The sequence below is a fragment of the Nothobranchius furzeri genome, chromosome 18 (assembly GCF_043380555.1).
Source record: "Nothobranchius furzeri strain GRZ-AD chromosome 18, NfurGRZ-RIMD1, whole genome shotgun sequence".
Taxonomy (NCBI): domain Eukaryota; kingdom Metazoa; phylum Chordata; class Actinopteri; order Cyprinodontiformes; family Nothobranchiidae; genus Nothobranchius; species Nothobranchius furzeri.
In genome coordinates this window covers 18270286-18558643 of record NC_091758.1, presented here as the reverse complement: position 1 = coordinate 18558643, position 288358 = coordinate 18270286, and the positions used below count along the sequence as shown (strand labels likewise).

The following is a 288358-nucleotide window of genomic DNA, read 5'->3' as shown; positions in this document are numbered from 1 at the left end:
GTCCATCCAAGCACACACACACAGACAGTAACGGATCTCTCTGTGCTTGCTTCACTGTAGCTCACGTTTCTTCAGTACTCCCTAGGTTTTCTTCAGTTCGCCTCTTTTTAAAGTTACTTTAAAGTTATTTAAAGTTATTGTTTTCGTAACGTACGTGGTGCATTTGACAAGACAGAGCTGAAAACGGCTTGTCAGTCAATATTAATGTTCTGATTTTATTGAAAATCTTGTTCTGTAATAGTTCCTTTACTATTGTGATCAAAAACATTTAATCTCAACTCTGAGGCTGCTCTGTAAATAGTGTTCAAATAAGCAATACTCATAGCAACTTCTGATCAGACTTAAAATAACGTATTGGTTAAACTACACCCATTTCCGGGTTAGGCCACGCCCACTCCCAGTACAGATACGGATACAGATAGTGGTGTACTCGCTCATCCCTAGACTAGTTTACCCATTTAATTATAGATTCACTTGGATAAATACAATAAAGTTTATCTCTCACCAAATAGAATATTTACTAAGAAATCACAATGTAACCTTAGAAACATTACTTGGTATATATGTTGTGTGTGTGTGTGTGTGTGTGTGTGTGTGTGTGTGTGTGTGTGTGTGTGTGTGTGTGTGTGTGTGTGTGTGTGTGTGTGTGTGTGTGTGTGTGTGTGTCTGCTCTGCCTTCTCGATCCCCAGTGAGTCGTGGTGGATGGCTGCTTACACTGAGCCAGGATCCTCTGGAGGTTTCTTCTTGTTAAAAGGGAGTTTTCCTCTCCACTGTCGCTAAATGCTTGCTTAGTATGAGGATTGCATCAAGACACTGACACTAGTCAGTGACTTGATGCAATTTGCTGGGTTCCTTATATAGGAAACTTTTTACTGAATGACTTAATGACCTGACCTGTACTGGAATGTTTACTGTGTGAAGTGCCTTGAGATGACTCTTGTCGTGATTTGGCGCTACATAAATAAACTTGAATTGAATCTGCAGGATGAGTTACTATGTTTCATTTATACTGATTATTTTTCTCAATTATTCAAAAGTTTAAATCCTCCTGATTTCAGATCAGATGACAGCCAGATTAAAAGGAACACCTACAACACGTCACAGGTGTGAGAAGATGTTGTTTTCTGACGACTGATTGGATGAAGAGTTGTGACCAGCAGACGTGTCACTTCCTGTGAGCAGATAAAAACAAAAGCAGCTTCCTTCCTTCCCTCACTTCTGTCTGCTTTTCTTAGCTGCCACAGAAATAGCAGCAATCAGGCTGATCCCCGTTCAGCCGCCAGTCACAGCTGCTCTCACACAAACACACAAAGATGGAGGCTGAGATATGGCGGAGCTGGGTGGGTGAGGGAGAGGGGGGGAGGAAGAAGGAGACAGCAGGTTTTTGTCTGATGCATTTCCACCGTGGGGACAGGGGGCCACGGTGATACAATCCCATAGAGCCGTCGTACAAAAACCTCCTCCCATTAACACCCATGGTGTAGAGGGCTGCAGCAGCTCAGGACGCCTGTCAGAGCAGAAACATCTGTCATCTGAAGGCGTGCAGCACGCTGGGACTCTCTGGCTCTGAAGAATCATCATTAATGCAGGAACTGAAGCAGAAACAGGTTTTAGTTAAAGATCTCTGAGTTCATGTGTGGAGCGTTTGGAGGATGTGTTATTTATCTGGTGTAAAACTAAACAGTTAGAGAAGATGAGGCTCAGACTGCAGGTTGAAACCTTCCTCATAATCTGGATCATTAAAAGCTGTCAGAAGGTGATGATTCTAGAAGGTTTTGTGGCTTTTTGGTGGAGGAGACTCTCGGTGTGACACTGGAGCTGAAGCTTACTTTGGAATAGGAACCAAACTCACAGTTCTGGGTAAGTTGAACTTCTCACATGTTCAGTTTACTGAGTGAAACTCAAGCTGGAGAAAAGGTTAGAATAAAAGTGAAGGAATACTCTGACCTGTTTATAAATCTGACATATTGAGCTGATCTCACAACACTGTGACCTACAGCGAACCTGCTTACTTTGGCCGTGGAACCAAACTGACAGTTTTAGGTAAATATTTCACTTCTCTTGTGTGTTTTGATGGAGGAAACTTTGGTTTAATCTCCAGTCCTGACAGAAGCATCGGTAGAGATTAGTTAACGGTCTAAATGAAAGAAAAAGAGCTTCGTGCTCAGTGTTTGTGCACCGTGACAATGCTAACGGAGCTTACTTTGGAGAAGGAACCAAAGTGACTGTTTTAGGTGAGTGAAAGATGATTCTATTAAATAAAGTCAAGTCCGAGCTTTAGCTGAAAGGGTTGATAAAGAATCATTACATCTGTGAGTATTTATAACTGGAGTCCAGCTCGCTGCTTTTTGATATTAAGATGAAGCGCTGTGCCAATTATGACGCTTATTTCGGCCAGGGAACCAAACTGACGGTTCTGGGTGAGTACAGCTTTAAAATGTCATGATGTTAAATGTAAAAACAACAGAGTCAGTAAAATAATCAGCTGGAAGCAGCCAGAGAGTAAAGAAGACAAGTAAAAGCAGCATCTTCAGCTGTTTTCAGCACTGATCAGGTTCACTGGGACTCTGGTGTTAATGAAGCTTACTTTGGAGCTGGAACGAGGTTAACTGTTTTAGGTAAGAAACCAGAAAACTGATGAAATTCATCTCAGCAGGTTGTGTGTTTGTGTGAGAAGATCTGTTCGTCCTAAATCTGCTTCAGTTTGGTGCCTTCTGTCGTTAAAGCTAAACTCTGACAGGATGAAGTCAGCAAACCAACGGATGAGTTCAGACAAACATAACCAGGCTGCTAAAGAGGAGTTTAGTAGCTTTTAGATCATAGATGAAAACAATCAGCAGCAACAGAACTGGATTTATTACAGAATCAACATAAATCAGAAGTAAAAGCAACATCTTCAGCTGTTTTCAGCACTGATCAGGTTCACTGTGCCTTTGGTGGTCTTGAAGCTTTCTTCGGCAGAGGAACCAGATTAACGGTTTTAGGTGAGAAACGTGTTCAGCTGAATCTGTTAAAGTGTAGAAATGTTTCTAACTGAAGCTGATCTGCAACAAACTCACCGATCTCAGCTGTTCTGAGTCTCGGCTCAGAAAGTTCAAACTCGGGTCAGAACCAGGCTCAGTTTGGTCCAAGAACCAAACTGTGTTCTTGGTCAGTGAGACTCGAGTCGTTTCATCTCATGAAGGAAACATATGGAGAGTAGAAACGTAAAGAAGAACCAGCTGGTGGTTGTTTTGATCAGATCAGGTTTGTTGTGACTGCTGAAGCGTACTTCGGTAACGGAAACAAATGAACGGTTTTAGGCAAGAAAACCTTTAAATGTTGTAGAGATGGGTTTAGATCTCATTCAGAAGGTGTTTCCAGACCTTTCTACATGACACTTAGTGATGAAGCTGTAGTGTGTTCAGAGTGTGACAGACAGAGAGAGGCAGCAGGAAGAGTTTTGTTCCAGTCTGGAGTCTCTGTGCTCCTACAACGAGGCTTACTTTGGGGCTGGAACTAAACTCACCGTTTTAGGTAAGAAAGCTTCCAACCAACTCAGATCAGATTCACTCTCAGGTCTGACGAGTGTCTGGATCAACACTAACATGTAGAATATTACACGTCTGTGGACAAAGTCAGGCAAGTCAGAGTAAAAAAGATCCTTGCAGCTTTTATTTGTGCCTATAAAGACGAGGTGTTGGTGAAAGTTGTTTCTGTGCAGAAGGTCTGGCTCTACGCCCAGATTATTCCTCTGTGTCGGTTCTTATCAGCTCTGTGAAACACTGAATTACAGTCAGAAGCTTACTTTGGAGCTGGAACTAAACTCACCGTTTTAGGTAAGAAAGTTCAACATTTTCAGTGGATGCAAGAATTATTGGACCGAAACAAGAAAAGACTTTTATTCATCAGAACCAGAAAACATGGATATGGTCGAATATTTGTAGTTTGTTCAGTTTGTCAAACATCAGCGAGACAAACTGATCGGAGCTGAAAGTCTGAGCTGTTTGTGCTGCAGCCGTTTCTCAGTGTGAACTATGATCCTGCTTACTTTGGAGCTGGAACTAAACTCACCGTTTTAGGTAAGAACCTTTCTGACGTTTGGGTTCAAACAAGATGAAAACGCAGGTTTAATGAGAATGAAAATAAAGACTTAAATCAGTTTGATTTGGTTGATTTTCCTGCTTTGTGCCGTTTTAAAAGCAGAAGTTTTTAGCTGAGGTGTAAAAGAGCAGAAAGACGGTCTGCAGAGCTGAAAGCTGATTTTTATGTAGCCGATTCTCAGTGTGAACAACTATGAACCCGCTTACTTTGGCAGAGGCACCAAACTGACTGTTTTAGGTAAGAAAATGAGATAAAACACCTTTTTAATTATTATCTTCTTTAAACCTGAAGCCGGTTACATTTATTTATTTGAATCTTTGATTTTTGCTCAGAAAGAAACTCGTTATTTTAGTAGAAAAACATTCAGACCAACATCTTTTGTTTCTCAGCTTCAGGTTTTCAAAACCCAAAGAAGAGAAAACATTATTTTCTCTAACCCAAACCCGGTGGAGTCACTAGAAAACTCATCGTGTCTGACACACAGATGTTTAATGAGCGTGGTGAAACTTCTTCTCTCTCCTCTTCCAGAACCAGGCCGATCCCCCACAACACCAACTGTAGAAGTCTTTAAACCTTCAGCTAAAGAGTGCAACGACCCAAACAAGAAAAGGAAGAAGACTCTGGTTTGTGTGGCCTCTGGTTTCTACCCAGATCATGTCAGCGTGTCCTGGATGCTTAATGGGGTCCAGACAGGTAAAGGTGTGGCGACAGACAGCACAGCCAAGAGGGACGGGGACTCCTACAGAATCACCAGCAGGCTGAAGGTCCAGGCTAAGGACTGGTTCAGACCTGGGAATCGTTTCACCTGCACCGTCAGCTTCTTTAATGGAACCATCACCACCCCTCATTCTGCTTCAGTTTCATGTACGCTAGTCTGAAACGATGATTTCAGATTATTATTTATGTCATAAATCCATGTTTCTCATCTGATCTCTGTTACTTTTACAGCAACTGGAACAGATAAAGGCATGACTCGAGGTGAACACATTTATCAGACACAAACATCTAGTTAGAATCCTGCTGATCCTCCGTCTCCTTAACCAGAATATTCCTTCTCTGATCTTCCTACAGAGAAATATCTGAGGATCACTCAGAACGCCAAACTCTTCTATGTGGTTCTGATTGTGAAGAGCTGCATCTACGGAGCCTTTGTTTGCTTTTTGGTCTGGAAGCTTCAGGTTTGTCAACAACCTCCGTATGAGTTGAATTTCCAAGCTGCTAAAATGAGTTTATGACATCAATAAAGTGTTTTTCTCTTTGTGCTGCAGAGTTCAGCTGGAAAACGGAACAAGTGAGATCTGAGCTGAAGTCTGAACAAACCAACGAGTTTCACGAGGAACATTTTCTGGTTTCTGTAAATAAAATCTGTAAAAAACAGAACATTCAGTTTGTGTTTCTGGGAATTTATGTTGAAATCAGCTGATTTGACCCTTCAGAACCTGTGAGGCTTTTATTATTAGAAAACAAACAGATCTTTTTCCATTTCTGACTGTTTCTAACTCTTCATATAAAGATTTTTTACATATAAAATGTTTTTGATCTGGTGAGGTGAGCTTCTTTCTGTTCATCACTTGTTCCAGAGGTGGGGTCAGATGTTTTTATCTGCTTCTTTTCTCATAATAAGGTGAAACATCTCAGCTCAGGAAGATTTCCTATGCTGGCTGAAGTGACTCATTACAAGATTCTTCAATAAAATAACTTTTCTGATGACTTTTCTTTAATCTTTTGTTTCTTGTATAAAATAAATAATAAAAGTGTGAAAACTTTGTGTTTATTTTTCTAATTAGCATCAAACTGATGTTTTACTAAAGTTTCCGTACTTCTGTAGCTGAAACCTTGTGAGTTTCTGTGAGTCAAACACACAACAACAGGAAGTCAGCGCTCTCATGAGTGTGAAGATGAAGGTCAGAGCTGTTGTTGGTGAGGAAGACAAAGCGGCTCATGAAACCTGCAGAGGAGCAACAGCAGAGAACAGGATGTGGTCACCGAGCAGCCTGCAGCTCGCCTCTGAGCTGAGAAACCAGCAAGGTGCCACCTTCTACCTCACCACAACCTCCGGCTCTCTGGGTGCACCTGCATGTGTGTAACGATACCACACACACACACACACACACACACACATGCAAATGCATCCACTTGATCTTTGTATAAAGTTGACCTTGGCACAACACTCCAGAAATATTTAACAGTGTAAATTTCTGGCATTTTGTCTAAGTATTGTTTACTACCATTACTGTAACAGTGACCTGCTCATAATTTTTCATGTTCACTCAAATGTTGAAATTAAACAAAATGTTTTTGTTACTTGCCTCTTGCATTGCCTAGTTACATTTATGGTCATGTTATTTTATATGCAATTTAATGCAGTATTTTTCAACCTTGGTCCGCAAGGCAGCGTGCCAATAGTCAGACACACCTGGATTAATCAGTTTGTCCAATGATGTAAGACAGGAAATAAAAGAGCTGTGCTTAATTCAGGAAATAGTGAAGTTGTGCACAAAGCTCAGAAAGCACAAGTTTGTTTAAAAAAAATAGCACAGCCCCACCAAAATATTTTTCACCAGCCGCCACTGATGTTATGATTTATGTGTTTAATGAATAACAGGACCTTGGGCTAACCGAGCTAGACATCCTGATCCACATTGTTCACTCATCCAATCAGAACTTCCTTTCTGATGCGGGGCAGAGTTCTGTGGTGTTTAGTTAATCTGTCCACTCCGATTGGCTAAGAATCATAAACAACTAAGCTTAATAAAACAGAACAACGCCATTTTAAGGCAGTTCCAACGAAGTTTTTCAACATAGTTCAACTTGGTTCAACGCAGTTCCAACCAAGTACTCGACCAGCTCTCAAATCCATCTGATGTCCCTCAACGCTAAGTGAAGTACAGACTGGCCAGCTGTATTTTCTACTTTTAAGCTGAGAACTGTCCAGCTGGAAAATTCTGTCGTTTTATCAACAAGACGACTGTTCCTTCAGAATAAAAGCTGAACTCTATGTGGCACTATGTGAAAGACAGAGACATGAAAATAGTAGCCCCCCCCCCCCCCCCCCACCCCCACCCCCCATTTTATTTTAGCCTCAAAGACACTTTATTTCAGTAAGGCCACTACAATGTCAGTTCTATTGTTATATACGTTCCGCCAGCAGAGGGCGCTCAGTCCTGTACACATCGGTAGCTGACGCTACACTAGAAGAAGTAGTGTCAGTGGTGGAGAGGCAGTGTACGGCCTGCGTGCTGAAAGAACTGATTATTCAGATATTTTTCTGTCTTTACAGGTAAGCTGGGGGGGTTGCTAAGATAAACAGATGTTATAATAGTGACAGACAGCAGTGGCAATTAATGACGAGTGTCTTGTGTGTGGTGAATGTTAGGCTAAAGAGCTAATTTCCAAGTTGGTCCAGTTGTTAGCCTGTGCCGATTAAAGTATTAGACTGTACCGAAAACTGGCAAGTTCATGGCAGGTGTATTTTTGGGTTAAAGCCACAAGAGGTATGTTTTGCACAATAAGAGAAGATGTCAATTGATGCATGCTTAGTTCCTGAAAAGTGAATGCTGTAAAAATACGCTAAGGAAAGATGTTTATCTGAAAGAAATCTAGTTTGATAAATACAGTTACGAAGACAGGTTCATAAATAGATTAAAACAGTAGTAAAAACAACCAGATAAACCTAATGAGAGTTCACTGTGTTATTCATGGGTGTAGTAAAATGTATTTTGGTGATTTAACCAGTTATTAAAATTGGTGCATATGAATATAGAACTGTATAAATTACTTGTATAAGGTAATGTCAGTGACACTAGAAGAAGTAGTGTCAGTGGTGGAGAGGCAGTGTACGGCCTGCGTGCTGAAAGAACTGATTAATCAGATATTTTTCTGTCTTTACAGTTTTTCTGTATAAATAAATATGTTGCACGGGAGATGAGTTGGCCCATCATTTCAGAAGTGTAACATATTTTGGCAAGCCAGCCAGGAGGTGGCGCCAGTGAGTCAACACCATCACAAACCACCTTCTTTCCCAAGAGACGAACCTTCAATCAAAAGAAATGGAATCTCTGCAACCTCTGCGTGATGAAGTGAGTGCAGCCTTGTGGCAGTTGGAGAGAGAGCATCTTGTGGACCTCTGCAGGCGACTGAAATGTTGTGGCCTGGACAGCGCAGAGTCTCACAGTAAGACCAAGAGGACACTCATCAGGTTGGCAGAGGACATGTTTGATGATGTGGAGAAAAGTGAGGAGGAGGATCAAATGAAACAGTTGTATAAAGACATGGCTGTGTACATCCAGGGACTAAGCAAAGGAGAGTGTCATTCAGAGTCTGGGCAAAAGAAAGGTTTTGAGGACACCACAGGTACTATTCCAACACAGATTGCAGATCTCCCACCCAGAGCCCAATCAGAGGCGACGCGAACTCTGCAGGAGGTGACATTGAGGAGAGTTTAAAATCTGTGGGCAGATTGGAGAGCATGGGCAGAAGGAAAAGCTATCCTATCTCAGCCTGATTCGCCAGATCGAGAATGGGAGTGAAAAAGGGCACTCGGACACTGAAATAGTGGAAGCAGTAATTAGGGCCATTAGTCCAGGAACACCCCTAAGAGACATGTTGGAGATAAAACGTGGGTTAACACTTAGCAAACTGCTCACCATATTAAAGGGACACTATAGGGTAGACAGCCCCACTGAGCTTTATCATCAGCTCCTCAATGTCTCCCAAGAGCCCAAAGAAACTGCCTTAAACTTTGTATTTCGCGCCATCGAACTTAAAGAGAAGTTGTTATGGAAAGCGGCAAATGAGGAGACGAATGAACTGTATAGCAGAGCCACCATCCAGCGCAAATTCCTCCGCTCCATTGAAACCGGGCTGCTCAGTGACTCTATCAAGTATCAGCTACTGTCCCCCCTAAACGACATAACCATAACAGATGAAGAACTGATTGAGAAGGTCAATGAAGCTTCAAAGCTAGAAACTGAAAGATTTGAGAAACGGAAAAGGTCTGCTGCAGCCAGAACTCCCAGGGTCCAAGAGCTCCAAGCAGAATGACAAACAGCCCTGGCATCTGCTCAGAGCCCCTCCAAACCCAGAGAATCCCCTGCTACAGTGGCCATGACAACAGTGAAAAATAAAGAGATTAAGTCAGACATGCAGCAGATTGTAGAAGAACTACGTAAAGAGATGAAACAAATGTTTATGGCTGCTATGGAAACCAGTCAACGCACCATGGCACCAACGCAACGGGAAAAAGGCTGTAAAAAATGCAAAGAAGAAGGTAACGGAGAGAACTGCCTGCACTGTTTCAAATGTGAGCGAGAGGGCCACTACTCCCGTGGATGCCGAGCACCGAGACTGTCGTCGGGAAACGGGGAGGGACTACTGAGGTGGGACCAACAGTAGTCCAACACTCACAGTCCCGTAATGAACAGCCACACACACCAACATCCTCCAAAGAAACTGCAGCTAGTGTCCCATCAGCTGTAACTGAGGTTCAATATCTACCCCCTCAACAAAAGTCACGTTTAGTAAGCCTAGTGGGAAACAGATGTACTGTGAACTGTTTTCTGGACAATCACCCAGCTAAGGTGTTGTGGGATTCAGGGGCACAGTCCAGCATAGTAAATGAAAACTGGCGGCAAAACCACCTCCCCCACACGATCGTCAGACCCGTTGCAGAGCCGTTAGACAATGAGACGCTCACAGTGTTTGCTGCAAATGACACACCCATTCCCTACATTGGCTGGATAGAAGTCGGCTTCAGGCTCAGCAGTGATTTATCGCCAACCAGTGAGCTGCAAGTTCCAATATTGGTATCCAGTGACTCGGCTGTGGCCAGTGATCCTATAATCGGCTACAATGTCATCAAGGCTATCGTGAACCAGGAAGAAGTAAAAACCAGAGGAGGAAGAAAACAGCTAGCACACAATGTGAGTAAAGCATTTGAAATAACTGTACGCATGGCCCATAATGTCGTCAAGCTTGTGCAGAACAGCAGTGAAGACCCAGAGACAGGTGCGGTAAGGACTGGTGTAAGAAGAGTGCCTTTGTCAGCAAACCAAGTCACCACAGTTTATGTGCGGGCACACGTTAGCTCTCATGCTCGGGGCCAAGACATGCTCTTTCTACCTGATGGGGCTGACCCACCACCAGAGGGTGTAATATTCAGCGATGCACTGGTGAAAATCCCAGATAGAAAAGTATCATATGTGCCCATCCCTGTGACTAACACTACAGACCACACCCTTTATCTGGAGAGCCGTAAAGTGATTGGATACCTTGAACCAGTAAAGACTGCGTATGCAGCGGGCATCCAGACTAAAGTAAACGAGCTGGCACAAGAGAACAAAAGTGGTACAGAGCTACAGTACCCCAACCCGAGTAACACACAGACACGAGAGAACCAACAGAGACCAAAGTCATGGGACCCCCCAGTGGATCTGCAGCATCTGGATGAAAATCAGCGAGCGGCTGCAAGGAAAATGTTGCGAGAGGAATGTGAGGCATTTGCATATGACAGTGACGATTTTGGTCGTATACCATCCCTGAGGATGCATATAAGCCTCCATGACACAAATCCGGTGAAAAAGACATACATGTCCATCCCAAAACCCCTTCACAACGAAGTGAAAGAGTATTTGCAAGACCTGCTTAACAAAGGCTGGATCACACCATCAAGGTCCCCCTATTCATCACCTGTGGTGTGTGTCCGCAAGAAAGATGGCACCCTCCGCCTTTGTTGTGACTTTAGGGAGCTCAACCGCAAGTCAGTCCCAGACCGCCATCCAATCCCAAGGATTCAAGACATGTTGGATGCTCTGGGCGGGAGCTCCTGGTTTTCTGTGTTAGACCAGGGTAAGGCGTACCACCAGGATTTCCTGGATGAAGAAAGCCGTCCCTTAACCGCCTTTGTCACACCCTGGGGGCTCTATCAGTGGGTGCGCATCCCCTTTGGCCTGAGCTCCGCCCCCGCTGAGTTCCAGAGGAGCATGGAGCACTGTATGGCAGGGCTCAGAGACACTATCTGTCTCCCATACCTGGATGACAACCTGGTGCACAGCAGCAGCTTTGATGAACACTTGGAACACATCCGCCTTGTCCTCCAGCGGTATAGAGAGCATGGTGTTAAGCTGACCCCAAAGAAATGTGAACTGTTCAGGCAGAATGTAAGGTTTCTGGGCAAGCTGGTAACAGGTGAAGGCTACACAATGGACCCGGCAGAGTTGGCCCCGGTGATGGCCTTAAAGGAAAAGACACCGGCGACTGTCGTAGAGGTACGTCAAATGCTTGGTTTCCTCTCTTATTACAGGCCTTTCATCCCCAACTTCTCCCGTATAGCCCATCCACTCTACAGCCTGCTCAGCCCTCCATCTTCTGAAAATCCTGCTCCAGTCTCAGCCGACAAGTCCAAAAAGGAGATGAAGAAAAGCAAAGGCCACTTACCATCACGGGCGCCCATTCAGTGGACGACCTCCCACCAAGAGACATTGAACCAGCTGGTAGATGCACTTACAAGACCCCCCATTCTGGGGTACCCCGAGTTCACAGAGCCTTTCGTGTTACATTGTGATGCATCACAGGTTGGGCTAGGTGCTGTTTTGTACCAGCGACAGCAAGGCAAGATGAGAGTCATAGCGTATGGCTCCCGCACCCTGAGTCCCGCAGAAAAAAAATACCACCTGCACTCCGGCAAATTAGAGTTTTGGGCTATGAAGTGGGCAATTTGTGACCGTTTCCGGGATTATCTGTACCATGCCCCATCGTTTGTGGTGTATACTGATAATAACCCACTAACATATGTGCTCACTACTGCAAAGCTTAATGCTACAGGTCACAGATGGGTCGCGGAGCTAGCCAGCTACAACTTCACCATCAGCTACCGTCCAGGCAAGACCAACGCAGATGCTGATGGGTTGTCGCGAATGCCATTGGACATGGACAGCCATATGAAGAGCTGTACTGCTGAAGTTGGACAGGAAGCCATAAGCGCATCAATGGAGTCGGCAACGGTGGAGGAGAGAGACCCTTGCCAAGGTGTTGGAGTTATCCAGGCTAGTGCGCTGACATTAGTCAAAGATTCTGACACTACCCAGTCTTTTACACCAGACCAGATACGCAGAGCCCAGGAAGCAGATGAAGTCCTGACAAGAGTGCTCTGGTATAAGTCGCGGGGTAGAAGACTGAATAGAACTGAGGTGAAATCAGAGCATCCTGCAGTAGCTGGACTACTCAAGCAGTGGTTGAAGCTTCACGTCGACCAGAATGGTGTCCTGCGTCGCCAAACATCACGCCGAGAGCAGCTACTGGTCCCGAAAGCCTATCGTCCCCTGGTTTTTAAAGAACTCCATCAAGACATGGGCCACTTAGGGGTGGAAAGGACGCTCGACCTGATTCGAGACAGGTTCTACTGGCCGCAGATGGCGAAAGAGGTTGAACACTTTGTAACAGAAGAATGTGAGTGTCTTAAGAAAAAGAAACCGAGTAAGCAGACCCGTGCACCCTTGTCCCCGATCCAGTCCACCTACCCATTCCAGCTGGTGTCCATAGATTTCCTTCACCTGGAAAAGTGTAAGCAGGGCTACGAGTATATACTTGTTGTCATGGATCACTTCACGAGGTTTGCTCAGGCATATGCAACGAAGAACAAAGCAGCTAAAACAGTCGCTGACAAGCTCTTCAATGACTTTGCACTCAAATTCGGCTTCCCGACCAGACTACACCACGACATGGGCAAGGAGTTTGAAAACAAACTCATGGCAAGATTGAAGGAACTCTCTGGTATCCAGGGCTCCCACACAACACCCTACCACCCACAGGGTAATGGACAGGTGGAAAGACTCAACCGCACCCTGCTGTCTATGTTGCGGACTCTGGAAGACAACGAGAAAGATGATTGGAAAGAGTCGCTCTCTAAAGTTGTCCACGCGTACAACTGTACAAAGAATGAGGCAACAGGCTACGCCCCTTATTACCTCATCTTCGGACGTTCCCCCCGCCTGCCCATCGATTTGCTCTTCGACCTGAAAAGGGATGAAGCTCATGTGGACTATGATGACTATGTTAGCAGCTGGAAAAAGAGAATGCAGGAGGCGTACACCGTGGCTTCTCAAACTGCTACCAAGGAAGCTGCTCGAGGCAAAGTGTACTACGACAAGAAAGTTAAAGGGAGATATCTTCAGCCTGGGGATAGAGTACTCCTCCGAAATCTCACTCCTCGAGGTAGTCCCGCAAAGATCCAGTCCTTTTGGGAGAGCCAAGTCTACAAAGTGAGGGACAGGAAAGCAGATGACAGTCCAGTGTGTGATCAGCCCTGAAAATGGCCAGGGCAGAGATAAAGTGGTGCACAGGAATCTCCTACTGCCCTGTGACTTCCTGCCACTGGAGAAGCCATCAACACAGACTGGTCAGCCCCAGAAAGACTCTTCGACGGTGACAAGGAAGAAGTCCAGACCTCCACGTAGACAGCAACAGCCAGGGAATGGCGACACATCAGATGATGACAACAGTGGCACCTTCCAGTGGCACCTCAGGCCGGTTCCAGGGAGACGACAGAGACAGACTCTGCTTAACCCTTTGGCAGAGTCCTTCCAGCCTCATCTGAGTCTCCACTGTCAAGAAGAGGATTCGCCACTACAGAGCGAAGAGGATTTGCCACCCCAAAGTGAAGAGACTGTGCCTGAGCAGATCAAGGGCTCTGACAATGACAGACTTCTGTGGGGTGATAGTATGGCTGACATTCGAGCTGCAACTGGTAGTGAGACTGACTTTGTGAGGCAACGACCTCAAAGACAAAGACAGCGACCAACTGTACTGAGCTATGACACTTTAGGTCAGCCAACTTTGGTTCAGAGGACCTGTACAGTGACTACGGCTCAGGCGATTGACTGTATTGGCTTCTGGAGACCATGGGCTGTGGGAGTATGTTAAAGCTATGGTTTAATAGATGATGCAGACAGAAATGTCAGGAGACATTTAATTTTGTGGGGAAGAGTGTGGCACTATGTGAAAGACAGAGACATGAAGATAGTAGCCCCCCATTTTATTTTAGCCTCAAAGACACTTTCTTTTAGTAAGGCCACTACAATGTCAGTTCTATTGTTATATACGTTCCGCCAGCAGAGGGCGCTCAGTCCTGTACACATCGGTAGCTGACGCTACACTAGAAGAAGTAGTGTTAGTGGTGGAGAGGCAGTGTACGGCCTGCGTGCTGAAAGAACTGATTAATCAGATATTTTTCTGTCTTTACAGGTAAGCTGGGGGGGTTGCTAAGATAAACAGATGTTATAATAGTGACAGACAGCAGTGGCAATTAATGACGAGTGTCTTGTGTGTGGTGAATGTTAGGCTAAAGAGCTAATTTCCAAGTTGGTCCAGTTGTTAGCCTGTGCCGATTCAAGTATTAGACTGTACCGAAAACTGGCAAGTTCATGGCAGGTGTATTTTTGGGTTAAAGCCACAAGAGGTATGTTTTGCACAATAAGAGAAGATGTCAATTGATGCATGCTTAGTTCCTGAAAAGTGAATGCTGTAAAAATACGCTAAGGAAAGATGTTTATCTGAAAGAAATCTAGTTTGATAAATACAGTTACGAAGACAGGTTCATAAATAGATTAAAACAGTAGTAAAAACAACCAGATAAACCTAATGAGAGTTCACTGTGTTATTCATGGGTGTAGTAAAATGTATTTTGGTGATTTAACCAGTTATTAAAATTGGTGCATATGAATATAGAACTGTATAAGTTACTTGTATAAGGTAATGTCAGCGACACTAGAAGAAGTAGTGTCAGTGGTGGAGAGGCAGTGTACGGCCTGCGTGCTGAAAGAACTGATTAATCAGATATTTTTCTGTCTTTACAGTTTTTCTGTAAAAATAAATATGTTGCACGGGAGATGAGTTGGCCCATCATTTCAGAAGTGTAACATCTATGTGACGCTGAAACCTGCCGTTGTACCGGGAGTCTATCCATAGACTGGTTTGTCGTGCTGCCGACGCTGTTTCACCAGTTCCAGCACCAAGGAGGGTCCAAGGACCTGACATCCGGATCTAACACGGGAGTCTCCAAACGGTACGTAGATCGACCTAGATGGCGTCTCATGTCTTCCTCCTGAAGTCCCTCGGTTAGTTAGACACAACAACGTCTGCACTCAGACTCGCCTTCACCAGATGGAGATTCTGAACTGACACACACACACCAGCACTTCAGCATTACATTCATCTGCATCCATCATTAGAGAGTTAGTCCTGGTGATTGTTTCGAATAATTATAAAATAAACATTCTTAAACGTCCCACCTCTCTCTTTTCTTGTCTCTAAGTCAATGCAAAGTGTTTGAATAAAATTCCCTGTGGTAAAAACAACCTCTTCTGATTCTAAGGGCCCGGTCCAAAGATTAATGATCCAGATCAGGTTTGAATCAGTGATATCTCTGGACCTTAAAAAAAAGTGTAAGAATAAACCAACTATATTCCGCAACTATATATATATATATATATATATATATATATATATATATATATATATATATATATACATACACACACACACACACACACACACACCCCTATATGTATGTATGTATATAATATATATGCTCTTAGGAGCCATTTTCAGAAAGCACGCTGTCTCATACCATCTTTACGCTGACAACTGTCAAATCTACTTTTCATTTAAGCCAACTCAATCAACGTAAGTTCTGTCTGATTGTATCCTTGAGGTCAAGCTATGGCTAGCTGATAACTTCCTCCATCTCAATGACTCCAAAACTGACTTAATCGTTTTCAGTCCTAACAGTACCACGGCTACTCATCAACCTGACCTCAACTATCTCTCACCTAATGTATCCTCTGTAATCTCCAACCTTGGAGTAAAAATGGACCAGGCTCTGAAGATGGATGCCCAGGTCAATAACACAGTTAAATCATGTTTTTACCAACTAAGACGCATCTCGAAACTAAAGCACATCCTGAGCGTCCGTCTTCTGACATCTGTGGTCCACACTTTCATCACTTCAAGGCTGGATTACTCTAACTCCTGCTTATTCGGCATCAGCAAAGCAGCTCTTTCTAGACTTCAGCTGGTCCAGAATTCAGCAGCTAGGTTCCTGACTGGAGCTGACAGAAGACAACACATTTCACCAATTATGAAATCTCTCCACTGGTTGCCCGTGCAGTTCAGGATAAATTTCAAAATTTTGCTTCTGACTTACAAATCCTTGAACCGTCAAGCTCCTCCATATCTGTGTGAACTTGTCCATTACTACAATCCGCTGCGTACTCTCAGGTCCGAAGATAAGCTCCTCCTAACTGTTCCCAATGCACGTTAAAAAAGCCGTGGAGAAAGGGCTTTCTCTGTCTGTGCACCGAAGCTGTGGAACGCATTACCACTGCTAGTGAGGCTAGCACCAACAGCTAGCATTTTTAAATCACGTATGAAAACTCACTACTTCAACCTAGCGTATACTACATAATTATAAACCTCACTTACAACTACATTGCTTAAAAATGGACTTCACAATATCGACTTCCGTATTATTGGGATTCTTTTTAAAATGTTTTTCTTATTTTTTATATTCTCCCTGTGTTTTATTGATTTTTAACTGTTAGTTCTAGGAATCTTTTGTTTTTCCTTTTTATCTTTTATCTCTGTTCTACATGACGGTCTGACGCCAGTTTAATTAACTAACATTTTTAGTGTACAGCGCCTTGTTTGGTTGTAATGCCTTGTTGAATGCGCTTTATAAATAAAATGGTATGGTGTGGTATATATATATATATATATATATATATATATATATATATATATACATATAGGGGTCTGTGTATATATATATATATGTATATATGTAAATATATACAGGTGCTGGCCAGTAAATTAGAATATCATCAAAAGGTTGAAAATATTTCAGTAATTCCATTCAAAACGTGAAACTTGTACATTATATTCATGCAATGCACACAGACCAATGTATTTCCGATGTTTATTACGTTTAATTTTGATATTTATAGGTGACAACCAATGAAAACATCAAATCTGGTATCTCAGAAAATTAGAATATTCTAAAGGCCAATGAAAAAATGTTTGTTTCTCTAATGTTGGCCAACTGAAAAGAATGAACATGAAAAGAATGTGCATGTATAGCACTCAATACTTAGTCGGGGCTCCTTTTGCCTCAATAACTGCAGTAATGCGGCGTGGCATGGACTCGATCAGTCTGTGGCACTGCTCAGGTGTTATGAGAGCCCAGGTTGCTCTGATAGTCGTCTTCAGCTCCTCTGCATTGTTGGGTCTAGCGTATTGCATCCTCCGCTTCACAATACCCCATAGATTTTCTATGGGGTTAAGGTCAGGCGAGTTTGCTGGCCAATCAAGGACAGGGATACCATGGTCCTTGAACCAGGTGCTGGTGGTTTTGGCACTGTGTGCAGGTGCCAAGTCCTGTTGAAAGGTGAAGTCTGCATCCCCATAAAGTTGGTCAGCAGCAGGAAGCATGAAGTGCTCTAAAACTTCCTGGTAGACGGCTGCATTGACCCTGGACCTCAGGAAACAGAGTGGGCCAACACCGGCAGATGACATGGCACCCCACACCATCACTGACGGTGGAAACTTTACACTGGACCTCATGCAACGTGGATTCTGTGCTTCTCCGCTCTTCCTCCAGACTCTGGGTCCTTGATTTCCAAAGGAAATGCAGAACTTGCTTTCATCAGAAAACATAACTTTGGACCACTCAGCATCAGTCCAGTCCTTTTTGTCCTTGGCCCAGGCGAGACGCTTCTTGCGCTGTTTCTTGTTCAGGAGTGGCTTGACACACGGAATGCGACACCTGAATCCCATGTCTTTCATGAGTCTCCTCGTGGTGGTTCTTGAAGCGCTGACTCCAGCTGCAGTCCACTCTTTGTGGATCTCCCCCACATTTTTGAATGGGTTTGTCGTCACAATTCTCTGCAGGGTGCGGTTATCCCTAGAGCTTGTACACTTTTTTCTACCACATTTTTTCCGTCCCTTCGCCTGTCTGTTAATGTGCTTGGACACAGAGCTCTGCGAACAGCCAGCTTCTTTAGCAATCACCTTTTGTGTCTTGCCCTCCTTGTGCAAGGTGTCAATGATTGTCTTTTGGACAGCTGTTAAGTCAGAAGTCTTCCCCATGATTGTGGTGCCTTCAAAACAAGACTGAGGGACCTTTTAAAGGCCTTTGCAGGTGTTTTGAGTAAATCAGCTGATTAGAGTGGCAGCAGGTGTCTTCTATATTCAGCCTTTTCAGAATATTCTAATTTTTTGAGATACCAAATTTGGAGTTTTCATTAGTTGTCACTTATGAATATCAAATTTAAATGTAATGAACATTGGAAATACATTGGTCTGTGTGCATTGCATGAATATAATGCACAAGTTTCACGTTTTGAATGGAATTACTGAAATATTTTCAACTTTTTGATGATATTCTAATTTACTGGCCAGCACCTGTATGTGTGTGTGTATATATATATACATATATACAGTGTATATATATATACATATATACAGTATATATATATATATATATATATATATATATATATATATACTGTGTATATATATATATATACATACAGTATATATATATATATATATATATATATATATATATATATATATATATATATATATACACAGTATATATATCTATATATATATATATATATATATATATATATATATATATATACACTGTATATATATACACTGTATATATGTATATATTGTCACGTTTAGGAGCAGGAGGTTAGGATCCAAGATGCAGAACCCAGGATGAAAAGAGGCAGGAGTGGATATGTAAGTAAAAATCCTTTATTTGGAGGAAGAACAAAAATAAATCCAAACAGCAGGGAACCAAAATCCAAAAATCCAGGGAGTCAAACAACACAAGAGGAACGAGCAGACTGACAGAACAAATAACGCTGACAAACAACAATGGACGACAACAACAATGAGACAAGGAGGGCTGATATAGACAGGGAGGAGCAATTAGGGAAACAGGAAGCAGGTGTGTGGAGTGAGGCTGGAGGGAAGGTAGGTGACAACAATTATCTGGATGGGGAAGAGAACCAGTGGAGGGCAGATAAACCTGACACTATATAAAACACACAACTAAACCTAAAGACTAAGGGAAGAACTCACACAAACACATACACATACTGACACACACAAACTCATACACACATACAATGAACTGGGAACAAGAGGCTGGGGCTACAACTTAAGACACACAACAGAGATGCAGACAAAGGACACATGAGGGTGCTATGAGACACAAAAGGGAATCCAGAGAGGGATGGAGAAACATTAGGAGACACATGGAGAAAGACGCAGACAAAGGACACATGAGGGCGCCATGAGAACACAAAAGGGGAATCTAAAGAGGGATGGAGGACATAAGGAGACACATGGGGAAGACACAGACGCAAACCATGACATATATATAGATATATATATATAGATATATATATCTATATATATATATATATATATATGTGTGTGTGTGTGTGTGTGTTATTTTAAATTATTTTATTTAAATAATTTTTTTCCATTTACTTAAAATTCTGTTTTCAAGTAATTGTGCTAAAATTTAAAGGCACACTTGGCAGTTTTGCTTGCTTTTAGAAGAAGAAGAAGAAGAAAAAGAAGAACGAAGAGATATTTTCGACAGCGCCTCTCAAGATAAAAATCACGAGGCACTTCACAAAAATAAAAAATGTTTAAAATCAGGTTTTATTACTAATTGAGAAAATCAGCTGGAACTGTTGATCGAAACTAGTTGAAATTAAATGACAGGAGATGTCCAGAAAGTTGTGTGTGTGTGTTCATCAAAACAAAGGAACGGCATTTTATTTACGTTACCCAGCTATTACCCCAGATGGGACTTTACTGTTTCTCAGGATGTTTTATAGAGGACGTTATTATGGTCTGTATAATGACGTCACCCCGTCTTCTTTAGAAGCGTGTCCTCGCATGTGCAGCTGCTGATCAAAGTGGACAGAAACGGAGATCGGTGCTACGACTGAAACCTGAGCGATTAATATGCATATTTCCTCACGTTTGCCATAAGATTTATGTAATTAATCAGATTTTTATCTTACTTCCTCTAAATAAATTTTAGATTAGATATTCACTGAAAACGGACAGCTTGACATCTAATTTAAAAGCAAGTCAGTCAGGGTGGCTCGCTGGCAGAGTAACCTGGTGACCCCTGCAATAAAGTTTCTCAGTATGGTTTATGAAAACTGAATGAAAACTCAGACATCAAGACATTTTTATTTTAAGTTCAGGAAAACACTGGATACAATGTTCTTTCTAATTGGTGGCTGTGATTTAAAAAGCAGAATCTTCATGTTTGCATCCACTAGGAAAACAAAATGAAAGAGATGAGCGGCACCGTCAACAGCAGTAGACCACCAATTGGACCGCTGGCACTGTTGCAGAAGTTGCCCTGGCAGCAACTTACGTCGACTCCAGTCATGTGAGCGGTTTGCGCAATCGCATCCCCAGAGCAAAACTGCATGGACGTGCAGCCTTTTAAAATCGTAGTTACCCCTCCAACAGTCACTGTAATAGTTACACCACATGTAAATAAGTGACTAACAGGTATGAAGGTGTGGAGAACAGAGGAAGAAGGACTCTTACCTGTAGCTTTGATGCAGTGGTCCTCACTCCCCTCACAGTTCAAAGGTTGTGTGCAGTCAGTTCCTTTGCAGGTGAAACACTGTCTGCCATTAGAAACCAGGCCAGAATCTGAACAAGAGAAACATTTTTATTTGGCAGAATGAAACAATTTCTTTTCTTTCCTTTTAGACGAGTTTTGCAAAAGGAGTTAAAACGACCAATGTGGTTCAATCAGCTGCTCAGCATTGACTAAGATAATATGAAACCATGCTCCTTCACAACTCTCACATAATTGCATTGAAAATAAATGGAAACAATATTAAAGCTGCCTAATACCTGAAAATGTGCCTTTATTTGTTCCCTTATAGGTAACATTTTAGTTACTAAACCTTATTCAGAACAAGTAGATAAGTTTAGGTACTTCTCAACAAAATTATACATTTTTTTGTTTTGTGTATCCATATATTATAATTGCATTAAACTTTGCATGTTAACTTTATTGTTTCTCTAAGTGTTTTTCTCCCCAGACTCTACAATGATGTTCTGCTGAGCTGTGGTGCCATCATGGAGGGGGCCATCGGCTTGAACACTGCTGCTAACTACTTAAACATTCTCCCTCTCCTGATAATAACATTTTACTTTATTTGACATTGAATGTGCTACTACTAGTTTACCCTTTAATTATAGGTTCACTAAGATAAATACAATAAAGTTTATCTCTCACCAAATAGAATATTTACTAAGAAATCACAATGTAACCATAGAAACATTACTTGGTATATATGTTGTGTGTGTGTGTGTGTATGTGTGTGTGTGTGTGTGTGTGTGTGTGTGTGTGTGTGGGTGTGTGTGTGTGTGTGTGTGTGTGTGTGTGTGTGTGTGCGTGCGTGCGTGCGTGCGTGCTCTGTCTTCTGGATCCCCAGTGAGTCGTGGTGGATGGCTGCTTATACTGAGCCAGGATTCTCTGGAGGTTTCTTCCTGTTAAAAGGGAGTTTTCCTCTCCACTGTCGCTACATGCTTGCTTGGTATGAGGATTGCTATAAAGTCACTGACACTAGTTAGTGACTCGATTCAACCTTCTGGGTTCCTTATATAGGAAACTTTTTTCTGATTGGCTTAATGAACTGACCTGTATTGGAATGTTAACTGTGTGAAGTGCCTTGAGAGGACTCTTGCCGTGATTTAGCGCTATATAAATAAACTTGAATTGAATTGAAAAACTTGAACTAATAATTGCAGGCTTCACCATTCAGATACAGCAGAGCATTCTGCACAGCTTTAAAAACCACAAAGATCAACTTTACAAGGGGCTGGTTTGGTGTTGCAGAGGTTCCCAGTGCAGCAGCTGGAGTTTATCCTGGTTTGGGAAATTCCATAGTTGAATGATCCTTTGAAACAGTCTTTAGCCTGGGCACATTTTTTAAATGTGAAGTCAGAGATCTTTGAATCACCTAAAACCAAAGAAAAATTATTTTAAAGTTAATCAGCACCAAGCAGGAGACCAACAACAAGAAACGACTCAATAACAAACCTATAAATGATGTTACTCTTGCAGCAGCACATTGGTAATCCTGCGAGGGACATTCTGATGTTGTATCCGTACAGCTTCCATAAATGTTTGGTAAACACTCATAACATTGCAGAGCGTCAGCTGATACAAACAATGACAACATTTGTTTTACAATTGTAAGAAAAACAAGAATTAAATATATGTTGAGTCATTATTGCTAAAGATCACAATAAAAAGGTAGATTATAAGCCTAGTAACAAAAAATGTTGTTTGTTTGTTAACTTAAAAATGTGTTACAGTGAAGTCAATTAAGAAAAGAAAAAAAAATTGAACCTAATTTAAGACTTACCTTTTGGAAGAAGCCAAAGCCCAAGAACCAGAGTAAAAAAGTACATGTTGTCTGCAGCATTTAGTTTTATCAAGCTTATATAAGAAGTTCTCCTGAGGGGGTGTTGTCCCTCAGCATAAGACCACTCCTCCATCCCTCCTTTAATATTCATGTTGTTCTCAGTAAAATTCCCATTTGTTTGAAACTGAACAGTTTATTTCATTTTTGTTGAATTTCCTTCACTTTTTCTGACTGTTTTGTCATTGACATGAAAAAGTTACTCATATCTAAATGAAAAGGTGAAACATTGTTCATAAGAAACATATTTAGGATAAATTCAATCTAGAAACAAACTAAATGGAACTAAAAAGATATGATTTTGGGAATAAAATATTCCAGCAGTCAAACATGATTCAGATTAAAAGGAAACCTGATCAGCAGTAAATGTTAAAATAGAGATTTTCTTCTGCATGCATGCATTAGACATCTATAAAGCGGAACAGCTGCAAGTTAGCACTATTTCCATTTTTTATGTATTCACTCTCCTCATTGCACCAGTTCCAAGCACACATTCGTCTATTCATTAGAAATAACAACCAGGCTGGTTAGAAGTCACATTTGGGCAACATCTGCCTGGTCATGTGCACGTAACCAGAGATCTTCTAGAAATTTTTCAAACTGGGAAAGCTGTTGCAAAACCTTGTTTCCCACAAGTTCTTGATAGTGTCTAGAAATCGGCATTTATTCAATGGTTTCAGCCAGTTATTTTGGAAAAAGGGCAAATGTTGAAACAGATCATGCCAGGAGCATTTCTTGTTCCGTCTTTTTGCTTCCAGCATTGGTTTTGCTTCCTCATGTATACACGTGGTACTCCAGTAAGGCTGAGCCTGACGTATAATAAAACTTACCTAAACTTACGGGAAAAGGAAAGTTACAGATTGGTTCAGCCAGTGTTGTTGAACATGTCTTGACACTCTGGAGGCAGGCGTTGCAGATTTGCAAGTTAAAACCTGTTGAACCTTTAATATCGGATTGACTCTGGAAATAGGTCATTTGGGTTTGCCAGGGAAACAACATTTACCAATAATTTGACACAGAATCAAAAATATAGTTTACAAACATTTATTACTATATTTCTACTAGGGCTGTCGCAATAATCGCAAGAACAATATATCGCGATATTAAGAAACCCACCGCGCTGCATGACGTGCCACCGCAATTACCGCACTTGACTAAATCTCGCGACAGCGCATGCTGAGAGGTAAAATCCGCGCTGAACGAGGAGATAGTAGGGCACTTTTTTTTATTTCTGTTAGATGTTGCAGCCAAATTTGCATTTTAAAGTTAAACCTCCTGAATGTTGTTTTTAAGTTCAGTCAGAGAATGCCGTTACTGCCCTTTGATCTGCATTCAATAAAGTCTTAAAAATGGCCATGTATTTTTTTCTAACATTTTTTAAATGTGTAAGCACAATGTTTCAAAGGAAATATTGCCATGAGTTTAGTAATTAACAAACAAATTTGCTAAGTACATAAATAAAAACGGGGTGCAATAATATTGCATATCGCAATATTGAGCTGCCCTGACTCACCGCAGGGGGAATTCCTCAATCGCGACAGCCCTAATTTCTACGACTAATGATTATACAGAATAACTGAATGCAAATGACTGTTGAAGGTAGTATCAACTGGGACAATAACCAACTCTAATGAAACATGATCTTGGACGTTATCAAGAGTCTAATCAGGTGTCATAGAAAAGATGTGAAGTCTGGGATTACAAGAATAATCTGGCTGAATTTACTGATGTTTGAATCTTAACCCATCCAACGCCAGTATGCAGGTCTACGATACCAGTGAAGAGGGTTCCTGGAGATCCAGCTGGAAAGCAAAGTCATCTCGACACATCTGACGAGTGATTAGAACTTCTGGGGATTTCAAAGGTCAGAGGCCCTTTTGAGTCCAGCACGGTTGGTCAGTAAGAGACCCTCTGGTACTCCTGCTGGAAGCTGATGGAGTTGTTTCAGGTTAAAACAAATGATGGTTGTTTGGATTTGAAAAAGGGTGGTTCTATGCCGCTAAAAAGTGTTTTGTTTAGTTTCGTTTTATTAAAATCCTCATTAGCTTCTGCCTAAATGCAGATGCTAGTCTTCCTGGGGTCTCGTACATTTTCATACAATTGTTTACATAAAATAATACCCGCACACACACACACACACACACACTCACACACACACAATCCCTAATTCATATAATCCTAGTAGCTCAAGATGAAATCACATATCTAGAACAAAATTATATATATAAACCAATACCGGGAAAGGGGTTAATCACACCAAATAAAGATTGAAAATAAAATACAACAGAATGAAGACCTCATGTTCATTGTTTCGTATCAGTTCATCGATATCCAGTATTCAACCTGGTGTTGTTGTAATTATAATTTTCCTCTCAATTGTTAACAAGAAATACTTCAATCTACTCTTCACATTTAGCCAAGCAAGTTTTTCATGCATAGTTCCCACATTTGTTCTGCAAGGGCAGCCTAAAACAATACGAGCAGGTTTATTTTGTGCTACTTGTAGCTTATGCAAATTATTTTCACTTCTACACAAGAAAGCACTAATGATAGATAGATAGATAGATAATCTTTATTGACAGACACTTAGGTCCAGATAAAATACATATAAAACAACAGATCAATGAAACAAAATAGATAAATAGAATAAAAAGATAACAGCATAAAATTGAATAAAAATCTAAATGTAATTAAAAGCTTTACTATAAACTGTTCCACACAAGGTTAACCACACAAACACTTCAACCAGTATTTCCTTATACTGGAGAAATAGCGACAACTGCTCACAGTAGGATCAGTGATTGCTAAAATTATACTGTTGGCAGAGCTATCCAGTCGGCCTATAAAAGTGAATATGAGTTTTCTTAAAAGAGCTTTAAAAGTACAAACACCTGCTGTTACAAACATCTGACTGGCACTGTATGGCGTTTAAAGCGTGCCACAACCCGTGCACGCGCATTGGGTCCACAGCGCGCGTGTGAACGGGACTCGCGAGCGCAAATATACATGGCGAGAGGTCATTTGTGCACTGAGAGGGAGCAAACTGTGTCTGTGAGCGCACAAGGATGTGCACAAGTGACAAACCTGCGTGCGCGCGTTGTCAACGAGCACACGGCAGAGGAAAACGTGCGCGCGCGGCAGCCTCTCTGCGCGCTCGGTTTCTGACTCCTGCTCGCTCGGCTGTAAGGGTTTTGGCACTCTGGAGGCGTGGCCTGTGGCAGATCTTCTCTGTCCTCTGATTGGTTAGTGTACCCCGCACTTTACCCTCTACCTATCTATACAAAAAAGTCTGCTATTCAAGCAATTGCTGGCATAGCTCAGTTGGGAGAGTGGGTGACTCTCGCCCCGGAGGATCCGGGTTCGAGGCCGGGCAAGGAAAATGCAGTAGATGTCATGTTAATTTTTCTTAATTTCAGGTATTTTACAGTTGTGACCGTTCAACTGTCATTAAACGTCCAAATGTTTGCTGGGCAGTGTTTTAAAAAGTGCACATAAGCTAGATGGTTTTAACCATAGAAAATTACATTTTTTGTGATACTGGAAAAATACATACTGAAATAAAACTACTGATTGAAAACTTTATGACTGTGGTTGTACAATATATGACTCACTAATACACTGCAAACTCCCTTAGAGTGGGGCTTCCAGAGAGAGAGAGAGAGAGAGAGAGAGAGAAAAGTTCTTGCCTCATTAATGAATTGTTTATTTTTTTCAGTATTTAATTGACAAATTATCCTTTCAAATAATTAATTGATGAGTTACATAATTGTCCATTTAGAATTGTTGAATGGACTGAGTCAAGTTTGGTGCACTTTATATATTTCAAAACATGTTTTTTTTTTAATGATGCATATAAATAATTTAAATGTTAATTTAATGAAATATTTCTATTTTTTCATTACCTCACCCTTGTTTTGACAAAAACGGGACCTTGCTGGATAATATCATGGAGAAACTATTTGTTCACAGTACATGGCTCAGTGAGGATCTGTGTACCAAAGGAGGAGATACTCAGAAATCTGTCTGCAGATTGTTACAACCCAGACTGGAAGTGGTGGGCTGTAATAAGAAAGGAGACCAAACAGAGGAGTGGGGGTTCAACAACTGATTTATTTAACAAAAGTAAGGATTTACTAAAGCAAGTTAGTGAACAGAAAATGGCCAGTGAGGACTCTCCACCACACAGGAGAGACCCAGTGAAAGCAGAAAAACAGTAGGCTTTGTAGGCAGCACCACACCCTGAGCCCAGGTGCCTCCAAGGCTGCTTAACGAGCTGCCTACAACAGAAGAAAAACACAATGAAAACCCAATGAGACGGTGGGGGCATCACAACACGTTCAGGACTACCCAAACACCAGTAATTCTTGACTGCACTGATCTGAGGTGTCAATGGCCATATTCCCCTCTCTTCCAGAGTCATATATTTTCCTCAAGTTCAACTGCACTCTGAAGAGGCTCATTTGGATTGTGCCACATAGGCCAGTGACCTTTGTCTCAGCACTGTATGCTGGAACTATCAGCGACCAACCTGGGAATCTGGTGCGATGAAAATGCTACAACTAGAGATGGTCATCTTGGTAGACAGGGGTTTCTTCATTGATGACATTGTGCCCTGCAAAGTGTACAGGCCAGCTTTCCTTTCTGGCAAACCTCAAATGTCTGCATGTAAAGTTATAGAAACAGAAGCCATAACATCTCTGAGTGCATGTGGAGCGCTCCATTCATCTGGTCCAAGAACACAAGCATTTTGATTGTTATTCCCCTCCTTGCATTTGTAAACAATCAGCTATATGCTGTGGTTTTTCTCCTTACCAACTTTTAAAATAGCCCACTAGTGAAGGCCTGGGCAAAGAAGCCTGATGTCTGAGAACCTCAACATATGTACGGCAACCACACTGTATATTTACACACTTTCATAAAGAAACTGCATATCAAGCTTTCATTCAGATGACCTTCAACAGTGCTGCACCCTGCTGAGGGACATCCGAGTAAAACCTTGAGATGGCCATTTTCTGTTCACTAACTTGCTTTAGTAAATCCTTACTTTTGTTAAATAAATCAGTTGTTGAACCCCCGCTGCTCTGTTTGGTCTCCTTTCTTATTACAGCCCGCCACTTCCAGTCTGGGTTGTAACAATCTGCAGACAGATTTCTGAGTATCTCCTCCTTTGGTACACAGATCCTTACGGAGCCATGTACTGTGAACAAATAGTTTCTCCATGATATTATCCAGCAAGGTCCCGTTTTTGTCAAAACAAGGGTGAGGTAATGAAAAAATAGAAATATTTCATTAAATTAACATTTAAATTATTTATATGCATCATTAAAATAAAAAAAAAACATGTTTTGAAATATATAAAGTGCACCAAACTTGACTCAGTCCATTCAACAATTCTAAATGGACAATTATGTAACTCATCAATTAATTATTTGAAAGGATAATTTGTCAATTAAATACTGAAAAAAATAAACAATTCATTAATGAGGCAAGAACTTTTCTCTCTCTGTCTCTCTCTCTCTCTCTCTCTCTGGAAGCCCCACTCTAAGGGAGTTTGCAGTGTATTAGTGAGTCATATATTGTACAACCACAGTCATAAAGTTTTCAATCAGTAGTTTTATTTCAGTATGTATTTTTCCAGTATCACAAAAAATGTAATTTTCTATGGTTAAAACCATCTAGCTTATGTGCACTTTTTAAAACACTGCCCAGCAAACATTCGGACGTTTAATGACAGTTGAACGGTCACAACTGTAAAATACCTGAAACTAAGAAAAATTAACATGACATCTACTGCATTTTCCTTGCCCGGCCTCGAACCCGGATCCTCCAGGGCGAGAGTCACCCACTCTCCCAACTGAGCTATGCCAGCAATTGCTTGAATAGCAGACTTTTTTATATAGATAGGTAGAGGGTAAAGTGCGGGGTACACTAACCAATCAGAGGACAGAGAAGATCTGCCACAGGCCACGCCTCCAGAGTGCCAAAACCCTTACAGCCGAGCGAGCAGGAGTCAGAAACCGAGCGCGCAGAGACGCTGCCGAGCGCGCACAGAGGCTGCCGCGCGCGCACGTTTTCCTCTGCCGTGTTCTCGTTGACAACGCGCGCACGCAGGTTTGTCACTTGTGCACATCCTTGTGCGCTCACAGACACAGTTTGCTCCCTCTCAGTGCACAAATGACCTCTCGCCATGTATATTTCCGCTCGCGAGTCCCGTTCACACGCGCGCTGCCATGTATATTTTCGCTCGCGAGTCCCGTTCACACGCGCGCTGTGGACCCAATGCGCGTGCACGGGTTTTGACACGGGTATGACGCGATAGCACTGCCCCCTCTGGGTATTTTAAGTATGATCCTTAAGGCATCGTTGTATGCAACTTGCAGCTTGTTCATGCTGCTTTGATTGTAGGATGACCACAGATGGGCTGTGTAGAGCGGAGTACAATACGCTTTAAATAAAGCCACCTTAACTGGAGGTGAACAAAAACCAAACTTACGAGCTATAGTGTTAGCTTGTGCATACAGCTTACAGCACTGTCTGTGGATGTCAGCATCATCACGCATTTGATCAGTTATAAAGTGGCCAAGGTATTCACCTTCTCACACACATTAAGATCACTATTAGACAGTTTGAACACAGGAAAGTTTAGCTTTTTATCCTGCTTGGTTCTACATATCAAGATAGCACTTTTAACAGCATTATACTGAATATCGTACTGCACACCATATTCAGAGCAGATATTCAGGAGCTGCTGTAAACCAGCACTACTTGGACTAAAGACCACCAGATCATCAGCATACATCAGATGGTTGATCAAAGTTGTACCCATCAAACATCCTGTGTTACAGGCTCTGAGCTGCACAGACAGATCGTCAACGTACAGATTAAATAAGATAGGAGACAGAATTCCACCCTGCCTAACCCCATTACTAACGCCAAATGGTGCAGAGATGCTGGCACCCCATTTAACCTGTATCTTCTGATGAGCATACCAGTAAGACAGGATTCGCACAATAAACCCAGGGACCCCCCGTAGCTTTAACTTAATAAAAAGTTTTCTGTGGTTTACACGATCAAAAGCCTTAGAAGCATCAATAAAACACATAACGACAGAAGAATTTCTATTTCTGTACCAACTGACCATTTCTTTAAGTGCGTATATACACATGTCAGTACCATGTTTTGGCTTAAAGCCAAACTGATTATCCAAGGAACTGAGGTACACAGTGACTCTATCAAATATGATTCTTTCAAGAACTTTAGATAAAACACTGGCTAGTGCAATCGGCCTATAATTATCCATACTGGTCACCTTCCCAGATTTGTTCTTAATGACTGGAACAAGCAGAATTGCCATCATTGAGTCTGGTAGTATGCCATGAATCATGAACCCTGTAAAACATAGAGCTAAAAGGGGAGCTAGTCTTTGGCTAGCATATTTCAAATGTTCTGCACTAATGTGATCCAGACCAGAAGCCTTATTATCAGCTAGTTTGTGAATAGCATCATGCACCTCATGGGTCGTTACACATATAGATTCATTATTAATTACAGAGCCATCCTCATGCTGATCACTTTTTAAACAATTAAACAATGCATAATAATGATGTCTCCATAATGCTGCAATATTATCTTCCCCAGAAACACCTTCAACAGCACCTGGTAGAGATGATTTGCAATTATTAACTGTTTTCACATCTTTCCAAAAACCTTTGACATCATGACTCATAAATTTCCTGGCCATTGAATCTGCCCTCATGATCTGCTCATTTTTTGATATAAAACGAACAGCATACTTATATCTGGCATTTGCATGTTTTTTCTGTTCAAATTCCACACCCTGCCTAGGTCTCCCAACCATATCCCAACATTTAAAAGCTGCCCGTGCTTCATCCTGATACATGGCAACATGTTCTTTCCAGCCAGGCCTGATATGAGGTTTCTGCTTATTCTTACCTTTGACATGAAAAGGTCTACCACTTTCATACAAAGCGTCCACTATATCCTCATACATAGAGCATAGATCGCTTTTGTGTTTAAGAATCTTACAGTTGACATCTTCACACAGGATAGCCTCTTTAGCCACAGAGATATTGTTCAGGTATTGATCTGTATTATAACTATAACCCGATATGTCTTTGTCACTTAATGCTGCCCATTCTAATTTTATATTATCATAATTATTGACATAATTAACTCCCATTGTACTAGGCAGTTGTAATGATTGAACAAGGCATTTAAATAAGTATTGTGGTATATATTTGCAGCTAAATTTAATTATGCCCATACCTCTCCCCATTTTCTGTAAAACATAATTAATCTGGCTTGTCCATGATAACTTACAATCAACTATTACTCCCAGTAATTTTACTTCTTCTAGTTGTTCCATTACGTTGTTACTCAGAGTTAAATGTAACTTTGGCATCGTCTGTTAAGTATGTTTGGAGCCAACTACCATGCATTTAGTTTTTCCTGCATTAATCACTAGTTTGTTAGCAGTTATCTGTCACACTTGCCAGCGAATGAAGCGGAGAAGAGGTGAGGATCCAAAACAGGGTGAGGAAGACAGGCAAACGGGTAGGAACGTTTGACAATAATTTATTTGGAGACACGCTGGACAATGAAACAATGATCTGACACAAGACACAGAACAGAAGGGGTCCAAATACACGAGGGCCGGGAGCTAAATTGATTGGGAAATGAGAGGCAGGTGGGAGCAATCAACGGAGACACAAGGCAGAACCAAACGGGGAGACAGGACAGGGTGTGACATTATCCACTGCTCGACTGTTCTTAACTCTTTATTTAATATTTCATTCAATGCACTCTCCGTATGTGCTGAAGCTAAAACAGTAATGTCATCTGCATATACTGCTGTAGCATCAACATAAATATACTGTAGTTGCATGTTGCAGCCCCCCTGGAAAATCATTTAAAAAAATTGAAAACAAAAGAGGTCCCAAACAACTTCCCTGTGGAACACCACATTCCATCTGACCTTTTTCAGAAAAACTGCCATTGAAATAAAATTTATAATCTCTATTAGTAAGAACACTTTTAGTCCAGTTGAGAGCAGATGTATGATATCCATAATGTTTAAGTTGTTGTAATAAAATATCATGATCTAAAACATCAAAAGCCGCGCTTAAATCAAAAATATAGAACCAGTTAGCTTATTATTATCGATATTCTCTAAGCAATAATCAGTTATTTGAATAAGTGCAGTAGTGGTTGAATGATTCGTTTTGTAAGCATGTTGATATATTGTGTTCAATTCATATACCTCAAAATAATCTTGCATTTGGTCATATGCAATTTTTTTTTCATATTTTTAGTTAAAGCTGGTAGCAAACTTATTGGTCGACTGTTTTGACCAGACAGTGGTTCTCTATTGTTCTTAATTAAAGGTATTATTTTTGCTGTTTTCCATTGAGATGGGAAAACACCTTCTTTAAAACTTCCATTTATTATATGAACAATAGGACATGAAACAAAATCTACTACTAATTTTAACAATTTGATATCAATACTATGATGCCTATCTCCAGCAGTCAACAGGCAAGTGGGCAGGGTACACCCTGCAGAAAGATCCCAGGCCAGGAATCAAACCCAGGACCTTCTCACTGCAAGGCAACAGCTGTAACCACTGCACCACTGCACAGCCCCATGTAAATTATAACTTTGTAAAATTTCTTGAATATCTGCCACCTTATTTCTCCAACTGCACACATTCAAATGAGCTATTTTAAACCCCTTTTCCCGCAACCAAACATGATCTGTCATCCAAAATCTAGAATAAATTCCTGACTGCAAAAATCATACTGAGCTTCCTGTAACATTTTTATCATTTTACCAAACACAATCATACTGTCTTTCATCTCAAACTCAAACACTGTAATGAAATAAAACATTTTTATACGCCAACTCTAGACACATAAATAACCAAATTATATAACTCTTATTATGTGGGCTATCATTTCCATCTTGCGATGTTATTTAACATTTATATAAAAATTAAACATTATCCTCACATAACCTAAGCAGTTAAACTCGTTAAACTGTCTTTGGTTAGTCCATATTATTCTCTGTCCTTCTTCCCTGGTTCAATCACAGTCTTGTAGTAAGCCTCAGCCTCACTCGGTTCATTCAACCTTTTTATCTCATCTTTGAAAGTCAGAATCAGGGAAGCGGGATGAATCAGTCCATGTCTCACCTGAGCCTTCTTTAGCTTACTCCTTATTTCGCAGAAGCCAGCTCGTTTTTCGCCATTTCACTGGTAAGATCTGGAAACATCTTCAGCTTCATACCACGCAGCTGGAAAACACGTTCTTCTCTGGCCGTTTTTATAATCTCCTCCTTTGTTGTAAGCCTCCGCAGCCGCACCATCATCGCTCTTCCTACTGCGTCCCTCCTAGGTCCAATCCAGTGCGCCATCTCCACTTCTGGCTCCCGCATAAGTTTTCCTCTGAACAATTCTTTAAAGAGCGTGTCCATATAAGTAGTACGGTTAGTTTTTCCAATGTCACCAGACAATCCGAACACACGAAGGTTGTATTTGCGGCTCTGTATTTCAAGCCGCTCCATCCTCTCTCTCAGCTCGGCAATGGATTTATTCAGCGTAGCATTCTCCGACTCCAACTTTGACATCCGACTGTCCAGTTTAGGTCATATCTCCTCCACATCACCCAGTCTTCTCACACAAGTAGAATTATCATCCATAATCGCGTTCAGTTTATTAACCACAACGCTGATCTCTTCCTTTACGACGGAGCGTATCAACTCAGATATTTCTTTTCTGTCACCATGCGCACTTGCCATTTCTCCTTGTCCCACGTACTGAGACTCGTCGTCATTGTTTTCGTTTTGTTTGCATTATTGCTTCACCTTCTTAGGGGGCATAGTACTGCCAACTGTCACATATGTTGATTTCACCAACTAAAAATCATTTATCTCAGTCCAGCACAAGCCCCCACATTGCGGCTCTAAAATTGGTCTCAACCCGGAAGTACCAAAAATTGCAGTTCCACCCTCATCCGCTGGGGGCTGGTGTCAGAAGCGAGCAAATCCTCATTGACTCCCATGTTAAAAATACCAATTTCACAGCAGAAATAAACATGTTTACAGCCTGGTACAAAAACATGTTTTTTGTTTAAATTATCTAGTTTACACTCATGACAACTCTGAGGGGGGTGAATTTTTTTCTCACTCTTCTGTTTAAGTGTATTAAAAGCCTAAAATTCTGTATAATTAATGAGCATCCGACACACGTGACCACAGAGCTAGCTCCGAGGAAAGGCCTCAGTAGAGCCTCGGTCTGGCTTGGAAACTGCTCCGGGATTTTGAGTCTCTGTGTTTGTGTATTCTGTTTTGAATATTTTTTGTGCAATTGCTGGACAAAATGACTTGCTGTGGCATTAATTGCACTAATAGAGCGTCCAAGGAGTCTGCACTTCATTTTATTTATTTCTGATCGCGGTTTTTGTGTGTTGCGTGGGCTGACGGCTGGTTCTCCCCCCAGCTCGGCGCATCTCTGTCTGATTGCTGCTTCTGTGTGCTGCGCGGGCTGACGGCTTGTGGAGCTCTGGGATGGAAACCTTTCCACCTGGTTCTCCCCAGCGGCAGCTCTGCGCATCTCAGATTGCAGAGGCGCTTGTCTGCTGTGCGGCTGTCGGCTTGTGGCGCTCTCGGGAGACCTCTGTGTTCCACCCGGTTTTACCCAGCGGTCAGCCCGGCGTATCTCTGACTCAGAAGCTCTGGTGTTGTGCACAGTTAACTCCTGTTTTAGCTAGGTTGCTACCTCCGTTAGCTTAGCTCCCACCTCCGCTTTAGCTTTGGGTTAGCTTCAGGTTAGCTTGTAGCTAGTTCGACCTGGTGTCGTCAGTATCCCAGCCTTACAGCCCCACCCTCAGCTCCACCTCTCTTCCCTTTTGTGGAATTGACTGGGTTTGATGGAACCTGTGACTCAGTCAAAAGGGCGGTGGTGGCCACCTCCCATTTCTCCTCAAAAACGTGTTTTTGGAGCCTATGGAAATGAATTGTCCAATATATATGTCGATGGTAATGCCCCTCATCCCTCCCTCCAACCATGGTCAGCTATTTAAAAGGTATTAATCAGTTCAAGCACACAGTGTCAGTTCACACACACACACACACACACACACACACACACACACACACACACACACACACACACACACACACACACACACACACACACACACACACACACACGTGGCCTATACTTCTTGTGTCCAGGTACACCTTTTCTGCTTGGCGGTGCCGGTGGTGTGTGTGGCATTGATGAGTTTTCAGGTGACTCTAAATGTCCTATGAATGTGACTCCACGTTCACATGTTGTGCATAGTACCGCTGTTGTTGTTGGTAACCATTGGTTACTTAATACCCCTGCTAGAGAAGTTGATGTTTTCTATGAGCGTCATGGTGTGTCTACACCAGTTGTGCTTCCCTCTCAAACCCTATGGGTAACAGTTCCACGTGTTGCTAAGGTCCATGTAGGTGAGGTCTCTCTAGATTACTTGGATCCTGGTGAGCATAAGTCTGAAGTGGAGTTTTCTCCTTTTTATGATAACATCTCCTTTGCTCTTTCTCCAGCTACGGTGGATCGTGTTACATTCGATGGTCCAACCATGGTTCGGGTGGGTGTGGTGAACAGAGTGCTGAGTGAGTTGTCGGCAGATCCCGGTCTCAGGTTTCAACCAGTGTCTTACTCCTGGTCCTCCGCTGATTCTGTCGTGGTATTCATTGCATGCCTAAACCTCTGCCTGTCGTGGGGTTTGTCATTTGTCCTGTTCCGTCACTTCTCTGCACGGTTGACCTTTCTAGGGGACTCGGTCCACGATGTCGAAGGGTGCCTAACTCGAGCCATCGCACCGGTTTGTGAAGCACCAGCTACCCAGGTGCCTCCGCCTGATCCGGCCGGTCCTCCTCCTCCTCCACCTGCACCTACGGCGCCTTCAGCTAGAACATCGAAGGTGGAGTGATTTCTATTGCAAGACTTGTCGGACCCATAGTTCTCTATCTCGAGTTACACAAGTTTGTCTGTGTTTGTGTGTGTGCATGATTGTCTTTCCTGTTTATACACGACGTGCAGACTTGGGGTGATTTGAGATGAACATGCTGTGGGTTCCTGAAGTCAGGTAATCAGTTAGGTAACAGTAGATGGGTTTAGTTCACATATTACTGTTATCCAAATTTGTTTTTATTTTCACTAATCTTAATTCCTTAAGGGAACATTCACATGTAAGTTGATTACTAACTTCACTGATTTACATTTTAGTGCTCTTTGACACCCATATATCTACCTTTTTATAGAACTTTGTTACAGTGATTAAGTTGAAAACTTTATGATTAACTTGGTTAATTTTCCATCGGCGCTAAAACCATTTTGCCCTTCATTTTATTATATTTTTACGTAGTGCAGTGAGTTCTCCCATACGCTGTATAGGGTTTTATTAATTTTATTCTTTTTTGCACCACCTTTTTGCATTACACGTAGAGAGTATTGCACCTAAACTGTTTACTTTCCAGCAAGAGAAGAAAGAAGATTAAAAGACTCTTTTCTTTTAATTAATCAAAGAACTCTATTTTTAATAAAGCTAATCAAAACAACTGTTAGTCAATAATACAATGTGACCGATCTGTGAAATCACAATGTTATGATTAATATGTTTTAATAAGTAAATGACTTAATCTAGTTCACTAGACACACTGACACACGTAATGTAAACCACTCTGACACATTGCTGTTACTGATCCAATCAGAACCTTCCTAGTCTGAAGCGTGGTATAGTCTCTGTGGTGTTTATAAATCTGCCAGCTTTGATTCGACCAGAATTCAAAACATCCAGATTGATAAAACTAGTTCCAACGCCATCTTAGTTCAGTTCTCAAGATCTCACTGGAGTTCACCGCATGCTAAGCGAAGTATCTGGACCGGCCATCCGGACTTCCCTTTTTAAGCCGAGAACCAACAAGCTGGGAAAATCTGTTGCATTTTACCAACCAAGCAACAGTTCCTTTCAGAATAAAAGCTGAACTCACTGACCCAAGGAGGGTCCCCTTTTGACTTTGTGAACCACCTGCCGCTTTAATCTGGAGACAATCCAAGGACTAGTTTGTCGTGCTGTGATGCTGTACCACTGGCTCCAGTACCGAAAGGAGGGTCCGTGGACCTGACATTCTGGATCCGTGCAGGAGGTCTCACTGAGGGTATGTGTGGATGCGACAAATATGGCGTCTCATGTGTTTATGAAACTACTCCGGTCAAACTCTGATCATAGTTAGGAGCAAAACATCATCTCCCACTCAGACTTGCTTCTCCGGATACGAGAGTTCTGATTAACACGACTCACACACACCATCCATCTCACACCTCATTCAAACAGATACATCCATCATTAGTAGAGTTAGTCTTGTTTAAATTGTTTAAAATTATTCAGTAATAAATCATCTTAAATGTTTAAAGGACTCTCTCTCTTCTATTGTCTCTCAGTTAATACAAAGTGTTACAAATCCCTACATTAAAAAGTTCCACTCTTCTGGTTAAGTCCCACAGTGGTCCGTAAGATGGATTTCATACTCGATATGCAATCTTAATGTCTCACGGTCCTTAATTAGATGTAATTACCCTCATTACAATGCTCATGTCACAAACAGAAGAACCCAGCATTCAGTCTGCAGAAACAGATGCTTCCTGCTCTTTTATTGTGCACTGAAAAATGCAAACTAACTTCCACTTGTGAGGAGACGCCTGCAGGCTTCTCCGTATTCCTCTGGATTTCACGTTTTTACAGCGGCCAGTTTCTCATCACACAGCTCCTTCTGGGACTGGACCCTGGACTCACACACCGAGTCCCGCTCACAAAAACAATTCACATGAACCAAACCTGCTGACAGAAACCTGGGTGAAGATCTACACAAACGTGTGCTGACAGGTCGTATGTTCATTTCTTGTCCAGGGAGTCCATGTTGCCCTGGCAGCTCTGCAGCGTCTTCTGAAACTTCCCCAAGTCATCATTCAGCTGATTCAGCTGAGCTGCAGAACACAAAAACTGTCCTGTGACACCCGGTACAATGTCAAAGACATTTATTCCTTTTTAGTTAGTTTTGTTAGAAGTCAATTTTAACTGCTACCTTTGAGATCCTGAACTGTTCTGGTGCTGGAGGAAATATTCTGCTGCAGCTTTGTCTAAATACAAAATATAGCGACAATATTAACATTTTTAACCATAAACAGTGACCAAAAAGCTTCCATGAAAATACAAACAACTTTCTGACACCAAATGGTGTTAAAGTTCACTTTCTCTTGGCTGCAGGTGACCTGTGCTCCTTCTAGTTGCCTCTTATACATGCTTTCTATGTGAGTGATCTGCTCCTTCTGCTTCTGGATCTCCTCCTGAAACTCCATCTTCTTGGTCTCTGCAGCTCCTCGCTCAGCTGCTCCACGTCTCACCTGGCCTTCCAGCTCGTACAGCTTAGTCTGTGGGACACATAGGAGTTGCTATTAGATCAAAACGGCAGGAATTCATACAGAAATTAAATGTAAACATGGGAGGTTTGATTTATGAGTATCTAACAAATACAGCTTTTGCATCTTGTTTAGTAAAATATGTTGTACTTAATTCTGTGTGATCATTTTGACAGTAAAGTCACATTTTATCTGCATGTGTTCAGATTCAGATTTCCATAGTAGCAGCATGTGTGGAATATTAATGTTATCCACTCAGTTTGTTCCCTACTGCACAAATATCTGAGCCGAAGTCTGAACAAACCAACAAGCTTCAGGAGGAACATTTTCTGGTCTCTGTAAATAAAATCTGTAGAAAACAGAACATTCAGTTTGTGTTTCTGGGAATTTATGTTGAAATCAGCTGATTTAACCCTTCAGAACCTGTGAGGCTTTTATTATTAGAAAACAAACAGATTTTTTTTCCATTTCTGACTGTTTCTAACTCTTCATTTGAAGATTTTTTACATATAAAATGTTTTTGATCTGGTGAGGTGAGCTTCTTTCTGTTCATTACTTGTTCCAGAGGTGGTGTCAGATGTTTTTATCTGCTTTTCTCATAATAAGGTGAAACATCTCAGCTCAGGAAGATTTATATGCTGGCTGAAGTGACTCATTACAAGATTCTTCAATAAAACAACTTTTCTGATGACTTTTCTTTCATCTTTTGTTTCTTGTATAAAATAAATAATAAAAGTGTGAAAACTTTATTTGTGTCTATTTTTCTAATTAGCATCAAACTGTTTTACTAAAGTTTCCGTACTTCTGTAGCTGAAAACTTGTGAGTTTCTGTGAGTCAAACACACAACAACAGGAAGTCAGCGCTCTCATGAGTGTGAAGATGAAGGTCAGAGCTGTTGTTGGTGAGGAAGACAAAGCGGCTCATGAAACCTGCAGAGGAGCAACAGCAGAGAACAGGATGTGGTCACCGAGCAGCCTGCAGCTCGCCTCTGAGCTGAGAAACCAGCAAGGTGCCACCTTCTACCTCACCGCAACCTCCAGCTCTCTGAGTGGACCTGCATGTGTGTAAAGATACCACACACACACACACACACACATATATATACATATATATATATGTGTGAGGATGTTATTGTGGTCTGTATAATGATGTCACCCCGTCTTCTTTAGAAGCGTGTCCTCGCATGTGCAGCTGCTGGTCAAAGTGGACAGAAACGGAGATCGGTGCTACGACTGCAACCTGAGTGATTAATATGCATATTTCCTCACGTTTGCCGTAAGATTTATGTAATTAATCAGATTTTTATCTTACTTCCTCTAAATAAATTTTAGATTAGATATTCACTGAAAACGGACAGCTTGACATCTAATTTAAAAGCAAGTCAGGCAGGGTGGCTCGCTGGCTGATTCCTGGCAGAGTAACCTGGTGACCCCTGCAATAAAGTTTCTCGGTATGGTTTATGAAAACTGAATGAAAACTCAAACATCAAGACATTTTTATTTTAAGTTCAGGAAAACACTGGATACAATGTTCTTTCTAATTGGTGGCTGTGATTTAAAAAGCAGAATATTCATGTTTGCATCCACTAGGAAAACAAAATGAAAGAGATGAGCGGCACCATCAACAGCAGCAGACCACCAGTTGGACCGCTGGCACTGTTGCAGAAGTTGCCCTGGCAGCAACTTACGTCGACTCCAGTCATGTGAGCGGCTTGTGCAATCGCATCCCCAGAGCAAAACTGCTTGGACGTGCAGCCTTTTAAAATCTTAGTGACCCCTTCTGCAGTCCCTGTAACAATTATACCACATGTAAATAAGTGACTAACAAGTATGAAGGTGTGGAGAACAGAGGAAGAAGGACTCTTACTTGTAGCTTTGATGCAGTGGTCCTCACTCCCCTCACAGTTCAAAGATCCTGTGCAGTCAGTTCCTTTGCAGGTGAAACACTGTCTGCCATTAGAAACCAGGCTGGAATCTGAACAAGAGAAACATTTTTATTTGGCAGAATGAAAAAATTTCTTTTCTTTCCTTTTAGATGAGTTTTGCAAGAGTATCTTCATTTGGGTCTGGAGAAAGTTTTTTATTGTTTGCTCGCAGTTCTCCGCTCCTCCCGTCTGCTCCGGCAGGCCTGCGAACACCAAATTATGCCTCATGCTGCGGGCCTGAAGGTCCAAAACCGTCTCCTTCAGAGTCTTGTTGTCCAGGGTGATCCGTGTCATTCCCTCTTCCAGGGAAGAAACGGAAACATCACCTTTCACCGGGTACATTGCCTTGGAGCTAAAAGAGTGGACAGCAGAAGACCTCGTCCCATCGTGGCTAAATTTGAACATTTTAAGCAGAAGGATCTTGTTAAAAGTCACGGAAGAGAGCTCAAAGGGAAAGACTTCAGAGTAAATGACCAGTTCCCTATGGAAATCCTGGATCGGCGCCGAGTCCTCTTTCTGCTGCTCAGAAAGTTTGTCCAGGATGGGAAGAGAGCTGTCATCTTGGTGGATAAGCTTTACGTGGACAATAAGCTTTACAAGGAGCGAGGAGTGACAGACTGGCTGTATTAGCCCAACATCAGGTCAGACATTTACTATTCTTATCAGGATTCACTGGGTTTGATCACGTCGGGATTAAACGGCTGCTAAATCCGGCTGGTGAACGGCTGGTGTCCTGGTGCAGCCACAACAACCTGGTGCTAAACACCCAGAAGACAGCAGAGGTTGTTGTGGACTTCAGGAAACACACACACCCCATCGCCCCCTTAAACCTGTCTGACACTCCCATCACGATGGTGGACTCATGTCGCTTCCTGGGCACCACCATCACCCAGGACCTCAAATGGGAGCCCACCATCACCACCATCAGAAAAATGGCCCAGCAGAGGATGTACTTCCTGAGGCAGTTGATGAAATTCAACCTATCACTACAGTCGATGAGGCAATTCTACACCGCTATCATCGAGTCCATCCTCACCTCCTCCATCACCGTGTGGTACGCTGGAGCTACCACCAGGGACAAGAAGAGGCTGCAGCGTGTCGTGCGCTCTGCAGAGAAGGTCATTGGCTGCAAACTCCCCTCCATTCAAGATCTGTACACCTCTAGGACATTGAGGCGTGCAGGTCGGATAACAGCTGACTCGTCTCACCCTGGACACAGTCTCTTCGACTCGCTCCCATCTGGCAGAAGGCTCAGATCCATTCGGACCAGAACCTCTCGTCACAAAAACAGTTTCTTCCCCTCTGCAGTTGGACTTTTGAATGAAAATGCTAGGGCAGCCTACTCAAGTTTATTGGTCCCAGTCACGTGACCCGATGCTGTGCTTGAACCATTCAACAAATACTCAGATTACAGTTTTTTTGATTGCTAAAACTCAAAAGCAAAAATGAGGCACAATTTTCACAACCTCTACTTCTGTTCCCAATCGCTTGACTCAGTTTATCACTACTTAAGATTTCCTTATCATATTAGAACTCTGATTTTCCTCCTTTACACTCTGATGTCAATTTCACATTACCTTGCTGTCAAAACACAACACACAATTTTCAGGTTTACAAACACTTCTCACATAAATTCTCAAAGCTTCGATCAACAACACACAAATATTCAAATCTCTAAACTGTCGGGTCTGGCGAGCAATTTGCAATCAGGGACTGCAGCATAAAAGTAAGTTTCCACAAGGCTACCCAGGTGTATGAGTGGTTTCAGGACCACCCACGGTTTTCCATTTTATACCTTCCACCTTATTCCCCCTTCCTCAATCCCACTGGGGAGTTTTTCTCAGCCTGGAGGTGGAAGGTGTACGAAAGGAATCCACAGAGCCAGGTCCCACTGCTTCAAGCCATGGAGGAGGCTTGTAGAGATGTGGCCTTTGAGGCCTGTCAGGGCTTCATGAGGCACTCGAGGTGGTACTTCCAGAGCTGTTTGGACCAGGAGGACATCGCCTGTGATGTTGATGAGGCCCTCTGGCCAGACAGAGACCGGAGGCATGATGCCCATGATTATGCTTGAATGGGAGAGGGGGTGGAGGTTAACTGTAAAAATAAAATGTTTTGTCTCAGAATGTGTGTGATGTCTAATGTTTGTCTCAGAGAAAAGTGGACCCTGTCATACATTCAGTGTGTAATTCATTATGTTCCATTTAGACAATTGTGTTTTCAGTTTTCCTCTTCAGTGTTCTTTCCATGCTTGGTAGTGTTCACCCAAAGGCTACTTGTGTTTAAGCAATGAATGGTATGTGTGTGTCATGTGAAAATGTGGCTGTGTTTACAAATGAAAACACGTGTTCCATTTTGGGAACATGTTAAGATGCGTGATGGCAGGGTTTTGTTGCAAAGGGAGGCCACGGTTTAGGAATTTGTGTGTTATGTTTGGGGTTTTGTGTGTGCAGTTTTGAAAGAAACGTACAGTTTTGAAAAACGTGTTTTAGCAATTGAAAAAAACTGTAACTTTAGAGCAGAGTGGCCTATCTGCTTCTAGCACCATAATATTGTGTCAGATGCAGCAACTGAATGGTTACAGCTGATGGATGCAGGACTCTGAGCTCTGTTTAATATTGATGATGGATCCAGATCCAGAGATTATCTGAGTTGAAAGAGTAAAATAAACAAAAGATCAAGATATGGAGAGAAAAGAGTAAGTCAGGGAGTGCGGGTATGGACCCTATTTCCGCATTCCTGTGGCAACCTGCCCCCCAATTTCATCTGCACCTTAAACACTTCCACCAACGACATTCCACACAAACACACACTTAACGCCTTGAGAGTGAACACATCCAACGGCATTTGGCAGGGGGATTTCTCAGTCTCATCCCAAGTGCTGGTGCCCACTTCCATTTTTAAACTGCACTTAGACACCGAGGGCTGTGGGTGCAAGTGGGGTGGTGTGGTGGCATCAGCTGGCATAGGCCAGATGATGCCCGCACTGCCCGCTCACCACAGCCATGGAATACACCTCATCAACACACACTAACACTGTACTGGAGCAGGCGGAGGGAGACTAGGGGTCGTAGCACACCTCTGTTGTTGCTAGGCTTCCTGGGGCTGGAGGCTATGAGGGAGATCTGGCCGTCTGGTTGGGGTCTGGGGTGGTGGGATGTGCTCGGCATTGGGCGGGGGAGCCTGCTCATCAGCACCCCAGCAGAAAGGGTCAAACTCTGGTAACCGGTGATGGTTGTACCCCATGTGCAGCAGTACCGGGACCAGAGTGAATAGGGTGTGTATGGGGAGCATGAGTGGGTGTCCAGCGTGCATTTTTGTAAGTCTTTGGTTGTATGTGTATGTGTGAGCATGAGGAAGGGAGTGTGTGACTGTGTTTGTGTATGACTGTATATGTCAGGTGGGGCCTTTGACTCCTCCCCTCTCCTGGGACTTCTTTTGATGATATAGATCTTTGTCTCCCCTCTCCCTGCCACACCTGGTGTGGAGTGCGGTGCCTTGGTCTGCCTGGGTCGATGCTCCCGGGTCAGGGGGTTTAATATTTTTGGCATCTTTCAGACCAATCCCGGTGGCTGCCTGGTGGGGTCTGGGTCCCTGGGCTCTGCTGGGTCCCCGGCGGAGGTGGTCGCCCCTGGGTCCCGGGTCATTGGATCCCGGGTTCGGCCGGCTAGTGGGTGGGAGGCTGCTGGTGGGACTGTGGGCTTGCCGCCGATATCTCCCGGGACTCTGCCGACTGCTGGTTGTGGCCCCCCGGGGCGATCCTCTGCGCCACTCGAGGGGGGCGGGGGCTTTTCTGGTCGCAGTCTCCCTGGAGTTCCTGTGCTCTGGGGCAACTCCTGGATCTCTGGGACTTGGAGCTCCCTCCGTCTCCTACACATCTTTGGGGGGCAGATCTGTGGCCCCTCACACTCTCTATTGGACGCTCCTATGGATAAACCTTATATAAACAAGCCCATGTACACACACAGGTGCTCACATAAGTATGGACTTGGGCACGTTCAGCACATGTGTTAAGGCTATGGTGGGCACTTAATGCACTGTGATTTATTATCATGTGATTGTTCAGTTAAACAATGTTGATTATATATTTCTTCATCAAGTTGACGCAGTGATAGCTTGATCTTGTGGTATTGTTGTTGTGTCCCTTTTTTTTCTCTCTTTCTGCAGGTCTAGAAGCAGATTCTTGTTCATTATTGTTTATTTTGTGTTAACGTTAGCTTGTGGATATTGTGTGTGTGAATGTTTCTGTATCTGTGATTACTTTTCTTGTTGGTAAATTAGCTTTTGTGTGCATTTTTATGCATTTTCACATAAAATCTCTTTTTATTTTTACCTGAAAGCACATTGGGTTGGTTTAAGCTTACGTTGTGCTTTACTAATGGAGTGTGACTTGACTTGGTTTGTTTGGACACCTTGTTATCATTTCTGCTGCAGATTCTCTGCTGAGAGATCACTCGCAAGAGGGCCTCTTCATTGGCGTCTTAATGCAGGCTCTAGAACAGGGGTGTCAAAGATGCGGCCCGCGGGCCGGATCCGGCCCGCAAGCGGGTTAAATCCGGCCCGCGAGATGGTTGTGTAAACTTTATTTTCATACTTTACAATGTAGAGTGAAAATAAACGTATCATTGTGAGCAAGTTTTCTCTGTAATGAGTATAAATAAAACAAAGATGCGCTCAAGGCTCACACAAGAACTCGAATCACATCCTGAAGTTGGCCGCCACTCAGGATGTGACTTCTGATATTGATGTTCTGGTGAAAGCTAAAAGTAAAATGAGTCAAATATACTTTAAGTGCTGCATGAAACTGATCTTGCCATGTGATCTGTAAGCTCTTTGAATCACTAAGGAATGTTTTTTTTATTTGTTGAATTTTTTTTTTTTTTTTCAAATTTTCAAGTACACTTCAGGTGTTGTACTTGTACTACACTGTCCTCAGGCTCCAGCCTTGTTTTATATTGATTGTATTAAAACAAAGAAAACAATCAGATTTTTGTATTTTATTTACTGGTCCGGCCCACTTGGGACTAGATTTCCCTCAATGTGGCCCCTGAGCTAAAATGAGTTTGACACCCCTGGTCTAGAACATCACCGTGTGTTATCGTCACCATGAACAACCCCTGACAGGTGCTGACCAGGTGTATACCAAGTCCCCTGCAGAAAACCCACTGACTCATTCATCTTGCCAGCAGCATGTCGGAGACATGGGTGAAAAAAATGTGTTACTCAGACGTCCCAACCTCGGGGAGAAAAACGCTCTTCAGCCTTTGAAGCTGCTCAGATCTTACCAATTGGGCCTTTTTGTCAAACTTAAACAGTTCTTGTTCCAGATTGTTGTGGAAGATGTAAGAATCTTCATCACACACCAATAAAACAAGCGGACACTTTTCATCCTCCTCGCAATAATACACCCAGTGTAAGAGGTGATTTTTGCTGCTTCCACTTGCTTTTAGAGAAGATGTTTTCTTTCAAAAGGGAAATTGGGTTTCCTGATTCCTAAAATGATGAACAAAAAGCACAACTTTTATACTATGCACTCAAAACTTCTATTATGGTAAGTTTTATCATTCTTCGAGCCAACACTTGTAGTTTTGGTCTCTGATGGTCACACATGGCTGCAAAAGATAGGCTGTGTCTCAATTCAGGGTCTGCATCCTACGTCGGCCGGATTCGTCGGCCGGTTACGTCACAGCGCCGCGACTCGGCCTGTCCCAATTCGAAGACTCCTTCAAATGCGGTCGACGAATGCGGCCTTCTTTTCGCCTGAATGAAGGATGGGTCGGGTGTATCCTTCAATAGGTAGCATTTCCCAAGATGCCTTGCTAGCCGGCCAGCAGAAAAACTTAAAAACAATGGCGGACAGTGAAGCGGGAGCTGTCGGAGAGGATTGCGCATATAAATGTCAGTATAAACTTGAAAACTGTTAGGTTAAGGACTTTTTGTGATACATGAACGTTATTTTAGTTAGAAATGTTACAGTAAAAGTGCTTGTATTGCGGTCTCGGCTCGTATGTTCGGCCGCTCGGTGTCGCTCTTCTCCCGCTACGTTTTCCCCCTGATTTTAATAGAAGTTTGTATTTTAGGAACAAAAGAGAAAACCAGGGAATTTATTAAGCTTAGGGCGGAGATGGACCACATGATCACCGGAGCAAAGTATTCGGCGGCTGTGGCATGGAGGTACAATAACATCTCATATTTTAAAAACTCGTTTGAGTTTATTTTTTTCTGCGAAAACATGAAAGGAATAACCCGTTGTCCTCTTTTCTCTTCCTGTTTTTTTTCTTACATGTTTGTTAAGACTATTCTGGAGAAAATGGGCATCCAGGGGAAGGTGCCAGCGATGACCAGCTTCTGGAGCGGATCTGGGAGGACATGAGGCTGCAGAGGGAGGCAGAGCAGCAGAGGGCACAGGAGAGAAGGAAGAACTTTGACAGCTTTTTACTTTGCTAGAAAAAAATGGTTAATAAAGATTAAACATGTACATATAAAAGAAATATCTAAATAAAATCAGTTCTGCATTAAACTCTTGAATTTTATTTTTGTTTACAAATGAGTATTGTTTACTAGAGGGTATCCGCTGGGTCTTGAAAAGTCTTAAAAGGTGATAAATCGGTTTTGGTCAAATGAAGACCCTTAGAAAGTATTAAAAACTATTATCACATCTTTGCTCAGGCTCAGCTTGTCTAAAGTATTTTCTCTGAATTAGCTCTCCAACAGTCAAGGAAATGATTAACCCCCAGAGACCAACGGTTGTAATATTACAACATCAGATTTAAGTCTACAAAAATAAACCTTCCCCATTTTTTTTCTTTTTAAAACCACATTTACATTGCTAATAGGTCCTATTGTTCCGTTCTGCGACACTATTGGCTGTTAAAATGTGTAAATGGGCCCGTTTATCTGGCCTCCTAGAACAACATGTGAAAGGTTAAAAAAAGATTTTGCAATTGTTTTCTAAATTTGGGTCCCTGGGGGTTAAAAAGCTAAATAAAACGTCGAGCTCCATCGTTTAAAGTTCCTTCTCCCTTCTGCCCAGCGGTTCCACGGTTGCTAGGCGACGGAACGTTCGCGGAGGGAGTTCATGAAGGCTAGGCCTGTCCAAATTCACAGCCGTTAACATCCGGTCTACCCAGCCCACGTCGGCCGGGTGGGCTGGGTCCTTCGAAGGATGCAGACCCTGAATTGAGACACAGCCATAGTTTAGTAACCATTGGAAAGTATTTTGTTGTATCAAGGATGTGGAAGGAGGGAGGTGCATGACCTTTTCAGAGGTATTTTGTTAAGAGTCATTACAAAATGGAAAGCTGTTTCTACTTGTTCAACTGAACGTCTGACCTATTGGACCCAGCTTGAAGGCAAACGAGCTCACCCCGGCATTTCACTGGATGCGTAAGCAGAGCGTCTCGTAATAGACGCGTCTTACCTGCGAGCCCCCTTTCCGTTTCCGTTTCAGTCGAGAAATGGCTGCAAAGCGTTCCATGCAGCTGGTCCCACAAGGTCTCTGAATTACTTGGGACCTCCAACACCTTGCATGAGTCTGGTTCTTCAGACAATAAAGGAGAGACCAAAAAGGTCCTGTTCTATTTACCTCGGCTATGGAGGTTTATAAGGAAATGCCGTTTTTGTTTTTGCTAGTTACGCAACTTTGATTGAAGTTTCAAGGTGTTATAATTTTTTTGTGGTTGGCTTCCTGTCTGGCCCGCTGAGCTTAACACTTTCTGGAAGCGTCCGGAGCGCTCTCTTCCTGGCTGCCTTAGTAGCTAGCTGCTTCCATGGGGCTTTACCACCGGACGAATTTCTGCGTAATGTGTAAAAAATAGACTCAAAGTGTAGTAAATTTCCCCAATGTGGGATCAAAAAAATCTATTTTATTCAATTCTAGAATTAGCAGAGGGAATATCCCAGAAACGTAGAGATGCTTCTTTTCTTTAAATCTTTGTTTCGAGTCTAATTTTCATGTCCAAAGCGCGGCCCCTTGGCCGTCAGTGAAAGCGCTCCCGCCCACTATAACGGCAGCTAATTGATGCTTACATGAAAGGCCTGGTCGGACTGAAGTGTTTTTCTTTAAAGAAAAGAAATGAAGGAAAAAGAAAGAAAAAAGAAAGAAAGAAAAAAAGAGAAAAAAATAAATAATAATACTGATGATGGATCCGGATCCAGAGATTCTCTGAGTTGAAAGAGTAAAATAAACAAAAGATCAAGACAAGAAGAGAAAATAGCAAATTTAGTGCAATGAAAATGAAAACTGAGGAAGAAAAGAAAATGGCAAACAGCCTCAACTCTAACTCTGATTTACACCCACAGATCAATACTAATCAGATGGGTGCAAACAGCATAACTCAGGTGATGAAATGTAACATCACTAAACCAAATGTCAGGACACAGTGTGAGTGAAACCAGAGAAAACACAGATGAAATATCCAGGTACAGAGCGCCCCCTGCAGGTAATTAAACACCAATTAAAACTCTCTGTGGGTTTTTGTGCAACTCTTGAATCCACCTGCATCACTCCACTGTCTTCAGGCTGCAGGTTCTTCACTGTCAGAGATCCAGTCTGAGCGTCCTTCTTCTCTGCTGGAAATTTGTCCTGACTGAAACCAGTTTCATACTGGTGAGGAGGACTTGGAGTAGTGAAAACTATTTGTTTCATGGTCTTCCCAGGCAGCTGCTGGTACCAGTACATCTGCCAGTATTCAGTCCCCTTTCTGTGACTGCAGTTGATAGTTGCAGACTGACTCTGGTTCATCCAGAGCAGAGGAGTCTGAGTGACATCACTCCCATCACTTAGACCTGAAGGGTTCAGAAACACATCATGATGCAGACATTTGGTCGGTCTCTGTTTAAGCAGCAGAAAACAACAGCATGAAGTCTTGAGTATGAGACGAAAGCTAAAGGGACAGCTTGTCAGCAGGATGAAAAAGATCAAGTACCTCCAACACACAGCAGAGCTGCAGAGAGTTTGATCAAAACAGCTGTGATCGTCATTGTGTTGTGAGAAGACTGAAGTCAGAGACCACAGTCACTGTCAGGGTGAGTGATGGCAGGTGTGACATCACAGCAGAGACATGAGGAGGTGGATGTGGGAGGGTCACATGACTGGGAGACAGCGTGTGGTTGGACTTGAGGTCTTCCTGCAGTTCAGGTGAATCCTGCCACCACTAAAGGAGCGGTGGTGAGCATGCCCGGATTAACGCAAAGGCAAAGTAGGCACGTGCCTAGGGCCCGATTGGCTGGATGGGGCCCAGACAGAGGGACAAAATAAAAAAATAAATAAATCAAAAATAAAATGTACAAATGTCCTGTGATAGAATTTGTAGAGAGGACTCGTCCTCTCTACAATCTATTTCAATATTTATTAACTAAAAAGAGTGACAATGTTTATCTTAACCATAGACTGTTACATTAGCTACATCACATTAACGCCAGCCTATCACAGTAGCCTATAACTTGGGCGCCACCCAACTAAGGACGTCAGAGAAGGAAGCGGTCAGAGTGGAGCGGGATCATCGAGCGGGACACGATTAAGCTAGTAGCAGGTGTTTTAGGTTAACTTTCGCAATGCTTTCAGGTGCAGCAAAACGTAAAAAGAAAAAAAGAGAAGAGGAACAAAAGAAGAAACAGCGGGGGGCTTTAAAGAAGTTTCTGTCGGGCTGCTCGGGCAGCCGTCCGACAGCTGTGAACCCTCTGGAGTCAGCAGAGCCAGAGGCCGGGCCGGAGGAGACATGGCCCGAAGACGAGGTGGAAGATGCGGCGGGAAATGCGACGGAAGACGTTGTTGCGCTATCAACATCAACGCAGTCGCAGAAAGAACTGGAAGGACAGCAGCCAGCCAGAAGTGAGCCCAACATACAGCAGGAGCCTCCAGACCCTGACAAAATGTGAGCAAGGTCTGACACTGAAGAGCCTTTCCAGCACAAGATGGTCTGCAAGAGCTGATGCAACAAAAGCTCTGAGATTTGGCTACAAAGCTATACAGGATGCTTTGAATGAAATCAAAGTTGACCATGGAACCCCCAGAGCTGCTCAATATGAGGCAAGTCAATTAATAACAGTGATGGAAACCCTTGAAACTGCAGTTATGACAGTGCTGTGGGATGAACTGCTGAGAAGAATCAATGTAACCAGCAAAGCATTGCAACAGGTACACATTGATGTATGTACTGTTCCTATTCTGTACAGTTCACTCATAGAATACATAGGACAGGCCAGAAATGATTTTGATGTCTATGAAGCAGAGGCCAAGACTCTCACAGCGACAGAGGGATACAAAGCAGATAGCCAAAGGAGACAAGTAAAGAAAGTTATGTTTGATGAGTCTGCAGGTCCAGAGGTGCGGCGCTCCGGCCGTGAAGCGTTCTTGATTGACACCCATTATGTCATCTGTGACTGCTTGTCACAAGAATTGAAAAAACGCAAAGATGCATACAAAAATGTGGAGGAGAAATTTGGTTTCCTTACTAAAAGGAAATCAATGAACATTGAACAAATCCGTGCAGCCACAGAAAAGTTGAAGAAAATATACCCCCAGGATCTTGAGGAGGACTTTACAGCAGAGTTTTGTCAGTTCATGTCAATGGTAAAAGATGAAGAATCAGTCATGGCCATGTACAAGAAATTTCTAGAGCTAGGCTTGAGGGATGCTTTTCCTAATGTGGACATTTGCCTTCGCATGTATCTGACATTACCGATTGCAAACTGTTCAGGAGAAAGATCATTTTCTGTGTTGAAACGAGTAAAAACACATCGGAGAGCAACAGTCACAGGAAAAAAACTGAATGCCTTTGCTCTGTTAGCAATTGAAAATGGATTCACAACTGCACTGGATTTTCAAGACATCATCGAGGACTTTACCACATCAAAACTAAGGAGAAAGCATCTGTAAATGTAAGTTTTTTTTTTGAATAAGTAAAGTGAATATGAAAATCAAATGTAAGATGCATACAGTATAAATTAAATGTATAATATTGGGCTATACGTTCTACTATAATTAAATGAAATATGAGAAACAAACCAAGTTTATTCATATCTGAAACAGCTGTCTTTTGTATACATTTTATTATTTCAGCACAAGATTGTGATTATGCCGTCGAGACATATTTCTGCTGTTCATATGTTGCAGTAAATCACAGCTGTGGAGAATGGAGAGAAGACAAGTGGAGAATGGAGACTTAAGAGGAGCAGAGGAGGAGACTGGAGAGTAGAGGAGCAGAGAAGACAGGAGGAGACAGGAGAGTAGAGGAGCAGAGAAGATGACAGGAGGAGACTGGAGAGTAGAGGAGCAGAGAAGATGACAGGAGGAGGCTGGAGAAAAGAGGAGCAGAGAAGAAGACAGGAGGAGACTGGAGAGTAGAGGAGCAGAGAAGAAGACAGGAGGAGACTGGAGAGTAGAGGAGCAGAGAAGAAGACAGGAGGAGACTGGAGAGTAGAGGAGCAGAGAAGAAGACAGGAGGAGACTGGAGAGTAGAGGAGCAGAGAAGATGACAGGAGGAGACTGGAGAGTAGAGGAGCAGAGAAGAAGACAGGAGGAGACTGGAGAGTAGAGGAGCAGAGAAGATGACAGGAGGAGACTGGAGAGAAGAGGAGCAGAGAAGAAGACAGGAGGAGACTGGAGAGTAGAGGAGCAGAGAAGAAGACAGGAGGAGACTGGAGAGTAGAGGAGCAGAGAAGATGACAGGAGGAGACTGGAGAGTAGAGGAGCAGAGAAGAAGACCGGAGGACACTGGAGAGTAGAGGAGCAGAGAAGGAGACAGGATGAGACAGGAGAGTAGAGGAGCAGAGAAGAAGACAGGAGGAGACTGGAGAGAAGAGGAGCAGAGAAGATGACAGGAGGAGACTGGAGAAAAGAGGAGCAGAGAAGAAGACAGGAGGAGACTGGAGAGAAGAGGAGCAGAGAAGATGACAGGAGGAGACTGGAGAAAAGAGGAGCAGAGAAGAAGACAGGAGGAGACTGGAGAGTAGAGGAGCAGAGAAGAAGACAGGAGGAGACTGGAGAGTAGAGGAGCAGAGAAGAAGACAGGAGGAGACTGGAGAGTAGAGGAGCAGAGAAGATGACAGGAGGAGACTGGAGAGTAGAGGAGCAGAGAAGAAGACCGGAGGACACTGGAGAGTAGAGGAGCAGAGAAGGAGACAGGATGAGACAGGAGAGTAGAGGAGCAGAGAAGAAGACCGGAGGAGGCTGGAGAAAAGAGGAGCAGAGAAGAAGACAGGAGGAGACTGGAGAGTAGAGGAGCAGAGAAGAAGACAGGAGGAGACTGGAGAGTAGAGGAGCAGAGAAGATGACAGGAGGAAACTGGAGAGTAGAGGAGCAGAGAAGATGACAGGAGGAGACTGGAGAGTAGAGGAGCAGAGAAGATGACAGGAGGAGACTGGAGAGTAGAGGAGCAGAGATGATGACAGGAGGAGACTGGAGAGTAGAGGAGCAGAGATGATGACAGGAGGAGACTGGAGAGTAGAGGAGCAGAGAAGATGACAGGAAGAGGCTGGAGAAAAGAGGAGCAGAGAAGAAGACAGGAGGAGACTGGAGAGTAGAGGAGCAGAGAAGAAGACAGGAGGAGACTGGAGAGTAGAGGAGCAGAGAAGATGACAGGAGGAGACTGGAGAGTAGAGGAGCAGAGAAGATGACAGGAGGAGACTGGAGAGTAGAGGAGCAGAGAAGATGACAGGAGGAGACTGGAGAGTAGAGGAGCAGAGATGATGACAGGAGGAGACTGGAGAGTAGAGGAGCAGAGATGATGACAGGAGGAGACTGGAGAGTAGAGGAGCAGAGATGATGACAGGAGGAGACTGGAGAGTAGAGGAGCAGAGAAGATGACAGGAAGAGGCTGGAGAAAAGAGGAGCAGAGAAGAAGACAGGAGGAGACTGGAGAGTAGAGGAGCAGAGAAGAAGACAGGAGGAGACTGGAGAGTAGAGGAGCAGAGAAGAAGACTGGAGGACACTGGAGAGTAGAGGAGCAGAGAAGAAGACTGGAGGACACTGGAGAGTAGAGGAGCAGAGAAGAAGACAGGAGGAGACTGGAGAGAAGAGGAGCAGAGAAGAAGACTGGAGGACACTAGAGTAGAGGAGCAGAGAAGAAGACAGGAGGAGACTGGACAGAAGAGCGGTCAGTAATGTGAGAAAAGTGAATCTCTTTCTATTGTGTTGCTGTTGTTAGCATAAATACTAACCTATTCTTGTGTACAATAAACTCATATGTTGCAGTAAATCACAGCTGTGGAGAATGGAGAGAAGACAAGTGGAGAATGGAGACTTAAGAGGAGCAGAGAAGATGACAGGAGGACACTGGAGAAAAGAGGAGCAGAGAAGAAGACAGGATGAGACAGGAGAGTAGAGGAGCAGAGAAGAAGACAGGAGGGGGAAACTGGGCAGAAGTGGTGAGAGTATGAGAGTAGATACTATTTTGTAAATACAAGTGCTGGCCAGTAAATTAGAATATCATCAAAAGGTTGAAAATATTTCAGTAATTCCATTCAAAACGTGAAACTTGTACATTATATTCATGCAATGCACACAGACCAATGTATTTCCAATGTTCATTACATTTAAATTTGATATTCATAAGTGACAACTAATGAAAACTCCAAATTTGGTATCTCAAAAAATTAGAATATTCTGAAAAGGCTGAATATAGAAGACACCTGCTGCCACTCTAATCAGCTGATTTACTCAAAACACCTGCAAAGGCCTTTAAAAGGTCCCTCAGTCTTGTTTTGAAGGCACCACAATCATGGGGAAGACTTCTGACTTAACAGCTGTCCAAAAGACAATCATTGACACCTTGCACAAGGAGGGCAAGACACAAAAGGTGATTGCTAAAGAAGCTGGCTGTTCGCAGAGCTCTGTGTCCAAGCACATTAACAGACAGGCGAAGGGACGGAAAAAATGTGGTAGAAAAAAGTGTACAAGCTCTAGGGATAACCGCACCCTGCAGAGAATTGTGACGACAAACCCATTCAAAAATGTGGGGGAGATCCACAAAGAGTGGACTGCAGCTGGAGTCAGCGCTTCAAGAACCACCACGAGGAGACTCATGAAAGACATGGGATTCAGGTGTCGCATTCCGTGTGTCAAGCCACTCTTGAACAAGAAACAGCGCAAGAAGCGTCTCGCCTGGGCCAAGGACAAAAAGGACTGGACTGATGCTGAGTGGTCCAAAGTTATGTTTTCTGATGAAAGCAAGTTCTGCATTTCCTTTGGAAATCAAGGACCCAGAGTCTGGAGGAAGAGCGGAGAAGCACAGAATCCACGTTGCATGAGGTCCAGTGTAAAGTTTCCACCGTCAGTGATGGTGTGGGGTGCCATGTCATCTGCCGGTGTTGGCCCACTCTGTTTCCTGAGGTCCAGGGTCAATGCAGCCGTCTACCAGGAAGTTTTAGAGCACTTCATGCTTCCTGCTGCTGACCAACTTTATGGGGATGCAGACTTCACCTTTCAACAGGACTTGGCACCTGCACACAGTGCCAAAACCACCAGCACCTGGTTCAAGGACCATGGTATCCCTGTCCTTGATTGGCCAGCAAACTCGCCTGACCTTAACCCCATAGAAAATCTATGGGGTATTGTGAAGCGGAGGATGCAATACGCTAGACCCAACAATGCAGAGGAGCTGAAGACGACTATCAGAGCAACCTGGGCTCTCATAACACCTGAGCAGTGCCACAGACTGATCGAGTCCATGCCACGCCGCATTACTGCAGTTATTGAGGCAAAAGGAGCCCCGACTAAGTATTGAGTGCTATACATGCACATTCTTTTCATGTTCATTCTTTTCAGTTGGCCAACATTAGAGAAACAAACATTTTTTCATTGGCCTTTAGAATATTCTAATTTTCTGAGATACCAGATTTGATGTTTTCATTGGTTGTCACCTATAAATATCAAAATTAAACGTAATAAACATCGGAAATACATTGGTCTGTGTGCATTGCATGAATATAATGTACAAGTTTCACGTTTTGAATGGAATTACTGAAATATTTTCAACCTTTTGATGATATTCTAATTTACTGGCCAGCACTTGTATGTGTTCTGTCATGGGTGTTTTGTGTCATGGGGGTGTGGCTATGGCAATTAAAGGATATTATTTGCACACTGCAATTGACTAATTAATTAAAAACAAAGTAGTTGTAGTATTTTGCTGTTTAGTAGCAGTAATATGCAGTTACTAGCTGTCCACTGCATTTTTTGTTTTCTTGAGAACCTCCTTGAAATGACCAGGACCCCCCATTGTCCCCCAATAAAAATTGACAGCTAGCTACTGGTTAAATGTAAACAGAGCAAATAAGATAAATATATTTGCTCTGATTACATAGTTTAATGACACCTAGTGGTTATTTACTGGTACTACTGCCTTAACATTGACACTCCCAATAGATAAGATGAGGATAATTTATTATCATTTAATACAGCTGTGTAATGAGATATAAATTATTAATAACAAAAAAAGTCTGATAGAATGTTTAACATACAACACATGACTTATTCTGGCATACAAACAACCAATTTGTAACCAAAAACTAGGCTATGTAAAATGTGAATGAACTTTTATTAGTAACTTTGGTAAGTTTCAGATTTCAGTTCATTAAATAACATCGACTGGGGGGGGGGGGGGGGGGGGGGGGGGGCAAAAAATGCAGCCTGCCTAGTGTAGTTCATTTATTTAATCCGGCTCTGGTGGTGAGACTCCTGTTGAAGGAGAGCAACTTAGATTTTAATAGTTTAAACAATTTACGACCGGTATCTAACTTACCATTTCTTAGCAAAACTCTAGAGAAGCTTGTTTTAATCCAACTTAATGATTTTATTGACTCATGCAATGTCCTAGAGAAATTTCTGTCTGATTTTAGGGTGAATCACAGCACTGAGACGGCCCTGCTGAAGATCTGAAATGATTTTAGAGTAAATTATGATGCTCGAAGGGTGAGTGTTGGTTCTAATGGATCTAAGCGCTGCCTTCGATCCAGTAGACCACACTATTCTTTTAACTCGTTTAAAACAGATCGGCCTCTCTTGTCATGTTCCTGAGCCGAGGTGAGCACTCTCCTCATTAACCTTCTCTGAGGTAATCATCCACAGGTGAGGAGCAAAGGGTGCTGCAGGTGTGCCAGATCTCCAATCTGGAGGTCAGGTATAAAAGGAGGATGGAGACACCACACTGCGCCGGATGATTGCACCTGTTAGGTAGCCCAGCCTCTCGACTTCGTTTTGCTTGTTAAGAAATTTGACATTGGATTACTGGCTCCGAACCTTGGACTGTTTTGCTGGATTATGCCTTTGGATTTTCCCTCTGCTCAGGACACAACTCTTCACACTTCTCTCGCCGCTTGAACCTCAGATTTCCAGAACCACGTCCCATCCTCCTCTACGCCTGCCTGTTTATCTCCGCTGCCTCACCCGCCTCAGCCCGCTGAATTCCACCTGCGCTCACCTTGGCTACCCTCTCTCCCACACGCCGTGGACTACTGAATGGACTAACGCCAACGGCACACCTTCACTGGACTTACCAGTGCACTTTTTGTTCCAGCTTAGGAAATAAAGAACTTTTCTTTTTACCCACCTATTGACGTCGTGTTGATTCTGCATGTCTTGGGTTAAACTCCTCCCGCGAGTCATGACAGAATCATCCGGCCAGAACGTTAACCCAGCGGAATCAGCACTCGCCGATCTGGCTAACAGGATGTCCCAGCAGGAGCAGACTCTTCCTGTGCTCATGGAACAACTGACGGTCGCCAACCAGCGTTACCAGCATTTGGAGGCTATGATCCAACAGCTTCACGAGCGAATTCCAGCTCCTGCTCCAGCGCCATCCCCGGGCTCTGTTCCAGTTGCCACTTCCGCTTCAGGCCCGGAACCTTTGTCACGAGTAGTGATTCCACCCGGACCAGAGGCTATCGGACTTCCGGAGGTCACCCACTTCCGTTCAGTTCCACCGCTGCCATGTCCTACGTTCTCGGGTGAGTTCGAGGATTGCTATGGATTCTTACTACAGTGCCGCCTGGCGTTCGAACGTTCCCCAAATGCTTTTATGACGGACTCTGCTAGAATTTCGTTCATTGTTGGACTTTTGAGGGGAAAGGCTCTTAGGTGGGCAGAAGCAAAGAGCAGAAATGCTGAATTTTTGTCTGGTCCCTATGCGGATTTTTTGGAGGATTTTAAACAGACTTTCTGCAGCTCAGAGACCACAACTGACATTAGAAGGAAGATTTTGCATCTATCACAGGGAAGGAGAACGGTGGCGGAGCTATCATTGGAGTTCAGGACTTTGGCAGCCATGACAACATGGAATGATGATGCCTTAAAGGCAGCTTTTATTGAGGCCCTGAGTGATAGGATAAAGAACCAGCTGGCTCTGTGTCCAGAACCAGCCACTCTGGATGGATTAATCTCTCTGTCCATCTCTATTGATAAGAGATATCGCGAGCTTCATAAAACGTCAGCGATGGAGTTTCCACCGCATCCTACACCTCGCCACCCAACCGCCAGACCTTCGTCCGCGGAGTCATCGGAGGAGCCCATGCAGTTGGGAAGAGCCCATTTAACCCCGGAGGAACGGCAGCAGCGTATCAGCAAGGGCCTTTGTCTGTACTGTGGACTTCCTGGACATTTTGTTCAGACATGCCCGGCGTTGCTAAAAGGTCGAGCCCACCAGTAGAACTGGGAGTCCTGGTGGGGGGTACCTCTGAAAGTAAAACCTCCCGGTTCCTCATCGAATGTACTGTGACTTGGAGAAATCAACGCCACCCTACCACTGCTTTAATAGACTCGGGTTGCGAGCAGTCTCTTCTGGATTCCCAATTTGTTTGTGAATGGGGTATCCCCACTGAACTACTTTCCGAACCAGTGTCGGTTACCTCTCTGGACGGCAGAGTACTGTCTACCATCACCCACAGGACCGTGCCGCTCCAGCTCCAAGTTTCAGGTAACCACACAGAGACACTCTCACTATTTGTTTTCCCATCCCCGCAGAACCCGGTGGTGCTTGGACATTCGTGGCTCAAGATACACAACCCGCTTCTGGACTGGCGAGCCAACAGATTAGAATCCTGGAGTCCGGAGTGTCTTCTCACATGCCTCAAGTCAGCACCCACCGTGGCTAAGGACTCCGGCTCGGCGCCTACTGAGCCCCTCGATCTTTCCCAGGTACCCTCTGTTTATCACGACCTTGAACAGGTCTTCAGCAGGGACCGAGCTGCCACGCTACCTCCTCATCGCCCATTTGATTGTAGCATAGAATTGCTACCCGGAGCTCCGTTGCCATCCAGTCGTCTTTACAGCCTCTCAAAGCCGGAACGAGACAGTATGCAGACCTACATAACTGAGGCTTTGGCAAACGGGACCATTAGACCATCAACTTCACCCCTGGGGGCGGGATTCTTTTTTGTCACCAAGAAGGACGGGTCTCTCCGCCCATGCATTGACTATCGGGGTCTGAATCAGATAACTGTCAAAGACAAGTACCCCTTACCCCTACTGTCTTCCACTTTCGAGCCGGTCCAGGACGCCACCATCTTCACTCGGTTGGATCTCCGTAACGCCTATCACTTGGTTAGGATCCGCCAAGGGGATGAGTGGAAGACGGCTTTCAAAACACCCTTGGGGCACTTTGAATACCTGGTGATGCCTTTTGGTCTCACCAATGCTCCAGCGGTGTTCCAGAGACTGGTGAACTCTGTTCTGGGTGATTATTTGAATGACTTTGTTACGGTTTATCTGGATGACATTTTGATTTTTTCCAGGTCCATCTCCCAGCACCAGAGACATGTTCGAGCTGTTTTACAACGGCTCTTGGAGAACAGACTGTTTGTGAAAGCAGAAAAATGTGAATTTCATGTGCCGGTTGTGAAGTTTTTAGGTTTTGTGTTGGAGAGCGGGCGATTGAAGGCAGACCCAGACAAGGTGCAAGCTGTGACGGAGTGGCCTACTCCTACCACCAGAAAACAGCTGCAGCGATTTCTGGGCTTTGCTAATTTCTATAGACGGTTCATTAGAAACTATAGTCAAACCGCGGCTCCACTAACTTCTCTCACCTCTACTTCTAAGCCTTTTGTGTGGTCTCCAGAGGCAGAGGCAGCCTTCCGGGCACTCAAGAAGAGGTTCTCTGAGGCCCCGGTACTCTGCAGGCCTGACACTGCGCAGCAGTTCACCTTGGAGGTGGATGCCTCGGACACTGGGGTGGGTGTGGTCCTCTCACAGGTGTCTCCTGCTGATCACAAGCTCCATCCCTGTGCCTTTTTCTCCCGGCGTTTAACACCTACTGAGAGCAGGTATGATGTGGGAGACCGGGAATTACTGGCCATTAAACTGGCCCTGGAGGAGTGGAGGCACTGGTTGGAGGGGGCTGAACATCCGTTTGTGATTTGGACAGATCACAAGAACCTGATATACCTCAAGGAGGCTAAGAGACTTAACCCTCGACAATACCGTTGGTCCTTGTTTTTCTCTCGTTTTAATTTTGTGTTGTCTTATCGCCCAGGATCTAAGAACACTAAGCCCGACGCTCTCTCCCGCCAGTATGCCTCAGAGGATGAGTCCGCGCCTGAAACCATTCTGCCTCCGTCCTGCATTGTGGCAGGGGTCACCTGGGCAATAAGGGACCAGGTCCTGGAGGCTCTCAAGGCCGATCCCGGCCCAGGTAACGGACCATCCAATAAACTGTTTGTCCCTCAGACTCTGCGAGGAAGAGTCATCCATTGGGCTCACTCTGGGAAGTTCTCCATACACCCTGGGGTGGTAAGGACCTTGGCACTAATCAAGCGTTCTTTCTGGTGGCCCGCCATCTATAAGGACGTTAAGGAGTACGTGTCAGCTTGCCATGTTTGTGCCCAACAGAAAGGTACCAATCGACCACCAGCTGGATTATTGTGTTCTCTGCCTGTTCCGTCTCGCCCGTGGTCACACATCGCAATAGACTTTGTTTGTGGATTACCTGCCTCCCACGGTTTTACTACTGTTTTGACTATTGTAGACAGGTTCTCTAAGGCCTGTCACCTGGTCCCTTTAAAGACTCTTCCTTCCTCAGTCGTGACCGCCCAGCTCCTGGTCAAGCATGTGTTTCGGCTCCATGGCATACCGACTGAGATCCTCTCGGATCGCGGCCCCCAGTTCGTGTCCAAGGTTTGGAAGGAGTTCGCCACTGTCCTGGGGGCCCGGGTGGCTTTAACCTCGGGATACCACCCCCAAACCAACGGCCAGTGCGAGCGCATGAATAAGGAGCTGGGCGCCATGCTGCGTTGTGTTTGTGCCACAAACCCCTCTGCCTGGAGTGACCATCTCGCTTGGGTGGAGTACGCCCACAATAGCCACATCTCCACTGCCACAGGTCAGTCTCCGTTTGAGGTCTCGGTTGGATATCAACCCTCCTTGTTCCCGCTCCAAACAGGTCCCACAACTTCCACGCCCCAGTTTCTTCGCCGGGCCCGCCGTGTGTGGTCGGCCACAAAGTCTGCCCTCCTGCGCACCGCTGAGAAGAATCAACGGCTGGCAGACCGACATCGTCGCCCAGCGCCGACTTACTCCCCGGGGCAGATGGTCTGGTTGTCCTCCAAGGACATACCCCTCAAGGCGACATCTAGGAAGTTCGCTCCGAGGTACCTTGGTCCGTTCAAGGTGGTGGCAGTTCCGAGCCCGATGACCGTTCGTCTGGACCTTCCGCAATCGCTGAAGGTCCACCCAGTGTTCCATGTGTCTCTGGTCAAGCCCGTGGTTTCCAGCCCTCTGTGTCCGGTGCCTGCTCCGCCTCCGCCTGCCCGGCTCTACAAGGGGGGGCTTGTTTATAGGGTCCGGCGGATCCTCGACTCACGCCCCCGGGGACGAGGGGTGCAGTACTTGGTGGACTGGGAAGGTTATGGCCCTGAGGAGCGGTCCTGGATTCCCCGGTCCTACATTGAAGACCCCTCCCTCATCACCGACTTTGAGGCTTCCCGGTCCACTGCGAGGACGCCGAGGGGCGTCCGTTGAGGGGGGGGGGTGGTGTCATGTTCCTGAGCCGAGGTGAGCACTCTCCTCATTAACCTTCTCTGAGGTAATCATCCACAGGTGAGGAGCAAAGGGTGCTGCAGGTGTGCCAGATCTCCAATCTGGAGGTCAGGTATAAAAGGAGGATGGAGACACCACACTGCGCCGGATGATTGCACCTGTTAGGTAGCCCAGCCTCTCGACTTCGTTTTGCTTGTTAAGAAATTTGACATTGGATTACTGGCTCCGAACCTTGGACTGTTTTGCTGGATTATGCCTTTGGATTTTCCCTGAACTCTGTTTGTTTGCTCTGCTCAGGACACAACTCTTCACACTTCTCTCGCCGCTTGAACCTCAGATTTCCAGAACCACGTCCCATCCTCCTCTACGCCTGCCTGTTTATCTCCGCTGCCTCACCCGCCTCAGCCCGCTGAATTCCACCTGCGCTCACCTTGGCTACCCTCTCTCCCACACGCCGTGGACTACTGAATGGACTAACGCCAACAGCACACCTTCACTGGACTTACCAGTGCACTTTTTGTTCCAGCTTAGGAAATAAAGAACTTTTCTTTTTACCCACCTATTGACGTCGTGTTGATTCTGCATGTCTTGGGTTAAACTCCTCCCGCGAGTCATGACACTCTGGTGCTGTTCACAGGTGGTTCACATCCGACCTCACAGACATGGTGAATTTAGATACCTGATCCTCAAGAGTCCATGGGATTACCTGTGGTGTGCCCCAGGGTTCAATTTTAGGCCCACTGCTTTTTAACCTTTATACGCTCCCTCTTGGCAGTGTCATCAGGAGACACAGGGTGAATTACCACAGTTAAGCTGATGCTACACTTGTACACCTTCATGTCTCCTGATGACACACAGCCAATGGACACACTTTTTACCTGCATTTCAGACATTGAATCATGGATGGCAGAAAACTTTCTCCAGCTCAACCGGGACAAAACTGAAGTTTTAGTCATCGGACCTGAGGCCCAGCGTCTTTTAATCTTTTCTTAAGAAACCTGGGCGTGATTTTCGACTCTGAGCTGACTTTTTTCCCACACATAAAAATCATCACTAAAATAGGTTTTTATCATCTGAAGAACATCGCCAGAGTCTGCCCCATTCTCTCTCGGGCCAATACGGAGATGCTGATGCATGCTTTTATCACCAGTAGGATAGACTATTGTAATGCCCTGCTTTCTGGTCTTCCCAAAAAGAGAATTTCAGTCTTACAACTTTTACAAAACTCAGCAGCACATGTCCTGATGAAGACCAGGAGGCGGGAGCACATCTCTCCGGTTTTAGAATCGCTGCATTGGCTCCCCATGTGTTTCAGGATCAATTTTAAGGTTCTCTCAATGGTCTTGGGCCTTCTTATCTTTCGGAACTGCTTTTACCTTACAAACCCTCGCTGCCTCTGTGCTCCTCTGGCAGCCGTCTCCTTGGGTTCATGGACCCATGGCGAGGCGTCCTTCTAATTTTATGGCCCTCGTCTCTGGAACAGGCTGCCAGAGGACCTCAGGGTCGTAGAGAATGTTTATGTTTATAAGAGCTGGCTCAAGACCCACCTATTTAGGTTAGCTTTGATCTGATACCTGTTTTTAGCTGTATTTCCTGTTTTATTAATTAACTTATTTATTTTATTATTTTCATTTTAGTGGTATTAAACGTTTATGTTTTAGTGTTTTACTATCTCTTTAATCAGTTTTTATTAGCTATTATTATTATTATTATTATTAAAAATACTTTATATATTTATTTATTTATTTTAGTCATTGTACTTATTGCAATCATACCATTGTTTCCTCTGTGGGACCCTCTGCCTCGGGGGTGGTGGTTGACTGTGGCAGCCCGGGTGATCCTAGGGTGTGCTTATGCGGTGGCGGGGGTTTCTGCCCCCTCTCCCTGAGCGCCCTGGGTTGGTGCCTTGGCTGCTGCCGTCGATCAACTACTGCCGAGGCAGATGGCTCACCTGATGGCGTGTCATTCATTACCTAGCCCATCTGAACTCTGCCAAGTGTTTACTTATGCTGTTTTTGGGTTTGTGTGTGTGTGTGTGTGTGCGCGCGCGCGTGTGTGCGTGCGTGTGTGTGTATGTGTGTGTGTGTGTGTGTGTGTGTGTGTGTGTGGAGAGTTTTTAAAGAGCTGACCATGTTGGAGGGAGGGATGGGAGTATTACGTCATAGATCTGAAAGGGTGAGGGGGCTGTGGGAACGGTACTCCCAGCTGTGGGCTGAGGGGGGGCTAATAGAGAGTTGAGACAAAGATCTAGGGGTAACAAAGAGACCAAAGGATGTAATAAAAGACAAACATCGGATGTGTCATGAAACAAACACAAAAAGGTTTATAAATCCTATCTTGACGTAAGGTGGTCTGCTGAAAGGGTCTAAGGGTCATAAAAGGTCATAAAGCAATAAAACTGTCTAAAGTTTGACAGAAGGTGATGGTTTTTTTTTTCAGTTCTCTGAAATGATTAAAAATGTCTTCTGTCCTGTTGTTGACACACAGGTTGTGTTGGTGGAGGCGATGTGGAGCAGATCCCCATGCTGTGGGAACATCATGGTCAGGGTGCAACAATAGAGTGCAGCCACACCAAGGATGGTACCTATTACCAGATGTATTGGTACCAGCAGCTGCCTGGGAAGACCATGAAACAAATAGTTTTCACTACTCCAAGTCCTCCTCACCAGTATGAAACTGGTTTCAGTCAGGACAAATTTCCAGCAGAGAAGAAGGACGCTCAGACTGGATCTCTGACAGTGAAGAACCTGCAGCCTGAAGACAGTGGAGTGTATTTCTGTGCTGTGAGTCAACACAGTGATGCAGGTGGATTCAAGAGCTGCACAAAAAACTCAGAGTTTTAATTAGTGTTTAATTACCTGCAGGGGGCGCTCTGTACTTGGATATTTCATCTGTGTTTTCTCTCTGGTTTCACTCACACTGTTCCCTGACATTTGGTTTAGTGATAGTTACATTTTATTGTATGTCGTTAGAGACATATAAGGAACCACCTTTTGTCAAGGTTTTTGACAGGTCTATTGTTCCTTGACTTTCATGCCCCCCCCCCCCCCCCAACCCACCATAAATCAAACGTGACAGGTCTATTGTTTCATGACCTTTATGCCCTTTCCCCCCAACCACCTTACTCAAACTTGACAGGTGTATTGTTTGTAGTCCCCTTTTGTGATGTGATCTGACCCTATCTGTCAAGGAATGAATGGATGACTGTTGTGTAATGACGCATGAAGTTAGGATTGATAACTCTTTTGTGTTAGCCCCACAGTTCCCACAACCCCTCTTAGACATTTTCTATAAAACTGCTCATTTCCACTTTCTTTATAATATTAGCATTTGCAATTTTGTTATTAAGTAAGGAATGACAAGAAATAAGAATAACATAACTATCAATAAATAAATGTCAAAGAGTAACTAAAAAAAACTTATGTAACCATGAAAGGTTAAACTGTGTTGTGTGTCTGTCTTCATGTTTTCATAGTGGCTGAGCGGAGAGCTGACCAGGAACAGCGGTGGTGGCAAATCCCAGTTGGGTCTGTGATGGAGTGATGCACGCCTGGAGTGGTTGCCATCTCATCCACAGTGAGCACACACTCTCTTTCCATCTCTGTCACCTTCAAACTGAGCATGTTAAAAACCTCTCCTAACACACCTGGTTCCAGTTTAATGGGCTGCATTTGTCTTTGCAGGGTTCTAACATCAGGCAGAGGGATGCTCGTGTCCTGAAGAAACCTGCAGCCTGTTGAACCCACTGAAAAACAGAGTTGCACGGCGTTTTTGATTGTCTGTTTTCTCCATTTAATGCCTCTTGAGTTTTTCATGCCAGTTCCTTCCACTGCTCTTTAGTAAAAATATGACCAATTTTTTTTCCGTGTTGAAAACTTTCTTTCGCTTGGCTGAATTAATGTTTGTCTGTGTTTTAAGTGCCCCTTCCAATCTTCTAATGTGTTCTTTTAGACTTTCTATTTCCTCCCTTAGGTTTTCCAGCTGGGTTCCCTGGTTGCATAGCCTGTTCCTTTCCCCTCCTGGCCCTGACGCCGGCTCCTCATGGCTTCCTGGGATGTCCCTCTCTCCTGATACCATCTCATGTCCCCCCTAACTTTCCCTCATCTCATTTGCCTCACTGCTGCAGCTGCTTTCCTCATTCTCTGAAATTATAATGGCACTGTTAGAATAGAAAAGATTTTTAATAAAATAAATACAAATGAAAGATTCGTACCACAGTTTACTTGAGTGCAATATGTGTGGTCACTGGTCAGTGGATCAACATGCAGGGGTTCTGCTGTACTTCTCACTGCGGGATCCTTCCTCCTCCTTGGTTCAGGGCGATGAACCAAGGAGGTTATTTGCACATATGTAATGACTAAACCTAATGTTGGTAAAAATGCTTTATTAAAAATGCTATTATGCATGTTGTACAAGTTTGCAATTCATTTTTTCACAATTAACACACACTTTTTTAATTTCTTGTGTTTGACCATACAGTTTTATTGAAATTTTCTTTTTTAATTAGTTGCTATTAGTCAGGCTATAGAAGCCTGATAAACTGGGCTATTGATGCATGTACTGTCTTCACATAAAAATATAAAGTAATGATTGTAAAATGCATTCTACTGAACATAATAGATCATCATTCAAAGCATAAACAGCTACAAATTTTCTTCAAGGTAAGCTGGAGCAGAATTCTAGCTTTCAATAAACCACTTTAAAATGGATATTACAACTCGAGTTTAGGGCTTCTTGTAGGACTTAAAGTTCTTAAATATGCTTATATTAGAGCAGTGTGTTGCATTACTACATCAAATTTATTGCTGTAATATATATTATAGTAATGTATGTGGTCTAAATGTATTATACAATGTGTTAGGACTATCGTATTCCTGTAATGTAGAACAGTCACGGGTGTCTGTCTTCCTACAAATGCTCAAGAAAAAAATAGGCTACATTGTGAAGGAATTAAGACATAATATATAATATTATTCAATAAATACCAAAAATCGCCAGGGGAAATGTGATTATATTCCATTTTTGTGATTTGTCCCACCATATTCCGTTCAAATTGATGTATGGCACTGGGATGTTTGGAACTATTGAGAGCTCCATGAACTACTGATGTGTCGGTCGCGAACGAACCGGCTCTAAGAGCCGGCTTTATCAAGTGAACGACGGGAGCCGGCTCGTCATTGGGTGCCATCACATACACCCCCTTGCTTTGGTGAAAGCCACAGGCGATTGGTCAACATGTGTAACTGCGTGTCCAAACTGTCCACACACAGAGCAGTAGGGCCGGGGAAGAGGGACGGTCAGACTCAGACACACAGCAGAGCACATGCGGGTGGAGGGAGACAAGAGGGAAAGAGGAGGAGGAAAAAGGCGAGCGAGAGAGGAGTGCGACGAAGACGGTGAGAAAATGAGCAACAGCAGTCGGAAAGTTGAAATTTCTTAAAGTGTTCAGTTAATAAATCCATTGAAATTATACTTATTTGATATACAAGTGCTGGCCAGTAAATTAGAATATCATCAAAAGGTTGAAAATATTTCAGTAATTCCATTCAAAACGTGAAACTTGTACATTATATTCATGCAATGCACACAGACCAATGTATTTCCGATGTTTATTACGTTTAATTTTGATATTTATAGGTGACAACCAATGAAAACATCAAATCTGGTATCTCAGAAAATTAGAATATTCTAAAGGCCAATGAAAAAATGTTTGTTTCTCTAATGTTGGCCAACTGAAAAGAATGAACATGAAAAGAATGTGCATGTATAGCACTCAATACTTAGTCGGGGCTCCTTTTGCCTCAATAACTGCAGTAATGCGGCGTGGCATGGACTCGATCAGTCTGTGGCACTGCTCAGGTGTTATGAGAGCCCAGGTTGCTCTGATAGTCGTCTTCAGCTCCTCTGCATTGTTGGGTCTAGCGTATTGCATCCTCCGCTTCACAATACCCCATAGATTTTCTATGGGGTTAAGGTCAGGCGAGTTTGCTGGCCAATCAAGGACAGGGATACCATGGTCCTTGAACCAGGTGCTGGTGGTTTTGGCACTGTGTGCAGGTGCCAAGTCCTGTTGAAAGGTGAAGTCTGCATCCCCATAAAGTTGGTCAGCAGCAGGAAGCATGAAGTGCTCTAAAACTTCCTGGTAGACGGCTGCATTGACCCTGGACCTCAGGAAACAGAGTGGGCCAACACCGGCAGATGACATGGCACCCCACACCATCACTGACGGTGGAAACTTTACACTGGACCTCATGCAACGTGGATTCTGTGCTTCTCCGCTCTTCCTCCAGACTCTGGGTCCTTGATTTCCAAAGGAAATGCAGAACTTGCTTTCATCAGAAAACATAACTTTGGACCACTCAGCATCAGTCCAGTCCTTTTTGTCCTTGGCCCAGGCGAGACGCTTCTTGCGCTGTTTCTTGTTCAAGAGTGGCTTGACACACGGAATGCGACACCTGAATCCCATGTCTTTCATGAGTCTCCTCGTGGTGGTTCTTGAAGCGCTGACTCCAGCTGCAGTCCACTCTTTGTGGATCTCCCCCACATTTTTGAATGGGTTTGTCGTCACAATTCTCTGCAGGGTGCGGTTATCCCTAGAGCTTGTACACTTTTTTCTACCACATTTTTTCCGTCCCTTCGCCTGTCTGTTAATGTGCTTGGACACAGAGCTCTGCGAACAGCCAGCTTCTTTAGCAATCACCTTTTGTGTCTTGCCCTCCTTGTGCAAGGTGTCAATGATTGTCTTTTGGACAGCTGTTAAGTCAGAAGTCTTCCCCATGATTGTGGTGCCTTCAAAACAAGACTGAGGGACCTTTTAAAGGCCTTTGCAGGTGTTTTGAGTAAATCAGCTGATTAGAGTGGCAGCAGGTGTCTTCTATATTCAGCCTTTTCAGAATATTCTAATTTTTTGAGATACCAAATTTGGAGTTTTCATTAGTTGTCACTTATGAATATCAAATTTAAATGTAATGAACATCGGAAATACATTGGTCTGTGTGCATTGCATGAATATAATGTACAAGTTTCACGTTTTGAATGGAATTACTGAAATATTTTCAACCTTTTGATGATATTCTAATTTACTGGCCAGCACTTGTATTGCATTTTTTTATATTAGCAAATCATTTTACATATAGTTTTGCATTATTTTTGGTGACAAATATACTTTACGCAATAGAAAATCTGAGGAGTCATGGGAGCCGAAAGAGCCAGCTCTTTTTGATGAGCTGAGCCAAAAGAACCAGCTCTCTAAAAAGAGCCGGAATTCCCATCACTTCCATGAATCATGTGACCGCGAGTCGGCGAGTTCAAAGCGTGTCGCAACTCTCTCTTTCTTCAGCTCAGTCCTTCCCTAACCAGCTAACTACAAACTTTTCCACTAACCTGTCCTGTGGGACTTTTATTATCTCCTCATGTCCATGCTGTCTCTGGAGGAGCAGATAGGAAACAAGACCTCCTTTAACATAAAAAGAAACAAAGCTTCCTCCCAGTTTCTCTTTAATCTGAATTTTGCATCAGTTTATCATCATGAAACAAAAGAATAAAGTGTAACAAAAATTTCCATTTTTTATTTCTCTCATTTTAAATTCTCCTTGTTCCTAAATAAAAGAGACAGCCGACGTCACTCAGGCCCGCCCCTTCCCCAAGACCGGTGTTCTGACACAAACCCTAACCCTCACCCTAACCATAACTCTAACCCTAACCAAAGGAAAAAAGTACTAATACTTACTACTTATCTATTTTCCTGCAAATATGACAGCGGAGTAGCATTCCCCTTTTGTGTTGTGCGCATGCGCGCACCTGCTCAGTAACAACGGGTAGGACGGTTTACGGGGTAGGAGAAATTCCCAGAACACCTGATCTCCCGACCCGACATCACAACACTTGGTCCGACTGGAAACTCAATCAATCAATCAATCAATCAATCAATCAATCAATCAAAGCTTTATTTATAAAGCGCCTTCCGCAACCCTGTCAGGAGGCCCAAATTATGATGAAATTATGAAAATAATAATGCGTGTTTGGGGGTTCGTTCTTCCGATCATCTCTCTCTCTCTCTCTCTCTCTCTCTCTCTCTCTCTCTCTCTCTCTCTCTCTCTCAGTCGCTGATCGAGCGAGCGGAGCTTTCCTCAGCTCTAGTACAGCATTTATCTGCAGAAGTACCCGGGTTATTTGACTGACCAGCCGTGTGGATTCAAGGGGCAATCAACCTTTGAATACCCAGATGACCAATCACTCGCCTTGCTGAGACAACTTCGCTTTGCCAGCTGGATCTCCAGGAACCCTCATCACGGTAGATCTGCATACTGGTGTTCAGTGATGGGAGTAACGCGGTACAAAAGTAATTTCTGTAATGCATTGCTTTTTGCTGTAATGTGGTAATGTAAGGCATGACAGGGTAAGAAAATGGTAATATTTACACGGTACGATTGTCAGTAACGCGATAATTACAATGCATTTTTAAATCCAGAATCAAGATGGGGTTTCCTAAAACTTCAAATTGCGGGAAGCCTGAAAAAGGATATGACGTCATTTATGGACTCAGCTTTGCGGAGTAGGACCTGGCTGCAGACGTTATGATTTATGTGTTTAATGAATAACAGGACCTTGGGCTAACTGAGCTAGACATCCTGATCCACATAAGGTAAACACATGACATATTGTTCACTCATCCAATCAGAACTTCCTTTCTGATGCGGGCCAGAGTTCTGTGGTGTTTAGTTAATCTGTCCACTCCGATTGGCTAAGAATCATAAACAACTAAGCTTAATAAAACAGAACAACGCCATTTTAAGGCAGTTCCAACGAAGTTTTTCAACGTAGTTCAACTTGGTTCTACGCAGTTCCAACCAAGTACTCGACCAGCTCTCAAATCCATCTGATGTCCCTCATCGCTAAGTGAAGTACAGACTGGCCGGCTGTATTTTCTACTTTTAAGCTGAGAAATGTCAAGCTGGAAAATTCTGTCGTTTTATCAACAAGACGACTGTTCCTTCAGAATAAAAGCTGAACTCTACGTGACGCTGAAACCTGCCGTTGTACTGGGAGTCTATCCATAGACTGGTTTGTCGTGCTGCCGACGCTGTTTCACCAGTTCCAGCACCAAGGAGGGTCCGAGGACCTGACATCCGGATCTAACACGGGAGTCTCCTCACAGTACATAGATCTGCATCGATGGCGTCTCATGTCTTCCTCCTGAAGTCCCTCGGTTAGTTAGACACAACAACATCTGCACTCAGACTCGCCGTCACCAGATGGAGATTCTGAACTGACACACACACACCAGCACTTCAGCATTACATTCATCTGCATCCATCATTAGAGAGTTAGTCCTGGTGATTGTTTCGAATAATTATAAAATAAACATTCTTAAACGTCCCACCTCTCTCTTTTCTTGTCTCTAAGTCAATACAAAGTGTTTGAATAAAATTCTCTGTGGTAAAAACAACCTCTTCTGATTCTAAGGGCCCGGTCCAAAGATTAATGATCCAGATCAGGTTTGAATCAGTGATATCTCTGGACCTTAAAAAAAAGTGTAAGAATATACCAACTATATATATATATATATATATATATATATATATATATATATATATATATATATATATATATATGTATATATATATATATATACATACCCCCCCCCTATATGTATGTATGTATATATATATATATATATATATATATATATATATATATATATATATATATATACTTACATACATGCATACACACACACACCCCTATATATATGTATGTATGTATATATATATATATATATATATATATATATATATATATATATATATATATATATATATATATATATATATATATATATATATATATATGCCCTTAGGAGCCATTTTCAGAAAGCACGCTGTCTCATACCATCTTTACGCTGACAACTGTCAAATCTACTTTTCATTTAAGCCAACTCAATTAACAAAAGTTCTGTCTGATTGTATCCTTGAGGTCAAGCTATGGCTAGCTGATAACTTCCTCCATCTTAATGACTCCAAAACTGACTTAATCGTTTTCAGTCCTAACAGTATCACGGCGACTCATCAACCTGACCTCAACTATCTCTCACCTAATGTATCCTCTGTAATCTCCAACCTTGGAGTAAAAATGGACCAGGCTCTGAAGATGGATGCCCAGGTCAATCACAGTTAAATCATGTTTTTACCAACTAAGACGCATCTCGAAACTAAAGCACATCCTGAGTGTACATCTTCTGAAATCTGTGGTCCACACTTTCATCACCTCAAGGCTGGATTACTCTAACTCCTGCTTATACGGCATCAGTAAAGCAGCTCTTTCTAGACTTCAGCTGGTCCAGAATTCAGCAGCTAGGTTCCTGACTGGAGCTGACAGAAGACAACACATTTCTCCACTTCTGAAATCTCTCCACTGGTTGCCCGTGCAGTTCAGGATAAATTTCAAAATGTTGCTTCTGACTTACAAATCCTTGAACCATCAAGCTCCTCCGTATCTGTGTGAACTTGTCCATTACTACAATCCGCTGCGTACTCTCAGGTCCGAAGATAAGCTCCTCCTAGCTGTTCCGAATGCACGTTTAAAAAGCCGTGGAGAGAGGGCTTTCTCTGTCTGTGCACCCAAACTGTGGAACGCATTACCACTACTAGTGAGGCAAGCACCAACAGCTAGCATTTTTAAATCACGCATGAAAACTCACTACTTCAACCTAGTGTATACCACATAATTATAAACCTCACTTACAACTACATTGTTTAAAAATGGACTTCACAATATCAACTTCCGTATTATTGGGGTTCTTTTTAAAATGTTTTTCTTATTTTTTATATTCTCCCTGTGTTTCATTGATTTTTAACTGTTAGTTCTAGGAATCTTTTGTTTTTCCTTTTTATCTTTTATCTCTGTTCTACATGACGGTCTGACGCCGGTTTAATTAACTAACATTTTTAGTGTACAGCGCCTTGTTTGGTTGTAATGCCTTGTTAAATGCGCTTTATAAATAAAATGGTATGGTATATATATACACATATAGGGGTGTGTGTACATTATATATATATATATATATATATATATATATATATATATATATATATATATATATATATATATATATAGTCACGTTTAGGAGCAGGAGGTTAGGACCCAAGATGCAGAACCCAGGATGACAAGAGGCAGGAGTGGATATGTAAGTAAAAATCCTTTATTTGGAGGAAGAACAAAAATAAATCCAAACGGCAGGGAACCAAAATCCAAAAATCCAGGGAGTCAAACAACACAAGAGGAACGAGCAGACTGACAGAACAAATAACGCTGACAAACAACAATGGACTGACAACAATGAGACAAGGAGGGCTTATATAGACAGGGAGGAGCAATTAGGGAAACAGGAAGCAGGTGTGTGGAGTGAGGCTGGAGGGAAGGTAGGTGACAACAATTATCTGGATGGGGAAGAGAACCAGTGGAGGGCAAATAAACCTAACACTATATAAAACACACAACTAAACCTAAAGACTAAGGGAAGAACTCACACAAACACATACACATACTGACACACACAAACTCATACACACATACAATGAACTGGGGAACAAGAGGCTGGGGCTACAACTTAAGCCACACAACAGAGATGCAGACAAAGGACACATGAGGGCGCCATGAGACACAAAAGGGGAATCTAAAGAGGGATGGAGGACATAAGGAGACACATGGGGAAGACACAGATGCAAACCATGACATATATATATGTGTGTGTGTGTGTGTGTGTGTGTGTGTGTGTGTGTGTGTGTGTGTGTGTGTGTGTGTGTTATTTTAAATTATTTTATTTAAATATTTTTTTTTCCATTTACTTAAAATTCTGTTTTCAAGTAATTGTGCTAAAATTTAAAGGCACACTTGGCAGTTTTGCTTGCTTTTAGAAGAAGAAGAAGAAGAAGAAGAAGAAGAAGAAGAAGAAGAAGAAGAAGAAGAAGAACAAAAGACATTTTCTACAGCGCCTCTCAAGATAAAAATCACGAGGCGCTTCACAAAAATAAAAAATGTTTAAAATCAGGTTTTATTACTAATTGAGAAAATCAGCTGGAACTGTTGATGGAAACTAGTTGAAACTAAATGACAGGAGATGTCCAGAAAGTTGTGTGTGTGTGTTCATCAAAACAAAGGAACAGCATTTTATTTACGTTACCCAGCTATTACACCAGATGGGAATTTCCTGTTTCTCAGGATGTTTTATAGAGGATGTTATTATGGTCTGTATAATGACGTCACCCCGTCTTCTTTAGAAGCGTGTCCTCGCATGTGCAGCTGCTGATCAAAGTGGACAGAAACGGAGATCGGTGCTACGACTGCAACCTGAGCAATTAATATGCATATTTCCTCACGTTTGCCGTAAGATTTATGTAATTAATCAGATTTTTATCTTACTTCCTCTAAATAAATTTTAGATTAGGTATTCAATGAAAACGGACAGCTTGACATCTAATTTAAAAGCAAGTCAGGCAGGGTGGCTCGCTGGCTGATTCCTGGCAGAGTAACCTGGTGACCCCTGCAATAAAGTTTCTCGGTATGGTTTATGAAAACTGAATGACAACTCAAACATCAAGACATTTTTATTTTAAGTTCAGGAAAACACTGGATACAATGTTCTTTCTAATTGGTGGCTGTGATTTAAAAAGCAGAATATTCATGTTTGCATCCACTAGGAAAACAAAATGAAAGAGATGAGCGGCACCATCAACAGCAGCAGACCACCAGTTGGACCGCTGGCACTGTTGCAGAAGTTGCCCTGGCAGCAACTTATGTCGACTCCAGTCATGTGAGCGGCTTGTGCAATCGCATCCGCAGAGCAAAACTGCTTGGACGTGCAGCCTTTTAAAATCTTAGTGACCCCTTCTGCAGTCACTGTAACAATTATACCACATGTAAATAAGTGACTAACGGTATGAAGGTGTGGAGAACAGAGGAAGAAGGACTCTTACTTGTAGCTTTGATGCAGTGGTCCTCACTCCCCTCACAGTTCAAAGATCCTGTGCAGTCAGTTCCTTTGCAGGTGAAACACTGTCTGCCATTAGAAACCAGGCTGGAATCTGAACAAGAGAAACATTTTTATTTGGCAGAATGAAACAATTTCTTTTCTTTCCTTTTAGATGAGTTTTGCAAAAGGAGTTAAAATGACCAATGTGGTTCAATCAGCTGCTCAGCATCGACTCTAAGATAATATGTAACCATGCTCCTTCACAACTCTCACATAATTGCATTGAAAATACATGGAAACAAAATTAAAGCTGCCTAATACCTGAAAATGTGCCTTTATTTGTTCCCTTATAGGTAAAAATTTTGTTACTAAACCTTATTCAGAACAAGTAGATAAGATAAGATATTCATGTTGTTCTCAACAAAATTATATATATTTTTTGTTTTGTGTATCCATATATTATAATTGCATTAAACTTTGCATGTTAACTTTATTGTTTCTCTAAGTGTTTTTCTCCCCAGACTCTACAATGATGTTCTGCTGAGCTGTGGTGCCCTCATGGAGGGGGCCATCGGCTTGAACACTGTTGCTAACCACTGTGTGTGTGTGTGTGTGTGTGTGTGTGTGTGTGTGTGTGTGTGTGTGTGTGTGTGTGTGTGTGTGTGTGTGTGTGTGTGTATGTGTGTGTGTGTGCGTGTGTGCGCACGCTCTGTCTTCTAGATCCCCAGTGAGTCGTGGAGGATGGCTGCTTAAACTGAGCCAGGATTCTCTGGAGGTTTCTTCCTGTTAAAAGGGAGTTTTCCTCTCCACTGTCGCTACATGCTTGCTTAGTATGAGGATTGCTGTAAAGTCACGGGCACTAGTTAGTGACTCGATGCAACCTGCTGGGTTTCTTATATAGGAAACTTTTTTCTGATTGGCTCAATGAACTGACCTGTATTTAAATGTTAACTGTGTGAAGTGCCTTGAGAGGACTCTTGTCGTGATTTAGCGCTACATAAATAAACTTGAATTGAATTGAAAAACTTGAACTAACAATTGCAGGCTTCACCATTCAGATACAGCAGAGCATTCTGCACAGCTTTAAAAACCACAAAGATCAACTTTACTAGGGGCTGGTTTGGTGTTGCAGAGGTTCCCAGTGCAGCAGCTGGTGTTTATCCTGGTTTTGGAAATTCCATAGTTGATTGATCCTTTGAAACAGTCTTTAGCCTGGGCACATTTTTTACTTGTGATGTCAGAGATCTTTGAATCACCTAAAACCAAAGAAAAATTATTTTAAAGTTAATCAACACCAAGCAGGAGACCAACAACAAGAAACAACTCAATAACATACCTAAAAATGTTGTTACTCTTGCAGCAGCACATTGGTAATCCTGCGAGGGACATTCTGATGTTGTCTCGGTACAGCTTCCATACTTGTTTGGTAAACACTCATAACATTGCAGAGCGTCAGCTGATACAAACAATGACAACATTTGTTTTACTATTGTAAGAAAAACAAGAATTAAATATATGTTGAGTCATTATTGCTAAAGATCACAATAAAAGGTAGATTATAAGCCTAGTAACAAAACTTAAAAAAATGTGTTACAGTGAAGTCAATTAAGAAAAGAAAAAAAAAATTTGAACCTAATTTAAGACTTACCTGTTGGAAGAAGCCAAAGCCCAAGAACCAGAGTAAAAAAGTACATGTTGTCTGCAGCATTTAGTTTTATCAAGCTTATATAAGAAGTTCTCCTGAGGGGGTGTTGTCCCTCAGCATAAGACCACTCCTCCATCCCTCCTTTAATATTCATGTTGTTCTCAGTAAAATTCCCATTTGTTTGAAACTGAACAGTTTATTTCATTTTTGTTGAATTTCCTTCACTTTTTCTGACTGTTTTGTCATTGACATGAAAAAGTTACTCATATCTAAATGAAAAGGTGAAACATTGTTCATAAGAAACATATTTAGGATAAATTCAATCTAGAAACAAACTAAATGGAACTAAAAAGATATGATTTTGGGAATAAAATATTCCAGCAGTCAAACATGATTCAGATTAAAAGGAAACCTGATCAGCAGTAAATGTTAAAATAGAGATTTTCTTCGGCATGCATGCATTAGACATCTATAAAGCGGAACAGCTGCAAGTTAGCACTATTTCCAATTTTTATTTATTCACTCTCCTCATCGCACCAGTTCCAAGCACACATTCGTCTATTCATTAGAAATAACAACCAGGCTGGTTAGAAGTCACATTTGGGCAACATCTGCCTGGTCATGTGCACGTAACCAGAGATCCTCTAGAAAATTTTCAAACTGGGAAAGCTGTTGCAAAACTTTGTTTCCCATAAATTCTTGATAGTGTCTAGAAATGGGCATTTACTCAACGGTTTCAGCCAGTTATTTTGGAAAAAGGGCAAATGTTGAAACAGATCATGCCAGGAGCATTTCTTGTTCCGTCTTTTTGCTTCCAGCATTGGTTTTGCTTCCTCATGTAAACACGTGGTACTCCAGTAAGGCTGAGCCTGACGTATAACAAAACTTACCTAAACTTACGGGAAAAGGAAAGTTACAGATTGGTTCAGCCAGTGTTGTTGAACATGTCTTGACACTCTGGAGGCAGGCGTTGCAGATTTGCAAGTTAAAACCTGTTGAACCTTTAATATCGGATTGACTCTGGAAATAGGTCATTTGGGTTTGCCAGGGAAACAACATTTACCAATAATTTGACACAGAAGCAAAAATATAGTTTATAAACATTTATTACTATATGTATACGACTAATGATTATACAGAATAACTGAATGTAAATGACTGTTGAAGGTAGTATCAACTGGGACAATAACCAACTCTAATGAAACATGATCTTGGACATTATCAAGAGTCTAATCAGGTGTCATAGAAAAGATGTGAAGTCTGGGATTACAAGAATAATCTGGCTGAATTTACTGATGTTTGAATCTTAACCCATCCAACGCCAGTATGCAGGTCTACGATACCAGTGGTGAGGGTTCCTGGAGATCCAGCTGGAAAGCAAAGTCATCTCGACACATCTGACAAGTGATTAGAACTTCTGGGGATTTCAAAGGTCAGAGGCCCTTTTGAGTCCAGCACGGTTGGTCAGTAAGAGACCCTCTGGTACTCCTGCTGGAAGCTGATGGAGTTGTTTCAGGTTAAAACAAATGATGGTTGTTTGGATTTGAAAAAGGGTGGTTCTATGTCGCTAAAAAGTGTTTTGTTTCGTTTCGTTTTATTAAAATCCTCATTAGCTTCTGCCTAAATGCAGATGCTAGTCTTCCTGGGGTCTCGTACATTTTCATACAATTGTTTACATACGATAATACCCGCATACACACACACACACACACTCACACACACACATCCCTAATTCACATAATCCCAGTAGCTCAAGATGAAATCACATATCTAGAACAAAATTATATAGATAAACTAATACCGGGAAAGGGGTTAATCACACCAAATAAAGATTGAAAATAAAATACAACAGAATGGTGACCTCATGTCCATTGTTTCGTATCATAGTCCATCAATATCCAGTATTCAACCTCAAACCCAGATTTAGGTAATCCTTCATTCCAGAGTTCATCGTCACTATGCAATTAAGTGTGTAAACAAAAAATGTTTCAGTTTCTTCTGAAAAGAAATGTTATTACTTTCAAATATTAAAAATCTAGGTAATGCATTCCATGCAATCATAGCTTTATAGTGAAATGATCATTGAATTTGATTTGTTCTACTGCGTGGTAAAACACCTTTCATCTCATTTATCTGTCGTGTATTATAAGTATGATTATCTGAAAAAAAACCAATGTATGCTATGTATAATTTTTGGTGTTTTTGTAATTATAATTTTCCTCACAATTGTTACCAAGAAATACTTCAATCTACTCTTCACATTGAGCCAAGCAAGTTTTTCATGCATAGCTCCCACATTTGTTCTGCAAGGGCAGCCTAAAACAATACGAGCAGAGCAGGTCTATTTTGTGCTATGTGGAGGTTCCTCCAGCCATTTCTCACTGTTAGTATTATTTAAATATCTTTTTCCACACGCTGGTTTATTATTTCATTTTGGCAATATTGTAAGATGTTTACTAATGGGTGCACACATTTAGTAATTTATCTTATACATAGTTTATTTGATTAACTATTTTCATTTGTATTCCTGAGATTGGATGAACTGGCAGAGAGAGGGGACACGCCCAGTGTAACTCCATGCAGGAAGTGGAACATTCCTTCTGGCTCCTGGAAGCAGGATAATGAAGAAACCAGAAGTTCTGAAGCTCTATTGAGTTTACCAGATTTTGTTAGGATGTATTAGTTAAACTTTTTTTTGTGGTATTTGTACTTTGTTGACTTAGTTTCCTAGGTTTATTTACTGTTTGTCTTAGTGTTTCCCTTGTCTCTCCCCTCCTCGTTGTCTGTAGGCTAGCCTGTGTGTATAAATTCCCTTGTGTGTCTCAGCTTTGGGCAGTCTTGCTTGCTACTTTTAGTTAAGGTTATTTTTGTGGCCATTTTTTCCTTTGGGCCTGTTTTTGTTTTGATTTTGTTTAATTCTTTATGAAATAAATGGAGAAGATATTCTTTTTATACCATTGTCCTGGAGTTTACTGCTCGGTCCCTGACAGTTGGTGGCAGAGGTGGGATCTTCCAGTTAAAGGACATTGATAAATAGATTCTCCCAATTTTTTTTCTTTTCTTTTATCCTGACGAATCTACAATGAAGGGAACCAAATCTGGTAAAATCAAGTCAGCCCCTTTAGAGAGAGAAGCACAGACAGAGGATGGGAGTGAGGACTGTGGAGCTGCTGCTGAAGAGGAGGATCATGGCAGAGAGCCAACAATATCAGACCTGGCTGGCATCCTTCAAGCTCACATTGGACGACAGAAAGCCCGTGAGTCTGTTTCAGCAAGAGTTTCAGGCCCAGACCTCTGCTGGCTTGTTACCTGGAGAGCAAGACCACGCCTGCTTCTCTGCAGGTTTGGGGCCTGCAGACCATGAGAGGCCTCATGAGTATGCTGATTGGGATGAGGTGGAACCGGAGCCTGCACCACGCTGTTCAAAATCAGTTGAACCAAATGAGTCCCCCAGAGAATTCTTTGTGAGACTAAAGGAGCTCTATGGGAGATGGGTCAGACCCAGAGAACTCCAAGTTTGGATCAAGGAGCGTAATCCAAGGGACGCAGCAGAGGCAGTTTCTTTGGCAGATGCGTTTGTGGCAGCCCGTCGAAGGAACCAGTCATGGGCTTTTAAGGCTATGAAAAAGGATTATACCCCTGCGCCAGGTGACACCAGTCCGACAGGAAATGTTGGTAAGCCATGCGGAAGGGAGAAATATTTTCCCAGCCAAACAAAAAATCTGAGGCGGAAACCTGTCTGTTATTTGTGTGGGAAAGAAGGCCACACAAAACCGGTGTGTCCACAAAATCCAGCTAAACTCTCCCAGATGTGTTTTGTGCCCAGAGGGAACCATGCCCCAAACCCAACAAACCAGCTGTTGGTGGAGACAACAGTGGAGATAGATGGACAGAAAGTTAAGGCTCTGATTGACACAGGAAGCACCCAGTCACTGGTTCACTGCAGGTACATCTCACCAGCTCACATCTGCACTTCTGAAACAATACCAATCTGCTGTGTGCATGGTGATGAAAAACCGTATCCAACAGCGGATGTCTATATGAAAGTGCAAGGACATGTGTACCTATTAAATGTGGGTGTCATGGACAGATTACCATTTCCTGTTGTCTTGGGGAATGATTTACCAGTTCTCACTGACTTGATTAATGATCCTAAAATGTGCAATGTGGCAATAACACGGTCTCAGGTGAAGACTCCAAGGGAAGATGATCCCAGTTTAAGAGCTTTACCATTTTTTGGGGCTGAGATTGAAGCAGGCCCAACTAGAGAACAGAAGTCGCGTAGGCAGCGCAAACGGGACCAATTTTAAACGCACAACAGTGTCCACTCTGTTACCTGAACCTGAGGTACAGCTAAGATTTGAAATTCCTGACAACATTCTTGAGCTGCAGCATCAGGATGCAGGCTTGGCTGACCTTATTAAGGGAGCTGAAGAAGGTGGCACTGCAAAGGAATTCTGTTTGCAAAATGGCATCCTTTATAGACAACATGGAGAACTGAAACAGCTTGTGGTACCTAGAGCAGCCAGAGAAACTGTTTTATCTTTGGGCCATTCAATTCCTTGGGCTGGTCACCTAGGGAAAAATAAAACCTTAGCCCGTATCCAACAGTATTTCTACTGGCCGGGATTGTACAGAGATGTTGCCAGTTTATGCAGGAGTTGCCCTCAGTGTCAAAAAACCTCAGCCAGATTCGCAGCAAGAGCTCCCCTGCAGCCTCTTCCCATCATAACGACACCATTTGAACGTTTGGGGATGGACGTTGTGGGCCCAGTGGAGAAAAGCAAATCAGGTAACCGATTTATGTTGGTTTTTACTGATTATGCCACAAAATATCCAGAAGTGTTTCCGTTGAAGTCTGTTAAAGCCAAGACTGTTGCATTTTGCCTGGTTCAGTTTTTTGCACGAGTTGGGTTCCCTAAAGAAATATTGACAGATCAAGGGACTAATTTCATGTCCAAGTTGCTCAAGGATGTGTACAAGCTGATTGGTATTAGTAGGTTGAGAACAATGCCGTATCATCCACAAACTGATGGCCTTACAGAGAGATTTAACCAGACCCTTAAAAACATGCTTCGTAAGTTCATCAATGAAGCTGGGTCTCATTGGGATCAGTGGCTCCCATACCTTTTCTTTGCCTATCGAGAGATCCCCCAAGCTTCTACTGGGTTTTCCCCCTTTGAGTTGCTCTTTGGGCATGATGTGCGAGGACCACTGGCACTTTTAAAGGAAAGGTGGGAGAAGGAGAGATCTGAAAAAGAGCCCGTTAACATTGTTTCATATGTTCTTCAGATGAGGGACAAGCTGGAGAAGATGACCACCTTGGCTCAGGAGCATATGAAAGTCTCCCAGCAAAAACAAAAAACCTGGTATGACAGAACTGCTCGAGAGCGGCATTTTGAACCAGGTCAAAAAGTTTTGGTTCTATTACCCACTGAAGACAGTAAGCTTTTGGCTCAGTGGCAAGGACCATATGAAGTCATTCAAAAGCTCGGTCCCACGACCTATAAAGTCTGTAGTCCAGGTGAGAGGCGTAGTACCAGAGTCCTCTACATTAATCTCCTGAAGGAGTAGATCTCAAGGTCTGAGGAAAGGGAGAAACAAGATATTTTTCTCATCAGAAGTGTGACAGAAGGGGAGGTGGAAGAACAATACCTCCCTCTACAGGTGACTTCTGGGGTTGACCTGAGCCGTCTGTCCCCTGAGCAACGGTCACAGGTGAGGGCCATCTGTAATGCCAATATTTTTCAAGATAATCCTGGGTGTACAGATTATATCAAACATGAAATTCTTTTGAAAGAAAATGCAGTGGTAAAACGAAGGAGCTACAGGATTCCTGAGCGCCTCTTAGGGCCTTTAAAGGAGGAAATTGAGTTGATGCTTTCTCTGGGAATGATTGAGAACTCCCAGAGTGAATGGTGCAATCCTGTTGTCCTGGTACCGAAAAAAGTTGGCACCATGAGGTTCTGTATAGACTTCCAATACCTGAACTCTGTTCTATTTCGTCTAGTCTTAGCCCTTAAGCTAGCTGCTATTGGACGGATGATCTCCGCATCAGCCAACCATGAAGAGCTAAAATGTACGCCCACCAATAGTGGGCCCCCTCGTGGTATATAACCGCAGTGACCCCACTGCTCACCTCCTTTTTCTCTTCATGCCAAGCTTGAGAGCTTTATTAAAGAGCAAATATTATCCTAAAGAGCTAAATTATCCGAAGACGACTTACCAGCCATGTCCAACGACGCCAGACCCTGACCGACCTGCCAGACGGGCTCCATTTCCAGCGGCAACCTGCACGCTAAGTGTGAGGTCTGTCTCGGGGCTCACCACGCTGGCCTGGCCTTGACCCCGCAGGCCTCATGCCCGTTCTGTGCCGCTCTGCCCGTGGCAGAGAAGATTCGCCGGGTCGAGTACTTCACTCCCGCCGCCGACAAAGAATTTCCGGTGGCTGACTCGTACCCGCTGGACAAGGCTTTGGATTTCTTCGACGCCAGTCAGGAGCCGGCTGGCTTCAACCGGCTGGATGACGTCACCGACAGCAAGAACTACGATGAGGCGGAATCCCTCCTAGACATAGCGGAGGTCGACAAGCTTCGCTCAGCGGGTCCTTCTGCCCCAGTGGCTTCTCGCTCCTCCCTGCCAGCAGTAAGAGCACTGCTCCAGGAGCTGCCCGCCATCATTTCTGCGGCAGCAGCCCGTAAGGGGCTAGCTGTGCCAGAACCGGCCCCGCCTGAAGTGGATGATTTGGCGGGAATTTTCGGGGCGACTCAGACACGCTGTCCAGACCCTATCTGGCCGCGCTTCCCTGCTGCTATGAGCTGCTGGTCTGCCGCCTTCTCCAAGCCTGCCAAGCTCAAGGCGCCAGTCTCTGCGTATGCGCCCATCACCAAGGTCGAGGGGTTTTCCGACCAAGGCTGGCCGTCCGTTCCTCCGCTAGAGCCGGACTTGGCCTCGCTGTTCGGCGCCAAGAACCACCTCGCTGGCCCGCGAGCTGTTCCCACTTCAAAACATGACCAGCTGCTGACGCGGCTCACCGACCGCGCACATCAGTGTGCCTTTCAGACCGGCGCTGCAGGGAATAACATCGCCCTTCTTGCTTTCGGAGTCTCAAAGATGATGGAGGAGCTGGAAGCTCCCGAGGAGTCGAAAGCCGTCATTACTAAGACTGCTGATGCTATCCTCAATCTGTGTGCTGCTGTGCTCACCGGTTCTGCTCGCATCGCTGCCTGGCAGACCCTCATCCAGCGAGCGATCTGGCTGAAGGCTCTGCCCTCCATTCCGGAACATCTGCAAAGGGAGGTGCTAGACGGCCCCATCACCACCGATGTTCTGTTTGGTCCCCATCTTAGGGGCGTCATTGAGCAGGCTCAGAAGACGGCTGAACTATCGGCTACGGTGCGAGACCTGGTCCACCCTCGGTCAGCCTCGCACTCCGGCCGTTCAGCCAGAGGATGCACCGCCCGCTCCACAGAGCCGGCCTCCCGCTTCGGCTCCACATCAGGGGGACCAGCGAGATGGCGGACAACGGTTCCGGCGGGCCAGCAGACGCAGTCTTGGCAGTCCCAAGTGCAGGAGCCTCGCCGAAAGCAGCCACGGAAGTGACTCTTTGGGGGGAATGTGTGTGTTACTGATGGTTCTGATGTTGTTGTTGGTTTTGAAATAAAACCCAAAAAACGTCACTCAAAGAGCACAATCCTACAGTCCTCCGCAGAATCCTCTGCCGAGTTCTCACACATGTTCCCCACACCAAGCACTGCTGCACGCACACATGTTCCTGCAGGTACAGGTAGTCATAATACACGGCCGGCCGTAAGGGTGCGCTCCATTTGCGCTCCGGCCCCAGCATCCGGCCAGGCCCAACTCTTCCCGCTCTTCCCACACTGTTGGGTGGGGCGGGATGTCAGGTCGCTGTCTCGACCACGCGCGGCGGCACAGTGCGCGGCTCCTTCCGCTGCCACTCTGTCGCCCCCGTGCACGGGTCCGGCTCCCACTCGCCCTTCACTCTCGGACTCCACGCTCCGCGGTGTGGACCAGCCTGTTCCAGCTGTTTCGCACTCGCCCTTTCGAGCGCAGCCCTCCATGGGTCGCCCCCAGTTCTCTGGTACAGGCGACGGCGGTAAGGGCGCATGCACAACCCTCGGACGTTGTTCACGTGACCGCGCACACTGTCGGAACGCGCGCACGAGTGGCGCCGCCTTTGTATCATGAGTAAATGGTTTTCGGACACCATTCATTGCGGTCACACACTTCATTTTCAGGCCACTCCACCTCCCTTCAACGGGATCGTGGAGACGACGTTCACATCGCAAGTACAGTCTCAGGCCCTAGAGCTGGAGCTGCGGGAACTTCTGTCCAAGGACGCTATTTCCCGAGTCCCTCGCGGACAAGAACTCTCGGGCTTCTACTCCCGCTACTTCGTAGTTCCGAAGAAGTCGGGAGGAATAAGGCCGATTCTCGACCTGTCCCTGTTCAACTGCTCCATAGCAGTAATGCATTTCCGCATGTTAACGATGAGACAAGTCCTGGAATACGTGCGCCCCGGGGATTGGTTCACGTCAATCGACCTGAAAGAAGCATACTTCCACATACAGTAGTTCCAAACCACCAGAAGTTTCTGCGTTTTTCGTTCAAGGGAGTTCAATATCAGTTCAATCGCCTCCCTTTCGGCTACTCGCTAGCCCCGCGCACCTTCTCCAAATGCCTGGAGACCGCGCTGCAGCCACTGCGCACGGAGGGAATGAGGGTCTTATTTTACCTGGACGATCTTCTCCTGTGCGCTCGGTCCAAGGACGAGGCGTCACAGCAAACCAGGAGGTTGACAGAGCATCTGTCAACCCTAGGGTTTTCTATAAACTGGGAGAAGAGCTCCTTCCTTCCGTCCTAGTCGATTGTGTATCTCGGGGTGGAGCTGAACGCCTCCCTAATGAGAGCACGTTTGTCGCCTGCAAGAGCGGCAGATCTCTCCACGGTGATCTCCCGTGTACAACCCCGCAAGATCGTGAGAGCCCTGTTAGTCATGAAACTCCTGGGCATGATGTCCGCAGCCCATTCGGTGGTACCGCTAGGTTTGCTGGCACGAGGCGCTTGCAACGCTGGTTCATCCGCCTCCGGGTACACCCGATACGTCAGAAGAGACGTATGTTGAGGATTCCCCCTTCAGTGGGCGAGGACCTCGCTCACTGGGGGAACCCCTGCATCCTCTCACGCGGGGTTCCCATCGGACGTCCTGCATCACACGTATCTGTGTTTACGGATGCGTCACTGTCGGGGTGGGGGGGCACGTGCTTGTCCCATACAGTGGCAGATCGCTGGCCCTCCCACACGCACGAGCACATAAATGTGTTGGAGCTTATGACAGTGAGGAATGTGATCAGACACTTTGCCGCCCTTCTCGAGGGCCGTCATGTCGAAGTTCACACAGACAACTAGGTGGCGGCAGCCTACATAAATCGCCAAGGAGGAGTTCGATCCCTCCCACTGTTGCGTGTCGCCACAGATTTACTGTGTTGGACACATGTCCATCTGTTGTCCATCAGAGCCATCTACATTCCGGGGGTACTGAATGTAGCGGCAGACATCCTGTCGAGAGGGGGACCCCGCGACTCCGACTGGCGTCTGCATCCTGCACTGATATCACAGATCTGGATCAGGTTCGGGGAACCCTCTGTGGATCTGTTCGCGGCTCGCGAAAACGCTCAGTGTCGCCTGTGGTTTTCCCTGAGTCCCCGGGACGGACCCCCACTCGGGGCGGACGCCTTCTCACACCAGCCCTGGCCTCGAACGCTCCTTTATGCGTTTCCACCAGTCCCTCTGATTCCCCGTCTCCTGGACCGAATTCGGTCGGAACAGCTCTCGGTGATTCTGGTGGCTCCCAGACGCTTGTCCGCGTCATGGTTTCCGGACCTGCAAGCGCTAGTGTCCGGCTCCCCGTGGAGGGCGGACGCCCTTCTCCAGGCGGATGGGATAATCAAACATCCTCCAGAAATAGGCCAGCGGCTGTGGGTTTGGCCGCTGAGCGGTCACGCTTAGAGGCTTCTGGGCTGCCGCATGATGTGGTTGCCACGATTCAGAGTGCGCGGGCGCCTTCTACCATTGCGTCTTACGCTGCTAAATGGGCAGCTTTCCAGAAATGGTGCACAGAGCGAAATGTTCAAGCGCTCTCCTGCCAGCTGGCGGATGTCCTATCGTTTCTGCAGATACTGATAGACAGGGGCCTCGCATTCAGCACTATTAAGGCATATGCTGCAGCTATCTCATCCTGTCACCAGGGTTTTGGAGATGGATCTGTTTTCAATCATCCCCTCACAAAACGTTTTCTAAAAGGTGTCAGGAGGAACAGACCTGTGTCCCGCCTGCTATTTCCCCAGTGGGATCTAACGGTGGTTCTGCGCGGCTTATCTGAAGCTCCATTTGAACCCTTGGATCAGGTCTCACTCAAGTTCCTGTCGCTTAAAACTGCATTGCTGCTGGCGCTGGCATCAGTTAAGAGAGTGAGTGACCTGACCGCCCTCTCAGTGGCTCCCGCATGCCTCAGGATCCGGGAGGATGGCGGGTCTGCTGTTGTATGCCCCAACCCAGCCTTTGTGCCCAAAAGCATTAATGCTTCCTTCAAATCCAGGTCAATTTCATTGGCTGGACGTTTTCCTCCTCCCCATAATTCTGAGGAGGAGGCGGCTTCGCACCTTCTCTGCCCGGTGCGCGCGCTTGCACGATATGTGTCACGCACTTCAGGGATTCGTCGCTCACAAAACCTGTTTGTGCACTACAGGGAGTCTTCCCTTGGTCAGGCGCTGTCGGCCCAGCGTCTTTCACACTGGCTGTGTGACGCCATTTCCCTCGCTTACACATCATCAGGGCAGGATCCCCCTGAGGCACTCAGGGCTCACTCAGCCAGAGGGATTTCCTCTTCTATGGCGCTCCTCAGTGGTGTGTCAATGGAAGACATTTGTCAGGCTGCTTCATGGGCTTCACCCTGTTCCTTTACTCGTTATTATTTACGAGATGTGTCTTCAGGTTCCATCACTCGTTCAGTGCTTGGACCCCAGCAGGCTAAATGAATGCTTATGGCACCTCATTGGCCTTGCTGAGATGGATTTCATCCTCTTGTGGATTATGTTTTTTAGTGGGGGCCCCTCTTTTATCGTGGCTGCCTCAGTCTTTAAGCCTGGTCTGAGGCTGAACGTCCCCCACTAGAGGAGATTTGATTGGGTGTGTCCATTGGTTGTGTTAACCAGTGGGGCGTAAACCCATCCAGCTGCGCTTTATTCCAATAGCAGCTAGCTTAAGGGCTAAGACTAGACGAAATAGAACGTTGGTTACGTATTGTAACCCCAGATTCTATGAGTCTAGTCGCAGCCCTTAAGCCACTGGCCCCACTGGTTATGATGGGAATAAGAGCCATTGGAGGTGAGCAGTGGGGTCACTGCGGTTATATACCACGAGGGGGCCCACTATTGGTGGGCGTACATTTTAGCTCTTCATGATTGGCTGATGCGGAGATCATCCTTCCAATAGCAGCTAGCTTAAGGGCTGCGACTAGACTCATAGAATCTGGGGTTACAATATGTAACCAACGTTTCTAAATTTGATTCTTACCCAACTCCTCGTATTGATGACCTAATTGGTTGTCTTGACAGAGCAAAATATCTTACCACCGTTGATCTCTCCAAGGGTTATTGGGAGGTTCCTCTTGCCACTAGATCCCGTGAGCTGACTGCCTTCAGAACACCCTGGGGCTTTTACCAGTTTACAGTCATGCCGTTTGGGCTGCATGGAGCACCTGCAACGTTCCAGAGACTTATGGACAAGGTATTGGAAGGAAAATCTCACTTTGCATCTGCCTACTTGAATGATATTGTCATCTACAGTAACAGCTGGGAGGAACATCTTGAACATCTCACAGTTGTGTTTGAGTGTCTTCACACTGCAGGTCTGACTGTGAATGCAGCTAAATGCATGGTGGCGAAGAAGGAAGTACAATACCTGGGACACATTATTGGCAATGGAGTCATTAAGCCTCAGATTGAAAAGGTTCAAGCCATTCAGTCATGCCCTTTGCCACAAACCAGAAAGCAACTGAGATCATTTCTGGGCATTTTGGGTTGGTACCATAAATTCATCCCTAATTTCTCTGCCAGAGCTGCTCTGCTTACAGATCTGACCAGCCTCAAAGGATCTAACCAGCTTGAGTGGTCAGACGAAGCGAAGATGGCATTTGAGGACATCCAACATGCCTTAAGTGGACCTCCAGTGTTACATTGTCCAGACTTCGAACAACTATTTGTTTTGCAGGCGGATGCATCTGATCGTGGCCTAGGAGCTGTGTTGCTTCAAGGGCCTCCAGACAGACGACATCCGATTGCTTTCATAAGCAGGAAACTTTTCCCAAGAGAAACCCGCTACTCAACAGTAGAAAAGGAGTGCCTGGCTGTTAAGTGGGCTTTGGATTCATTCAAATACTACCTGTTGGGGAGAAGATTCACCCTAGAAATGGACCACAAGGCTCTGAAGTGGCTTGAGAGGATGAAGGACTCAAACAGCAGAATAACTCGCTGGTACCTGGCGATGCAACCCTTCCAGTTTGAGATTCATCACATACCAGGGAAGCAAAACTCCACTGCTGACTACCTGTCCCGCTGGCCCATGGAGTTTCCAGAGGAGGGGGGGTGTGTGGAGGTTCCTCCAGCCATTTCTCAGTGTTAGTATTATTTAAAGAGCGGGTCAATTGAGCCTCAGAGTCTTACCCCACCCACGTATCAATTTTAAAAAATGCAACATTAGTAGGCGTTGCCTGGAGGACCGAGAGGGCGGAGCCGCGGCAGTGACGAAGACGACGGCTAACTAGACGAAGCTAGCTCCCTTCACTCTGAGCAGTTATTAGAAGTGGAGGACGTTTCTCCCCCTCCTTACACAGACACTCGAGAAGAAAGGGACCAAGTCTATTTGGAGGAGACAAGCGGACCTGAGTCTTATTGTTTTGAGCTTGTGAGTTGCCTGAAACTCCCAGAACCGACCCAACAGAATCACCTCTGAAAGGCAAGTAGCCGTTAGCCATAGCATTGGATTAGCTGCAGGGTTTGTCTCCACGGCCCTAAAAAGCTAGTATTCAGCATGTTTTAGAGGTTTATCTGCTTCAGCACACCTGGTTTTAATCAGCAACAAATAGCTGAGCTGCTTAACAGCTAATCTAACCTGTTAAAGCAGGAAAATCCACTGAAACATGCTGGATAGCTCTCCGGTAGCCCTGGGCTCAAGTTACAGTCTGCTGCATATAAAGTTATGAAAATACCCCATGAGAAAATTATTCTGTAATGTGTTCAGCCCACTAAAACTGCCCTGATTTCTTTATTTATTTACTAATAACAGCTGCTCTCTCGGTTCTAGGTCCTCTGGTGTCTGCAGCTGGTCTCCTCTGCTGCTGTCATCAGGATCAGGAGCTTCCAGAAGAATGTGCCTTTCAATGACTCTTTCCCCCTTATTTGTTATATTAATTAAATAAATCTCAATTTATATATTTCCTGTTTTTGTTCATGTCCATAAATACTTAAACATGCTTGAAATTAAAACGAGCTTTTATCAGTGAGGTGCTAGTTTATTTAATCACAATAGCTAGTTAAACATGCAACAAAAATGTGATAATCAATGTAATTTATAAATATCCATTAAAATATCAAAACTGGAATCTAAATGAGATATTTGGCAGCACAAAAAACTTGCCAAACACAATATTTATTATAATAATTGTAGGCAGACAGGAGACAGAGCTGATGGAGGTTCTCAGTCATCGAAGGAATGCTGAAGGCTTTCCAGGAACAGGAGATGTGGTGTTGTCTCTTCTCTCTCTATTCTGCCAGATGAGCTGATAGGTTACAGGTGTGTGAGGACATCCTCATGCTGTCATAACCAGATGACAGGAGTTATCAGGTGATCAGCCAGGCTAATGATGAGATGCAGAAAGAAAACAAATTCAGGACAGTGTACAATATGTGGTGTTGCTCACCTTATGTGCTCTTATAGAGTTATTAACGTGTGCCTGCCTCATGGTGTAGAGTCCATATTTTGCTGTGTCCTGCAATAATGCAGGTTATTAGTTAATTTACTTTTGATAGCAAAAACAAAATATTTAATGTAAAAGTTATTTACCAGGTGAATCAGCTCACACATCACCAAGTGTCACAGGGGCAGAATCAGTAGCCTCCGTCATGATGTAATCACATACTTATTTAATTGTTAATATCTTAAAAATTCTGAAATGTTTTAATTTTTTTTTTTTTACCTTGAACAGTTCACTGAGCTTGCACTGTCACTGAGGTGGAAGCTGGAATCAACAGCAGACACCTTACATCTTGGTCTTTTCAGGGGGTCTGGACGATCTGGGACCTTCTGGAAGATGAATTTTCATCATGGTCCCTGTGGGTCACCAGACACACTGCGGCTGTGAACTCCATTCTGGCTGGCTATGTAAAAACAAAGAAGCAGCACATTTATAAATGTTTAAAAGAGCATAAAATCACGTGTAAAAATAATCTGTAAAACAAATTAAAACTAGAAGGTAATAATAAAATGTTTACATAGAAGATTATTAAAAATAATTCACCTTTGCTACAGGTAAGGCTTCACGTCTGCCTGGACAAGTGCATTCTTGCAGCTAAATCAGTCTGACAGCCAGTGTCTTGGGTAGATTTAGCCTGAAAAAAAAAATAGAAGCATATTGTTGTTGGGAGTTTATAAAGTCAGATAATATACAAAAGAAACTGTCCTATATAGGCGCTTTATAACATTCCTAGTGTGTGATCGTTGTTATAACGTAAAAGTCAGTCACATATGATGTGGAGAGCCTGAAATGTGACCTCCTGAACAGAATTCCTCACAGAACCGGGTCACAAGCTGGATTTCACGCTGTAATGCTGTCTGTCAAGTGCTGCGTCAGAGCCACTGTTGCAGAATTGCCGACTGACTAGCTAAAGGAAGTGAACCACGTCTCTCAGACTTTGCATTTAGGTAGGGAATTGTCTTTAGAAGATGTTAAAACGTTTATTTAGCTGACTCACCTCAGACTGGAGCCCGCCGTGGTGGGGGAGCAGAGTCGGTGGGCTGCATCTAAATCGCGGAAGAGCCATGGTGGGCAGCCTCCCTCTTCAAACGGAGGCGTGCAGAATCGCGGGTAAAATGCCCACAGAGTCACCGCAAGCATACTACACTACACCAACTCACTAATACTAAGACGATATGGATCACTAAACCCGAAATACTTTCCCAATTACACTAACAGCCAAACACTAACTAAACTACAATATACAACAGCCAAGCTAACACTAAATAAGTATTTATAACACTAAAAGATATGCTAAGACTAGGATATGCTAATGCTATATGCTAATGCTGAACTACCGCTGACCTCCTACACTCGCTTGCAAATCCAACTCCAACGCGCCACAGGGCGTGGCCGAGACTCTCGTTGCTTTTATAACTTTGGCACGGAGCTGCTACGTAGTACTCTACTGGTTTACGTAGTACTTTACTCTTTAGCCATTGGCTAAAATTTATTCAAAATGACTCAAATTCTATGTTTTCAGCTGAAGGTGGCGCATTACTGTGGTTTTTAGACAGAATTTTTAATTTTTAAAGAAAATGCACCAAAATGCTAAAATAAAGAATGCACACATTTAAAACACTATTAGACACTCATTTATACAGTTCATCAGCAAAAAAAAGTTAATTTAGACGTTACTTGCTCTTTAAATATCTTTTTCCACACGCTGGTTTATTATTTTATTTTGGCAATATTGTAAGATGTTTACTAATGGGTGCACACATTTAGTAATTTATCTTATACATAGTTTATTTGATTAACTATTTTCATTTGTATTCCTGAGATTGGATGAACTGGCAGAGCGAGAGGACACGCCCAGTGTAACTCCAGGCAGGAAGTGGAACATTCCATCTGGCTCCTGGAAGCAGGGAGCTTGATAATGAAGAAACCAGAAACCAGACGTTCTAAAGCTCTATTGAGTTTACCAGATTTTGTTAGGATGTATTAGTTAAAGTTTTTTTTGTGGTATTTGTACTTTGTTGACTTAGTTTCCTAGGTTTATTTACTGTTTGTCTTAGTGTTTCCCTTGTCTCTCCCCTCCTCGTTGTCTGTAGGCTAGCCTGTGTGTATAAATTCCCTTGTGTGTCTCAGCTTTGGGCAGTCTTGCTTGCTACTTTTAGTTAAGGTTATTTTTGTGGCCATTTTTTCCTTTGGGCCCGTTTTTGTTTTGATTTTGTTTAATTCTTTATGAAATAAATGGAGAAGATATTCTTTTTATACCATTGTCCTGGAGTTTTACTGCTCGGTCCCTGACATGCTACTTGTAGCTTATGCAAATTATTTTCACTTGTACTGGACCAAATAATAGATGCTTGATCTACACAAGAAAGTACTAATGATTGAACAAGGCATTTAAATAAGTATTGTGGTATATATTTGCAACTAAATTTAATTATGCCCATACCTCTCCCCATTTTCTGTAAAACATAATTAATCTGGCTTGTCCATGATAACTTACAATCAACTATTACTCCCAGTAATTTTACTTCTTCTAGTTGTTCCATTACGTTGTTACTCAGAGTTAAATGTAACTTTGGCATCGTCTGTTAAGCATGTTTGGAGCCAACTACCATGCATTTAGTTTTTCTTGCATTAATCACTAGTTTGTTAGCAGTTATCTGTCACACTTGCCGGCGAATGAAGCGGAGAATAGGTGAGGATCCAAAACGGGGAGAGGAAGACAGGCAGACGGGTAGGAACGTTTAACAATCATTTATTTGGAGATACGCTGGACAGTGAAACAATGATCCGACACGAGACACAGAACAGAAGGGGTCCAAATACACGAGGGCCGGTAGCTAAATTAATTGGGAAATGAGAGGCAGGTGGGAGCAATCAACGGAGACACAAGGCAGAACCAAACGGGGAGACAGGACAGGGTGTGACATTATCCACTGCTCGACTGTTCTTAACTCTTTATTTAATATTTCATTCAATGCACTCTCCGTATGTGCTGAAGCTAAAACAGTAATGTCATCTGCATATACTGCTGTAGCATCGACATAAATATACTGTAGTTGCATGTTGCAGCCCCCCCGGAAAATCATTAAAAAAAATAGAAAGCAAAAGAGGTCCCAAACAACTTCCCTGTGGAACACCACATTCCATCTGACCTTTTTCAGAAAAACTGCCATTGAAATAAAATTTATAATCTCTTTTAGTAAGATAACTTTTAGTCCAGTTGAGGGCAGATGTATGATATCCATAGTGTTTAAGTTGTTGTGATAAAATATCATGATCTAAAACATCAAAAGCCGCACTTAAATCAAGAAATATAGAACCAGTTAGCTTATTATTATCGATATTCTCTAAGCAATAATCAGTTATTTGAATAAGTGCAGTAGTGGTTCATTCAACCTTTTTATCGCATCTTTGAAAGTCAGAATCAGGGTAGCGGAATGAATCAGTCCATGTCTCACCTGAGCCCTCTTTAGCTTACTCCTTATTTCGCAGAAGCCAGCTCGTTTTTCGCCATTTCACTGGTAAGATCTGGAAACATCTTCAGCTTCATACCACGCAGTTGGAAAACACGTTCTTCTCTGGCCATCTTTATAATCTCCTCCTTTGTTGTAAGCCTCCACAGCCGCACCATCATCGCTCTTCCTACTGCGTCCCTCCTAGGTCCAATCCAGTGCACCATCTCCACTTCTGGCTCCCGCATAAGTTTTCCTCTGAACAATTCTTTAAAGAGGGTGTCCATATAAGTAGTCAGGTTAGTTTTTCCAATGTCACCAGACAATCTGAACACATGAAGGTTGTATTTGCAGCTCTGTATTTCAAGCTGCTCCATCCTCTCTCTCAGCTCGGCATTGGATTTATTCAGCGTAGCATTCTCCGACTCCAGCTTTGACATCCGACTGTCCAGTTTAGGTCAAATCTCCTCCACATCACCCAGTCTTCTCACACAAGTAGAAATATCATCCATAATCACGTTCAGTTTATTAATCACAATGCTGATCTCTTCCTTTATGACAGAGCGTATCAACTACGATATTTCTTTTCTGTCACCATGCGCACCTGCCATTTCTCCTTGTCCCACGTACTGAAGCTCGTCGTCGTTATCGTTTTGTTTGCATTATTGCTTCATTGCTTCACCTTCTTGGGGGTATAGTACTGCCAACTGTCACATATGTTGATTTCACCAACTAAAAACCATTTATTTCAGTCCAGCACAAGCCCCCACATTGCGGCTCTAAAAATTGGTCTCAACCCGAAAGTACCAAAAATTGCATATGGGATTAGATTTGTGCCAATAGGATCAAGAAAAACACTTTGGAGAGCAAACAAATTTTAAGACATTGAGAGAAAAAAAATTGGTTTCAAAAGAAAAACTTACGATCTGAATCAGATTCTTAAAATGATCAAGAAAATCACTTTGACAGTCAAACAAAAATTAAGAAATTGACAGAACAAAAATATTGACTAAAGGAAAAAACATGTTTCAAAAGTAAAACTTACTATCTGAATCAACTTCTTAAAATGAGTAACAAAGTATGTTTCCTTTTTCTGTTTGCCTCTATGTGTTTTTGTTATCAATTTCCTTAGTTTCGTTCTCGCTGCTCAGAGCTTTGCTCTCACTACCAGATTTGCACTTACACTGTCTGGCTTTCTCCTTTGCAATCCCTGAGTTTTTGGTTGCAATTCTGACACAACCCTTTCGGGTGGGCGGGACTTCTGAGAAGTCCTCTCCCATAGGACAGTGGTTTCTCTTGAGTGACAGTTCAGTGACCTGGAAGTGATGTAGCCTCCAAGACATTTTTTTCCCACCTGGTCAACAACATGAATTTTGAGCCCCAAACCGGTTATTTCTGCTGTCTGTGGTGTACTGAGGATCTAAAGTGAGTATTGATAATATATTTTATCTTTTCTTAGTTAATCTGTAAGTTAAGCCACTTTTTAAGTTGGTTTTAACCAGACGCTAGCTAGCTGCTAAGCAAGCCATTGTGCTAGCCTCAGGACAATGGTCTACTGTTCCAGAGAGACGTATTAAAAACTCATCTTAACATATTCATTACTGGTTTCATGGAATTAATTATTGCAGTTTATGTTAATAAGTTTGCTAATTTTTCAGGAACCTGTGGAACATCAGACTGTGCAGCTACTGGAGCTAACCTGTGTACTGCTAACTTGCTACAGAGGAAGCAGCAGAAAGCTGAGCTAACAGGCTGTTTTGCAGGTAAATACTCTTTTAGTGGAACTGCAGGATTTTTATGGTATAACTCAGAATCTACATGAGCTATTGTGGGAAGACTTTTAAACTACATTTACATACAGATACATGTATTTTTTATTCCATGTTACTTGGACGGGCTAAACAAGTTCATAGTTCTGCCTGCTCCTTTTTCAGTGAAACGAATGGATTTTATGATGTAACTCTGACTGAATAATTATCTAAGTGAGTGTGTTTGATAATACATTTCTTTCCAGTATACAGATCTGACATTTTTTTGTCAGAACAAGACAAATCAGATTCAATGTGCTTTCTGTCACGTGCTCTGTATTCTCCATCAAAAGAATGTTATCCAGGACAGATAATCAGTAATGAGTTAAATACATGCTTTTAATTAATTTTTACATAAAATCTATATTTTTGTCTAAAAGCTATTTTTTATTTATTTATTCTTTCTTTTTAGATTGAAAACTACTGCATTGCACTACAATGGAAGTGCTACACGGCCACATGCATCAACTGCAGCTGGTGAGCTAAGACACACCATAGTGTACACAAAGTACACTGCAGACAAGGGATGTAAGAAAATATCAATATGACAATATATCGCGATATATTTTCCTGAGATATTACATCCATTTTCAAAAGTAGTGTATCTAATTTTTGGAAGAATTTACATGCAAACATTTGTGTATTTTCTTTGTTTTTGGTGCACTTTAAATGTCGCCCGCTAGTTGGCAGCAGTGTGCATTGGGTTTTGTTTCCACCATTGAAATTTAAATCTCGCTATTATGGTTCAGATAACTCATGTTATATATGTTATGTATCAGTTTGGACTGTTTATTGAATATTTCTACAATAAATTCAGTCAAAAATACACAGCCCTACTGCAGACCAATGTCACCTCATGTAGTTCATATGCTGTATAATAAACCCACAGTGATGGTTATGGATAAATATCTGTACTAATGGTAATCTTTTTCCATTGTTTCCAGTTGACAAGCATATGGACCTATTGTTCGAGTCGGTGGTGGTGGATGCTCTATCATATCAGGAGTCTGACTAAGTACCTGTGCCTGAACCTCTCTGTGTCTAGTTCAAAAGACCTGAAAGACCTGCTGTAAGCAAGCACAGGTTAAGATTTTAAAAGAACCCGTAAGGTGAGCAACACAACACAATATAAATCTTTATTATTATTGTACGCTGTACAGCTAGAGTAAACTTGCATGCTCAGAAGCCACGTATGATTACATCGCCTACAGGTTGCCTGATGCTGAACTTCGGGCAGCTGCTTGTACTCCCGTGGAACAACCGCCTGTGGGAGGAGTCGTTGTGTTGCTGTTAGGAGTTTGGGTCGGAGTCCTGGGTTTGTGTTCCCTTTAATCTCTTCCTTAGCCTTGCTAGTCACCATTGCAGAGCACCATGGAGAGGCTTACCTGAAAACTCTTCTCATGGGGCAGGCACATCCTCACACACCTGTAACCCCATCCTTGAATAAAAGCTGGTAGCTGGTCACTCATCAGTGTTTTAACCCATATCTAGCCCATGACTCTGCCGTTTTTCAAACTTACGTTCTCATTTTCTATGCAGATCTATGGGAATTCTTTCCTTGAAGCTCCTGATCACACAACTATACTGGCAGTCGGCTTACCCACTACCTTCTGCTCACCCGCTTGCAACTCATGCTGTCATTCTCCCAGACTTCTGGTTGTTTCTCCACCATTCTGCTGTCTCCCATCTGCTTTACAACTTCAGACCGTAAGTACCTAAACTTTTCCTTTTGTAAGTCTCTCTTTAGTCATTACTAACACTCAATTTTACCTCAGGGCCTTCTGATCTTTAAACACTAAAACCTGTGGCTGCATCTCTGTGGCATTTCTCAGTCTCTGTAAGCTACCTGCACAGTCTAAGAATAACCTGACCTGTTTCCTCTTACTAACCTCTGCTCTTCCTCGCAGAAGCTTCTGGTTCCTGATCTCCAGCTGTTACCTCTTCAGTCATCCGTCAAACATTTTAATAAACTGTTTTTAGCTCATTTGTCTCCTGAGTTTCTCTGCATGAAGGTCAGGTTGTTGCAAAAATCATGACATTAGCAATTATTTTTGCACCACTCTGTTAAAACAGCTGATATTAATTTCAAGTGTATCTTTAAAAATACATTGAATGTCAAAGTGAATGAAAGGCATCCATTCAGCTTTCGGTGTTTAATGCAGGATTTTATGGACAGGCACCATAACAGGAAATTTAGATTGAGATTTATTTACTAAATCAGGTAAACCATAATAAAATACTAATGTTTAAAGTCCAGAGGAGGGAGGAAGGCTTTATTGCAGGGGTATTCAATTCTAGTCCTGGATGGCTGGTATCCAGCACGTTTTAGTTGTTTCCCTGCTCCAACACACTTGAATCAGTGGTTGAATAACCTGTGCAGCAGCTCTTCAGAACCCTGTTAATTATCTGCTGACTGAAATCAGGTGTGTTGAAACAGAGTTAAAACTAAAACGTGCTGGAAACCGGCCCTCCAGGCCCAGAAGTAAATACCCCTGCTTTATAGGCACAGAAAACTCCCATCAGGATCCTGGAGACGGCACAAGGAGATGACAACATGAGTGTGCCCTCCCAGATCACACCAACACCACCTGACCACATGGAGGCATGTGTCTGTAAGAAAGAAAAACTGGTGATGTATGAGATCTAAACAAAATCTACGAACAAAATCAATTTTACAGTTGTTTAACCTGCTGAGCATCGCCTCCCCAAAGAGCAGCACAAAGGTGCAACTGGCTCAGAACCAGGGTGCTCCGTTATGCAGGTGGTCACCTCCTCCTGCTGACACCCGAGGATTACCTACAACAAAGGGAAAACTGATATAAGAAAATGATTAAATCAGAGCTAAAAGTTTAATTTTAGGCCCTGTCCACACGTAGCCGGGGATCTGCCAAAACGTAGATATTTTCCTACGTTTTGGCCTGTCATCCACACGAAAACGGAGTTTTTTCACACGAAAACGGATCTTTTTAAAAACTCCGGCCAAAGTGAAGATCTGCGTTTTCTCCGTTTTGGGTGTCTGCGTGTGGACGGACAAAACCGGAGTTTTAAGGTCCGCAACGTCACTTTCCATGACAAAAAAATGCTGACATCACGTGTGCGACCTGTGTTTACACTAGCCGACATCACGGAAGCTTTCAGAGCTGCGCTCTGTCACTACCCGATCCATCAATCGTCCAAGCGCTTTCTGCTTGTTTGTTTTTTCAAGCGGAATTACTGCTCCTTGCGGAAGACCATAGACGAAGGACGAGGTTAAGAATGGGGGAAGTACTGCCGCCTACAGGTCTGGCATGTCCATAACAACGTATTTATCCGGGTACGTGTGGACAGAGTTTGTTTTTAAAACGCGGTGGTGTGGATGCAAGTTTTTGGAGGGGCGGATATTCGTTTTCAAAAAACCCCGGCTACGTGTGGACTAGGCCTTAGTGTGACGTTTGAGATTGTGGGAAATAAATGTGGACATTATGATTTTCTATTGTGGGGTCAGTACTTTGGGCATTTCTCTGCAGCAACATTTTGTCTGGCTGACAATGAAGTAGAAAAGTCACCAGTTGAGGCAGAGTTAGACTATATTACTCCAGCTAAGCTAAATGTAGCTAAACTAGACAGACACTAGTCACCAGACTATGGTTACTATAGATTTACTAGAGAGTTACATCATATAATCCATTCGTTTCACTGAAAAAGGAGCAGGCAGAACTATGAACTTGTTTAGCCCGTCCAAGTAACATGGAATAAAAAATACATTTATCTGTATGTAAATGTAGTTTAAATGTCTTCCCACAGTAGCTCATGTAGATTCTGAGTTATACCATAAAAATCCTGCAGTTCCACTAAAAGAGTATTTACCTGCAAAACAGCCTGTTAGCTCAGCTTTCTGCTGCTTCCTCTGTAGCAAGTTAGCAGTACACAGGTTAGCTCTAATAGCTGCAAAGTCTCTGATGTTCCACAGGTTCCTGAAAAATTAGCAAACTTATTAACATAAATTGCAATAATTTATTCCATGAAACCAGTAATGAATATGTTAAGATGAGTTTTTAATACGTCTCTCTGGAACAATAGACCATTGTCCTGAGGCTAGCACAATGGCTTGCTTAGCAGCTAGCTAGTGAGCTAACGTCTGGTTAAAACCAACTTAAAAAGTGGTTTAACTTACAGATTAACTAAGAAAAGATAAAATATATTATCAATACTCACTTTAGATCCTCAGTAGACACCACAGACAGCAGAAATAACCTGTTTGGGGCTCAAAATTCATGTTGTTGACCAGGTGGAAAAAAAAATGTCTTGGAGGCTACATCACTTCCAGGTCACTGAACTGTCACTCAAGAGACACCACTGTTCTATGGGAGAGGACTTCTCAGAAGTCCCGCCCACCCGAAAGGGTTGTGTCAGAATTGCAACCAAAAACTCAGGGATTGCAAAGGAGAAAGCCAGACAGTGTAAGTGCAAATCTGGTAGTGAGAGCAAAGCTCTGAGCAGCGAGAACGAAACTAAGGAAATTGATAACAAAAACACATAGAGGCAAACAGAAAAAGGAGACATACTTTGTTACTCATTTTAAGAAGTTGATTCAGATAGTAAGTTTTACTTTTGAAACATGTTTTTTTCTCTCAATGTCTTAAAATTTGTTTGCTCTCCAAAGTGTTTTTCTTGATCCTATTGGCACAAATCTAATCCCATAGATGTGGCTTCACAAATGCTTTGCTGCATTCCTCGGTTGTAACGAGTGGTTACTTCAGTCAAAGTTGCTCTTCTATCAGCTTGAATCAGTCAGCCCATTCTCCTCTGACCTCTAGCATCAACAAGGCATTTTCGCCCACAGGACTGCCGCATACTGGATGTTTTTCCCTTTTCACACCATTCTTTGCAAACCCTAGAAATGGTTGTGCGTGAAAATCCCAGTAACTGAGCAGATTGTGAAATACTCAGACCGGCCCGTCTGGCACCAACAACCATGCCACGCTGAAAATAGCTTAAATCAGCTTTATTTCTCATTCTGACCTTCAGTTAGTTCAGGAGATTGTCTTGACCAGGATCACACCCCTAAATGCACTGAAGCAACTGTCATGTGATTGGTTGATTAGATAATTGCATTAAGGAGAAGTTGAACAGGTGTTCCTAATAATCCTTTAGGTGAGTGTATAAAAATCTCATTTACTGATCTGTAGATCCTCCACTAGGGTGCAGTATGCATGTGCAGCACAGGTTGGTGTTGAGTTACAGTGGCATAATTTGATAAGTACAACTCCACAGCAATGACACACACACACACACACACACACACACACACACACACACACACACAGTCATTTACATTTTTTTCAACATGTGTGTTTTAAACAGGAAAAACATTACTGTGTTTTGATGTACCCGGCTGGTCTGATGACAGGACGTGTTAAAAAAAAATTGCGCGGACTTTTGTTTTCTGTTGATCTCGTGATTTCGGCAAATTCATGTAAAAAACATCGCTTCATCCAGGTTAAAAACACATTGTAATGCGCCTTACTGATATTTGTACCGAGTCAAATACTAGCTAATTCGTTTCTGTAATGCCTTACATTGCTGCGTTACAGCAAAAAGTAATGCATTACAGTAATTAATTATTTATGTAACGCATCACTTCCAACTCTGACTATTAGTAATTTGCTGAAATTAAGTGGGTCGTCTCATCTGATCTGACGTTGTAGTCGGATGAGCCCTGAGGACCTGACTGGTAGCTCCAAAACACCTCGGTCAGAAGGGTGGGGAGGCTCACCAAGAACTCTGGTCTAGCGCGGTCTGAGTATCCGACAGCCGCCCAGCCGACACGGTCCTCCCCGAGTTCTAAAACAGCCCGGTCAGGTCGGCTTGGCTCTGCTCGTCTAGATCCACACATACCAGAAAGTTTCGGTAAAATTTCCCTTAAGTTAGACAGTGGAAACGTAACCAAAATTTTAATGGTTTTAGCCAAGTTACTCTTAGCAAACGTTACCCTCCATTAAATAACATTCGAGTTTGCTAGCTTGACAGGGAAGCTATTGTGCAAGACAGAGGGAGGAGGGGTACACTCTTTAGCTTCACCAAAAACAATTTCACCACTTCTATGTAAAAAATAAAAATAAACTTACCTTGAATACAACGCAAAGAGCTAATTCCCTGACCGTGTCCACCGACATTGAGCTGTTGAGGGTCTGACCTCATGAGGAAATTACTATGCAGTGATTTTCTCCAAAATGACTGTGCTTAAATTGCTTTGAAAAGCAAATAATCACATCAGCGCCAAGAAACTTCATTTCCCATGATGCTTTGCACACGGAAGCATTGGGATGATGTCACCGCCTAATACCAGAAACACGTTCTGCGCATGTGCGGGAGGCCGTGGAGCTTTCCCGCGAATTAAGACCATAAATCTTCAGCAAAGACAAAGAAACCTCGTTCTTTTGCCCAGGATACCTGGCGGTAAGGACACGCTTGTCGAACGCTCCGACTCCCTTGAGCACGCGGAAGCTCTAAGTGCCCAAGTTGAGCCACGCAACCGCTGGAACACCACTCCAACTCCATCGGGACCTGACTGGGAACGAGCGGAGCTCCATCCAGCTCTCAGAGACGCTGTAAGTTGTCAAACTCAGCCCAAAAGAAACTTCGTTCTCTTTGTGTCCAGCCCGTTGGAGAAACACTCGTGGGGCCAAAACAGCGGAGAAAGCATCAAACCGACGGACGACGCCAAACTGCGGAGAAACACGGAGAAACACGGAGAACCGTCAAATCAAACAGCGGGGGACGCCTTGCTGTTCTGGTGATCAGAAAACTCATTTCTCTCTCTCCTTTTCTTCTCCCGTTTCCTCTATAGTCCAGAATAAGCAATAAAACCGCGCTATTGCTTAAAAAGTAGCTTCGTGTTTTCCTCTTTCGTTCCCAAACACGTCCGTCGGGTCATTTTGAAAGAATAAACTGCTTATTAATCATTGTTTGGTATCTTTAAATGTTTCGGCCATGGCCAGGCTGATAAACTAAAAGATATTAACTTGTGATTAATCTTTTGTTGTTTCATGATCCTTTGAAATGTTTTGAGTGATTTAAGGTTAAGTTACTACTGATTCTAAGTGCTTTGGAAGTTAAAGTGCAAGTTGCCACCCACACTTTAGCCAGACAAAGGGGTCAGCCATCTTGTATTCAAGACTCCATTTTAGAAACACGCACACACATACATACACAAAACACCTTGAACATTATTTTGAATATACATCCTTTTATTATATCACATGGTTATTGTTCATTTATGCCACTGTTTATTCATTTGACAAATTGTTAATTAAACGTTATAAAATTCAGATTTTCGTCTCCAGTAGCTTTGTTGTGTCGAAGAGAAGTCTCTGCTCCGAGGATTCTACGAACTTCAAGAAAGACTGATAAGAGTTTTGGATTCAATTTTTCCCCGGTTGAAGGGGAATGGTGCCCCGTATATCTAAGAATATCTTAATTAATTAATAAATCAGTAAATATTCCCATATTTACAGAATTTATTGAAGAATCCAAAAGTAAGTTAAAGATTACAAATTATTCGCTCCTAATAACCCCAACATTAATTGGTGCAGCCGTGTGAGGCTTGGATACACAGAGATTTCTATCCGGCACAAACAAACAAATAAATCCAAAGAGCTTGAATTATAAATAATCAGTTGTTCAGCCTTGAACCAGCAACAGAGTGGTGCTGATTTCGCTGAGCAGGAAGCTGCATCGAACTCTCACCAGTAACTCAGTGCTTCTTTAAAGGTGCAACGTGTAATTAATTCTGGTTAACCTTTTAGGTTAAAATTCAGTTCCTCATTAAAGGTGCAGCATGTAAGTGATTCTGACTAACCCTTTTAGGCTAAAATTAACTGCTAATTTAGCGACTTTAACTCACAGTGGCTATTATAACTAACTGAAACCTTCACTCAAAGACTGATAACACCCTGTTTGCTAATATTCTGAAGGAATAATAGCACATTTAACACTGCAAGTGTTGTAAGACGTTGCTACGGCAACGCACCAGCTTTTGCTAAAATACTGAAAGGAATAGTATTTTAAGCGTCAGTCACGGCATTTCGTGCAATCTTAAAACGCTAAAACCTGTGCGCACAAAGGTTAATTTAGTGTTTTCTGCTACAAAGCTAGCAGTTGCTGCCAAAAGGTGCAGTTTTGAGCTATCTGCAGTAGCTCTACTAGGCTATTTTGGTTCGGTTGTTAGAATGGAGGATCAGAGTAGTGAACTGACCAACTCCCAGCAACCAGGTGGTGCTGCGGCCCACGAATGTGAACCTGGCCTACTTTCTGGACAAATATTGTCCAAACTGGTCGCGGTTGCTCGAGAACCCGACTACCCTTCTAGGGATTTCACTGAAGAACAGCGTAGCGACGAGCTAGAAGCTGTAATTGATCAAATAGAAAACCCGGATGGTACAAAACCAATCCAGGTTCACTTAGCTAATTTAGCCTTGATCCTCTATCAGAGAGAACTCCAACATGATCGAGAGATCATGAAGCTCCAGAGCATGCTAGCTGAAAGGCAGCAAAATGGAAGGCAGAAGGATGACGAGGAGGAAGACAGCACCGATTCTGGGGAAGATGGGAAGGAGACCCTGCCCCCTTCTGCTGATGACAACAGACAGTGGGAAGGGGAGAAACACCATGACTCTCTGGACGGACGCACGCCGCAGGGGAGAGATGAAGCTTATCTGTCCCAACCTGCGGCCCCGTTCCCTACACACACTATAGGGCATTCAGGACCACCTAGGGGCCGAGGGCAGTTCGCCCTCGAACCCCAGGTTGGACCACCACCCTCATCTTCACGGCCTTCTCAATCAGTGAGAAGCCGACCAGCCGAGCGGCACCTCTATTTAGACCGCTCCCCCAGTCCACAAAGGGTGCAAGGTGCCAGCTGGGGTTATGCACCCCAACCTGCACCTCAACCATCCACCCATCCTAGCTACTCCGGTATTCGGCATGCCGATAACCAGCTGCAGGACAAAGCATCCTACGCCAGTCCGTACCCGGACAGAGCGTATTACGCAGAAGCCCCAGTTGAAAGACGCAGGCTGCACTACGCAGACGTGCCCCGGGAGGAGGACCTCCCAGGACACCCACGTGACGTGCCAGCAGCCCGCCACAACATGCCGGACCCCGATTTGGGCCCCAGGAGTCAACATTGGGAGTCCAGAGCACACCAGCGATATCCAGCGCACTCTGAGACAGACCGTTGGTCAGAGTCAGAGGATGACGCGCCGTACCGTGAGTCAGGGCTCCGTGTACGTCAAATTGAATCGCTAGCTAAAGACATAGAACGCTTTGATCCTAACACCAATGAATCCAATGTCGACGATTATCTCAGAGAGATAGAACGTTGTCTGCTTGATCTTCCAGCACCCTCTTCAAGGGAAAAGCTCAAGCTAATTTGGAAAACCACATCTAGAACGGTGCACGGTTTCATGGAAACTCTACCACCTGACATTCGAGATCGGTACTCCTCGCTCTGCCGAGCGTTGAGGGATGAATACGCCACGTATGCAGACTCTGCGTCAGCTACAATGGGGGCCTTCTCCATCAAACACGGGAGGAACGAACCCCCCAGAGAGTATTATCGCAGACTCAAAAGTGCTTATTTCCAAGGTCGAAACGGCCCTGGGCTCGAGGAAGACCCTGCCTTCAGATCCCTGTTCATTCACAACCTGCACGAGTGTGTTCGCTCCGAAGTCTCAATGTATTGTCGGATGAAAAAACTGACAACTCAGGAGATTAGGAGGTATGCCCAACAGGCCTGGGAAGCAGGCGGAAAGCCCCAAAAGCCTGACGCACATCACCGCGTCATGCACCTAGCTCCCGACGCCGAGCCGCGTTTGGAGCTCGAAGGCACAGAAGCTCCACCCACTAAGCCAAAATCTGCTAAACCTAGACCTGCTAAACCGCGAGAGCAGTCCCAATCTCCTCAACAGGGGAAGGGGGGTGCTGATTGGCCGCCTAAGTCTGGACAATCAGACAGGAAGTGGCCCAACCAAAACCAACGGCAGGCAGGTCGGAACAGTGGAAGGTTTAAGGAGCGCCGCCAACAGGTAAGTCCCGAACGCGAGTCCGTGAATGAGTTCCTGACCAAAGCCGACCTCCAGGAAATGTTTCAGCAGTTCCTAGCTAAACAGAAGGAACAGCTGAGATCTGCAGAAGAAACCCCTGCACCAAAGTCTTCTTCTAAGAAGCCAGACCCGGATGCAACGTCCGCATGACTAGGCGTGGCTCAACCCCCCAGCGTGGCCAGGACCTACCTGATCAGCTGGGGAAACACTACTGGTAGACCACAGGAGTCTCCTGAAATCTACCCCCCAGAGAAACCTGATACTAAATTTCTGAAGTTCCTTGGTGACTTAACAAACCATGATCATGCTCGCCGTTTGTACTGTAGCACCAACGTAGGTGGATGCATACAGGTTGATGCTCTGCTGGATACCGGCTCAGAAATCACCCTGATGTGCTCCACACTGTTCGTTCGCGTGTCTGACACCATGCGGTCGCTCGGGAAACCAGTCCAGGTAGAACCCTGTGACCTGAAAATCACCAGCTACACCCAGACCCGGGAGTGTATCACTCACCGAGCGTGGCTGGACATCACCTTCCAAGACATGACTCTGGTTCACCCGTTTTATGTCTGCCAGCTAGACACTGAACCACTTCTCATTGGTCAGGACCTGCTTGAACGTCTAGCTCCCCTCATCGACTGCCAGAAGGGTCAACTGTGGGCCCAGGTGGACACACCTAAGCCCTGGAACCCGGATAGCAGCCGACCATCCTCCATTCTTGAAGTCAGCATAAGTGAGCAGCAAAACCCTTGTTCCAAGGTCATGCCCCTCCCTACGGCTCCCACAGACGATGTCTGCCTGCAAAGGCACGAAACCGCTCCTGGAACTCCTCTCCGCACACATTCATCTTTTCTCTGCTCGCTGAAGAATGTCAGCCTGCAGCCATATGCACCACACATAGTTGGTGGTCTTACCATCAACTGCACCCACATCTCAGATGCTCGCCTTGCTCTTTGGTCAGAAAAGTCAGCCATCAGCCAGCAGATGTTTGAACACCTGCGTCAGAAGGACCCCCTTCTGGTCAGTGTGACACGTAGCCATCGGCTCTTGTCACCCACTTGGCCGCAGAGGCTCCTGAAAGCGCCAGAGGTCTGCTCTCTGACTATCCAGCTTGGAGCAAGACAGCTCACACATACATTCAGCATCATACCACAGCTTGATCCACCTGCACTCATTGGAGCAGATCTGCTGGTTCGACTCGGTGCCCAGCTGGACACTTGCAATCAAGTCCTTTGGGCCCGGGCCACACCATCCTCTGAGCCTTGCTCAGAAGGCCCTGAACACTTGCTGTCCGGTCAGACCATTCCACAGGCCTGCCGTGCAGTGGTTGAGGCCAGCACGGTTCTGCCCCCACTGGTCAAAGGAGTGCCTGTTCGTCTGACTCTGATGAAGCATCAGAAGCTGCCAGGCACACAGGCCTTCTTCCAGCCATCACCACACTTCTTGGAGCTCAACTTAGCCGTCTGTGGCACGCCACTCTTGGAGCTGAACAATCGTTCTGCCTACTTGTTGGTCGAAAATCCGACCCGGAGTCCTATCCACATGCCGGCAGGAAAGTCCTTGGGCATGCTGATAGATAGCTCATTCCATGACTTCGAACTTTCAGTCCCCGTGATCGGACAACTTCCGTTGTTCTTGAACGACAGACAGGTTGGTGTAGACACATTCAGTACTTTCCCTTCACAAATGATTACCATCAAGCGGCATGAAGCCCTTCCTGAGGAACCCATTTGCAGTGCAACCTTAGATACTGACGGCGGTCAGTGTCTAACGGTTTTTGCAATAAATACTCAACCCTCTGAGTCACCGGCTGAAAGCCCGGAACACCAGAGACCCTCCTCCTCTGAACCTTATGACGGCTTCGAGGCCGAAGTCAGCCAGCAGCTTGACAAAGCGGATGCGCTGGAGTCAGAGGAGCAGAGAGCAGCGCTTAGAAGCCTGTTCTATGAGTTTCAGTCCATCTTATCCAGGGACTCCCTGGACTGTGGACTCACAAACCTGCACACGGTTCGCATTCCGACGAACCCGAATGCCCCTCCTACTTTTGTACGTCAGTACAAGATTCCCCTCGCTGCTTATGAGTCGATCCAGGAGATCCTCGATCAGCTGAAGGAGAAAAACATCATCAGAGAGTGTAACTCCACTTACAACTCTCCCATCTGGCCGGTTCTGAAACCGACTGGGAAATGGCGTCTCACCATAGACTATCGTGCACTGAACAAACAAGTACCTCTCTCCAGGTGGCCTATGATCCATTTAGATCAGGAGCTAGCCAGAGTCAGAGATGCTCGTTTCTTCTCTACGGTTGACGTAGCCAACGGCTTCTGGACCATGAAGGTTGAGCCGGCGGACCAGTACAAACTGGCTTTCTCCTTTGGAAATCGCCAATATACTTGGAACCGCTGCCCCTTTGGCTACTCTAACTCACCTGCAGAGTTCAACATCTTCCTCCACAAAGCCATGTCAGATGCTGCTTCCAGAGGGAACCTCATATATGTCGATGACATCTTGATGAGGAGTCGAACCTTCGAGGAGCACCTGGCCGAACTCCGTCACGTGCTGCAACAGCTCGCTGACGCCGGAGCTAAATTGGCGATTCTCAAGGGACAGTGGTGTCGAACCAAAGTGGAGTATGTTGGACTGCTGGTTGGCCCTAATGGAGTCGAGCCCCAAGCGGGACGCATTAGAGCCATTCAGGACATCAAAGCCCCAGCTAATCTGACTGAACTCAGGAGCTTCCTCGGAGTCTGCAACTACTCCAGGCAGTTCATTGAGGAGTACGCTGAAACAGCGAGGCCCCTCACTGAGCTGCTTCGGAACGACACACCTTTCATGTGGGACAGACCCCAAGAACTCTCCTTCCAGTTCCTAAAACAGAAGTTGGCGTCCGCACCCTGTCTGGCCTACCCAGACAAGGATAAAGAGTTCTACTTATGGGCCATTCCCATCTGTACCGGGTCGGCCCGGGCCGGGTAGCCCCAGTCGGCCCCAGCCTGGCCCGGTTGATTCCACAAATCCTTGCCTTAAGCCCATGTGGGCTGATTCTACCCACCAATCAGAGGCTTGCTCTAATGGAAGGTGTGAATTTGCTGTCAGCAGTGGGTGTGTTGACCCTGGTCGGCCTGAAGCAGACCCCCTCGAGAAGAGGGCTGAGAATGAGCCTTGGTTGGCCCGGAAAAATACCAGGCCACCCAGATATGTAAACAACCTACGCTACCCGGCCCGGGCCGACCCAGTACAGATGGGAATGGCCCAATAGAGGCTACTTTCTCCTCTCACTGCCTGAGCGCTGCTTTGAAGCAGAAACACGATCAGGACATGAGAGTTGTGGCATACGCCAGCAAGCCTCTGAGCAAGGTGGAACTCCAGTTCTCAGACTGCGAGAGAGCTCTCCTCTCTACAGTCTGGGCCGTCGAACACTTTCGTAGTTACATCGGTGGACAGAAAGTGATCATTGAAACGTGTCATCAGCCTGTCACCTTCCTAAACAGCCAGCGTCTGCGCGAAGGAATAGTGTCAAACAGCCGCATTGCGACGTGGATGATGGTGCTCCAAGGATACAACATTGAGGTCAAGTATGGTCAGAACACCAAGCTAGCGCTAGGACAAGGGCTAGCAGGCTGCCAGCACTGTGACTCTGACTCCGTCATGGGCCCCCTGGACACACCTGCCGCAGTCTACCCAACCGCATCCAATCATCGCTACTTTGATGAGAATGTTTGCCAAGGGCTTCCGAAAGTTTACACTGACGGATGCGCCTACCTTCACGAAGGCCAGCTCCGTGCCGGGGTTGGAGTCGTTTGGGTGGACTGTGACACTAAGCAACCAAATCACTACCGGTTGGGCCAAAAGTCTAGTCAGTACGCCGAAATTGCTGCAGTGTTGATAACCCTCCAGCAGGCGGCAGCCTTGGACATCACTCAAATCGTCCTTTGCTCTGATTCAAACTACGCTAGACACAGCTTCATTTCTCACTTCCCCATGTGGAAGGAGAACCACATGAAAAACGCCAGGAACAGAGACGTGAAACACTCGGAGTTATTCCTAGCGTGTGATCTGCTCACCACTGAGAAAGGCATAATGGTCTACTGGAAAAAGGTCAAAGGTCACTCCAGGACCCTGGGTCCGGAGAAAGATGGTAATGACGAAGCTGACCGCCTTGCTAAGCTCGGTGCTGACCAGGGAACCTGCTGGGAATTCAAAGACGAGTGGCTTCCACCCAAGGCCGTTCACGAGGTCTGCGCGATTACTCGTCGCCATGCTAAACAGGCAGACGAACCTCGGACCGTTGAGGTACCCGTGTTTCTAGGCAGAAAACCACAGGACGCGGACCTAGTCACCATGCAGGAACAAGATCCTGACCTGAAGCTCATCCGCGAGCTTCTCCAAAAGGGCCCGATGCCTGAACAACCATCACCACCTACTGGCGCGAGCCGAGATTTGGTAACCCTGCATCGTCAACTCGCGCACCTGAAACTACAAAACGATTTGTTAGTTTACATGCGTGACGATCACAGCCCGCCTCGCTGGGTTGTTCCACTCGACCGCAGAGGAGTGATGCTTGCCTGCGCCCACGACACTCCGGTTGGAGGTCACCGCGGAGCAAAAGCTACGCTCGCATCACTGACAGAAGTAGCATATTGGCCGTCGATGTCCAAGGACGTACACAGCTATGTCCAAGGCTGCCTCATCTGTGCCCAGTTTCAACCCTCCCAGCCGCTTGCTAGAGCACCACTGCAACGCAGGGGAATAACCTTCCCTTGGTCCCACCTGCAGATCGACTGGGTTGGACCGGTTCCCAAATCGGCAAGAGGAAACAAATATATGCTAACTGTAACTTGCAGTTTCACAAAGTGGGTGGAATGCCTTCCAGCGCCAAACGATCCAGCCGTCACAACCGTTGTTCTGCTGATTAACCACGTTTTCAGTCGATGGGGACTTCCACTCTGCATTGACTCTGACTGGGGAACTCATTTCACATCCAGTGTAATGACGTCCCTGTTTGAACTACTGGGAGTGGAAGTGAGATTCCACCTTCCCTATCACCCACAGTCATCCGGACAGGTCGAACGGATGAACCGCACGGTCGTCTCCATGCTCAAAAAGTACGTCTGCTCCACTGGGAAGGACTGGGACGTTAAGCTCCCTCTGGTCCTGATGGCCATACGGTCCACTCCCCAGCGATCCACGGGGGTTACGCCCTTTGAGATGATGACCGGCAGACTGATGACTCTACCACTGCACCTCCTGTATCACCCAGAGGATGTCAGTGTTGCCACTGCCTATACCGCTCATCAGTATGTGGCAGACTTGAAAACACACCTCAGAGCTTCGTTCGCGCACGCTCAGAAGACACTGGAGACCAACGTAGAAGGCCCTAAAGCTTACTACGACCAAAAGACAACCAGCCGCGAATACGAGGTGGGTGACAAAGTATTCTACTTTCGGTTCGCCCAACCGGCACGCAAAGCTAAGAAGTTCCTGTCCTGCTGGTCAGGACCATTTGAGATCGTGGCAAAACTCTCTCCAGTTGCATACAGGTTACGCATCACCAAAGCAAGACAGGAGCCTGTCTACAAATGGGTGCATGTGAACCAAATCAAACCCTACGTCAAACCATCCCCGCGGGTACAGAGACCAGACTCCCCGCAGGAGGTAGACGTAGCCTCTACATAGTTCTATGCATGGAAATGGAAAGGGGGGGAAGTGCACGTTTAACCCATTAACATGTACTAACCGACAAAGAACCAGACCCCCCCCCCCCCCCCCCCCCCCCCCCGCCGTCACTTTCACTAACCAAGAGAAACTCCTCCTAGACCTCTAACAGGATGTACTCACTAAAACCTTACAGGGTACTCATGTTACTGTCAACCTACATTCTGCTCTGATTAATGAATCTCTACGTGCAATCAAGACTTTGTCTGACACCATACATCAGGATATTGTGTACACACGAGTGGTGAGAGATGTGATGCAGGACCTGCTCAGGGACGTAAGTTCCACGCTAGACAGCTTGGTTGAAAGTCGTATTTCCCCGTACTTACCCCTCTACTGTGCACCTTTCACAAATCCACCTAGCGTACAGCCTAGGTAGTGCAATTCCCATTCACGTTGATGCAGAAAATTAGAACTCGGTTTCCTGTTACATGTTCCCATGATTGTGACAACTCACATCTATAGGTTTAAGTCGATGCTGAACATTGGTATTTGAAAGGACGGTAGGCATTTCCACTTTGAACTAGAAACCTGGCACTCCATCATCTCAACCTCGAACAGCATGACTCAGAGATTGAGATCATGGACGCTTTCCAGGGTTATAACTTTGCCTTCGATTTAGAAATTGACCAACAACTTCTGATTGAAGGAACCAAATTTGTTAAGTTCACACAAACCCCGCGTGAACTTACTTTGACGCCCATGAATAGATACCCAAGACGCTACATTGACACAGATTATACGACCTTAATCTGCACATTGGTCGCCCTGGGGATGGGATGGCTCATCACGGCCGTGATTGCTTATTCCGCCTACAGGCGTGTTAAGAAACTCCAAGATAAGATGCACTTGCTCACCTACGGTGTGCCTCGTAACCGCGTTCGGGGAGACTCCAAGCGTGAATGTACCACACCTGTCTAAAGGGGGTGAGCAACATTTTCTTTGTTATTTTGTAACCCTACGAGTAGTTCTCACTTTAGTCTACCTCACATTTTTATCTGAGTGTTGCATTATGTCACATTCTTTATAAGCTACACACTGAATGTATGACCTAAGAATGTATTTTATGAGACCTCAAGGTTGCTATGAATTTTCTTGGATGTTATATGTTTTTTTTTTTTTTTTGGGTTTTCTGTATTTTTGTTTCTTACTTGGTCACATATTAACTAGTGGTTATGTGCCGGCCCAGCTCAGTCTGTCAATGACTCTGTCTGACGCACCAGCACATTGTAGTACCTCTTAGTTTTATGGTCCTTGTTTTAGCCCAAAGACTGTCCTGATCCACCCTTTGGACCAAAAAGGGGGGAATCTTGGGACCACATAGGTCAATGCGCATTTGCGAACTATGGACCTCGTACATCACCGCGTGCTCCATAAACTGAACTGTATGGCCGGCGGTGAGATGCCTTTGTGTCCCCTCGTGGAGTTAACCGCCCACCGACCTTCCTCCTTCTACACTACTACCTCTCGCATGGACGACATCATCATTGCGTACCACCTGCGTGAGTGGCTTCTTCTCGTTATGCGCGTTGGGGACTATCCCGTTTCCTATCCTCTTTGTGCCTGACCAGGATCAAAGACCAAAGGCGCCAGGATCCAAGACAAAGACCAAAGACAAAGGCGTCCAAGGAGACCAACGTCCTAAGGGACAAACCCACCTGTGCTTCCGACAATCAAGTCGACCTACGTTCATGAGGAACAAACCCATCTGTGCTTCCGACGATCGAGCTTTGGGCGCGATCCCCGAAACCAAAAGGGGGAATGTTGAGGGTCTGACCTCATGAGGAAATTACTATGCAGTGATTTTCTCCAAAATGACTGTGCTTAAATTGCTTTGAAAAGCAAATAATCACATCAGCGCCAAGAAACTTCATTTCCCATGATGCTTTGCACACGGAAGCATTGGGATGATGTCACCGCCTAATACCAGAAACACGTTCTGCGCATGTGCGGGAGGCCGTGGAGCTTTCCCGCGAATTAAGACCATAAATCTTCAGCAAAGACAAAGAAACCTCGTTCTTTTGCCCAGGATACCTGGCGGTAAGGACACGCTTGTCGAACGCTCCGACTCCCTTGAGCACGCGGAAGCTCTAAGTGCCCAAGTTGAGCCACGCAACCGCTGGAACACCACTCCAACTCCATCGGGACCTGACTGGGAACGAGCGGAGCTCCATCCAGCTCTCAGAGACGCTGTAAGTTGTCAAACTCAGCCCAAAAGAAACTTCGTTCTCTTTGTGTCCAGCCCGTTGGAGAAACACTCGTGGGGCCAAAACAACGGAGAAAGCATCAAACCGACGGACGACGCCAAACTGCGGAGAAACACGGAGAAACACGGAGAACCGTCAAATCAAACAGCGGGGGATGCCTTGCTGTTCTGGTGATCAGAAAACTCATTTCTCTCTCTCCTTTTCTTCTCCCGTTTCCTCTATAGTCCAGAATAAGCAATAAAACCGCGCTATTGCTTAAAAAGTAGCTTAGTGTTTTCCTCTTTCGTTCCCAAACACGTCCGTCGGGTCATTTTGAAAGAATAAACTGCTTATTAATCATTGTTTGGTATCTTTAAATGTTTCGGCCATGGCCATGCTGATAAACTAAAAGATATTAACTTGTGATTAATCTTTTGTTGTTTCATGATCCTTTGAAATGTTTTGAGTGATTTAAGGTTAAGTTACTACTGATTCTAAGTGCTTTGGAAGTTAAAGTGCAAGTTGCCACCCACACTTTAGCCAGACAAAGGGGTCAGCCATCTTGTATTCAAGACTCCATTTTAGAAACACGCACACACATACATACACAAAACACCTTGAACATTATTTTGAATATACATCCTTTTATTATATCACATGGTTATTATTCATTTATGCCACTGTTTATTCATTTGACAAATTGTTAATTAAACGTTATAAAATTCAGATTTTCGTCTCCAGTAGCTTTGTTGTGTCGAAGAGAAGTCTCTGCTCCGAGGATTCTACGAACTTCAAGAAAGACTGATAAGAGTTTTGGATTCAATTTTTCCCCGGTTGAAGGGGAATGGTGCCCCGTATATCTAAGAATATCTTAATTAATTAATAAATCAGTAAATATTCCCATATTTACAGAATTTATTGAAGAATCCAAAAGTAAGTTAAAGATTACGAATTATTCGCTCCTAATAACCCCAACAGAGCGATAATGGCTGCCAGGCTGGTTGTGAGAAGAGCAAGCAGCACGACAGGCAAGGGTTGACCAGGGGAACAATGCAGGAGGGGCGGTGTTCTGAGCATGCGCGAAACACCTTCCCGCGTTGTACCACTTACATATCAGAGTGGGCGGTACTTATTGGCAGATTTTGTATTAGTTGAACGGGTAAAAACTACATTTTTTAGTTATCTCAACTTTATGGGAAAAATCTGTTAGCATAACATAGAATATTAAGTTGCAGAAACTAAAAGCAAATATTATTTATTACAGTGCATGAATGAATGAATGAACGGCGATTATTGTCATTATACAGTGACTACAGTGACTCATCTGTATGACATGATGATCTCGTTCAATCCTAGTGGTGAACACACTCTGTTCTTTTAAACTTTAGACCACTAACTCTGCGGGAGACCCTGCAGTGTGGAAAGGAGTGGATGTAGGCCTACTGATTTCCACGGAGCAAACTGCGGAGATGGCGGCTCTATCAACAAACATTGTGGGTGTAGCTGTAATCCTGGAGGAGCACATCGTTTTATGTGAGCTGCACGATGTACCAAATGCTTTAGCTGTGTTGATTGGACTACTTTATTGCTTCAACATCAGCTATCCGAAGAGACTGAAGTACACCTTCGAGGTAATTCAGAAGGTACTAATGAACATTGGGGAAGCACCTGCTCTGCTCGGGTTCATGGACTGCGCAACAAATTGCTCCAGCAGTAATATGTTTTAATATCAGGGTAGCCTGCCATTTTTGTTTATTGAAAAATGTTAATTACTTTAAAAGATATCTGAAATTGTGTTAAAGTTATGCTGAAAATGTTTTTTTAAAGCTTGGCGATGAACTACATGGATTCTGAACAGTGTTAAAATAACCAAACTGGAGTCCTATCCTGTAGTTTTATGTATTTACATACAGTTGAACAGGATTCTTGTGAGGATGTTAAAAAAACTTGGTGTTTTGAAATGATTTCTAAATGTTAAAATAGATGTTTTTAAAATAAATCTAGAAATTGACCCAAAGACGCATTTGGTTTTTATTTATATTTTAAAACATTTTGAATCCTCAAAAACAGAAGTTAAGAGTGGATCTTTTTGAAACATGTAAAAAAAAAAATAGTCAAGTTGACTCAACTTAAAATAATTTGTAACCTTGCTGCCTTAATATTTTGATTAAGGCTAGCAAATTATTTCAAGTCATGTCAACTAACTTATAAATTAGGCAAACAAAAAATTTCTGGTAATTTCTACTAATTTATAAATCAGGCAAACAAATAATTTCAGGTAATTTCAACTTGGATGTGAGTGGAAATTACTTTAAATAATTTGTTAGCCTGAATCAAAGATTTGTAGAAGTTACTTAGATTATGTGGTTGATAGAACTAACATATTAGTTGATCTGACTGAAAAAAGAAAATTTATTCAGCAAAAGAAAATAAGCTATGTGAACTTTATCCCATAAGTTGAAGAAACTTACTAGTTTGTTGACATTACTCAAAATTATTTGCTAGCGTTAATCAAAATTTTAAGGCAGCGAGGTTACAAATTATTTTAAGTTGAGTCAACTTGGAATTTTTTACAGTGTAACAATACATTTATAAATTATTTTAATAAAAAATAAACGAACCAGGACTTTATTTCCTGACATTTTTGTTACATTGTGATGTCAGTGGAGTAACCCCGGCTTTCCACGGGAGCCGTCAGCAGCACGTTACTGCAGCAGCACGTCATAGCTGCTGATAGGAACCGCTGTGGTCAACAGAACCTTTTCCACTGGAGCCGCCGGCAGCCGTCAGCAGCGCGAGTCGGCCGCGTCTCAGGAGCAGCATGTCGCGGCCTTTACGCGCCGGTTCTATTTTCTACGCGCGACGCCTCTGAAACGGGTCAAGTTCGACATTTTTGGGGAAGGAAAGACAGGAAATAGGATGCGGAAACGGAGCGAAGCTCCCGAGATTTTCAGAATAAAGAACGTGCTGCCTTCCGGTTGCTTTACTTTTAAAAAAAGTTACTAACTGTGCGTCCCCGTGAGAAGTTATCACCTAGCTAGCGGTCTCCTTTGTTTTTCAGGTCCGTATTGGCGATTATAAAACGGACAGAACATAAAACACAAACCATGTTGTAGTTTTCTCCTGCTTGTTGTTGTGTTTACTGACGAAGTCACTCGTGTGAATTCGTGCTCGGTCGGTGACAGCTGCTCCCCTGCTGCTTCGCGTCTCGTGGGAAGGGCCAAGCAGCAGCTTACGCGAGCAAGACGTGCTGCTGCAGTAACGTGCTGCTGGCGGCAGTAGCGGTTTTAGGCACGGGCAGACAGGGCAGTTGCCCGGGGCGGCATTTTTTCATGACACAAAAGGGGCGCACAAGCGCTGAGTAAAAAAAAAAGAAAAAAGAAACCTGCGCAGCACCGAGGTTTTCTATTATCTGTCATATGACAGTGTCTGGATTGGAAACAGCAAGTTGGCGCCCCCTGCAGCTGCAGGCGCTCCGTGCACCGTGTGTGTGTGTATGGAGAACAGGAAGGGGAGGGGTGCGGCGGGGGAATTCACCTCTGGGTGGGTCCAAATGAAATGAGCTAGGGGCTGAATCAACTGTATCAACATGGCTAAAGTCGATCACATCTTGATGTTCTTCCATATTTCATTCATAATATCATAAACACAGGCCTATCATTCTTTCAGGTGTTTCTGAATTGTGTGAAATGGCCAAATAAAAAAAGGAAAAACAAAACGATTTTGTGTTCACCCCCCCATCAAGGTCAAATTGTTTAGTCCTGACTAAAGGAAACTTATTGAGTCAAGAGCCAAACAGAAGAGATGAACATAAAAAGGCTAAAACCACCAGGTGCCCGATTCAGGAAAAAAAAAAAAAGAAAAAAGAGGAGAAAGATAAAGGTATGTTCGCTCTCATGATGCATGTTTTCAATTTTTTGAACCAGTTAACTGGGATTTTAACGGTTAAATGCGGTCAACTAATTGCTAACAGAGCTAATAGGGCTGAAATATTTAAACGAATATTCAAATGGTTCGAAAAAATTCCTTGAATCGTTTTTAACTGATTCAAACTAGGATTTGTTAAATGCTCGCTGCAGCCTGTGGCCTGCCTGAACAACAACAAACACATGTTGATCATGTTCACATAATAATAAATAAAACAACTCTACAAGCAGAAGAAAACTCCCCAGTCACCACTAACTATCCTGTTTATTTATTGCAGATGGCTGCACTGATTATTTTTTACATGATTTGTTCTGTAAAAGTTGGCATTTTTGTTAGTCTACAGTTTTTTTATGTCAGTTTAAATTACAATTTCAGAGGCAATTCTAAAATATTATGGATCATGAGATCTATTGGAGATCTACCCCAACTTTTGGACTGCTCTGCCAGTCACTGTGGCTCAAGCTGAGAGGAGCTTTTCAAAACTTGATCAAGTCATACCTGAGGTCACCTATGTTTCAGGGGCGGCTCACTCACCTGGCTCTGATTAGTATCAATCACTCAGTAGTGGAGCAGATTTCATATGATGACATTATTGATGATGTTGCATCAAGGATAGGTTTTAATTTTAGTTTGTGTTTTCTGTTCTAAGTGCAATGCTGTAGTGATTATCTTTAGTTTGTTATGTGTTAAATATTTTTGCTATTTAGAATATTTATTATATATTATGTGCATATATTCTTAATATTTAGTTAGTTTAGTTGTTTTTGTATATTTGATTCTATATATTTTGATACAGTATATAATGTATATTGCTTTACATTCTGACAACTTCATAGTAATTAATATAAATATGTGCAACTTAGAAAAATGAATGTTCAATAGTCGTTCTAATAAAACATGCCTGTTTGTAGAAAACGTGTGTTCGTGCAGGTGGGGCGGTGTGGTGGTGGTGGGGGCGGTTGGGGGGGGCGCTCAAAGGGGGCCTCGCCCGGGGAGTAATTCCATGTAGAACCGCCACTGGCTGGCGGCTCCTGTGGAAACCCGGGGTAAGAGTGGTGCTGCATCCGTCCATCTCAAACCACCAACAGGTGCTGTAACTCCACATTTATCCTACAGAGGGCGCTGTAACACCAACACAACAGCTGTTAGAAGGAGGGGTGCATCATTTTAGTCACATATTTGTAGGAATAAAATCTGAATTTTCTGCCATTTTACTCTTTATCATCAGTTCTGTGTAACCTTGCATAATAATCACTGGATTTTCTAGTTTTATACATTTCTCACCACATGAAAAAGAAAAGGTTGGTTATCCTGACTGAGTAACCAGATCAATCACCATGTGCCTTTATTTTTCTTAGAATTAAACTAAAATCGGGGCATCAGACGTTTGTTCTTTAACAGCAAGACATCAATGACGGGCCTCCTATAACACACTTTGTTTTGTAGAGATGCAGGATTGTTTATGGTTGTGTAATTACACTCCTTGCCTTGTCTCTGTCCTACATTCGCCTTTCTGACTGAATGAACGACTTCCTTTTCCTCTGAAACTTAATAGTACATGGGTGGAGACGTATTTCATCCACATTGGCGGTTTTAAACAGGGGTCTGGGCCCCTATAGAACCGGCCATGGCCCCTGTTATGGCCCCTGTGCTGAAGAAGAGATCGGAGTTTTTTCCCGCGCTGCCTCAGAGACGGGAACTAACGCGCTGCAGCGTTTCACACGGAGCCTTTAGAGCGCAGCACACTATGTGGACAGAACTGTTTACCCGGTGGATTTTTGAATAAAAGATTAAAAATAGTTTAAATGGGACCCGAAGAAATTCTTGAGAACGACTAACGGAAAAGACGCTAAATAAGAGACGAAGGTAAGCAATACAGTTTATTTTCCTGACATCAGTGTTTTGATCGTAGTCGCGCGTTTCTGTCATTTACTTTTAAGTTCCTAACTGAGTCTATCCACAGTTAATACTGATTTGTTTTTCCTTTCAACATTAACTTTAAAATAAAAATGAAGTTGCTGCATTTTAAGCCTTAGACACGTTGAGATTGGATTGCAGTATTCATTTATCTATGACTTTCTCGCAGCACTGACTGGAAGCATCAGCGGCCATGAAAAGAAAAAGGGACATTTTGTCCTTTTTTACCGCTGTTAATAAAGAACAGCGTAGACAGAGAGAGGATGAAAGTCACGAGGGAGCTGAGAAGCAGGATGAAAGAGAGAAGGAGGAGTTGGTTGGAGAGGAACCAGAGAGGTCAGAGACTGTCCACCCTGAGAGTGAGGAGGAAGATGTAGGCTGTGACAGAGAGAGTGAGGAGCAAAAAGAGGGACATCTTCTGTCATGTGTACCGTGTACACTACCGTCAGGTTTGTGGGTGTTACAACCCCTCTGTGATTGCAGCTCATATTGTGTGTAAAATGCATTTGAGGCATGCTGACTCTGGACCAAAATTTCTGTTGTTTATATTTAATAAATAAATAAAATAAGACTCTGAATTAACTAATTATGACTTTTATCCTTGTGACAGCAGTGTCTGTCACCTCATGGACATGGTCTGCTGGTAGTGTTTTCTGTGTTCTGTCCAGGATGACTGGTTGATGTGCACACAGTCTTCTGTTTATGAATGTATGTGTTAATTTTGTATTTCTATTTTGAGTTACCAGTGACTTGGAGTTTCCCATGGAGTCTCACACCAGTGTTGCCAGATCCAAAATCCCACAATATCGTACAGAGAGGCTTAAATTATCGTTTTTCAGTACAAATTATCGTACATGATAAATTTAATAATAACGATCTATAAACGACTTCTCACTCCAATATATTATAACAAAGAAGGTGTTTTATATTGCCCTGTTTAAATAAACATCTTTAAAACCAGTAATATAATGCTTATAAACGTGCAGAGTGTGTCGGCACCACTCCGACCTCCACGCATTGACACAATATGCACATTTGCACAGTCCCATTTATTTCATTTCTACATAGGTTAAAAGCACGCGACAAAACATCACAGCAGTGGAAAAACTGACCCAATAAATGACAAAGCAGCCTACTCACCTAGTTGCTGATCTCGATCTCCTCATCTGATTCACTGTCTGTCGCAGCAGAATGCCTTTAATCACCTGTACTAACTGGTCTGTGCTTCTCATTGCAATGTTGTGCTCGGCTAAAAAGCCACAAAGCCGTGTTACTAGATGCAATGTGAAATTATCGTACATTTGAGGATTTTTGAAACTATTGATCGTACATCGTACAGAGCCCAAAATTATGGTACAAATACGATAATTATCGTACATCTGGCAACACTGTCTCACACCTGCAGCTCATCTCCTCAGGAAGCCTAATCGGCACTCCTGGGATCTACCAACTCCCAAGGGAGGGGAGATTCATGTTTATACTTGTGTTCGATATAATGTAGATGTTTTCTGTTATGGATAGGAAGTTTGTAATTATGATTTGGTTGTTTGAGTTACCTGAATTTATTAGAGTGGTTAGTTTGTGTGTGTGTCTGTGTGTGAGGATGTGTGTGTTAATTGTATGTTAATTGTTCCCCTCTTGTATGTAGAGTGGTCTGATCAGCCACTATTTAAGTTGAACCTGGTGTGTCTGAAATGTCTTTTGTTTTCTGGAGATGGTCTTGTGCTGTGATTGGGTTAAAGTTTCTGTTACCTGTGAAGCTGCTCCAAAATAAAATGGAGTTTTTTGAGTCTCATGAGTAGTGCGTCTCTGGCTGGTTTGGGCAAGTCCCTGACAATCCTTATGCTAACATTTATTTTCTTTCAGATATCAGCAAGTGCAAGGATGACCTTCCTACTCAGCCTCATTTGAGGTCATTTCCAGTGACATTAATAGGAGACAGAAGACACAGCTTTCAGCCAAGCTGGTATGAAAGTTATCCTTGGGTTGAATATTCTGTTACTATGGACTCTAATTATTGTCATGCATGCAGACATTTTAGCCCACCAAGTAGCGCAGGAAGTGTGTTTGACTCACCATGTGGATTTAGGAACTGGAAAAAAGCAACAGAGAGGAGGGTTTTTTTTTTGGTACATGCAAAGTCTGAAAGGCAAAAATTGAAATTGTCTGAAATTGTATTGTGCACATATTTAATTTGTTTGAATGTTTATTTTTCACATGTACAGTACATGTAATCTTCAAATAAAGTCACAAACTATAATAATCAACTAGAATTATTTTTTTACTCAAGTCTCATGTTGCGGTGAAGCATTCAGAATTATCTGAGTACCATAAAAACATACCAGTTTTACTTTCACAAGTAAAGCATTACTGCATTCGCTGTAATAGTTTACTTTTTCATTGTTTTTTATTATGAATTTATTTGAATCTTATTTTAGTAAAATACAGCTATAAGATCATAGATGAAAAAAGTAAAGGAAAAGTTTTGATAAATTTGATCCCCAAAATATAGTAAAAATAGATATGAAAAAGAAGAGAACAAAAAAGTGAGTATAGTTTCACAGTACTAGGAATTTCCTTTGGTAAAACTGTGCACAAGCACAAAATTAGTCATATGGCGGAGACAAAAAAGAATTTTGACATTGCCCTAATTATTCCCTTTTTTTTCTTGCGCCCCCATGAAAAAATACTGGCCCCACTGTGGCCCCCCTGGAAAATTTGGTCTAGAACCGCCCCTGCTTATCACCACAACAGATTTTCATAAACGCTTTGAGGAGCAAGTTACAGGGACACAGCCAATAATCCGTTAAATGCTGGGTCTTGGTAAAGTCACGTATGGGCTTTGAAGAAGAGCCGATGGAAATAGACTAATTGACACACACACACCCACACACACACGAGAGAGAGAGAAGGATTAACAACGGTAATAGAATTCATTGTGATGTTTTAGAAAGGATAGGAATTGTATTCAGTCTCAGTGTCCAGTCGCACAGTTTCCATTCAAGATTTTGTTTTAACCCTTTCCCAACGTTTAAATTTTCTAACGTTAAAGTCATTAGAGCACAAAAAAAATGCACTTAGAAAGCTTCCCATAGAAATATTATATAATATTTCATAAGTCCCAATTTTTTTTACATGAATTTCATCCTTGGCTTCAGCCCTAACAAAATATAATAAAATATGTGTGTGTTTCTCAGATTTAACCCCTTTGTTGCCAGGTTTATTAGCAAAATCAGAAGTTTGAAAACTGTGCAAAAAATGAAAAAATCAAATCATTTTTTGTGTGTTATGTCCAGATGACCTTTTTTGTGGGTAAGTTGTCACAGCCTTGGAGTGTCACAAAAATATCTTTTGCTCACTTTGTAGTTTTTGTGTGATGTCATATTTTCTAAAATACTCACGTTAAAGTCATTAGAGCACAAAATAATGCACTTACAAAGATAGCCAGTTGAACACTTGATTAAAGCACACGAACAAAGAAAAAGTGTGTGTGTGTGTGTGTGTGTTTTTTTACTGCCGCAGATGTTTCACCCATTCTTTGATGTGCTGCTGGACAGAAAGAACTGGAGTCAGACTGTCCTCCATGGGGGATTCTGACCTTTTTCAAAGACCACAAATCTACTGCTGTAAGAAATGGTTTTCAGTTAATTTATGTAGAAAAACATGTAATAAAAGCAACTGTTTCCTCGGTGACAGTCAACTGCAGAAGCTCTACCTGTTTTACACAATTGTTTTAGTTCTGGACATACATAGGATGGCTAGCTCCTGCAGCCTCTCTTGTCAAAACTGTCAGTGAGCTGCGGGTAAATAACACATTTAACATTTAAGCACAAAGTTTAAGACAGAACATACGGAATCCAAATATCTATTATTTGGGAGAAAAGTACTTTACAGACTTTTGTTGGCACACAGCGTCACATTGTGATCAGGTTTGGACCCAAGATGCAGAATCCCCAGAACGACTTGAGGCAGGAGTGGTTTAAGAAAATAAATCCTTTATTTAAAGGAGGATGCACCAAAAGTCCCAAGGCACAAAAATCAGACTTAATCCCAAAACGCACTGAGCGGTCAAAAAACAAAACTGAAGCTCACTCATGACAAACTCGAGAGGGAACAGAACAACGCAGCCACATACAATGGACCTGTGTGTGTGTGCGTCAGTAAGGGCTGGGTAGTGCATTATAATGGCTGCAGCGTGTCAGTTTCGATAGGTTCTGCTTCTCTGCATTTGCAATACAATTTAGATGACAAAACTTTCTGCGTGTTGAATTTAGGTGATGAACTGTACGATCATATCTGAGAGGTTAAATTACCGGTTAAGACATTAAAGGTTTGTGACAGCGGCGTATCCACGCTTCATCCTTCTCCTCTAGCTTCATCATTTTCTTAGAGGTTGGCTTTTCACCATTCGGACACGATCTGAGCTTTTAAAGAGGTATGTAAGGGAGGGGGCTGTGGGAACTGCGGGGCTAAAACAAAAAAAAACTTCATGCGCCATTACACACATTAGGCTAAGGCGGGGGAGCCAAGGCCATCTGTTCAATGAACAATACACCATTGATGCTAAGGCGTGGGGGGTCAAGGTCAGGGGGTCAAAGAACAATAGACCTTTCAAAATGTTTGACGAAAGGTGGGTTCTTATACTACTATTATCAGAATCAGAACCATGAGGTTTGTTGCAAGGGACATGTTTGCACTCACCAGGAAATAGTTTTGGCTCTTGGTGCAGGGGACAATCAAGGTTGGGAAGGGTCGGCAACTAATCTTTATCTTATTGTTCTGGAAGTGCAGGTCCTTTAAGCCGGGCGTACACTGTGCGACTTTTTCTCCTTTTTGAGCCGATTTTCCAGTCGTGCGAGAAGCCACGAAATCGGGGCGAGTTTTGCGCCGAGCGGTCGTGTAGTGTACAGGGGGTTACGAGAGGCGATTAACACCACGTGACCAGCCGCCGATCAGCAGTCGTGAGGTCGCAGGGACTTCTGGTGTGTTTAATATTTCGCTCGTCCCTCGTGAGGGTATCGCACTGTTGAAGCAGCGCTGCGAGCAGCTGCGAGCAGCTACGATCCAAAAAGTATCAGAACCGCTCACGGCGCATGCGCGCGCAATCCTGCATCAACGCCGGCCGGTCGCTCGCTATTTCCCTAATAACACACGCTGTTCGTTGTTGTTTCTACATGTTTTTTTACTCACAAAGATTGTCAAGAAAGCGTGTTTGTCATGTTCATGTCAAATTAAACTGATCACAAAACACAGATTCACTTTCTTTATTTCGTTTTCCTCATCCAACCCCCATAAATCCCCGTGTGTCCTCCTGCAGCACTCCCGAAGGACAACAGGCAAGACAAAAAAGTCTGACGTGTTGAGTAAAAACTGCTATTTTTAGCACATTTTTAGGGCCGACGTGTTGCTACCAGACGTACAGTGTGAGCAGTCAGGTCGCATGCGAGAACTGGGTCGTGCAGTGTGAGCACATGACTCGTGAGATCTGCTCTGCGAGGAAGTCGTACAGTTTGAGCTGAAGCTGAACGCTGCGAGTGAAAAAGTCGCACAGTGTACGCCCGGCATTAGGGAGGGCAGGTTGCAGCCAGTCACCTTCTCTGCAGAGTGGATGGCACACTGGAGCTGTTTTTGTCCATCATGGTGGTTGATTTCACCGAACCGCCGCACTTCTGGGTCCTCTATTCATCACACACTTGCATGTTTTGCAACAGAAGACCACTGGTGTGAGAGGTTTTCCAGATGGCTGCTGCCACTTCAACTTTACGACAAACTCTAGAGTCCCAAAAAGAAAAACGCTGGATTGTCGTGATGCAGAGTTGGTCGCAAAAGGGCCCAAATGCAGGTGAGCAGGAACCGGAGGCAGACTGGCAAGCAAAACTATTTAATATGAATTATGGTAGTTTGGATGATACAACGGGAAGACAAGATGAGGTTCTGACAAAGACGAGCTCAAACAGAGGGTTTCCAGACATGAGTCATCAGTAAGTAATCAGGAATCAGGTGAGACCAATAGACACTTAACGAGAGGAGAACACAAGGGAGAAGGAGCAGATCCGGACAATATTCAGCAACTTTTCAGACCCCTCTAGTGACTCTTTTTCAAAGAGGCTACTAGTGACAGATCTAGCTACTTCTTGTGGCGTTATTGAGTTTTACTGAGTTTTACTGTGATGTGGCTGCAAATTTCACTATCTCACCCATGAGCAAATGACAAAAGTCCCAGCCCCGAGCCTGGATGACGTGATAACTGATATTAAAAAGCAAGAATCGGCTGTTGTAGTTATTAGTGTATTTAGTGTGTTTTAACCACTTTTTCTCTCTCCCATAGCTGCGTTTCCATCATCTGAACTTCAGGGAAGATTTACAGGAACCTCCTGACATCCACTTAACCAGGCCGGCCGAACGGCTGCTTTCCGGGCCCCTTTCAGGAACCTTCTGAGTACCTGCTCAGGGGTAGGTACTCCAAACGGCCCGGTGGAGTAGCTGAGCGGAACTTCTGGTTAACTCATGCTGATTGGTTATAACTCAGTAGGAAATTACATCAGCAGACATCGTCTAAAACTACCGGCATTAGTAAAGACACACAAAACCTAAAATAGCGTTTCCCCCCATTCGAAAATAATCGTTTTGTTGGTATCAAAATGCTTCTTTAAAATTCACGAACATCATATGTGAACCCCATGGCAAAAAAAAAACAAGCAAGAGTTAGAAAATTGCATTTTTAGCTCCGTTGACTTGCATTCATTTTTTCGTTCTTCCGCAGACCCATGATGCGGAAGTGACTTAGGCTCCCCATTGGCATTTGTAACATGGAAGTCAATGAGGATTTGCTCACTTCTGCTGCCAGCCCCTAGAGGAGGAGGATGGAACTGCAATTTTAGCCATTTCTGTGTCTGTTTCATTTTCATCCCAGAATAATGGGGGCCTGGTAAACTCACATTTTCATACTGACCTCCACACAACTGACATCTCCAGACACCCATCTCTCATTAGTAAGGTTTAACTTCAAGAAAAAAGCATGCACTGTAGCTTATACATTAAGCAATTGTTTTATTCTAGTAAATTGAATCTTAAGATGTGACAAACAAAATGTGTGATCTTTTTAATCATACCTCCTCTACAACACAGACAAGCTTAATGCCAATGAAACACACGTTAATTTTTTTTAATTAATTCTTTCCAAGTACAATTTGTGCTTAAAGGCATCAACGGTTTAAAAATCAATGAAAGTTTGTGAGGAAAAAAAAAACATTTTTACATTTTATTGTTGTCCAATGAAATGCATTTGTTTTTAGTAAAACTTAGTTTATTCCTCAGTCTAACTACAATCAGAAAGTATTATTGTTGCATCTAAAATTGTCCCACTGGTCTCTTGTTATAAACACATTTCCAGGTGATAGAGGGAGAGGCTGGGTGTGATGGATGAGGAAAGGTTGGAAGAATCAAGACCCATCAGTCATGAGGTTGTACGTTGTGACAAATGTTAGTGTGATGATAAGAAAAATAATGTATACACTCGAGCTGTTGTGATGATAATCTGTATAAAACTAGTTCACACAAGTTAAGTAGCTTTTCAATCAGAAAGTTAATCTATTCCTTTTTTTAAATCAAAAGGAGAAATAAAGTAGAACTTTATTTGACCAGACATGAAGTCTAGAGTAAAAACTGGATTATGACATTGATCAAAATGACATCCTTGCCTGTAGCACCCCTTAGCGCCCTCCTGGCACCACCACTCCGCCACTGAAAGAATACCCCAGTGTAAAAACTACAAAGCTGTCTAAAGGAACTGTAGTTAAACGATGGTTTTGTTTCCTTTGTGGATTCTCATCATGTGAGCAGTCACATGTGGGCTTTGACTGAATCTTTTCCCACAAATCTCACAAACAAAACATTTCTGTCCCAAATGAACTCTAATGTGTTTGTCTAAATTTGTCTTTTTGTTAAACGATCGTCCACAGTGCTCACAAGTAAAGGGTTTCTCTCCTGTGTGGATTATAACGTGGCTGGTCAGGCCTCCCTTTGTGCTAAACGATCGTCCGCAGTGCTCGCAAGCAAAAGGCTTCTCTCCTGTGTGAATTCTCGTGTGAGTTATTAAGCTAAGTTTTTGGCTGAACGATTTTCCACAGAGCTCACAAGCAAAAGGCTTCTCTCCTGTGTGGATTCTCATGTGATTTTTTAAGACCCGCTTTAGGCTAAATCTTTTTCCACAGAGTTCACAGGAAAAACGTTTCTGTTCTGCGTGGCTTCGCCTGTGTTCGTATAAATAGGACCTTAGCATGAAGGTTTTGTCGCAGATCTCACAAGTGGGAGGTTTCTTTACACCGGCAGTAATTACACTTCTGTTTTGACTAGCTGTTTGTTCAGACTTAATTAATATTAGTGGTGCCTGGTCTTTCCTACTTGAGTCTACATTTTGCGTCACTGTAGCAGATTCCTTATTAACCCGAATGCTTGAAGACCTGCTCTCATTCCAGTCGTTGGTACGGTCTTTAGTTTTTGGTTCAGATGCTGACAAGAATATTACAGAAGAGTCAGAACTGTTCCCATCCTGGTCATTTTCTTCAACCACTTCAGACTCTGAAGAGCTGGAATCCACTTCATGTTTTAGATCTGGATTACTGGTACCATCTGCTGCTCCACCATATTCCATACTCCATATTCCACTTTCTGCTTTCACCTCTTCAGTGGCGCAGCTGTGTGAAAGACTTCCGTTTTTGGTTTGGTGCAGATCAAACTGTGACAGCAGAACTTTCTCTTCATCTTCCTCAAACTGACAAGAAATTGCAGTGAATCCAACAAGCTGCGGCTCCTCCTTTATGTTCAGGAGCTCTGGGTCCTCCTGGTTCACACTAGACCACAGTTGATCAGAAACTGGTTCCATAATCAACACGTCTGCTGAACAAGTTCAGGATACACTGAAACACAAAAACAATAGGGACAGTGTTAACCTTAAATCTACAGCAAGTGTGTGTCTGAATGGATGTGTAAAGTGTAAAGAGGTTACAGAAAAGAATCAACCCTGTTTTTCCTGATTCCATATTTTTATTTGGGAATTAAAGAACAGATGATTACTCCAACCATCCCACTGGAATCAGTAAGTGTTCTTTATTCTTTTCCAGATCCCCACAACATCCATTCAGTCAGAATACACCTTTGCCACACAAGTGTAACAAGAACGAACCGTGTCTTCTACTGCGCAGTGCAAGTACTTCCACGTTTGGTCTGAAGGCTGGTTTATACTTCGTCTGTGACAGTGCAGAGACACGCAACACCATTATCTGTCATCGCAAGGGCTCGCCAACAGGCACGCATGCACGGATGGAGTAGAGCCCACTTTTCTAAATATTTGTTGAAAGTGACGGACTACAAGCCTGTGATTGAAATTTGATTGCACTTTATTTTGAAATGCCACATCAAATCTTTATGAAAGTCGGGGAGGATGTAGTACTCGATGTGTACTTTAAGACTGAAGTGGAACGATGTTGTGAAATCAGACAGTTTTTGAGAAATTAACCACTGAATATAGTCAAAATTGTTTTTATAGCCAAATTGAAATGTCAGAAAGGTCAGGGAGGAAGTAGCACGCGATGTGTAATTTAAGACAGAGGTGGAATCAGACAGTTTTGGGGGGAGGAGCAAAACAACGCTGACAAGGACAATGGAACAACATCGAGACACAGACAGGGTTTTATACACAAGGACAGTGTTGGGAGTAACGCAGCACAAAAGTCATTAATGTCTGTAATGCATTGCTTTTTGCTGTAATGTGGTAATGTAAGGCATATTCAGGAGCTCTGGGTCAACCCCCCCCAGGTCTCTATGTTTTTGGCTTTGGATATGGACGGCTTGGACATTGACCTAATTATGTTTATGATGCTTTGCCTGAAGGGTAAAGCCCTGCAATGGGCCGCCCGCTATTTCAAGCAGTATCCAATAGGGGAAGTTAGTTTTTGGATTTTTGCTAAGGATCTACAAGATGCCTTCTGCTGCAACCCACAACCACCCACTTCCTCACCGCCACACCTTCATTTGGCAGAGACAGCGCTACCGGCTCTTCCCTGGTGGACTGCCGTTTGTCAGCTGCCTCCCTCTTACTAGGCGCCCTCTCTGCATCTCCGAGGGGCCGAATCGCCACACCTTCACCGTCAGTCCAGGTGTTTCCTGCTCTGAAACCCCAGCCCGTCCAAGAAGCTCCATCTGTAGCAGCACAGCCCGTCCAAGAGGCTCCGCCTGCAGCGGATCCACTTGTCCAAGAGGCTCCGCCTGCAGCAGTTCCGCCTGTCCAAGAGGCTCCGCCTGCAGCAGTTCCGCCTGTCCAAGAGGCTCTGCCTGCAGCGGTTCTGCCTGTCGCAGAAGCTCCATCTGCAGCGTTTCCGCCTGTCCAAGAGGCTCCGCCTGCAGCGGTTCAGCCGGTCTAAGAGGCTTCACCCCGGCCCAGCCTGTCCGAGAGTCCCGGTCTACGCCTGCAGAGTCTTCGCAGTCTTCACCTTCAAAGTCTTCACCTTCAGAGTCTTCGCCTTCAGAGTCTATGTCTTCAAAGTCCCCTTTTCGTCCTCCTACGTCCCTTCATCGTCCAGAGTCCCCTCAGTCTGTAGAGACTTCGCCTTCGTCTCCTGAAGAGTCTTCGCTTCAGCCTCCCGAGTCCCCTCTTCAGCCTCCTGTATATTCACCCCTTCCTCCTCCTTCAGAGTCCCCATCTTCAGAGTCCCCACTTCATCCTCATCCTCCAGCATCCCCACTTCATCCTCATCCTCCCCACTTCATCCTCCAGAGTCTTCGTCCCTTCCTCCTCCTCCAGTCTTCGTCCCTTCCTCGTCCTCCAGAGTCTTCGTCCCCTCATCCTCCTCCAGAGCCTTCGTCCCCTCAGCCTCCTACGTCCCGGCTCCTGGTTCCCCATCGCTGGCCTCCCAGTCTCCCCTGGTCCCAGACTCCCTGGTCCCTTGTTTTACGTCTCGTGTGTGTCTTGTGGGCGTCTGGTATCCGCCCCTTGGGGGGGACTGTCATGGTCTGCGTCCTCCTCATGTGTTCTCCAGCCCCCTCTAGGATCCCCTTATGTGTCTCCTTGTGTTCCTCATGTCCCTCCTTGTGTTCCCCAGCCCACTCCAGGTTCTCCCCTTAGGTTTCTGTGCCCCTTTAGGTCTCCAACCCCTCTGGATGTCCCTCAAGTCTTCTGTGCTCCTTGTGTTCCCCAACCCCTCCAGGTGTCCCTCTAGGATCCCCCTCCCTCCCCAAGCTTCCTGTGCCCCCTTCTTGTCTCCAGCTCCCACCAGGTTTCCCAGGTTCACTTATTCTTTAGTTAGGCCCGAGCAGCGAAGCGCTGCGAAGGCCTATTGTATCTGCTCCGTTTCTTTTTAGGCCCGAGCAGCGAAGCGCTGCGAAGGCCTATTGTATCTGCTCCGTTTCTTTTTTAGGCCCGAGCAGCGAAAGCGCTGCGAAGGCCTCTTGTTTTTGCTCTGATTATTATTAGGCCCGAGCAGCGAAAGCGCTGCGAAGGCCTCTTGTTTTTGCTCTGATTATTATTATTTTTTGTTATTCCGTGCCCCCTTTGAACAGCTTTTTGGGGACCTTAACATACCCCAAAACTCACAATATTTTGCACACTTGTCAGGCCTGGTGAAAAATTTGATATTTTAAAGGTCCCGAAAAAATCGCAAAGAAAATGGCTGAACAGCGCCCCCTACAAAGTGAAAAAAACCCCTCTCCATAAAGCTTAGTTTATCGTACAGTTATGAAATTTGGTACACTTGTAGTACTCAACAGTCCGCACAGAAAAGTCTCTTGCAACCATGGTCAATATCAAACAGGAAGTCGGCCATTTTGGGTTGAAATGGCGATTTTTTGCCGTTTTTGCCCTTTTTAGGGTCCGTTTCTGATTGGATTGCTCGATCATTTTTCGCACGATCGTCTCAAACATTGTGTAAAATTGCTCAGAAGGGATGGGCGAACAAAATGAGATAAGGATTCTGAGTTTTCGTATATGTTGAAGGGGCGGAGCCAGGCCTCGAAGTTTGACTACTCGCCAAAAATATTTAAATTGCTATAACTTCATAACTGAATGGAATAGAGTTACCAAACTTTCTGTGGTCATTCGTCATCCACCCACAAAGTAAATTGAAAGGTCGGATGATGACATCACACAAGCCCCGCCCCCTCAGGACCAAAAAGATCAAGTTTTACTGTGAAAGGTCCCAAATTGCCCCATTTCACTTAATCACCACAAATTTGTAGCTGGTAACTCAAGACAAGTGGGGGTTGCTTGGCGTAACTTTATGGGAGTTTTCGGCAGAGGGCGGGGCTGTGGTGGCGCGGCGAATTCAGGCGTACCGCCTTGGCCTTACGTTTGCCTCCCATTTCGTCATTTCCAAAGATATCGTCACGAAACTTCTTGTGAGTGATCCTAGTCCGGCCCCCCAAAAGATCTGATGTGAACATCTGGTGGGCGTGGCCTATTTTCTGAAATAGCGCCCCCTAGGACCATTAAAACTATTAGCCCCAAGCCATGCTTTGACTGAGGATTACGAAATTTGGTACACTAATGTGGTGTCTCAGGACCTACAAAAAAGTCTCTTGGAGTCAAGTTCAAAGTCGCACAGGAAGTCGGCCATTTTGGATCAAGTACGCGATTTAGTGGTTTTCGCACACGTTGTTTGGAGAGTGATGCTCCGTCGCCCTTTTCACCAATCTCCTTCAAACTTCTGCTATATACCCTTAAGACATAGGGGAAAAAATTCAACCGTCGGATTTTTCAAAAGTTGAAAGGTGTGGGCGTGGCTAAGCCTCAAACTTTGACCTGTCGCCACGCTACTCTTTTTTTCACAGCTCCCTACTGGACTCCTTTTACCCAATCACCAGGATTCTGTGGCAAACAGCAGTAGACAAGTTGAGGTTACTTGGTCTCCAGTACTGGCAGGTTTTGAAAAAAGGCGGGGCTTTGGGACCATGGCGAAAATCGCCATCACGCCATGGAAATACGTTTGTCTCTCATTTCTTCAGTTATCGTGATATTGCTACGAAACTTCTGGTGAGTGATCCTAGTCTGAGCTCCAAGAGAAATAGACAGCTGAATTTTGTGGGCGTGGCCTATGTTTTGAAATAGCGCCCCCTAGGACCATTTAAACTATTAGCCCCAAGCCATGCTTTGACTGAGGATTACGAAATTTGGTACACTAATGTGGTGTCTCAGGACCTACAAAAAAGTCTCTTGGAGTCAAGTTCAAAGTCGCACAGGAAGTCGGCCATTTTGGATCAAGTACGCGATTTAGTGGTTTTCGCACACGTTGTTTGGAGAGTGATGCTCCGTCGCCCTTTTCACCAATCTCCTTCAAACTTCTGCTATATACCCTTAAGACATAGGGGAAAAAATTTAACCGTCGGATTTTTCAAAAGTTGAAAGGTGTGGGCGTGGCTAAGCCTCAAACTTTGACCTGTCGCCACGCTACTCTTTTTTTCACAGCTCCCTACTGGACTCCTTTTACCCAATCACCAGGATTCTGTGGCAAACAGCAGTAGACAAGTTGAGGTTACTTGGTCTCCAGTACTGGCAGGTTTTGAAAAAAGGCGGGGCTTTGGGACCATGGCGAAAATCGCCATCACGCCATGGAAATACGTTTGTCTCATTTCTTCAGTTATCGTGATATTGCTACGAAACTTCTGGTGAGTGATCCTAGTCTGAGCTCCAAGAGAAATAGACAGCTGAAGTTTGTGGGCGTGGCCTATATTCTTAAATAGCGCCCCCTAGAGCCATTAAAACTTTCAGCCCCAAGCCATGCTTTGACTGAGGATTACGAAATTTGGTACACTAATGTGGGGTCTCAGGACCTACAAAAAAGTCTCTTGGAGCCAAGCGTAAAGTCGCACAGGAAGTCGGCCATTTTGGTGCAAGTACGTGATTTAGTGGTTTTCGCACACATTGTTTGGAGAGTGATGCTCCGTCGCCCTTTTCACCAATCACCTTCAAACTTCTGCAATACACTCTTAAGACATAGGGGAAAAAATTCAACCGTCGGATTTTTCAAAAGTTGAAAGGTGTGGGCGTGGCTAAGCCTCAAACGTTGACCTTTCGCCATTACTTTACTTGACTTAATAACTCCCATGTGCATGATCAGATCTTTTTCGAACTTTGTCTGTGTGATCATTGACCATATCTGTAAACAATGACAATGTGGACAGCTGACATCACCTAAGCCCCGCCCCCTGACTACAGGAATTTATTTTTTATGCTGAAATGCCCATATTTGTCCCCTCTAATTTAGTCAACATGACCCTAAGGTCATGCACTGTCTTCATGATGCTGTAATGACCATTCAGATCTGATAGCTTTCCAGAAAGGGAGGGGCTTTGATGCCATGGCGAATTCTGGCGTAACGCCGTAATCTTAATATTCAATTTAATGGTGAGCTCAGAGGGGATGCTGAGTCAGGGTGAGGTGCAGACTAGGAGGCCATTCGCGGTTTCTGGTGTCGGGGTGGTTGACGTTTCTGTTCTGTCAGACGTGCACTGGTGCCCCGGGCTGCCGTCCAGACCGGAGCGGCGCGGAGCTGCGAGGGCCGAACGACGCTGCTTGCAGCTTTAATTAGGCCCGAGCAGCGAAAGCGCTGCGAAGGCCTCTTGTTTTTGCTCTGATTATTATTATTTTTTGTTATTCCGTGCCCCCTTTGAACAGCTTTTTGGGGACCTTAACATACCCCAAAACTCACAATATTTTGCACACTTGTCAGGCCTGGTGAAAAATTTGATATTTTAAAGGTCCCAAAAAAATCGCAAAGAAAATGGCTGAACAGCGCCCCCTACAAAGTGAAAAAAACCCCTCTCCATAAAGCTTAGTTTATCGTACAGTTATGAAATTTGGTACACTTGTAGTACTCAACAGTCCGCACAGAAAAGTCTCTTGCAACCATGGTCAATATCAAACAGGAAGTCGGCCATTTTGGGTTGAAATGGCGATTTTTTGCCGTTTTTGCCGTTTTTAGGGTCCGTTTCTGATTGGATTGCTCGATCATTTTTCGCACGATCGTCTCAAAAATTGTGTAAAATTGCTCAGAAGGGATGGGCGAACAAAATGAGATAAGGATTCTGAGTTTTCGTATATGTTGAAGGGGCGGAGCCAGGCCTCGAAGTTTGACTACTCGCCAAAAATATTTAAATTGCTATAACTTCATAACTGAATGGAATAGAGTTACCAAACTTTCTGTGGTCATTCGTCATCCACCCACAAAGTAAATTGAAAGGTCGGATGATGACATCACACAAGCCCCGCCCCCTCAGGACCAAAAAGATCAAGTTTTACTGTGAAAGGTCCCAAATTGCCCCATTTCACTTAATCACCACAAATTTGTAGCTGGTAACTCAAGACAAGTGGGGGTTGCTTGGCGTCACTTTATGGGAGTTTTCGGCAGAGGGCGGGGCTGTGGTGGCGCGGCGAATTCAGGCGTACCGCCTTGGCCTTACGTTTGCCTCCCATTTCGTCATTTCCAAAGATATCGTCACGAAACTTCTTGTGAGTGATCCTAGTCCGGCCCCCCAAAAGATCTGATGTGAACATCTGGTGGGCGTGGCCTATTTTCTGAAATAGCGCCCCCTAGGACCATTAAAACTATTAGCCCCAAGCCATGCTTTGACTGAGGATTACGAAATTTGGTACACTAATGTGGTGTCTCAGGACCTACAAAAAAGTCTCTTGGAGTCAAGTTCAAAGTCGCACAGGAAGTCGGCCATTTTGGATCAAGTACGCGATTTAGTGGTTTTCGCACACGTTGTTTGGAGAGTGATGCTCCGTCGCCCTTTTCACCAATCTCCTTCAAACTTCTGCTATATACCCTTAAGACATAGGGGAAAAAATTCAACCGTCGGATTTTTCAAAAGTTGAAAGGTGTGGGCGTGGCTAAGCCTCAAACTTTGACCTGTCGCCACGCTACTCTTTTTTTCACAGCTCCCTACTGGACTCCTTTTACCCAATCACCAGGATTCTGTGGCAAACAGCAGTAGACAAGTTGAGGTTACTTGGTCTCCAGTACTGGCAGGTTTTGAAAAAAGGCGGGGCTTTGGGACCATGGCGAAAATCGCCATCACGCCATGGAAATACGTTTGTCTCTCATTTCTTCAGTTATCGTGATATTGCTACGAAACTTCTGGTGAGTGATCCTAGTCTGAGCTCCAAGAGAAATAGACAGCTGAATTTTGTGGGCGTGGCCTATGTTTTGAAATAGCGCCCCCTAGGACCATTTAAACTATTAGCCCCAAGCCATGCTTTGACTGAGGATTACGAAATTTGGTACACTAATGTGGTGTCTCAGGACCTACAAAAAAGTCTCTTGGAGTCAAGTTCAAAGTCGCACAGGAAGTCGGCCATTTTGGATCAAGTACGCGATTTAGTGGTTTTCGCACACGTTGTTTGGAGAGTGATGCTCCGTCGCCCTTTTCACCAATCTCCTTCAAACTTCTGCTATATACCCTTAAGACATAGGGGAAAAAATTTAACCGTCGGATTTTTCAAAAGTTGAAAGGTGTGGGCGTGGCTAAGCCTCAAACTTTGACCTGTCGCCACGCTACTCTTTTTTTCACAGCTCCCTACTGGACTCCTTTTACCCAATCACCAGGATTCTGTGGCAAACAGCAGTAGACAAGTTGAGGTTACTTGGTCTCCAGTACTGGCAGGTTTTGAAAAAAGGCGGGGCTTTGGGACCATGGCGAAAATCGCCATCACGCCATGGAAATACGTTTGTCTCATTTCTTCAGTTATCGTGATATTGCTACGAAACTTCTGGTGAGTGATCCTAGTCTGAGCTCCAAGAGAAATAGACAGCTGAAGTTTGTGGGCGTGGCCTATATTCTTAAATAGCGCCCCCTAGAGCCATTAAAACTTTCAGCCCCAAGCCATGCTTTGACTGAGGATTACGAAATTTGGTACACTAATGTGGGGTCTCAGGACCTACAAAAAAGTCTCTTGGAGCCAAGCGTAAAGTCGCACAGGAAGTCGGCCATTTTGGTGCAAGTACGTGATTTAGTGGTTTTCGCACACATTGTTTGGAGAGTGATGCTCCGTCGCCCTTTTCACCAATCACCTTCAAACTTCTGCAATACACTCTTAAGACATAGGGGAAAAAATTCAACCGTCGGATTTTTCAAAAGTTGAAAGGTGTGGGCGTGGCTAAGCCTCAAACGTTGACCTTTCGCCATTACTTTACTTGACTTAATAACTCCCATGTGCATGATCAGATCTTTTTCGAACTTTGTCTGTGTGATCATTGACCATATCTGTAAACAATGACAATGTGGACAGCTGACATCACCTAAGCCCCGCCCCCTGACTACAGGAATTTATTTTTTATGCTGAAATGCCCATATTTGTCCCCTCTAATTTAGTCAACATGACCCTAAGGTCATGCACTGTCTTCATGATGCTGTAATGACCATTCAGATCTGATAGCTTTCCAGAAAGGGAGGGGCTTTGATGCCATGGCGAATTCTGGCGTAACGCCGTAATCTTAATATTCAATTTAATGGTGAGCTCAGAGGGGATGCTGAGTCAGGGTGAGGTGCAGACTAGGAGGCCATTCGCGGTTTCTGGTGTCGGGGTGGTTGACGTTTCTGTTCTGTCAGACGTGCACTGGTGCCCCGGGCTGCCGTCCAGACCGGAGCGGCGCGGAGCTGCGAGGGCCGAACGACGCTGCTTGCAGCTTTAATTTTCTTTCTTTCTTCTTTTTTTTTCTTTTTTTTTCTTCCGCGTCTTTGGACGGCCTTTAGGGGGTCTTAGCATATCCAAAAACTCACCAAATTCTGGCCCAATATAGAAAGTGCGTGAAATTTACGTATTTCACTGGCAATGTGAAAGTTGGTATAAAAGTGTTTCAACAGCGCCCCCTGGAAAATTAAAAATACCCCTCCGCATTGACCTTTTTTCATAGTAGAGTGATAAAATTTGGTACACCTGTAGAATTCAACAATACGCACAGAAAAGCCTCTTGCACCCATGGTCAATATCAAACAGGAAGTCGGCCATTTTGGACTAAAGTGGCCATTTTTACCCCATTTTGGCCATTTCTAGGCTCTATATTTGGTTAAACAGTTTGGTCATTTTTCGCACGATTGTCTCAAAAATAATGTGCGATCGAACAGAAGCGATGGACGAATCAAATGAGAAAATAAAACTGACTTTTCGTAAATACTGAAGAGGCGGGGCCAGGCCTCAAAGTTCGAGCACTCGCCAAAAAAATTCAAATTGCTATAATTTCATAAATGAAAGAATTACAGTTACAGTAATTTTCTATGGACAATCGTCATCGCCCCCCGAAGACAAATGAATGGTTGATTGATGATGTCACATAAGCCCCGCCCCCTCACGCCTTAAAAGGTCAAGTTTTACTGGGAAATTGTCCAAAATTCGCCCTTTCAACTAATCACCCCATATTTCTAGCAGGAAACTGAAGACAAGTTGGGGTTGCTTGGCGTCACTTTATGGGAGTTTTCTCCAGAAGGCGGGGCTGTGGCGGCGCGGCGAAGTCAGGCGTACCGACGTGGCCTTACGTTTGCCTACCATTTCGTCATTTCTAGAGATATCGCCACAAAACCTCTTGTGAGTGATCCTAGTCCAGCCTCCAAAAAAATTTGATGTGAACATCCGGTGGGCGTGGCCTATTTTCTGAAATAGCGCCCCCTAGGACCATTAAAACTGTCAGCCCCAAGCCATGCTTTGACTGAGGATTTCGAAATTTGGTACACTAATGTGGTGTCTCAGGACCTACAAAAAAGTCTCTTGGAGCCAAGTGCAAAGTTGCACAGGAAGTCAGCCATTTTGGTCCAAGTACTCGATTTACTGGTTTTCGCACACGTTGTTTGGAGAGTGATGCTCCATCGCCCTTTTCACCAATCGCCTTCAAGCTTCTGCTATATACTCTTAAGACATAAAGGAAAATTTTCAACCGTCGGATTTTAAATAAGTATAAAGGTGTGGGCGTGGCTAAGCCTCAAACTTTGACCTGTCGCCACGCCACTCTTTTTTTCACAGCTCCCTATTGGATTCCTTTTACCCAATCAACAGCAATCTCTGGCAAATAGCAGCTGACAAGTTGAGGTCACTTGGTCTGCAGTACTGGCAGGTTTCGAAAAAAGGCAGGGCTTTGGGAGCATGGCGAAATTTGCCATCACGCCATGGCAATACGTTTGCCTCTCATTTCTTCAATTATCGTAACATCGCCACAAAATGTCTGGTGAGTGATCTGAGTCTGACCCCCAATAGAACTGGACAGCTGAAGTTTGTGGGCGTGGCCTATTTTCTGAAATAGCGCCCCCTAGGACCATTAAAACTGTCAGCCCCAAGCCAAGCTTTGACTGAGGATCACGAAATTTGGTACACTAATGTAGTGTCTCAGGACCTACAAAAAAGTCTCTTGGAGCCAAGTGCAAAGTCGCACAGGAGGTCGGCCATTTTGGTCCAAGTACTTGATTTAGTGGTTTTCGCACATGTTGTTTGGACCTTGATGCCCCGTCGCCCTTTTCACCGATCACCTTCAAACATCTGCTATGTGCTCTTAAGACAAAGGGGTAAAAATTCAACCGTCGGATTTTAAATAAGTATCAAGGTGTGGGCGTGGCTAAGCCTCAAACTTTGACCTTTCGCCATTACATTACTTGACTTAACTCCCATGTGCATGATCAGATCGTATATCAAACGTTGTCTGTGTGATCACTGACCACATCTGAAGACAATGATAATGTGGACAGCTGACATCACCTATGCCCCGCCCCCTGACTATTGGAAGTCTAGTTTTATGGTGAAATGCCCATATTTGTCCCCTCTAATTTAGTCAACATGACACTAAGGTCATGCACTGTCTTCATGATGTTGTAATGACCATTCAGATCTGCTAGCTTTTCAGAAAGGGAGGGGCTTTGATGCCATGGCGAATTCTGGCATGACGCCGTGACCTTACAATTCAATTTAATGGTGAGCTCAGAGGGGATGCTGAGTCAGGGTGAGGTGCGGACTAGGAGGCCATTTGCGGTTTCTGGTGTCGGGGTGGTTGACGTTTCTGTTCTGCCAGACGTGCCCTGGTGCCCCGGGCTGCCGGCCAGGCCGGAGCGGCGCGGAGCTGCGAGGGCCGAACGACGCTGCTTGCAGCTTTAATTAGGCCCGAGCAGTGAAGCTGCGAAGGCCTATTGTATCTGCTCCGTTTATTATTACGCTTTCTTTCTTTCTTTTTTCTTCCGCGTCTTTGACTGGCCTTTAGGGGGTCTTAGCATATCCAAAAAGTCACCAAATTCTGGCCCAATATTGAAAGTGCGTGAAATTTACGTATTTCACTGGCAATGTGAAAGTTCATAAAAGAATGGCTGAACAGCGCCCCCTAGAAAGTGAAAAATACCCCTCTCCATAAAGCTTAGTTTATCGTACAGTTATGAAATTTGGTACACTTGTAGAACTCAACAATACGCACAGAAAAGCCTCTTGCATCCATGGTCAATATCAAACAGGAAGTCGGCCATTTTGGACTAAAGTGGCCATTTTGACCCTGTTTCGGCCATTTCTTGGGTCTATATTTGGTTGAACAGTTTGGTCATTTTTCGCACGATCGTCTCAAAAATAGTGTGCGATCGAACAGAAGCGACGGACGATTAAAATGAGACAATAAAATTGACTTTTCGTAAATACTGAAGGGGCGGGACCAGGCCTCAAAGTTTGAGCACTCGCCAAAAAAATTCAAATTGCTATAATTTCATAAATGAAAGAATTACAGTTAAAGTAACTTTCTATGGACAATCATCATCGCCCCCCGAAGACAAATGAATGGTCAATTGATGATGTCACATAAGCCCCGCCCCTTCAGGACTTAAAAGGTCAAGTTTTACTGGGAAATTTTCCAAAATTTGCCCTTTCAAATAATCATCCCAAATTTGTATCAGGTAACTGAAGACAAGTTGGGGTTGCTTGGCGTCACTTTATGGGAGTTTTCTGCAGAAGGCGGGGCTGTGGCGGCGCGGCGAACTCAGGCGTACCACTTAGGCCTTACGTTTGCCTCCCATTTCGTCATTTCTAGAGATATCGCCACGAAACTTCTTGTGAGTGATGCTAGTCCGGCCCCCCAAAAAATCTGATGTGACATTCCGGTGGGCGTGGTCTATTTGTTGAAATAGCGCCCCCTAGGACCATTAAAACTGACAGCCCCAAGCCATGCTTTGACTGAGGATTACGAAATGTGGTACACTAATGTGGTGTCTCAGGACCTACAAAAAAGTCTCTTGGAGCCAAGTGCAAAGTCGCACAGGAAGTCGGCCATTTTGGTCCAAGTGCGTGATTTAGTGGTTTTCGCACACGTTGTTTGGAGAGTGATGCTCCGTCGCCCTTTTCACCAATCGCCTTCACACTTCTGCTATATACTCTTAAGACATAGATGAAAAAATTCAACCGTCGGATTTTAAATAAGTATAAAGGTGTGGGCGTGGCTAAGCCTCAAACTCTGACTTGTCGCCACGCCACTCTTTTTTTCACAGTTCCCTATTGGACTCCTTTTATCCAATCACCACCAAACAGTGGCAAATAGCAGCAGACAAGTTGAGGTCACTAGGTCTATAGTACTGGCAGGTTTCGAATAAAGGCGGGGCTTTGGGAGCATGGCGAAATTCGCCATCACGCCATGGAAATACGTTTGTCTCTCATTTCTTCAATCATTGTGACATTGCCACACAATTTCTGATGAGTGATCCTACTCTGACCCCTAATATAATTGGACAGCTGAAGTTTGTGGGCGTGGCCTATTTTCCAAAACAGTGCCCCCTAGGACCATTAAAACAGTCAGCCCCAAGCCATGCTTTGACTGAGGATCACAAAATTTGGCACACTAATGTAGTGTCTCAGGACCTACAAAAAAGTCTCTTGGAGCCAAGCGCAATGTCGCACAGGAGGTCGGCCATTTTGGTGCAATTACTCAATTAAGTGGTTTTCGCACACGTTATAAGGAGAATGATATCTCCTCGCCCTTTCCACCGATCACCTTCAAACTCCTGCTATATACTCTTAAGACATAGAGGAAAAAATTCAACCGTCGGATTTTAAATAAGTATAAAGGTATGGGCGTGGCTAAGCCTCAAACTTTGACCAGTCGCCATTACTTTATTTGACTTAATAACTCCCATGTGCATGATCAGATCAATTTCATACTTTGTCTGTGTGATCACTGACCACATCTGAAGACAGTGACAATGTGGACAGCTGACATCACCTAAGCCCCGCCCCCTGACTAAAGGAAGTCTATTGTTTTATGGTGAACTGCCCATATTTGTCCCCTCTAATTTAGTCAAGATGACACTAAGGTCATGCACTGTCTTCATGATGTTGTAATGACCATTCAGATCTGATAGCTTTTCAGAAAGTGAGGGGCTTTGATGCCATGGCGATTTCTGGCGTGACGCTGTGACCTTACGTTTGACTGTAACTTCCACAAACAGCCTCCGATTTGCCCGAGACTGAACATCACATCACCAGTGTGGTAAAGATAGAGTATCTCCTAGGGGTGAGACATGTAATGGTGGGCTCAGAAGGGATGCTGAGTCAGGGTGAGGTGTGGACGAGGAGGCCTTTCACGGTTTCCGGTGTTGGGGTGGCTGACTTTCTGTTCCGACAGGCATGCCCTGATGCCCTCGGCTGCCGGCCAGGATGGAGAAGCGCGGAGCCGGGTTTGGAGAGCGTCGGGGATGGAGCGGAGGGGGTGCTGAAGGAGGGCGAGCAGCTTCGCTGCGAGGGCCGAACGACGCTGCTTGCAGCTTTAATTAGGCCCGAGCAGTGAAGCTGCGAAGGCCTATTGTATCTGCTCCGTTTATTATTTTTTTTTTTCTTTCTTTCTTTCTTTTTTTTTCTTCCGCGTCTTTGGATGGCCTTTAGGGGGTCTTAGCATATCTAAAAAGTCACCAAATTCTGGCCCAATATAGAAAGTGCGTGAAATTTACATATTTCACTGGCAACGTGAAAGTTGGTAAAAAAATGTTTCAACAGCGCCCCCTGGAAAATTAAAAATACCCCTCCGCTTTGACCTTTTTTCATAGTAGAGTGATGAAATTTGGTACACTTGTAGAACTCAACAATACGCACAGAAAAGCCTCTTGCACCCATGGTCAATATCAAACAGGAAGTCGGCCATTTTGGACTAAAGTGGCCATTTTGACCCCGTTTTGGCCATTTCTAGGGTCTATATTTGGTTTAACAGTTTGGTCATTTTTCGCACGATCGTCTCAAAAATAGTGTGCGATCGAACAGAAGCGATGGACGATTGAAATGAGACAATAAAATTGACTTTTCGTAAATACTGAAGGGGCGGGACCAGGCCTCAAAGTTCGAGCACTCGCCAAAAAAATTCAAATTGCTATAGATTCATAAATGAAAGAATTACAGTTAAAGAAATGTTCTAAGGACAATCGGCGTCGCCCTCCGAAGACAAATGAATGGTCGATTGATGATGTCACATAAGCCCCGCCCCCTCAGGACTTAAAAGGTCAAGATTTACTGGGAAATTTTCCAAAATTCGCCCTTTCCAATAATCACCCCAAATTTGTAGCGGGTAACTGAAGACAAGTTGGGGTTGCTTGGCGTCACTTTATGGGAGTTTTCTCCAGAAGGCGGGGCTGTGGCGGCGCGGCGAAGTCAGGCGTACCGCTTAGGCCTTACGTTTGCCTCCCATTTCGTCATTTCTAGAGATATCGCCACAAAACCTCTTGGGAGTGATCCTAGTTCAGCCCCCCACAAAATGTGATGTGAACATCCGGTGGGCGTGGCCTATTTTCTGAAATAGCGCCCCCTAGGACCATTAAAACTGTCAGCCCCAAGTCATGCTTTGACTGAGGATTATGAAATTTGGCACACTAATGTGGTGTCTCAGGACCTACAAAAAAGTCTCTTGGAGCCAAGTGCAAAGTCGCACAGGAAGTCGGCCATTTTGGTCCAAGTACTCGATTTAGTGGTTTTCACACACGTTGTTTGGAGAGTGATGCTCCATCGCCCTTTTCACCAATCGCCTTCAAACTTCTGCTATAGACTCTTAAGACATAAAGGAAAAAATTCAACCGTCGGATTTTAAATAAGTATAAAGGTGTGGGCGTGGCTAAGCCTCAAACTTTGACCTGTCACCACGCCACTCTTTTTTTCACAGCTACCTATTGGACTCCTTTTACCCAATCGCCAGCAATCTCTGGCGAATAGCAGCTGACAAGTTGAGGTCACTTAGTTTCCAGTACTGGCAGGTTTTGAAAAAAGGCGGGGCTTTGGGAGCATGGCAAAATTCACCATCACGCCATGGCAATACGTTTGCCTCTCATTTCTTCAATTATCGTGCCATCACCACAAAATGTCTGGTGAGTGATCCTAGTCTGACCCCCAATAGATTTGGACAGCTGTAGTTTGTGGGCGTGGCCTATTTTCTGAAATGGCGCCCTCTAGGACCATTAAAACTGTCAGCCCCTAGCCATGCTTTGACTGAGGAGTACGAAATCTGGTACACTAATGTGGTGTCTCCGGTCCTACAAAAAAGTCTCTTGGAGCCAAGTGCAAAGTCGCACAGGAAGTCGGCCATTTTGGTCCAAGTAGTCGATTTAGTGGTTTTCGCACACGTTGTTTGGAGAGTGTTACACCATTGCCCTTTTCACCAATCACCTTCAAACTTCTGCTATAGACTCTTAAGACAAAGGGGAAAAAATTCAACCTACGGATTTTAAATAAGTATAAAGGTGTGGGCGTGGCTAAGCCTCAAACTTTGACCTGTCGCCACGCCACTCTTTTTTTCACAGCTCCCTATTGGACTCCTTTTAACCAATCACCAGCAATCACTGGCAAATAGCAGCAGACAAGTTGAGGTCACTTGGTCTATAGTACTGGCAGGTTTCGAATAAAGGCGGGGCTTTGGGAGCATGGCGAAATTCGCCATCACGCCATGGAAATACGTTTGTCTCTCATTTCTTCAATCATTGTGACATCGCCACACAATTTCTGATGAGTGATCCTACTCTGACCCCTAATAGAATTGGACAGCTGAAGTTTGTGGGCGTGGCCTATTTTCTGAAATAGCGCCCCCTAGGACCATTAAAACTGTCAGCCCCAAGCCGTGATTTGACTGAGGATCACGAAATTTGGCACACTAATGTAGTGTCTCAGGACCTACAAAAAAGTCTCTTGGAGCCAAGCGCAATGTCGCACAGGAGGTCGGCCATTTTGGTCCAAGTACTCGATTTAGTGGTTTTCGCACACGTTATTAGGAGAATGATGTCTCGTCGCCCTTTCCACCGATCACCTTCCATCTCTTGCTATATACTCTTAAGACATAGAGGAAAAGATTCAACCGTCGGATTTTAAATAAGTATAAAGGTGTGGGCGTGGCTAAGCCTCAAACTTTGACCAGTCGCCATTACGTTACTTGACTCAATAACTCCCTTGTGCATGATCAGATCAATTTCAAACTTTGTCCGTGTGCTCACTGACCACATCTGAAGACAGTGACAATGTGGACAGCTGGCATCACCTAAGCCCCGCCCCCTGACTACAGGAAGTCTTCTGTTTTATGGTGAAATGCCCATATTTGTCCCCTCTAATTTAGTCAACATGACACTAAGGTCATGCACTGTCTTCATGATGTTGTAATGACTATTCAGATCTGATAGCTTTTCAGAAAGGGAGGAGCTTTGATGCCATGGCGATTTCTGGCGTGACACTGTGACCTTACGTTTGACTGTAACTTCCACAAACAGCCTCCGATTTGCCAGAGACTGAACATCACATCACCAGTGTGGTAAAGATAGAGTATCTCCTAGTGGTGAGACGTGTAATGCTGGGCTCAGAGGGGATGCTGAATCAGGGTGAGGTGTGGACGAGGAGGCCGTTCACGGTTTCTGGTGTCGGGGTGGTTGACTTTCTGTTCTGCCAGACGTGCCCTGGTGCCCCCGGCTGCCGGCCAGGATGGACAAGCGCGGAGCTGGGTTTGGAGAGCGTCGGGGATGGAGCGGAGGGGGTGCGGAAGGAGGGCGAGCAGCTTCGCTGCGAGGGCCGAACGACGCTGCTTGCAGCTTTAATTTTTATTTATTATTCCGGTGCCGCTTTGAATGGCTTTTTGGGGACCTTAACATACCCCAAAACTCACAATATTTTGCATACTTCTCAGGCCTGGTGAAAAATTTGATATTTTAAAGGTCCCAAAAAAATCGCAAAGAAAATGGCTGAACAGCGCCCCCTAGAAAATGAAAAAAAACCCTCTCCATAAAGCTTAGTTTATCGTACCGTTATGAAATTTGGTACACTTATAGTACTCAATAGTCCGCACAGAAAAGTCTCTTGCAAGCATGGTCAATATCAAACAGGAAGTCGGCCATTTTGGGTTGAAATGGCGATTTTTAGCCGTTTTTGCCGTTTTTAGGGTCCGTTTCTGATTGGATTGCTCGATCATTTTTCGCACGATCAACTCAAAAATTGTGTAAAATTGCTCAGAAGGGATGGGCGAACAAAATGAGACAAGGATTCTGACTTTTCGTATATGTTGAAGGGGCGGGGCAAGGCCTCGAAGTTTGACTACTCGCCAAAAAAATTTAAATTGCTATAACTTCATAACTGAATGGAGTAGAGTTACCAAACTTTCTGTGGTCATTTGTCATCCACCCACAAAGTAAGTTGAATAGTCGGATGATGACATCACACAAGCCCCGCCCCCTCAGGACCAAAAAGGTCAAGTTTTACTGTGAAAGGTCCCAAATGGCCCCATTTCACTCAATCACCACAAATTTGTAGCTGGTAACTCAAGACAAGTGGGGGTTGCTTTGTGTCACTTCATGGGAGTTTTCGGCAGAGGGCGGGGCTGTGGCGGCGCGGCGAAGTCAGGCGTACTGCCGTGGCCTTACGTTTGCCTCCCATTTCGTCACTTCTAAAGATATCGCCACGAAACTTCTTGTGAGTGATCCTAGTCCTCCCCCACAAAATATCTGATGTGAACATCCGGTGGGCGTGGCCTATTTTCTGAAATAGCGCCCCCTAGGACCATTAAAACTGTCAGCCCCAAGCCATGCTTTGACTGAGGATTACGAAATTTGGTAAACTAATGCGGTGTCTCAGGACCTACAAAAAAGTCTCTTGGAGCCAAGTGCAAAGTCGCACAGGAAGTCGGCCATTTTGGTCCAAGTGCGCGATTTAGTGGTTTTCGCACACGTTGTTTGGAGAGTGATGCTCCGTCGCCCTTTTCACCAATCTCCTTCAAACTTCTGCTATATACTCTTAAGACATAGGGGAAAAAATTCAACCGTCGGATTTTTCAAAAGTTGAAAGATGTGGGCGTGGCTAAGCCTCAAACTTTGACCTGTCGCCACGCCAATCTTTTTTTCACAGCTCCCTACTGGACTCCTTTTACCCAAACACCAGGATTCTGTGGCAAACAGCAGTAGACAAGTTGAGGTTACATTGTCTCCAGTACTGGCAGGTTTCGAAAAAAGGTGGGGCTTTGGGAGCATGGCGAAAATTGCCATCACGCCATGGAAATACGTTTGCCTCTCATTTCTTAAGTTATCGAGATATCACCTCGAAATTTGTTGTGAGTGATCCTAGTCTGACCCCCAATAGAAATGGACAGCTAAAATTTGTGGGCGTGGCCAATTTTCTGAAATAGCGCCCCCTAGGACCATTAAAACTGTCAGCCCCAAGCCATGCTTTGACTGAGGATTACGAAATTTGGTACACTAATGTGGTGTCTCAGGACCTACAAAAAAGTCTCTTGGAGCCAAGGGCAAAAACGCACAGGAAGTCGGCCATTTTGGTCCAAGTGCGCGATTTAGTGGTTTTCGCACACGTTGTTTGGAGAGTGATGCTCCGTCGCCCTTTTCACCAATCTCCTTCAAACTTCTGCTATATACTCTTAAGACATAGGGGAAAAAATTCAACCGTCGGATTTTTCAAAAGTTGAAAGTTGTGGGCGTGGCTAAGCCTCAAACTTTGACCTTTTGCCATGCCACTCTTTTTTTCACAGCTCCCTATTGGACTCCTTTTACCCAATCACCAGGATTCTCTGGCAAATAGCAGCAGACAACTTGAGGTTACTTGGTCTCCAGTACTGGCAGGTTTCGAAAAAAGGCGGGGCTTTGGGAGCATGGCGAAAATCGCCATCACGCCATGGAAATACGTTTGCCTCTCATTTCTTCAGTTATCGAGATATCACCTCGACATTTGTTGTGAGTGATCCTAGTCTGACCTGCAATAGAAATGGAGAGCTAACATTTGTGGGCGTGGCCTATTTTCGGAAATGGCGCCCCCTAGGACCATTAAAACTGTCAGCCCCTAGCCATGCTTTGACTGAGGATTACGAAATTTGGTACACTAATGTGGTGTCTCCGGACCTACAAAAAAGTCTCTTGGAGCCAAGTGCAAAGTCGCACAGGAAGTCGGCCATTTTGGTCCAAGTACGCGATTTAGTTGTTTTGGCACACGTTGTTTGGAGAGTGATGCTCCGTTGCCCTTTTCACCAATCGCCTTCAAACTTCTGCTATTTACTCTTAAGACATAGGAGAAAAAATTCAACCGTCGCATTTTTCAAAAGTTGAAAGGTGTGGGCGTGGCTAAGTCTCAAACTTTGACCTTTCGCCATTACTTTACTTGACTTAATAACTCCCATGTGCATGATCAGATCTTTTTCGAACTTTGTCTGTGTGATCATTGACCATATCTTTAAACAATGACAATGTGGACAGCTGACATCACCTAAGCCCCGCCCCCTGAATACAGGAAGTCTATTGTTTTATGCTGAAATGCCCATATTTGTCCCCTCTAATTTAGTCAACATGACACTAAGGTCATGCACGGTCTTCATGATGCTGTAATGACCATTCAGATCTGATAGCTTTCCAGATAGGGAGGGGCTTTGATGCCATGGCGAATTCTGGCGTAACGCCGTAACCTTACAATTCAATTTAATGGTGAGCTCAGAGGGGATGCTGAGTCAGGGTGAGGTGCGGACTAGGAGGCCATTTGCGGTTTCTGGTGTCGGGGTGGTTGACGTTTCTGTTCTGCCAGACGTGCCCTGGTGCCCCGGGCTGCTGGCCAGGCCGGAGCGGCGCGGAGCTGCGAGGGCCGAACGACGCTGCTTGCAGCTTTAATTAGGCCCGAGCAGCGAAAGCGCTGCGAAGGCCTCTTGTTTTTGCTCTGATTATTATTATTTTTTGTTATTCCGTGCCCCCTTTGAACAGCTTTTTGGGGACCTTAACATACCCCAAAACTCACAATATTTTGCACACTTGTCAGGCCTGGTGAAAAATTTGATATTTTAAAGGTCCCGAAAAAATCGCAAAGAAAATGGCTGAACAGCGCCCCCTACAAAGTGAAAAAAACCCCTCTCCATAAAGCTTAGTTTATCGTACAGTTATGAAATTGGGTACACTTGTAGTACTCAACAGTCCGCACAGAAAAGTCTCTTGCAACCATGGTCAATATCAAACAGGAAGTCGGCCATTTTGGGTTGAAATGGCGATTTTTTGCCGTTTTTGCCGTTTTTAGGGTCCGTTTCTGATTGGATTGCTCGATCATTTTTCGCACGATCGTCTCAAAAATTGTGTAAAATTGCTCAGAAGGGATGGGCGAACAAAATGAGATAAGGATTCTGAGTTTTCGTATATGTTGAAGGGGCGGAGCCAGGCCTCGAAGTTTGACTACTCGCCAAAAATATTTAAATTGCTATAACTTCATAACTGAATGGAATAGAGTTACCAAACTTTCTGTGGTCATTCGTCATCCACCCACAAAGTAAATTGAATGGTCGGATGATGACATCACACAAGCCCCGCCCCCTCAGGACCAAAAAGATCAAGTTTTACTGTGAAAGGTCCCAAATTGCCCCATTTCACTTAATCACCACAAATTTGTAGCTGGTAACTCAAGACAAGTGGGGGTTGCTTGGCGTCACTTTATGGGAGTTTTCGGCAGAGGGCGGGGCTGTGGCGGCGCGGCGAATTCAGGCGTACCGCCTTGGCCTTACGTTTGCCTCCCATTTCGTCATTTCCAAAGATATCGTCACGAAACTTCTTGTGAGTGATCCTAGTCCGGCCCATCAAAAGATCTGATGTGAACATCCGGTGGGCGTGGCCTATTTTCTGAAATAGCGCCCCCTAGGACCATTAAAACTGTCAGCCCCAAGCCATGCTTTGACTGAGGATTACGAAATATGGTACACTAATGTGCTGTCTCAGGACCTACAAAAAAGTCTCTTGGAGCCAAGTGCAAAGTCGCACAGGAAGTCGGCCATTTTGGTCCAAGTACGCGATTTAGTGGTTTTCGCACACGTTGTTTGGAGAGTGATGCTCCGTCGCCCTTTTCACCATTCTCCTTCAAACTTCTGCTATGTACTCGTAAGACATAGGGAAAAAAATTCAACCGTCGGATTTTTCAAAAGTTGAAAGGTGTGGGCGTGGCTAAGCCTCAAACTTTGACCTGCCGCCACGCCACTCTTTTTTTCACAGCTCCCTACTGGACTCCTTTTACCCAATCACCAGGATTCTGTGGGAAACAGCAGTAGACAACTTGAGGTTACTTGGTCTCCAGTACTGGCAGGTTTTGAAAAAAGGCAGGGCTTTGGGAGCATGGCGAAAATCGCCATCACGCCATGGAAATACGTTTGCCTCTCATTTCTTCAGTTATCGTGATATCGCTCCGACACTTCTGGTGAGTGATCCTAGTCTGACCCCCAAGAGAAGTAGACAGCTGAAGTTTGTGGGCGTGGCCTATTCTCTTAAATAGCGCCCCCTAGGTCCATTTAAACTAATAGCCCCAAGCCAAGCTTTGACTGAGGATTGCGAAATTTGGTACACTAATGTGGTGTCTCAGGACCTACAAAAAAGTCTCTTGGAGCCAAGTGCAAAGTCGCACAGGAAGTCGGCCATTTTGGTCCAAGTACGCGATTTAGTGGTTTTCGCACACGTTGTTTGGAGAGTGATGCTCCGTCGCCCTTTTCACCAATCTCCTTCAAACTTCTGCTATATACTCTTAAGACATAGGGGAAAAAATTCAACCGTCGGATTTTTCAAAAGTTGAAAGGTGTGGGCGTGGCTAAGCCTCAAACTTTGACCTGTCGCCACGCCACTCTTTTTTTCACAGCTCCCTACTGGACTCCTTTTACCCAATCACCAGGATTCTGTGGGAAACAGCAGTAGACAACTTGAGGTTACTTAGTCTCCAGTACTGGCAGGTTTTGAAAAAAGGCGGGGCTTTGGGAGCATGGCGAAAATCGCCATCACGCCATGGAAATACGTTTGCCTCTCATTTCTTCAGTTATCGTGATATCGCTACGAAACTTCTGGTGAGTGATCCTAGTCTGACCCCCAAGAGAAATAGACAGCTGAAGTTTGTGGGCGTGGCCTATTCTCTTAAATAGCGCCCCCTAGGACCATTTAAACTAATAGCCCCAAGCCATGCTTTGACTGAGGATTACGAAATTTGGTACACTAATGTGGTGTCTCAGGACCTACAAAAAAGTCTCTTGGAGCCAGGACAAAGTCGCACAGGAAGTCGGCCATTTTGGTCCAAGTACGCGATTTAGTGGTTTTCGCACACGTTGTTTGGAGAGTGATGCTCTGTCGCCCTTTTCACCAATCACTTTCAAACTTCTGCTGTATACTCATACGACGTAGGGGAAAAAATTCAACCGTCGGATTTTTCAAAAGTTGAAAGGTGTGGGCGTGGCTAAGCCTCAAACTTTGACCTTTCGCCATTACTTTACTTGACTTAATAACTCCCATGTGCATGATCAGATCTTTTTCAAACTTTGTCTGTGTGATCATTGACCATATCTGTAAAAAATGACAATGTGGACAGCTGACATCACCTAAGCCCCGCCCCCTGACTACAGGAAGTCTATTTTTTATTCTGAAATACCCATATTTGTCCCCTCTAATTTAGTGAACATGACACTAAGGTCATACACTGTCTTCATGATGTTGTAATGACCATTCAGATCTGATTGCTTTCCAGAAAGGGAGGGGCTTTTATGCCATGGCGAATTCTGGCGTAACGCCGTAACCTTACAATTCAATTTAATGGTGAGCTCAGAGGGGATGCTGAGTCAGGGTGAGGTGCGGACTAGGAAGCCATTTGCAGATTCTGGCGTCGGGGTGGTTGACGATTCTGTTCTGCCAGACGTGCCCTGGTGCCCCGGGCTGCTGGCCAGGCCGGAGCGGCGCAGAGCTGCGAGGGCCGAACGACGCTGCTTGCAGCTTTAATTAGGCCCGAGCAGCGAAGCGCTGCGAAGGCCTATTGTATCTGCTCCGTTTATTTTTCTTTCTTTTTTTTTCTTTTTTTTTCTTCCGCGTCTTTGGACGGCCTTTAGGGGGTCTTAGCATATCCAAAAAGTCACCAAATTCTGGCCCAATATAGAAAGTGCGTGAAATTTACGTATTTCACTGGCAACGTGAAAGTTGGTATAAAAATGTTTCAACAGCGCCCCCTGGAAAATTAAAAATACCCCTCCGCCTTGACCTTTTTTCATAGTAGAGTGATGAAATTTGGTGCACCTGTAGAACTCAACAATACGCACAGAAAAGCCTCTTGCAGCCATGGTCAATATCAAACAGGAAGTCGGCCATTTTGGACTAAAGTGGCCATTTTGACCCCGTTTTGGCCATTTCTAGGGTCTACATTTGGTTGAACAATATGACCATTTTTCGCACGATCGTCTCAAAAATAGTGGGCGATCGAACAGAAGCGATGGACGAATCAAATGAGCAAATAAAATTGACTTTTCGTAAATACTGAAGGGGCGGGGCCAGGCCTCAAAGTTCGAGCACTCGCCAAAAAAATTCAAATTGCTATAATTTCATAAATGAAAGAATTACAGTTAAAGTAATTTTCTATGGACAATCGTCATCCGCCCCCGAAGACAAATGAATGGTTGATTGATGATGTCACATAAGCCCCGCCCCCTCAGGCCTTAAAAGGTCAAGTTTTACTGGGAAATTGTCCAAAATTCGCCCTTTCAACTAATCACCCCATATTTGTAGCAGGTAACTGAAGACAAGTTGGGATTGCTTGGCGTCACTTTATGGGAGTTTTCTCCAGAAGGCGGGGCTGTGGCGGCGCGGCGAAGTCAGGCGTACCGATGTGGCCTTACGTTTGCCTCCCATTTCATCATTTCTTGAGATATCGCCACAAAACCTCTTGGGAGTGATCCTAGTCCGGCCCCCCAAAAAATGTGATGTGAACATCCGGTGGGCGTGGCCTATTTTATGAAATAGCGCCACCTAGGATCATTAAAACTGTCAGCCCCAAGCCATGCTTTGACTGAGGTTTACGAAATTTGGTACACTAATGTGGTGTCTCAGGACCTACAAAAAAGTCTCTTGGAGCCTAGTGCAAAGTTGCACAGGAAGTCGGCCATTTTGGTCCAAGTACGCGATTTACTGGTTTTCGCACACGTTGTTTGGACAGTGATGCTCCATCGCCCTTTTCACCAATCGCCTTCAAACTTCTGCTATATACTCTTAAGACATAAAGTAAAAAATTCAACCGTCGGATTTTAAATAAGTATAAAGGTGTGGGCGTGGCTAAGCCTCAAACTTTGACCTGTCGCCACGCCACTCTTTTTTTCACAGCTCCCTATTGGACTCCTTTTACCCAATCACCAGCAATCTCTGGCAAATAGCAGCTGACAAGTTGAGGTCACTTGGTCTACAGTACTGGCAGGTTTTGAAAAAAGGCGGGGCTTTGGGAGCATGGCGAAATTCGCCATCACGCCATGGCAATACGTTTGCCTCTCATTTCTTCAATTATCGTGACATCGCCACAAAATGTCTGGTGAGTGATCCTAGTCTGACCCCCAATAGAATTGGGCAGCTGAGATTTGTGGGCGTGGCCTATATTCTGAAATAGCGCCCCCTAGGACCATTAAAACTGTCAGCCCCAAGACAAGGTTTTACTGAGGATTATGAAAATTGGTACACTCATGTAGAGTCTGTGGACCTACAAAAAAGTCTCTTGGAGCCAAGCGCAATTTCGCACAGGAGGTCGGCCATTTTGGTCCAAGTACTCGATTTAGTGGTTTTCGCACACGTTGTTTGGACATTGATGGCCCGTCGCCCTTTACACCGATCAACTTCAAACTTATGCTATGTACTTTTAAGTCAAAGGGGAAAAAATTCAACCGTCGGATTTTAAATAAGTATAAAGGTGTGGGCGTGGCTAAGCCTCAAACTTTGACCTTTCGCCATGACATTACTTGACTTAATAACTCCCATGTGCATGATCAGATCTAATTCAAACTTTGTCTGTGTGATCACTGACCACATCTCAAGACAACGACAATGTGGACAGCTGACATCACCTAAGCCCCGCCCCCTGACAACAGGAAGTCTATTGTTTTATGGTGAAATGCCCATATTTGTCCCCTCTAATTTAGTGAAAATGACACTCAGGTCATACAGTGTCTTCATGATGTTTTAATGACCATTCAGATCTGATAGCTTTCCAGAAAGGGAGGGGCTTTGATGCCATGGTGAATGCTGACGTGACGCCATGACCTTACATTTGACTGTAACTTCCACAAACGGCCTCCGATTTGCCCGAAACTGAATATGGCAATGAACAATCATGCCCTTTAGCCAATGAGGCACAAACGGTTGGTGAATGTTATATAATGTCACCAAAGCTGACCTCAATGGGACTTTTCTGTAGTTGGTCACAGAGCCACCTAGATAACGTTATCCTTCGATAACTTTAAAAAACATGGTCAGAATAGCATTAAAGTTGGTCACTGTCATCACACAACCAGTGTGGTAAAGATAGAGGATTCCCTAGTGGTGAGACATAAAATATAATGGTGGGCTCAAAGGGGATGCTGAGTCAGGGTGAGGTGCGGAAAAGGTGGCCGTTAGCAGTTTCTGGTGTTGGGGTGGTCGACGTTTGTGTTCTGCAGAGGTGCCCTGGTGCCCCGGGCTGCCGGCCAGGCCGGAGCGGCGCGGAGCTGCGAGGGCCGAACGACGCTGCTTGCAGCTTTAATTTTTCTTTCTTTCTTCTTTTTTTTTCTTTTTTTTTCTTCCGCGTCTTTGGACGGCCTTTAGGGGGTCTTAGCATTTCCAAAAACTCACCAAATTCTGGCCCAATATAGAAAGTGCGTGAAATTTACGTATTTCACTGGCAATGTGAAAGTTGGTATAAAAGTGTTTCAACAGCGCCCCCTGGAAAATTAAAAATACCCCTCCGCATTGACCTTTTTTCATAGTAGAGTGATAAAATTTGGTACACCTGTAGAATTCAACAATATGCACAGAAAAGCCTCTTGCACCCATGGTCAATATCAAACAGGAAGTCGGCCATTTTGGACTAAAGTGGCCATTTTTACCCCATTTTGGCCATTTCTAGGCTCTATATTTGGTTAAACAGTTTGGTCATTTTTCGCACGATTGTCTCAAAAATAATGTGCGATCGAACAGAAGCGATGGATGAATCAAATGAGAAAATAAAATTGACTTTTCGTAAATGCTGAAGGGGCGGGGCCAGGCCTCAAAGTTCGAGCACTCGCCAAAAAAATTCAAATTGCTATAATTTCATAAATGAAAGAATTACAGTTAAAGTCGTTTTCTATGGACAATCGTCATCGCCCCCCGAAGACAAATGAATGGTTGATTGATGATATCACATAAGCCCCGCCCCCTCAGGCCTTAAAAGGTCAAGTTTTTACTGGGAAATTGTCCAAAATTCGCCCTTTCAACTAATCACCCCATATTTGTAGCAGGTAACTGAAGACAAGGTGGGATTGCTTGGCGTCACTTTATGGGAGTTTTCTCCAGAAGGCGGGGCTGTGGCGGTGCGGCGAAGTCAGGCGTACCGATGTGGCCTTACGTTTGCCTCCCATTTCATCATTTCTTGAGATATCGCCACAAAACCTCTTGGGAGTGATCCTAGTCCGGCCCCCCAAAAAATTTGATGTGAACATCCGGTGGGCGTGGCCTATTTTATGAAATAGCGCCACCTAGGATCATTAAAACTGTCAGCCCCAAGCCATGCTTTGACTGAGGATTACGAAATTTGGTACACTAATGTGGTGTCGCAGGACCTACAAAAAAGTCTCTTGGAGCCTAGTGCAAAGTTGCACAGGAAGTCGGCGATTTTGGTCCAAGTACGCGATTTACTGGTTTTCGCACACGTTGTTTTGACAGTGATGCTCCATCGCCCTTTTCACCAATCGCCTTCAAACTTCTTCTATATACTCTTAAGACATAAAGTAAAAAATTCAACCGTCGGATTTTAAATAAGTATAAAGGTGTGGGCGTGGCTAAGCCTCAAACTTTGACCTGTCGCCACGCCACTCTTTTTTTCACAGCTCCCTATTGGACTCCTTTTACCCAATCACCAGCAATCTCTGGCAAATAGCAGCTGACAAGTTGAGGTCACTTGGTCTACAGTACTGGCAGGTTTTGAAAAAAGGCGGGGCTTTGGGAGCATGGTGAAATTCGCCATCACGCCATGGCAATACGTTTGCCTCTCATTTCTTCAATTATCGTGACATCGCCACAAAATGTCTGGTGAGTGATCCTAGTCTGACCCCCAATAGAATTGGGCAGCTGAGATTTGTGGGCGTGGCCTATATTCTGAAATAGCGCCCCCTAGGACCATTAAAACTGTCAGCCCCAAGACAAGGTTTGACTGAGGATTACGAAAATTGGTACACTCATGTAGGGTCTCTGGACCTACAAAAAAGTCTCTTGGAGCCAAGCGCAATTTCGCACAGGAGGTCGGCCATTTTGGTCCAAGTACTCGATTTAGTGGTTTTCGCACACGTTGTTTGGACATTGATGGACCATCGCCCTTTACACCGATCACCTTCAAACTTATGCTATGTACTTTTAAGTCAAAGGGGAAAAAATTCAACCGTCGGATTTTAAATAAGTATAAAGGTGTGGGCGTGGCTAAGCCTCAAACTTTGACCTTTCGCCATGACATTACTTGACTTAATAACTCCCATGTGCATGATCAGATCTAATTCAAACTTTGTCTGTGTGATCACTGACCACATCTCAAGACAACGACAATGTGGACAGCTGACATCACCTAAGCCCCGCCCCCTGACAACAGGAAGTCTATTGTTTTATGGTGAAATGCCCATATTTGTCCCCTCTAATTTAGTGAAAATGACACTCAGGTCATACAGTGTCTTCATGATGTTTTAATGACAATTCAGATCTGATAGCTTTCCAGAAAGGGAGGGGTTTTGATGCCATGGTGAATGCTGGCGTGACGCCATGACCTTACATTTGACTGTAACTTCCACAAACGGCCTCCGATTTGCCCGAAACTGAATATGGCAATGAACAATCATGCCCTTTAGCCAATGAGGCACAAACGGTTGGTGAATGTTATATAATGTCACCAAAGCTGACCTCAATGGGACTTTTCTGTAGTTGGTCACAGCGCCACCTAGATAACGTTATCCTTCGATAACTTTAAAAAACATGGTCAGAATAGCATTAAAGTTGGTCACTGTCATCACACCACCAGTGTGGTAAAGATAGAGGATTCCCTAGTGGTGAGACATAAAATATAATGGAGGGCTCAAAGGGGATGCTGAGTCAGGGTGAGGTGCGGACAAGGTGGCCGTTAGCAGTTTCTGGTGTTGGGGTGGTCGACGTTTGTGTTCTGCGGACGTGCCCTGGTGCCCCGGGCTGCTGGCCAGGCCGGAGCGGCGCGGAGCTGCGAGGGCCGAACGACGCTGCTTGCAGCTTTAATTCTCTTTGTAATTATATTATCTAGCTAGTTTTTCCCTGTAGTTTTCATAGGTTCAGGTTCTTTTAAGTTCCTTCCTTGTTCCTTTCCCACCGGTTTATCAGTTCTCCCTTTCTCCTCAGATCATTAGTTATTTATCTGGTTTTTCTAGTCTTTAGGTTTGGTTATCATTCATAGGTTATGTTTTATTTCCCCTCTTCAGCTTGGATTCCTCCCCCTGATTAGTAAATTGATTTCACCAGGTTTCCTCGGTTTCTCTCTCCCCCACACACCTGCAGCTCGTCTCCCAATCATCCTGCCCCTGTATAAAATGTCTCAATGTGTTGTTGGTCCATCGTCCTTGTCAGCGTTGTTTTGTCTCCTCCACCGCACAACGTGACACATTTTCATGTTTCTCTTCATTCTCTTCATCTCCCAACTTTCTGCTTTGTTCCGGCAATCAAGCCAAACACGAAGAACATCAAATATAAATATAGTGCTCTAATAAATATCCTCTTCTTTTGTCTACATATATAATTAAACCACATATAAAACATAATATCTGAAATAAAATGGATCCAATTTTTGTTGTTGAAATAAGCCCCTTCATTGTTGGTACCACGTTTGTACAGAACTAAAACAGATTTAGAAAGTACAAGTTTAGCCGTAGCAGCTAGAAACTGAAAATAAAAGAACACACAGCCCCTCAGACCAAGGCCGGATTGACCATATGGGCAACTGGGCAATTGCCCAGGGCTCACAAACTCTAAAGGGCCTAGGGCAGCAAGGGCACGAGCAAAATACTGTATCTGTAATCTCCCGCTTTACATTAAACTAGGTTGACCGTAGTCCTGTTTTCCCCGGACATGTCCACTTTTCACTCTCTGTCTGGGGCGTCCGGGGGTGGGGGGTTCTTGTATTGATGAAAATGTCCGGTTTTTCATCCAGGAGCAGGGATCGAATTATGGGGCAGCTGTATATCCTAGACATCCAGGAAAGCCGGAAAAAAAGTTTTCTACTTATATTACATCATTCATGGACTCTTTAGAGCAGAGAGCACAGTGAGTGGCACAGAGAGCTGATCATTGTTGCGCAGCGCTCCAGGCTGCTGCTTCCAGAGCACGGTCCATTCTCAAAGTGGCAAGGCAAAATGACCCATCCCCCCCTCCCCCCCTCCCCCCCCTAACTGGGCTGCCCAGAAGCCTCTGTGTAATTCATACCCTGTCCAGGAGTGTTAGTTATACGGTGTTTATAAAAGCCCCTCAGACATTACTGACATGTTCTAATATTATCAGATGAAAAACTAAATGATCAGACATGCTGTCTCATCTGCTTGTTTTCTAAACTTGCAAAAAGTAACAAAACCATTTGAAAGCCACTATTTGTGCATTATCTGAAAGTTTCCATGGAGTGTGTGACAACTTATTTTTTCATTGATCCTATCGTCTAATCTCACAGCTGAAACAAGCATCCTTAATAATCTGTGCACAGGAAGCGTACCGACGCTGTAGTAAAACAAAAGGTATAATAATTTCTTATTAATAAAACCTTGTTGCAGCACTAAAGCAGAAAAATGAGATTTTGCAATAAATATGCTAAATATTTACATATGAATTGTTTTGGAGCCCTTTTATTGGCAGAATCTGATATTAATTTAGTTCTTACAAAAAAATGGGTCCCAACATGGTTTGTGTGGCGTTGCCATAGTGTGACGTCATAGGCACAGATCCCCTGTCCTCTTGTTTGGAAATGGAAATATGATCACCCTGTATTAAACAAACTGTCCACCCGGGCTTTTGCGCTGCACAGAGACGCTTCGCTGCCTATGACTTTGAGCGTCATTTGAGAGTGGTTGAGAGTCAGTCTCATGCAGACTGACCAATGAGGAGAGGGCCTCAAGTTAGGACCCTCTCCTCATTGGTCAGTCCACACGAAGTGGGTCAAAGGTTACCCTGAGCGGGTTACGTGATGTCAGGCATTCAAGTATTGAGGATATTTACTGCATATTACAGTAAAATATTCTGTATGTGACCATAATATGGTGATCCTTGGGTCGTGAGGATGGGGCCCTTTAATATTGTTGCCCAGGGTACAACAAAGTGTTAATCTGGCCCTGCCTCAGACTATCAACGCTTTTCCTAAACTCATTTCTCCTCTGGGGTTCTCTAATGCAGTGGTTTCCAAACTTATTTAGCTGCGCACCCCCTTCTATGTCCCGACCATGTCAACGCACCCCCCAGCCCCACATCAGGGCATGGCTATATATATATATATATATATATATATATATATATATATATATATATATATATATATAGCCTGATATATGGTAATGGTAAATGGCCTGTATTTGATATAGCGCCTTCTAGAGTCCTGGAACCCCCCAAGGCGCTTTACAACACAATCAGTCATTCACCCATTCACACACACATTCACACACTGGTGGGGATGAGCTACAGTGTAGCCACAGCTGCCCTGGGGCGCACTGACAGAGGCGAGGCTGCCGAGCACTGGCGCCACCGGTCCCTCCGACCACCACCAGCAGGCAACGTGGGTTAAGTGTCTTGCCCAAGGACACAACGACAGCGACAGACTGAGCGGGTCTCGAACCTGCGACCTTCCGATTGCGAGGCGAGCACTTAACTCCTGTGCCACCGTCGCCCCATATATATAAATATATATGTCAGACGTCACACTAAACAGTCACTCGACAGACAGGGTTAAAAAAATATGATCGAACTTTTACCCATCACTTTCATTTTTATGTTTATGTATTATGTATTTTTGAAATAGTAATTAATAAACATTCAATACCATTACAATTTCCTTTGATCTAATTTTAAATCAATATTTAGAGTGCCCAGGTAGCACATAAACAATGCAATTTAACGGTTTTCTTAAAGCAGGAACGTTTAACCAGAGCTCTCTCCTTCCTTCTGCTCTGCGTAAACCTGAACTGATCACCTACTTGTGCGTAATCAAATGTCTATAGGGGAAACGATGGAAAAGATATAGCCATGAGGTTCACTTTTGCCTCAGACCGACTTATTGCTGTTTTATGGTGTGGCTGAATCTGCGATCTGCTGCCACGCGGACTGGAATAATAAATGCTGCAGTAACATGAGTTGTGGTCAGGTTCATGAGGAGTCACTGGCTGGAGCGGACTCGAATTTCATACGTCATCCCAAAATAGAAGCTAATATCTTAATTTGACCTAGAATGAAAAATGTTGTTATAAAACCTCTTAATAGTTTTTTATCATGGAAGCGGCAGCGCTCATTTCTGCCTTCAGTCTGACGGCACAACGCAGCGTGCGCTTGTTGAATCAGTGTGTGTGTGTGTGTGTGTGTGTGTGTGTGTGTGTGTGTGTGTGTGTGTGTGTGTGTGTGTGTGTGTGTGTGTGTGTGTGTGCGGCACAGCTCCATGAGCCGCTCCAGTCACTGCGTCTCGTTATTGGCGCTATTTAAACCAATGTTGTAAAATTACTTCTGCCCAGCCCAGATGTGCTCACATGTGCACCCGTGAGCCGTGGTTCCGCTGGAACGCGTCTGACCTCTGACAGACGCACTCTGAACTTCAGATCTTCAGCGCGCTGTTAATAGCCTGACACGTTTAGAATGCTGTCCCACAGTCAGCGTGCTAATATATTAATATAATAATGCTAAAATGCTCAGATGGGAATCATTTCTTGATTTATTTAGTTACATCCACAATGTTCTGTGTGTGAGGTTTACAATGTCAGAACACCTGCATGAGACAGGGTGTTAATTACAATCTGCCAGAATGACTCACCACCTTCAGATTTCTCCAACACCGATAAAAATGATCAAATACTGAACATATCTTGCTATTGACAGCGTGTGCAGGTCAGAGTGCTGAAGCTCGGCGCATTATTATTATGAAGCTAGGGCACATGCGGAGGACACACACACACACACACACACACACAAGCAAAATATACTTGTTTTCAATTACATTTATTGAGCCCACTTACTTTTTCCTAGGCCCACCCACAAATGAGTTTCTGGCTGCTAATGGTGACATATGACAGACTTCTCTGAGCTCTGCAGCCATTACACTTTTCACCTCGCGCACCCCCTAGCGGCAGCTCGCGCGCCACAGTTAGGGAATCCCTGCTCTAATGAATAGTTTAGATAACTGGATAATTATTTGAAAAATACAAAATAATTTCTTGATGATGCTTTCATTTCTTACTGTACTCTTTGGATTTTTCAACAAATGTTTTTCCATTCTTGCCTGGTAAATTGTGACATTGGTACACTTTCATTTATAAGGGCATGCTTGGATTAATACCCATCTGTAACTTAATCTCATGGAGAAGTGTAACTTCTCACAATCAGCGTTCCGTTTGCTTTGACTGAAATGGACCAAAGGGCTTTGTTCACTCTGCTCCTTCTGCATGGAACAGGCTGCAGGAAACTGGAAATGAACCGAGTTTATCTCTTTGAATACATTTAAAACCAGACAGAGTTCCTGTGTTTAGCTGCCTTCTGTACTTTTCTTCTGTAATTAACATGTCTGTGGAGCAGAAAAATTTGTAACTTTTGGTGCCTCTTGGCCAGGACCTTCCTAAATAAAGAATAAATAAAATAAATGATTTGTATTTATTTAGTATTTTTTAACCTTCTTTCTCCCTGTAACTATCCCACCAGGCAAAATTCACCACAAGGCAATGGTGAAAAGAATTTCCTCTTGTGAAATCACGTGGCTTCAGGTGAAGCGGATATCTCAGATGTAAACAACTTTAAAGAAGAGGCTTTAGCTCCCTCCCCCATGCTGGTGCATTCCCTTGGAGTAACCCCCCCCCCCCCCCTGCTTTGGCCATGCATCACAAAAGACCCGGGCCCCAGCCCATCCCGCTTGGACTATGCTTCACAAAAGACCCGGGGGCAGGGGTCACAAAAGACAACAAAGATCTCAACGTCTCAGGGGCGTGTGTCGTGTCTGCTGCTGACTCATCTGCACTGTGCACTGAGCAGTGTTGCCAGATGTACGATAATTATCGTATTTGTACCATAATTTTGGGCTCTGTACGATGTACGATCAATAGTTTCAAAAATCCTCAAATGTACGATAATTTCACATTGCATCTAGTAACACCATCTTTTGCTGTGGCTTTCCCAAGTCCATTACATAATTTTAAACTGTTCTGAAGTCAGATTTCACCTCAGTGCTTACAGGTTTATGCTATTGTGTCTATTACAAAAACTGACTCTGGAACTAGGTGAGTAGGCTGCTTTGTCATTTATTGGGTCAGTTTTTCCACTGGTGTGATGTTTTGTCGCGTGTGTTTAACCTATGTAGAAATGACATAAATAGGACTGCACAAATATGCATATTGTGTCAATGCGTGGAGGTCGGAGTGGTGCCGACACACTCTGCATGTTTATAGGCATTATATTACTGGTTTTAAAGATGTTTATTTAAACAGGGCAATATAAAACACCTTCTTTGTTATATTATATTGGAGTGAGAAGTCGTTTATAGAACGTTATTATCAAATTTATAATGTACGATAATTTGTACTGAAAAACGATAATTTAGGCCTCTCTGTACGATATTGTGGGATTTTGGATCTGGCAACACTGGCACTGAGTGCTGCACATCCTACTCAGCCAGACTGTTGAGGGCTGCCTGATCAAGAAAAACATAAACTTTAACTTTTTTACAGACAAGAACGACAACCTCAGAGGAGGAAATAGACTCTGACCCTGGCTACATCACACAGATAGAACATAGGTCCAGAGCATCATATTAATGATGGAATAAACACAAAGGATTGCTGTTAAGCAGACGTAACGTTTTGTAAGTGGTCACAATTCATAAACTGTTAATAAAATATAAAAGGTATTCGACAAGTAATGTTCCATAGAAATATGAATCATTAATATTACTGAACCTTTATTATCTGATTGAGTCTGGAAATATGTCATTTGGGATTGCCAGGGACCCAAATTTACCAATAATGTGACACAGAAGCAAAAATATAGTTTATAAAAATCTATTTATTACTATATTTCTACTGATTATACAGAATAACTGGAGGTAATCGATTGTTAATAACCAACTCTGATGATCTTGGATGTTATTGAGAGCTTAATGGTGTTTTAGGAAAAGATGTGAAGTCTGGGATTACAAGAATAATCTGGCTGAATTTTGTGATGTTTGATTAGTTATCAAATTAATCCTAACCCATCCAACACCAGCAGTGTTGGGCAAGTTACTTCAAAACTGTAATGCATTATTTATTACTTGTTACCCTCATTTTAAAGTAATTCATTACATTACAATAATACTGATTTTAAAATGTAAGACATTACACTACTTTTGCATTACTTCAAGTTACTTTCACCAAAACAACTTCAATATGGATCTGGTAATCTGACGCTCAGTGAGCTCATGACATATATGTGGAAAGTGATGTGGTGTCTGAGCTAGGATTGCTATTAAAAACAGTCAGATATAATAACAGTGCTTCAAAATTATTGTTTGTTTATTAAATAAAAGCAACAACAATCTGTATTCTCAGCACGCCGCCATATTATATTAACTGAGCAGGGAGTGAGGTGGTGGGGGCTCCAAGCCTTGGTCCCCAAATGCCTTGATACGGCCCTGGATGTGGGACTGACTTCTGGTGTGATCTGATTCTATCACATGTATAAATATTAAATGCTTATATATTATTGCTTTTCACTGGTAAAATGTGTATTGGGGATAAATCTACCTACTTTGTTTTCTTGATTTTATTTGAATAATTTCCTGCCCCTTCTCTCTCTAACCTTCCATGCTGCATGTTTTCTCCGTCTTCCAGAAAAACTGTTTCCTAGATTTCCTACTTTCTAACTAATCAGCCAAAGGGATCTACCGAACCTGCAGCAATGAGTTGAAATCACCGGGGCACAGATTATGAACTCAGCTGAAAAGTACATGAAGTAGAGAATATGGGCTGATATAAACGATCTCAAAACGAATTACTTTGTTTTGGTGGAGCGATTTTGTGAATATGACAGCGGCCGCGCGCAGGACGCAGCTGGAGTATTTGAGCCATTACCGCTGCGTTCTCTCTGCTCAAAGAATGCCCGCAAAGCTGAGTCCATAAATGACGTCATATCTTTTTTCAGGCTTCCCGCAATTTGAAGTTTTAGGAAACCCACATCTTGATTCTGGATTTAAAAATGCATTGTAATTATCGCGTTACTGACAATCGTACCGAGTAAATATTACCATTTTCTTTCCCTGTCATGCCTTACATTACCACATTACAGCAAAAAGCAATGCATTACAGAAATTAATTACTTTTGTACCGCGTTACTCCCAACACTGAACACCAGTATGCAGATACCGTGATGAGGGTTCCTGGAGATCCAGCTGGCAAAGCGGAGTTGTCTCAGCAAGGCGAGTGATTGGTCATCTGGGTATTCAAATGTTGTATGCCCCTTGAATCCACACGGCTGGTCAGTAAAATAGCCCGGGTACTTCTGCAGATAAATGCTGTACTAGAGCTGAGGAAAGCTCCGCTCGCTCGATCAGCGACTGAGAGAGAGAGAGAGAGAGAGAGAGAGAGAGAGAGAGAGAGAGAGAGAGAGAGAGAGAGAGAGAGAGAGAGAGAGAGAGAGAGAGAGAGAGAGAGAGAGAGAGAGAGAGAGAGAGAGATGGGGAAGGGGCGGGGCTGAGTGACGTCGGCTGTCTCTTTTATTTAGGAACAAGGAGAAGTTAAAATGACAGAAATAAAAGATAGAAGTATTTGTTACACTTTATTCTTTTGTTTCATGATGATAAACTGATGCAAAATTCAGATTAAAGAGAAACTGGGAGGAAGCTTTGTTTCTTTTTAAGTTAAAGGAGGTCTTGTTTCCTATCTGCTCCTCCAGAGACAGCATGGACATGAGGAGATAATAAAAGTCCCACAGGACAGGTTAGTGAAAAAGTTTGTAGTTAGCTGGTTAGGGAAGGAATGAGCTGAAGAAAGAGAGAGTTGCGACACGCTTTGAACTCGCCGACTCGCGGTCACGTGGTTCATGGAAGTGATGGGAATTCCGGCTCTTTTTAGAGAGCTGGTTCTTTTGGCTCAGCCATAGGCGTCATTTTAACCGGGGACGCCGGGGACATGTCCCCGGCAAAATTTGTGATTGGCAGCTGTGCCCCCCCCCACACACACACACACACACACACTTTAAAAAAAGCCTGCTGATGAGGATTTTTGTTTTACCAGCTCAGATCTTATACCAGGGGTCGGCAACCTGTTCCCATCAAAGAGCCATTATTACCCATTTCCCACAGTAAAGAAAACACTGGGAGCCACAGCGGCCGCAGCGTTGTGGGCGGGGCCTACCCTCAGACAGCAGAGAGCTGCTCACAACCAGGTGACAGCAGCCGGTACCGGTCGCTCGCATGGGCGTTGCACCCGTGGGGGATTCAACACCCACACTTTTCCTTCTGTTTTGCTCACCTCCACACCAGTCTGGTTTCTCTATGTCGCACTCACTCTGTTTGCCTCATCTCCTTGTTCACCTCCCGCTTCTGACAGCCGATGTCGTGTTTCCAGGAGAGCAGGAAAGGGAGGGACAGAAGAGCTCGACTGAATTCATAATTTTACATCTTGACATTAGCTGTGCAAAGTCTGAGTTTGATAAAGTGAAGAACAACAATTTGCAGAGGTTTATAACAGGCGCGGCGCCAGGTTTTCATTTTTGGGTGGGCCACGGTAATTCTGGACGGACCTTAATAAGCAGTGACTTAAGTGAAGCAGGCAGGTCGCGCTAGAAAATTTAGTTTAAAAAGACGTCATAAATGTTTTACCCCGTCATTTTTATTTATAAAATATGAAGTAAAAACCCCCAACTTAATTTTCATTCATTCGTCATTAATATGTAGTCTACACCCATGCGTTAAGTGGACCATCTTCCAGTAAAAGCAAAGCATCGAGCCCACCTCTCCAAATGCGTAAAATGTGCATCACAGCCGCTAGTTAGGCGCGCACCATCAGCTACATCAGCCCAGACAAGAGCAGAGCAAATAGAGAAAGAATAGAGGAGAATTGTGTCTGGATGTGGATGGAGATTACATTTTACAGCAGCCTGATCATCATTTAAATACATAAACTATCACCTGCTAGTCCACGCTATCAGCATTATTTTAATTGGTGTGTGTGTGTTTTCCACTTCAAACACTGGTCTAACCAACCAGACCAGCGTGTCCAGTAACATATTAATGTTACACTTCATGTAGGCTAGGAACATTTCACCTGCCATGGCCCGACCGCTTCTGCTCCACATAAACTTTGTGCGTAATCAAATGTCTCTACAGGTGCTTTCTGAGCTGAAGAGCTATTCTGCCTCAGACTGGATGCGTAATGTGTCTCCATATTAGAGACGGGAACAAGCGCTGTTCAGCCAAAGTTTCATAATTTCATAAAAAGAACATTTTTCCAAGTGACACATCCCTCAGAGAGACCGGGTTTCCAGACCGCTTCAGTGGGAGGAAATCTTATCGCATGCGCCGTGGTTCTGCACTGCAAACCCCTCTACAGATCTTCAGCCCACTGCCCGCGCTGAACACAATGTCCAGTATAAAGCTCTGATGTTCTGATGGGAATCAAGTTACCTCTGTGATGTGCGTAACAATTAAAATGTCAGCTCATCCATGCGCATCAGTGTACGTTGGGGTAATTCTTTCAAAACAACCAACATCCTTGAGTTTATCCGTCAATATGTGGCAAGGTGGAGAAACGAGGGCCCGGGCAGGATTCGATACCCAGACTCCCGGGCGAGAGTCATACGCTCTAACCAGTCAGCCAAAGGGACATCCCCTTGGCCAAGTAGCCAGGGCGCATGATCTATCGGGACACTGTGACAGGACACTCACACTGCCACACCTGATTATGAAACTTTGGCTGAATAGCGCTTGTTCCTGTCTCCAATGTGGCGACGCATCCAGGAACCTGTCTGAGGAGAAGCCCAGAATCTGACATCCTCCAGCTCAGGAAGCGCCTATGATTACGCACAAGCGTGACGCGTCAACCCGGTCTCACAGTAAGACCGGGTTGGACCTGTTCAGGTTTACGCAGACAATCTTTACATTTAGAATTGGCATACAGATGTAAAATTAATGCAGTAAAATATAAAGCTTTTTATTTAAATATCCATTCATTATTTTACAAGCACAGAGAGCCGCATCAGATGGATGGAAGAGCCGCATGTGGCTCCAGAGTCGCCGACCCCTGTGCTAGCCTACTTTATTGTCCCCAGCAATTTTTAAACCCCACTCAAGTGTATGGTTATTGTCCCCAGCAATTCTGAAAACAAACTGATGCCCTTGGGCTCAGCTCACCAAAAAGAGCTGGCTCTTTCGGCTCCCAGTGGCTCCTCAGATTTTCTATTGCATAAAGTATATTTGTCACCAAAAATAATGCAAAACTATATGTAAAATGATTTGCTAATGTAAAAAAATGCTATATATCAAATATTTATCATTTCTATGGATTTATTAACTGAACACTTTAAGAAATTTCAACTTTCCGACTGCTGTCGCTCATTTTCTCACCGTCTTCGTCACACACTTCTCTCTCGCTCGCCTTTTTCCTCCTCCTCATTCCCTCTTGTCTCCCTCCACCCGCATGTGCTCTGCTGTGTGTCTGAGTCTGACCGTCCCTCTTCCCCGCCCCTACTGCTCTGTGTGTGGACAGTTTGGACACGCATTTACACATGTTGACCAATCGCCTGTGACTTTCACCAAAGCAAGGGGGTGTATGTGACGGCACCCAATGACAAGCCGGCTCCCGTCGTTCACTTGATAAAGCCGGCTCTTAGAGCCGGTTCGTTCGCGACCGACACATCAGTAGTTCATGGAGCTCTCAATAGTTCCAAACATCCCAGTGCCATACATCAGTTTGAACGGAATATGGTGGGACAAGTCACAAAAATGGAATATAATCACATTTCCCCTGGCGATTTTTGGTATTTATTGAATAATATTATATATTATGTCTTAATTCCTTCACAATGTAGCCTATTTTTTTCTTGAGCATTTGTAGGAAGACAGACACCCGTGACTGTTCTACATTACAGGAATACGATAGTCCTAACACATTGTATAATACATTTAGACCACATACATTACTATAATATATGTTATAGCAATAAATTTGATGTAGTAATGCAACACACTGCTCTAATATAAGCATATTTAAGAACTTTAAGTCCTACAAGAAGCCCTAAACCTGAATTGTAATATCCATTTTAAAGTGGTTTATTGAAAGCTAGAATTCTGCTCCAGCTTACCTTGAAGAAAATTTGTAGCTGTTTATGCTTTGAATGATGATCTATTATGTTCAGTAGAATGCATTTTACAATCATTACTTTATATTTTTATGTGAAGACAGTACATGCATCAATAGCCCAGTTTATCAGGCTTCTATAGCCTGACTAATAACAACTAATTAAAAAAGAAAATTTCAATAAAACTGTATGGTCAAACACAAGAAATTAAAAAAGTGTGTGTTAATTGTGAAAAAATGAATTGCAAACTTGTACAACATGTATAATAGCATTTTTAATAAAGCATTTTTACCAACATTAGGTTTAGTCATTACATATGTGCAAATAACCTCCTTGGTTCATCGCCCTGAACCAAGGAGGAGGAAGGATCCCGCAGTGAGAAGTACAGCAGAACCCCTGCATGTTGATCCACTGACCAGTGACCACACATATTGCACTCAAGTAAACTGTGGTACGAATCTTTCATTTGTATTTATTTTATTAAAAATCTTTTCTATTCTAACAGTGCCATTATAATTTCAGAGAATGAGGAAAGCAGCTGCAGCAGTGAGGCAAATGAGATGAGGGAAAGTTAGGGGGGACATGAGATGGTATCAGGAGAGAGGGACATCCCAGGAAGCCATGAGGAGCCGGCGTCAGGGCCAGGAGGGGAAAGGAACAGGCTATGCAACCAGGGAACCCAGCTGGAAAACCTAAGGGAGGAAATAGAAAGTCTAAAAGAACACATTAGAAGATTGGAAGGGGCACTTAAAACACAGACAAACATTAATTCAGCCAAGCGAAAGAAAGTTTTCAACACGGAAAAAAAATTGGTCATATTTTTACTAAAGAGCAGTGGAAGGAACTGGCATGAAAAACTCAAGAGGCATTAAATGGAGAAAACAGACAATCAAAAACGCCGTGCAACTCTGTTTTTCAGTGGGTTCAACAGGCTGCAGGTTTCTTCAGGACACGAGCATCCCTCTGCCTGATGTTAGAACCCTGCAAAGACAAATGCAGCCCATTAAACTGGAACCAGGTGTGTTAGGAGAGGTTTTTAACATGCTCAGTTTGAAGGTGACAGAGATGGAAAGAGAGTGTGTGCTCACTGTGGATGAGATGGCAACCACTCCAGGCGTGCATCACTCCATCACAGACCCAACTGGGATTTGCCACCACCGCTGTTCCTGGTCAGCTCTCCGCTCAGCCACTATGAAAACATGAAGACAGACACACAACACAGTTTAACCTTTCATGGTTACATAAGTTTTTTTTAGTTACTCTTTGACATTTATTTATTGATAGTTATGTTATTCTTATTTCTTGTCATTCCTTACTTAATAACAAAATTGCAAATGCTAATATTATAAAGAAAGTGGAAATGAGCAGTTTTATAGAAAATGTCTAAGAGGGGTGGTGGGAACTGTGGGGTTAACACAAAAGAGTTATCAATCCTAACTTCATGCGTCATTACACAACAGTCATCCATTCATTTCTTGACAGATAGGGTCATTAAAGATCACATCACAAAAGGGGACTACAAACAATACACCTGTCAAGTTTGAGTAAGGTGGTTGGGAGGGAAAGGGCATAAAGGTCATGAAACAATAGACCTGTCACGTTTGATTTATGGTGGTGATGGTGGTGGTGGTGGTGGTGGTGGGGGGGGCATAAAGGTCAAAGAACAATAGACCTGTCAAAAACCTTGACAAAAGGTGGTTCCTTATATGTCTCTAACGGCATACAATAAAATGTAACTATCACTAAACCAAATGTCAGGACACAGTGTGAGTGAAAACAGAGAGAAGGCAGATGAAATATCCAGGTACAGAGCGCCCCCTGCAGGTAATTAAACACTAATTAAAACTCTGGGGGGGTGGTTTGTGCAGCTCTTGAATCCACCTGCATCACTGTGTTGACTCACAGCACAGAAATACACTCCACTGTCTTCAGGCTGCAGGTTCTTCACTGTCAGAGATCCAGTCTGAGCGTCCTTCTTCTCTGCTGGAAATTTGTCCTGACTGAAACCAGTTTCATACTGGTGAGGAGGACTTGGAGTAGTGAAAACTATTTGTTTCATGGTCTTCCCAGGCAGCTGCTGGTACCAGTACATCTGGTAATAGGTACCATCCTTGGTGTGGCTACACTCTGTTGTTGCATCCTGACCATGATGTTCCCACAGCATGGGGATCTGCTCCACATCGCCTCCACCAACACAACCTGTGTGTCAACAACAGAACAGAAGACAATTTTAATCATTTCAGAGAACTGATAAAAAACATCACCTTCTGTCAAACTTTAGACAGTTTTATTGCTTTATGACCTTTTATGACCCTTAGACCCTTTCAGCAGACCACCTTACGTCAAGATAGGATTTATAAACCTTTTTGTGTTTGTTTCATGACACATCCGATGTTTGTTTTTTATTACATCCTTTGGTCAGAGGCGGTTTTACCATTAGGCATAGGTAGGCGGCCGCCTGGGGCCCCCTTGTGTTGGGGGGCCTCCTAGCCCTGACCACCGGCACCCCTCTGTTAATGCTACAATATTCTTATTACCAACCTGTCGCCGCAGATGGGATTGGACATGCTTCTCGTTACCATAATTCCTGAACCGTTCAAGATATCATTAAAATTCCAAAACTGCTGAAAAGATTTAAAATGGGGCTTTTCGTGCATACACAATACATTACGGTAGCCACCGGGATTCGCTGTCTTGTGCGCAACGAATCACAACACAGATTCAGAGACGTGCTGAGTTTGTCATCCAAAATGCTCCGTTTTATAATGTTTGAATGGCTGCTCAGATTTAAAAAATTCAAACGGTTCCTAAAAGTACATAAAAGCAGCTTTCCAACGATCTACAGCATAAAGCAATCAGAATTACGGAAAATATCGCTACGAGGGGAAATCCTGCTGTACAGCTTGATTGAAACGGAGCGCAGCGCGGTGAAAGCGGATAACGGAACAGGGAAGCTAATTAGCATAAAAACCAGCATGAAATTATGGAAATGCCTCAAAGAAAATCAACACGATCTATTAGGTGTCCCAGAAGGCTTATATCTGAAGACCGTGACCACGAAGAAGGACAGATCTCCGGTGAACCAGGGTATGGACGTTAGTTCTGTCTTTATTTTTTTATTTGAACAATCCTCAACTATTTGCTAATTATAAGATTCAGCTTCATTCCAGCATTGTTTATATTTTTACAATAAATAATTATATTTTCTAAAACAAAAGTTTTCGGTGTAGCAGTACACGGTGTGCCAGAGAAGCATCCCATGGCAGTGTAAGGTGTGCAGGACTCTGCCTGCAGCTGGAGAGAAACTGCTTCAAGGTCTACCACATCAAATAAAAATGTCTGAAAGTTTACAAAAATAAATGGTCTTAAAAACTGCTACAAGACACCAAGGTTCAAACTTTTTTAAGAATAGATGCATTTCAGTTCAAAGTTTAAATTGTTTATTCCAAATTGTTCGCCCAGTAATTTTGAAGTTCCTGTTCAGTAATAAATGTGAAAAAATTCAAATCCGTTTTTTGCTTTTTTCACTTTTAAGCTGATTTTTTAAAGGCTTTAATAGAAATAAATTCTAAATACAAACCATACACTGAAAGCTGAGGTTGTTCTGAAAAAAGGAGAGTTACACACACTTTGTACTTTTTATTACAATTTTACAGCCATAAGATAAAAAAAATACCAGGCGGCCCTGTTATAATTATGGTCATAAGAGGGTTATTAAGACGGCGATGCACAAACAGGAAGTGATTGGTAGTCATTCCACTCCAATCCAGTTGGTGGCGGTAATGCACCAAATGGTAGTTTGCCAAGTGCCATAAGACCACAAACAAGAAGAAGAAGAAGAGAGGCGGAAGCGTTCGTAACAAACTCAAAGCGATAGTCAAACCATTAAGCATGACATGGAGTTATCCTAGTGGCTCCAATAAGAGAAAGAAGCAGCATGCTTCATAAAAGCTTTTATTTTCACTTCTGAAAGTGACGTCGTTTTTCTATGTAAACATCAAAAGGAAGCAGAAAGGAAAGACAATGCAAAATAATTAAAGGGAGGAAAACATAGACCAAAATGGAAAATAGAAAAAAGTAACAAAGGCAAACGCACAGGAGCACTGACAGGAAAAAGAAAGCAGAGCAAATATTGAAAGCGCTCAAAAGGAGGGAAATACAGGAAAAAAGAGGAGAACTAATAAAAAGGGAAAATAACTCGTGTCAGAAGAGGGGAGAGTTTTGCAAATCCAGTTAAAGGTAAGATTGTTGACAATTTTGTGTAAGGGGCCCCATGTCTGTGTTCGCCTTGGGCCCCCAAATTGCTAAATCCACCTCTGCCTGTGGTCTCTTTGTTACTCCTAGATCTTTGTCGCAACTCTCTATTAGCCCAGGTCAGCCCTCCCTCCAACATGGTCAGCTCTTTAAAAACTCTCTCCACACACACACACACACACACACACACACACACACACACACACACACACACACACACACACACAACGCAAAAACAGCATAAGTAAACACTTGGCAGAGTTCAGATGGGTTAGGTAGTGAATGACACGCCATCAGGTGAGCCATCTGCCTCGGCAGTAGTTGATCGACGGCAGCAGCCAAGGCACCAACCCAGGGAGCTCAGGGAGAGGGGGCGGAAACCCCCACCACCGCATAAGCACACCCTAGGATCACCCAGGCTGCCACAGTCAACCACCACCCCCGAGGCAGAGGGCCCCACAGAGGAAACAATGGTATGATTACAATAAGTACAATGACTAAAATAAATAAATATATATATATATAAAGTATTATTATTATTAATAATAATAATAGCTAATAAAAACTGATTAAAGAGATAGTAAAACACTAAAACATAAATGTTTAATACCACTAAAATGAAAATAATAAAATAAATAAGTTAATTAATAAAACAGGAAATACAGCTAAAACAGATATCAGATCAAAGCTAACCTAAATAGGTGGGTCTTGAGCCAGCTCTTATAAACATTAACATTCTCTACGACCCTGAGGTCCTCTGGCAGCCTGTTCCAGAGACGAGGGCCATAAAATTAGAAGGACGTCTCGCCATGGGTCCATGAACCCAAGGAGACGGCTGCCAGAGGAGCACAGAGGCAGCGAGGGTTTGTAAGGTAAAAGCAGTTCCGAAAGATAAGAAGGCCCAAGACCATTGGGACCATTTAGAGAACCTTAAAATTGATCCTGAAACACATGGGGAGCCAATGCAGCGATTCTAAAACCGGAGTGATGTGCTCCCGCCTCCTGGTCTCCATCAGGACATGTCCTGCTGAGTTTTGTAAAAGTTGTAAGACTGAAATTCTCTTTTTGGGAAGACCTGAAGCAAGGCATTACAATAGTCTATCCTACTGGTGATAAAAGCATGCATCAACGTCTCAGTATTGGCCCGAGAGATAATGGGGCAGACTGGCGATGTTCTTCAGATGATAAAAACCTATTTTAGTGATGTTTTTTATGTGTGGGGAAAAAGTCAGCTCAGAGTCGAAAATCACGCCCAGGTTTCTTAAGAAAAGATTAAAAGAAATTGATTGTAGTTTTGGTAAAATTTGCTCTCGCTGGGCCTCAGGTCCGATGACTAAAACTTCAGTTTTGTCCCGGTTGAGCTGGAGAAAGTTTTCTGCCATCCAGGATTCAATGTCTGAAATGCAGGTAAAAAGTGTGTCCATTGGCTGTGTGTCATCAGGAGACACGAAGATGTACAAGTGTATCATCAGCTTAACTGTGATAATTCACCAGTAGTGTAATAACCCACCTTTCGTCAAACATTTTGACAGGTCTATTGTTCTTTTGACGCCCTGTCCTTGCCCCCCCCCCCCCCCCTTCCCTAGCATCAATGGTGTATTGTTCAATGACCCCCTGACCTTGGCCCCTCTTCCCTATCATCAATGGTGTATTGTTCCATGACCAGATGGCCTTGGCCCCCCGCCTTAGCCTAATGTGTGTAATGGCGCATGAAGTTTCTTTTTGTGTTAGCCCCATAGTTCCCACAACCCCTCCCTCCCTAAAGCTGAGTGTAATCCTTTTGTGTTAGCTCCCTCCCTTCCATACACCGATCTCCTCTTTAAAAGCTCAGATCGTGTCCGAATGGTGAAAAGCCAACCTCTAAGAAAATGATGAAGCAAGAGGAGATGGATGAAGCACCAAGCCACGAGGAAGAAGTGTGGATGTGCTATCACAAACCTTTAATGTCTTACCCGATAATTTAACATCTCAGATATGATCGTACAGTTCATCACAAGGAATGCTCCCATCACCTAAATTTAACACACACAGAAAGTTTTGCCATCTAAATTGTAATGAAATGGAGAGAAGCAAAGAAAAAGAAGGATATTTATTGTCATGCCTCACCACGGAGCAGAACAACAGATGGCCTTGCCCCCCCCCCTTCCCTATCATCAATGGTGTATTGTTCAATGACCAGATGGCCTTGGCCCCCCCGCCTTAGCCTAATGTGTGTAATGGCACGTGAAGTTTCCGTTTGTGTTACCCCGTAGTTCCCACAACCCCTCCCTTAAGAAAAGGAATTTGGTGTAATCCTTTTGTGTTAGCTCCCTCCCTTCCATACTCAGACCACCTCTTTAAAAGCTCAGATCGTGTCTGAATGGTGAAAAGCCAAACCTCTAAGAAAATGATGAAGCAAGAGGAGATGGATGAAGAACCAAGCCGGGAGGAGAAGGATGAAGCGTGGTGTCGCTGCTTTCACAAACCTTTAATGTCTTACCGGTAATTTTACCTCTCAGATATGAAGTACAGAATAGTTAAACACAAGAAAGTAAGACACATGCATGTCGTAAACGGATTCACACACACACACACACACACACACACACACACATTTCTCTAAGAAGTAAAAGGATTACAATCAGTCATTTGTCTCTGACTAAACCATTCAGCCATACATCTCCTTACATTCCCATGACAACTCACAAAAGCAATTGACATATGTTTTTTGTTTTGCACGGTGGGATTGTTTCAAAGAGCTATTTAAGATCATCAACCCTGAAAGACATTAACCCCCCTTGCTTCCTACCCTTTAGTGTCACATTTTGTGACCCCCCCCCCCCCCCCCCCCCCCACACACACACATCCTCTCTTCCACAACAATATTGTCAAACATGAGTTAAAGATCAGAGCAGCTTCAAATCAGCTCACTGATGGTGGACATGTCTGTGGTGGACACGCAGGACACCTTTGAGTCGTGGCTCATTAATGTGGCAAGGTGGAGAAACGAGGGCTCACAGTCATCCCACATGTGGCTAATATGACAAAACTTAAAAGTCTAATTTCACATGAAACTGTCATGGTGAATAATACTATTTATTCAATAAAAATAATTTTATTAATGAGTTGAGAACAAATTGTATGTTTTGTTTCTTTTTTCTTGAGGATTTATTGAACCACCTGTATTTCTGCACATGGATGAGGAAGTGCCGCAGTGCTTTTACCCCTTTTAATATGAACAAATAAATCACTAGAATGAACATTTACGTAAAATGAGTGTTAAAAAAAACACATGCATCATTTGCTCGTACTTTAACCTTTATTAAGAACTATTATTAAATGACCGCAAAGTTGTTTAACTTTTATTAAAATGATCATTATTTTACTGATATTTACAAACAAATAAGAAATCTGTATTTTGGAAATAGGAAATATTAAACGGGCGACAATTTACAGGCATTTTAAAAGTTATTTCCATTATCTAGTTGCTTGGAAAATTGAACAACGACGAGATAAGTAGTATAAATTTGTAGAAATAATATGAAGTAAAATCAACTCTTAATGACAATTCTGAGTTAAAACCCCTAAATAGCTATTTGTAATTGTTTTCCACTCAAAAGAATAAAAGTTATTGTGTCAAAATGTAAAAGATTTTCCTCTAAATTATTGCAGTTAGACGAATCACCCTCAGTGAGGGGGAAGGGGTGTTTTGTGTAACTTGGTCACATGTCACCATAAACAAACTGCAGTTTGTCACCTTCGCCTCAAGCGCAGACACGTTCCGGTCAGAAACTGTCCCCCACACCAGAGACGGGCAGCTATGGCGACTGTGGTGGACACGCAGGACACCTTTGAGTCGTGGTTCACTAAGTAAACACGCTACAGACAAAAGTTTACTTTTTAGCTGCTTGTTTAAGGATGAGACGCGACGCTAGCTTGCATCTCGTCATTTCATCTCCACCGATGGTTGCTGTACATGTCACCAAAAACGTCATTTCCACTCGTGGTTTAAACCTTATTGCATTTATGTAAAGCAGCGCTTATTAATGCTCTGTCCACACTTTATTTAGCTTTTACTTAATAAAAATAATATTAAAAGTAGAAATAATTTTAGCTGGAACAGGAGGTTGCTTAGCTTGTGCGCGTGCCTGAGGCTCGAGCGCTGTTTATCATTTGTGCCGATGACTTAATAATCTGCTTTCATGTCACACGAAAACAAAACTAAAGTAACTAGGAAGAGTTTCCAGCAAACGCAGGTTAGTAAAACTTACTGGTATTTTTTTACCAGAGTTGTAACTACTAAATGAATCTTATGTGATACTAAATCCAACGGTTCTTATAAATACTTCATTATAAAATCCCATAAAAAAATAACATGTAACAATGCATTTCCTTTAACCTTTTTATTTAGTAGGTTTCAAAGGAAAAATGCTGGTAAAATCTAGATGAGTAATTAATGACTCATGTCTGAAACTAATCTCAGCACACGTGTTGTTTAAACACCTTAAACTTTTTCCAGTTTAAATAGAAAAATCGTTATGAAGGATATGTGAAAGTCCTTGTGATCAGCTGTGATTTTTTGCTGTTTTAGGGCATTTAGATCTTTCTATAAAAAGTTTTCAGTTCAGAGCAGACCTGTTTTAGGATCTTTGCTTGTTTGTTCATGAGATGCCTGCAACATACAATCCTGTGTAAACCAGTATGTTATGATCACTAACAGGAAGTTAGAAGATAAAAGAAAATCATAATATTTTTAAAAAGAGAAGAACCCTTTTGCATCGACATTTAGAGTCAGCCCAAAGATAATTATTTTTGAAGAAATCCCTATAGATTTTTATTCAGGGGAGACATTTTCTTTTTACTCAAGTGTGTTAAAAAGAATCAAATATCTAAAGCCCTTGGTAATTTTTCATTTTACATTACAAATTAGCGATATTTAGCTAATTCAGGTTTCACCCTTTTGCATCAGGATTGTCTAAGTGTCTGTGTCTCCCATAGCAGTTATATTTTATATTACCATTTTGATTAATTCATTTTAGCTTTTCTAGAGTGCACAGAAATTTCTGGAGGACTTCATGCAAGTACTGTGTTTCTGAGATTGTATGAATTTAATTAAATATTTTGTGCTTTCAGGCCACAAGTAGCTCTTTGTCTTCTTCCCCCATAAAATCCCGTCTCCACATGAGAAAGAAGCTCTTCAGGCTCTCACCGTCAGTAACCAAACTTCACATAAACATACATACAGATGATACAGGTTCACCAACCGGCAGATCTCACTTTAACACATTAGACTTCAAATTTTAAATTAATCTTTTTATATTGTTTGAACAAGACAAATATTAATGGCATGATATTCATCAGTATTTTGATGTATAGTATCTGTTTTTACTCAAAGGTCATCATAGTGATTTAGTCCATTTCCTGTGGAAGAGAACAATCTTGTGATTAGCACTAAATTACTGCATGAGCAAGACAAATGAGGAATAAATCTGTTGAGAACTTACACAGTTTGATACCGTGATTCTGCTGTGAATCGTAACTTTTCAAGGGTTCCGTGAATCGCATCATGTGACATTTAAGGCTGTTAACCACACTTCCAACGTGTCTGGAGGTAACGATAATATTCTCTTTGGTGCTTTCCAGGTTCTGGAGGCTTGTATGAACAATTGTGGAAAGCGGTTCCACAGCGAGGCAGCTAAGTTTCGCTTTCTGAATGAACTTATCAAAGTCTTAACGCCAAAGGTAACTCACAGGTGTCAGAGCTCGGTCTGTCATTGACCCACTAACATAAATCAGTGCAGTTAATAAAAGTATCTGAAAACCTATCTGGTCCAAGTTTAACACAGTTTTTCACTTTGAAAAGTAGATAGTTGATGTTTAATTTATCCTTACAAAATAAGCTTTGCCTATGGTTTACTTTTTTTAAATACTCATTTCATTTGAGTTTAGTTCTTCAAAAAAAAGAGCTCAATATGAAGATTTGTGTAACATACTTTATTCATCATAAAGATAGTTTACTGTTGTAGTAAAAACAACCAATGTGCTGAACAATATTCCAAAGCTACAGCAAATTATAAATGAAAACCTAAACTTCGAGGATGAACTGGTTCTGGTTTTTAGAGCCGATACCGATTTGTGATTCTTGTGCAGTTCTGACCTGCCAAAACAAATTTATTTCAAAGAACTACTGCTTTAAATTTCTGATGATTTTGAAAATGATTTTTATGGACGTAAAACAGAGTCTGATTAGTAAGATTGTTGATCTGATGTCCATTCTCAATGTTGTGAGTGACCAGAAAAACTGAAAAAATATCCTTGTTGTCTCAATAGTTGTGAAAGAGACCTTAAAAGAAAAATACTTTTCTTAAAATAATTTCTTTTTCTATAAATCTTGGTATTTAAATTACGGTTCGGTTAAATAAGGAATCTAACTGTTTTGTAATTTTTATGCAGTTCAGTCAGATCAGCAAAGTTTAATTATCATCACCTACTGATTTCAGTCCTTTGGCGCGTGGAGTCCACAGAAAATTAAAGACAGAGTGACGGAGGTCTTCTACAGCTGGACGCTCTGGCTTGAAGAGGAACCTAAGATTCAGGAAGCCTACAACATGCTGAAGAAACAAGGTGAGGGACAACACTAATCGTGATTTATTTTCTGCAGGATTTTGCCAACCTGAGAAATGCCACAGATAACATTAAAAATTAATGTTATGTTTACAAAAACTAAGAAAATTTTCAAGAATAAAATCCTCTCATCTCTCTTGTGTTAGGCATCATGAAGAAGGATCCCACACTTCCAGACGCGGTTGTTATGGCTCCTCCGCCTCAAAGAACCACAGAGTGTTTTTTGATCAAGACGACAAGGCCAAGGTGACGGACCGGAGTAACTTTATATATAAAGGTTAAAAAGCAGTGGGCCTAAAATTGAACCCTGGGGCACACCACAGGTAATCTCATGGACTCTTGAGGATCAGGTATCTAAACTCACCATGTCTGTGAGGTCGGATGTGAACCACCTGTGAATAGCACCAGAGAGGCCGATCTGTTTTAAACGAGTTAAAAGAATAGTGTGGTCTACTGGATCGAAGGCAGCACTTAGATCCAGTAGAACCAACACTCACCCTTCGGGCATCATAATTTACTCTAAAATCATTTCAAATCTTCAGCAGGGCCGTCTCAGTGCTGTGATTCACCCTAAAATCAGACAGAAATTTCTCTAGGACATTGCATGAGTCAATAAAATCATTAAGTTGGATTAAAACAAGCTTCTCTAGAGTTTTGCTAAGAAATGGTAAGTTAGATACCGGTCGAAAATTGTTTAAACTATTAAAATCTAAGTTACTCTCCTTCAACAGGAGTCTCACCACCGCCCCTTTAAAGGTGGCAGGATTCACCTGAACTGTAGGAAGACCTCAAGTCCAACCACACACTGTCTCCCAGTCATGTGACCCTCCCACATCCACCTCCTCATGTCTCTGCTGTGATGTCACACCTGCCATCACTCACCCTGACAGTGACTGTGGTCTCTGACTTCAGTCTTCTCACAACACAATGACGATCACAGCTGTTCTGATCAAACTCTCTGCAGCTCTGCTGTGTGTTGGAGGTACTTGATCTTTTTCATCCTGCTGACAAGCTGCCCCTTTAGCTTTCATCTCATACTCAAAACTTCATGCTGTTGTTTTCTGCTGCTTAAACAGAGACCGACCAAATGTCTGCATCATGATGTGTTTCTGAACCCTTCAGGTCTAAGTGATGGGAGTGATGTCACTCAGACTCCTCTGCTCTGGATGAACCAGAGTCAGTCTGCAACTATCAACTGCAGTCACAGAAAGGGGACTGAATACTGGCAGATGTACTGGTACCAGCAGCTGCCTGGGAAGACCATGAAACAAATAGTTTTCACTACTCCAAGTCCTCCTCACCAGTATGAAACTGGTTTCAGTCAGGACAAATTTCCAGCAGAGAAGAAGGACGCTCAGACTGGATCTCTGACAGTGAAGAACCTGCAGCCTGAAGACAGTGGAGTGATGCAGGTGGATTCAAGAGCTGCACAAAAACCCACAGAGAGTTTTAATTAGTGTTTAATTACCTGCAGGGGGCGCTCTGTACCTGAATATTTCATCTGTGTTTTCTCTGGTTTCACTCACGCTGTGTCCTGACATTTGGTTTAGTGATGTTATATTTCATCACCTGAGTTATGCTGTTTGCACCCATCTGATTAGTATTGATCTGTGGGTGTAAATCAGAGTTAGAGTTGAGGCTGTTTGCCATTTTCTTTTCTTCCTCAGTTTTTATTTTCATTGCATTAAATTTGCTATTTTCTCTCCTTATCTTGATCTTTTGTTTATTTTACTCTTTCAACTCAGAGAATCTCTGGATCCGGATCCATCATCAGTATTATTACTTATTTTTTATTTTTTTCTCTTTCTTTTTTCTTTCTTTTTCCTTCATTTCTTTTCTTTAAAGAAAAACACTTCAGTCCGACCAGGCCTTTCATGTAAGCATCAATTAGCTGCCGTTATAGTGGGCGGGAGCGCTTTCACTGACGGCGAAGGGGCCGCGCTTTGGACATGAAAATTAGACATGAAACAAAGATTTAAAGAAAAGAAGCATCTCTACGTTTCTGGGATGATTCCCTCTGCTAATTCTAGAATTGAATAAAATAGACTTTTTTGATCCCACATTGGGGAAATTTACTACACTTTGAGTCTATTTTTTACACATTACGCAGAAATTTGTCCAGTGGTAAAGCCCCACGGAAGCAGCTAGCTACCAAAGCAGCCAGGAAGAGAGCGCTCCGGACGCTTCCAGAAATTGTTAAGCTCAGCGGGCCAGACAGGAAGCCAACCACAAAAACATTATAACACCTTGAAACTTCAATCAAAGTTGCGTAACTATCAAAAACAAAAACGGCATTTCCTTATAAACCTCCATAGCCGAGGTAAATAGAACAGGACCTTTTTGGTCTCTCCTTTATTGTCTGAAGAACCAGACTCATGCAAGGTGTTGGAAGTCCCAAGTAATTCCGAGACCTTGTGGGACCAGCTGCATGGAACGCTTTGCAGCCATTTCTCGACTGAAACTGAAACGGAAAGGGGGCTCGCAGGTAAGACGCCTCTATTACGAGACGCTCTGCTTACGAATCCAGTGAAATGCCGGGGTGAGCTCGTTTGCCTTCAAGCTGGGTCCAATAGACGTTCAGTTGAACAAGTAGAAACAGCTTTCCATTTTGTATTGACTCTTAACAAAATACCTCTGAAAAGGTCATGCACCTCCCTCCTTCCACATCCTTGATACAACAAAATACTTTCCAATTGTTACTAAACTATCTTTCGCAGCCATGTGTGACCATCAGAGACCAAAACTACAAGTGTTGGCTCAAAGAATGATAAAACTTACCATAATAGAAGTTTTGAGTGTATAGTATAAAAGTTGTGCTTTTTGTTCCTCATTTTAGGAATCAGGAAACCCAATTTCCCTTTTGAAAGAAAACATCTTCTCTAAAAGCAAGTGGAAGCAGCAAAAATCACCTCTTACACTGGGCGTATTATTGCGAGGAGGATGAAAAGTGTCCGCTTGTTTTATTGGTGTGTGAAGAAGATTCTTACATCTTCCACAACAATCTGGAACAAGAACTGTTTAAGTTTGACAAAAAGGCCCAATAGGTAAGATCTGAGCAGCTTCAAAGGCTGAGGAGCGTTTTTCTCCCAGAGGTTGGGACGTCTGAGTAACATTTTTTTCACCCATGTCTCCAACATGCTGCTGGCAAGATGAACGAGTCAGTGGGTTTTCTGCAGGGGACTTGGTATACTCCTGGTCAGCACCTGTCAGGGGTTGTTCATGGTGACGATAACACACGGTGATGTTCTAGAGCCTGCATTAAGACGCCAATGAAGAGGCCCTCTTGTGAGTGATCTCTCAGCAGAGAATCTGCAGCAGAAATTATAACAAGGTGTCCAAACAAACCAAGTCAAGTCACACTCCATTAGTAAAGCACAACGTAAGCTTAAACCAACCCAATGTGCTTTCAGGTAAAAACAGAAAGAGATTTTATGTGAAAATGCATAAAAATGCACACAAAAGCTAATTTACCAACAAGAAAAGTAATCACAGACACAGAAATGTTCACACACACAATATCCACAAGCTAACGTTAGCACAAAATAAACAATAATGAACAAGAATCTGCTTCTAGACCTGCAGAAAGAGAGAAGGAAAAAAAAGGGACACAACAACAATACAACAAGATCAAGCTATCACTGCGTCAACTTGATGAAGAAATATGTAATCAACGGGGGTGGAAAGAGTACTAAAATGTACTTAAGTACAAGTATAATTACTTTCATGAAATTTTACTCAATTACAAGTAAAATTACCTGCCTCAAAATGTACTCAAGTAAAAGTAAAAAGCAGCTTATTTCAAATGTAGTCAGAGTAAAAGTTACTTAGTTACTTTTTGACTGTGCAAGGACGGGCTCTTCTGAATAGTTAAAAAAAGACAATGGGGTATAAATGTCAAAATGGCCATTTTTTTTATTAAATGAACAAATATGCATATTGAAGTACAAAGGCAGTTACACTGCAAACTAGTAACATAAATTAGGTTATAGTCACAAGCCCATGGCTTTTCCCTGAAAAACCAGAGAAGCATTAATTATAGAGAGCACGCTGGGACCGATGGACTGAAAAGCACTTTTAAGCAAAGATGAGGGTAGGATGTGATGACTGTTGCTTGACTTGCTCCGCCCCAGCCTCTACCATCTGGTCAAGATGTCTTCTCATATTGATCAAACCTGTTGAATGACAAATACATAACACATATTTAATATATCTGGCAATTAAGTTTTGATAGAAGATGCAACAAGAATTGTTTTTAGTAATACATACCTTACAAATACTATAATTTGTGTCGACAGACTCGTATAATTGAACTTTAAGTATGTTGACAGGATTGAAATGAATAAGAAACAGATTAAGGTATGATATTAAATTATAAAATATTACCTCCTTCAATGATATCGTGCCTCTTAGTACAGATGGTCTTGAACTTTGGAAGAAGGATTGCAGCAGCAGTCAGCTCAGGGTCTTCCATCATCTCACCAAAGTGCCTTTGGACACCATCCTGAATGGCTCTGAAGAGTGGCAGACACATCTTGGAGACCGGACCTGGTTGGGTGATGTCATCAGCCAACCGCAGGAACAACACCGAATCACCATGTGAGATCTTTGAGTCTTTCTTACGCTGAGCACGGGTTAAGACACAGGCAGGCAGTAAATCTGAGTTAACACAGGTTTCTGGAGGAGAGATGAGCTCAGGAGGAGGCAAAACTAATCCACCAGCAGCGTCGTTTCCCAAAATCATGTCTACTCCCTGAATCGGTAACTTCTCTAAAATGGCTACCTTTAGGTCACCAGTAATCAAAGGGCAGGAGAGGTGAATATAATGAACCTCTGCTGGAGGCGCGAAGGAGCCGCCACAAATGCGTGCAGGTCAAAGGTTGCCATGCTCCACCTCTAAGGGCCACAAACACACAGTTAATATTGTTACACACACTTAAAATTATGTCGGGAAAGGTGGTAAATAAGGAAAAATCCCGGACGAGCCCCCAGATTATTACGTCCCGGTTCTCTAGGAGAGATGAGGAGGGGAGTAATAAAAGTTGTGTGTAGATTAATAATAAACAAAGTGCAGTGTCGCTTAAAAAAACAAGAATCTTTATTACAAAACAAATATTTATAAAGAACTAAAAAGGCAATACTATATACAAAACCAAAGGAGCATTACTGAAAAAGGAGAAACCAAAAGCGCCAACCCAGAAGGGGATGGGGAGAAAACAACCGAGAATATACTATTTACACACAAGGAGAGACTAAAGCCGGTCCGAAGTCAAATTACCAATGTGTCTAATTTAATTACAAATACCAAAATGAGTCAAACACCGAGGCAAAACGAGTTAAATAGCAAACGAAGAGAACAGTGCAAACTCTGGCGAATTTACACTACCCTTGGACCTTCTCCCTGAATGAGAGCAAGAGGCCAACTTTTAACAGCTGATCCATGATTAGGAGGATTACCAATACCTGTTCACCTGGAGACAGACGACGCAGAAGGCCGCTGAGGCCATCCTGTGGCCGAAAAGGGGCGCTGCACGTAACAGCCTCTCACCCGGAGCAACTCCAGCAAAGGAGAGTGTCCAACCCCTCTCAAGGACTTGGGTTCCAGAGCCAATGCTATGTGTCGAGGTGAGTCCGACTATATCTAGCCAGTACCGCTCAACCTCTGCCACAAGCTCCTGCTCCTTGCCTGCCAGCGAGGTGACGTTCCATGTCCCAAAAACCAGTTTTCTTGTCCGGGAATCGGACCGCCAAGGCTCCCGCCTTGGTCTGCCACCCGATCCACATTGCACCGGGCCCTTCATGTTCCTCCTGCGGGTGGTGGGTCCACAGTTGGATGAGCCCATGTATCCGGTTCGGGCTGGGCCCGGCCGGGCCCCATGGGCGAAAGCCCGGCCACTAGGCGCTCGCTGACGGGACCCAACCCCAGGCCTGGCTCCAGGGTGGGACCCCGGTAACTCTCCGGGCCGGGTACTCCAACTCTTTGAATTTACTTCCATGAAAGATCCTGTGAACCGTTCTTTGTCTCACCCTTCACCTAAGACCAATTTGTCATGGGAGACCCTACCAGGGGCACAAAGTGCCCCAGACAACATAGCTCCTTGGATCATTAGGGCACTCAAACTCCTCCACCACGATAAGGTGACGGTTCAAGGAGCAGGATATTTTTAATAATTTTTTAAATCTTTTTATACTTAATTTAATTTTGTTTTTTGTTTTTGTGAAGCCCCTCATGATTTTAATTTTGAGAGGTGTTATAAACTATCGTCTTCCTCTTCTTATGATAGCCACAGGTTCTGCTGCGATCAACCATTGCAGGAATGTGCACGGTGTTGGATAACTTGTCTCTTTTTTTCTCCTCTGCCTGTGCCTTAATAGCTGCACTTGCGGTGCGCCTCACGGCGGTCTTTCTCCTAATCATGTGAAAATTGCGACCCGGCTTGTTTCTTCTATGATTCAGAATCGTTTATGTCCGCATCTAGAAGCATCAATTATTTGATCATTTTCCTCAGCTCTAGTTTACATGTAAACAGCAATATAAGCATCAAAAATAGCTTTTAATGACAGAGACAGATATAATTATGGTCCACTCACCTCGACACTATTTAAGCAAATAAGTACTTTGGTTCCAACATCAGCTCAAAACAAGTGGTGCTCGCTGCAGAACCACAAAGGCAGAGCTACACCAGAAGGTGGAGCTGCACCAGAGTCAGCCCTGCCCATTCCATCAGAGTCAGTCCAATTCCTTCCAGTTGTCAGACTTGATAGCATTCTGGAACCAAAGTTGGTGTTATAGCTAATGTCATCTAAAATGCAAGATTGAGGACGGAGTTGAGAAGTTAATTGAACCGTTTTTGTAGAGGTTCCATATAATTAAAAATCTAACTTTTGGAACTTTTTATCATGTTATATTGTCATTTCCTCATATACGCCAAAGCCATTTTTGGCCTCATTCACACATTTTCCTCCCATCTCAGCTTCAATTTGGTCTCCTCCCCCGAAGCGGGTCTGGTCTTGGTTCTCAAATCTGGATATTCTGTAAATTTTCTGACAAATTATTTCTGAAATGACTTCTACGAAGACACCGCCGAAAAACCGTACATCCCATCTACAAAGACATACTGGATAGCACAATTACATGTGACGCCACTAGCTTGTTATCAGATGAAGTGGTGAAGTGGATATGGAGTCAGATTGGCATGTAGTTTTGCGCAGGTACGCCTCCCGGTAGCGGCGCAAACTTTTTTCTTCTTTTCTAGCTACACTTGCCAGTACTATGTTTTTAACCATTTATTGGTATACAGTTTAAAATATAATGACTAATGTGTTTGTTTTTATTCATTTATTTGTTTATTTAGCCAGTGTGAGGCCATTTGTGAGCACAGTTTCAACTAAAATGCTGTTTAGGAACGACCGAATTCAAAGAACTTTTAGAGACATAAATATTTTGCTGAAAATAAACATTACAACTAAAATATAAACAAATTGAATGTTTCAGCTGGCTAAATAGATTGCTGCAGGGCCCACCGAGAGTCGAACTAGCATCAGCAGAGGGGAAAGCAGAACTTAAGCTTGACTATCTTGCCACCGGACTATACATGTATATTCATGTCAACACTGCACTACCAGAGCCGACTAAACAATTTTCCTTAAATGCTGTTGTAGGCCGCTTTTGTTGGAGCGGCTGTGGGCTAGCCTGGCAAGCCAGACTAATAAATGTATTATTTATTATTTATTTATTATTGCAAACTTTGCAAAGCAAGAATTTGGTCTAGTTCACTAGGCTAGCTGTGGGCAGATATTTACTGAAAGAAACCTTTTCCTTTTGGGATATATTCAGGCTTTGTCATGTAGCAAGTTATATTCATCTTGCTTAATTGGAGCATAGAACATAGCATTAACATTTGTAAACTAGTAACAGCCGTAATTCATGTGGGTCAGGTTAGTTTGCGATAAAATAAAAAAAAAAAAAAAAAAAACAGAAGAAGTCAGTGGGCTAGGCTGTTTGCGTGAATGGGCGGGGCTGACTCTGGTGCAGCTCCGCCTTTGTGGTTCTGCAACGAGCACCCTCTCGCTCAAAAACAGACCCAAGAGAGAGAGAGAGAGAAAAGACACCAAACTCTCTGGAGCTCTCAGATCAAGATGATGGTGTTTGAGAAAACTTTCTGGAAGCTCCGTCAAAATCAACACGCTCAAACGTGATCACGTGATCAAATGGGTAGCCAATGGCCAGCATCAAAGATTATACAGGAGTCACTTGTAAGTCGCTTTGGACAAAAGCGTCTGCTAAATACATAAACATAAACATAAACATAAGTCAAGAGCATTCCCTAAAGGTACAACAAAAAGTTGTCTATTAACATTGCATGGTTTATCACGTTGCCATGGCAACTCAAAATGCTAAGAATAGTACCAGCACTCTCCCGACCAAGCCAGTCCTTTTGATGTACGATTTTTGGGGGTGCATGCTTCTATTCCAGCCACATTAGTGCATACGAAAAAAGAATAATAAAAACTAGAAAAATCCTGAAGAAATTTTAAGAAGGGGCCTGCCACCTGGCACAAGATCATTTTTTTGCTAATGTAAAAAATGCCACACAGAACAATAAGAGTTATTAATAAAGACGATTAATGTCAAAACTCCCACCAAATGCATAGCAACAAGGGCCCTGCCAGCAGCAGCAACAGCAGCAGTAGCAGCACGAATGTTCTAGAATGTGTACTACATCACTTGGTAACTACAGAGATCAAAGGAAAGCACTTTATGACATCACTCTTGGTTACCCCGGAGACCAGTACAACCACTTGTGACTCCATTCGATACACACTGTTTTGCCTTACAGTTTTCTGATTGTTTGGGACAGATTGTTGAGAATTTTGTCGCAGTTTTATTTTTAAACTCATCAATAATTATAGTTATACATTATAACGTACTGACATGTTTGTAAAATAGTATTTATACTTTACATTTATATTCTTGAATAAATTTATATGAAATAAAACCCCTTCTGCTGAATCGCCACCTTATCGTGGTGATCCTGTTGTCTGGAGGCTTTGTCCCAGGAAAGCCCCCATGACAAACCAGACTTGGGAAAGGGGTCAGACTAAGAGCGGTTCATCGTCCTTAACTTCACAGGATTTTACTTTTTCAACCGCTCCTGCCTGAGTAGTCTGGATTTTCTGCATTTTGGGTCCAAACCTCCTGTTCTCAACGTGACAGCAGTCCTCACCTCCAAACCCACATTTCCCGTAGTTTCCATCCACATTTGCTCCGCATTTTGTACTCCTGCACTCACGGGTGAATAAATGTTATTATTTTCTGACTTTTTCCACGATGCATTCTACAGTTTGTTCTGGATCTGCTGCTAAATATCTGTTTACTTTTTAACTGAGCTACAGCGGTGCTGGTGACCAATATACAGGTAAGCGGCATCCTGACCAATCACAAGCTTGCGTTGTCCGTCATTTTCGACGGATGTTAAACATTTTGGGCATGTCTCCGTCACCCTCTGTGAGCCCAACGGAGAGCCCTTACACCGATGCATAACGGTGTTGCGTGTCTCCGCACTGTCGCAGACGGGGAAGTGTAAATCAGCCATAGAGCTGTGTCTCTGTGATAAAAGCTAACAAAATAAAACCTAAAAATCCCTGAAGAAATTAAAAAAGGGACCTGCCTGCTGGCACAAGATAATGGCCATGCTCACGTAAAAATGCCTCTAAGCTGGCCTGCCATCTACACATGTACATACTGAATTGAATAGTTATGAAAGTTAAGAGTGGCGTACACTTAAAATGAAAGATGTTACGATGTATTGCAAATAACTTCCCTACAGTTAATCCGATCACTTAGAAAAGAAATAACACTTCCCATGGTCGAGCCGGGCGTTCTGATATATAATTTGTGGGGGTGAAACATTTACATCAGTCTCATGACTTGTTTCTATGTTGAATGATTATAAATTGACCATAAGCATGCCCTTTTTCTTCTTCAATTTAGGCGGTCGTGGGAAGGGGGAGTCTACTGGACCTGACTCACTGCTGTTAATAGGTGGAAGGACCTTATAGGGTCCAGGGTATCTTGGGACAGGTTTTTTATTTGAGCTGTTTTCATGAATAGATGGAAGGCGGTCGACGGAATGATGCGTTGTTTGGTCAGGATTTTTCGCATAAAGCTTCAAGTTTCTCTTTGTGCGTTTATTTTCTGATTCCCCAATTCTAATTTCATGTACTTCACACTTTTTAGTGTATTTTACTGTGAGTTTTGCCTCTTGTAGCTGTTCTCTTTGCAATGTAGGTCGCCGCTCCTTAACCTCGAGTTTACGGGCTAAATCCTTATTCTGTTTCTCCATATTTTTCATTTTGTTTTTGGTTTCTCTGCTTTCATTTCGAGCAAACAAGAATTTGTTTTCTGAGTGCTCTAAGTTCTCTTTAACTTGCTGGACCTGGTGAAGCAATGTGGAACATTTCGTTTTAAGCTGATTTGCCTCCTCGTTCTTTTGGTTCATCTGCACTGAAGTGGTGTTTCTGAGTTGCTTGAGTTCAATCTCTAATCGCTGAATTTCTGCTTGAGCATTTGACCAATTGGCTTTGAGGCGTGTTATGAGTTCTTTATATGTCTCTGTTTCCTTGAGAAGATTCTGATGTTTTTTCTGACAGCTTGTCAACGTGGACTTCAGATTGACCATCTCATCGTCTTTCTGTGTCTGGATGAGTTTCATTTTACTTACACAATAATCGTTGTGAAAGTTATTTTTCTCTGTCAGATCCAAGTTTTTCTCAGTCAAAACTTGTATTGTTTCCTCCTTTTCAGCTGTCTGTTTCTTATATATCATCAAATCATTTTCAAGATCTCTCACTTTAACCTGTAAATGGTGAAATTTAGTTTCATTCTGTCTTAGTTTCTCCTCAGTCATTGCCTTGTGGTAGTTCGACTTTTCTATTTGAAAAGATGACTCTAATTCCTCCACTTGTCTTCGCTTCTCTTTTAAATCATCGGTGAGATTCTGCACTTTACTGTCCAAATCCTGTTTTTGTTGTTCAAGTCTTTCAGTGTACCGATTAAGCTCTGAAATTTTATATTTTAAACGGCAATTTTCCAACTTCAAACTCTCATTGGCTTCATGGGTGGATTTGAATTCGTTGAGTTTCTTTTCAGCTCTTCTACATTTATCGCTAATGTCTCTGTAATCATCTTCAAGCCTGCTGTATCTTTTGGTTAGTTCTGATGCGTTTGCCAAATGCCGATCAAATTCTCTATTTACATCTGATAATTTTGTGTTTAAGGCCGACGTTTCAGCTGTCACTGCAGTTGCAATATTTTCCTGCAGCTTGACTTTGGCATTAACAATGTCTCTCTTCAGTTCAGTGTTTTCATCGCTAAACTTTTGTAGTTCTTCTAAAAGGGATTCCTTAGACCAATGTTGGTACTTATTTTTAAACAAACGGGAAAGCATGTCGTCAGACGCTGAGAGTGGTTTATCAAGACCTCCCCTGTTGGTGTTCACAGTAGATGTGATGTGTCTGCGTGTGACCTAGTAGTGTTACAGTAGTGATGATGTTATCAAAGGGTGCACAGTGATGATGTCATCAAAGGGTGCACAGTGATGATGTCATCAAAGGGTGTTGTTTTTATCTTCCTAAATAAAGGATGATTACCATTAGTTAGTTGATGACCATCATAATTTGATAAATCAATTAATTGACCAAATTATATTAATTTATCAAAAAAGTAATGAAGTAACTTTTGATAAAAAATATTATTAGAAAAATTTCTTAATTTATCTAATTATATTAATTTATCAAAATGTCAAGAATTAACTTTTGATAAATAAATATAATTTATCTAATTATATTTATTTATCAAAAAAGTCATGAATTAAGTTTTGATAAATAAATATAATTTGAAAAATACATTTTATTATCAAATGATATTAATTTATCAAAAAAGTAATGAATTAGCTGTAGATAAATTAATATAATTTCATAAATAAATAATGTATCAAATGATGATTAGAACTGATTGTAATTATCCTTTGATAATTTCATTAAATTATGAAATTATATTTCTTTATCGAAATATTATTTATTAACATTTGATACATTTATATAATTTGATAAATTAATTAATTTGATAAATTAATTCACAGGATCTTTCATGGAAGTACAGTCAAAGAGTCAGAGTACCCGGCCCGGAGGGTTACCGGGGTCCCACCCTGGAGCCAGGCCTGGGGTTGGGGCCCGAGAGCGAGCGCCTGGTGGCCGGGCTTTCGCCCATGGGGCCCGGCCGGGTCCAGCCCGAACCGGATACATGGGCTCATCCAACTGTGGACCCACCACCCACAGGAGGAACATGAAGGGTCTGGCGCAATGTGGATCGGGTGGCAGACCAAGGCGGGAGCCTTGGCGGTCCGATCCCTGGACAAGAAAACTGGTTTTTGGGACATGGAACGTCACCTCACTGGCGGGGAAGGAGCAGGAGCTTGTGGCAGAGGTTGAGCGGTATCGGCTAGATATAGTCGGACTCATCTCAACACATAGCATTGGCTCTGGAACCCAAGTCCTTGAGAGGGGTTGGACACTCTCCTTTGCTGGAGTTGCTCCGGGTGAGAGGCGAAGGGCTGGGGTTGGCTTTTTGTTAGCCCCAAGACTCTCTGCCTGTGTGTTGGGGTTTACCCCGGGGGACGAGAGGGTAGCTTCCCTGCGCCTTCGGGTCGGGGAACGGGTCCTGACTGTTGTTTGTGCTTATGGGCCAAATATCAGTTCAGAGTACCCACCCTTTTTGGAGTCCCTGGGACGAGTGCTAGATAGTGCTCCATCAGGGGACTCCATTGTCCTGCTGGGGGACTTCAATGCTCACGTGGGCAATGACAGCTGGACCTGGAGGGGTGTGATTGGGAGGAACGGCCCGCCTGATCTGAACTCGAGTGGTGTTTCGTTATTGGATTTCTGTGCAAGCCGCAGTTTGGCCATAACGAACACCATGTTCGAACATAAGGATGCCCATCGGTACACTTGGTACCACGGCAGCCTAGGTTGCAGGTCGATGATAGACTTTGTAGTCGTATCATCCGACCTGCGGCTGTATGTTTTGGACACCCGAGTGAAGAGAGGAGCGGAGCTGTCAACTGATCACCAACCGGTAAATAAAGGTGAGGAGCTTGGACATTCGGGAGGGACTCGGAGTAGAACCGCTGCTCCTCCGGATTGAAAGGAGCCAGTTGAGGTGGTTTGGACATCTGGTCAGGATGCCTCCTGGACGCCTCCCTGGGGAGGTTGTTCGGGCATGTCCTGCCGGCAGGAGGCCCCCGGGTCGACCCAGGACACGTTGGAGAAGTTACATCTCCAATCTGGTCTGGGAAAGCGTTGGGGTCCTGCCGGAGGAGCTGGTGGAGGTGGCCGGGGAGAGGACGGTCTGGAGCTCCCTAGTTGGGATGCTGCCCCCGCGACCCAGACCCGGATAAGCGGAGGAAGACGACGACGATAAATTAATTATTTTATCAAATGATGATTATAATTGATCATAATAAGATTTGTGATTAATGTCATTATCTCAACCGGTGTGACCTGCTTGCTGCAGCAGCAGTGTAGGTCCCTTAATGATTACTAATAATTAAAATGTTGTTTTGTCTTCTTCAAACATTAAGGTATAATGTTCAGCTCATCGGGTTTTTGAGCAGAAATAAGCAGAAATGCTTCAATTTACTGAAGTCATTGTAGTGGAATATAGTTGTATATTCTTACACTTTTATTAGGTCCAGATATTATAATCAGAAGAGGTTGTTTTTACTTCAGGGAGTTTTATTTAAACACTTTGTATTGAGTTTTAGACAAGAAAAGAGAGAGTTGGGATCGTTTAAGAATCTTTAATTTCTATAATTATAAATTCAAACAATGTCCCAGGACTAACTCTCTATGATGGATGCATATGGATTTGAATGTTGAAGTGTTGGTGTGTGTGTGTGTGTGTGTGTGTGTGTGTGTGTGTGTGTGTGTGTGTGTGTGTGTGTGTGTGTGTGTGTGTGTGTGTGTGTGTGTGTGTGTGTGTGTGTGTGTTCAGAATCTCCAGGCGGATCTGGTTGTCTGATGTTATGACTAGGAACCACGAGGGCTTCAGAAGCTCATGACATGAAACGCCATCTTGCCGAATCTACGTACCTTTGGAGACTCCCGCGTTCAGATCAGGAATGTCAGGTCCCCGGACCTCCTTGGTACTGGACTGATGAAACAGTGTTGCAGCACGACAAAACCCGTCTACGGATAGCTCCGGTAGTAGTGGCAGGTCTCAGCGCGTTCAGCTTTTATTTTGAAGGAACCGTCGTCTTGTTGTTCAAACGACAGAATTTCCAGCTTGACAGTTGTCAGCTTAAAAGTAGAAAAACACAGCTGGCCAGACTGTAATCTCCTTTAGCGATGATGATTTGAGAGCTGGTTGAAACTACGTTGAGTCTATGATGTAACTCCGTTGGAACTCAGAGGGAACTGGACTTAAAATGGCGTTGCCCTGTTTTATTAACTTAGTTGTTTATAAATCTTAGCAAATCGGAGTGGACAATTTAGGTAAACAGCCCAGATTCTGCCCTGCAACAGACGGAAGCTCTGATTGGATGAGAACAATGTGTCATGCGTTCTTATGTTCTGTGGATCAGTATGTCTGGTGCACAGTCCTGTTTATTCATTAAACACATAAATCATGACACCTTGATTTCACAGATCAGTCACCTGATTATTATTGATCAACATATGTTTTGATTAGCTTTATTACAAATAAAGTTCTTTGATTAATTAATGAAAAGTGTTCTTCTTCCTTCTTCTGTCTCTTTTCCTGGAATGTAAACATTTAGAAACAAGCACCCGACCTTGGTGATTCCTGCACCCTGTTACTGTGTGAAGGGGCAGCTGTTAAGGGCAGACAACAATGCTACATCATTCACAAAACATCTCCTTTATAAGAACCTCCTTATTGGATTTTTAAACAAACCCCAGTCTGAATCTTTGAGATGTGAAGCTGAAAGTCCCACCAGCTCCCCTGCACACAATCTGTGTCGTTTAAACAGAAAACAACTCATTGCAAACATCAGCAAACTAAGAGCTGCAGGAATCCAAGAGTCAAGTCCTCAAAATATCCCTGGGCTTCCTTTTAAGTACATTCATGTGCAGTAAATAGCTAAATATATATTTATGGTCTATAATAAAATGAGTGGAATGTAGCTGATGATTTCACACAACAACAAAACTAAAGCTAAAAACAGACAGGAGTTTAGATCCAATCCCATTCAGGAAGCTGCTGGTTTGGTCTTATAAGATTTGTTTCAATGGAACTTTAACTGTAGTTGCAGCTTTTACCTGCAGGTGAAGAAAGGAACTGAGAGTTGTGTTACAATAAAAGGAGCAGCACTTCCTTCAGCTGCTGCAGAAGAAGGTAAAACAGCAACACTTCAGCCTAATTTATCTGCCTTTTGTTTAGTGTAAAATGAAGCATCTGGTCATATTTATAGTAATAATCTTCACTGGTAAGAGTATTTATGTTTATATAAAAGCTAATATCAAGTGTATTTATGTTATGTTCTGGTACAGACAAATAAACAGAGGAAAAATGGAATCAGTAACTTACTCTCTTGGCAATGATAAAGCTAGGTCACTCCAGGACCTTGAAATGCTTCCAATGAAGCCACTCCTTCATTAGCCAGGTGGTGTGTTAGGGCCCATTGTCATGCTGAAAGACCCAGATATGTAGGATGTTCAATACTCTTGCTGATGGAAGGTTTTCACTGAAAATCTTATGATACATGGCCCCTTTCATTCTTTCCTTTATACGCATCAGTCGTCCAGGTTCCTTTGCAGAAAAACAGCCCCAAAGCATGCTGTTTCCACCCCCGTGCCTTACAGTGGGTACAGTGTTCTTTGGATGCAATTCAGCATTCTTTTTTCTCCAAACATTAGTAGAGTTTTTATTAAAAAGTTCTACTGTGATTTCTGTAGCGAAGATGTTCTTACATTTAATTAAAAACCATAGAATGTGAAATATCATAAAATATGAAATGTCACCTTACTGGATCTTTGAGTAAATTTAACCAGAAGATTGAATCTTTATTGCAGGGATTGAGCAACACTTCGAGTCAACTCCAAGAAAGAGAGAGAGTCAGGTTTAAAAGGATAAAAGATTTATTTCTAAACAAATTAAACAAGACTAACTTTAAACACTATGTGTATGATGAACTAAGGTGAAGTAAGACTGAGAATGGTGTATGTGTGAATATGTTCAGAACCAGCAAGTCCGGAGAAATGATTAGTTCTGATGGGAGTGAAATGGTGTTTCGCTGTAAGCTTTGGTTGGAGATTATAACACACATTGAGACGCCATCTGTCGGTCTACGTACCCAGCGGAAGTCCCCGTTTAGATCAGGAGGTGTTGAAGTCCAGATTGGACCTTGTATGGAACCGAAGCCGCAAAGCCTCAGTTGCCGACCAATCCCGTCTTGAGATACTCCCAGGTCACGACAGCTTATTGGCATCAGCAAGACCCTGAAGGGTCGTGATGGTTCAGCTTTTATTCTGAAGGAACGGTTGCAGCAGGTGGAACATGCAACAGATTTAATCCAGCTTGTCGTTAGGTTCTTTCGGCTTTAAGAGGAAAGTTACGGACTGGCCACTCCGATAACTTCTCTAGAACGCTTTGAACTCCAGTTAAGATGACGTGGGGCAAAGTTTTATAATTTGGATGTTTTGATTTATGGTGAAATCAGACTTTGCCAGCAAAAGGGGATTTAACAAGCAACAAAACCACGCCTCGCATCAGATTGTCACGGCGTGTGGGCGAGGTGAGCGAAGGTGAGGCGAGGATCCACACGCGGGGAGGAAGACAGACAGACAGGTAGAATGTTTAGCATGAACTTTAATGAAAAACACGCAGGACACTGAAACAATGGACCGACACAAGACACAGAACAGAAGGGGCTTAAATACACGAGAGTCGGGAGCTAAGGTGATTGGGAAACGAGAGGCAGGTGGGAGCAATTAACGAGACACAAGGCTGAACCAAAATGGGGAGACAGGACAGTGTGTGTCACAGATCTGGAAGGTTCTGATTGGATCAGAAAAAGGAATGTGTCATGTGATTTTTAACATTACGTGTGATCAGTCTAGTGTAAATATTTAAAGTTATATTGCTTATTAAAATACTATCATAGGATTATAATATCAAGTAATTAATATTCTCATTTAACAGACTGATTGAACATTAGCTCCACATGATTATTTGATTATTATTTAATAGAGGAATAGTTCTGTTTCTAAAAGAGTTCTTCTTCTTTCTTCTTTCCTGTGCTGTCCGAGGAAGCAACAGTTTAGATAAGAGCACAGAGCATGAGTGGCCTTGGCCCATATCATGTAGATTAGGCTTGTGTCAGAAACTTGTGTTTCTGCTTGGGCAGAGCAAATAGAGCAGGGCGTTTTAGGTCAAAGATGGACAATTCACCATGCTACATTTCATCTTGACAATGTGTTCATTTAAATGAAATTCAAGCTGAAGAGCAGACAAAACAAACAACTAAAGATCACAACAAAAATGGCAATCGAATAAAAGGATTTAAACAAAAGAACTTTATTATTAAAATTTCCAAATTCTAAAAAGTAATTCCTACCAAACCGTTTGTTACAAAGACCGAGAACCAAGGAGAGAAGAACAGGGGGTGAAGCTGGTTCTCTTTCTGAGATCTGACTGCTGCTGTCTTTAAAGTAATCAGTGATGACTTGCAGCTGTGGCACGGAGCAGCAGGCTGAGGTGGATGTGGCCAGCTTGACGAAAAAAATTCCAGTTTAACACGTGAAGTTTTACTTTAGATGTTTAAAGGTTTGTGTTTTGATGCCTGTGTGGAGCTGCCATTGCATGATGTTTAACGTCATTTATGATTTCAGCCTTTTGGGGTTAGTATACGTGTGTGTTGTTGGATAATGTGGTTGAACATCTTTTTTCTCATCTTTGCTATAAAACACTGATTTTAAAATCTCACGTCACAGATTTGTGGCTCTGATTGGTTGCTGTGTTCCAGGCTTCTCCAGCAGGTGGCATCATCACACCTAACCTCTGCCAATTGCTTTATTTTTTTATTTTTTATTTATTGAAAAATCTACATTTAACACAATAAAGATACAACTTCTTGTTTTATGGCTGGTGTTTAACTAAAGCAGCAGAACAACATGATCAGTGACAGAAAATGTCAAACATGATTAAAGCTGCAGAACAGCTCCGTCAGCTGTGTTTGACACAAGCTGCTGTTCAAACATCATCATGTTGTTTAGAAACACATGAAGAATCTGGCCTGAAACTTTATGCTTAGATCTGTTTGATGAGATGTTAAAATCAGAAAAAAAAAACATCTGGATTTTATGAGAACAAATGGATGAATAAACAGTTAAGTGTTAGTGCTGACTTAGTAAATGAAATAAACTAAATGTGCATCTTTATTTAGTGAAGTTCTAATTAAATTACAGTTATAAAGACAGGAGGATTGTTTATCACTTGCTTTATATAAATAAAATCTGCTAAACTGTTTAATTATAAACTCATTCATCAGAAATAATAGTAAAATGAGACTTTTTGATGAATCAAACTACAAACATGACTAAATTAATTCAGCTGCAGTGGAAGGTTTAAGAATACATCAGACTCGTTATTAATATGGAATAATAAGTGTTAATGACATCATTGTTCATCATATAATAACATCACATGTTTTCTAAATTTTCTTTAATATTAAACATCATCAGTCTTTTCATGTAAAGCAGCAGTGGGGCTGTTTCAGTCCCTTTACTGTTCTGTTATTGTCTCCAACAGGAGAAAAAGTGCCTTCAGGTTTTAAAACTCCATCTTTGTAGTTTATTTATCAAATGATGGATCATCATTAAACTCCAACAGCTTCAGTTTTATTAATCAACAGAAAGTTTCAAAGCTCTAACAGAAAAAGTTAAATATCCAGTTTTAGTTGTGAAAAATACAACAAAAACTTCTAGTAATGAAAACTGAAACTTTCTGGCTGATCGTCGCGTTTCTGTTTAGGTTAAATTAAACGTTTTGTGTTAAAACTGATTATGTTTCATCTCACAAATAACTAAATAACATTATTTAATATAAATGTGACTGCGCTGTTTTCAGGAACAAGTAAAGGCGAACTAAAGACAGTTGGGTGTTGCAGGAGGAAATCTAAATGGATCACAGATGTCAGACGTTTGTAGCTGTTTCATGTTATTTCCTGTTTATGGGAGAAGTTTGAAAACATGTCAAATCATATTAAACAGAAAAGTAAGTTTTATTAACTTTATTTGCTTTTTGGATAAAGAAAATCAACCTGTAGCTTCAACAAACATTATCCCTTCAAATTTAAATCAAAGAGAAAAATTAGTAAAACAGTAATAGTGGGTTTGTTTTGTAGTTTTCATTTTTTTAACATTTAATCTAGTTAAATTTGATTGTTTTGTCCAGTTTGGTACAGCTGGCGGTAATAAGTTCTCCACAAGAACCTGTGATTAAACATCTTTAGACGCACAAAATACAATCTGATTTTAAATTAATCGTCCTGCAACATAAAAGCACACATGTAGACTTTTCTGCTCCAGGTGACCTTAAGCATGGCCAAAAACCCATGTTTGTGTGTGTGTGTGTGTGTGTGTGTGTGTGTGTGTGTGTGTGTGTGTGTGTGTGTGTGTGTGTGTGTGTGTGTGTGTGTGTGTGTGTGTGTGTGTGTGTGTGTGCGTGTGTGTGTGGTATTGTTACACACATGCAGGTGCACTCAGAGAGCCGGAGGTTGCGGTGAGGTAGAAGGTGGCACCTTGCTGGTTTCTCAGCTCAGAGGCGAGCTGCAGGCTGCTCGGTGACCACATCCTGTTCTCTGCTGTTGCTCCTCTGCAGGTTTCATGAGCCGCTTTGTCTTCCTCACCAACAACAGCTCTGACCTTCATCTTCACACTCATGAGAGCGCTGACTTCCTGTTGTTGTGTGTTTGACTCACAGAAACTCACAAGTTTTCTGCTACAGAAGTACGGAAACTTTAGTAAAACAGTTTGATGCTAATTAGAAAAATAGACACAAATAAAGTTTTCACACTTTTATTATTTGTTTTATACAAGAAACAAAAGATTAAAGAAAAGTCATCAGAAAAGTTATTTTATTGAAGAATCTTGTAATGAGTCACTTCAGCCAGCATAGGAAATCTTCCTGAGCTGAGATGTTTCACCTTATTATGAGAAAAGAAGCAGATAAAAACATCTGACCCCACCTCTGGAACAAGTGATGAACAGAAAGAAGCTCACCTCACCAGATCAAAAACATTTTATATGTAAAAAATCTTCAAATGAAGAGTTAGAAACAGTCAGAAATGGAAAAAGATCTGTTTGTTTTCTAATAATAAAAGCCTCACAGGTTCTGAAGGGTCAAATCAGCTGATTTCAACATAAATTCCCAGAAACACAAATTGAATGTTCTGTTTTTTACAGATTTTATTTACAGAAACCAGAAAATGTTCCTCGTGAAACTCGTTGGTTTGTTCAGACTTCAGCTCGGATCTCACTTGTTCCGTTTTCCAGCTGAACTCTGCAGCACAAAGAGAAAAACACTTTATTGATGTCATAAACTCATTTTAGCAGCTTGGAAATTCAACTCATACGGAGGTTGTTGACAAACCTGAAGCTTCCAGACCAAAAAGCAAACAAAGGCTCCGTAGATGCAGCTCTTCACAATCAGAACCACATAGGAGAGTTTGGCGTTCTGAGTGATCCTCAGATATTTCTCTGTAGGAAGATCAGAGAAGGAATATTCTGGTTAAGGAGATGGAGGATCAGTAGGATTCTAACTAGATGTTTGTGTCTGATAAATGTGTTCACCTCGAGTCATGCCTTTCTCTGTTTCAGTTGCTGTAAAAGTAACAGAGATCAGATGAGAAACATGGATTTATGACATAAATAATAATCTGAAATCATCGTTTCAGACTAGCGTACATGAAACTGAAGCAGAATGAGGGGTGGTGATGGTTCCATTAAAGAAGCTGACGGTGCAGGTGAAACGATTCCCAGGTCTGAACCAGTCCTTAGCCTGGACCTTCAGCCTGCTGGTGATTCTGTAGGAGTCCCCGTCCCTCTTGGCTGTGCTGTCTGTCGCCACACCTTTACCTGTCTGGACCCCATTAAGCATCCAGGACACGCTGACATGATCTGGGTAGAAACCAGAGGCCACACAAACCAGAGTCTTCTTCCTTTTCTTGTTTGGGTCGTTGCACTCTTTAGCTGAAGGTTTAAAGACTTCTACAGTTGGTGTTGTGGGGGATCGGCCTGGTTCTGGAAGAGGAGAGAGAAGAAGTTTCACCACGCTCATTAAACATTTGTTTGTCCGACACGATGAGTTTTCTAGTGACTCCACCGGGTTTGGGTTAGAGAAAATAATGTTTTCTCTTCTTTGGGTTTTGAAAACCTGAAGCTGAGAAACAAAAGATGTTGGTCTGAATGTTTTTCTACTAAAATAACGAGTTTCTTTCTGAGCAAAAATCAAAGATTCAAATAAATAAATGTAACCGGCTTCAGGTTTAAAGAAGATAATAATTAAAAGGGTGTTTTATCTCATTTTCTTACCTAAAACAGTCAGTTTGGTGCCTCTGCCAAAGTAAGCGGGTTCATAGTTGTTCACACTGAGAATCGGCTACATAAAAATCAGCTTTCAGCTCTGCAGACCGTCTTTCTGCTCTTTTACACCTCAGCTAAAAACTTCTGCTTTTAAAACGGCACAAAGCAGGAAAATCAACCAAATCAAACTGATTTAAGTCTTTATTTTCATTCTCATTAAACCTGCGTTTTCATCTTGTTTGAACCCAAACGTCAGAAAGGTTCTTACCTAAAACGGTGAGTTTAGTTCCAGCTCCAAAGTAAGCAGGATCATAGTTCACACTGAGAAACGGCTGCAGCACAAACAGCTCAGACTTTCAGCTCCGATCAGTTTGTCTCGCTGATGTTTGACAAACTGAACAAACGACAAATATTCGACCATATCCATGTTTTCTGGTTCTGATGAATAAAAGTCTTTTCTTGTTTCGGTCCAATAATTCTTGCATCTACTGAAAATGTTGAACTTTCTTACCTAAAACGGTGAGTTTAGTTCCAGCTCCAAAGTAAGCTTCTGACTGTAATTCAGTGTTTCACAGAGCTGATAAGAACCGACACAGAGGAATAATCTGGGCGTAGAGCCAGACCTTCTGCACAGAAACAACTTTCACCAACACCTCGTCTTTATAGGCACAAATAAAAGCTGCAAGGATCTTTTTTACTCTGACTTGACTGACTTTGTCCACAGACGTGTAATATTCTACATGTTAGTGTTGATCCAGACACTCGTCAGACCTGAGAGTGAATCTGATCTGAGTTGGTTGGAAGCTTTCTTACCTAAAACGGTGAGTTTAGTTCCAGCCCCAAAGTAAGCCTCGTTGTAGGAGCACAGAGACTCCAGACTGGAACAAAACTCTTCCTGCTGCCTCTGTCTCTCTGTCTGTCACACTCTGAACACACTACAGCTTCATCACTAAGTGTAGAAAGGTCTGGAAACACCTTCTGAATGAGGAGATCTAAACCCATCTGAGTCGTTTCTCTACAACATTTAAAGGTTTTCTTGCCTAAAACTGTTCATTTGTTTTCGTTACCAAAGTACGCTTCAGCAGTCACAACGAACCTGATCTGATCAAAACAACCACCAGCTGGTTCTTCTTTACGTTTCTACTCTCCATATGTTTCCTTCATGAGATGAAACGACTCGAGCCTCACTGACCAAGAACACAGTTTGGTTCTTGGACCAAACTGAGCCTGGTTCTGACCCGAGTTTAAACTTTCTGAGCCGAGACTCAGAACAGCTGAGATCAGTGAGTTTGTTGCAGATCAGCTTCATGATATTTTAAAGCTGTACTCACCCAGAACCGTCAGTTTGGTTCCCTGGCCGAAATAAGCTTCATAATTGGCACAGCGCTTCATCTTAATATCAAAAAGCAGCGAGCTGGACTCCAGTAATAAATACTCACAGATGTAATGATTCTTTATCAACCCTTTCAGCTAAAGCTCGGACTTGACTTTATTTAATAGAATCATCTTTCACTCACCTAAAACAGTCACTTTGGTTCCTTCTCCAAAGTAAGCTCCGTTAGCATTGTCACGGTGCACAAACACTGAGCACGAAGCTCTTTTTCTTTCATTTAGACCGTTAACTAATCTCTACCGATGCTTCTGTCAGGACTGGAGATTAAACCAAAGTTTCCTCCATCAAAACACACAAGAGAAGTGAAATATTTACCTAAAACTGTCAGTTTGGTTCCACGGCCAAAGTAAGCAGGTTTGCTGTAGGTCACAGTGTTGTGAGATCAGCTCAATATGTCAAATTTATAAACAGGTCACAGCATTCCTTCACTTTTATTCTAACCTTTCCTCCAGCTTGAGTTTCACTCAGTAAACTGAACATGTGAGAAGTTCAACTTACCCAGAACTGTGAGTTTGGTTCCTTTTCCAAAGTAAGCTTCAGCTCCAGTGTCACACCGAGAGTCTCCTCCACCAAAAAGCCACAAAACCTTCTAGAATCATCACCTTCTGACAGCTTTTAATGATCCAGATTATGAGGAAGGTTTCAACCTGCAGCCTGAGCCTCATCTTCTCTAACTGTTTAGTTTTACACCAGATAAATAACACATCCTCCAAACGCTCCACACATGAACTCAGAGATCTTTAACTAAAACCTGTTTCTGCTTCAGTTCCTGCATTAATGATGATTCTTCAGAGCCAGAGAGTCCCAGCGTGCTGCACGCCTTCAGATGACAGATGTTTCTGCTCTGACAGGCGTCCTGAGCTGCTGCAGCCCTCTACACCATGGGTGTTAATGGGAGGAGGTTTTTGTACGACGGCTCTATGGGATTGTATCACCGTGGCCCCCTGTCCCCACGGTGGAAATGCATCAGACAAAAACCTGCTGTCTCCTTCTTCCTCCCCCCTCTCCCTCACCCACCCAGCTCCGCCATATCTCAGCCTCCATCTTTGTGTGTTTGTGTGAGAGCAGCTGTGACTGGCGGCTGAACGGGGATCAGCCTGATTGCTGCTATTTCTGTGGCAGCTAAGAAAAGCAGACAGAAGTGAGGGAAGGAAGGAAGCTGCTTTTGTTTTGATCTGCTCACAGGAAGTGACACGTCTGCTGGTCACAACTCTTCATCCAATCAGTCGTCAGAAAACAACATCTTCTCACACCTGTGACGTGTTGTAGGTGTTCCTTTTAATCTGGCTATCATCTGATCTGAAATCAGGAGGATTTAAACTTTTGAATAATTGATAAAAATAATCAGTATAAATGTCGTGGTGAAGAAAGAGCTGAGTCAGAAGGCGAAGCTCTCGATTTTCCGGTCGATCTACGTTCCTACCCTCACCTATGGTCATGAGGGTAGTGACCGAAAGAACGAGATCGCGGATACAATCGGCCGAAATGAGTTTTCTCCGCAGGGTGGCTGGGCTCTCGCTTAGAGATAGGGTGAGAAGCTTGGTCATTTGGGAGGGGCTCAGAGTAGACCTGCTGCTCCTCCACATCGAGAGGAGCCAGTTGAGGTGGCTCAGGCATCTGGTCAGGATGCCTCCCGGACGCCTCCCTGGTGAGGTTTTCCGGGCACGTCCAACCGGGAGGAGACCTAAAGGTAGACCCAGGACATGGTGGAGGGACTATCCCTCTCACCTGGCCAGGGAACGCCTTGGGATTCCCCCGGAGGAGCTGGTCCAAGTGGCTGGGGAGAGGGAAGTCTGGGCCTCTCACCTTAGGCTACTGCCCCCGCGACCCGACTCCGGATAAGCGGATGAAAATGGATGGATGGATGGATGGATGGATGGATAATAACTCATCCTGCAGATTCAGTTCAACTCAATTCAAGTTTATTTATATAGCGCCAAATCATGACAAGAGTCGTCTCAAGGCACTACACATAGTAAGCATTCCGATACAGGTCAATTCATTAAGCCAATCAGAAAAAAGTTTCCTATAAAAGGAACCCAGCAAATTGCATCAAGTCACCGACTAGTGTCAGTGACTATACAGCAATCCTCATACTAAGCAAGCATTTAGCGACAGTGGAGAGGAAAACTCCCTTTTAACAAGAAGAAACCTCCAGAGGATCCTGGCTCAAAATAAGCATCCATCTGCCATGACTCACTGGGGATCAAGAAGACAGAGCAGACGCACACACACACACACACACACACACACACACACACACACACACACACACACACACACACACACACACACACACACACACACACACACACACACAACATATATACTAAGTAGTGTTTCTATGGCCATGTTATGATTTCTTAGTAAATATTCTGTTTGGTGAAAGACAAACTTTATTGTATTTATCCTAGTGAATCTATAATTAAATGGGTAAACTAGTAGTAGCACATTCAATGTCAAGAAAGTAAAGTGTTATCATCAGGAGAGGGAGAATGATTAAGTGGTTAGCAGCAGTGTTCAAGACGATGGCCCCCTCCATGAGGCCACCACAGCTCAGCAGAACATCATTGTAGCTTCTTCTGGGGAGAAAACCACTTAGAGAAACAATAAAGTTAACAGCTGAAATAACAGGAAATATAACAGTTAAAAAGCTAATTGTAGAAGAAAGTAGTCGAGTGTGGAAAGTGGTCAGTATGTCCTCCAGCAGTCTAAGCCTATAGCAGCATAACTACAGAGATAACTCTGGATAACCTAGCCTTTTAGATGGAGGCATGTTGGAGGCAGGGCAAGGGCGAGTCGTTTTTACCGACTGTACACTCCCCCTCCCTCTACTCCCCCACTTGACCAGATCTAGGCTAACATCCGATTTTAACCATAGACCCTATCAAATAAAATGTTTTAAGCCTAGTCTTGAAAGTAGACAAGGTATCTGCCTCACATACTAAAGCTGGGAGTTGGTTCCACAAGAGGGGAGCCTGATAACTAAAAGATCTGATTCACATTCTGTTTTTAGAAATTCTGGGAACCACCAGTAAACCTGCAGTCTGAGAGTGAAGTGCTTGGTTAGGATCCATTGACTCTTCTTTATTTTTAGTTGTGTTTGTTTATAAAATGCATTTAATTTAACATGTAGATTTGTTGTTGTTCATTATTAAACTAAAGGCAACTTAAAACAAACAATATTACTTACACAGGAATTAGCTCCGTCATGATGCTTCAGAAGAGTTTACCATAATACCACTATACTCTAAAGCTTACATCAGATTGAAATTATTTGCATCTTTAAATGTTTTAAGTCATTTGTTGCACATCTGGAAAGTAAAACCTATCAGTATTGACAGAAGCCTGAATGAATGGAGGTGATTTTAAAGAGCAGATGTCTTTGTTTTGTTCTCATTTTCAGATTTCTGATGTTTTACTAAACGTTTAACTGTTTCCGTCTTTGAGTTGCTTTATCCCATATTTTACCCACATTTCTATGAAAATATTCCTAAAACATTTTGAGCATTTATAAATTAATATTGATTTTATATCAATTATTTTGTTTCTGTTAACAACAGCAATACAAGCCTTTATTCAATTATTATTATTATTAATAACTAAATGTGATTGCATCTAGGTGTAACCCCACATGAATCCTGTAGAGGTCAGTGTTGGACGCCTCCTGGAGAAAAAGAAAGGACACACAGAATAAAATTCCATATAAAGGGGAAGACTTGAGCTGTTCCTGGTTCAGATGTGACATCATAACTAAACAAAACTTCTATATGGGATGTAGAAACCTCACCATGCTGACACCTGCTCCTTAATCTGAGCCCATCAGGTTTGTGGTGCTTCATCAAACCCCACAGAGACTCTTGTCTTCTTATATTGGTGTCTTTTAAATCTATTGAAGTATATTTTATAATAATGATGTCATTTGTTTTTTCTTGTGTATCAGATTCCTGATCTGAGCCTATTGGGTTTCACAGTTTATGCCATCCTATTTATTTATCCTCTTTCCTGTTTTCTTGAGGTTGTGTTGCTGCAGAGGCTCTTTGTTTATGTATTTAGCAGACGCTTTTGTCCAAAGCAACTTACAAGTGAAGAAACCAGCAATGTGGTCTCTAAAGGTCAGCTGTCAATCACAACACCCAAATGTTATGAAGGAGCCAGAGATAGGGCATCATTTTGGATTGAGATATTGTGCTGTATGGGTGGTTTGTCACGCTGTAAGTGGGGTGGTGGTGGTGGTGGGGGGGGGGGTTAGGACCCAAGATACAGAACCAGGGAGACATGAGGCAGGAGTTGGAAAAAACGTAAAATCCTTTATTAGGAGCTTCGTCTTCGTCTTCGTCTTCGTCTTCCTCCGCTTATCCGGGTCCGGGTCGCGGGGGCAGCATCCCAACTAGGGAGCTCCAGGCCGTCCTCTCCCCGGCCTTGTCCACCAGCTCCTCCGGCAGGACCCCAAGGCGTTCCCGGACCAGATTGGAGATGTAACCTCTCCAACGTGTCCTGGGTCGACCCGGGGGCCTTCTGCCGGCAGGACATGCCCGAAACACCTCCCCGGGGAGGCGTCCAGGAGGCATCCTGACCAGATGCCCAAACCACCTCAACTGGCTCCTTTCGATCCGGAGGAGCAGCGGTTCTACTCCGAGTCCCTCCCGAATGTCCGAGCTCCTCACCCTATCTCTAAGGCTGAGCCCGGCCACCCTACGGAGGAAACTCATTTCGGCCGCTTGTATCCGCGATCTCGTTCTTTCGGTCATTACCCAAAGCTCATGACCATAGGTGAGGATTGGGACGTAGATCGACCGGTAAATCGAGAGCCTGGCCTTCTGGCTCAGCTCCCTCTTCCCCACGACAGATCGGCTCAGCGTCCGCATCACTGCAGACGCCGAACCAATCCGCCTGTCGATCTCCCGATCCCTCCTACCCTCACTCGTGAACAAGACCCCGAGATACTTAAACTCCTCCACTTGAGGTAGGACCTCTCCCCCGACCCGGAGGTGGCAAGCCACCCTTTTCCGGTCGAGAACCATGGTCTCAGATTTGGAGGTGCTGATCCTCATCCCAGCCGCTTCACATCCGGCCGCGAACCTACCCAGCAAGAGCTGAAGGTCAGAGCTGGATGAAGCTAGGAGGACCACATCATCCGCAAAAAGCAGAGACGAGATTCTCCTGCCACCAAACTCGACACACTCCACACCACGGCTGCGTCTAGAAATTCTGTCCATAAAAGTGATGAACAGAACCGGTGACAAAGGGCAGCCCTGGCGGAGTCCAACCCTCACTGGGAACAGGTCCGACTTACTACCGGCTATGCGGACCAAACTCACGCTCCTCTGGTAAAGGGACTGAATGGCCCTTAACAGAAAGCCACCCACCCCATACTCCTGGAGCGTCCCCCACAGGGTGCCCCTGGGGACACGGTCATAAGCCTTCTCCAAATCCACAAAGCACATGTGGATTGGTTGGGCAAACTCCCATGCCCCCTCCATCACCCTTGCAAGGGTATAGAGCTGGTCCACAGTTCCACGGCCAGGACGAAAACCACATTGCTCCTCCTCTATCTGAGATTCAACTATCGATCGGACCCTCCTCTCCAGTACCTTGGCGTAGACCTTTCCAGGGAGGCTGAGGAGTGTGATCCCCCTATAGTTGGAACACACCCTCAGGTCACCCTTCTTAAAGATGGGGACCACCACCCCGGTCTGCCACTCCCTAGGAACTGCCCCCGATGACCACGCAATGTTGTAGAGACGTGTCAACCATGACAGCCCTACAACATCCATAGCCTTGAGATACCCAGGACGAACCTCATCCGCCCCCGGGGCTCCGCCGCTGTGTAGTTGTTTGACTACCTCAGCAACTTCTCCCCCCGAGATCGGACAGTCCATCCCCAGGTCTCCCAGCTCTGGTTCCTCCTCGGAATGCGCATTGGTGGGATTGAGGAGCTCCTCAAAGTATTCCTTCCACCGTCCGACTATAGCCTCAGTTGACGTCAGCAGCTCCCCATCCCCACTGTAAACAGTGTGAGCGAGTTCCTGCCTTCCTCTCCTGAGGCGCCGGACAGTTTGCCAGAACCTCTTTGGAGCCGATCGATAGTCTTTCTCCATGGCCTCACCAAACTCCTCCCACGCCCGAGATTTTGCCTCGGCAACTGCCACTGCTGCACCCCGCTTGGCTATCCGGCACCTGTCTGCTGCCTCCGGAGACCCACAGACCAGCCACGCCCTGTAGGCCTCCTTCTTCAGCCTGACGGCTCCCCGAACCTCTGGTGTCCACCAGCGGGTACGGGGGTTGCCACCACGACTGGCACCGGCCACCTTACGACCACAGCTAGCAACAGCCGCCTCAACAATCGCAGAGTGGAACAAGGCCCACTCGGACTCAATGTCCCCCACTGCTCTCGGGACGTGGTCAAAGCTCTGCCGGAGGTGGGAGTTGAAGACCGTCTTATTAGGAGCGATTATCCAAAAGTAAATCCAAAAGGCAAGAAGCCAAAACCGAAAATCCAAAAATCCTAGTATGAAAAAACCAAGAGACCTAGAGACAAAGAACTCCCTTAAAGAGCTGACCTGGAGACAACACTGACACAACACATTGAGACGCAGACAGGGTTTTATACACAGGGGCAGGATGATTGGGAGATGAGCTGCAGGCGCGTGGGGAGAGAGAAACCTGGATAAATCAATCTACTAATCAGGGAGAGGAATCTAAGCCAGAGTTGTGCCACCTACCCAAGAGGCTCCTGCTCTGCTGCCCGAGCCAGATCTCCTACAGCTTTCTGCTGTCAGAGTTGTGCCGCCTATTCTAGAGGCCCCTGCTCTGCAACTCAAATCTGAACTCATCCAGTCATCTAACGCCAGAGCTGTGCCGCCTGACCAAGAGGCCCCTGCTCTGCGACCCGCGTCTGAGCCGCATCCTGTCTCAGCAGTGGTCCCGGAGGACGCATTGCATCTCGCCTCAGCGGTGGTCCAAGAAGACGCATCGCATCCTGCTTCGGCGGTGGTCCAAGACAACGCATCGCATCCTGCCTCTGCGGTGGAGGACGCTTATTATGGCTTCTCTTCCTGGAAACAGGGTCGTAGAGCAGTGTGTTGGAGACCAGTACAGTTAAGATGTGTCAGGATGTGTGACACAGTTTGTGCCTGCAAGTCAAAAAGTTACTTCTGGTCATTTTGATTAAATGCTCAGTCTTTTGGTACACTACACTTCAATAAATAAATGAATAAAATAGTTTTTAAAAGGTTTTTCCAGCTTTTTGATTCATTAGCTAAATATTTTATCATTTCTATCAAATGCTTCAGCTTAAAGCGACAATGTGTGTCTTTACCTTTAATCTCTGGGAGTATCCATCAAAATGTTGTTTAAAATGAATCAAATGATGTCTAGCCGTTGAAAAATATTGGCGGCTTTGTAACTTTAACATGCAACATGTAATCATGTACCCAACAAATTTACCACAAATTTAATAACAAAACTGCTAAACTCTTTCCAAAACCGATGCAAAAGAACTAAATCTAAAAAAAGAGATGTTTTGGCTGACTGGTATTGCCCTAGAATGATGTCATCGGCAGGCGCAGGACCCCGAACCGATCCGGAAACTACCACGCCAGAGAACTACAATCGACATTGCATTCTGGCCCAATCTCAATACTGGCACTGCACCCTGCAGTCTTCATCAAAGTGCACTTGGAGAAAGTGCACTGTAAGTCTTTGAGTGTGTACTACACAAGTGTACAAATAATTGCAGAATAGAGACAGGGAGCGTTGCCTCGTCAATTGCAATGCATGCCGGGTTGCTGGTCGCTGTGATACTGTTTTTAAAACCTTTATTAACAACTTTCAAAGAAACAACCAAACAGTTATTTGAAATAAATTTAAATTTATTGCTGCTTTGTCTGATGAAGGTCTCTGACCGAAAGCTTGACCAATAAACACTTACATCGCAGATTGAATAGTGGTGTGCATCTCTACCTGCCTCACGATTCGATCCGATTCCGATTATCTGCCTAACGATTCGATTTGAGTCTGAAATGCATCACGATTCTTCACACAAAAATGTTCATTACTTAATAAAAGCAGTAGAATAGTTTTCAATTTCTTTTTGATTTCGAAATCCCTGAAAAACAGAACATTCATCTATTCACTATAGTGAGCAATAATGTTTAAAGTGTGCTGCCTATAATTACTTAAATAATATAAGAAATAATGTTTTCGGTAGAGCAGCTTTAAGATAGAATATTACTGAACTTAAAAATAGTAAACAAATACTGTGTTAAGTGATTCTTTCACATCCAGGATCCCAAAACAGAAATTAGCCCAGACATCCGATTTAAATGTAACGGGTACATCTTTGATTACTGGTAATGTTGGCCCTGTATCCCTGTCCAATTGCTTCTAGGACAACGCAGTGCGCATGTCATTGCAACTCTGCCCCCAGAAGTAATACCTCAAAATGTTATTGTCCTCGCATAGACATAGACCAGGGGTCGGCAACCTGTTCCCATCAAAGAGCCATTATTACCCATTTCCCACAGTAAAGAAAACACTGCAGCAGCCGTGGCGTTGTGGGCGGGGCCTACCCTCAGACAGCAGCCGGTACCGGTCGCTCGTGTACGTCAAAGTTATTTTTCATAAGAAGATAATCAATAAAACGATTTATATAAAGTGGATCCAGAAGTTGTAGCCCGTCTCTGCCTACAGTATTTTGATATGTTTCACCCTGTTGGTGGTTTTACGAGCAGATGCCACTTTTGTCATACGTTTCTTTTTAAAACATGTTTAGACTGTTCAGAATACAAATCCAGGCTCTGCCACGTTTGATTGTTGTCATTAAACTTTGTAGGTGGGGAAGGTCAGAAAAGGATCCGATCATTTTGTTTTTCCCTCATTTACAGCGACGGAGATAACAGCGCGGTGCGCCTGGCTCTGGTGTTAATCAAGTTAAATTTTAACTATTTTCACAAGAAAACAGAACAGTTAAAAGCAGGGCTTGTGTTGTGTTGACCGGATAGTTCCCGTTTTTGACTATTTATTTTGACGGAGAAAGAATAGAAAGACCCCGACGCATGCAGACGAACTGACACTTTATTCGTTTCGCACATCGCAGATGTAGCTAAATCACTTGATTCCCATCTGAGCTGGACACGGAGCTCAGCGCCGCTCGCTGTCAGCGTACGTACGGCGCACAGCGCGCTGAAGATGTGGAGAGGGGCTTGGAGCACGTCGCAGAACCAGGGCGCATGCAGATTCCTCCGACTGAAGCGAGACTTGTCGCTTAGAAAATGCTCCCTGATTATGAAACTTTGGCTGAATAGCACTTGTTCCTGTCTCCAATGTGGCGACACATCCAGGATCTGAGGAGAATCCCAGAATCTCACGTCCTCGTCAGCTCAGAACTCGCATATGATTACGCACAAGCGTGACGCGTCAACCCGGTCTCACAGTAAGACCGGGTTGGAACTGTTCAGGTTTACGCAGACAATCTTTACATTTAGAATTAGCTTACAGATGTAAAATTAATGCAGTAAAATATAAAGCATTTTATTTAAATTTCCATTCATTATTTTACAAGCACAGAGAGCCGCATCAGATGGATGGAAGAGCTGCATGCGGCTCCAGAGCCGCGGTTGCCGACCCCCGACATAGACATAGGGAGAGAATCTCATTATGTCACGTTGCTGCATCGATGCGGGATCATGCACGGCTGAATCGTGATGCATCTTAGAATCGATTATTTTTCCCACCTCTAAGATTGAAGTGTGCGGATTCTTATTTTTGTTTGTTCCATTTCTTGATCCAGCACCTTTCCCAGACGAGCGGTGACTCCTTGTACTCTTGCTGCTTTGTCTAAAAGTTTCAGAGCATCAACTAATCGTCCTAAAATATAACTACTTTCATTAGAAAATACGTATTTTCAGAAAAGGAACTTGAGCTTTTTCTCCCGCAGCAATGGATTGTGGGTAATACACTCCACCCATCACTGCGGACTTGGGTGAAGTGCAGATCAAGGGTGCAAAAGGGGCGTGATCAACTTCCACACTTGAGAATCGGGACACCCTACGCACACGCACCCCTGGTCGGGATCGTACAATTGAAGGGCGCAAGTGTGGAAGTGCGAGTAATGGGATTGGGCCTCTCTCGAAGGAATTAACTGAAGGACTATCAAAGTCTGAAGAGTCACGCCGAGCTTGCATGCTTTCTGCTCCACAGGTAACAACATTTATCATAATGTTTTTTAAACTAGCAACAGTCACAGTGATATGGTGTAAAACTACAAAACTTTCCATCCCAGTTGCTTTAAATGAGAATAACAGAAATTATATTTTTTTGGGCCTAAATCTCGGTTCATCCACAACTGTTCAAGATGGCCACCAACATTAGATGTAAGTAACTAAGAAACTCTAAAACTCATTTAACAACATCCATTACCTTTGAATAAAACTGGTGGATTATTTATGTGTTTGTACTAGGGTTGTCACGGTAACCGGTGTAGCGGTAAACCCCGGTAAAAAAATTGACAATAATAATAACCGTCTTGTTTTTAGAAAAACTATATTATCTCGGTGGATTACCGTGGTTGCGGTGTAGGTGCGGTGACCCTTACCAGCCACCGTATCATCTGCTGAAGTTGCCGGCGGCACATGCGCACTTTGTTGTTTACAACCAAAACTTTCTTGAAGCTAAAGCTGAAATAATGGCCAAAGGAGGAGACGGCAGCGCTCAGGAGGACATTTTTTATCCCTCAAAGAAGACAAAGTGGGAAGTACGGGCATCTTTTGGATATTTGAAGAATGCCGAGGGACAGTTTATAGAAGACGGCTATCCTGTTTGCAGCACGTGCAGAAAAAGTGTCATGTGAAAGGCAGCAACGCTTCAAATCTCATGACACATCTGCGTGACCATCACCCACAACTCTGCAGTCAACGCAAGGCAAGCTAACGTTAGCGTTTTAGCTAAAATGCGTGATCCGAGGATTTGGGTTGAGGGAGAACGCAACGAGTCGCTATATAAATCAGCCGCAGCGCCGCTACCTGCATATAAACCGTGTCATGGACACCCCCATGTTGAAATGACGCTATGCATTACGGGGCTCCCAGGGGCAGATAAGAGTTGGTCTCTCTCCGAGAACAATTATGAATTTATGAGATTCTCCCAAATCTGCAACACCCACTGATCTAATATTTTTAACTGATCACATCAAACAGACAAAAAATAAGTAGTTATGGGCAAATATTGGTATTTTAAAGACTAAAGGGAAAAAATGTAAACAAATAAACAACATAATTACAAAATAACACATTTTAGGCTAAATTTAGACACAAACTGAAGACAATATTTCCTGACATACAGGGTTTATTTAATTGTGTGAAAATGTAGCACATTTTAAAAAAATACCGCGATAATACCGAAAACCGTGGTTATTTTGGTCACAATTACCATGAGGTTAAATTTTCACACCGTGACAACCCTAGTTTGTAGTCGTCATCCCTGTCTCTGTCTTTGTATTCTCTGGTATGTGTTGGGGACCAAGGAACCGGCAACCAGGAACCCCCACGAGGTTACAGTTACAGCTAGTTCATTATATCCACACAAACAAGAACATTTTCAGCACAGCACTCTGGTAACACAGCCATCCTCGCCACCATTTTCAACAAGGAATTAAAATCAGTCATATTGGCAAATATGCCAATATGTAAATATGTAATATATAATATAATATTTAAAGCCCACCCAAAAAACCCAAACTGGACAAATTACATTAAATGTCAATTTTACTCATATGTTTGATACATTTGCAGTGGTCTCTAGCAGGAATGAATGCCTTGTAAGTTGTACTCTGGGAGGGGGAGCTTCGATGCACCCGTTTGAAGATGTAGAAGTGTACTGGAGGAGAAAGTGGCAGAACACTGCAGCTTTTGATCTCGTGGGCCAAAACAATTTTATTTCCTGATAATTGGACATCTTGTGTCTGATTGGCTAACAGCAATGCAAGTCTACCACTGACTCCATTTGCGTTGCAACGTTGATGTTTTATCTCCACAAATAGCACACTCCTGAAGGAGTTCGACCATGTGGACGAGTTGCTAATGCTAACGGTTAGCTTTTAGTAGTCGAGACATTTTCTCCTGTTTCCTGGACACTAAACCAACAACAGCCTTCCCCATCTTGAGTCAAGATGGGTGAGTCCATGAACATTAAGTGACAGTGTGACGTAGAGCTGTCAGGTTTCACAAAGTTTACCGTCTATTTTCTATCAGAAGCTAATGCGGGAGATAGGTGTAGGAGACTATTTTCACGTTCAGCCTGGATGAAAAACTCAGAGTGACTGATTATTACCAGAAATAGCTAAAAATATTTTTTCAGCGAAGTTGACCTTTAAACAGGGTTTTATGTTTGATAAACTTTTTTTACATTAACACATAATTATGTGAGTCAGCTCAGTGCACTACAACCCAGTCCTAATACACACTTCCACCCTGTGTGAGTGCATAGGGTGCCTCGATTCTCAAGAGCAGAAGTTGACCACACCGCTTTTCCACACTTGATCCACACTTCGCCAATGTCTGCATCAAGGTGAACTTTGGTTAAGGGTATTACCCACAATCCATTGCTTTGTGGGAATTTTGAGAAGGTGGTGAAGCAATGGCTTTTCTGAAAATATGCATTTATAAATGAAAGAGGATTTTAAGGCAATTATAGTTATTCATGCTCTAAATGTTTTAGACTAAGATTTAGTGTGGACAGCAATAAATATAAATTTAGTCGAATAATTTTTTGTTTGAAAGTTGTTAAAGGTATAGAGGAAGATCTTTTTCTTCCAGGTGGATCATCTGAAGCCTGGTCCACATAACTGTCAATCATTCTGGTGAAGCTTTCACGCAAGGCCGTCGTCGTACATGCTCGTTCCTGGGTTAGTTTTCACTTCCTGTGCATTCTGTTTATGCATAGAGCGATACGCCTTCATTCCTTGTTGTTCTCACCAGGTTCTTTTGAGAATGGCTGAGAGTCGCAAGAGAAAAAGTGCCTTTGAAGTCTATGATAAGAAGAAAAAAGTGTCGGAAGTGAGAAAGAAGACCAGAGTGTTTTACGAGTCTCTTTTCATCAACGGTGTGCGCTAAAAGGTTGGGCTCCCCACCGACGCCTCTGTCACCAGTTTTCTGCTCAACAGATAAGCTAAAGTTCTGCATGCCATTTGGAGAAATTCATTTTGGATTAATGCTGAAAGAAGTGCTGCAAGGCCGGCAGCTTATTGTAAATGGAGTATGCTCAAGGATAACTGGGCATTCTCTCTCGTGTGCATTTTTTTCAAAACGTGGAGAGGACGGTTTTTTTCCTGAAAATCAGAAACTTCCTCCACCATACCTTCAATAAAGGTTTTTTTTCAAAGTAGCAAAAATATCGACCAGCATCCCGGCATGCATCGTGGTCGATGATGCAATGCTCACTGTCCCAATTCGGCAAATATTTGCACACTTGTGTACGACCAGTGCGCTTCACAGAAGGCTTTAGGGTGCAGGGTGAATAGAGTGACCGGGCCACAGTCTCTTCAGGGAAGCTCAGCGCAAACTGAGGAAAGTGGCGCAAACACATGAGTGACATACAACATCATAAAGGGTAGTAAAAAATAAAAGCTTCCCTACCAAAATAAAATGCATTAGAGAAAGAAAACTGAGCTACACAAAAGGTAAAGGTGGATTTAGGATGAAATATCAATTAGCTACCCTTTTACACACCTGTTACATGTTCAGTCAAGAACTAATTTACTGAGTGTTGGAAACATTTTCTGTCGAGTGGGTTCCCTCTGTTTGAGTATTAATATGAGAGTCAGGTGTGTGTTTGGTGTTTTTGTCTCAGTGCTGAGGTCTGATGTAGCACTGTGGGACTGGCAGCACACAGATAAACAGCCTCATCCTTCTCCTGAATGCTCAATATCATCAGAGTCCACTGCTGGTCCTGCACCCGAGTCTCAAAACCTGATTTGAATCCTTCTTCATAGTTTGGATTACCAGCTATCAAATACACAATCAGCTGGATGTCTCCTCCTCCCAGCTCCCTGTACCAGTACAGATACTGGTAAGATGTGTGGTTCTGGTAGCAGTGGATTTCTGCAAGGCTGTTAGAAGGACTTGAGATGCATGGAGGCCACTGAGTGATGAGAATAGACCCACAGACACCTGAACCATAAAGAAGATCATGTGAGTAAAGTTCAATTAGAGAATACATGAAAAAGATTAATTTCACATTTACCTGCAGGATAAAGTAGAAAGAGTGTTAAGGTCATCATTCCTGGAGTCATTGTGACTTCAGACGGTGAAACAACATTGATTCCAACGCAGCAAGCAACCACTTAAGGTCTCTTTGCAGGAAGTGATGTCACCAACTCAGCCAATAGCAAGAATAGTGAATGATGTAGAGGAAATCAAATGTTTTTATGATCTTGAGATTTTTCTTTGAAGCACTGAGAGGAGAGTGTTTCTCTATCATGATGCAAGTGTACGTTTGATGCTTCACCGTCTTTTTGTAAAAGGATCCAGAGGAAATTAAAAGCTGTGCTGACTCGCTGCACAGAAGTACCGTGTTGTATCTGTCAGGTTAATCCTGGAGAGTACCAGCTGTGCTTTGCCTTTGGAGTGGCCCGTCATGTTGAAACCCTTCTCAAAATTCTTCTCCAGATTTGGGTTTTCATAACAAAGAAGTCCGATCAGGTCCATCATCCTTTGGCCTGCCTTTGACTGGTACCAGTGCATGTAGGGATAGCGGTTGTCTCCATGGTAACAATGGAGACGGGCCTCTTTTTCTGTCTGTACCGTACCTTGAGATTTTCAGGTGATTGCTGGATCACAAGCGATGATGGTGCAACAACATCTGGAAGAGAAATGAGAAAACTGAAAGAAGACTGACGGGAAGTTCTGATGCAGAAATCAGACGTATTTTAATTCTTACCTGCAAAAAAGCAAAAACCGTGTAAAATGTTTAATATTTTAAACATAATTTAAATTAGTGGACCTGAAACTTGGACTTGTTTGTGACTCAGATGTACAAATGCAGAGGGATGCGTGAAAAACCAACTGGGGGAGGGGGGTGTCTTTATCAGCCTTTATTAAAGGGGGCGGGGCTTGATGCCGTCTGTGTGTTCTCAGTGCTCTCTGCTGTTCAGATTCACACAAAGCAGATGGTTTCTGGGTAAAGTCTTTAAAGAAACTGACACAAAAAGATTTAATTTATATTATTAGAATAATTATGAACAGTTTCCTCTTTTCCCATAAATGTGTTTGAGCACATTTAAATGTTTTCTACTGCAGCAGTGCTTGGTTTCAGAGGTTTCCTGCTATCTTATTACTGAGGTTTTTGTATTAGAAAGTCACTTTCTTTATCACCGTGCAGACTTGCTGCTCCAAAATAGTCTCCACTGTCTTCTGAGTGAGTCAGGTTGAGGATGTGAAGATGAGCTTTCTTCTCTCCATCTCCGCTCACTTTGAAGTGGCTTTCAAAGGGAGGCTCAACTTTTGGGATTTTATAATAAATGTAGGCGACGAGCTTTAGGGCCGTGTCTCCTGGTGAGTGCTGGTACCAGAGAACCGTGTCGTAGGACGGGATCTCATGAGCCACGGTCAGGCTGACTTCATCGCCCGGTTGACCCAAAAGTTCAGCTGGAGACTGAAAGACCTGCTCGTCTTTGCTGAGAGTAACTCCTGCAAAATTATATAAAATACTTAATGAGTGAATTTCTTTAGTTTTTCAGCAGAGTTATGTTGAGAGTCTAGAGATACCTTTAATCCAGCTGACGGTGACGATGCAGAAGAGGAGTTCAGGCTTCATGTTGAATCTCAGGAAGCGACTGGAGTCTCTGAAGGCTGTTTCTGCTCATTAGAAGGTGGAGCAGGAAAAGATGGCTGCCTTAAATACCAGAGCTCATGATTACATATTTATCCTGTTCACCCAGAGGGCTTCAGTTAGACACGTCTCTTTAGATTGTAGAGACGTTGCAGTAGCTTTAATACGATTTCAGTTTTAAATAAACAGAAAAAAATCTTTATTTGTCTCATTTATGCAGCAGCAAACATTTAGATCTTGTTGTAAAAACTGCTCAAAATCACCTTAACTGCCACAAACGGCTTAGCCTCCTAGCCTCCAGCCCCGGGAAGCCAAGCGACAGCAGAGGTGTGCTAAGACCCCTAGTCTCCCTCCGCCTGCTCCAGTACAGTGTTAGTGTGTGTTGATGAGGTGTATGCCATGGCTGTGGTGAGCGGGCAGTGCGGGCATCGTCTGGCCTACGCTAGCTGATGCCACCACACAACCCCACTTCCCCCCACAGCCCTCGGTGTCTAAGTGCAGTTTAAAATTGGAAGTGGGCACTGGCACTCGGGATGAGGCTGAAAGATCCCCTTTCCAAATGCCATTGAGTGTGCTCACTCCCAAGGCCCTAGGTGTATGTTTGCGTGGAATGTCATTGGTGGAAGTGTTTAAGGTGCAAATAAAACTGGGGGGCAGGTTGCCACAGGAATGCGGAAATGGGATCCATACCCATGTCCCTGACTTGCAAGGTCCTATGTGTATGTTTGTGTGATGATGTGAAGGAGCAGGAGGACAAAAATGTACAGGGATGGGGAGTAATGGCTGGTTGGCCTAAGCCCTCCAGGGAGCCAGCTCCCCCGCTGGCCCCAATAAACACCTCTGTTCCCAAAATGCCCAAAGAGCCCAAAGCAGCAGCAACACAGAGCCCCACGGAGTCCGAGGGCACCAACCCAGCCCCACCCCAGCAGAATATCTACTCCCATCCCTGCATTTGCACACCTTCCATAATATGTAAGACAAGACATCAGGTAAGGTTGGGTCCTTCCTCTCCTGGACATCCCCCTCCTCTGTGATTTGACAGAGTTGTTATTTGAGAGGAGCCAAGGTCCATCTGAGGCCCCTGAGCCTGGGCCAGGCACTGCCGCATGCTCCTGCTGTCTTCCCGGCACCATACAAGTCAGGACCCAATGCCAAAGGCTCCGCCCAGATCCCCACACGGGGCCGGCAGATTTAACCCTTCCACTGTCTTCATGGGTGACCCCGCCAGGAAATCTGACCATTGAGCAGGATTCATGGTTTATCTCTTGAGGTCCACGTGGCAGGGGTGAGGAGTGAGTACCACCTCACCCCTGCCACGTGGACCTCAAGGGATAAACCATCCATCCTGCTCAAAAGTCAACTTTACTGGCGGGGTCACCCATGAAGACAGTGGGAGAACTAAGAATAAAAAAATGTACATTTTTCTGACAGCGAACCAAAACAACCACACAAACAGGTGTTTGACATCAGTTTAGTTTCTTTATGGATTGAAAACCACAGATTGTGATAAACTGTCTTTGGTTTTTGTGAAGATGAAAGAAGAGTTTTCTCGTTGTGCTTCTCGTGCTGCACAATAATAAACTGCACTGTGTTTTTGTTCTGCAGCATTAATTATTAGAGAGGCGTTCTTTGCTGTGTTCCCACTCAGATCTCCAGAAATGTTGAAATCAGTTTTATATTCCAAGGTCACAGCTTTGTTGTATATATATCCAACCAGGTTCATGGCTGTGTCTCCAGGTGACCTCTGGTACCAGAGCATTATCCAGAAGTCAGTTTTATCATGAGAGCAGAAAATCTCCACCTTTTTTCCAGGTTTGGTGATGAGGTCAGAGTGAGACTGACGAACCTCAAGACACAGACTAATACCTGGAACATAAAGGGAAGAGAACATCAGATTACACTGATACATTAGAATGCAATGATGCCTTTAAAGATTATTCACCTGGCAGGTAAAAGAGGAGGAGATAATGAAACATGTTGTCTTTTCTCTGTATTTATTTAAATCTTCAGCCTGAATTAAAACGCAGAAGTTTGCTGCTCATTGAAGATCAGTGTTTCAGAATGAGAATCAAATGATCATCAAACGAAACCCTCAAGGTGCAGCAGGAAGTGTAGACGACTGAGAGGGAGGAGTTGCTGGTGAAAAGAGGAGTGACTTTGCTGGTTTTACACCAATAAAATGTTAATGCATGTTTTTGTTTTATTTCCTGAGAATTTAAACATATCAACAGGGAATCCTCGGAAAAGTCATTCAGAAAACCCTGCACAATCATCTCCTGTCCTGGAGGGGGTCACCCAATAGGACAGCAGGAGGGCTTAAGGATTCAAGACCTGGATAGAGGGCAGGTTGGACCTAGTGGTCATCTCTGCAATGTTTCTTTGGCCGTTGAGCCAAACCAGCCTGGAGCAGACTGAGAAGACAGACGCAAAAATAAACAATCAATGATGAACAAGAGTCTGCTTCTAGACCTGCAGAAAGAGAAAAACACACAACAATACAACAAGAGCAAGCTATCACTGTGTCAACCTGATGAGGAAATATAAAATCAACATTGTTTTACTGAACAATCACACGACAATAAATCACAGTGCATTTAGTGCCAACCACAGCCTCAAGACATGTGTTGAAAATGCCCCAGTCCATACCTAGGAGAGCACCTGTGTGCGTTCACGCGCTTGTATATGTAAGGTTTCTCCATAGGAGCATCCAACAGTGAGTGTGAGGGGCCACAGATCTGCCCCCAAAGACTGCCACCTAATTTTTTGAGGTGCAGTTTCAAATACAAAGAGAGAACAGCAGAGGGGATATCACACGTCCCTGAGGGACACCAGTGTTGATGGTCAAGGTCCATGTCTTGGATGTTATTCTGCCTGATGCTTCCTTTCTGTAAGAAGGTCTGTGACCCACTGACAGGTGGAGGCTGGAACGGTTTTGACGAGGATGATGGAGTTAAATGTGACATGAAGTCTTTAAGCAGGATCCTGGCAAATGTCCCTGAAAGGTTAAGATGTTTTAGGATGTAACGCAACTCTAAGTTGACTCCATCCTTCATTCATTTGTTGTTTCTGTATGTAAACTGGTCCAGCAGGCGTCCTGAGATGGTCTTCAGGCAGTTAGACATGTCCACCAACTTCAGAATGACAGCTCTAGGGTCACTGGCTGACCTCAGTGCTGTTGTGGAAGGCGATGGGGTCAAAGGTGAGGTGGCTCCACAACTGAGTACAGCAGATGAAAACTGCTAGCTCATTTTAGACGTGCAAGAGAAAGAAAAATACACCAATGGTAAATGGCCTGTATTTGATATAGCGCCTTTTAGAGTCCTGGAACCCCTTGTAGCGTTATGAATATGCCATTTCTGCCCTTAACAGCTGCCCTTTGACACAGTGACAGTGTGCATAAATTGCCACGGTCGTGCGCTTGCTTCTGATGTTTACATTCCAGCAAAGAAGACAGAAGAAGGACGAAGAATGCTTTTCATTAGTTAATCAAAGAACTTTATTTCTAATAAAGCTAATCAAAACAACTGTTGGTCAATAATAATCAGGTGACTGATCTGTGAAATCACAATGTTATGCTTTATGTGTTTAATGAATAACAGGACTAACTGAGCTAGACACCCTGATCCACATAAGATAAACACATGACACATTGTTCACTCATCCAATCAGAACTTCCTCTCTGTTGCGGGGCAGAGTTCTGTGGTGTTTAGTTAATCTGTCCACTCCGATTGGCTAAGAATCATAAACTACTAAGCTTAATAAAACAGAAAAACGCCATTTTAATTCTGTTCCACCGCAAGTTTCAACGTAGTTCCAACGTGAGTTCAACCAGCTCTCAAATCCATCTGATGTCCATCATCGCTAAGTGAAGTACAGACTGGCCAGCTGTATTTTTTTTACTTTTAAGCTGAGAACTGTCAAGCTGGAAAATTCTGTCGTTTTATCAACGAGACGACGGTTCCTTCAGAATAAAAGCTGAACTCTATGACCCAATAAAGGGGGGTCTCTACGTGACGCTGAAATCTGCCGTTGTACCGGGAGGCTATCTATAGACTGGTTTGTCGTGCTGCCAACGCTGTTTCACCAGTTCCAGCACAAGGAGGGTCGAGGACCTGGCATCCGGATCTAACACGGAGGTCTCCGCGTTCGGTACGTAGATCGGCATAGATGGCGTTTCATGTCTCTTCCTCCTGAAGTCCCTCGTGGTTAGTTAGTCAAAACAACATCTTACCCTCAGACTCGCCTGCATCAGATGGAGATTCTGAACTGACACACACACACACACCAACACGTCAGCATCACATCCATCTGCATCCATTAGAGAGTTAGTCCTGGTGATTGTTTCGAATAATTATAAAATAAATATTCTTAAACGTCCCATATTTCTCTTTTCTTGTCTCTAAGTCAATACAAAGTGTTTGAATAAAATTCCCTGTGGTAAAAACAACCTCTTCTGATTCTAAGGTAAGATTAATCTCTGTACCTTAATAAAGTGTAAGAGTATACCAACTATATTCCGCTACACCCTCAAGGCGGTTTACAACACAAAAAGTCATTCACCCATTCACACACTGGTGGGGATGAGCTACAATGTAGCCACAGCTGCCCTGGGGCGCACTGACAGAGGCGAGGCTGCCGAGCACTGGCGCCACCGGTCCCTCCAACCACCACCAGTAGGCAACGTGGGTTAAGTGTCTTGCCCAAGGACACAACGACAGCGACAGACTGAGCAGGGCTCGAACCTGCAACCTTCCGATTACGGGGCGAGCACTTAACTCCTGTGCCACCGTCGCCCCACACAAGCAGGTGCTCAAGAGCCAGATTGAAAACAACAGTTATTAAAAAAATGTTCGAGTTCTTGTAACGATCAGAAGGAGCTTCTGTCATTGTGCTTTGCTTGCTGCACAGAAGTAAACAGCAGTTTGTACAGATCTGGCTGTGTTAATATGCAGAGATCCATTCTTTGTTGCATCTCCAGTAAGGTCAAATCCATCCTTATACTGGTCCTCCATTGTGACAGCTTTGTAGAGCAGATATCCGATGAGCTTCATAGCTGTGTCTCCAGGTGTCCTCTGGTACCAGAGCATCAGTGTGTGGTCGGTTTTATCGTGTGTGCAGAAAATCTGAACATTTTTTTCCAGGGATGGTGATGACATCTGAATGGGACTGGCGGACCTCAAGACCCAGACTAATACCTGGAACAAGACAGGAAGAGAACTATGAGCAAGGCAATTGTGACTTCAGAAGAGTTTACATCCATACTAATAATCACCTGGCAGGTAGCAGAAAATGAAAAGCAACATAATTTTGTCTTTTATAGCATATGTTTAAATCTTCAGCTTAAATAAATACATGAAGTTTGTAGCTCAGTGTCATCACCCAGAAAGAGAATCGACCGCTGGGTCAGGGGATATGAAACAGAACAGGAAGTGATGAAAAAACTCACGTGGCAGGAAGTGTAGGTTCCTGGGAGGAGATGTTGATGGAAAATGAAGTGATTACTTGTTTTTTTTTTTTACTTGTTCTATCACCAGTTAACCAAGCTTGCATGTTTTTGTTTATTACCTGTGTTACAGCTGTTGCTGTTTTGTCCCAGAAAGCTGACTCTGCAGGACAATCAGCAGCAACCTCCTCCTACCTGCACAGCTGCACTCACTTAGGCTGATCACCTCCGGAGCAGCATAAAAAGGAGAGCTGCCAGGAGAAAGGAGAGACTGGATCTGTGCCAGTTCTCTCATGTGCTCCAATTGTTTTTGTTTTAATGCCTCTTAAATGTGTTTTAGTTGTTTACGCTTGGTGAAGCTTATCAACTTTTAGAGGTTTTTAACAGACGAGGGACCAGAGTGCTGGCTTCCTATTGGCTCCCAAACTTGTGTTTAAGTCAGTGTACTTTGTTTAGGGAAGGTTTGGGAGCATTCGGATGTCTGTTTTAATCAGAATCAGAAGTTTTTATTGCCATATGTGTGCCGAGTCACAACATTAGGAAATTGCTGCGGTATTTTGGTGCAGAAGGTAAGATAGAAAAGAAATTAAGAGATAAGCAAATATAAGAACTAATAAAACACTCATGATAAAATTATTAATGTAAAAAGTGGCAAGAATTAGAGAAGCAGCTATCTACTCCGTGTAGGTATTTATCTGAGTGTTTGTTGAATGGTTCAAGCACAGCATCGGGTCACGTGACTGGGACCAATCAACTTGAGTGGGCTGCCCTAGGATGTTCATTCAAAAGTCCAACTGCAGAGGGGAAGAAACTGTTTTTGTGGCGAGAGGTTCTGGTCCGAATGGATCTGAGCCTTCTGCCAGATGGGAGCGAGTCGAAGAGACTGTGTCCAGGGTGAGACGAGTCAGCTATTATCCGACCTGCACGCCTCAATGTCCTAGAGGTGTACAGATCCTGAATGGAGGGGAGTTTGCAGCCAATGATCTTCTCTGCAGAGCGCACGACACGCTGCAGCCTCTTCTTGTCCCTGGTGGTAGCTCCAGCGTACCACACGGTGATGGAGGAGGTGAGGGTGGACTCGATGATAGCGGTGTAGAAATGCCTCATTGACTGCCTCAGGAAGTACATCCTCTGCTGGGCCCTTTTTCTGATGGTGGTGATGGTGGGCTCCCATTTGAGGTCCTGGGTGATGGTGGTGCCCAAGAAACGACATGAGTCCACCATCGTGATGGGAGTGTCAGAGAGGTTTAAGGGGGGATGGGGTGTGTGTGTTTCCTAAAGTCCACAACTACCTCCGCTGTCTTCTGGGTGTTTAGCACCAGGTTGTTGTGGCTGCACCAGGACACCAGCCATTCAGCCTCCATTCTGTAAGCGGACTCATCCCCATTAGAGATGAGTCCAATGATGGTGGTGTCATCAGCAAACTTAATTAGTTTGACAGACTCATGCTTGAAGGTGCAGCTGTTGGTGTACGGGGAGAAGAGCAGAGGGGAAAGAACACAGCCCTGTGGTGAGCCGGTGCTGATGGTCTGAGACATTCTTCCCCAGCCTGACTTGTTGTTTCCTGTCTGTCAGGAAGTCAGAGATCCACCTGCAGATGGGGTCAGGCACGTTCATCTGGGACATTTTGTCTTGGAGGAGGTCTGGCAGGATTGTGTTGAGAGCAGAGCTGAAGTCCACGAACAATATCCTGGCGTAGGTACCTGGGGAGTCCAGATGCTGCAGGATGAATTGTAGAGCCATGTTGATTGCATCATATACAGACCTGTTTGCTCTGTATGCAAACTGCAGGGGGTCCAGGAGGGGGGCTGTGAGGGTCTTGAGGTGGGGGAGAACTAAGTGCTAAATGAAACCCCCTTGGCCATTTTAACAGTATGATTTAAGTACTTTTAGATTTGGAGCTTTTTGTCATTTTAAAATCCTTTTTAATAAAATCATTGTTTACTATTTTAACACCTGAAACACATGCCTCTGTGTTACTCCCTGTCCTTCTCCTTATCCATCATTAGAGGACGTAACAACCTGTGTGTGAAAGCCTGCAGCATACAGGAATGATGAAAACCATGAAAACAAGCAAACTCCACACAGAAAATTACTATTATGTTAACAGTACTAACCACTACCCAATCCAGATTAAAGCTGTACATTCATCAATTATATAAATGCACATGAAAAACCCACAGCAGCAGGTGTCTGAACCACAGAATATCAGAAAATGGTTTTGGTAACGATCAGAAGGAGCTTCTGTCATTGTGCTCTGCTTGCTGCACAGAAGTAAACAGCACTTTGTCCAGGTTTTACATGTTTAATGAGCAGAGATCCATTCTTTGTCGCATCTCCGCCTAAATCCCCGGTAAGGTCAAACCCATCCTTATACTGGTCCTCCATTGAGACAGCTTTGTGGTACAGATATCCGATGAGCTTCAAAGCTGTGTCTCCAGGTGACCTCTGGTACCAGAGCATCAGTCTGAAGTCGGTTTTATCGTGTGTGCAGAAAACCTGAACTTTGCCATCAGGATTAGTGAAGAGATCAGAGGGAGACTGGCGGACCTCAAGACCCAGACTAATACCTGGAACAAGAAAGGCAAACTGTGACAGAAATCCGTCTAAAAGGTTAAACTGTACTAGTTAACTGAAGCCAGGTTACCTGAGACAAAACACAAAAGCAGCAAAGTAATCATGTTGACTTTACTCCCATTACCTTTACTAACACTAGTGAAAATCCAACCATGTCATGAGCTGCTGCTAAGCTGACTGAGCTTTGGAAAGACAGTGGATGCTGAGTGAGATGATGGGCGGGGCTTATTCTAGCTCTGATTTAAAACCACTGACAGAATCTGATCCTGGGTTTTTGTATGAAGAACGCAACTCTGCTGTCGATGTGCATCGCTCGCTGCACAGTAGTACACCGCTGAGTGTTCAGCCTTCAGGTCGCTGATGAACAGAGACACATTCTTTCCTGTCTCTCCACTCAAATCTCCAGAGAAATTGAAATGTTGCTCAAAGTCCTTTTCATGTTCTGCACGGCTGTAGGACTCATGTCCGATCTGCGTCAAGAGCTCTGCCTCCAGCAGATCTCTGGTACCACTGCATTAAGGTGTAGTCAATCCTCCCATGGCTGCAGACCAGCTGGACTTTGTCTCCGAGTTTTCTCAGAGCTGCTGGAGGTGTTTGATGGACCTCCACGCCCAGACCAACACCTGGAGAGATGGAAAAACATTTAGAATTATTAAGAATTGTAAAAAAATAAAGCTCTTAGCTGTGGAAATAGGTTACCGATGAACCAAAAGAAAAAGTGTCAGCATGGTGACATGGTGGGCTGCATGGTGGCGCAGTTGTTAGCACTGTTGCCTCGCAGCACGAAGGTTGCAGGTTCAATACTCGGCTGCTGCCTTTCTGCGTGGAGTAGCGTGTTCTCCCCATGCATGCGTGGGTTTCCTCCGGGTACTCCGGTTTCCCCCACAGATCACAACATGCCCTATAGGTTATAAATTGTAAGTCACCTTGGATAAAAGCGTCTGCCGAACAAATAAACATAAACCTGCTGACTTAGTGAACACGTTAACATGTGTGGGTCTAACGTTCTACAGCAATCCCTTTTATTATGTAACACCACTCTCATCACCTTTTAACCCTTTCATGGAGCTTCAGCACCATCTACTGGAAAATCTACGATGATTTTTGATGCTTCCCACAGAGAAAGTGGCAGTCAGTTGTTTTCACAAAGAAACAGAGGACATCCCTCCGCCCACCCCCACCAGGCTGTAGGGTTAACACTGCTCCAGTCTCAATGCTGTCCTGTACAAGTAAACATTTAGTGAAAAGGGTCTCATCCTGGTCCAGCAGACCACTAAACACTGTGTACACTTTAGAATCAATGAATGCATGAATTAATGACATTCTTTAATGTCACTATACTCTGTTAAGGTGCGCACACACAGCACAACACAAATGTAAGTTGACATAAACCAAACAAATATGGGACATAAGTGCAAACATGAACTCAGTATTCAAGCATTGTGGATATCAAGGGGTTTGATGCATACCCCACACCCAGTTTCAGGACCTCATCACGGTAGTCATCAACAAATACTACAACGATGTTCTGCGGCAGTGCAGTCTGACATGTAAGGGAGTAGAGCAGTGGGCCCGTCACACAGCCCTGAGGAGAGCCCAGGCTGAGATCAAGAGGAGGAGGGTTTTCACCTGCTGGGGTCGGCTGACCAGGAGCAGGTCAGTGGTGGGAGCCACAGCTTGGCTAGCCTGGGGATCAGAATCTATGGTATTAAGCTGAACTGATGTCATGATAAAGCATCCTGACGTAGCTCCCCTGCTGTTCCAGATGACTCAGAGCTGAATGGAGAGTGATGGCTATAGAGTCCCCTGGTGTCAGAACACAGTTTCTGTAGTTGGTGATGGTCTGTAAACTCTGCCACCCCTGCCGGGGGTTGTTGAGATGTTTATCCTCCTCTTGTGTTCTGTTGAGTACTGAGGAATTTATTTAATGAAGATGAAGATCTCCCCTAGAATCGGTCCATATCAGACAGATTAGTTCATCCATCCTCACAGTCCTCACTCTCTTCAAACACAAACCTTGTTAAAGACAACATATTCATGAGTGGATGTTCCCAGCACCCTGTCTCCATGGTCACCCGTCTTCTCAGTGTGTTGAACTCCAGTGGTGCATGTTTACTGTTGCTATAATTACAGCCTGTCATCTACTCCCAGATTAGGCTTTGGTTGAAGTGAGATGGCACATTCCTTTTCCTTAGGAATGAGTTTTATCCTTTATCTCAGGTTCATTTTACAAATAAAATAAATGGTTACAATGTCTGTTGGTAATGGAAACAGCTTGTGGTAGTTGAGACTTTTCCTGATTTTAGGCTTGATTCCATCTCTTCTTCCTCTTTTTCAGCAGTCTGCTGGTCAACTAAAGACACCAGTTTCCCGTGACCCTAGTTAGGATAAAAACCAGTAGTGGTTGTGGAAATTCCCATTTTCCTGTTCAGTGATCAAGATTCCTCAAGTATTCACAAAAATATTTTCAGAGGGAGAAAGAATGATTTTCTGGATATATTTAACCTTAAAGGGACAATGTGTAGTTTTAACCACTCATTTCTGGAAACATCCATCAAAATGTTGTTGAAAATGAATGAAATGATGCCCAATTGTTGAAAAACATTGGCGGCTTTGTGACATATAATCATAAATATCAGGGCTAAAATACATGGGAGCAGGTCTAAGTCTCTGGGCGACACCATATTAGATGCCATGTTTCCTTCTACGAGAGCCCATGAAGACAAAATGCATTTAATGATTTGTTAAAAAAAAACGGTTTCAAAACTTTTGTCATTCTTAAATGTTGTTTTGCACATTTACCTCTTCACTTGTTGCCACTGATGAAAGGGAGTCTGATGTTCTTGTTATTTTGCTAAAGTTTGCACTTCCCAGGGGTTTTTGACCCTAATGGGCATCTGTTGGTACGGTCTTTCTCCAACACAAAAATACTGCTTGCTTGCAACGATTTATGCATCTACTGCCCCCTATCGCAAGGGAAACTACACACTGTCACTTTAACCTCAGATTGCAGCTCAGTATGACACAGGACTAGCATATCTTAGAAGTGCTGTCTACTCAAATGTAGATAAATGGGCTCCAGCGCCCTCTACTGGAATAAAATCAGCCAGTTTAATATTAAAAGCATCAGACAGATAAATTAGAAGTCAGGTTTTTGTTCAGCTGTTCCCTCTTCTCACATCACTGTGTTTACTGACAGCACAGAAGTACAGCCCTCTGTCATCAGGCTGCACGTTCTTCACAGTCAGAGCGCCAGTCTCTATGCTGTCTTTGACTGCTGAGTATTTGCTCTGAGAGCTCTGGCCGTAGTCGGGCTTCCCACTTTAGTAGGAGTAAACATAAGTAAACATCTTAAGTTTAACATGATTTATCTGCTTGCAGGTAAAGTTACCTCTGCTGTAGGCAATGTGTCATCTTCATGTTAGCTCCACAGGAAGAGAAAGACATAACAGTCTAAACTGAAACATTTATCATATAATCATAAGAAAAACACGTTCTCCATAAGCTCTTCTACCTTTAAGCCACAAAGACAGGAGCACACATGTGAGGAGGATCAGGGCCATCATATGGTGGTGCTGAAATGCTGCTGGTGAAGCTCGCTGCCATCTAAAAACAAAGGAAGGAGGGTTGAAGCCATCGCTACATGAGAACCTCCCATTCTGATCCTTGATTAAATCAGATGAAAAGCCAATGTAGCGTCATGAATGTCCTGTTTTTGATCTAAAGGTCATGATCTGCTGCGTCAGCTCGAGCAGACATGAAGTCTCTGACAGACCTAATCTACATGAAATAGTGGCCAAGGTCTTTCATGCACTCTGCTCATCTGAACTGCTTCACCTCTGTTACAGCTCAAGACGAAGACGAAGAACTCTCTTTTGATAAATACATGATCAAACAACTTTGTTATTACCAATAATAATGTGAGCCCAATGTTCAATCTATCTGTGAAATGACAATGTTATTACTTGATATTATAATCCTGTGATCAGTAGTATTTTACAAGTTATTATAATCCTGGACAATTGCACTAGACACTGAAGACACGTAATGCTAAAGCCACTCGACACATTTCCTTTGTCTGATTCAATCAGAACCTTCGTTTCTGGCTAGGCGTGGTTTTCTGTGGTATTTGTAGAAACCCTCTTTTGCATGTCAAATTCTGATTCGCCAGTAAACCAAAATATGACAATTATAAAAACTATTCCACGCCACCTTTTCTTTAGTTCAAAGTGTTCTAGAGAAATCTCGGACAGGCCATCCGGACTTCCTCTTCAGCCAAAAAGAACCTCGACAAGCTGGATAAAATCTGTTGCAAGTTACACCTGACTGCAACGGTTCCTTCAGAATAAAAGCTGAACCTCACGACCCCTTTAGGGTCTCGGAGACGCCAGTGATACCCTGTCGTGACCTGGAAGCATTCCCAGACTAGTTTGGTCGGCACTGCTGCTTTTCTACCGGCTTCAGTTCCAAGGAGGGTCCAAGAGGTCCTCGACATTCTGGATCTAATGGAGGCTTCCCCTGTGGTACGTAGACCGACAGATGGCGTTTCATGTGTGTTATAAATCTCCTACTAAAGTTTAGATTGAATCATTCACTCCCACTCAGAACTAACTGCTTCTCCGGATCCGCTGGTTCTGATAATAACATTACACACACACACACACCATCATTCATCTCACGTCTCACTCCACCTTAGTTCCATCAGTACACAGAGTGTTAAAGTTAGTCTTGTTTAAATTGTGTAGAAATAAATTTCTTAACTATTTTAAACCTGACTCTCTCTCTTTCCTTGGAGTTAATACGAAGTGTCACGTAATCCCTGCAATAAAAAGTTCAGATCTTCTGGTTAAAATATTCAAAGATCCATCAGATTGATATTTCATATTTCTATGGAATCTCACATTTTATGGTTCATAAGTAAGATGTAGACTACCCATCCTTTACATCAGCACTGGTTAGCATGCAGGAGCACTGTGTTAACTAGCAGCACAGAAGTAAACTCCACTGCTGTTCAGGCTGAGTTCTTTGATTGTTAACGTGCACTTTTCTCCTTTATTTGCACCTCCATTAATCTTCACATTCACTCCTGTCTCTAGATTTTCAGAGCCTGCTAACATGTATCCCAGGAGCTGCATGTTTGACTGTTTGTACCAGAGGATTGTGTCAACGCTATCACTGATGTGAAAACACTAAATTTCAGCTTCACTGTTTAATGTGTTGAACATTTCTAGTGGAGACTGATGCACTTGGTCGTTGGGAGAAGAGTCTGCAGGAAAAGGAATTCAAATCATCTTAAAACGAGGAAATTCAGAAACAAGAACAGTTTATATTAATAAAAAAATGCAGATTTTACATTTTCAAAATGCTCTAATTATTCGGAGGACATTACCTGAAACCAGCATGGTGGTAAAAGTAATGCTGAAGAAGAAGATGAGCATCATGGGATCTCCTGATATTTAGTTAGAAAGCTAGAAAACAGAATAATATTTAGTTGTCTCCCTTCATGCACGTGCAGCACATTTACCACCGTGCTTCTGAATCAACTACAGAATCAGCAAACGTCGTGATTAGATGGGCGGTGTCGTAGTCCATCCTCCTCCTGGTTCTGCTGTAGTACTCACCACAGAAGTGGTTTAGAGTAAAGGTCTGACTGGAGACACACTGCCACCTAACGAGTGTTCATAAAACAGCTGAATGTTTGTGATAGAAGAAGAAAAATTGAGGTTTTTGCACTAAGAATCAGTGACATGTAGAGCTGTGGTAACTGGCAGCACAGAAGTACACAGCGCTGCTTTTCAAGCTCAGTGCTTCAGTTGTTAACAAGCATGTTTGGTTTTTATCTGCATTTCCTTCCATGGTCACCTTCACTCCTTTCTCTGGATTCTCAAAGTTTTTATACATGTATCCCAGTAGCTCTAAATGTCCATTCTTCAACTGTTTGTACCAGAGGATTGTGTCATAGTTTGTAATTGTGTGTGAACACTGGATTTGAGCTTTTTCTCCAGGAATTTTGACAATGACAGCTGGATTCTGGTGGACTTTGTCGCTGAGAGAACCTGTAGAAAAAGGGTTGATTAAATCATGAGATAAATCAACATGTAGGCTACTAACAGTAAAAATCTAACTAAACAAAAAGAACTAAAATGAAGGGGAAAACAAATGAGCATTTAAACTTTTTTAAAGATATAAATTTAAAAAAATGAAATTACCTGAAACCAGAATAGAGTTAAAACAAATTGAAATGAAAACGATGATCATTTTGTTGCAGTTGAATAAAGATCATTTCTAACTTTCCTTTTGATTAAATGGACACTTTATGTTGTGGGAGGTGTCTTTTACACACCTTCCTCCTCTTCCTGTTCTATTGTTTCATCTCACTGGTTCACATTACTGCTTCAACGCCTTTTAGATCTAAGATCAATCCTTTCAAATTGAAGTTTTACAGTCCATACAAACATAATCAAAACTGATCGGCTAGGCGGAGCACCACAAGGCTCTGCTTTGGGCCCACTCCTGTTTTTACTACAAATGTACCCCATCTTAAATTTCATGATATCTCTTTATGCAGACGACTTTCAGCTGTTTAACTCTAAGATGCTGAGCTCTTTTGTCAGAATGGTTCCTGTGCAGAACATTATAGATTAAACTACTGAGTTTAGTTAAACTCCAGAAAGATTTATTGTCTGATTGTAGTTCAGGAGAATGTCATTCCTCTGATCAAGAGACAAAGTCAATTTAAATTAAATTAAGTCAAACTTGAGGGATTTAGGTGCTGATTTGTGATCAGTGCTTTTCTCTTGGTGGGTGGGGGTGGGGGGGGGGGGGTCAGGTTGGGCTTAGTGTTACATCCCTCCATTGTCCCTGAGGGGGGTGGGGGACCCTCAGGGGTCCTGTCATGATCCAGCCTGCCTGCTCCCATCTCCATGACAACGGCAGGCTGATCTCATCACCTGCCACACCTGCGTCCAGTAATAAAGCTCATGTTGCTCACCTGTTCACCAGCCACTAACTCCTTGCCAGATTATAGAAAGCTTGTGTTGAGTACATGTTCAGTGTTCTGTTCATGGGTGATTCCTCATTCCTAACCACACTTGGATATCTCACCGGCCTCTGTTGTGTTGAAAAAGACCCAGATCGGTTTGCTGACTCCATTCTAGCTACTCCCTAATGAATTATTCTGCTTGTTGTTTCCCTGGTTCTGACCCAAGCCCATCCGCTGACACCGCTCCTTCACTTTGTCTTTGATTACCAAGTGTTTGGGGAGATCTTTGAGCAATCTGCTTAGAGTTCCTACCTCAGCTTCAGGAATAAGCTTTTAATAAAACTTTTAAACGTCATTCTGGGTGGTTGTCTGCTCGGGTCCTCACAAGTCAGTCACTACAGGTCCACTGCCTTTTCGGCGTGAGATATTGGAGGTGTGGTGTGAGATCATGTGAAGACAGTGAAACGCATGTGTCTCACTTGTTTGTTTTCACCAATCAAGAAAATGACGTCACGGAGGGTCAGTTTACAATGACAGCACAATGAAGGACTGAACCACTAACGAGCAATGACATGCACAAAATGCTCTGCAAATTAGAAATAAGTCTTCAGTGAAAACTTTGCATCATGAAGCAAAACTCTAATAGAAATATGTTTAGCATCCAGTGCAGGAGAAGGTCATCTTGTGGAAGATTCACAAACAGCAGCAGAGTAGGAGAGATAAGAGCTGCAGGTGGAGGACCTTCTCTCCGTGTTACTGTGTTTCCTGCTATCTTACATCTCTCTGGGCTACATGAGGTAAAAGGGTAAAAAGGTGCTGACAGCACAGAGGTTTCTGTTCAGGATTTGAGTGAGATTGTACCACCGTGTGTCTTTGGGACTAGCAACAGCGCAGTAGTACAGGCCGTCATCTCCCAGCACCAGTTTCTTCACCGTTACATTCCCTTTGAAATGATCCAACTTCATGATTGAGAATCTTCCATCATTAAAATCTGGTTCAAAGAGAGGTTTGTTAAATGCAATGTTGTACACAACTTGTCTGATTGGTCCTCCTGGCAGCTTTTTCAACCAGAACATCATAACATGGTATTCTCCCTTGGATTGTGTGCACTCCATTATTGCCTCTTCACCCTGGTGTTTCACCACCATGGGGGTCTGGATGATTTCCAGGGGCGCAGATAGGATTTTCAAACTGGTGGGACAAAGTTCCAATGTACCCTCCCCCAAACAGACACACGCACACGCACGCACGAACACATACACAAACTATTGCAAGAGCCTTAACTAGAGCTCAGTCAGTTTGTGTAATTTCATCCAATGGTTTACGAAAAAACTAACACGTTTATATACGTGTTTGAAGCCATTGTGCAGTGGAACATTTTTATCTGGAATGTTTTTCTGGAACAGTCGCCATCATGAACCTGCAGATGAAGAAGAAACAAGAATTAAAGGAAACTCAGCTCCATGTTTAAGATGGGTCTACTCTCTGTGTCCAGGAGTTCAGCACAGAGAAAGTGTGTCTAGGAAGGCGTCAGATCCTCCAGGTTATCTTTACAAAACATGCAACAGTTTTTTGTAAAAATGTGTTTCTGGGATGTGGAGATCTTTGTTTTTAGCTGTGATTTGTCTCCCCCTGTTGGTGGTAAGTAATTAGTGTGTGTTAGTATTTTTGAGCTGACTCCATTCTCTATATATTTGATAAAACTGTCAAAGAAAAACCTCATTATAGCTTTAATTAATTTGTTGTTAGTAGTAAGAGTAAGTAGAAAGTATTCAGTACACAAGTTATAATCATTCTATGGTCTACAAAGCATGTTCGTGAAGGTCTTTGTACAAAATCAGTCTCAAACAAAGTCACGTCAGCAGCTCCATTTTTGACTATTTTTCCATAGTTAGCCATTTCATGAGCCTTTCACTTTTTAATGCAAACAAGCCCAAATCATCACCCTCCACCTCTGTGCTTAGCAGTTGGTAGGTAACAGATCAAATGCATTCCTGTTTTGCCCATAAAACAGGTAAATATGTTGACTTTGATCTCAATGGACTGAAAATGACTTGATCTGAGTTGTTTTGATGTAGTTTGGCAAATTAAAAAAACTGCTTTAATCTTTTAGAAAGAAGTTGTTTCCTCCAGGCAATCCTTGAAACTAATTCAAGTTTTTATTTTCATGTTTTAGCTGTAAAGGCATAAAAGTAGATTTGGAGTTTGTGTTTCACACATCTACGTTTTTGTTGGATTAATGTTGACTAAATGACTGTAAGGGGCTCTGTGTTTATCTGAAGTTCATCCCCATCAGGTGTGAAGGATTAGACAAATGTTCTAATAAACCAAAATATCAGCATCCTGCAGCTGTGGGTGTGAAGGACGAGGTGTAGAGAACGTGTGTGAGCTGCATGAGGTCCCTGCAGAAGCTTTGATGTGATTATCTCACATCCAGGTTTTTGTGAAGCATTTTCCTCAGCCTGCATCACCGTGCTTACTGACTGCACAGAAATACAAGCCTTCATCTTTCAGCTCCAGATTCTTCACAGTGAACGTCCCACTCTGAGCGACCGTCTTGGTGGCTGAGAATTTCTCTTTACTGAAATCTCCAAAGTCGTGCTGACTTATGCCCGTGCTTGTGAAGACGATAAGTCTCATGGTTTCTCCTGGCAGCTGCCAGTACCAGTACATCTGGAAGTATAGATCGCCTTTAGTGTGGCTGCAGTCCATCGTTGCGTCTTCACCTTCCTGCTTCCACACAAACGGGCTCTGGGTGACATCACTCGCTTCAGAAAAACCTGCACTTATAACAGTAAAAGATAACTGAAAGGAGGAAATTACAAATGTATTTCCAACCCTCTTGAAAGTTTATTGTTACCTGAAATCCACCATAATGAGACCAATAATTGCAGCAGACCCTGTTTTATGATGATTAAACCCATGTCCTGTTATTCTACCACAGTCTGAGCCTGTTGCAGAGGTACGATGAGCTGCAGGAGAGGAAGGGTGAGGGTAGGGGTGGGGCATTTATTCGGCTTTTTTCTCTTTTTGGTGACGCCACTACGACTCCTGTAATCTAAGCTCCAAAATGCAATGAGAACAGGAACAGCTGACTCAGTCATTCGTTAGTAGAACCAGAAAACAGTGTTTCTGTCTCATGACCTGCCAGCGCTGGCTTTGGTCAGTCGTGATCCATGTCTTGAGCCCCCCTGGTTCATATGATGACTACTGGATGTTCCCCATTTCTACTTCATGAGGAATATTAGTAATGAGCATTTCTTCAGTAACTGAATTGCTTCATTGTAATAAATAAATCAGATTCATTTGTGAGCAAGACAGATTCAGAATGTTTTAAAAGAGAATTCTTTCATTTCTACCTAAAATTAGTGTCCCAGTTGGACACATCATGGACTCCTGGAAACAGTGGAACTTGATTTGTTTATCTCAGCTGTCTGTGGAGGACTCTGAAGACGTGTGGATATTCGTGGTGTTGGTGTCAGGTTTTCTGCTCATTGGCCTTGGAGGCTACCTGGCTTACCGGAAAATTTACGAGCTGTCGAGGAATATTGGCCTGATCCCGGAGCTCAGAGATGGTTTGCACCGTGCTGTGAATTCAGAGACTCACATAATTGTCGAGATGAATCGTAAGCTTGGGACTTTGGCCGAGATTCATTCATTGGCACAAAGATGGATGCCATCAAGGATAGAGTGGACGAATCAGCACGGATTGGGATAGTTTAATGTGCATTATTGGGATTTTGAGAGGTTGAGGACCAACAAACTGTAAGACAGAGAGGAAATTATCTCTGTCTAGCCCCAAAACATTTCTAATCGGAATCTGGCGCCCTTGAGCCAGCAAGGCTACAACGAAAACTCCCCCCTCAGAAGATATGTGGAATGTGCCGTCGCTATGGCAACTCAACTCTGTCTCCTATCCCAGCCTGGGCAGGACTGCGGGAAGGCCGCTGAAACGTTCCAGGGTCACTGCAACCCTCAACCCTCAATGCTCCTCCCCCTATCCACACTGAGGTGACATGTGCTGCTTCTATCGTGGCTGCAGGAAGTGACGTGGGGATAGTCCCAACCCACCACCCCACCTAGTGGACACTTACGTTGTGGAATGTCTGAAGTTTGTTGCATATATGTTTGAGGTGTGTTTTTTTTTTCAGAGCAAAGCTGCCCTCCCTATGGAGGGTAACTCTGAAGTGCCTTTTTTTCCCTCCACCTGAACCAACCCTCATGTAAACCCCTCTTATCTATATTAAAGCCGGGCGTACACTGTGCGACTTTTTCACTCGCAGCGTTCAGCTTCAGCTCAAACTGTACGACTTCCTCGCAGAGCAGATCTCACGAGTCGTGCTCACACTGCACGACCCAGTTCTCGCATGCGACCTGACTGCTCACACTGTACGTCTGGTAGCAACACGTCGGCCCTAAAAATATGCTAAAAATAGCAGTTTTTACTCAACACGTCAGACTTTTTTGTCTTGTTTTGCCTGTTGTCCTTCAGGAGTGCTGCAGGGGGACACACAGGGATTTATGGGGGTTGGATGAGGAAAACTAAATAAAGAAAGTAAATCTGTGTTTTGTGATCAGTTTAATTTGACACGAACACAACAAAAACGCTTTCTTGACAATCTTTGTGAGTAAAAAAACATGTAGAAATAAAAACGAACAACGTGTGTTATTAGGGAAATAGCGAGCGGCGTTGATGCAGGATTGCACATGCACCGTGAGCGGTTCTGATACTTTTTGGGTCGCAGCTGCTCGCAGCGCCGCTTCAACAGTGCGATACCCTCACGAGGGACGAGCGAAATTTTAAACACACCAGAAGTCCGTGCGACCTCACGACTGCTGATCGGCAGCTGGTCACGTGGTGTTAATCGCCTCTCGTAACCCCCGTACACTACACGACGCTCAGCGCAAAACTCGCCCCGATGTCGTGGATTCTCGCACGACTGGAAAATCGGCTCAAAAAAGTGAAAAAGTCGCACAGTGTACGCCCGGCTTAAGGTAGCACAACTCAGGGTTACAAATGACCACAGTCACCAATTCTTGTCATGTGTCTTGCCCATGTATGTCTGATCTCTGAATCGTGTGTACTGAAACTCTAATTTCCCTCTGGGATCAATAAAGTGTCTTTGATTGATTTGATTGGTTTCAACATCAGTGTGAATGGATGACTGATACACGGCAGTGTAAAGTGCATTGGAGTCCTCTAACTCTGAAAGGCGTCATACAAGTGCGGGTCATTTATCCTTTATCATTCTGCATGTCATGGGTCAAAGTTGCCTCAGGTCATGACAAAGTCATTTTTACATTTGAGTCCTCTAACTCTGATGAGAGGAATTATATCAAAATTTTATAAAGTTTTCAAAGTAAACCAGAACATTTGGGGATTGCAGCTTTTTCATTCCTATGTCAGATGTTTCCAACCACAGCGGAGAGATTGTGGTTTCAGAGGAGAAAAACTGATGAGGAACTCTTCAGTGTTGTTGGCGGCTGGGCTGCAGGTGTTCAGGACTTTGTTACTAGAACAGATAAAAGAAGGTTTCTGCATTAGCGTCTGAATAATCCACAGCACTGTGTCATCCTAGCAGCACAGAAATACACAGCGCTGTCGTTCAGTTTCAAATCAGAAACAACGAGGCTGGACTCTTTACGGCCATCTCCTGTCAAGTCTATTTTTCCTTTCATGTCATCTTCAAGGGTTACAAAATGCAGGTTTAGGTATCCAAGGAGGAGCAGAGCTTTGTTCTCATCTTGTTTGTACCAAAGGATGAGATCATAGTTTGTAATTTGGTGTGAACATTTGATCTCACTGGTCACAGATTCACCAAGTTTCTTAGTGATGTACGGAGGCGTCTGATCAACGTGTTTGGTGTTGGAGGCACCTGTGAAAGAGCAGACGGAGACTATTTTATCTTTGCATCATCTTCTTTTACTTCATGTCTGTTTCAACTCACCGTTATTTATTGGTAGATGAAGAAAAAAGAGCACGCAGAGCAGTGATGTCATGTTGTAGAAGTAGAGATTCTGTAGATCCTGTTCATTCAGCACCAGTGGGTGAGAATGTAATGACGGAAGGACCTGTTTACGTCAGCTGACAAAAAGACAAAACAGGAAGTGCTGTTGGTGAGTTTTTCACTTGTTAATGTTTGTCTCCTCTTGGTGGAGAGAAAAGACACCGTAGACACCAGTTATTCATTTTCAGTCGGGTAAACACTTTCATGACGGTCTGATGGCAAAGATAATAAAAACTTTCCCGTTTTGAATGGGGTCGGGTTGTTTACCTGCTTAGGTCTGCAGTAGCTCAGGAGATAGGGCGGGTTGTCCAGTAATCAGAGGGTTAGGTTTGATCCCAGCTCACAGCAGAGGATGCTGTTGTGTCCTTGGGCGAGACACTTAACTCTCCTTAGCTGCTGCTGGCGGTCAGAAGGACCAGTGGCACCAGTGCTGGGAAGCCTCACCACTGTCAGTGTGTTCCAGGGCAGCTGTGGCTGCATTGTAGCTCATCTCCACCAGCGTGTGAATGAAGAAGATGATCTTTTACATAGCGCCTCTCATGATAAAAACCACAAGGTGCTTCACAAAAGCAAAAACAAAAAAAGCAAAAAAAATTCAGGTATAAAAAATTTTCTAAAATGATTAAAAATATGTTTCAAATGAAAAAAGAACAAAAATAATGTAAGGAAAGGGAGAGAGAAAATTAATAGGAAAGAGGGGAATCAATGGATCCCAGGAAAGGCGGAACAAGAACAGAATAAGGAGAGGGTGATGAAGGTCACGCAAAAGCCTGAACAGGTGAGTTTTCAGCTGCTTTTTAAAGGAGACCACTGAGTCCTCTGATCTCAGGCTCAAGGGGAGATGGTTCCAGAGTCTGGGGGCCACAGCAGCAAATGATCTGTCACCTTTGGTCTTTAGCCTGGTGCTGCACAACCAGTAGGCTTTGATCACTGGACCTCAGGGACCTGCTGGGGGTGTAGGGACTAAGAAGATCACCAATGTAAGATGGTGCTTGTCCATGTAAGGCCCTATAGACCAGAACCAGGATCTTGAAATGAACCCTGAAGTTGACTGGCAGCCAGTGAAGCTGGAGGAGAAGCGGGGTGATGTGGATGTGTTTGGAGGACTTGGTCAGAAGCCGAGCACAGGCATTCTGAACCACCTGTAGACGGCTCAGGGAGGTTCTGCTCAGACACGTGAAAAGAGTGTTGCAGTAAGTAAGTAAGTAAATTTTATTTAAACAGCACTTATCACAGACATAGAATCACAAAGTGCTTCACATAGATCAAAACAAAATAAAACAAAGTCATAAAATCAGAAATAGATTAACATCATAAAATCTCTACAGAATTAGGTCAACATCAGAAAAATTTAAAGTCATAAAATTATAAATTTTCATAAACAGATGAAAGATTAAAAATTAGAGTTAAAAATAAGAAAATTAAATATTTAGTTAAAAGCAGCTTTAAATAAAAGGGTCTTTAACTGTTTTTTAAAAGTGTCCAGACTGTCAACGCTGCGTAAGGCTAAAGGAAGTTCATTCCAGAGTCGGGGTGCAACAGTCTGGAAGGAGCGATCACCTCGACTTTTGTATCTGGTCTTTGGAACTTCTAGAAGGTTCTGGTGTGTGGACCAGAGGGCTCGGGTTGAAGCATAAGGCTTTAACAGTTTGGTAATATAGGGAGGAGCTTGACCATAGAGTGTTAAAAGTTATAGTCAGGATTCTAAAATGAACACTGAAGATAATGGGTAACAGTGCAGACTCATAAGAATGGGAGTAATGTTCTGTTGTCTGCAGCCATCACAATGTCACTGGAAACTTTAAGCAAAGCCGTTTCTGTTGAACGCTTTTTACGAAAACCAGACTGGAATTTATCAAAACTGTTGTGTAGTTCCAGAAAAGTAATCAGTTGATCTGCCACAACCTTTAGCAATATTTTAGAGACAAAGGGCAATTTAGAAATGGGTCTGTAATTTTTAGGCTGAGATGAGTCCAAACTTGGTTTTTAAGGATAGGTTCAATAACCATCAATAAATATCAATTTTAAGGTTCTTTTAATGGTTTTTAAGTGTCTTAATGGTCTCGGGCCTTCTTATCTTTCAGAACTGCTTTTACTATATGAACCCTCGCGGTCTCTGCGCTCCTCTGGCAGCCGTCTCCCAGTTATCCCTAAAGTTAAGACACACACCCACGGCGAGGCGTCCTTCAAGTATTACAGCCCGCGCCTTTGGAACGGGCTGCCGGAGGCCCAAAGGGAACGTCCAGGCTTTGAAGAATAGGCTCAAGACTCACCTTTTTAGCTTAGCTTTTAACTGATTACTATTTATCTAGTCTGCTTAACTGTATCGCTTGTCGTATTTGTTTATTTATATATATATACACCTATTTATCTCTTTTACGAGATGGCTCCGCTGATGATGTGTCGTCCGTTACCTGACCCATCTGAACTCAGCCTATTGTTTACTCTGTTGTTCACGTGTGTGTGTGTGTGTGTGTGTGTGTGTGTGTGTGTGTGTGTGTGTGTGTGTGTGTGTGTGTGTGTGTGTGTGTGTGTGTGTGTGTGTGTGTGTGTACGTTCACCTTGGAAATTGGTTGCGGGAGGGGAAGTGTAATTGTCAATTGTTTTATACTTGGGGAGGGGGGCTGGGAAGGGAATATGAGATCTATGAGACAATTTTAATCTGTGAAGCACTTTGAGTTGCATTTTTTTGTATGAAAAGTGCTATATAAATAAAGTTGATTTGATTTGACAACTGCATGTTTGAAAACAGATGGTACAGAGCCAGATTGTAGGGATAAATTAATAAAATCTACAATGCATGGGCAAATTCAGTCAAACAGAAGTCTAAGCGTGAGGAGATGAAGGTGTGGACAACTGCTGAAGAGGAAGCAGATAGAGGAGGAAGAGTAGGGGCCCCAGCACAGAACCTTGTGGGACAACATGGGCGAGGGAGGTGGTGGAGGACCTAAATTTGGAGAAAGTCTCAGAGAAGGAATGCTCAGACAGATAAGATGAATGTGTGTGTGAATGGATTAATATTTGGAGTCCTCTGACTCAGAAAGGCACTAAACAAGTCCAGGTCATTTGTCATTTATCACCATAAGCAGGGTCTGTTGCAGCACGTCACCGCTGCTGCGGTGGTACGCAGTGACAGTCATTAGGAATTTCTTAATGCATCCTGGGGGTTTGTAACAAAAAACTCAAGTGGAAGACCCAAGAATGTTACACCAGCTCTGAGCCAGATGACCCAACTGATTGCCTGTCAAGACACGGACGATCCTGGACCCAACTCAAGGCCGGTACTGGTGAACTACAGCCCCATAACCATCAGACGGCATTTGAGACTTAAGGGTTTCAAAAACAAACAATGCCCTTTAAAAAAGGCCTTGTCTTCTTGAACACCACAAAACTGACCATCTGGACTTTGCAATAGAGCTCCAAACATGGGACAATGAAAGGTGGAAACAAGTTTCATTCTATGAATCTAAATTCAATGGTCCTGATGGTTTCCAACGTTACTGGCATGACAAGAGCTCAGATGCCTGAGATGTTTTCTACATGCCATAGTGGAGGGGGCACCATAAATGGTCTGGGGTGCTTTTTCCTTCCGTGGAACAATGGAGCATCAGAAGGTGCAGAGGCGTCAAACGGCCTCTGGCCTCTGGCTATGTCTAGATGTTGTTCATGAATGAGGGCCCTCATCTGTGTGGTTCCCCAGATCTTAATCCAATTTTTACGAATGGATAGCCAATTATATTGAAGTTGATAAACTCTCTAGCATCAAAAAGAAACTAGGTTCTGCCACATTCCGAGTGCAACCGCTCCAGTCTGGCAGGTTTTATGTAGTGAAATGTTGGAAGCTGCTGGGCTGATCAGAGCTGTGGGGTTTTTGTTCAGCTCTCACACGGATTTGTCTCACTGTGTTCACTGACAGCACAGAAATACACGCCTGAATCTGCTGCCTCCACGTTTAACACTGTGAACTTTCCAATATCAGCACTGGGTTTGGTGGCTGACAACTTCTCAGTGCTGAAAGATCCAAAGTCGTGTTTTTTACACCCTACTGCTGTGTAGACGATTAGTTTCATGGTTTCTCCAGGCAGCTGTCGGTACCCAGTGGCGGTTTTACCATTAGGCATAGGTCGGTGACCGTCTGTGGCCCCCTTATGTTGGGCAGCCCCCTAGTCCTAACTGCTGGCACCCCTTTGCTAATGCCACAATGGACTATTCCTTTAAGATGCCGGTGCGCAAACAGGAAGTGATTGGTAGTCATTCCACTCCAATCCAGTTGGTGGTGGTAATGCACCAAATTGTTGTTAGCCAAGTGCCATAAAACCACAAATAAAAATAAGAAGAGAAAGAAGAAGAGAGGCGGGAGCGTTCGTAACAAACTCAAAGCGGCAGAGCAAATATTGAAACTGCTCAAAGGGAGGGAAAGACGGGAAAAAAGCGGAGGACTAATAAAAAGGGGAAATAACTCATGGCAGAAGAGGGGAGAGTTTCGCAAATCCAGTTAAAGGTAAGATTGTTGAAAATTTTGCGTAAGGGGGCTTCATGTCTGTGTTCTCCCTGGGCCCCCAAATTGCAAAATCCGCCACTGCCGGTACCATTATTCTGGATGCAGTCTATGGTTGCGTTGTCCCCTTGGTGTTTCCAAAGCACAGCGATCTGCTGGACATCACTTCCAGCAGTCTTACCTGTCAGTTTGACAAAACACTTGTTTTTGGATTTAACACACAATTTCCCTCTTCCCCAGGAGCTGAATCATGAATAAATCTGACCTACCTGAAGTCCAGAGTAAAATCATCATCAATCTGAAGATCATGTGTTTGTTCATGATGACATCCATGTTTTCATTCATTCACATTTCAGATACTGCTCTACAGATATAACGAGCAGCATTTGGGATATGTCCCTGCTATGATACGATGCTGTCAACTCAGCTGGTAAAGACATAACTAACCCTTGAGGACCCCCTACAAGTTAATAGTGTCACTGACATAAACTGGCCTGGACAGTAATAAACTGTTACTGAAACTGTTCAGAAAAGTACAAGAACGATAACTTGTATAGGGGTCAGGTGCAATGTGAGGTGGTACCATATTTGGTACCAATATGTGAACATCCACTGGTTTTACACTTTTATACCATGAAAATGTTTCTAATTCTGATTAAAAAAAATGTATGCAAAACCCAGGTGGTCACACATTTTATGTGTTTAACATGTTCTTCCATGTTAAATTTCACATGTTTTTGCTATAAGGGCTGGTTTATTAAGTAATGAGCAAGCCACACCCCTTTACATCTGCAGGTTAAAACCCACTTCTGTGTCAGCAAGGTATAAATGCTGGTCACGTCTTGCTAACCGCAGATCAACTAGTCTGAGCTACTGCTAACAGCCTTGTTGGATGAGAGGAAAATAACAAAGAATGTTGGAGCACCAAATTCCAGAACGCAGTGGGAATATCTAGATTTTGAATAAATACCAGCTAGATCATCAGCTTGTGGTCAGATGTCGGTACCAGATCTGCCAGAGTAGCTCGGGGTCATGCGCCTGCTGATGACATCACACTATGGCCAATCCACTTGGCTTTGGAAAGAGTTTAGCAGTGTAGTTAATAAAGTCTTGTTTCTTACCGCCTAAATGTTTTCTTTATAATTGTAATTTGTTAACACCATATTGTCTTCGTTTTGCAAAGAATGTGAAACTACATAAAACCAACAGACTGCCAAAACACACGACAGTTCTTATATATGTACATTTGTAAATGTATTTACATACTTAGCAGCCATTTTCGTAAAGCCTGAGTCATGCTTCTGCGTCTGCGTCAGTGCGGAGATACGCAATGCCATTATAGTCGAGCTCTCTTTTCTAAACATCCGTCCGTCGAGATGGAGAACGCAAATTTGTTATTGGTCAGGGCACCGCTGTCGTCTACACAGCCGCCATTGCGCCCTCAAATAAATAAAGAGAGCCGAGGATAACTAGCAGGCACGGAGAAGCTAGAATACCTCGCAAAAAAACTCTAAAAATATGAACGTTTAATTCCCCCGTGACTGGAGGAGTGAAAAGATACGCAGCAAGCATTTTATTTGTGGACGGAAATGACAGGAAACGTGGGTTTAGAGGTGGCGAGCGCATGAAGAGGTGGAGGAGAATGAGAGACAAAATTGTCTGTGTTAAAAAGTCTTTTAGAGCAGATGACTCTGCAGTTGTCGGGTGTATCAGAGATGGACAGGAAGCTGAGTACAGAGAGCTGGTGGAGCACTTTGTAGCATGGTGTGGAAACAGTCATCTGACCTTGAACGTGAACAAAACAAAGGAGATGATTTTAGACTTCAGAAGAAACAGGGTGGAGTCAAACACCGTTTCCATCATGGGAGAAGAAGTGGAGGTGGGTGAGGAATACAAATACCTTGGAGTTCACTGAGGGCTAGCGTGCGACCGACCCCCGGATGAATGGAGAATTTTGCAGTGTGGGCCTAATGGATCAGGTCACCACGAACTCTGGTTGGTACGTACATTCTCTGCTGTGGACCGGTACCTGGATTGGGTTCAGTCTGTTGGGCCTCCTGAACCCTTTTGGTGATATCCCAGGCTACTGCGCCCATGATGCAGGATGGTGGTAGGATTGGGGTGAATTCAGGGTCCTTGTCTGGAGTACAATCTGGACAGAGCGTCTGGTTTAGTGTTCTTGGAGCCGGGTCTGAAAGAGATGAGAAAGTGGAAACGGGAAAAAAGTAGGGACCAGTGGGACTGTCGGGGGTTTAATCTTTTAGCCTCCTTTAAATATGCCAGATTTTTATGGTCGGTCCAGATGATGGGGTGTTCTGCTCCCTCCAGCCAGTGCCGCCACTCCTCCAGAGCTAATTTAATGGCCAGCAGTTCCCGATCCCCAACGTCGTAATTCCGCTCAGCAGGCGAGAGGCGTCGAGAGAAGAAGGCGCATGGGTGGAGACTGATCTGGGGGAGAGACTTGTGATAGCACAGCACCTACACCAGTGTCTGAGGCATCAACCTCCAGGGTGAACTGGGCGGAAGTGTCGGCTCCTGGCATAACGCCAACTGATCCTGAAGGCGGTCGTTAAACGCCTAAGTGAATGATCCAAGGAGAGAGCCACAATCTAGAGAGGAAATCGCTGCCAGTGTGCGAAACTCAATCGCAAATTCGGCTACGGTCTGCTTTCCTTGACGGAGGTTCCACAACCGTTTCGCCATCTCAGCTGAGGACTCAAAGTGGTTGAACTTCTGGTTAAATTCAGTCGGAAACCGTGAGAGGGGACCGCGCAGATAACTGGCATCATGACTCCTAGCCTCAGCCCAGTCTAAAGCCTTGCCTCGGAGTAGCCCGATAATATATGAGATCTTAACCGAATCTAGAACAAAGGCTTCAGGCGATCTCTCAAAAGCCAATTGGCAACTGAATAAAAAACCAGGGCATTTGCCGAACTCACCGAAATAGGGTGATGGGGGAGAGTTGGGTACCCGGAAGTTTACTACCGGAGACGGAACCGGAAGTGCGGACGGAGGAGAAACTGGAGGCTGCTGAACTGAAGGTTCCGGGGGAGTTAACTTAGCGGGGAGATTGCATAACATGTTGTCCATCTGGAGTAACCGTTGGTGGGAGTCGGACAATTGTTCCAGCAGGCCATGGATGGCGTGTTCATGATGGGTGAGTATATCTGAAATGGCAGGCGGGATGTTAACAGACTGATTGGATTCTGCAATGGAGAAAATGTTTTGGCCGGATGATTCTGTCGTGTTGAGTGGCAATTTCTTGACCCACGACATGCAGAATCACTCACAGAAACAGATAAGTGCGTAAAAGGGTTTTATTTTAAATGAGGAGCTAAAGAAGAGACGGGAACTGAAGATGCTCAGTACTGGTAGCAGGATTCCAGGAGGAGGTTCTGAGGAGGGAGACAGAGTGAATATCCAGTGGAATTACGGAGATTTTGTCTTGAGACGGAGCTTACTGTTTCTATAGCGGAGGAATGTACAGGGAGGGCTTTGGTCAGGTCCGGGTGAGCGGAGGAGATAATTGATGAGGGCAGGTGAGCGGCTGAGAGCGGGCGGCCAGGGGAGAGGCAGTGTGACCTGGAGTGCAGGAGTCCGGGCTGGTTCTGGAGATGGTGGAATGTGGAGAGAAATCTGAAGGAGAGCAGGGAAGGACATTCAGGGATCTTTTCAGGCAGGAGGTTAACTAGAACGAGATACAGGTTTGAGACAGGTTAGAGGCTAGAGCTACCCAAACAGAGTAATCATCCGGCGTAATGAAGTGTCACACTGCTCCTTAAATCCCCTGGGCCTTGATGACGGGATCAGCTGCAGCTGGTAGCTCTCAGACACGCCCAACTGTGGGCAATGCTCAGAAGAAAAACAGGGTTAACTTACAGGCAGGCAGCACAAGTTTAACTTATAGGTTTATTAGGGCACATATTTAACAGAGGTTTTTGTGTGAAAAACTTCACTTTGTCTTACAAATTAAATAATAAATATCTGATGATGCTTTTTGCAAAGCTTGGTTTTGTGTTTTGATCCTGAACCGTTAAAAGAAAACATTCCCACCTGTCTCTGTCTGTAATAGACAAGTCCCAGGTAGATCAGCAGTTTGCACTTGCACCCAAGGATCCTGTCGTAGTTTGTGACACTGTGAGAACAGTTGAGTCTCCTGGGTTGTGTTGTGGATCATGTCTGCTGGTGGACCTGGTCACTGAGAGAAAACTCTGCTGCAAGGGTTTAAACAACATAAAATCATAAAACATGACAAAACTGAAACACTTTCAACCTGCATGACCACCGGCAGAGTTTTAGTTCCACAAATCAGAAAGTTTTAGATTAAAACTCTGCAAATAAACAACCTTCACAGTAAATTAAACAAGCACCCCTGCCCTGAGTGTGACTCTATACTGCCATCTACAGGTAGGAATAAAAATATCTCTGGTTCCATTTTAATTTAATAATAAAAAACAAAATCATCATCTCTAAAATCCCCAGAAAATATCAATCATGTTTTAGAAATATTTTAATATTATTAAATTCATAGGTTTGGGTTTTATAAATTAGTCTAAAAATATGTAACAAATCTTCACATTTATAGTATGTTTCATGATAATGTTCTAAAATCTCGAACATAAGAAAAACAGGAAAACTTCCTAAGGAAATCAGTTAAATGGAATAAGCTCTTGATTAAACAGATGAAACTGAGTTGTTAGAGAAGCAGGTGTGGGAGGATGTAACAGAGATCACAGAAACACTGCTGTGGAGGTTTTTGTGCTGAGGAGCTGTGATATGCTGCACTGTGGTAGCGAACAGCACAGAAGTAAACTGCACCGCTGCTCAGACTGACTTCTTTCAGTGTTAAAGTGCAGTTTTTATCTTCATTTGCATCACCGTCCATTTCCACGTTCAGTCCAGTCTCTGGATATGCACCGTCTCCTATCATATGCCCCAGGAACTGCATCTGGTTGTTTTCAGATTGTTTGTACCAGAGGATTCTGTCATAGTTTGGAAGACTGTGAGAACATCTGATCACGGCTGTTTTTCCAGGGTTTATGAAGAGTTCAGGTGGAGTCTGAGCAATCTGGTCACTTAGAGACAAACCTGGAGAGAAGACAACAGAAGTAGAAAGTATCACTGGCAAGATGATCAGTTTTAAGGACATTCTGAGGAGGAAATTAATGTTGTTTTTTTAATAACATTCTTATGTCAGCTTTATTTAATCAGTACTTGAAACATCTGAATATTTTTCTGACTTTACCTGAAACCAGGTTTATATTTAAGTTAATGCAGCAGAAAATGAACAGCATCATGTTGTTCTGGCGTCTGGCTCTGCTTCTATCACTGCATGAAGAGAAAACTAAGGAGGGTGGAGTCACAGTTTCACATGACGTTTTTCAAGAGTGACGCAGGACACCACACTAAAGAAGTCTGCAACAGAAAGGACACTGAGAAGTCAGAGACAAAATCCCACTTCATCCAGTCAAGCTGCAGTTTGCTCTTTTAGCAGAAATGAAATTTTTGAGAATATATTCAGGTATGAACAAACCTGCTTCTGTTCCTTTATTATTTTTTTCCTCACAGTTTCCGATGTAGTGAAACCAAAGGGGCAACTCCTGCCAAAAGGAAAGCTAAGTGGCAAATTTGCAGTTTCACCCTCATCCACTAGGGGCTGGCTCCAGAAAGGAGCAAGTTCCCATTGACTCCTGTGTTAAAAAAGCTAAATTCACAGCAGAAATAAACATGTTTATAGCCTGGTTCAAAAAACCATTTAGCTTTAACAAGCCAAGTTTGCCATCATGACAATGCTGAGGGGAAGAACTTATTTTGTAACTCATCAGTTTAGATGTAATTAAACCTTGATGATGAATAGGGGTGTGTCCCTCTGATTGACATGCGTCCAATGAGGCATCAGAGCTAGGAGCTTGTCCCTCTCTTTTGTGATTTCATATTGTGTTTTTGTCCGTAATCCATTTTTTGTTCTTTTCTTACACAGTTTAGTAAAAGTTATTTGTTTATCTTACATAGGGGCGACGGTGGCACAGGAGTTAAGTGCTCGCCCCGTAACCGGAAGGTTGCAGGTTCGAGCACCGCTCAGTCTGTCGCTGTAGTTGTGTCCTTGGGCAAGACACTTAACCCACGTTGCCTGCTGGTGGTGGTCAGAGGGACCGGTGGCGCCAGTGCTTGGCAGCCTCGCCTCTGTCAGTGCGCCCCAGGGCAGCTGTGGCTACATTGTAGCTCATCCCCACCAGTGTGTGAATGTGTGTGTGAATGGGTGAATGACTGATATAGCGCCTTCCAGGACTCTGGAAGGCGCTATATCAAATACAGGCCATTTACCATTTTACATGTTTAGCCCTTATCAGTGATCATCTGATGGCAGCTATAGCAGCTACAGTGGGGCAAAAAAGTATTTAGTCAGCCACCGATTGTGCAAGTTCTCCCACTTAAAATGATGACAGAGGTCAGTAATTTACATCATAGGTACACTTCAACTGTGAGAGACAGAATAAGAAAAAAAAATCCACGAATTCACATGGCAGGATTTTTAAAGAATTTATTTGTAAATCAGGGTGGAAAATAAGTATTTGGTCACTTCAAACAAGGAAAATCTCTGGCTCTCACAGACCTGTAATGTCTTCTTTAAGAAGCTTTTCTGTCCTCCACTCGTTACCTGTATTAATGGCACCTGTTTGAACTCATTATCTGAATAAAAGACACCTGTCCACAGCCTCAAACAGTCAGACTCCAAACTCCACTATGGCCAAGACCAAAGAGCTTTCGAAGGACACCAGGAAAAGAATTGTAGACCTGCACCAGACTGAGAAGAGTGAATCTACAATAGGCAAGCAGCTTGGTGTGAAAAAATCAACTGTGGGAGCAATTATCAGAAAATGGAAGACATACAAGACCACTGATAATCTCCCTCGATCTGGGGCTCCACGCAAGATCTCATCCCGTGGGGTCAAAATGATCATGAGAACGGTGAGCAAGAATCCCAGAACCACACGGGGGGACCTGGTGAATGACCTGCAGAGAGCTGGGACCACAGTAACAAAGGTCACCATCAGTAACGCAGTACAACGGCAGGGAATCAAATCCTGCAGTGCCAGACATGTTCTGCTGCTGAAGCCAGTGCATGTCCAGGCCCGTCTGAAGTTTGCCAGAGAGCACATGGATGATACAGCGGAGGATTGGGAGAATGTCATGTGGTCAGATGAAACCAAAGTAGAACTTTTTGGTATAAACTCAACTCGTCGTGTTTGGAGGAAGAAGAATACTGAGTTGCATCCCAAGAACACCATACCTACTGTGAAGCATGGGGGTGGGAACATCATGCTTTGGGGCTGTTTTTCTGCTAAGGGGACAGGACGACTGATCCGTGTTAAGGACAGAATGAATGGGGCCATGTATCATGAGATTCTGAGCCAAAACCTCCTTCCATCAGTGAGAGCTTTGAAGATGAAACGTGGCTGGGTCTTCCAACACGACAATGATCCCAAACACACCGCCCGGGCAACAAAGGAGTGGCTCCGTAAGAAGCATTTGAAAGTCCTGGAGTGGCCTAGCCAGTCTCCAGACCTCAACCCCATAGAAAATCTGTGGAGGGAGTTGAAAGTCCGTGTTGCTCGGCGACAGCCCCAAAACATCACTGCTCTCGAGAAGATCTGCATGGAGGAATGGGCCAAAATACCAGCTACTGGATGTGCAAACCTGGTAAAGACCTATAGTAATCGTTTGACCTCTGTTATTGCCAACAAAGGTTATGTTACAAAGTATTGAGTTGAATTTTTGTTATTGACCAAATACTTTTTTTCCACCCTGATTTACAAATAAATTCTTTAAAAATCCTGCCATGTGAATTCATGGATTTTTTTTTCACATTCTGTCTCTCACAGTTGAAGTGTACCTATGATGTAAATTACTGACCTCTGTCATCATTTTAAGTGGGAGAACTTGCACAATCGGTGGCTGACTAAATACTTTTTTGCCCCACTGTAGCTGAAACATTTAAGATAATCAAATAACTTTTACTAGCTTGTCCCCCTGCTTGTTCCAGGGAGGGCCTCAGCCTCAAAGTGACACAGCCCAGAAGGCAGCGGCCCAACCATGATTTTCTGGGTAAATGCACCCCCAAACCTCTATTAGCCTCGGTTAGCTAGAGGTGGCTAATAGCTACGTCGACTAAAAAGGTTGATAGGTGACAATCATCAGCCCCCACCCTCACAGAACTGCTGTCAGCTCCATTTTTGTGTTTTCCAGGAGTGACGAGACACGTGACGCGGCCAAGATGGCGGTGGTGGGAGCCCACTGGGCTTCCCCTCAGATTTTGAGAAACCTACGTGTGTCAACGTGGATGGTTTGTTCAAATCATATACATTCACTGGGCATACTTCTGCTTTTATGTGACATTTTTTAATACTTCAAAATTTATCATTTATCAAACTGTGACGTTAAAAATATCAGTCAGTGCCTGTTCCGCTGCCGATGTGTCTCAACTTTCTGGTTTGGATTTACTCCTGGTTAAAGTTCCTCTTTTAAACCAAGTACAACATTCAAAGTCAATTTTCAGTTTAAAAGTCTCAGGTCCAAAATCATGAGATTTCATCATCTCATTATTTATAAAGCACTTTCCAGTACCTCAGAGATGAACTAAAGTGCCGTAACACTAAATTGATTTTAAAACATGAACAGCTTACCAAAGTTTCTCACCATGTCTATTCCCAGTGCCATGGCAAGTCTGCTCGTACTGCACTGGTGTTGCCATTGATGATCTCAGAACAGGAGCTTCATGTAGAGGTTGCTCTGACAGCACTTTTAGATGCTTGCTGTTATTCAGTGCAAATCAAAAGCCTTTGTGCACTTTAAGAGGGCCTACACTACTGATGGATAGACTCTGAGGCATTCCCCTGTATCAGTATGGTTTCTGACACCGATGTTCCATAGATTTAAGATCCTCCTTCTCACATATAAAGCTCTTAATAATCAAGCTCCATCATACATCAGTGACCTGGTTGTTCCATATGTTCCTAACCGAGCACTTCGCTCTCAGACTGCAGGTTTACCGGTGGTTCCCAGAACTTCTAAAAACAGAATGGGAATCAGATCTTTTAGTTATCAGGCTCCCCTCTTGTGGAACCAACTCCCAGCTTTAGTCCGTGAGGCAGACACCTTGTCTACTTTTAAAACTAGGCTTAAAACATTTTTATTTGATAGAGCCTATAGTTAAAATCTGATGTTAGCCTAAATCTGGACAAGTGGGGGAGTAGAGGGAGGTGGAGTGTACAGTCGGTAAAGACAACTCTCCCATGCCCTGCCTCGAACATGCCTCCATTTAAAAGGCTAGGTTATCCAGAGTTATCTCTGTAGTTTTGCTGCTATAGGCTTAGACTGCTGGAGGACATATTGACCACTTACCACACTCGACTACTTTCTTCTACAATTTGCTCTTTAACTGTATTATTTCCCGTTATTTCAGCTGTTAACTTTATTTTTTTTAAGTGTTTTTCTCCTCAGAAGCTACAATGATGTTCTGCTGAGCTGTGGTGCCCTCATGGAGGGGGCCATCGACTAGCACACTGCTGCTAACCACTTAATCATTCTCCCTCTCCTGATAACATTTTACTTTATTTGACATTGAATGTGCTACTACTAGTTACCCTTTATAGATTCACTAGGATAAATACAATAAAGTTTATCTCTCGCCAAATAAAATATTTATTAAGAAATCACAATGTAACCATAGAAACACTACTTGGTACATATGTTGTGTGTGTGGATGTGTAGTTGTGTGTCTGCTCTGTCTTCTCGATCCCCAGTGAGTCGTGGTGGATGGCTGCTTATACTGAGCTGGGATCCTCTGGAGGTTTCTTCCTGTTAAAAGGGAGTTTTCCTCTCCACTGTTGCTAAATGCTTGCTTAGTATGAGGATTGCTGTAAAGTCTTGATGCAATTTGCTGGGTTCCTTATAGGAAACTTTTTACTGATTGGCTTAATGAACTGACCTGTATTGGAATGTTTATTATGTGAAGTGCCTTGAGATGACTCTTGTCGTGATTTGGCGTTATATAAACTTGAATTGAATTGAATGAGCAGCATCCACATGACACACTTTCGCTGTTTGACCCTTACCTCAAACCCCTGGGTCACGGTCCTGACAATGGCATCCCAAAATAAAGAAAGCAGCATAAATTCTTCAGTTTATTTTTATTTAACAACCTGTGAATAAAACCGGAGATCTTTGCAGAGTTTGGTGTTATTCTGTAAGTGTTTTTGATCTATGTCTTGCTAATCATTCTTTTACTGACAATAAATTGTTACTGTGAACATGAACTCTAGAGAAAAATATCCACTGCAATCACAAAACATCCCAAAACACTTAGTAAGATGTTGGAGAAACGGCATTAAAACATTTAACAAACTATAAATTAGCTACATAAAAGTGTAACATTATATGGACATGTTTTGAATCGAGTCAGCTGCTGCTCCATGAGTCTTTAGCTTTTGTTGCTTATATAAGACAGGTGTTGAATGGAAATGAAAACATGTCCAGTTGAATCAGAACACATCGGTGGTGGAGGAGTCCGTTTCTGAAGTAGCACCGGGTGGCGCCCCGACCCTCTCCCCTCCCGCCACCCCTCCGTCCTCCAGGGGTACGGTGCAGGCTGGGTGAATATCTTCCTCCTCTTCACCTTCAGCTTCACAAAACAAAACAAAACTGATTGGTTGAAAAATAAAAGATTTTTTTAAGCAATTGAAACGTGACTCTGCTCAGAAATAGAGGAATACACACAGACCTAAAGGTAATATCTACATGCAGACTTTGAACTTCTCCCAACTTTAACACACATTGCTGAATATGTAATGATGGTTACTGATTAATAATCACTGTCCTGTCTACTTGAAAGCACGCTGGCGCCTCTCTTCAGCAGTCGCAGAGGACAGGTCTAGACAGCTCACCACTCCATTCACCTGCTCCTAACGTTCTAACAACAGACCCAATGTGGGCAACAGGCTTTTGTACCTGCAGCTGGGCTGATCTCTCCAGAAGAGCTGGTTGAACCCAGCAACAGTGAATTTTTGGCCTGAAGAGGTTTCACCTCCCCCACGCTCACCTCCTCCTCCTCCTCCTTCCTCCCCCAGGAGCCCTAAAATCACACCTCACAGTGAGAACACATTGATATATAAACCCTGATGAATACACATCTCACATACATCTTCACAATTAAATAACTTGTTTGAAAAATGCTTTGGCTCATGGTTTGTTAGGTCAGGGTAACGAGTTCTGCTTCAGCTTCTCACCTCAGGCTGCAACCTCTCCCCTCTATGTGCAACACCCTCATCCATCTTGGTCAACACAGTCAGCAGAAGGTTGTGACCTCTGACCGGTTCAAGAGCGCTGGGGTCAAAATCCTAGAGGAGTCAGAGTGCGGCAGGGTCAAACACCTTTCAACCTATCGTGCAACTCCTTCATCACCTTTTGGATTATTATCATTATTATTATTATTAACAATTTTTATTTATTACAGGTGTCATTCAGGACAACCAAGGTCACCTTACAATGAAAACACAATTAAAGTCATGGCTCAAAACGTAAATGTTTAAAAGTGCAGCGGTATGGAAGTACACATGTATCTGGTAACTGATACGGGAAGTGACCAGGGTGTGAGTAAGAGCAGCAGCACTGCGCCATGTGAGAGGTGACTGTGGAGGATGTATGGGATTTAAATCATATGATCTGTCCAGGAAGACCTGTTGTTATTTTACGTCCTACAAAAGTGGCCGACACTCCTCACCATGTCCTGCAGCTCGTGAAGAGAACTGGAGAAGCTGCAAACGCCCTCCTCTTCTGAAAGGCAAGAACAAGAGAAGGTGATCAAACTTGACTGGAAGGAAAAGCGGAGGTTCTGATGGAGCGTGGCTAGACCAACATGCAAAGCAGCTTTATCATATATTGTGCCTTCCGTTGCTGTGGAAGGCCTAAAACAGCAGGATGCAGCTCCTTTAATGGAAAACCATCCAAACCAGGTAGTCGAGCAGCGAAGTACGGCCACACGTGTATCGACAGTGGATGGATGGATGAATTCATTGATAAATGATTGATAAATGGATAATTAATGGATGGGCAGATGAATGAATCATCTGTGAAATAAAAAAGAATTTGTTTTTTCACAAGAACAAGACGAGGATGATGATGATACCCATTAAAGATCCCAGCTGTTTAACACCGATGAGCACCTCTGCCTCTGAGATGTGCTTCAGTGCTGCTTCAGTCTCTGCTGTCGCTGTGATGCTGGAGCTGCTGGAGATGCTGGAGCTGAGGTCCTCCGCAGAGCTGGAGGGGGGTGCAGGCCTGGATTCAAGTGGAGCAGGTTGTAAAGGAGGAGGAGGAGGAACCGGGGAGCAGACAGGAGGCTCCTCCTCTGTTACTGACATGATCCTACCCGAGGAAGAGAGGAAGTTTGTTTAGAAGAAATCATGCGGTCTGAGAAACCTCCTACTAGAGCTGTGTGAGGTGACTAAAGACCACCATCTGTTCCAATGAAACTTCAAACTGTTGCAAAATTCACTGTTTCATGCAGGATTTACTGATCAGTCCTCAGCATGTCACAATGTGATGCAGCATGTAGAGGAAAGAACTGGGTCACTGGTGACTGGATGTAATGGAAGAATTTAGATCATTGAAGAGTTTTCATTTACTGAGGTCTGAAGGACCTTCAGTGACTCAGTGGTGACATCGTTTAAAATGTGGTTTGTTGGGAGGTTATATGATTCTGAGAGACAGGAGAGCTCTGTCCTCACCTTGATCCAGTGCAAGATGTGTTCTGGAGCTCCTTCAGTGGCAGACCGCTGCAACTTATGGGCCATTCCCATCTGTACCGGGTCGGCCCGGGCCGGGTAGCGTAGGTTGTTTACATATCTGGGTGGCCTGGTATTTTTCCGGGCCAACCAAGGCTCATTCTCAGCCCTCTTCTCGAGCGGGTCTGCTTCAGGCCGACCAGGGCCGACACACCCACTGCTGACAGCAAATTCACACCTTCCATTAGAGCAAGCCTCTGATTGGTGGGTAGAATCAGCCCACATGGGCTTAAGACAAGGATGTGTGGAATCAACCGGGCCAGGCTGGGGCCGACTGGGGCTACCCGGCCCGGGCCGACCCGGTACAGATGGGAATGGCCCATAAGGTGCATGAAGGAACCGTATCATAAGTCTATCTTCCCAGCAGCTGATAGAACTGATAACCGCCACTGCTCCCAGCAAAACCAGTGAACAGAATTAGCCTCCTTGTGATTTTATTAGCACATTTTCTGTTATTGAATTTGCACTCACTCCTTTCTCCTTCCAGGGGTCCTCAACTACATCTGTTCAGGACATTTTTTTCCAGCAGACACCGTGAGGGCCAGATCCTCTTCTAAATTAAAAGGCAAGTATTATTGTATCCTACTTTATTAATATTTAAAATGGCTTTGTTTTTCCATCTAAACTGTTCTTGTTTGTAGTTTTAGTTGTGTTTGGAAAATATAAACAATTATTGATATTTGGGACCTGAACTGTGGGGGTGGGGGGTGGAAATGTCTGCTGCCCGGATGTGGCCCGCAGGGCGCCATTTGAGGTCCACTGCTCTACGCTGTATTTTATGTTTTTATTTTTAAATGTAAATTCCAATTAATCTTGTTTTTGCAACAATGATGTTTTGACTCTATAAATAACAAAAGCCTGAAGGAGCTCCGCTGTGTGGTGGAGTCATCAATGCTAACGGTTAGCTTCTACTAGCTGAGAAGTTCTATGCTATTTGCTGGACCCTAAATCAACAACAGCCTTCGCTGCCGCGAGTCAAGACAGGTGAGTCCACGACTGTTACATTTCAGTGTGACGCAGGTCTGAGTGGCTTTTCTAGTCCAAGCATTTGCCCATCAGTGGCTAATGCAGGAAATAGGGGTAGAGGAGTACTTTCACGTTTAACTCGGAGTGAATGATCATATTTCAGAAAAAACAAGTAAAAAACGGTTTCTCTGTGAACTTGGTCACCAGTGGCACTCAGTAAGATTTACTTTTTCCACCACAGTAATCCAACACTATGGGATTAGATTTGTGCCAATAGGATCAAGAAAAACACTTTGGAGAGCAAACAAATTTTAAGACATTGAGAGAAAAAAACATGTTTCAAAAGTAAAACTTACTATCTGAATCAACTTCTTAAAATGAGTAACAAAGTATGTCTCCTTTTTCTGTTTGCCTCTATGTGTTTTTGTTATCAATTTCCTTAGTTTCGTTCTCGCTGCTCAGAGCTTTGCTCTCACTACCAGATTTGCACTTACACTGTCTGGCTTTCTCCTTTGCAATCCCTGAGTTTTTGGTTGCAATTCTGACACAACCCTTTCGGGTGGGCGGGACTTCTGAGAAGTCCTCTCCCATAGAACAGTGGTGTCTCTTGAGTGACAGTTCAGTGACCTGGAAGTGATGTAGCCTCCAAGACATTTTTTTTCCACCTGGTCAACAACATGAATTTTGAGCCCCAAACAGGTTATTTCTGCTGTCTGTGGTGTCTACTGAGGATCTAAAGTGAGTATTGATAATATATTTTATCTTTTCTTAGTTAATCTGTAAGTTAAACCACTTTTTAAGTTGGTTTTAACCAGACGTTAGCTCACTAGCTAGCTGCTAAGCAAGCCATTGTGCTAGCCTCAGGACAATGGTCTATTGTTCCAGAGAGACGTATTAAAAACTCATCTTAACATATTCATTACTGGTTTCATGGAATAAATTATTGCAATTTATGTTAATAAGTTTGCTAATTTTTCAGGAACCTGTGGAACATCAGAGACTTTGCAGCTATTAGAGCTAACCTGTGTACTGCTAACTTGCTACAGAGGAAGCAGCAGAAAGCTGAGCTAACAGGCTGTTTTGCAGGTAAATACTCTTTTAGTGGAACTGCAGGATTTTTATGGTATAACTCAGAATCTACATGAGCTACTGTGGGAAGACATTTAAACTACATTTACATACAGATAAATGTATTTTTTATTCCATGTTACTTGGACGGGCTAAACAAGTTCATAGTTCTGCCTGCTCCTTTTTCAGTGAAACGAATGGATTATTTGATGTAACTCTCTAGTAAATCTATAGTAACCATAGTCTGGTGACTAGTGTCTGTCTAGTTTAGCTACATTTAGCTTAGCTGGAGTAATATAGTCTAACTCTGCCTCAACTGGTGACTTTTCTACTTCATTGTCAGCCAGACAAAATGTTGCTGCAGAGAAATGCCCAAAGTACTGACCCCACAATAGAAAATCATAATGTCCACATTTATTTCCCACAATCTCAAACGTCACACTAAGGCCTAGTCCACACGTAGCCGGGGTTTTTTGAAAACGAATATCCGCCCCTCCAAAAACTTGCATCCACACCACCGCGTTTTAAAAACAAACTCTGTCCACACGTACCCGGATAAATACGTTGTTATGGACATGCCAGACCTGTAGGCGGCAGTACTTCCCCCATTCTTAACCTCGTCCTTCGTCTATGGTCTTCCGCAAGGAGCAGTAATTCCGCTTGAAAAAACAAACAAGCAGAAAGCGCTTGGACGATTGATGGATCGGGTAGTGACAGAGCGCAGCTCTGAAAGCTTCCGTGATGTCGGCTAGTGTAAACACAGGTCGCACACGTGATGTCAGCATTTTTTTGTCATGGAAAGTGACGTTGCGGACCTTAAAACTCCGGTTTTGTCCGTCCACACGCAGACACCCAAAACGGAGAAAACGCAGATCTTCACTTTGGCCGGAGTTTTTAAAAAGATCCGTTTTCGTGTGAAAAAACTCCGTTTTCGTGTGGATGACAGGCCAAAACGTAGGAAAATATCTACGTTTTGGCAGATCCCCGGCTACGTGTGGACAGGGCCTAAAATTAAACTTTTAGCTCTGATTTAATCATTTTCTTATATCAGTTTTCCCTTTGTTGTAGGTAATCCTCGGGTGTCAGCAGGAGGAGGTGACCACCTGCATAACGGAGCACCCTGGTTCTGAGCCAGTTGCACCTTTGTGCTGCTCTTTGGGGAGGCGATGCTCAGCAGGTTAAACAACTGTAAAATTGATTTTGTTCGTAGATTTTGTTTAGATCTCATACATCACCAGTTTTTCTTTCTTACAGACACATGCCTCCATGTGGTCAGGTGGTGTTGGTGTGATCTGGGAGGGCACACTCATGTTGTCATCTCCTTGTGCCGTCTCCAGGATCCTGATGGGAGTTTTCTGTGCCTATAAAGCAGGGGTATTTACTTCTGGGCCTGGAGGGCCGGTTTCCAGCACGTTTTAGTTTTAACTCTGTTTCAACACACCTGATTTCAGTCAGCAGATAATTAACAGGGTTCTGAAGAGCTGCTGCACAGGTTATTCAACCACTGATTCAAGTGTGTTGGAGCAGGGAAACAACTAAAACGTGCTGGATACCAGCCATCCAGGACTAGAATTGAATACCCCTGCTATAAAGCCTTCCTCCCTCCTCTGGACTTTAAACATTAGTATTTTATTATGGTTTACCTGATTTAGTAAATAAATCTCAATCTAAATTTCCTGTTATGGTGCCTGTCCATAAAATCCTGCATTAAACACCGAAAGCTGAATGGATGCCTTTCATTCACTTTGACATTCAATGTATTTTTAAAGATACACTTGAAATTAATATCAGCTGTTTTAACAGAGTGGTGCAAAAATAATTGCTAATGTCATGATTTTTGCAACAACCTGACCTTCATGCAGAGAAACTCAGGAGACAAATGAGCTAAAAACAGTTTATTAAAATGTTTGACGGATGACTGAAGAGGTAACAGCTGGAGATCAGGAACCAGAAGCTTCTGCGAGGAAGAGCAGAGGTTAGTAAGAGGAAACAGGTCAGGTTATTCTTAGACTGTGCAGGTAGCTTACAGAGACTGAGAAATGCCACAGAGATGTAGCCACAGGTTTTAGTGTTTAAAGATCAGAAGGCCCTGAGGTAAAATTGAGTGTTAGTAATGACTAAAGAGAGACTTACAAAAGGAAAAGTTTAGGTACTTACGGTCTGAAGTTGTAAAGCAGATGGGAGACAGCAGAATGGTGGAGAAACAACCAGAAGTCTGGGAGAATGACAGCATGAGTTGCAAGCGGGTGAGCAGAAGGTAGTGGGTAAGCCGACTGCCAGTATAGTTGTGTGATCAGGAGCTTCAAGGAAAGAATTCCCATAGATCTGCATAGAAAATGAGAACGTAAGTTTGAAAAACGGCAGAGTCATGGGCTAGATATGGGTTAAAACACTGATGAGTGACCAGCTACCAGCTTTTATTCAAGGATGGGGTTACAGGTGTGTGAGGATGTGCCTGCCCCATGAGAAGAGTTTTCAGGTAAGCCTCTCCATGGTGCTCTGCAATGGTGACTAGCAAGGCTAAGGAAGAGATTAAAGGGAACACAAACCCAGGACTCCGACCCAAACTCCTAACAGCAACACAACGACTCCTCCCACAGGCGGTTGTTCCACGGGAGTACAAGCAGCTGCCCGAAGTTCAGCATCAGGCAACCTGTAGGCGATGTAATCATACGTGGCTTCTGAGCATGCAAGTTTACTCTAGCTGTACAGCGTACAATAATAATAAAGATTTATATTGTGTTGTGTTGCTCACCTTACGGGTTCTTTTAAAATCTTAACCTGTGCTTGCTTACAGCAGGTCTTTCAGGTCTTTTGAACTAGACACAGAGAGGTTCAGGCACAGGTACTTAGTCAGACTCCTGATATGATAGAGCATCCACCACCATCGACTCCTGATATGATAGAGCATCCACCACCACCGACTCGAACAATAGGTCCATATGCTTGTCAACTGGAAACAATGGAAAAAGATTACCATTAGTACAGATATTTATCCATAACCATCACTGTGGGTTTATTATACAGCATATGAACTACATGAGGTGACATTGGTCTGCAGTAGGGCTGTGTATTTTTGACTGAATTTATTGTAGAAATATTCAATAAACAGTCCAAACTGATACATAACATATATAACATGAGTTATCTGAACCATAATAGCGAGATTTAAATTTCAATGGTGGAAACAAAACCCAATGCACACTGCTGCCAACTAGCGGGCGACATTTAAAGTGCACCAAAAACAAAGAAAATACACAAATGTTTGCATGTAAATTCTTCCAAAAATTAGATACACTACTTTTGAAAATGGATGTAATATCTCAGGAAAATATATCGCGATATATTGTCATATTGATATTTTCTTACATCCCTTGTCTGCAGTGTACTTTGTGTACACTATGGTGTGTCTTAGCTCACCAGCTGCAGTTGATGCATGTGGCCGTGTAGCACTTCCATTGTAGTGCAATGCAGTAGTTTTCAATCTAAAAAGAAAGAATAAATAAATAAAAAATAGCTTTTAGACAAAAATATAGATTTTATGTAAAAATTAATTAAAAGCATGTATTTAACTCATTACTGATTATCTGTCCTGGATAACATTCTTTTGATGGAGAATACAGAGCACGTGACAGAAAGCACATTGAATCTGATTTGTCTTGTTCTGACAAAAAAATGTCAGATCTGTATACTGGAAAGAAATGTATTATCAAACACACTCACTTAGATAATTATTCAGTCAGAGTTACATCATAAAATCCATTCGTTTCACTGAAAAAGGAGCAGGCAGAACTATGAACTTGTTTAGCCCGTCCAAGTAACATGGAATAAAAAATACATGTATCTGTATGTAAATGTAGTTTAAAAGTCTTCCCACAATAGCTCATGTAGATTCTGAGTTATACCATAAAAATCCTGCAGTTCCACTAAAAGAGTATTTACCTGCAAAACAGCCTGTTAGCTCAGCTTTCTGCTGCTTCCTCTGTAGCAAGTTAGCAGTACACAGGTTAGCTCCAGTAGCTGCACAGTCTGATGTTCCACAGGTTCCTGAAAAATTAGCAAACTTATTAACATAAACTGCAATAATTAATTCCATGAAACCAGTAATGAATATGTTAAGATGAGTTTTTAATACGTCTCTCTGGAACAGTAGACCATTGTCCTGAGGCTAGCACAATGGCTTGCTTAGCAGCTAGCTAGCGTCTGGTTAAAACCAACTTAAAAAGTGGCTTAACTTACAGATTAACTAAGAAAAGATAAAATATATTATCAATACTCACTTTAGATCCTCAGTACACCACAGACAGCAGAAATAACCGGTTTGGGGCTCAAAATTCATGTTGTTGACCAGGTGGGAAAAAAATGTCTTGGAGGCTACATCACTTCCAGGTCACTGAACTGTCACTCAAGAGAAACCACTGTTCTATGGGAGAGGACTTCTCAGAAGTCCCGCCCACCTGAAAGGGTTGTGTCAGAATTGCAACCAAAAACTCAGGGATTGCAAAGGAGAAAGCCAGACAGTGTAAGTGCAAATCTGGTAGTGAGAGCAAAGCTCTGAGCAGCGAGAACGAAACTAAGGAAATTGATAACAAAAACACATAGAGGCAAACAGAAAAAGGAAACATACTTTGTTACTCATTTTAAGAAGTTGATTCAGATAGTAAGTTTTACTTTTGAAACATGTTTTTTCCTTTAGTCAATATTTTTGTTCTGTCAATTTCTTAATTTTTGTTTGACTGTCAAAGTGATTTTCTTGATCATTTTAAGAATCTGATTCAGATCGTAAGTTTTTCTTTTGAAACCAATTTTTTTTCTCTCAATGTCTTAAAATTTGTTTGCTCTCCAAAGTGTTTTTCTTGATCCTATTGGCACAAATCTAATCCCATACAACACATCTGGATTTTTGTGGAAAAATCTATGTGTTTTTCACACTTTATCATAAAAGAGACTGGCTTTTAACTTTAAACTGTGAGATAGCAATAACCGGACTTAGCTAAACACATCAGAACGGGCAGGAATAAATTTTGTTTAAAGGATAGAAATGGCTCCCATCACAGAGGAGATTTTGGTCGCATCACACAGCTCACTTCCACCTGACTGATGCGAGTCTGAACCTACAGCTGCTGTTTGTCTGGATCCAGCTGTTGCTCTGGTCTCTCCTCCTCTAGCGGACACTCAGGGTCTCCCCAGGTGAGCTGTGGCTGGGCTTGATGAGCAGTAGGACTTCCTTTGTGCTCTGAACCGGGGGTTGGTGTAGCTGCAGGCTCTGAGATCGCAACCACACAAAGGGAGAGCAAAACTATTCCAGAAAATCGATTCAATTAAATTACAACAGAGTTTATCTATAAAAAAAACATAGCTAAATTTGTAATTAGACATTCAACACCTTAATCGTATTATAAACAATTACTGGATTGCACCAAGAAAGCAGAGAGAATTGTACCCTACTGTAAGACGATTACATCAGGTTTGTAAATATGTAATCAGATTACAACCAGCATTAATCAGGTTTGGACACAGTCATGCTCCAGTATGTCGACGGTTGGTCCTCAGTGCTTTTACAATGCTAAGTTAACGCTAAGGTGTTGAAACCTGGTGCTGTGATTGGCTGAAGAGGCTCCTTGGTCACCGGACTGGGAGCTTCAGATGAAGGAGGAGTGGTTACTGGTGTGGCCTCTCTGCTGGACTGGGTCACACCAGACAGCGGTGTTGGTGCTGGAGTTGGGACTGCTACTTCCAGGTTTTCCTGGCACAAAACAAGCGGTTTGCAAAATGCAGAGCAAGGACCTTCAAGTTAAGAAGGAGTTTCTGTACCTCCTCGTCAGCTACGAGTCCTGATTGTGGCACTTCCAGTCCAGGTCCCTGGTCAGCAGCTGAAGCGTCTCTCTGACCCAGAACCTGGGCCACCGTCTCAGTCAGAACCTCGTTAACCAGCAGCCTGATTAACTCTGAATCCACCAGGGTGTTGGAGTCAACGAACAGCTGCAGACCGTCCTCTCTTGCTGCTTCCGCTGCAACGACTGTCAGGGAGAAAAGGCGATCCGTGACAGATCGAGCTAGAGAAGAAAACAGGAATCTTTCTGTTGCTCCTACTGATGTCTGAAGAACGGCTTGGTTCCTCTGAATCGGCAAGATACAGGGGCGGGTCAGACACGGGGGGGCGGTGCAAATCAAAGTACATCCTGGACATTAGCTGCTCCTTTACCCTAAAAGCAAACAATCAATAAAAAACAGAAAAAACCCACCAGTGGGATCCAGTTTAGACTAGTTCTTCACCATTCCACCAGTCGGGTCTCCAGAGCACCATGCTGGCTCACCCCAAGGACAGGGGTCACATTTTGGGCATGAGGGGGAGACGGGGAACGTGGTGGGAGGGCTGGACCACCGTGACCTTGATCTAACAGCATCACTTCCTCTCCAATCTCACAGACTTCCTCCTAAAGCAAAATTAGGGGAGGACACAAAAGGAGAACACTTGAGAGATCATTGCTCTCTCCTGCTTGGGAAGGAGATTCTCCAGAAGTTGTAGGAGAATCAAAATCTTCTCTTAGAGTTGTTTTTATTTAGATGCTCGTTTCCATCATTCAGACCCATCAAGCTCAGCAGAAGCTCGTTATTCACCACGGAGCATGAAGGATGGTGGATGTCGAGGGCCAGAGTTGGAGCGCTCGACTCTAAACTCTCTAGGGGTCTAAACATGCCCTGGGCAGGCTTTTATCAACAGCTATTTATTATTTAACATCTGAACAGACTTGTTATGATTCTCAGCTCTGGCGGGAGCTGTTCTTTTGGGTAACGACGGGATACAGCTATGTGCTGTTCTGTCTGTGTCCTGCAGGGGGAGATGCATACTGACAGAGGAGCACAGGCTGGTTAGATGGTTGACATCATCTCCAGGGAGGACGTTCTCGTGTTCCTCGTCCTGATTTCTCATGGCCTCAGCATCTAAGATATCCACAGTAGGCGGTGGAGGAGACTGAGTCTTTTCTTCTCCCGGCCGCAGCTGTCAACATAAACAAAATAGCAGTTTTAGCTCCTGATTGGACAACAAATGATGTCGCTAATGTGCGTTTTTTAGCAACCAGTTGTATTTGCTTGGTTAAAAAATAATATTTTACTATAAAACATGCATTTTTTTTACTTCTCTAAGAGATTCAGTTGATCGGCTATCAGAAAATTCCTATTTAATGTTGTGAAATGCCCTGACAGCTCTTACAGGTTACCGCGGTAACAACAGGAGAAGAGAAAACCAGTGCCATCAGAATGGCTCAGGCTGCATTCCATCAGCTGATAAATCGAACAGCTGGGAGCGCCATCCGATCTGCATGAATCTGACCTGTTGCTCAGCAGCTTCCTGTTCCGTGCTGACCATTCTTGCAGAGAGTGGACCAGGATGTTGTGCACACTCGTGCTTGGAGGAGTCCATTCTGGGAGGAGCTGCAGGAAACGATGAGTTTTAGCTTATTAATGTGAGTTTATTTACCAGAGTGCAGCCAGGATGAGTGCTCCAGTCTCTATTTCCCTCCACTACAAAAACCTAGTTTTGATATCATTGTGTGTGTGCGCGTGTGTGTGTGTGTGTGTGTGTGTGTGTGTGTGTGTGTGTGTGTGTGTGTTCCATAAAAAATGACATATTAATGGTGCCATTGGTAGTCTTTAATCATACTGTGCCTACCGTTGATGGGAGGTGTAAAATATCACATTACAGGTCTTTGAATAAAAACCTCCTTCAGCTAATTTACTTTGTTCGGAGAACTGAAGGTTACTTCTGAAAACTAGAACAAGAAGGACAAGATCGTGGATGACTCCAGGATTCAACGAGTCAGACCTGTTACAAACCTGGAGAAACATCTGGAAGCCTGTTTAAACAAGCAGATTTACAATCCTGATTATGTCAGTAAGGGTTCTGGTCACTGTAGATGCACCTACTGACCCAGTGGGATCGCCATGGCAACAGGGAAACTGTGTGGAGCAGGAGCATCAGTAATGTGAGCGAGGTCATGTGAGGATGGGTTGATGGCGCTTGAGATACGGTGGTGGAGATGTGGTCCAGCAGGCAAGCAAAAGGGCGGAGTCAAACTTGTCTGAGTCTTGCGGGACTTCAGCCTCACACCTGACAGAAGAGGACAGACCACAGGACAGGAAGTGGGACACAGTCCTCAGCTGAACTTCTGAGACGTCTGATTTTTGTGTCATCTCCTGACCTCTGATGCTCTCTACCAGTCGGGGGTGGGGCTTCTTGCTTAGTGGGGATGCAGAAGAGCTGAAGCGAGGGTACGGGCTCTTCTTTAAGGTTCGTCTCAGACCTTCACATGGAAGCTTGCCATACAAACGAGTCAGGTACACCTCCGCATCCACCTCTTCCTGCTGGCTGCCCATCGACCTAGGTGTGACTGCTGACAGCTCGGCCTCCTGCAGCTGCACAAGAACAACAGTCACAAAGTTAAGCCGCAGCAGGCTCCAGAACATTCAAACGGTTTAGAGTTCATAGAAATCAGTACTGACCACTCTGTGTCCAGCTCTAAGGCCTCTGGTTCCTGTTTGTCTGGGTTTCCCTCTACCTGCAGACCTCACTTGTGACGCAGCAGCACCAGCAGACCTACGGTGGACCGCGTCCTGCGAGGACTTCCCAGCAGCAGCAGAAGATGGAAGCTTACAAGTCTGGGGAGAGGGGGCGAGATGGTTGCAGAAGAGAGGCAGTAGATGTTTTCAGACCAGGGGTCAGCTCCTTTCTGTTGCCTTCATCAGACGTCGCATGTGGACGCTCCGACAAAGGCGATAATGAGGACTCACCTGGACTTCTGTGTCTAAAATGGAAATCCAGGCATCTACAGTCTTTTTGATTTGAACCTCTTTAGTCGGATCTCTGAAGAAGAAACAAAACATGAAGTCATTTTGTTCTCTGCAGAATTCTAAAGAACATAAAGGAGGTTTCTGCTGTTACCGACTTCCACCTGCGGGGTTTCCTGGTGGGACTGAGGACTTCTACTAGACCCAGAAACCAGAAAGAGCAAACATCTACACGGGACTAGTCTAATAACCACGACCAGCTCCTTCTCTGGTTACCGTCAGTGATCTTATTTCCATTGTTGAAGAGATATTTGTAAAGGGTGCCAGGTAAATTATTCCAATGGAAGATCCAGGACCACACAAGGAAGTAAGAAATGTTTCTGTTTCTGAATAAAAACTTAAAACCTGAGTTTAAAGCAGAATGAAACCTTCACATTTCTGGTTGGAGGACCAGCGTTCGACCTGTTACAAGGTTTTTCTGTTCCTCTGAATGAAAATGTTCTGATCCTCTCCTCTGATGTTAAAAAGACAACAGGAGAGACTTTCAGAACCTGCTGCACGTTGCCTCAGCGTGTTAAGTGAAACAAACTAAAGTTAGCTCTGAGGCTACATGGGAGCTAACATCTGCAGTCAGCAAGCAGAAGTTAAAGTCCCATTAGCCATCATCACACTGGTGAAGCTACATCTCTGTATTTGACCCATCCCTGCGGGTGGGGAGACTGCAGTCAAGTGAGCCGCACCTACAAATGAAGTGCGCGTTTATACGGTGGTTTACGGTAACACCCATCTCGCTGCTGGAGAGGAGCTGAGGTCAGCGACAGAATGGGCTGACAGGATGACACAGAGCTGCTAAATGTGCCTTTTTGATAAAGGATAGAATTGTGTTTTTAAAAAAGGACACTAAGCATCCTATACATACATACTCTATAGTAATGTACTAGGTGGTACTATTTTTACTTTTATTGTTCCTTTTACCTGTTATTGTAATTCAAACTAAGTAAAAAAAGTCATTTTTTTGAGATACAAAGAAAAAGTTTTTCAAAAACGATAAATGTAATTGTAATTCCTTATGCAGAACTGCCTTTTTCTCACTATACCCACAATTTGATGAATGACGTAAATATACGGTTTTGTTTTATGGTATCTCTGTGTATGTGCATGTATGTGCATGAGCATTTTTGGAAATTACATTTTTCTTAACTTTTGAAAAAGCTTTGGGATTTTTCCATTTAATTTGAAGAACTACTGAAAAAGTACACAGTAAAAGTAGTCCATACTTTGGTACCAGGTAGTACTCGAGGTACTTAGTATGCATATATAGGTGGCCTAGTGTCCTTTTTTCCAAAAAGCCATTTTATCCTATCTCAAACTTGCCACTTTTGGCTTTTTGAACGTACTTTGTAGTACAATTACTGAAAAAGTACACAGTAAAAGTTGTTCATACTTTGGTAACAGGTAGTACTCGAGGTACTTAGTATGCATGTATAAGTGGCCTAGTGTCCGTTTTCCCAAATCTTATTTTATCCTATCTCAAACACGGCACGTAAGCTTTTTGAACATAATTTGAAGTACAATTACTGAAAAAGTACACAGTAAAAGTAGTTCATACTTTGGTACCAGGTAGTACTCGAGGTACTTAGTATGTGTGTATAGGTGGCATAGTGTCCTTTTTCCCAAGTACCGTTTTATCCCATCTCAAACACAGCACTTTTGGCTTTTTGGATATACTTTGAAGGACAATTACTGAAAAAGTACACAGTAAAAGTAGTTCATATTTTGGTACAAGGTAGTACTCGAGGTATTTAGTATGTGTGTATCAAAAAGGCACATTTAGCAGCTCTGTCATCCTGATTTCAGCCCATTCTGTCGCTCATCTCAGCTCTTCTCCAGCAGCGAGACGGCATTACCGTAAAGTACCATGTAAATGTGCACTTCAGTTGTAGATGCGACTAACTTGACCACGGACAAACGAACGACGGCTCACTTGACCGCAGTCATGGGGAGCTGTGAGCTGCAGCTGTGGCCGCGCGCGCTCTGGAACTATTTGGTAGTTTAACCCCCCAATTCAACCCCATTAAGCAGGGTGGCACTGGGTCTTTGGTATGACCCGACTGGGATTCAGACCCCCATCTCCCAGCCCCAGGGTGGACACTCTAGGCCACTGAGAAGGTAGAAGAATAAAGCTACTGTTAGCATTAGCTACCTGTTAGCAGCCAGGGCTTCCAGCTGGCAGGTCAGAATCTCTCCATTCTTCACGTTGAGCAGAGTCTCCAGGTTGTCCTCCAGAACCTTTTTCCGTCTCTGAACATGAAACAGAACCTGACCAGCTTCCTCCAGCACGGACCGACCAACAGGTCTCTGCTGACCTCTTGCAGACTGAGACTGAAGGGCTTTGTTAGTCTCACTGATCTGACAGCGAATTTTATGGGATGGAACAGGCTTCTGTTGGAACACCGCTGGACTGGATGGCAGCTGCTGGAAACGGGGATGTATGCTGTGAGGATGGTGTTGGTGGGACTGACGGAGATCAGAACAAGGCTGGGGGAACTCGTTTTGATTAGACGGAAAGTGGCCTTGTTGGTACTCAGGCTGGTTCTGAAGGGTGTGAGGTGCAGACTTGGTGGATTCTGGTGAGGCTTCTTGCTGCTGGAAAACACAAAGTTTTCATACCTTTTAAATTATGATTCTGTGTCAAACTAAATCTTTGAGGTTTAGGTTCTTGGTGGGGTCAGCGGCAGCTTTATGGGTTTCTTACGATCCGCTGCATCTTCATTTCAATCCCCCTCAGCATGTGGTTGTCTCCCCTCGTCTCCGGGATGGAACTGGGTAAAGACGGGAGCTGAGGACCTGCAGTCATGGCATCCTGAAGAGGACGACAGTCTCTGAAAGAACAAAATCTAGACGTCAAAGCAACCATGACTCATATCCTCTTCGTATGAAGGTTTTAATGTCTGTCGGCGTCGTGTTCCATGCTTCATCGTCAGTCAGCGACTCACTTTGTACAGAACAGCACAACATTTCATCAGAGGGCAGAAAAAGCCTGATGAATTCCTCTGATCATCAGCAGCACCGGTGTGTGTGTGTGTGTGTGTGTGTGTGTGTGTGTGTGTGTGTGTGTGTGTGTGTGTGTGTGTGTGTATGTGTGTGTGTGTGTGTGTGTGTGTATGTGTGTGTGTGTGTGTGTGTGTGTGTGTGTGTGTGTATGTGTGTGCGCGTGCGTGCGTGCGTGCGTGTGTGTGCGTGCGTGTGTGTGCGTGTGTGCGTGCGTGCGTGTGTGTGCGTGCGTGTGTGTGCGTGCGTGCGTGTGTGTGCGTGCGTGCGTGTGTGTGCGTGCGTGTGTGTGCGTGTGTGTGTGTGTGTGTGTGTGTGTGTGTGTGTGTGTGTATGTGTGTGCGCGTGCGTGCGTGCGTGCGTGTGTGTGCGTGCGTGTGTGTGCGTGTGTGCGTGCGTGCGTGTGTGTGCGTGCGTGTGTGTGCGTGTGTGCGTGTGTGTGTGTACCTGTTAGTGTGTAGCTGCATCAGTAGGCTGTCGGCCAGCTGAGACACCCGAGCCTCTACGTCTGACTGAACCTGAACAGAGAGGCAAACTAACACATGAAGAAGAAAAACTCCTCTGAGCAGATTAAACTTTTCTGCTGGGTCATCAGGTGTGAAAGGAAGAAAATCAACATCCATAAACCTTCCTGATCAGAACCACCTCAGCTGAATCAGCTCTTCTCAAAACTCCCGCAGAATTCTGAGCCTGGCCACCATCATCCGCTATGATCAGGGTATCTGCAGGTTTAAGGGAGCCAAATTTAAGACTTTTTAAGACCTTTTTTAAGGCCATTTTGACCAAATTTAAGCAATTTTTTTAAATTAAATTTAAGCTATAATTTCCAGCTATTGCCTGGAACGTCGCGAACGTGGGATTAGCCATCCAGTTACCATTAAACTTGCGCTTCCCCATGGCGCAAGCTCCCACTAGCTTAACCAGCTAATGCGCTCATCTAAAAATAGCCCCCTTCACAACCAACTGAATGTGTACGATTCTGCTTACGCCAACATCATACACAAAAAATGCTGAACACTAACTAGAAATTTATGAAAATTTTATAGAAATAAAAATCTCTTTATTGGGTCTTTGGTAATTTAAGACCTTTGGAAACTGTATTTAAGGATTATTTGTCATTTCTAAGGATTTTTAAGACCTTAAATTTGGAAAAGCAAATTTAAGACATATTAAGACTTTTTAAGGACCCGCGGATACCCTGTATGATCCAGCTCACATGGTCTTAAGGCAAGCGTTAACAGACCAGTAACTCCAAGTCAAGTCGGGCTTGATTTATTGATTTCTACCAACTGAGGCGGCTCATTGAGCTCATCTACCGCAGGTCAGATAAAAGTCATACATTCTCCATTCTGAAGACTCTGACTGCAACTTCAACAAACTGGTTTAAGGTTCAAATGGGCCAACCTTGATGGGATCAGTGGTTGTTTCTCCCAGACAACCAGGTGGCTCTGCCTCGGGCTGAACCACCACATGAGCTGGACCTCTCTGAGCAGCAGACCTGTGGGGGTTTGCTGTGGTCGGTGGCAGCTGTGCACTGATCTCCCTCCTGTGAGAAGGACTGTAACAGCTGAGCAGAACAGTAGATTTTATGCACACGTTTCTCACACTCTCAGAAGACCTGAACCTGAAGGTCACTGAACATGAATCATCGCCTCACCATTGTCTCAGCGCTCCCAGACCCGCTCCTCTTCCTCCAGTCCTAAAGCACAGCGTCAACAGCTCCTGCCCTGACGATGCTAATGAAGGAAGCAGAGGACAAATGACGTATAATCCCAAGAATTTAATAAAACCATCAGCATCCACTAGTGGAAACACCTCCTCTATACTTCCAGTTTTATTGCCTTGAAAGAAGGTGTCATCTGCTGGCAAAAAAAATAGAATAACACTGATTTCCAACAGCATTTAGAAAAAAAGGGATGACGGGAGGCCTTGCAGCAAGGAGGTCCTAGACCTTGGTCTCTCTGCAAGGAGTTTGCATGTCCTCCCTGTGCACGCACGGGTTCTCTCCGGGTACTCCGACTTCCTCGCACAGTCCAAAAGCACGACTGTCACGTTGCTTTCTCTAAAATGTCCTTAGGTGTGAATGTGCATGCATGGTTGCTTGTACTGTGTCTTTGCCATGTACTGGCAACCTCCAATGTCTGAAAGCTGATTCAGCACTTTTGTTCATTTTAACCAGTTAGAAGGGAATATTTTAGCCGCCTTCTCTTACTGAAGCTTTTAAAAAATCTTAGATTTTCTTTTTGTCCTCTTGGGAATTTTAATATTAAGGAGGACGTGTAAGAGAAGGAGGCGCTGGATCTATAAGAGTTACTTAATAGAAACACTTCCTCTAAATTCTTCAAAAAACAGGTTTTGTTGCCTCGAAAGGACCCTGCACACGTAGAAATCATCGCCTCCATATTCCTGCTCTTTGACTTGACAAGAAGCTTAACATAACCACTAACAGTGGAAAAGTGCTGGTTTTCCTCCCGGTCTTGTTTGTGTTTGATGATTTTCCATCTCCAGGTGCATCAAAGGAAGTGTAATCCCTGAATCCCACATGGACCCGGCTTTGTTATTGATGCTTGTTTTGGGTTTTCTGAATGAAAACCCTGAAAGTTTGCAGATCCTTTAAAAACACTGAGTGGCTCCTCATTGGAGTCTAAGAAGGTTGGGTGGGTGTTGCATTCTTCGTGGTTTGATATCCACTTGTTATTGCAGATGATAGAAAAGTGCCCAGTGGTATTTTAGTCCAGATGCAGCTCCAGCGCCCTCCTGAGGACAGCCCTTTCATCACAACCCGTTTTTCTGCTTAAGTAAATAAATACAAATGTTCATCATGGATCAAATGTTCATGAAATCTTAATTTAAGTTCTATAAAGTCAAAAGATCAACTTTTACAAGAATCTTGTGTCTATCGCATCTGAGCACGTTTACGGTGTTTGGTTACCATGGAAACTGAGTGATGGATTTTAAGTGCATACCCCGGTCAGAACCGGCCCCGCTGTTTGGGGTCGCTGCCGCTTCTGGAACATTCTCTTTACGTTTGTCAGACCGAGAACCCGCTTCTCCACGCGGAGGGCGCTCCATCCAACCAAGCTGGGGATCCCACTGGTGCGGTACACAGGCTATCCGGGCTGTAGGACGCGTGATCCGGACTAAAAATCGCTGACAACATGGATGTGACCGACAGCTTTATTCATATTTATTCTGTCATCTGTTGCCCGGCGGCTAATTACGTCTCAAACTTCTCGTCTCAGCATCTTTTCACTGAAATAAGAAGCAGGATAGAAAAAGTCAGCGCTAAAAATCAAACTTATAAAGGTCGAGTCACGGAAAACCATTAGGTAATATTAAACCAACAAGATACAGGTAAAAACTCCGAATGTTTAAAGTATAACACCAACCACTATTTGAACTTTCTGCTTCTGCCTTTTTTTTCTACTGATATTTCCGCCTTCTTCTTCTTCGCCTTCTTCATTTGAGGCAGTTGAGCGAGATTTTGGCGCATTACCGCCACCTATTGGAATGATAATTCTATTTTTTATTTTTATTATTATTATTATTTATTTGTTTATTTATTTTTACTTTGTTGAACAAACAAACGTTGTACAAGTAAACTCTCAGAACGTTCAAAAACGAATAAAAGAATTATGGAGTAAAATCAACAAATGAAAATTGAAAAACACAATCATAAAATTATTTAAAAAAATAACACACAATAAAATCTGCTTATAAAATAAAATGAAATGTCTTAAGAGAATTTAAGGTTTTCCAATATTTCTGATTGTTTACATTGCCATAAGCAATAAAAACAAAATAAATATTCAGATCGGATTCTTTGAAGTTAGTAAACGACGGAGATATAATTCTCCATTTTGATTCATGTAGATAGTATTTGGCTAATATAATAAACACATTTTCAACATATATTTCTTCTGTAGATAAAAAAGAACTATGGAAACAAAATAATATATGAATTTTTGTGAGTGTAATGTCTTTACCAATTTTAGTGGTAAGAAGCCCTTGTAAATCCAACCAAAAGCATTCAACAAAAAAATGTCCAATACTTTCACCTTCACTATGACAGAATGAACATTCCTTATTAACATCAGAAACAAAAACAACAAATATAGTCACAAGTCTTTCCAGTCAAGTCTCGAGTCAAGTCCAAGTTAATCACAACCAAGTCGAGTCCAATGTCAATGATGTGGAAGTCCAAGTCCTTAACTTTGAATTTTCAAGTCATCTGTCCAACTTCAATTTAATGACAATGATAATAAATAAATTCCAGAAATAAAGCTTCTTACAGTTTTCCTCAGTTGCTTTGGTGCATTTCTCACAACAGAATTAAACTTTGCACAACAGTTAGTTCAACCTCCACAACATGTAGTCGTTGTGGCACAACCTAGTGGCGGTTTCATGTTCATTTTGTGGCAAATGCCTTTGGACATGAAGCAGTTGAGTAAGTACAAATATCTAAAGAATGGTCACTTTTGACTTGCTATTCATCACTGTCTCCTTGCTTTTATCATGAATGTCACAATTATTTATACTTGTACCGGCTGAATAGTCATTGTCCTTACAACTAATAGTCTTCATTTCATTGCTTGTGTCATTGCACTAAAAACTGTTGAACATCTTGTCGAACAATCTGTACACCCATTTTGAAAACCCTATTTTTAAGGAATTTCCATGGAAATCTCCATAAATGACATTTCTCAGGTGAACTTTATCTCATACTAATGAAAATTGGTGTGTGTCCTGGTGACAATCGGACAATGTATGTAGTGGTTTGGGATAATGCTAGCTTCTATCACTCTGCTGTAGTCAGGCAGTGGTTTGCAGCACACGACATGATGCTTATGGAGTTTCTTCCTCCTTACACTCCATTCCTAAATCCAATTGAGGAGTTTTTCCTCTTCCTGGAGGTGGAAGGTATATGACAGGCATCCACATGCCCAAATGACCCTGCTAGCAGCCATGGATGCAGCTTGTGATGACATCACAGCAGAGTGCTGCAGAGGGTGGATTCGACACTCCAGAAGTTACTTTCCCCGATGCATCGATAGAGCTGACATTCCCTGTGATGTTGATGAAAATATGTGGGCAGACAGACGGGAGCATCTAGATATCAATTATTGATTTGCAGCTGTGTCTGTTCAGTTTTTTTTTTTGTTTCATAACTACTGCAGTAAGGTTTACTGTCTGAGTGAGTTTATGTTTGCTGTAAAATGTTTGTTTTACTTTATTTACCCAGTTGCACAAGGCTGTGAACAGTTTCGGTCAAATATTACAGTTTTTCTCAGTCGCTTTGGTGCGTTTCTCAGATCAGAATTAAAATTCTCATAACTATTAGTTCAACCTCCACAACATTTAGTCATTTGTGCACGTCATAGTTGCAATTTCTCCTTTCTCTGAACAAACTGCAAATGATTTTGGACATGAATCAGTTGCTTTCATACATTTCTCTGCTGTTTTTTGACATTTCCATTTGCTTATGTCATGTCAGTCAAAATTAATTATACTTATGGATGCTGAATAGTCACTCTCAATAAAACTAATAGTCTTACTTTCATTACTTGAGTCATTACACACAAAATTGTTGAACTAGTTATCAAATGTCAAATATTAGTAATCTGTCAAGCAAATTCTATACCTTTCTTCATCATTTTTTCCTGGAAATGTCTCCTAAATTGAACAATTGATCACAGGTGAATTTCAGCTGTCACTCATGAGGAGGTGAATCCTCCATTGGCAAGCATATGTGAACTGAGCAGGAGCTAGTGTGTACCATTTCTACACTTCTGTGACACAAAATGGAAGGTCAGCATCGTGGAAGAGGGGTGAGGATGCGGGGAGGAAGGGGAAGGGGAAGGGGGAGAAGAGGCAGATATAAGCACATTCCTAATGAAATTAGGGCTACAATTGTGGGCCATGTTGTCAATCACGGCCTCACCATGGAGGAGGCTGGTCGAAGGGTGCAACCCAATATTGGAAGAACTACTGTCAGTTCAGTCATTCAAACATTCCGTAGGGAAAACAGGTATGCATACAGTAATTTACTGTACTGTACTGTCCCATCTCATACATATCTCATGTTACTGTACTGTATTTTCAATTTTACTGTAATTTTACTCTGCACCACATAGGATTGAAAGACAACCTCGCGGAGGTGGAAGAGGGCCCCTTTTTACTCCACAGCAAGATGAAGCCATTTGTGCAATGGTCATTGCAAACAATGCAATAAAGTTGAGAGAAATGCAAAGCACTGTCTTAGAGAATAACACGGTATTTGGCAATATTGAATCTGTTTCCATTTCAACAATCGACAGAGTTCTCAAAAAAAAAAATGAAATCCGCATGAAGCAATTGTATAAAGTGGCATTCGAATGAAACTGTGAAAGGGTGAAGGAGATCCGTCACCAGTATGTGCAGGTAAAGCAGGTCTTCTATGTTCAGCACTGTAAACTGCTTTACAGTACTTTGTAGTTTCGTGCAGTACACTAGCAATTCTACAAAACATACTCTACAATGTGTTTTACCAAGAATGAACATGAACATGAAACTGCCACTAGGTTGTGCCAAAACGACTACATGTTGTGGAGGTTGAACTAACTGTTGTGCAAAGTTTAATTCTGTTGTGAGAAATGCACCAAAGCAACTGAGAAAAACTGTAAACAAAGTGCTGGTGCATTTAGCAGAACAAGATCAAACCCAGAACCAAGCATTATTTATGATTTTTTTCGGTGTCGTGCTACTTTTGTGCTAAAATATTCGTTTTTCTCAGTTGCTTAGATAGATAGATAGATAGATAGATAGATAGATAGATAGATAGATAGATAGATAGATAGATAGATAGATAGATAGATAGATACCATTTTCTTTTTATAAATAAAACAAATGGCTGAGTACAGCTGTCCTGCCTAATGCCTTTTATCTGGCATTGTACCCTCCAGCTCGTTAGGGGGCGAAAATGGTTTACCTCAACAACCCTAACACATTTAAGTCGACACTTTCGTTACAATTTGTCTCAAATTGTACACTTTAGGATCTGAGCATTGTAAGTATAAAAACAGGAACAAAAATAAATAAATAAATAAAATTTACCTGCTCAACCGAAGAGTTAAAATCATATTTGTGCATGAATTAATTAATTTAGGTTGTATCGAATCTGCTGCTGTTATCTTTTTCTGTTCAGGGCGATGGTTCAGGGTTGTTTCGACATTGCACACGGTGGAGAAGCCGTAGCATATCACCCACTCAGCAGGTAAGGTTTAAACACACCAGCGTGACTTACGCATTAAATGTGTAGAAATACAAAGTTACGAGCGTGTCCTGGACTGAGGCCTACAAATAAATATATGGGGGTGTTTAGCTTAGAGACAGGAAACACGTCTGACATGCGTCCTTGGTTTATCCCGGTTTATCCGCGTTGTTGATCAAAAACAAATTATCAACGAACTGTAGCTGGTGGGATTAGGGCTCATAACACCAATTTAAGGGTGATCACTTTTCATCAGCTTTAGTTCACGCTAGACCGTGCAGACCCGGACGAGGTTATAACTACTCTATTACCACAAGCTCCGCTAATATAGCTGAGCTAATGGTTTATATAACCTTTATTTTACGTTTATTAGAACCACATCTCTCTCTCATATACATACTCACTGGCCACTTTATATATATATATATATATATATATATATATATATATATATATATATATATATATATATATATATATATATACTCACTGGCCACTTTATTGAGTACACTGCTAATTAACACAAATTATTATCAGCCAATCACATGGTGGCAACTCACTGCATTTAGGCATGTCGACATGGTCAAGACGATCTGCTGCAGTTCAAATCGAGCTTCAGAACAGGGAAGAAAGGAGATTTAAGTGACTCTGAATGTGGCACGGTTGTCATGAAGTTGAAACAGCTCATCTTCTGGGTTTGTCACACACAACCATCTCTAGGGTTTACAGCAGGGGTGTCAAACTCATTTTAGCTCAGGGGGTACATTGCGAGAAATCTAGTCCCAAGTGGGCCGGACCGGTAAATTAAAAACAACTTCAGATTGTTTTCTTTGTTTTAATACAATCAATACAAAACAAGGCTGGAGCCTGAGGACAGTGTATCCAAAATAGTACAAGTACGACACCTGAAGTGTACTTGAAAATTTGAAAAAAAAAAAATCAACAAATAAAAAAACATTCCTTAGTGGTTCAGAGCTTACAGATCACATGGCTAGATCAGTTTCATGCAGCACTTAAAGTATATTTGACTCATTTTACTTTACATCTTTTAACTTTCACCAGAACATCAATATCAGAAGTCACATCCTGAGTGGTGGCCAACTTCAGGATGTGATTCAAGTTCTTGTGTGAGCCTTGAGCGCAGCTTTGTTTTATTTATACTCGCTACAGAGAAAACTTGCTCACAAAGATAAGTTTATTTTCACTCTACATTGTAAAGTATGAAAATAAAGTTTACACAACCATCTTGCGGGCCGGATTTAACCCGCTTGCGGGCTGGATCCGGCCCGTGGGCCGCATATTTGACACCCCTGGTTTACAGGGAATGGTCTGAAAAAGGGAAAACATCCAGTTCTCTGTGCAAAAATGCCTTGATGATGCCAGAGGTCAGAGGAGAATGACCAGACCGGTTCAAGCCGATAGAAAGGCAACAGTAACTAAAATAACCACTCGTTCCAACCAAAATATGCAGAAGAGCAACTCTGAATGCACAACACGTAAAACCTTGAGGCAGATGGGCTGCAGCAGCAGAAGACCACACCGGGTGCCACTCCTGTCAGCTATGAACAAGAAGTGAGGCTACAATTCACACAGGCTCACCAAAATTGGACAACCGAAGATTGGAAAAATGTTTCTTGGTCTGATGAGTCTTTATCTCTTCTGCAACATTCGGATGGTAGGGTCAGAATTTGGAGTTAACAACATGAAAGCATGGGTCCATCCTGCCTTGTATCAACGGTTCAGGCTGGTGGTGGTGGTGTAATGGTGTGGGGGACATTTTCTTGGCACATTTTGGGCCCCTTAGTTCTAATTGATCATTGTTGCAACGCCACAACCTACCCGAGTATTGTTGCTGATCATGTCCATTCCTTTAGGACCAGCTCAGTGGCCTAGTGGCAGAGTGTCCGCCCTGACACTGGGAGATCAGGGTTCGATTCCTGGTCCGGTCATACCAAAGACTTTGAAAAAATGGAACCCAATGCCTCCCTGCTTGACACTCAGCATTAAGGGGTTGGATTGGGGGGTTACACCACCAAATGGTTCCTGAGCACGGCTGTGTCTGCAGCTCACTGCTCCCCCAGGGAATGGGTCAAATTTTGTGTCCATATGGACCAAAATCTAAGGAATGTTTCCAGTACCTTGTCAAATCTATGCCATAAAGGATTAAGGCAGTTCTGAAGGAAAAAAGGGGGTCCAACCCAGTACTAGCAAGGTGTACCCAATAAAGTGGCCTGTGTGTGTGTGTGTGTGTGTGTGTGTGTATATATATATATATATATATATATGTATGTATATATGTGTATATATATGTATATGAATATATGTATGTATATATATATATATATATATATATATATATATATATACATACATATATGTATATATATATATATATGTGTATATGTATATGTATATATGTAAACTCATGTGAAAGAGTAGTCCATAAGTGTATCTGTTTCATAAAGTGGTGACATTTAAAGAGATTCTAATATTCTGTGTGATTCTCCTCCAGAGTGTGAAACATGGCAGCCCAGGTGTCTGAGTCAGACCAGGTTAAACAGGTGAGCTACACATCAGATTCCCTATCTGTTCATATTTAATTGTTATCAGATGACTCTCACTTTGATCACTTAGGCCCTGAACACACGAAGCCGGCTTTTTTATTAAACCCTAAATCCCCCCCCCCCCCCCCCCACGCCCCCATCCGTCTAGGAAATAAACTTGGCTCACACCACTTCGTTTTTAGCAAAAAATTCAATGCAATGAAAAGAACATTCATAGGCACACCAACCCAGTAGTTACTTAAATCTTTGTCATCTTTGCCAAAAAGCATTCTTTTGAATAACGGTTGTGGACAATAACCGTTCTTATGGTCATATTGTCCTGTAGTCTACTTGAGCTGTAATTGAACTTGTAAAAACAAGTGAGTGCAAACACAGGTCACACTCTAAGCATTTTTGTTGCAAAATCTGAGACCCCAGTTTTTTATGTGAACAGGGAGCCTAAGTCACGCCCATGAATGATGCTAAAAACGCAATTTTCTAATTCTGCTTGTTATGTTCCATGGATTTCCCATACGATGTTTGTCAATTTTAAAAACACATTTTGATACCAAGAAAGCACTTATTTTTAAAGGGACTATATGGAAGTTTGACAGCCAAAACATGTATAGAAATAATAAATGTTTTCTTCATAAATTCTCCAGCAATGCCCTGGTCCTGTAGAATGAGCCCTGGCATTTTTACTGTGATTGCCTTTTTCTGTAAAATCACAGAAAAAGAGAGATGCTCGGGTCAAGCAGGCTGCTTCATGCGCGTTCACGCTCAGGCATAGCACGTAGCATTTGCTATCAGTAGCTTTAGCAGCAGAGAGAGAGGCAGTGCCAACTCAGCGACTTTGTCGCTGTTCCTAACGCCTAGTGACAAAGCTAGCTACATTTCTGAGGACCCTTAGCTACTTTCTGTAGAACTTCCTTCTAGATATTTCCTGCAAATTAGCAACAAAATAGCCATTTTCGCTCCGAACCGTTCGTTGGTTTGATGTTGTTTTAGGTGACATCAAGGATATAAAAGTTACAGATACTGTGAATGTTACTAGAGTGTAGCTCACCTTGTAAAATGTCTGACTGCCATGCAGAAGACCTGGGTTTGATTCTGGATGTGAACATAGTTTATTTAGAGTTTCTTTTTTACATTAATGGTATATTTTTTACAGTAAGATGCCCAAATTTTTATTTGAGACTCGCCGAACGGCATTGAATTCACAGATAAAAAAGATGTGGGTTCAACTTTCATTTTGGAACAATTTTTCAAGCAAGGGAAGGGAATGATCTGAGCATGCAGGAGGACTGACCCATCATAAACCTTTGTCGACTGTGCTGAAGAGAAAGGTACAGAACCAAATTATTTAATTAATTAGCTGCGCGTTCTCCTGTCCTCCGGGCCACACACACACACACAGGGCTGTCTCAGCTGTTATTTTCGTTAAGGAGTGTGCACGTACAGCATGCGCGCCTCGTGCACAAGCCTACTATTGAAGCTGCTGTTACGCTTTTGGCCTGAGGGGGCAATCGCGAGCATAAAAATTCAAAAGTCAAGTCCCTTTATACATGTTATTTTAGATTTTGTGTGAAAAGAAGTCCAGGACTACAAATGTGCTTGCACTTCATTGAGCCAGACCCAGAGAAAAACAGAAGGAAAATGCCTGTAAGTTCAGCAAACTTCAAATCTTTCCTTCAGGAGGAAAGAACCATAAATATGGCCGTGTGGCAGCTATGCTAGGGGAGAGGAGATTCTGTGGTGACGTCATATATGCGACGTGCCGATGTAGTCGAGCTAATTACGAACTTTTACAAGCTGATAAATGTCAAAGTACCCGACAGATGTGGTTGAAACACCCATCATTAGTTTTCATGTAAGTTGCAGTACAACATATGTGTGATCCAGGGACTAAGGCAAAGTGGTATTGAAAATAGCTCTTTTAGCCCCGTTGACTTGCATTCTTTTTTTTGTTCTTCTGGGACCCATGAGCCGACCGTAAAGGCAGGAGACCTAAGCTCCCTATTAGCACATGCTGACAAGGAGATTTCGCAAATCTCTCTAGAGTTTTTGAAAGAATTGTTTTTGGTTAGAGGCTGACCGATATAGTTTTTTTTTAGGCCGATGCCGATACTGATTTTTAAAGAATTTTGTTGCCGATATATAAAGCCGATTATTGAGGCCGATATATACGTTTTAGGAGCAGATGCTTCAAATAATCTGAACTTGAATTTTAATCCTATGAGAAATAACATCACCTTAATTTAGACTAAAACGTTTTCAAAAGGGAAACTAAAGAAAGACTTAGCACAATCAGTGTGTTTATTTCTGACCATAGCTCAGAACCAAAGTGAAGAAGCCTCTAGGATGACAAGAAAAGCGTCTTCAAGATAACCAGAAAAGTCCAGCTGTGTTTTTTTTTATTAAAGCTCAGGATGATCATGTCCAGGATGACGGAGAACCTAAACCTAATGGTTGCTGCAGCGTATACTAGGGCTGGGCAATAAATCGAAAATGTATCATTATTTAAATTTCTGACTCTTATCGTGATAATTTTTCCCATGTCTATAAATCTGATAATAAAAAAAATGAAAAGATGTGTGTAGGTTGGCAGTGTTCATATCCCTTTAAGAAGCTGTACCATGTAAAAAAGTATGATACATGTGACAGCCCCATCTAGTGGACAACTGTTCTTTCTGTGCATACTTGTAGTTATCGTCCACTTATCGTTATCGAGGTGAAATCCTCAAAATATCGTGATATTAATTTTAGGCCATATCGCCCAGCCCTAGCATGTACATATGCACACTCTGCAGCAACCTTAAATGTAGCTGCTGTCAGTAACAGCCTAACAGATTTAAAACATTTCAACTCTCAACAGACTAAATCGTTCAAAAAGCAAAACATAATCTCAACTCTGTGTGGTGAGATTTATTATATGATTATCATTATTGTTATTATTATTATTATTATTAGGGATGTAAGAAAATATCGATATGGCAATATATCATGATATTTTTCCCAGCAATATTATATCGATATTCAAAAGCCGTGTATCGGAAATATTGATATGGCAATATATCGTTATAATTTTTCCTGCGATTATTACATCGATATTCAAAAGCCGTGTATCTAATTCCTGAAAGAATTTGCATGCAAACATTTGTGTATTTTCTTTTCGTTTTGCGCAATTCAATCGCCACCCGCTAGTTGGCAGCAGTGTGCAACAGGTTTTGTTTCCACCACTGAAATGTAAATCCCTCCATCATGGTTCAGATACCTCATGTTAAACATGTTACGTATCAGTTTGGACTGTTTATTGAACATCCTTACAATAAATTCAGTAAAAAAATTGCTTGTAACGTCTGACTGAATGTATCGCAATATATCGTGATATATCGTATCATTTCCCCTGTATCGTGATATGTATCGTATCGCCAGAATTTCAAAAATACACATCCCTAATTATTATATTTATTTACTTAATATCTGTAGCAGCTCCTAGTGAGCAGAATCAAGTGTCATCACAAGCTGCTGATCTAGCATGATGCTTTTTATTATGTTATGGGTTACAGGCGAGTGTTGATGCTCCATGTTTTTATTTCAGCAGCGAGCCTTGCAACTCGCCTCACTCCACCCAGAGTTTCTTCTTTAAAACTCGTAATAAAGCTACTGTCTTGATGCATTTTAAAGAGCTTCCTCTGCCGTATTTTCTTTGTAGGAGGCAAACTTTATAACACTCTCACGATGTGACGGAAAGGCATCAGCGACGGACAGCTGGTTTGACGGGCTCTGAGAGGCGTTAATCGGATCACCTTTTTTAACGGAAATCAGCTGCAGATTCTTCTTTTGGTCGGCGGACTGAGCATCAAAATTCGGAATCGAAACTTAAAACTTTGACCTATTCCCGAGAAAAATTGACAGTCAGTTAATGCTAAACTAACTAGCATCTGAAGCCAACATGTTTCAAGCTTAGTACTAGAATGCTAAATGGGTTATGTGATGAGTTACGTGACCACTCCATAAATATATTTTAAAGGCTCAATCAATGTTGCTTGTTCTTTCTTCTAAAGATGAGGAAAGAAAGCTTACTCTTTATTTCAACATAAGGTTACCTGAAGCACAATGCTGTTGAGTGGGTTGGCTCGCAGTGTGTTGGGGTCCTTCGGGTCCTTTCTTTAGTCTAGAAGTGGCAGCAGTTGCCTGATTTTTATTTATTTTATCAGCTTTCTAAAATAATTTTGGCCGATGTAGAAAAAAGTGAATATATTGGCCCAATATATCGGCTGGCCTCTATTTTTGGTACTGTTGATCATCAATTTCGTGTAGATGACAGGCCAAACCATAGAAAAATATCTCCATTTTATGGGATGCCCAGCTACGTGTGGACAGGGTCTTACAACTCATTCACATCATTTACAGAACAGATGTGGTCCAGCTTCCGTACAGCTTCTGGACAGGCGAGCATTTACACCAAGTTCACATCATGTGAAATCGGCTCCCACAAGAGCACCAAACACATTTAACGATGTACTTGTAAAAATAAAGTGTACTATCATACCCTGTGAACTGATATTCTTGTCAATAATAAAACAAAAGCTGGCAATGTTTGTTTGTTTGCTTGACTTTCAGTTTAAGGAGTTTCTGGGAACATACAACAAAGTGACCGAGAACTGCTTCATGGATTGCGTCAAAGATTTCACCTCAAGAGACGTGAAACCTGAGGAGGTAAAATAATGTCGTCCTTCAGCTCCTTCAGCCCAGTCCACATAGAAGCTTTTATAGGAACCTCAAAGAAGTGTTGTTTAAAATCATCTTCTAGATTTAAAAAATCTTGAGACACAGCCAAGAAAACACCCCACCTGTAACTGACCATAAACCCCAAAGCTTATCAGACCTAACGATAAGGACCTGGGGCCTCATTTATCAAGCGTGCTTACGCACAAAACGGGGTCGGAAAACTGCGTAAGCAACTTTCCATGCAAACTTTGGGATTTATGAAAGAAAACTTAACGGAAAAATGTGCGCAACTAAGTTGACTAAGGACCTGGCTTACGCACATTTTGGACATGGAGCACCTGCAGAGCTGCTGCTGAGAAGGATACAATTATGAAATCCTGCAGCTTTATCACTTGTACTGCTTCGTTTTCACACAGAACAAGACCCCCTACACGCACACACACACACGCGTACACATACATGCGCGTACACTCACACACACACATGCACGCGCGAGCGCACACACACAGCCTGAAGCGCAGAATACGGAATGCAGAATATCAGCAGGGGGACAGATTGAGACAGAATGTCATGCGTCTGTGACAGTGTGTCTGTCCTGTCACTGTGACCCGATTGATCATGCGTCCTGGTTATTTAGGGAGATCTCTGTTTGGGTGACTGGTTAGTGCGCGTGACTTTCACCCGGGAGTCTGGGGATCAAATCCTGATTGGACCATTTTCTTTATATCAGCCACAGATCTCTCTGAAGAATTCACAACATTGACGGCTTCAGCAACGCTGTGCCACTCCGTGGATTTTCTCTTGTTTGTTTTGCAAAAGCACTTCCTGTCATTTCTCCATCTCACCCACAGGTACCTCAATTTCTGCTTTTGTGAAATTGCGCTTCCTTGATCTGCCTTGATCTACGGTCGCCATGTTGTTGGCGGAGCGCTGCAACAGCCGGCTTATGTATATGCATGAGATCCACAAGGCACTTTGCATTGACTATTTATGGCAGAAAGTGGGCGTGGCGAGGGTGGGATGTGACTAAAATGCAGCTAAGAAACATTCTCGTTAGTCTCCGATTTATGAAGTGGAGAATGTCTGGTCCCTGGATGTTTACTGGTGAGTGAGGAGGAGTGTTTCTCCAGAAGTCAATCACCATTTCCTTTGTCTTACTTGTGTCCAAGCGAAGTTGGTTACTCTCACACCAGTTCACAAAGTCCATGATTATTGACCTGTACTCCAGGTCATTCTACTCAGACACACAGCCGACAATGGTTGAGTCATCTGAGAACTTCTGGATGTGCTGGACAGCTGCAGGTGTAGAAGGTGAAGAGAGAGGGTGAGAGCACCATACCCTGTGGAGCTCCATTCTGCACACAACCACCTCAGACATACAGTTGTGCAGCCTTACGTACTGCGGCCTGTTGGGGAGGTAGTTGATGGTCCATGCAGTCAGATATTCATCCACTCCTGCTCTAGTGAACCTACTCAAACCACAAAACTGTAAAGTGTTTTTCTTGGTCAGCAGAGGGCTGCAGAATTTTGTCAGATGTGAAGTCGCCACAGTTTCTACCTCAAGAATCACTAAAACCACTTTGAAAGCAATAGCTTAAAGTATTAAAAACCCTTGAGTGTTGCTTTAAAATTCCTCTTTCATGATCGCTCTATACAGTTTATTTGGTTCTTGCTGTTTTATTCAACATCCTTATCTAACCTTTCTGACAGGTACATTTACCTCCACCTTCTGTAGAAGCCTTTCATACTCAACTTCATGCTCCACACCTTCTTTGGGTGTATTTTCATGGCAGCTTTACAACATACTATCCTAGCAACGTTTAGGTTTCTGGCCGAGTTTTCATGTGGGTGAAACTATGTTTATGAGCATATTTTCACAAATTACATGCAAAAAAAATCTGGGGGGAATATGAAAAATGCTTAAATTGTTGAAGGGAAGTTTTTTTTGTCTGATTGAGAAACTGCCTCAATTCTTTCCTGTGCTTATTTCTAATTGATTAGGAGTACCTGTTGGCTCTATCATGAAAACTCCAGGTATTTTCTAAAGTCTTACCACCCAACCAAGACCGTTATTATAAACAGAGATGTCCCTGTTCTGGTTGTGCTCAGTAGGTCATCCCACCGTCTTTCAACAACTCAGAAAAGGGGCCTTTAGATGATCAGAGTAACTGAGTCGTGATGCCAGCCTTTGCAGGAGGATTCAAGTATTTGGGAGCAGTTCCATTCAGGACCTTGTAGACCAGGGGAAGCCAACCCTGGTCCTAGAGAGCCGCAGTCCTGCATGTTTTCCAGCCATGCATAAACTTGCAGCTTCTAATTGGCTGAACACACCTGATTCAGGCAATCAGCAGCGGGAACAACAAAGATAGTTGCAAAACAAGGAGGACTGTGGCTCTCTATGACCAGGGTTGCCTACCCCTGTTGTAGACTAACATCAGTGACTTGAATTTGATGCGCATGGCTAACGGGAGCCATTGGAAGGTCAACAGAGGGGTGAAGTGTGCTTATTTGGGCTGATGGAAGACCAGATGCACCATCGTGTTATGGACCATGCTGGCTCCTCTGTGAAAGCATCCTTCAGTAAAATGATTCTAATTAAATATTAAATAGTTCACAGGAGGGAATTTGTTATTTGTCCGAAAAGGACAGCAGTAGCTCAGTAATCGGAAGGTTCTAGGCTTGATCCTGGCTCCTGCTAGAGAATGCTGCTGTTGTGTCTTTAGGCAAGACACTTAAGCTGTCCTTGCCTGCAGGTGGTGGTCAGAGGGGTCGGTGGAGCCCGTGTTTGGCAGTCTGGCTTCCTTCAGCGGCACGGGGCAGATGTGGCTGCATTGTAGCTCGTCATCACCAGCCTGTGAATGGGTGGATGACTGATTGTGTAGTGAAGCGCCTTGGGGGGTTGTAGAACCCTAAGAATGAACTATACACATATAGGCCATTTTAATTTGTTAACTGAATGGATGTTCTTGTTTGTGATTCCAGTCCAGCTGCTCAGAGTCCTGCCTACAGAAGTATCTGAAGATGACTCAGCGGATCTCCATGCGTTTCCAGGAGTATCACATTCAGCAGAACGAGGCTCTTGCTGCTAAAGCTGGACTGCTTGGTCAGCCTCGTTGAACTGGGCTCAAAGGGAATGGATCAAGAGCGGTCCTGCTCTGGCAGAGCCACCCTCTCCAGGACCAAGACTAGAACAGATGTTCTGTTTCAGTATCAGACCAAGCCAGAGCTCTGACACCTGTCTGTTGGATAAAGGCTCATCATCGTGATTTTTCTTTTTCTCTTTGTCAGCCTTTCTGAGTCAGACCATGACGGGAAACTGGATGTTCTTTAAAGTTCGGACTTCAAGTTGGTCTTTTGAAATACATTTAACTTGCAGTTTTTTTGGTATCTGAAAATAATAAAATGAAGAATTATGAAAATATTTGACATATCTTTGATAATTTTTGTCATTCAGTTCAAAAGTTTTATGTGTTAAAGACTTGATCACTCGGTTTAGTTTAGAGAATGTTCTGACATGAGAATGAGACATTTCCTGTTAAAAGAAACAATGTAGTCGCATGAAATACATTAAACATCTAAACTCCTAATCATTAAAGAGTTAAAACCTGAAGGTGGGCTGCTTGCTGGAACCTTTATTAGCAATTTTGCTTTGCAGAAAGAAGGCTATGGATTCAAATCCAAGCTGGAGTCAATCTCTGTGGAGTTAGCGTGTTCTCCCCATGTATGTGTAGGTTTTATCCTGGAGACCAAAAGCATGCATGTTAACCTGATGACTCTAAATAGTCCCTGTATGTGAGTGACTGTCCCTGTGATGGACTGGAGACATGTTCAGGATCTTCTGGGGACAGACACAAGCTCCCCAAGCCTGAGATCCTGCTGAGGAATGACTCGAGTTCAGAAAATAAATCAGTGAGTGGCTTAAACCCTGCAGATTGGACAAAAATATTATTAATCAGATCACAAAATAATATGGAGTATTTAATACAGTCTCCAAAATCAAAAGCTTTAATTGGAGGAAAGGAACGTGGACGTCACATCAACTCCAGAGGTGAATTATTTTGGACTTGACCATGATACACCCGTGTGTCTCATTTCTCACCTGTAGGGTCTTAATCCCACTCTGTGAGTTTGGTCACGCTTTATGAGACTGCAAGTATTTTTAAAACAAAAGGCTTTCAATC

General features: G+C 43.4%; 8 protein-coding genes, 4 long non-coding RNA genes and 6 gene segments (V, D, J or C); 7 read left to right on the top strand and 11 right to left on the bottom strand.

Moving 5' to 3' along the window:
- Nucleotides 1-2272: 2272 nt before the first annotated feature.
- Nucleotides 2273-5850, top strand: LOC129163610 (M1-specific T cell receptor beta chain). 2 transcript variants are annotated; one of them, XM_070547221.1, is made up of 5 exons: nucleotides 2273-2421; nucleotides 4613-4948; nucleotides 5033-5062; nucleotides 5156-5262; nucleotides 5353-5850. In XM_070547221.1, exons 1-5 carry the CDS (start codon nucleotides 2361-2363, stop codon nucleotides 5377-5379), a joined length of 561 nt encoding a protein of 186 aa, XP_070403322.1. In that variant the 5' UTR covers nucleotides 2273-2360; the 3' UTR covers nucleotides 5380-5850. The 2 variants fall into 2 exon arrangements, with proteins under 2 accessions (XP_070403322.1, XP_070403323.1); XM_070547222.1 differs by lacking the exon at nucleotides 2273-2421 and adding an exon at nucleotides 3002-3247.
- A 14499-nt stretch (nucleotides 5851-20349) lies between these two features.
- Nucleotides 20350-22950, bottom strand: LOC129163673 (urokinase plasminogen activator surface receptor-like). The gene is made up of 5 exons (XM_054741828.2): nucleotides 22576-22950; nucleotides 22248-22367; nucleotides 22021-22167; nucleotides 20738-20845; nucleotides 20350-20659 (listed from the first exon to the last, which is right to left on the bottom strand). The coding sequence occupies exons 1-5, from the start codon at nucleotides 22724-22726 to the stop codon at nucleotides 20457-20459; spliced, it is 729 nt and encodes a 242-aa protein (XP_054597803.2). The 5' UTR covers nucleotides 22727-22950; the 3' UTR covers nucleotides 20350-20456.
- A 16645-nt stretch (nucleotides 22951-39595) lies between these two features.
- Nucleotides 39596-49020, bottom strand: LOC107373166 (uncharacterized). The gene is made up of 5 exons (XM_070547239.1): nucleotides 48966-49020; nucleotides 48536-48825; nucleotides 47459-47615; nucleotides 39984-40091; nucleotides 39596-39905 (listed from the first exon to the last, which is right to left on the bottom strand). The coding sequence occupies exons 1-5, from the start codon at nucleotides 49018-49020 to the stop codon at nucleotides 39703-39705; spliced, it is 813 nt and encodes a 270-aa protein (XP_070403340.1). The 3' UTR covers nucleotides 39596-39702.
- LOC129163674 (uncharacterized) lies at nucleotides 44803-46391 on the top strand. Its single transcript, XR_008563465.2, has 3 exons — nucleotides 44803-45936; nucleotides 46119-46212; nucleotides 46334-46391. It is a non-coding gene; the product is annotated as an uncharacterized lncRNA (long non-coding RNA).
- A 14116-nt stretch (nucleotides 49021-63136) lies between the features above and the next one.
- LOC129163611 (immunoglobulin lambda variable 2-18-like) lies at nucleotides 63137-65473 on the top strand. The segment is given in 4 exon segments: nucleotides 63137-63239; nucleotides 63494-63811; nucleotides 64482-64582; nucleotides 64690-65473. Coding segments are annotated over 3 exon segments (489 nt in total).
- An 8120-nt stretch (nucleotides 65474-73593) lies between these two features.
- On the bottom strand, nucleotides 73594-77609 carry LOC107374329 (urokinase plasminogen activator surface receptor). The gene is made up of 5 exons (XM_015942478.3): nucleotides 75625-77609; nucleotides 75313-75432; nucleotides 75086-75232; nucleotides 73981-74088; nucleotides 73594-73903 (listed from the first exon to the last, which is right to left on the bottom strand). The coding sequence occupies exons 1-5, from the start codon at nucleotides 75773-75775 to the stop codon at nucleotides 73701-73703; spliced, it is 729 nt and encodes a 242-aa protein (XP_015797964.3). The 5' UTR covers nucleotides 75776-77609; the 3' UTR covers nucleotides 73594-73700.
- Nucleotides 77610-92410: 14801 nt separating this feature from the next.
- LOC107372796 (uncharacterized) lies at nucleotides 92411-259548 on the top strand. 6 transcript variants are annotated; one of them, XR_008563468.2, is made up of 8 exons: nucleotides 92411-94551; nucleotides 94785-94889; nucleotides 95347-95411; nucleotides 95879-96043; nucleotides 96146-96249; nucleotides 257722-257828; nucleotides 258879-258987; nucleotides 259065-259548. It is a non-coding gene; the product is annotated as an uncharacterized lncRNA (long non-coding RNA). The 6 variants fall into 6 exon arrangements; XR_008563475.2 differs by lacking the exons at nucleotides 257722-257828; nucleotides 258879-258987; nucleotides 259065-259548 and adding exons at nucleotides 96474-96641; nucleotides 96842-96918 and having other exon boundaries at nucleotides 92411-94889; XR_008563467.2 differs by lacking the exons at nucleotides 257722-257828; nucleotides 258879-258987; nucleotides 259065-259548 and adding an exon at nucleotides 96474-96918 and having other exon boundaries at nucleotides 92411-94889.
- Nucleotides 116825-121031, top strand: LOC129163677 (uncharacterized). The gene is made up of 2 exons (XR_008563476.2): nucleotides 116825-118713; nucleotides 120631-121031. It is a non-coding gene; the product is annotated as an uncharacterized lncRNA (long non-coding RNA).
- On the bottom strand, nucleotides 124630-163971 carry LOC107373385 (zinc finger protein 431). 2 transcript variants are annotated; one of them, XM_054741831.2, is made up of 2 exons: nucleotides 163815-163971; nucleotides 124630-127682 (listed from the first exon to the last, which is right to left on the bottom strand). In XM_054741831.2, exon 2 carries the CDS (start codon nucleotides 127646-127648, stop codon nucleotides 126560-126562), a length of 1089 nt encoding a protein of 362 aa, XP_054597806.2. In that variant the 5' UTR covers nucleotides 127649-127682; nucleotides 163815-163971; the 3' UTR covers nucleotides 124630-126559. The 2 variants fall into 2 exon arrangements, with proteins under 2 accessions (XP_054597806.2, XP_054597807.2); XM_054741832.2 differs by having other exon boundaries at nucleotides 163769-163959.
- LOC139063921 (T cell receptor beta variable 29-1-like) lies at nucleotides 168013-193073 on the bottom strand. The segment is given in 4 exon segments: nucleotides 168013-168729; nucleotides 168837-168937; nucleotides 169630-169947; nucleotides 192754-193073. Coding segments are annotated over 2 exon segments (351 nt in total).
- Nucleotides 177622-180062, top strand: LOC139063970 (T cell receptor beta variable 29-1-like). The segment is given in 5 exon segments: nucleotides 177622-177723; nucleotides 178482-178605; nucleotides 178752-178851; nucleotides 179337-179587; nucleotides 179728-180062. Coding segments are annotated over 2 exon segments (390 nt in total).
- Nucleotides 198684-215950, bottom strand: LOC107392029 (T-cell receptor beta-2 chain C region-like). The segment is given in 8 exon segments: nucleotides 198684-199183; nucleotides 199274-199380; nucleotides 199474-199503; nucleotides 199588-199923; nucleotides 201914-201957; nucleotides 206091-206095; nucleotides 215468-215766; nucleotides 215840-215950. Coding segments are annotated over 8 exon segments (897 nt in total).
- On the bottom strand, nucleotides 215966-217508 carry LOC107391930 (uncharacterized). The gene is made up of 6 exons (XM_070547238.1): nucleotides 217499-217508; nucleotides 217363-217452; nucleotides 216970-217284; nucleotides 216405-216457; nucleotides 216202-216324; nucleotides 215966-216106 (listed from the first exon to the last, which is right to left on the bottom strand). The coding sequence occupies exons 1-6, from the start codon at nucleotides 217506-217508 to the stop codon at nucleotides 215966-215968; spliced, it is 732 nt and encodes a 243-aa protein (XP_070403339.1).
- LOC129163676 (T cell receptor alpha variable 23/delta variable 6-like) lies at nucleotides 223594-231051 on the bottom strand. The segment is given in 5 exon segments: nucleotides 223594-225439; nucleotides 225517-226069; nucleotides 226146-226347; nucleotides 228961-229052; nucleotides 230836-231051. Coding segments are annotated over 2 exon segments (357 nt in total).
- Nucleotides 237911-238916, bottom strand: LOC139063969 (T cell receptor beta variable 3-1-like). The segment is given in 3 exon segments: nucleotides 237911-238304; nucleotides 238377-238500; nucleotides 238821-238916. Coding segments are annotated over 3 exon segments (555 nt in total).
- On the bottom strand, nucleotides 253106-273116 carry kiaa0586 (KIAA0586 ortholog). Of its 3 annotated transcripts, XM_015969440.3 has the most exons (23): nucleotides 273041-273116; nucleotides 272618-272903; nucleotides 271309-271387; nucleotides 271056-271218; nucleotides 270099-270169; nucleotides 269356-269482; nucleotides 268804-269246; nucleotides 266604-266676; nucleotides 266316-266471; nucleotides 266015-266228; nucleotides 265744-265923; nucleotides 265147-265247; nucleotides 264667-264813; nucleotides 264087-264247; nucleotides 263904-264016; nucleotides 263625-263830; nucleotides 263403-263556; nucleotides 262929-263076; nucleotides 255119-255357; nucleotides 254714-254766; nucleotides 254220-254330; nucleotides 253942-254065; nucleotides 253106-253615 (listed from the first exon to the last, which is right to left on the bottom strand). In XM_015969440.3, exons 2-23 carry the CDS (start codon nucleotides 272721-272723, stop codon nucleotides 253476-253478), a joined length of 3309 nt encoding a protein of 1102 aa, XP_015824926.3. In that variant the 5' UTR covers nucleotides 272724-272903; nucleotides 273041-273116; the 3' UTR covers nucleotides 253106-253475. The 3 variants fall into 3 exon arrangements, 2 of the variants coding, with proteins under 2 accessions (XP_015824926.3, XP_015824927.3); XM_015969441.3 differs by lacking the exons at nucleotides 272618-272903; nucleotides 273041-273116 and adding an exon at nucleotides 272099-272600; XR_008563478.2 differs by lacking the exon at nucleotides 253106-253615 and having other exon boundaries at nucleotides 255156-255357; nucleotides 272618-273111.
- LOC139063922 (uncharacterized) lies at nucleotides 259691-260089 on the bottom strand. Its single transcript, XR_011517245.1, has 2 exons — nucleotides 259968-260089; nucleotides 259691-259899 (listed from the first exon to the last, which is right to left on the bottom strand). It is a non-coding gene; the product is annotated as an uncharacterized lncRNA (long non-coding RNA).
- Nucleotides 273117-276762: 3646 nt separating the features above from the next.
- Nucleotides 276763-287787, top strand: timm9 (translocase of inner mitochondrial membrane 9 homolog). Its single transcript, XM_054741834.2, has 4 exons — nucleotides 276763-276903; nucleotides 279413-279461; nucleotides 284070-284165; nucleotides 287160-287787. The coding sequence occupies exons 2-4, from the start codon at nucleotides 279423-279425 to the stop codon at nucleotides 287292-287294; spliced, it is 270 nt and encodes an 89-aa protein (XP_054597809.2). The 5' UTR covers nucleotides 276763-276903; nucleotides 279413-279422; the 3' UTR covers nucleotides 287295-287787.
- The last annotated feature ends 571 nt before the right edge of the window (nucleotides 287788-288358 follow it).

What these genes read in the sequence shown, in the direction of transcription:
- LOC129163610 (XM_070547221.1), top strand. Translation starts at nt 2,361, where the DNA reads ATGAAGCGCTGTGCCAATTATGACGCTTATTTCGGCCAGGGAACCAAA. An exon ending in AACCAAACTGACGGTTCTGG is followed by an intron (nt 2,422 to 4,612) that starts GTGAGTACAGCT and finishes CTCCTCTTCCAG; the next exon opens with AACCAGGCCGATCCCCCACA. An exon ending in AGATAAAGGCATGACTCGAG is followed by an intron (nt 5,063 to 5,155) that starts GTGAACACATTT and finishes ATCTTCCTACAG; the next exon opens with AGAAATATCTGAGGATCACT.
- LOC129163673 (XM_054741828.2), bottom strand. Translation starts at nt 22,726, where the DNA reads ATGAATATTAAAGGAGGGATGGAGGAGTGGTCTTATGCTGAGGGACAA. An exon ending in AAGAGTAACATCATTTATAG is followed by an intron (nt 22,168 to 22,247) that starts GTTTGTTATTGA and finishes CTTTGGTTTTAG; the next exon opens with GTGATTCAAAGATCTCTGAC. An exon ending in CCACTGCATCAAAGCTACAG is followed by an intron (nt 20,660 to 20,737) that starts GTAAGAGTCCTT and finishes TAACTATTACAG; the next exon opens with TGACTGTTGGAGGGGTAACT.
- LOC107373166 (XM_070547239.1), bottom strand. Translation starts at nt 49,020, where the DNA reads ATGACGATCACAGCTGTTTTGATCAAACTCTCTGCAGCTCTGCTGTGT. An exon ending in AGCTCTGCTGTGTGTTGGAG is followed by an intron (nt 48,826 to 48,965) that starts GTACTTGATCTT and finishes TGAACCCTTCAG; the next exon opens with GTCTAAGTGATGGGAGTGAT. An exon ending in AACGGAAAGGGGGCTCGCAG is followed by an intron (nt 40,092 to 47,458) that starts GTAAGACGCGTC and finishes TCTCTTGTTCAG; the next exon opens with ATTCCAGCCTGGTTTCTAAT.
- LOC107374329 (XM_015942478.3), bottom strand. Translation starts at nt 75,775, where the DNA reads ATGAATATTAAAGGAGGGATGGAGGAGTGGTCTTATGCTGAGGGACAA. An exon ending in GCTTTGGCTTCTTCCAACAG is followed by an intron (nt 75,433 to 75,624) that starts GTAAGTCTTAAA and finishes TGTTTGTATCAG; the next exon opens with CTGACGCTCTGCAATGTTAT. An exon ending in CCACTGCATCAAAGCTACAA is followed by an intron (nt 73,904 to 73,980) that starts GTAAGAGTCCTT and finishes TAATTGTTACAG; the next exon opens with TGACTGCAGAAGGGGTCACT.
- LOC107373385 (XM_054741831.2), bottom strand. Translation starts at nt 127,648, where the DNA reads ATGGAACCAGTTTCTGATCAACTGTGGTCTAGTGTGAACCAGGAGGAC.
- LOC107391930 (XM_070547238.1), bottom strand. An exon ending in TGGAGCAGCAAGTCTGCACG is followed by an intron (nt 216,458 to 216,969) that starts GTGATAAAGAAA and finishes TTTCTCTTCCAG; the next exon opens with ATGTTGTTGCACCATCATCG. An exon ending in CCAAAGGCAAAGCACAGCTG is followed by an intron (nt 216,107 to 216,201) that starts GTACTCTCCAGG and finishes TTTTACAAAAAG; the next exon opens with ACGGTGAAGCATCAAACGTA.
- kiaa0586 (XM_015969440.3), bottom strand. Translation starts at nt 272,723, where the DNA reads ATGGAGCGCCCTCCGCGTGGAGAAGCGGGTTCTCGGTCTGACAAACGT. An exon ending in AGGAAGCTGCTGAGCAACAG is followed by an intron (nt 264,814 to 265,146) that starts GTCAGATTCATG and finishes TTATGTTGACAG; the next exon opens with CTGCGGCCGGGAGAAGAAAA. An exon ending in ACAGCTGGGATCTTTAATGG is followed by an intron (nt 254,767 to 255,118) that starts GTATCATCATCA and finishes CTTGCCTTTCAG; the next exon opens with AAGAGGAGGGCGTTTGCAGC.
- timm9 (XM_054741834.2), top strand. Translation starts at nt 279,423, where the DNA reads ATGGCAGCCCAGGTGTCTGAGTCAGACCAGGTTAAACAG. An exon ending in AGTCAGACCAGGTTAAACAG is followed by an intron (nt 279,462 to 284,069) that starts GTGAGCTACACA and finishes CTTGACTTTCAG; the next exon opens with TTTAAGGAGTTTCTGGGAAC. An exon ending in GAGACGTGAAACCTGAGGAG is followed by an intron (nt 284,166 to 287,159) that starts GTAAAATAATGT and finishes TTGTGATTCCAG; the next exon opens with TCCAGCTGCTCAGAGTCCTG.